Here is a 277,472-nt window from a genome sequence, read left to right on the forward strand (position 1 = left end):
GATGGCCTCCTGCTCACCTTGGAACAGTTCGCAGCAGAGTGTGAAGCTCATTTTTAATTGCATACAAGAGATCATTTAATTTTCTTTCCACAAGATAATGCATTTGTATCATCTGTATAAACAACATATTTAATCAATTTAGTAATATTACAAATATAATTAATGAAAAGTACAAAGAGTTTTGGATCAGTCACAGATCCTTGAGTTACCCCACATTGACCCTTTTAGATGCAGTTTTATTAATTTGCACACATTGTTGTCCATTTTCCAACCAGGAATAGGCTACACATCTTATTCCATATCTCTCTAATTTCCTTAATAACTGATATGAACTGATATACTTTGTTCAACTACATAAGACTGGCCCCCTATAAAATCCAAATCTTTAATAAATAAAAATTAATAAAGTTCCCAGTGTTATTGTCGTTTAAGCAATGAAAAAACTTGAGGCCCTAAAACTGTTGAATTATTGCTTGATTATGTTGGTGATAATTATTTCCTCTACTTACTTTGGAGTCTAGTGGAAACTGTTTTGAAATACATTTCTCATATGTCATTCTGATTTCTTTCCAAAGCGGTTGAATATTTTTGCCACAACAGAGAAAGAGTGCACTGTTGATTTGAATACAATTTCAAGTAAATTTACAGGTAACTACAGACAATTAATCATAAGATTTCAGACTAGCAACTATAAAGTGATTCTGAGCAGAGAAGAAACAGCACAACAGTGAGCTCTCAACAGCACTATAAAGACACATCTCCTGGATGCACTGGTACGCATCTTCAGTGATGTATCCTAGGGTCATCAGGTGTTTCAGGTCTCACAACATCATACACCCTCGCCCAGGCGACCCAGCCGGGGGTGATCAGGCCCCGACTTACGTACCAGTAGCTACCCACGGATCAGCCCTCTTGATCCACAGCCACCTTGTGGCTTTCTCTGCCGCTTCACTCACAGCCTGGATGGCCCTCTTCTTGGCTGCCCCAGCCACGCCCAGCCGGCCTAGGACTTTGCAGAGTGATCGTCCTGCAAAGCCCCTACAACCCACTTCTATGGGCTCATAGAAAGTCTTCCAGCCCCTTCCCCTGCACTCCTGCACTAGCTCCTGGTACTTTCCTTGTTTCCTTTCATTGGCCTCCTCAATCCGCTCTTCCCAGGGCACTGTGAGTTCCAGCATGATCAGCTGTTTTGAGGCCTCAAAAATAATTATCATGTCTGGCCGGAGTGATGTTTTTGCAATGTTCTGAGGGAACTTTAGTTGTTTACCCAGGTCAGCCTGTAGCTGCCAATCAGAGGCTGTGTTGAGGAGGCCAGTTGTCAAATGTGGGCGCACCTGGGGTTTCTCTCCAGCCTTAATAAAAGAGATTGCCTTCCTCGGAGCCTGATGATGCTTGCTGGTGCTGATTGCTGAGGCAATCTTTTCAGCAACTACTCTGAGCACCTGGTCGTGCCACCAACAATACCGACCATCAGCCAGGGCCCTTGGGCAGCTGCTAAGGAGGTGTTCTAGGGTCCCTCTTCCAGAGCACAGGGGACAGGCAGGTGTCTCGCTCTTTCCCCACAGATGGAGGTTTGCTGGGCTTGGCAGGGTGTCGTATACTGCCTGCACTAGGAATCGGATCCGGTGGAAGTCTGCCTTCATGATGTTTGCCCAGGTGACCTTGCGCTGCAAGGTGCTCTCCCACCTTGTCCATGCTCCCTGCCGCTTAAGGCCTACAGCTCTGCTTACTCGCTCCTCCTCCACACCTGCTCGGACCTCTTCCTGGAGTAGCTGGTGTCTCTCCTTTCCCTGTGCCCTGCTGACCTGGGCCTTTGGGAAGTATCCCAAGCCTGCTCCCCCTGTTGCTAAGACCCCCATCAGTGTTTTCTGCCTTAGGCGTGACTCCGCCACCTCAACTGCCTTCTCAGCCTTCCACTTTCTTCCTGTCCTTACCTCAATACCTGCTGATGCCACCTTGCAGTCTTTAGAATCTCTGTACTGTAGGGCTTCTCGTGTGCGAGCCACCTTGAACTCTTCAGTGAGACCACTGAAGGGTAACTGCACGCTGTTACTTGCCCCATACAAGGCAGTGCTGGTGAGACTGCGGGGAAGTCCCAGCCACTTACGAAGAAAGCCACTGATCTTTCTTTCAAGGGATTCCACAGTAGTTATTGGAACTGTATAGACAAGGAAGGGCCACAGGATTCGGGGCAGGATGGAATGCTGGTAGATCCAGGCTTTAAATCTTCCAGGCAGGCCGGGACTTATCCACCTTAATGAGCCACGCTCCCAGCTCCTCATTTGCCTTCAAAGATAGACAAGAAAAAAACAAAAAAACTAGAAGCTAAAACTTCTATTTCACTTTAATAAACTCTGCAGTATCTCCATTTTCATAAAGACCAAGTCCAGCATAGAGCGGCTGAGTGAATGTGGTCTGGACTCTGTGGAGGAGAGTCATGGTTTCAGAGACGCTGTAGAAAGACAGAATACCTGCTCTGTGATCCAGGTACACTCCTACTCTGGAAGACCGAGGACCTGAGAGGAGAGTTCGGACTTTGTTGTGCCAAAAAATATAACTGTTTGTGTAACAATGGAATGACCAAGATATGTCATTGTATCCAAATACACATTCATTTAAGCTCCCTGCTCTGCTGATATTATTGTATGCAACTGCAGAAAAGTATTAAAAATTCTGCAACAAATGAATGAAAGAAACTTTAGCAACATCCACTACATGGCATGGGAACTTCTACAACTAAATAAATGACTGTAAAATAGCAACATCCACCACTACTACTAACCCTTCAACTACTGCAACTACAACAATGTCTGCTAGAAGATGTGGCAACTACTGCAACAAAATGAAAGCCTAAAAATACACTAACAACTGCTACTGTGCACGGCAAGTTTTGCAACCAAATTGGCAGATGAAACCAAACCAGCATCTGGTAGAAGATATGACGACTAAATAAAGACCTGAAACCACAATACCCCTCTGTGAATCGCTACCTTATAGTGGCTTGAGGGGTTTTTGTGTCCTAGGGATGTCAGAGGCTATGCTGTCCAGGGGCATTTGCCCCCTGGTATGGTCTCCCATGGCAAATTGGTCCCGGGTGAGTGATCAAACAAAGAGCGATTCAAAAGACTCTTATGAGTACATGATCAAGGGAACTGTTCTGGTCTCAGAATCTCATCTCTGCTGGAACCAGCACTCCTGGAGAGGGGCTGGACTCTGTCTCTGTCTGGAGTTGCCCTTGGTGAGAGACGACGGGCTGGGGTGGGTATCCTAGTATCCCCTTGGCTTGCTGCCTGTAGGTTGGGGTTTTTCCCAGTGGACAAGAGGGTTTTTTCCCTCCATCTTTGGGTTGGGGAATTAGTCCTGACTGCCGTTTGCCATTATGTGCCGAACGACGCATTCTTGGAGTCCCTTCTTGGAGCCTCCCGGATCTGAACCCCAGTGGTGTTTTGTCGTTGACCATTACCATGCGGAAGGACCCATGGGAGAACAAATCAGGGAGTGCTAAGTCTAAACCATAGCATCTCCCCATTAATAGCCAATCACAAATATTACCTGTTTCCATGTGTCCAATATTTACTTTGAATTATGAACTGTCTGGGAGTTTTCCATGCACAGACTGCCTGACATAGAGAAGTCCACAGCTTTGCAAGCCGAATCTTTAACTGCCTGATAATAAAATAATGTGAACTGCTAGATTGTCTAGATTGTCTCTTGAACTTTTCTTAGCAAAAAAGAACTCCACAGTAGCCAAGTGGCTGAAGGCTTTGACTTTGGGTGGTCTCAGAATCTCATCTCTGCTTTTTGCAGAAGATATGGTTTTGATGGGTTCAACAGGTGATGGCCTCCAGCTTGCACTGGAACAGTTGTACCCGAGTGCAAAATGGGGGGAATGAGAATTAGCACCTCCAAATCTGAGGCCGTGGTTGTCAGCCAGATTTGGCTGTAGTGTCCCCTCCGGATGAAGGACAAGTTCATGCCCCAAGTGGAGGAGTTTAAGTATCTTGGGGTCTTGTTCACGAGTGATGGAAGATGGGAGTGGGTGATCGACAGACAGATTGGTGCTGTGGCTGAAGTGATGCGGACGCATACTGGTCTGTTGCGGTCAAGAGAGAGCTGAGTGTAAAAGTGAAGCTCTCCATTAACCGGTCAATCTACACCCATACCCTCACCTATGGTCACAAGCTGTGGGTAGTGACTGAATAAACAAGTTCATGTGGGGCTTCCTCTGAAGGGTGGCTGGCCACTCCCTTAGAGAGAGGGTGAAGCCATCCTGCATGAGGCCATCCGGGAGGGGCTCAGAGTAGAGCCGCTGCTCCTCCGCATCAAAAGGAGCCAGTTGAGGTGGTTTGGGTATCTGACAAGGATGCCTCCTGGGTGTCTCCTGGGTGAGGTGTTCCCAGCATGACCCACCGGGAGGAGGCCCTGGGGCAGACCCAGGACACACTGGAGAGATTATATCTCTCAGCTGGCCTGGGAACGCTTTGGTGTCCCCCTGGACAAGTTGGAGCAGGTGGTTAGGGAGAAGGAGGTCTGGGTTTCTCTGTTTAGGCCTGGATAAGCGGAAGAGGAAGGAAGGAAGGAAGGACGGACAGACAGATACCACAACATCTGCAGAATGGCTACTTCTGCAACTCAACCAGTGACTAAAACTATAAGAACATCAGCAGAAAACAATGAAGAATTCTGTAACTTAAAGGATCAATGAAACAATAGCTGCTATAAGTATTGTCTACTTTTGAAACTAAACAAACCTCAGACTACAACATCTCCTGTAATGAATGACTGAAACTACAGTATCATCTGCAGGAAAGCATGGTGACTTCAGGAATTAAATCAGTGGCTGAAAATATAACATCTACAGGAAAGCATGGATAATTCTGTAACAAATAAATGAAGGAGACTACAGCAATATCTGCTATTAGTCATGGCAATGTCTGCAACTCTGCTACTCCAAGTATAACAACATCTGCTATATGACACAAAAACTACTGCAACTAAATTTAAAACTAAAACTACAGCCACACCAGCAGCAAAGAGTGATTGTAACTAAACAAGCCTAAAACCACAGCAACTTCTGCAACTAAGTTAATAATTTCTTTCTTTTTTTCTTTTTTTGCCTGTCCCGTTTGGTTCTTTTGCCATCAGAATTATTGTCTAAAGGCAAAGAAAGATGCCCAATGGACTTGACTGGGGAAAAGAAAAGGGAGAAAGAAAGAGGGAAAGAAAAACAGCAGGGAAGAGGAACGGTGATAAAGGGCAAAAAATAATGTGAATATAACAGTAAATACTAAATATTGTGCAGTACGTAGGATTGACAGCCCACGGTGTGCTTTGAGGTAGGAGCCAAAAAGGGTGTAGTTTGTATGTGTGAGCACCCGTGTGTGCACCTGTGAGCATGAGTGCGCTTGTATTTAAAAGCTTCCTTCATGTAATGATCTGCTAGAAGACCAACGGAGGGGAAACCGTGCCACTCTCCCTGAAAAAAGCTGAAGAGAGCCCCAGATGAGGGGTCGCTCAGCAGCCGCGGAGCAGGAGCAGACCGCCCCGACTCCGCAGCAGCAGGGAGGCCCCACATATACTTTGTTACTATATTTGAATTTAAGTTAATAATTTCAAATATAGTAACATCTGCTACTACTGACACTTTAACTACAACCAAACAAATCTATCTATGATAAGATACAGCAACTACTGTAACCTTAAAAGTCCTGGATTTAACAGTCGTGTGGCAAAAAAAAAAAAAATCATACAAGCATGCAGTGACAGTCTCTTCTTCAACTTCTGCAGCCAGAGGAAATTTGTAAATGAGAGACAGTCTCCAACAACATATTTTTGTTTGTTTGTTTTTTGCTAAACACGTCACTCATGACCAACGAATCAAACCTGTTTGCTTAACCAAAGCAGAGAAAGAGAATCAGGATTCGTCCAAAAGCAGCTAAACAGGAAGGACACAGAAAGATACTGAATCATCTGCATGAGTCAGATCAGGGTTTAGAGTGTATGTGTGTGTTTCACTTGTTGTGCTAAGTTCATGGTTGAACACCTTTGTACTCTCTGACAAACACATCAGTTTCCTCATCTGCATAATCACTGGGAGACTTTGGAGGCGGGCTGTAGGCTGCTCATCCAATCACATGTCAGTAACACTACATTGTGCCTTCTGCTGGTTTTTCCAACATGTTCTCATCCCAAAACGTAACATACTACGCTATGAGACAACTTGTTGGTATGTTACGCTTTCGGCCACTCAACACGTCTCTATGTTATGCGTTCAGAAACAGGAGAGAACATGAGAACCGTTGGGACATGTACATTTATTTTACTTTTTTAAAAATTTTTTATCATCATGAATCGCTTTGGAAAACACTATCTAACATGATTAAGGTTGTGGTTAAGGTTAGGGATAAGAACACAGAAAACAGACCAGCAGAAAGTCTAAGTTATAGCCACACCTGATATAAAAAAAAATACCAGTAATGAGTTACATATGCCACAGCAGCAGATGATTCAAATCAAGATTTTCATTTCAATATTTCTTCAAATAACCAAATAACTCCTCAACAACAACAAAAAAGAAAGAAAATCAGCATGTATCAGTTCAAACATGTAACAAACTTCACACAGGAGGGTTTACATTAAGCAAGTCTTCAGATTGAGTGTCTATAAAATCCACATCTTCTCTAGTAGAATACATGTGATTTTGTGTGCTGGAAGGACTGAAATTAAAAGTCTTATTCAGAGTGTAACATTTGGTCTGTGAGCTTAGACAATACTATTCATAATAAAACAATTACATTTATAATACTAGTGTCTTCTTGATATAAAAACTGAAGTTCATTAATGTTTGTTCATTTTTATTAGATTTTATGATCTTCTTCATACAAGCTAATTAGAAATTGTTTTCGGTCTAGCAGAATTTACTTTCAAAGAACTTTCTGGTGCCACTCTGACCTCTTTTCAAAATCTCCATCACTGTTGACAGCAATGCTGGAGACCAAAGAAACAGGAACTAGCCGTCCCTCAGTGACTTCTGTCTATTTCAGTTTAATATCTCTGCAGTGTCTCCATGATCAATAAAAAGACCAAGTCCAGCATAGAGCGGCTGAGTGAATGTGGTCTGGACTCTGTGGAGGAGAGTCATGGTTTCAGAGACGCTGTAGAAAGACAGAATACCTGCTCTGTGATCCAGGTACACTCCTACTCTGGAGGACCGAGGACCTGAGAGGACAGTTTGGACATTCTTGTGCAAAAATTTGCAACTTTTTCTGTCACAGCTCAATAACCAAGAGCTGTCATTAAATCCAAATCCACATTCATCTGACTCTCCTGCTCTGCTGATAGTCTTGTATGCGACTGCTGCATCAACTCCACCCCCTCTCCACTTCACCTCCCAGTAACAACGTCCAGTCAGACTCTCTTTACTCAGGACTTGATAATAATCAGTGAATCTGTCTGGGTGATTAGAGTAAGTCTGTTTTTGTCTCATTAATGTCACTTTTCTGTTCTCTTCAGATAATAACAATTCTCTGTGTGCTGTGTTTGGATCCAGTGTGATTTCTTGTGAATATTTTAAGAATCCAGCTCTGATCTTTGGCTCTGCTGGTGACAGTAAAACATCCTCTTCAGTGACTGTCAGTGAGATGTTTGTCCATTCCTCTCTCAGAATGTCCTGTAGTTTATCTCTGGTCTCTGACACAGCTGCTGTCACATCCTCAAAGTAGCTCAGAGGACGAATATTGATGCTGGATGAGTGTGTGGACTCACTGAGTGCTGACAGTGAGGGGTAGTTGTGTAGAAACTGGTTGTGATCCTCTGTGTGTGAGAGCTGCTTCAGCTCGCCGTCTTTCCTCTTCAGCTCAGCGATCTCCTGCTCCAGCTTCTCCTGAAGCTCTTTGACTCGACTCACTTCAGTTTCCTGCTGGGATCTGACCTGCTGCTTCACATCAGAGCTTCTTTTCTGGAGGAGACGGATCAGCTCAGTGAACATCTTCTCACTGTCCTCCACTGCTTTATCAGCAGAGCCATTGATGGCCTCCACCTCCTGTTGAAGCAGCTTCACATCTTTCTCTCGCTCCTGGATTCTCTGCTGGATGTTTAGTCGTCTCACCTCGAGCTCCTTCTGCTTCTCAGTCCTTTCTGCTGCAGCTGGGACTGTTTCATGGCCTTTATGATGAGAGCAGATGTTCTCCTGGAGCTTCTTGGAGGGGGCCACCAGCTTGTGTTTCTTTAATGGAGCTGCATCATAGTGAGGTTGAAGGTGTTTCTCACAGTAAGAGGCTGGACAAGATAAACAGGACTTGATAGCTTTCAGTTTCCTCCCAGTGCAGACATCACAGGCCACATCTTCAGGTCCAGCATAGCAGTGATCAGCTGGAGCAGCTTGGAGTCCACTCTTCTTCAGTAACTCCATCAACTCTGCTAACATGGTGTTTTTCTCCAGGTCAGGCCTCAGTGTGAAAGTCTTCCTGCACTGAGGGCAGCTGTGGATTCCCTTCCTGTCCTCTTCATCAAAGTGGGTTTCGATACAGTTCATACAGTAGCTGTGTCCACAGGGAATAGTCACAGTATCCTTCAGTAGATCCAAACAGATCCAACAAGAGAACATTTCTCGATCTAGCTGATCTCTTTTCTGTGCCATTTCTCCTCTCAGTAAGAGTGTCTCTGTGAGTTTCTGTTACATAGTGGTGAAACTATTCCAGAAAATATGTGGACAGACTGGAGCTGCTGTGCTTCAGGTAGAAGAGGGAGGAGTTAACAGACTTTAGCTTTTACCAGGAAGAACAGTTTGAAGTAGACACTGTTTAGTAACTTTAAACATCATAGGTCTGTTTGTAGTTTGCATTTTTATCCGTTACCTCCTAGTCAGTTAAAAATCTGTAAATACATAATCAGCAAATGCAAACAACACTTGCAAATAAATATATATTCAGCACCCAATGAGACCACAGCAATATGTATAACTGCAACTCCTGCAAATGAGTCAGCCTCTGAAACTACAGGAATTATAAAACTGTAATGGCTAAAACTAAACATGGCAAGTATCTCAAGATTTGCACCTACGCTTACGGGTGAAAGTACGACTGCAATGAAGCAACCATTGACACCATGCCTGCAACTAACAACACCAACATTGTCAAGTTAGTGAAACTGAAATGACTGAAACTTGAGTAACTGATACAAATAAATTATACCAGCAGCTGAAACTGGTGCAACTAAATGAAATACCCAAGCTACATCACCATCTGGTGCTAGTTATGGAAACTTCCACATCTTAATCAAACACTGATACTACTTAACATCTGAAACTACAGATGGAAAGTTAGGCAGCTAAACTGCAGCAAGAGCTAGTAAAAGTGAAGCTAGAGCAACTACTGTGACTACAAACTGCAGCAACATGTGAATCAGGCCACCACTTATGTGACAATAAAAAACTGAGATTTTAAGTTTATGCCTTGCTGCAGAGTTTTGTTCCAAGGAGTTTTTGTTTAGACATATAAACAGTGAGTTACAATAGTCCAAACATGATGAAACAAATGCATGTATAACCACCTCCAGTTCAGTGTGTGACACTACAGGACTTAATGTAGCAGTGATAAGTGATAAAAGAAAGACGGAACCAGAGATTTGAACATCCAAAGTAAGAGGAAAGTCAAAAGTTACCCCAAGGTTCCTGATAGACGATTTCACAAATGTCGAAAGGGGACCTAGAGCTTTCATCATTGTAAGTGCATGTCTGCCAGCACAACGCATTACTGTAGGGCTGTTCGATATAACGATATATATCGGATGACGATATAAAAACAGCTATCGTTTCAGTTTACACTATCGTTTGTTTCGTGGCGTCGTAAAATAAACTGTTTACGGCAATATGTTTTCATCGTTTTGATGGTCACTGTAGTGGCTATATTAATTTCTTAAAGTTCTCTCTTTCTCTTATATTTTATATAACCACACTACGGACGGACAAGCGCCTGTTTTTATGCGTTGTAGTTAGCAACAATGACAGTAACAGCATCGCGTGTCCGCTTGTTTATGTACCACATAAACCTTTCACAATAAAGCCCAAGATCCTGTTCAGACTTTTCAAAATAAACTGAATCACGTGAAAGAGCAGATTATTTACAGATGAGAAGTAAAAAAGAGCCGCCAGGTGCTAAAAAATAAACCTTAGACTCAAACGTTAGAACAGGCTTTTCCCCACAGCACGCCATGTAATAAATACTCACAAAGAAAACGGCAGCCTTTACAACTTATGTCTAAAAATGTATAGTTTCATGCATCGGTTAAAACACTGGACTCCAGGTACGCGACGCGCAGCTGGAAACACTTTCCGCAAGTCGAGCTGCCCGAGATTCACATAATTTACAGAAAATGTTTTTGTGATTTATATCGTTATCGATAGAATTCTTATATCCGGATATGAGATTTTGGTCATATCGCACAGCCCTACTCAAAGGGGCTCAAAATATGCTGAAAAGGAAGTAGATATATTAGAAACAATAAGGGTCCCAATACAGAACCTTGTGGCACACCATAGGTAAGGGAAGTGAAGGATGACCTGCACTTAGAAACCGCCACAGAAAAGTGGTGGTCAACCATATCAAAGGCCGACGTGAGGTCCAACATCAGCAGAATAGAACATTTTCCTGCATCATCAACGTATTACTGTTTTCAAACCTCATTTTCTTCAAGTAAAGCAACAACATCTGTGACTAAACCAAGAAGCATAAGACTGAGCACAGCTACAGAATCAAGTTATAGTTTTCTACACGAACACAGTCACATTCTGGATTTTTGAAACATTTATTTTTACCTTTTTATTAACAATCCACAACAGGAAACAATGTGTAGGCACAAACGTTTTTTTATACTGCGAGAGACAAAAAGGATAAATTTAGGAACCAAATTCATATCAAAGCATTCACTCTGTGTGGAAACTCATTGTTAAAGCATGTAAACCAACACTGACTGGGTCTATGACTCTGACTGAACATCTTTAAATATTCAACACTGGCAGCTTCACTGATGTTCCTCTCATTGATAATGATCCAGCTCCAGATATAAGTCTGTTGGGGTTCCTGGGTCACGTCCAGATCACCTGATGGTCCGGTACATCATAAAGTCGACCGTGGTGCATCGTGGGAACTTGCCGATCGAGCTCTCCTCCACGGGTGTGTAAACTTTGATCTGCCTCATGTGCGTGTCTCTCCCGTTCTGGTGGTTGGCCAGCACGGCGATCTGGATCATGAATGTGCTGATGGGCTCGTTTGTGCGCTGAAAAACACACAAACGCGCACACACACACACAGAGTGACCGAGCATCAAGCCACTTCTTTAAAGATACTTATAATCTGCTAATTTTAACTACAACTTTAACCACCGGGAGGCAGCGTTTTACCAGCAGGTGCTGTTCTGTTTAAGTTCAATGTTTCTGTTTTAGGTGCTCCCATTGAGAAGAATGTGCTGCTTAAATAAATATTACAGCAGCAGTCCCCAACCTTTTCTGTGCCTTTAAGGTGTCGCAGATAAATACAACAAAATAAAAGCAGTACCATTACCAAAAAAAGAAAAAAGATTTATACATAACACATGGGAAAAGACCCATAGAAACAGAGTTAACCATAAAAACGATGAAAACCATAAATTTCACACCTGAGCCTCAACTCTCCAGTCGGTGGCCCAGAGATTGGGGAGCGCTGCATTCATTAGACTGACTCACTGCTCCATCTTGTGGTACAAACTGGTATTACATAACAGCACATGCTTTTCTTTTACATTCTGTTAATGTTGTAGTGACATTTTAAACATTTTTAACCATATTTAAACACAAGAATTTACAAAAACGTATCTCTAGCTCCCCTGAGTTGAAAAACAAACAAACAAAACACTCAAGTGTATAGTCACTGTCCAATCATAAGAGCTGTAGGTTACTGCACTTGGTGGCATGTAAAGACCCCCACAAGTCTTAGGTGGAGAAGCGCCGCCTTATTTTTTTGCATTACGTCTATTTTTGCAGGAACAGTGCTTCACAAATTTATCAGACCACCGGCCAGTGTAAGGTTTATGCCACCCTAAATGAACAGTATTTATAATTATCAAATTCACTTTTTATGTTTCTGTAATGGTTAAGTCCCCAATGTGTACAAGCAGAAGCACCCAGTGCTCATAAAACGTTCATTTTTAATGCTAATAAATAATTTTTGCTGTTATCCATGCATTTTTTTAAATTTACTGTCTTACCAAAAACAAAGAATAAAAGTGTAAAGCACAATATTATTTTTGAATCAAGATTCCAAATTACATTTATTTGCTTGCATTCATAAAAACTTTTTTATGGTGGTCGAATGTTATGTCTGAGTTCCGGCTCAGGTTTAGGTACAAAAACATGAATTCAGTCATTTTTAATTTTGTTTGTTTGTTTACACGTTTTCTACAGAACTTCTTTGTTCTCTTGATTTTAAGATAAGATAACTCTTATTGTCATCGCACAGTCACACTTTGTACAAAAATACAGTGAAATTAGAAAACTGTCCCCTTTCAGCACTAAACACAACAAAACAACACAATAAACTTTAAAGTGGATAAAAAGTGCAAAGAAGGTATGAATTAACGAATGAATGGTCATTGCACAATGAACGAATAATTTTGTTATTCGCTGTACATCATCATAACCACAAACCCTTCTGAAAGCTTACTTCTACAACCTGCACCTCCTTTGAATGCCAACTACACGTCGGCTCAGCACAGACAATGAAGGCAGCGATTAAATGGTTCAGTGCTGATGTTTCCTTCTATAAAAACACTGAACAGTCGCCTGTGGAGGGAAATCTGCACACTTTCTAATCAGTAGGTGTAGTAGTTAACTGCACAGAGACTTTAGTTCCCTGACTTTGGCCATTATGGGAAAGAGTGCAAAATAAGGGCACAAATGTCTCTCTCCGTCTTTCAGTCACTGTGGCTGGGTGTCAGTATTTACATCTACACGTTTATACAGATGGTAAGCCTTCAAATGTTCCACAGTGAGTAAATGACTGGATTCTGTCCCCTGACCGAAGGCTTTACATTCAGTTACACCCTGTCGACCAGAGACAATCAGAAATGCAAACAGAGACCACAGAGCAGGATGTTACAGAGTCCTGTTTTGGTAAAATGCAGCATTTAAAGGTTGGAAAAATATTAATTCTTACCGGATTCATGAGAGAGATGTGAATCCATCCACTGGGCTCCACCATCTCTAGCTGCTGCAGAGGGGAAGACGAGGAAGAGGAGGGTCTGAGTGATTTTGAAACCTCCGGATGAAAACCAGATTATTTTTATTAATTATTTATTTTATTGAGATATATATACACTAAGCTTTACCCTGATTTCTTGAAGATTGTGGAAGTTGTTGCCGACTCGCACCGAGATCTTACTCGGGGTGTAGCTCTCGTCTGACTTATAATCAGCATAAATGCACAACATCTTCACTGTCGTCCTCCTCCTTTACTCCACAGGTCACATATTAAAGAAAGTGAATTAATGACAAAGCAAAAGAGTAAGGTTCTGTCAGCAGCAGCACACACAAATAAAATTAACAACACCTTCCAGTTAAAGATAATGTACATTTTCCAGGTTTACTTTAACTTCTCTTGTACAGAAGCTGGAAAACGTTACCTGAACTGTATGTTGACCAGGTGAGGCTGCGACCCATCCGACTGCCAGTAGGTCTCCAGGTTGTCATCCCTTAGCTGATCCACTCCAAAACCTGGACACGTAGAGGGCAAACACATCAGACTAGAATTGATCCCAACGGCCTCTGAAATTGATCCAAACGTGGCAATTGTGCAGTAAGGCAAACTGCTTACTACGCTATGGATATGCATATGAACAGCTCCAAGGAGAAAAATAACACAATTTCTGAGATTGTGTCCACTTCTGAAAGATGTTTACAGTCATCTGTTCACACAGCAGACTGTATGCAAGGGGGGGGGGGGGGGGGGGGGGGGGGGGTCTGAGGGAGTAGTTACCAGGTTTACAGGAAGAGAGGGACCACACCGCCTGGGAGCCAATCTCCCGAACCGTCCCGGTCCGCTCCAGCTGCTTCGGGTCAGCTCCAGGTGGTGTCTTGCTCGGTGTCGCCATACTTTAAAACAAAAAAACACAAGTTCAGCACACTCTGATGGAAAATCTGACGCGTTTTTCTCAAAAGGTTCATGGAGATCAGTAACCTAACACCAACGTCTATTCATGTTTTCGATATTTTAAGGTTTATTCACACTTAGTAAATACAACTTAATCAACGAAGCAAATATAACTGTATTTTAATAATAAGCTGACCATTAGGTAAAGTTCGGCTTATAAATATCACTACTGGCACCATCTATTTTAACTAGATTATAACCAGACGCAAACCTTTATGCATATTTTAAACATTTCGAGCTCTATTTCCATTTAATAGAAAATACAGAAAATGTAAGTTCTGTTTAGGAATAAGGGGACCTTTTGGTAAACTTCTTCGTCTAAATGACAAAGCTAGAGCATCCATTTCAGCTAAAATGTGACTTATTTGGGAGTTATTTATGACTAGCTAGTCGCCAGCAGCTGACACTTCTCAACTCTAAACGCTCTCAAAACCACTAAAACTCAATCTACGTCACAGTTATTGAAGCCGACTCACAGACGCGTTAGTACAGGTCTCCGGGGTGTCGTGTCAGTGCATCAGAAATACGGCTGCACGTCCAAAATAGTTTAAATCCGCTTCTATTTACACACTTCGAATCTCCCACTTTTTTGCGCCTCAGCGTCGCTTCTTATACACGTCACCAGCGCTGAGCAAGCAGTCGCATGCTAACTGCGATACTCCCGCCATCTTTCCTGCCGGCTTCCAGCCCGTGAGAAGAACACGTTGCTGGAAAAAAACAGAAGTTTCACCCCACAGTTTTTGTCTCTAAACGTGTCTTCTCTTCTAACCCCTTCTTAACCGGGTAGCTGGAGCCGGATAAGGGTGAGTTTGCGTACTCATCGCCCTGGATTTTATTGCTTTTGACGTTTTTATTGCCACAGAAACGAGCAGATGTCGGGCTGCTGGGCCTCCGCTGCTAATATCGTGAAGCTAGCTGTTAGCATTCTCCAATGAACATCCTAAACTTCGTTTCCACCGGACAAGCGTCTCTTTATAATTGGTCCGTTATCCAGTGTAATTGTATGGTTACAGCTTATTGGGAGTCAGTCAGTGTGGTTTCCCCTGTTTGCTCGTGTTGCTGAGAGACGGGCCCTGAAAATATTGCGTTTTCTTTTAACGACAGGATCATGCGCCAAATTCCATTCCTAAATCTCCCAAGTTATGATGTTTCACATCACTCACCGTAGCAGACAGTCATGAGATTATAACTCCAAGACATTTTTAAAGTGTTTATGGGTAGTTTATTAATTCGGCATATGTATGCACCACAGATCAGCACGTTATTGGAGGAGAAATCCCTAGTTTGATGCTCGTCGCCACCGCCCGTCATGCTAGAATACAGCTAGTTAAAATAATTAATATTATGAGTTAAATTAATGCCGAACTAAAAAGAAAGTTGGGCACAGATTGTTTAAATGAGCTGAAGCGGGTGTTTCCAGACACATGCTTACAGACGTGAAGCAACGATGAAAGGGCAGAATTTTAAATGGACCCTGGTGTGGCTCGCTCTTCCTTTACAAAAGACTGCAAAGCTCAAATGGGCCCGACTCCTGGGGGCCTAGATACGCACACACCAGACCAGGATCAGAATTAAAGACAGCAGGTATTAAATGCAGCCAGAGGCTGGTTTAGGCAGGAGATTTGCAGCACTCTATTGTTGAATAAAAAGAGTGTTTGTTCAGAAGCGAATGTGTTGTTTCAGCAGAGTTAACATTGTGCATGTGGACGCAGGTTTGACCCCGACTGCTGCACTCTACATTTAGAGACTTTTTGGATGGTTTTGGGCAGCTGCATGCTAATCATGACTCAGTTTATAAATTGTTCCTGTTTCTCTTTGTATGTTTAATCACATTTTCTCAAAACCAGCTCCTCAGATATCAATTTGTTTCTCCAGCTCCACAGGTGCTAACGTCCATCATTCCCGCCCTCAATCATGGCGGATAAGAACACCAGGATCGCCATCGTCAACCATGACAAGTGCAAACCTAAGAAATGCCGTCAGGAGTGCAAGAAGAGCTGCCCGGTCGTCCGTATGGGTGAGTGTGGAGATGATCGCACCGACGGCACAAACTAGAGTGAGAGAGAAATGTGTCTAAATGTGAACCGTGTGTGTCTTCAGGTAAACTGTGTATTGAGGTGACTCCACAGAGTAAGATAGTGTGGATCTCAGAGTCTCTGTGCATAGGCTGTGGCATCTGCATCAAGGTAATCTTGGCGCCTGAATATCTAGCAGGAAATGATCTTTTCACACTGCTTTTAGTCACAACGTTTAAACTATTAAGAGTGTGTTTGAAGTTTGTTTCGTGACTTTTTCTCCTTGCAGAAATGTCCGTTTGGAGCACTGTCGATCGTCAACCTTCCCAGCAACCTGGAGAAGGAAACCACACACAGATACTGCGCCAACTCCTTCAAACTGCACCGGTACGGCGATAAACCTCCAGTCTGTTTACCTTCACTTCACAGCTGAGCAGTGTTTCCTCTGACATGTTACAAAAACCTCGGGAAACAGGTCGGAATTAAGTTCCAGCGTAGCTGTTATTCTTGGATCGCTCCTTTAGTTCTGATCACCTCCACCATGTGCTATGATTCTAATTTTAGTTAACACTGGTTAATAGATAGTGCTTTCAGTTTTTGTTTGGAGGGTCCACAGATTCTCAGCCTGGAGGCTGCACATCAGGTCAGGTGTGGTTTTGCAGCACTGTCCAACACGGACTTCTGTTGGAACATCTCGCGGGATCTGAGGAGAAACAAGTTGTTTTGTTCACACAAATAAAAGAATCTCCCTGTGACTTTACTACTCCATGGAGATGAAATCAAAAGTGAAGATCGCTCTTTTGATTTCCTGGAGGAGATTTAGGATCCGTGAAAGGGGATCGAGCTCCACGTGATGATCTCAACAGCAAACAGAAGTTTACGTCCACTCAGGTCTACAACCCTGTGAGTGTTCTTCTCACTTGATGCCCTCTGGGTGGAAGCTGGACTCCTCAACTGAGAACCTGCTACTGCTCATAGCTGGAGAGCCAGCTCTGATGATCCAGACAAGTTGATGCTCATTCTCCGTACAACAAGAGGACCTTTAAAAAGTGAGAGGTTGACCTTGGAGGGGAGAATAATAAAAATAATGTTTCAACTGTTAATGATTTTTATGCTTTAAATAAAAGCAATAATCAGCTGCCTCTCCACTGAGGTCCTAACCCAGGGCTGTGATGGTGCTGTCCGAGTCGGTACGACCACCGTACTCTGAATATACTCTGTTGCAGACGCGAACAGCTGGACAGCCACTGTCCATGTAGTCATTCCTGAGAAGTTGTTGCGTGGTCACTGAAACAGCGGCATTCAAACCTCCGCACAGACCCTCGTCTTAACCGTCTGATGATGACATTTACGTCATTTTATGTAAGCGGACCCTAACGGGCTCATGGAGCTGGACAGAGTAATTCCTGATTAAAGAGAGGCAGCTGAATGACATCGAGGATCGTCACATCATGACAGGAAGCACAGCTCTAGTTCAATACCAGCAATTGGACTTTCAAAATAAAAGCATGGGACGTGACTAATCAGTCTTCAAGTCTCTGAAGTGCACAAACATACCCAGGTAGCCCATCTATGTAAAGAAACACTGCTAAGACTTTGGGTTTAAGTAAGAGCTTATTATTATTATTATTGCTCAGCAATGAAGTCATTTTAGAACCATGGCAGCAAAGAAAAGCCGTCAAACCAAAGCAGAAACGCCTGAAAGGAAAGCTGACACTAAATGATGGAATTATTTGATCATTAGCTTATGTTAAAGTCTGTTATGGTGGGTCAAGATGTTTATAGTGTGTGTGTGTGTGTGTGTGTGTGTGTGTGTGTGTGTGTGTGTGTGTGTGTGTGTGTGTGTGGTGCAGGCTGCCTATCCCCCGGCCCGGTGAGGTTTTGGGGCTGGTGGGGACCAACGGTATCGGCAAGTCCACAGCTCTGAAAATTCTGGCCGGAAAACAGAAACCAAACCTGGGGAAGTTTGATGTGAGTGTTCACACGACACACACACACACAGGCCAGCAGTCATGTTGCTGCTGGCCTGAGAAGATAATGTTTGGGTGGAGTTGCCATTTTTGGTTTGCTGGCCATCAGTTTAGCAACAGGAAGAGATTATGGTGTGGCTCCACCGACCGGTCGGGTAACTTTATCACATGCTCTTCTCACTGCTAACGATGGTTGAGATCTTTAGCCAAAGCCAAAAGGAAATTCTTGACTAGGTTCTAAAGTTCCATTTAAAAACAAAACTCCTCCCTTGTAATTCAGTTTGACTCATTTACTCATGTTGTTCAGCTCATTCATTGTAAACCCACAACTTACTGATACTTTTCTGGAATTTTTGCACTTTTGTTATTAATTTTCTTTAAGTATCCTTACAAATCCCATATTTCCTGTTAGTAAAGTAGAACAATTTGCACATCTGTTCCATAAGACAGATGTGTTGCAAGGAACAGAATTCAGGGACATTTACACAGTAAACCTTTTTGCTTGAAAAGCTACGAACAGATTAACTTGTGCAGGACAACACACCAAGTTATGGTTACATGGACTCTGTCAGCCCAGCTTTGCATGATTCACATTCAAAGTAATGCTTCTTTTTCTTATACTAGGCCTCAGTGCAGACACTCAGTTCATCATCCTGGATCTGATACAGACCCCGGAGTTTTTCACCCTCGGGGATCATTTCCACACATTGACCTCGTTGTCAGAAGCTTTGTGTTTTAATGATCCGTACTTTGAAATCCCAGAATCCTCCAGACTGGCAGGAGATCCTGACCTACTTCAGAGGGTCCGAGCTGCAGAACTACTTCACCAAAATCCTGGAGGACGATCTGCGGGCCATCGTGAAGCCGCAGTACGTCGACCAGATCCCAAAGACCGTCAAGGTTCCCGACTTTTCCTTGAATATATCGTTCCTGTTGGCATGGGCGTTCACTCTGATGGCCGGTTGTAATTCTTCGTCTCCACCTACAGGGGTCAGTAGGGGCCATCCTGAGCAGGAAAGATGACACAGACACGCAGGACCTTGTCTGCGAACAACTTGGTACACACACACACACACACACACACTCTCTTAATTACAAGCTGAAGAACCTTCATGTGGAAGCGTTTACACGCCGACTGTAAACAGTTTAGTGCCGTTATGAACAAACACAGTCGTGTGTTAGTATTTTTAGGTTGATACACACTATTTACTCTTGTGAGGACCATGTGACACATCACAGTTCATTGGAACAGAGTTATTTCATGGGTCATATTTAAAGAAAGCGTGTGTCTCCGTGTGGAGCTGATAAACCAGTTTGTGTGCAGAAACTATTCCTATTCTTAAAATAAGCGTTTAATCCCAGGGATCTTCCCCCTGTTTTGGATTTTTTTTAATGCTGCGTATAAACAACATTTCTAATTGCATCTCTGTGTTTGTCTGCAGATCTGAGTCACCTGCGGGAGAGGAACGTGGAGGATCTGTCCGGAGGAGAGCTGCAGAGGTTCGCCTGTGCTGTCGTCTGCATCCAGAGAGCTGACATGTGAGGAAACAGCCCGAAAGCTTATTTATTTAATATTTAACAAACGTATTGTTTTGTCTGTGAGCTGAGAGCCGAGCTCGCAGACTGACCGCCGTCCTCTTGTTTCTGCTCTTCTGCTGCAGTTTCATGTTTGACGAGCCGTCCAGTTACCTGGATGTTAAACAGAGGCTGAAGGCCGCCATCACCATCCGCTCACTCATCACCCCCGACAGGTTTGTCACTTCAAAGCTTCGGTTTGATCCCTGGAGGTGCACCGCCGCTCTTAAACGTGATGTTGCGTTGCAGGTACATCATCGTGGTGGAGCACGATCTGAGCGTGCTGGACTACCTGTCGGACTTCATCTGCTGTCTGTACGGAGTCCCGAGCGCCTATGGAGTCGTTACCATGCCCTTCAGCGTCAGAGAGGGTAAAAACGTTATTGCACCACACCTCTGTAAAAGTGTGAAGAAACAAGTGGTGGTATTTGTCCTTAATATCACTGTCGCTAAGTGGACCCAAAGCATGTCCTGATCTTCCTGCATCCTTCCTCCAGGTATCAACATCTTCCTGGACGGTTACGTCCCCACGGAGAATCTCAGGTTTCGTGAGACGTCGCTGGTCTTCAAGGTGGCCGAGACGGCCAATGAGGAGGAGGTGAAGAGACTCAGGCATTACCAGGTCAGTTTATGTGCCTAATCTGAATCACTGCTCATTTGCTTTGGCTCGTTGTTTTCTTTTTGTTTTTCTTCCCCTACCACTTTCATTTCCTGTCACGTTTTTCTTTTCAAAATAAAAGCTTCGTCACACGGGGCTGTAGTTCTATCTGCCGATTCCTTTTCTTTCTTGAGCTTTTTCGATCTTGTCTGTTTAGAAATGTCGTCATTAACCCTTTAAAGCTCACCACAGGACCAACTCCGTTCATTATTGAGATACACAAATTTTTATGAAGTGCAAGAAAAATGAAAATATTATTTTGCACAATTTGCAAAAAAGCAGCATAAGAAAATGAGCCGAGTTGCTTCTTTGTTGAATGTTTGATTGTTTGTTGTTGTTCAGTATCCGGACATGTCGAAGACGATGGGCGAGTTCACGCTGGACATCAAAGGAGGAGAGTTTACAGACTCTGAGATCATGGTGATGCTGGGAGAGAACGGTGAGCTGCGCTGAGGGTTTTAGTCTAAATCTCTGTGGTCAAGGTTTAAAAATGGTTTTAAATTGAACTTTTCAGATGTTTCATTCAGAAGCAGCTTTGGAGGCCGTCACACATTTTATCATTTCCAAGCCAATTTAAAAAAATCTAATTTAAAGGGTGTGAACCTGTAATTTTTCTTAGTCAGTTATTTAATTTCAGAGAAGAAAAGTTGCAAAATATGAAAAATCTCGTAGCTCAGACGAGCTCATTTAAAATGGCACTAAAGGAAAATAATAAAAATATGGATCATCTTGTTTCCTCTGACTGTTTCCCACAAAAATGGAAAAGCTGACACGTGCACGTCTGAAAGTGTGTATGTGTGTTTCCAGGCACAGGGAAGACGACCTTCATCAGGATGTTGGCCGGTGGGCTCAGACCTGACGGAGGAGGTGAGTCTCTCTCTCTCTCAGATGAAGCCAGATTAAACCGGACGCACCCACTGACCCTGAGCTCTGTCTTTCAGGCGAGATTCCCATCCTGAACGTCAGCTACAAGCCTCAGACCATCAGCCCCAAGTTCAAGGTCAGCTCTCGTTTTCTAACCGCGGACCCATGACAGGATCATCCATCCGTCTGTTTCACAGCTTTCAGCCTGCTGATTGATTTTAGCCAGCAAACTGAATTTACAGAAATCCAGGGTTCAGAGTCCAAAAAGTTTAAATAAAGTTGAACCAGACTTTTACCATTGGTTTTCATGATATGAACAATCTGCAGCGACCAAGGTCCGGACTCTGATGGAGTCGAGTGTGTTTTACGTTTTCAGGGCAGCGTCCGAGCTCTGCTGCACGAGAAGATCAGAGACGCCTACACGCACCCGCAGTTCATCACCGACGTCATGAAGCCGATGCAGATCGAGAGCATCATCGACCAGGATGTAAGAGAGAGACAAACAATTAGCGGCCCTCTAATTAACCTAATGCTAGCCTAGCCGCTTACCCTAACCATCAGCCTCACTGTAACCCTGACACTAAAACCACATTTGGAGTCTCAAAAATGCCCTCGAACTCGCGAGGACAGGCCCTTTGTCCTCATAAGTGACCACAAGTAGAGTAACGTTGTAATTTTTGATCCCCGCAAAGATGTCTAAAGAGGTACACACAAACACACTAACCTGATCTTTGTCCTGGATAAGGCGCCGATCCATCTTTTTCCATTTTATTTTGTTACTTGTGTGTCATCAGACTCAATTTAAACATAATTAAAATAAAATGTAAGGAGACTTTTTGAGCCGACTGGAGGGTAGAAAGCGTTTTCTAATGAGATACGATGAAGACGGGGTGATGAAGCTGCCTGCTCCGCCCACAGGTGCAGAACCTGTCTGGAGGTGAGCTGCAGAGAGTCGCCCTCACACTCTGTTTGGGAAAACCGGCCGACGTGTACCTCATCGACGAGCCCTCCGCCTACCTGGACTCCGAGCAGCGATTGATGGCCGCCAGAGTCATCAAGAGGTATGCGCTCCTCTCCCTGCTCCTCAAGCAGCTCCCTTCCTGTTTATCCTCAAACACAAGCGTCAACGAATCCACAGCGAGCGGCTTAAAACTCAGGATTTCTTTTCAGTTTTACTTTGATACAAAGTCAGACGAGAGCGCGTCTTAATAATCATATTTCAGGTAATCTCCTCGTTTCAGCTTCATTCTTGGACTCTGTGAGTAGCTTTGCATGATTTACAGCTCAACAGTATTTTTGTTATTTGAATGGTTAATCTTTGCAGCGGTGGAAGATGGTAAGAAGTGTCTGTCATGTCTCAAAATATGTAATTAAGAAGGAGAACTTCCACATTGGATGACCTGAAACGGTCTAATTAGAAGGCCTCGTTGTTGTCGTGTGTCTCTGCCCGTGTGTGGCGCTGTTGTGACACGTCTTTTATTCGCAGGTACATCCTCCACGCCAAGAAGACAGCATTCGTGGTGGAGCACGACTTCATCATGGCGACCTACCTGGCAGACAGAGTCATCGTGTTTGACGGGCTTCCCTCCAAGAAGACTTCAGCCAACACGTAAGATGAACCGCCGAGTCTAAGCTGCTTCGTCAGCTCGCCGGCCGCCGCCACGGTAACGTGATGTTTGTTTTTTCAGGCCTCAGAGTCTGCTGGCTGGGATGAATCGCTTCCTGTCGCTGCTGGAGATCACATTCAGGAGAGATCCGAACAATTTCAGGCCGAGGATCAACAAACTCAACTCCATCAAGGTAACGCCACGACCCAACCTCCATGTTTATTTGAATCTTTATTTAAACACACTGACCGTCACACACGGACGGAATCTTGACACGAAAATGCAGCACTGAACTAATAATATTAAAAAGTAACTTCTGGGTGTGGTTTCAGCCAGTCGTGCATTTCCTGATTTTGGTAACCTGTCACAGGTGCCACTGCAGCCAGTTTGCTGACGCAGTTTATGATTGTAGTTGTTTTTATCGGCGCTTTAGTGACGTCAGTGCAGACGCTCAATGATCGTACTGAGGAGCACCAGTGTGAGGCTTCTCCTCCTCCTCCGGGGTGATGTGGAGGTTTTATGTCAGTGGTGACACATGACGAGTCCTCGCCCGTCAACACCGGGATAAATGATACAGAGCTGTAGTGATTTCATCGTGACCTGTGCCCTGCCTCACAGGTGTCAGGGATGCACAGAGCTCCACACAGCAGAGTCCAGCTGTGATTGGTGCCGTGCTTCAGCCAGGCGGAAATCAGTTTTCTTCAGATCTGAGAGTCTTACATGACAAAGATGCAGCGGGTAGATCCATAAACTCTATTTATTTTGATTTACAACATTCCTGATTCAACCCAAAGGACGTTTCTTTAAAGCTGATCTAACAAATAAAACCCATTTGTTAAAAAATAAATCAAAGAAACTAAAATACAAATCTAAACCAGTACACTATAGAGAGGGAAAGCATTATTATATATTATAAATATATTTTTAATGAATATATTTAGGTTCAGGCTCATTTCCAGCTCCATGTTTTTATTTCTTGGAGACCATTAGCTTTTCAGGTCAAAAGAATCCTAATTTATCTTGGTTGCACATACTCATGCTGCAGTGTGATTTGCTGTGTTTTAGTCCATTGTTGCCAGGCAACAGGATGACATATGTCATGCATAACAAGTTTTGTATCAACAAGTTTTGTTGAAATTAAACCGATGCGATGCTGTTATAAAGTGTTGCGGTGCATAAATACTCCAAATGGGTCATTTTAGCCCACTGGAAGGTGGTTGCTAGGCAACAGGATGACATATGTGATAAAGATGAAGCTGCGTACACGCTGGAAGCGACAGGGCGACCAGAGATCATAAAGTCAGTGACTTTCGACGAAATAACAGCTGGTGCAACGAGGAGGGTGGGAACCAAAATAGACTTGACTCAACTTACAGGCGAGCCAATGAGAGCGAAGAACACCGCTGACCGACATACAACCTGGTAGTAAAAGTGTTAGAGAGTTACCTAGGCAACTGGACCCTGGAATGTTCTCAGGCAATCAGTTGCCGGCTTCAAGGCGACGTGCAAGTTTGCAGAGACTGAGGACTTTTAGCTCCGCCCCTTCAAGCAAACGTTTTTTACGATTCACTGTTTTTGCCCAAAGCCTTGGATTTGAGCAGACGGTTCTAATCTCTTGACCTGCTCAGAGGCATTTAGTATTTTCTCTTAATCTGTTCAAACCCGAGGAAGCATCACAGTGCTCCTCCGGTTTCACTGAAGGCTCTTCTACCGTTACATGTGATCACTTAAGAGCTTTTACTGTGCTGAGCTGCAGTCGTCCACTCAGCTGTGGGGTTATTTAGAGATAATAATTAGAAAGTGTAGCCCTCCCAGCATTATATATGCTGCTGCACTACATGGAAATCTTTATGTAGGGGGGTAGACAGAAAAATCCAAACGGTGATGTCAGTGAGGAGGAATCAGTCCGACCTTTGACCTCTGCCTCATCTCTCTGCAGGACACGGAACAGAAGAAGAGTGGGAACTATTTCTTCCTGGACGACTAAGACCCACCTGACCAAAGGCGACTACCCAGCCGCATCTTGGAGCCGGCGCACGCTCAAGCGTTATAACCTCAACATTTCATGGCCGGCCTGCCAAACAGCAGACATATTAAAACTTTAAATAAAAAAACATTTAAGAAAAACAAAGAAACATCAGCCTATATGTACCGGACTGCATTCAATAGCAAGCAATGTTGTGAAGTGTTTAAAAAGTGCATTGCGTTGTGTGTGTGTGTGTGTGTGCGCGTCAGGCTGAACACGCTCGGCTGAATTCAGAGGCAGCGAGAATATTTTAACACCCGTACATTTACAATCAGAATAAACTGATGCTTCCTGAACCAGGAATGCTCCGTGTGTGTCTTTGTAAACACCTTACAGACTCGAGGCTAACACAACTCAAGTTTTATTCACAAAAAAGATAAAGACCCTACAACAACACAGAGGAAACCCCCCACAATCATATCACCACAAACGCTTTGTGACAATGGGAAGGAAAAACTCTCTTTTAACAGGAAGAGACCAGCAGGCTTGGGGAGGGACAGCCATCTGCTGTGACCATTTGGGGGTGAGGAGCGGAACAGAGAGTGACAACTATTCAGACTGTGCTAGACACCCACACGCAATTTAGATTCACTAGTTAACCAAACCAGTCACTGCAAGTGTTTAGACTGGAAGTAAACCAGAGTACCCAGACACACCCCAGGATTTGAGCCTTGTTGGTGTGAGGCAGCAGTGCTAACTGCAGACACCTAGGAGCTGAAATATGGTTTAAAAGCATTTTCATGAACTCTACACCCTTTAGATCAGAGGTGATCAATCAATTCTACAAAGGGGCCACATGAGAAGCTGGGACTGTTGTGGAGGGCCTCACCAATAAGTTTTTTGTTTTTTTGATAGTTGCAATTTACGGACGTTCCCTAAACACATCACGTTTTAGTCACGGAGAAAGGGCAGCTATAAATAAACAACTAGTGTATGCCTGTTACTGCACATGGTGTGCAGAGACCGTCATGTTTGTTTCATGTTAACCGGATGATGTTATGATACATATCATCCTGCTTCCACTGGGTGGCGCTGTAACTGTGACCTGTTATTGGCATGTTGAGGTCTCCAGAGTAGAGATTAAACAATGTGTGGGGTTATTTCAGCGTTTATTGTGACGGCATGCAGTCAGTGGCCTCAGGGTGGATTCAAAGCAGGCCTCTGAGTTAGCCTTGTGGCAGACAGAGAAAAGGAAATGGTAATGTTTGCGGTGACTTCCTCCTTGACTTATCACTGTCACAAGAATTTCAGAAAACTTGGCATTGAGGTTATGGTCACTGAGATTTTTAGTATGAAACTCCTACGTTCCCTTGTTCTCAAGTTGAGCCTGCCCAAAAGTGACATTGAGCTAAGCTTTTCAAAACAAGGTAGTTAATCAGAGATTTCATTGCATCATTTAAAAGCTGCACATTGTACTTACTCATGTTATCTTTGTCTAATAATAAAGTTTGATGACCTGAATCAGTTCTTCACGGCACTTCACTGAAGTTTGTTGTGCATTGCAATAGTTACTACGATATGCTAATAATATGCTAAAAGATTCTGAAATTTTATTCACCCAAAAATCAACCAACAGCTCCAGAGGCAGCATCTGAGCCAAAGGTTTATTTATTTAACCACATAGAAAATCAAATCCAAACAGCACGTTTTTGTTCTATACAGCAGTGTTTCTCCGAGCACAGAGAAGTAAACTCAGCAAACATAAGGCACTGGATCTGAGGCTAGACGACCAGAAACCAGCAGACGGACCTGAAAGAAAAATGTCCAAGCACAACTCACAGTGACCAACAGCCTGATGGGCGCTAACAGCAGCAGCAGTTCTTACACTCCTTTCCAGCCCGCTCCCCTTGGCTTTTTGCTCCCCCCGCACTGATCCACTGAGCTCCCAGTATTAACAACATAAAAAACAAACACGACAAATTTATCTTTGACTCATCAGAGGAAGACTTCTGTAAATAATTTTACAGAGAGGAGCAGACAGAGCGCTTTGTGTCTGTGCTTACCTTAGCATAGAGACATGGGCACAAACAGCTAGGCGAGCACGCCCATTTAAAGCTTGTTACTGTATGCAAAAACTGAATCTGGGGATTGGCGGGCTCACCTGTGCTAAGCTAGCTAGCTGTGTGTAAAAACTAAAGTGGGAAAAAATTTGGTTTAACTTATTAGATGTTATCTATATACAAAAATGCTAACTTTCTCCCGACAGTCATGGCTTTTCCCACTGCTTTGTGCTCAACTAACTAGCATGATGTAAAAATAGGAGTGGAAAGATTTTTTTTTTTTAAAAAAAACATATGGTTTTAAGAGAGTTACTAAAAGATTGATTTATATAGGAAATAGGAAAATGCTACTTTATACCTCAAGGTTTTTTTTGCTAAGCTAGCTAACAAGCTTTGCTAAGCTGTGCTAAATAACTATATGTACAAGTGAGAGTATGGTTTTATGAGTTGTTTTTTTTTTATAGATCATAGAAAATTATACTTTACAGTCATAACTGATTTCCCGCTGCTAGCATTAAACTGTGATAATAGAAATAGAGGGGAGAGTATGGTTTTAAGAGAGTTACTAAAATGTATTTATATAGCAATGGTAATTTATGCCTTTTTTACTATATATCTTTATGAAATGAGTATTGTTCTATGCCAGTGTCATTAGATTGAGTAGCATTTTGCTACATTAAAAAAAACAAAGTCTTCGCTGATTTTCCGTTGCTTTATGCTAAGCTAAGCTAAACTGCCACAGACATGAAAGCGTTTCCTCTCAGGCAAGAAAGCTAATAAACATATTTCCCAAAATCTCAAACACAACCAGTAAAGAAACCCATACATTCATCATGTCAACACAGTGGGTAACTTTTTTAAATCATTCACAATCCTCGTAAACAAACTTTGAGCTCGACATTCATTGAATCCATTCGTCTGAGTGATAAGAAATAGTGCTAACATGCTATGCTAATGCACTTAAAAGAAAAGAGGAGGATAGTGTTTATGTTTTGATACAAAGCAATAAGCTTGTTGATTTAGAGGCAGCAAAACACAAATGGAGTTTTAGATTTTCCGACTCGGGTCCACACTGCATTTCCATGGCTGCCGGTCTACACCAATCAGATCTCCAGAAAAAAGCAAAAGAAAGAAAGAAAAAAAAAAATCACCACCTGTGTCCTCTTCTCTCATTGGCTCAGAGCTAATACCGTTTCTCGCGAGCCCATCCCATGTGGGCAGGGTTAGGCTGAATATAGTTATACCCTACCCCCATATCTCTTTCCTGTCTACTCCTGTACACGTCCCTGGTTGGATCGTAGCCACCCCTTCCTCTGCCTCCTCTCCCTCCTCTTCCTCTGTAGGGCCTCCTCTGCCCTCTGTAGTTTGGCACCATCGTTTTAAACCCCTCCACCTCCTCCCAGTCATCCTCCGTGCTGCAGCCCACAGAATGATTGTCCGTCATGGTGACAGGCTTCATGTAGCTGCCCCTCTGGCTCTGTTCATACACGTTGGTGGCATGGACTGGTTTCCGGGGACGGTATTGCGACGGAGAGCCGGGGCTGCTGCTGCTGCCTTTCATAGCTCCCATGGAGATGTCCTTAAAGTGCGGATCAGAAAGCAGAGCAACCTGAGAGCGAAACAGAAGGAGGTCCTGTTACAAGTAACAAAAAATAATTTCCCCCAGGGATCAATAAAGTATTCTGATTCTGATTCTGAAGAGGATATGATGCAGCATGACTTTCAAAATAAAACACCTAGTAATAAAAAGCTACCAGGACGCTCTGGAATGTCAGACTTTCTCTAATAAAAGCCACAGGGTAGAGAAATTTAACTGGTTTCTTTAAACACTCAGATTTACATACTAAGAGCCAGTTAGTTAACAGGATGTTAAAGGATGGGTTTTAGTGGGGGGGGAGGGGGATCTCAATTGATGGGATCTCAATTTCTTAAGATCTCATCAAGATTATTTGACGTAACAACTTTTAAAACAAATCACTTTGTTATGAAAAGCTACCAGGGAGTTCAGAAATGTGACACATTATGGAAACTGTCAGATTTCCATAATAAAAGCCAACACCTGCTTACAGGAAATTGAAGGATGCCTTTCAGTGATCTTTTAAAGATAAAAGCCACTTCTAACTACTTATTAGATATTAGTTTCAAAATCAAAACCCGAAGTTAATTTGATTAGGTTATCAAGTTGCTCAGAAATATACGTACTATGGGCATGTCGTTAAGTGGCGGATCCACCAGGAGCACTGCTCGTGGCAAACTCTCCCCCGGATCTCTCTTGAAGCCTATCAGGAAAACAAAATGAATTAAAAATTTTTCCACCTGACAGTTAAAAGAAAGCCATAACACTTTGAAATGTAAGGACTTCATCTCCCAGAATTCCTGCTTACTATAATTGGATGGGACCATCACTGATCGGTTACTGTTGGTAGTGGGAATGTTAGACGCAGCGGCGCTCTCCAGAGGACTGGAGATGTGGATGTTCCCGTGGCCAGGCATCGTGTCCCCGTTGATTGCCTGAAGCTGGTGCTGCTGCATCGCCCCCTGGCTCACCTGGAGCTCCTGGTGGGTGGATGCAGTTTGATATGCCAGAGAGGAGGGGCTGTACGGACCCATGGCTGTGGGGTACACCGGGACCCCCGCGCCCTGATTTGGGTGGTAACCCTGAGATGAAGGCGGGGGACCCGAGTACGGTGGAGGTGGGGAAAGATACCCAACTGAGTAGCTTGGGTTTCGTGCAGGCATCTGTTGCCATGGCATCCTGGGGGGTTGTGGCTGGGTGATGGGGTACCTGGCCTGGTTGAAGGAGGGTTCAGCCGGACCAGGGAGCTCATCGAGCGCAGCCTGGTTGTCATATTGAGAGGGCACCGGTGCTACAGTGGGAGGGTACTGGTGAGGCGGATAGCCCTCCTGCGGGTTGGTGGGGGTGTTGCTGGGGGTGTTAGAGGGAAGGCACTGTGGGGACGGGGAACGGGAAGATGGCTTGGGCTGCATGGCATGGGCCTGCTGCAGGGGGACGAGGTACAGGTATGGTGGGTATATGGGCATGGAGTAGGCCTGTAGAGGAAGAGAGCAGAGGCAGGACTCAGCATCAGCCCCTCGTTATTTTACTTAAAAGTGCATCAAAAATAACTTTTATTTTAACAAAATTAAAGTACATCTTGTAGTGCTTGGCATTATTTTTACATAATTTACCACATTAAAATCTGTGTAAACAATACCTGTTGCTAGGCAACTGGGCATGCTGCATCAGAAGTCATTGTTTACGTGGTTGTATTTTTTTGTTTTTATTCCAAATGTTCCCAAAATACAGCACACGATGAATCAACTTGTTAACAGGAAATGTGAGATGATGGGCTTTTACTTTAACACAACTCTCAATCCTCTTCTCCAAACCTGGTCTGTGTCTTGTGGGTGTGCGTTTGTGTGTCTGTTGGTCCAGGCTTACGTCTTACCTTAACGCCCAAGTTAAAGAAAAACCTCAAGATGTTGACGTCTGAGGAGAAAAACAAAAAACACACAAGGATACAAAATCCTGATCAGATATCTCTTTCATGGTGTTGCTCACTGCGCTGACACATCGCAGCCTCTACTTTTGCTCCATGAAAACACTGACCATTAACATACAAAACTCATCTCTAGTCTATTTCAGCTGCTTCGTCTCACAGGGAAGCACCAGCATGTTCTTTATGTCTGACCCTGCCTGTATGGTGGCCTTCGTGCACATCTGTGAGTATTTTCTTTGCCTAAATGGGTCAAAAGCAGTTTTTGTGGAAGGACAGGTGTTTCCCGCTGAGGGAGTCCGTGTAGGACATCCAGTGCTGATTAAACTAAAGCATGTGGATATTTTCTCATGTTTTCAAATCTGCTGAAACACTTCTGTCATGCCTAATTTTTTTCATTATTTCGTTTTACTTTGACAGTCAGCACCGTCTTTGAATATAGAGCTGTGAGTCTCAGAGCACGACACAGGCATGGCTCTGATGGCTGATCTGATTGTTCAGTTTTCTATGGCGACAGTTGACGTGGTTATTTATCATCTTAGGACTCTTTGGTGTGGCTCACCTGTGGGCAGGTCGTCCCCGGACTTGTTGGAAGAAAGGTTTGGAGTCGCAGCTATCTCGCCTCTCTCTCCCTGGGGGAATCCGGGATAAAGGAGGTCCTGGTAGAGCTGGGACATCTGCTGCAGGGGGACGGATCCGGGGAGGGGCTGAGGAGGAGCAGTATGAGGGGGGTGAGGTGGGGATAGCTTCTCGGAGGCAGGTGGAGCTTGAGACTCGGGTGCAGACTGGTGCTGTTGTGGTGGGGCTTCGGTTTGGGTCTGGGGAACAATGGTGGAGGCAGAGAGAGAAAGGGAGGGATGTGGGACCTGGGAAGGGTGAGGAGCCTGGGCGGGGGGGTGGGGAAGGGAGGCCTGGGGGTAGGAAGCCACAGGAGTGGGATAAGAGGTCTGAATGTGGGGCTGGAGGTCAGTCTGAGGCAGGACAGGCGCCTCTGTGCCAGACTGCGGCTGATCCTGGGGCTCGCTCAGCATCATGGGTGGGCCCATGATTTGTGGTAGAGAAGCCTGACTTTCAGTCTGGATTTGGGGTAAAGAAGACTCTGCTTGTTCCTCAGCTGAGGGCACAGAGACCTGGGTCTGGACCTCAGGTGGAGGAATTTCACTTTGGAAAGCCTGAGATGCCATCAGAGGGCCTCCAGTATTTGGTAAAGAATCTGAAAGAAAGAGAGAAGACATGAAGACCAAAGTAAATTACTGACGTGCCAGCTGCTGATACATTTACCAATTATCTGCCTAAAAAAATACAAAACAGTCAAAATTAAGCACAAACTAAGGGGTGAGAACAAATATCTTTCAATTAAACTTCAAATATATTTGTTGTCTGTTAATCACGTTACTGATTTTCACTTTATGTTTATTAAAATCTCGCTGAAAACTGAAAAACAATCTTCAATTTCCCAACAACAGAAATAAACCTGTTACAGCACAGTACAAAAATCCTTTGGATCATTTCACCCTTCAGAACAACTCTACCTCTATTTTCTTCTTTCATACGTCACCTGCTGGAGTTTTATAAAGGCTTACAGTTGAGAATTATAAGGGGTGTGGCCACTTTCACTGTTAGCTGGGTACTAGCCCCAAAAAGCCTAGCCACACTGGCTATAGCCATCATTTAAATTGTTTACTACTAAACACCCAGAGCCTGAACCACCTGAGCAACCCCAAAAATGCTGGAATGGTAATAAACAAAGCTCTTATTTTGAAAGGCGCATCTGATTCAAAAGGATTTTAACCCCCAAAATAAACTTAAAAATAGTTTTTACTGGTTTAAACTGAAAGTCTGCTACTCTGTGTCAGTCTGGGGATATCTGTGTATTTACTTCTGTGGACAGCCTGCAGTCTAAACTGTGACACGAGCCTGAAACTGAACAGATTTCTTACTTGTGGTTGGAGGTGGAGCAGGTGGAGCCTCCCGGACTTCAGCTGAAGGATGAATTAAGGAGGAGGAGGAGGGTGGAGTCTGAGAGCAGAGGAGAGAAGTGATAGGTGGAGAGGAGCGGGCGGCGGGGAAGCCTGGTGCAGCTGTGGGTGGGGAAGCAATGGGAGTGATGAAAGTGGGAGGAGGAACTGAGGAGGAAGGAGGAGGAGAGGTGGTTGGCTTAGGAAGATGAACAGATGCAGGGGGGAGTTTAGAGGATGAGGAGGAGGTGGGTGAAGCTGCGGGGAGAACGGGGGTGCTGTAGGAGAAGGCAGATGATGGGACAGAGGGAGGCAGCGGTGCTTCGCCTTTTGGAGAAGGTTTAGCAGCAGGAGGAGCAGCAGGAGGAGGAGGAGAGCCCGGCGCAGCAGTGGCTGAGGCGTAGGAAGGTGTGTTTGTTTTAGCAGCCGGAGCTACAGAAGTGAGTGGCAGGCTGACAGAGGGGCTCGCATTTGGCATCAAGGCCTTGACAAAATTCAGCCCCGAGGGGGTGGAGTCAGAAGGTTTAGCAGCAGGAAGGGCGGGGCTGGTCATGGTGTCAGGTGTAGTGGTTGTAGAGGTTGCTGTAAGAGGTGGGGTGGAGGGTGTGGGTTTGTCCAGGGCAGAAGGAGACGGAGCTCTGACATCTTCAACGGGGCTCTTCTGTAAAAGGACAGAGCAGCAGCGATCAGACTCCAGGTTTTAAATTCCAGACGGTCCCTGAAGGTCTCAGGTAACATTTCAACGACCAAATGCACAGAAAAAAACCAGCTGCTCAGCTTCTGGGGTCAGGTGGAAACTTCAGATTTGATAGATCATATATGGAGTGACCACATTCTTCATAGAGCTTCCTTACTGAAGTCCCAGGTACGAAGCAAACTAGAACTCGTGCACTCATAGGCTTTTTCTCATTTTCAGAGGTTTTTTACCGATTTAAAAATCACCTCGTGGTCTCGCTCTCACATCGTTTCTCGTTGGAACGATTGCCGTCTCTCTTAAAGAGCATGGCAGCACAGCTTATGTTACATCTGAACAAAGTCAGCGCGGTGGTGGAGCGATGATGATTTGGGCACCAGTCATTGAGTCATACATGAAGCCATCTTTATACAAAAGTGTTCTGTGTAAATGTAGGCCCCCGTCAGCTGTCTGACACACAAACACTGTCATGCAACAGGACGATGGTCCAAGCCAAATTACAACCAAATGGCTAAAAAAACGAAGCAACCATGAAGTCCATGGAGGGCTGTGGTGAAAACTTAAGAGCTTTGCATAAATTACCATCTGTAAACCTCAATGACTGGAAGCAACGTTGTAAAGACATCAGGTCAAAACTGGTCCACAGTGATGTGAGGGAAGGACAGTCTCAAAGAAGCTCCTGAATGCTGTGACGTACGTAGTTTTCAGAGGACGGCAAACGCCTCACGAGCTGACAGCGTGCGATTAGTTATTTTAATTTATTTTAACTTATGTTTTGTATTCATCTTCTGTTTTATTGTTGTTAGTTTCTAAGTATTTTAGTTTTTATTCAGCAATCTAATTTTCCTACAAAGCTTCCTGATAGGCTTTTTAATTTGATTTTCTTTATTAGCATTTCATCTCATTTTCTAATTGTTCTCAATTTAATTTCATGTACTCTAATTCTACTTGCAGGCCTTTCCATTTTAATTTAATTTCTTTGATGTTTTGTGTTTTTAATTTGAGTTTCGTGTCACTGCTGATTATTTTGTTTCATCCCTTTTTCTTCTGTCAGTCGTCTGTGTGAAAGGTGCTTTACAAATAAAGTTAGCATCAGTGTATCACTGAGCCTCGGCACCAGGATGCTTTTAACTTTAAATGTAGATCGTTGCATTAAACCTCCTAAATGAAGACAGGAATGTTCACCGGCTGCTCCCATTAACAGTCATGTACGCACTAACTGAGCAGGCGAAATCATTCACAGCTGAATGTGAACAATGTCACATACCATGCGGTGCCTTTTTGTGCTGGTGATTAATGTTAGGGTGTTTAGTCTGTTTAAATCAAACTCTGGTTAGTTTTCCCCTTTTGATGAGGCTGTGCAGATGTGAACACTGTACAGAAAACACAACCTCCAAAGTACAGTTCACAACGAACACAGCGGTTCGTTTATGGTGTGAACGCGATCCAAACCAACTACTATAAGCTTGAGCTACAGCACGCCCCGTAAGCTTGTGTTCTTTTGTATTCTCTGCTGGAAGGTCCTACAGATGTGCAGCGGTCTGTGCGGGATACCAACTAGCTGGGAAATGAATCAATTCTCCATTTTCTCACACAGCATCTTCTTCCTGTATTTACTTTAGTTGCTTCCACACCAGACGCATCAGGCCAATGAGCAGACTGAAATGCTCTCACGTAGTTTGTAGTGATGCATTCTGGTCCGCTTGGACTTCGCTGTGTGCAAACAAACGAAACTGCGAGGGAAAAGCTGCAAGTTTACAAACTCATCAGCTGATTCGGACCAGAGGAAATGGCCCTGAGAGCGTTTCTGCATCATAACATGTCTCCCTGTTTGTGTCCGTTTGTGGTCTGAACTCACCGTCTTGTTCCTCTGAGATCGCTTCTTCTCTCCTTTCCTCTTCCCTCCCTCTCCCTGCGTCCCCGGCTGAGACTGAGGGGAGAAAAACAAACATTAGAAACATTAAAAACTAAAAAACATCTGCTGAACAAGAAACAGCGTGAGCATGATGAATTAAATCCAAACTCTCATCCTTCCCGGAGCGTCGTGTATCAGCCTCTGAGGAACATTTTCAGACTTTTACATGTCCTAACAGCGAGCCTGGAGCTCGTTAAACATTTTTACCATATGGGCCACTTGCTGTGTGTTTTCTCTGTATCCCATCAATGCACTATTCCCCGAGTCCACATCAATACTTCGACATAGAAACACAACACTGAGGAAAATGAAGGAGAGGAAACGAAGCAGTGAAAATAGTGTCTGTAAATGTGAGTAACACTCCTGTCTGGCAGTCAGAGGTGAGCGAGGTAGAAAATAAACATAAAACTCTCAGTAAACTACGACACGGCGCCTGCAGGCTCCTCGACAGCCGTAAAACTGAACACCTCTCTGCGCTGTCTGGGAATCGTCAGTGAATCTGGCCCCAGATGTTTAAACATCAGCTCGCTGCCTTTCTAAAAGGGTTCAAACCGGCCGACCCAGCCTCAGCAGGACGTTCAGGTTTATCTGCACCTATCATGAAATCAGCCTCATGTGAACTCACGCCCAGTGCGGGGAAGCTGTGCTCGTCTCTGAGCTGAATCTCCACCAACGCCACGTTCCTCTCCTCCTCCTCTTTGGCCAATCGCTGCTCCTCTGTCAGGCCGAACGCCACCTCCGCCGCACCCACGGACTTCCTGTAGAAAGACACAGAAATGCAGAAGAACTTTATTTAATCCAAAGAGCAACAACAGCAGCGTAAAATGAAAAGAACTACAAAATAAATAAACTAATAATCAAGCTCAAAATGATATTTATGCTTTATATAAACCATAGAGGAAGATTATGAAGGAGGGGTTCAGTGATCGTGTCATTGTGTGATCCAGCACTGATGTATACAAACAGAGATGACACACCTGCTGGTTTTGGCCCCGCCCTGCTCCTCTACATTGGCCTGCGGGGGCCAGGAGTGCTGCTTCAGCGTGCGGCCCCCTGAGCCCGGCGCCGCTGCCTGAGAACCAGAGGACGACGATGGCCCGACGGACTTCCCCCTTCCTCGGCCTCTCCCCCGCTCCTCCCACTCTGAAGGAGAAAGAGAGTTTCCACAGACTGCACTCATGCAATAAACCTGTAACATACGCGTGCGCGCACGTGTTCACCTCCTCCGTGCCCGTTGCTGAGCCTCTTGTCACGGTTGCCCACCTTGCTCCACCCGCTGTCATCACTGGGAGGGCGGACACTCCACAAAGGCACCACCTGCCTTAAAACACACATAACAAGATTTGTCACGTCTGTGCAACCTCCACGACACTGAGCGTGTGTGCGTGCTGTTAGTGCGACCTACTTCCTGCCCAGATCTTCTATGTAAACGGTCACTGGCTGGTTATTGGCCGGCACCTCCTTGATGACGGCGCTGTAGAGCCGATTGGTTCCCTCGAGACGAACCTGCAGGTGACGCACAAACAGCGTGAAACATGCACTCGAGGAGGATCACACACACACACACACACACACACACACACACACACACACACACCTGGCAGCGGTCTCCTACAGTGAACTGCATCCCAGCAGCGATGCAGTAATCCAGCTTCTGTTGGGCTAAAAGAAAAAAAGAAAATAAAACGTGAAACATTCACTTTTAACTTTTGTTAAAAAATGATTTTCTGATCACTTTGAGTCCAAAAAGTGTTCAGAGTTCCCTTTCAGATCTTTTATCCCCAGCCTGACGTCTGTTTTCAATCTTCCTACAAAATCCAAAAACAGGGCTGATTGTCACACTTTCAGCTTCTGCACCACCTGCTACGCTGCCACTGTTTTGCATATTTAAACACAGGTTATCACATCCAGCTGCTGCTGCCTGCCACCAACAGCTGTGTCCAGCTAAGTGGAGCAGTGGTCCTCCGCTTTAACGATCAGGCTGGGCACAGACGTCCCGCCTCATCGACAAGCCGGGACGGCGCTCAGAGCCAGTACCAGTCATTCTCTTAGTAGATGTTAAAATTGTACACAGCCTCAACACTTCTGCCCTCTGACCTCATCAGGATTCATGCCTCGTTCTCGCATTATTGCAGTCACAAACTCAGGTGTCCACCTCACCTGCAGGTCCACTGGGGTTATGACCTGATCAGTTACGGCCAAGAGGTAAAAATGTAGTTGACATCGAGCCCCGACGTGCCGTGAGGAATATGAACTCTTGTTGGCAAAGAAATAATTTCAGAGAGCCGGCTGACCCGGACTTGTTGCCAAATGCAGCGCTCTGATTGGTCAGATCTGTTTATTCGTGTTTGAAAAAAAGATTACAAAATGGTTTGAAAAAATAAAAGCCTCAAATCTGCCCAGTGAAGTGATGCAGTCAGCGTTAACAGCTGTAGTTAAGATCAGGCGAGTCTGACTAATTTTACATGTTCGACATGTGAAGGAGTTTAGTTTATATTATATAATCACTGATGTACGAAGGACGCCATCCAAAAGTCAGTAGAGGATCAAAGCCGTGAATGACAGCTTTGATAAACCGTGTCAGCATAACTGGCGCTTCACAGCAGGGTCATAGCCTCGGGAACATCCCAACAGAATCCCATTGGTGTGCAGAGAGTTCAATACAAAGTCCATAACTGCAAGTTGTCCCAAACGTTCAACTCTGTAAAGTGTCCACATTGAACATTACAGTCTGACGATCAGCGGGCAGTTTGAAGCAGCCCTGAAAGAAAACCAAGCCCAAGACGACAAATCTCAACAGTGAGTCTGCGCTGCTATTTGAAGTCTGAGTTAGTTTAATGAATATAAAACTGTCTCCTTTGAGTCTATATTTATACGTAATGTGATTGTGACCTCTGCAGCTGACAGGGTTTCCCAGCATTTATCCAGCACCACAGTAACACCTGAGAAACCTGAAGCACTTCCTGCAGACAGCTTCCTGTGGTTTCAGTGGGAGCTTACCACACATTACCAGCACTCACTCAGGTGTGATGCACCAGCACAGATACACATCATGCACTCCCAGCATATTTCTAACAGTGGCGTGCCTGCAACACCACAGGAACCAGTGTCTCCTCTCTCTGCTCACATCGGTTTGCTCTCAGCTCAGCCAAATAAGATAACCTTTATTAGTCCCACACGTGGGAAATTCCCAACTAAACTATCCTCACGTTTGCTTTTGTCAGACCACTGTAGGAAATAGTACCACCAACATGGCCAGTTATAACCGATGCAAACCAGCCTTTACTTTTAAGCAGTGTTCTGGTCTGCTCGTCTTCAGTCACCCGTCCAAGCAGCCGGACGTTCTTATAACTTATGAAAGTGTTCTTGACCCATACGTGACCATCAGACTGCTGCTTACACCACTCACATCTTTAATGTGCTGCATACCACACATCCCTCCAGCCCACGCACATGTGTAAACACAAGAATGTGTATTTAAATTTTACTTAGTTTTTAAACTCGTGTTGCTCTAGTTATTTTTATCCTGTGAAAATGTTCAACAAACATGTTTCATCGTAACGTTGACCTCGCGTGAACTTACACACGACAAACTGATAGTGAAGCAGGTCGTTTCTTTGGACATCGCCCTGGGATCTGACTACTTTTAGACGCATGCTTTGTTTTTCTGTGTGTGTGTGTGTGTGTGTGTGTGTGTGTGTGTGTGTGTGTGTGTGTCACCTCTCTTGGACTTGTGCCAGACATCGTACTCCACATTTCTGAGCAATGTTGGGTTCAAAGATCGCCTCACCCTCTGAGGCAGCCCACGCCCACGGCCCTGTTACACACACACACACTTCAGTGACAGTACTACCCTGTGTGGTTGTTATAAAACATGTGTTTTATGAATGTTACCCTGTAGCTTTGGTTGTGCTTTGTGGAGGTAGGGCTGGTTCCATTTTCCACCCTGAGCCACAAAAACAGACATCATGAGATTATTAAAGCCTTAAAGTTTTACTGTGTTTGATAAAAGGAGATGAGAACACTTACAAAGGAAACGAAGTGTCAATATGTCCAAATAAGTAGGTAATCAGTTTTTAGTATACAAAAGTAAATCAATAACGATGAGGAAGTAAACAAAACCAGCAGCCTGTGAATTCACTGCCAGTAAATAAAAATGAAGTGTGAGTGCTCGTTTAATAAAAATCAGGCACAAGGTGCTGGATTTTGACTCATTTCCCTTCACAGTAAAAGTTATCATGCAGGTGAATAAACCGCTGCTTGATGCCAGTTTCCTACCACAGCGCCTCGTCTACATCCAGGTCGGAGTCGTCGCTGCTGGGGCAGGCGGGCATGCAGTCGTCGCTCAGGAGGTCGGCGGGTCGGCCGATCCGCTGACAGGAACCCAAATAGCTGCGGTCCACCTTAAACACGCCCTCGTACAGCAGCTCGTACAGGACGGCTGCAGGAGAATCACACAGAGACTCGGGATGAGGGTTTTTCTGGGGTTTGCTGCCGTGTTCGTGTGAATCACAGGAGGTCTAATTATAGCCTGAAGTCTAACTTTTGATAAGAGGCAAGACAGAAATTCAATATTTGAACCAAGAAAAAAAAAAAAAGTGAGTGAATGGGTAACCCACGCTCTGTGGGCTCATCCAGTTTCATTAAACTGTAATCACTGACTTACTGTCTTTGCAGGCTGCATTTAAGTGGATGGATTGATTATGATGAACAATCACATAATAATACAAGACTGTCATGTTGGGCGAGCCTCGACTTTGACTGCCACCTTTTTAACAAAGCATCAGACCCCTGCTGTGGGCCTGTATGAAGAATAGCCTGTAGTCTCTTTTCCACTGGCATCTACTTGGCTTCACTCTACTTTGTTTCAGTCGTTTTCTATTACAACTGAGCGAAACCTCAATGTAGGCGAAGCAGTTACAGCAAGGCAGCCCGAAGCCCCACAAGCTCTTTGTACGCGACACAAACACAACAATGGAGGGCATCGGGGTGCAGGTATACCTGCTGCTCGGCCCATGTGGCGATTAGCTGGTATTATCCGGTACCTACTCAGCCAGGGTTTCACTCCGAAAATGTGACGTCAAAAGACAGAATGTCACTGATTGGCCAAGAAGTGAAAACACCACGTGAGTCACGAGCGTAACGCCTTCACAAGAATTTTTGAAACCCGACGATGAGGAAGACGGCTGCACCACAACATCGTGGTCCAGCAACAAGGTGGGTTTTAGCAGCAGGCGTACCATCACCCTGACGTCCTCCATTGCTGTGTTGTGTTTCTGTCGCACACAAATGACGTCAGGGGAGTTTCGGGCTGCCATGTTGAACTATGTTTGAGCTGGTACTCAGTGAGACACGCTGGGTGGATGTGGGCCACGACCCCACTCTACACCCCTACAAGGTTTCACCACTTTTAGAGATATCGTGTTCACAGACAGAACGCTACATGAAAAACTTGACCTTCACATCAGAGGTAACAAATACGTTTGATAGACGATCCCGAGGTGAAGATTTAAGGGGGAAAGTGATACGAGGGCTCAGGCAGTAAAGCATCTACCAACCAGAAGATCGAAAGATCAATCTGTTCCTTTGGTCCAAGTATCCTGAACCCCCACGTTTTGACTGTGTTGTAATGTTAGATAGTGCTGCATGAATGTGTGTCTGTGACAGGGTGAGTGAAGTGAATCTAGTTTGTAGTACAGAAAACGTTCTGAGTCAGCAGACACCTGCGAGCTGCTCACAGACTGAGTTTAACTTCTGTGTTTATGCTGCAAAGTGTCAGTTTAGTCGGGTCGCTGGACTTCAGAAACTTACACTACAGGAAACACTACAAGCTTACGTTACATCAAATTAACGGGCAGTAATTAGACGACAGCGACTGTTAGAGATGTCAAACAGAGACATCAGTGTTAAACGCTGGACACACAGCAGCATGAATCAGAGGCTCTGCAGGCTCTCCTGTGATTGTTCACCTTTAGCAGAGTTAAGACAAAACCAGTTTGAGCAGCGTGGTTAATGACTCACGCTGCTCCTCTTGCACACTGACTAAGAAGTGTTATGAAGACTTGAGCTGAAAGGGTTTCCTCGGAGTGCCGCAGCCTTACACTGACTATGTGGTGTTTGGTTTATAATGTGGTCTCTGTTCTCTCATTTTCTCTGCCGAGTGCCCACATTTTGATTGATGTTCTCATCTGTTTGTTATGAATTCACTGAGACTTCTCTTCAGTGATGATTACCCTCCCTGAGAGGATCTGCAGGATCAGTTAAACTCTTTTCCGCTCTCCTTGTTTTACAAACAAATGAAATCACAGACACTCACACTGGCAGAGTGCGGTGTTCTTGATCCGGCTGATGGGATAAACGCTGTCATAGTGATTCCCGTTCAGGAAGCACAGCTGCACCTGTAGAGGCAAACAAACGGTTTGGCTTCAGTAAATAAAAGAGTGGAAACTGAAGCGAGAAGAGCCTGAAAGGCTTCGGGGATGAACCGATCTTTTTTTCCTGCTTTAAAATGTCCGGTAAAGACAAAATAACAAGCTGTGTCGTTTGAAAAATCGCCGTTAGCGTCTCAAAGCTTCCGCCTGACAGCTTGGTGTATTTTCTGAAAGTTTTCCTCCGACAGGAAATGCAAATCGTGTCTCTAACTAAACGCTCGGCCGAACGCGTCCACCTCACCTTGTCCTTGAAGTTGTTGCCTGTGATGTTGACGGCTGGCTTGCCGGGCTCCTGGAAGATCAGAAAATCCCTCCTGCAGGAAGAGATCAAAAGAGACGAAGAGAGAGAGAGGAGAGGATGAAATGAGATGACGAAGCTTTGGTGACTCATCGTTTTCACCATCTGATGCTAAACTCGGGGGCAGGAACGCAGATTCCTCCAACTATAAATGAGGACGAGCTTCCGCACGTTTGGACCCAGAGAGCCAAAGCTGTCACACCTGGGATGATTTCACCGCCACCTCGGGATGCTGCTTCATATCTGACTGAGATGCCCTTTAAAGCCTAACTCAGGGTTTAAGTGTTGCCGTGTCGACAGACTGATGGTCGTTGCCGACCTGTTAAGACCCCCGAGCCTCGTTCACACACATTTCACAAGCAGATCATCGTCAAACTCCGTGAACGTCTCAGACTGTGCGTCCAAACAAAAGGTGAAGGTCTGGGTGCACATCTTTAAACTAAATAAAAAGAAACGTTATTTGTCTCATTACGTGCAGTTTCCCAAAACAGCTGGCAGCGCTGCCTCAAAGGGAAAATCTTTGGTGACTTCCTTCTTCAGTTATTTTCAGAAAACTTGACCTTTGACCTTGAGGTCGAGGTCACCAAGATCCAAACTCCTCCAAGACTTGTCGTGACAGCAATACCCCATCAGTCTTTTACAGCTAAGGGGTAAAAACCCAAACATAATCCATCTATTCTCTTCTGCTCATTTGCGTCCAGGTCATGGGGGCAGAAGATTTTCATCAAGTTTAGCTTCAAAACCTTCTAAAGTAAATGTGGCGCCTCTTTACAGCCACAGACAACGAGTTACGACCATTTTCATCAAAATCATCTGAGCGGTGGCAGTACAGTGTCACTAGGATCATTGCACACATCGTTATCGGCGCTTAGAAACTGCACTGCCATATTATCAAAAACACCTCACACGGCATTGGTCCTCTGCTCAAAACCTGCACCAATGAAACTGGAGGAAGAACTGAGCAGCACACACTCAAAAAGACTAGTTTGAAACCTGGATGCTGACAGAGGTGATTTTAGCTTTTAGTAACAAAACAAAACATAAATGTCTCATAAACGAGTGATTATTGTTACTATGTGAATAAAATATCCAAGTATCACATTTGCACTGGCCACTATATTAGATACACCTTGTTAGTGCCAGACTGGACCTGTTTGCCTTAATTCTTCGTGGCAGAGGTTTAAAAGGCTGCTGGAAACATTCCTGTGGTTTCAGTGACACAACAGCATCACACAGTTAGTGTAAATCTCTGTTTCTACCACGTCCTAAAGGTCCTCTGTTGGATGTCTGGTGACTGTGGAGGCCAGTGAGTATAATAAACTGGTTCAAGAAACCAGTACTGGGAGCTGGGAGGAGTGACACCCAGTGTGGGCCTCTGCTGCTTCATGGTTTAATGTGTTGTGCATTCAGAGATGCTCTTCTGCATACCTTGGTTGGAATATGAGTGCTTATTTGGGTTACTGTTGCCTTCCTATCAGCATTCTGCTCTTAAATCTGACATAAACAAGGCGTTCTCTGCATAATCTGTCAGTTTTGAATTATTCTCTGTAAACCACAGAGATGGTTGTCGGGGAAAATCCCAGCAGATCAGCAGTCTCTGAACTACTCAGACGAACAACCACGCTACGCTCAAAGTCACTGAAATCACTGTTCTTCCTCATTCTGATGCTCAGACTGAACTTCAGCAGGTCGTCTTCACCATTTCTCCACACATAAACAGAGCTGCTTTCATGTGATTGGCTGATTAGACATTTGTGTTAACGAGCATTTAAATAGGTATACTTAATGAAGTGGCCAGTGAGCGTAAAGCTTTATTATCCACAGTGAATAAAGCTCAAACACTGTGGGAACTCCCACTAGGCTTTCTGTCGAGTTAAAGTGCAGCTCTCTGTTCAGAGACCTCTGATCTCACTCACTTGTACATGGCGGCCAGCGCGTTGATCTCCACCTCTCCCACCCATTGCTGGAAAACAGAGAAACTTTATGAGCTTTCACATTAAAATGACCCAGCATGTGAGAACAATAAGAGCGTGTGGTGTTTTTACCTGTGGATCCTGAAGCTTGCACAGGTAATCCTCAAAGTCACCTTCAATAAACTGCAAAACAAAAACAGCAGTGACTTTTTTAGGCAATTTTCTTCCTCAGTTCTCCCAAAAAAACAAAAACATGATGTGTGAGGCTGAAAACAAAGCCAAAATAAAACTGCCACTTCCTCTAAAGGATACGCGAGTCTGTCCCCACAGACTCCAGTGTTACCATGTTTAACTCTGCAGCAGAAATAAACATGTTTACAGCCGACCAGGCCACACAAAACCTAAAACACCGCAGTCAGAGGTAACTAAATTTAGACGTTTAGCCAATGACATGCTGTCGAAAGATATTTTTAACCTCCTAGGACCTGGCGTCCACGTATGTGGACATCACATTTTGGGTTATTTAGACCAAAATACTCAATTTTGCTCTACAAGGACCTGATATCCACTTACAAGGACATTATACTGCCACTGTCCTTTAAATGAATATCCTCATATGTGGATCTAATTTTTCTTAGAAACAAAAATTTGGTAAAAAGAAAAAAATCTGGTAATTCTTTGTTTTTACATTCATCGGGCCCCAATGTGCCCAAATATCAAAGAGAAATTAAAAATGCATGCTGTGGAAGAGTTCAGGTCTTAGGAGGTTAAAAATGAATTTAGAAAAAAAAAAATCTATCAGACTGTACTCCCTCCATCAAGATATTTAAGAAGTAAGCAAGTGAAAAACAAACAAACACACACAAGAAATTATTTAAAAGTTTTTTGAAATGCGACCTAAAACATTTCCACTCCTCCAGGAAGTGAAGGCAGCAACATGACAGGTGGAGCTTTAATGCTGTTGATCCACCTCTATGCCCCATTCTGACAGCAGCTCACAGCTCCTGCTCTCCCAGCTGCCCGAAGGGCACCCTGGGAAATGTAGTAAAGCCCTGCAGCAGAGCGAGTTTATCACCACTATTAAAAACAACACCAGCAGCAGCTTTTGCTTTCATTTCCTCTCATGTGTCACTCAGGGAGTGAAAACCCGCAGCGTCACTCAACCGTGATCTGTGATTCACAGAAGAGTAAATCGACTCCTCGACAGCAGTTTGAGGGTCCAAAAACAGCCAAAAATCTGCTCAGACAGGAAACGTTTGAGCCTTTTCTGTCTCACATTTGGTGTGAACTCACTAACTTTCAGTTCTCAGCTGTTGAAAACAAAAACAAGACATTTAAAAAAAATAAAACATGGTAATTTATATTATTTATCGACGAAACGAGCAGGATCATGATTACGTGCAGCTCATGCATTAAAACAAGACCGAAAGCTCGAGCTTTCACACGTTTTCTGCTATAAATAGAGAAGTTGCGGCTTGTGTGAGAGGCAAAAGCAGCTTCTTTTCTCAATGTTAGGCCACAGGGTGACGTCACTAAAGAGAATAAAGCTAAACTAAACAAACAAAAAGAAAAAAAATTTAAATTCTCTCATGTTTTTACTTGTCTTACTTTACAGACTTATGATTAACTCGACTGCAATTGAATAACAGCTCGGTCCGGCTCTTTAAGAGGAAACGCAAACCCTAAAAATACCAGAACTATTAACTTTGCTCAGCGTCGTCATATTTGTCAAAACAAACAGTGTCGGGAGGCTTCGGTACATCTGCTTATTGAGACTCGGGACACATTTGTTTTGATTTATTGTGAAGTCCCCGACAACCACCAGCCACACCATCGTGAAGATAAATTACAACTGAACGTCTCTGAATAGTGAAAAAAACATTAACTAAACTGAGATACATTAAAACAACCTCTCAGTTACAATAACAGGTTACAGATGGAGAATGCAAGCACATGCTTAGTGAAAATTACTTCTAAATATAAGTTCAAATTCTCAGTGCTGAGCAGACATGGTGTAAGCACCTGTTACATCTACATTTATTATTCATGTAATTTATTAGTTCGAAGCCTCAGAGCTCATAGAGGGGATGTTTACACCTCCCAGGATTAATTAACACACGGGTGGGACAAAACCGAGCCGCCTCGTTGAAGTATATATATAATGTTTAACAATCACCTTTGTTTGAATGCTGTGTGTAATCAGTACGAACGGGTCACCAGCTGAATTTATACTCACTGGCCACTTCATTAGGTACACCTGTCAGCCGGTCACATGACAGCAGCTCAGTGCATTCAGGCAAGTACACTGGTCAAGATGACCTGCTGAAGTTCAGTCTGAGCCCAGGGATTGGGAGGAAAGTGGATTCAAGTGACTTTGAACGCACATGGTTGTTGGTCTGAGTATTTTAGAAGCTGCTGATCTGCTGGGATTTTTCAGCACAACCATCTCTGTGGTTTCAAGGTCCGAAAAAAACAAAAACAAAAACGGAAAATATCCAGTGAGCGCAGGTCTCTTGGTAAAAATGCCTTGACGATGTCATGGACAGCCTGCTTCATGTTGATAGGAAGGCAACAGCAACTCAAATGACACCCTTAATACCAAGGCATGCAGAAGAGCATCTCTGTATGCAGAACACATGAAACCATACCGAGCACACACTCCTGTCAGCTAAGAGCAGGAAACTGAGGCTACAATTAACACAGGCTCGCCAAAAACGGTCAACAGAGGACTGGAGAAATATCACCTGATCTAATGCGAGTCTTGATTTCTGCTGCAACATTTAGATAGTGGGTTCAGAATATTTTCTCAACACTTTTCCTCCACAGATCTCAATCCAGTAGAGCACCTTTGTGATGCGGTTGAGCAGGAAATCAGCATGATGCCATCACATCAACATGAACCAAAATCTCTGAAGAATGTTTCCTGCTCCTTGTTGAATCTGTGCCACAAAGTATTAAAGCAGGTCTGACAGCAAAAGGGCATTCAACCCTGTACTACCAAATAAAGCAGCCGGTAAGTGTATACATGGGTATCTGTACAGATAAAGAACTGAAATTGTCCGTAATGTACAAAAATATACACAGTGTCCAACCTATATGATACACTGACTCTAAATTATGTGTTTTTTGATGTCTTTTCATAGGTATGAGTGCAGTTATTGAAGTTTTACCCTTTAACTTTCACTTCAGTTTCCAGGGCATTTGCATGTTTCAGTTTAGTTTGACTAGTTTCAGTGTTCGTTGTAGTCGTTTTTTATCATCATCGTGTGAACAGATTTAAGAAGTTCACAAAAGATATTACAATAAAAATAAAATATCTCACGACACATGGACATCCCAGTGTCAATGAACATCAACACCAAAGCCTCCCGATGACTACTGGGTTGACAAATTTGCTTAAACCAATAAACCTGTTTATTATTTCCCTTTAGTTACTTTTCAAACCACACAATATGGTTTCAGTTTCTTTTTAACACAAATTTCTCCTCCTTTCTATGAATTCTAATTCAGTAAATAAAAAATACTCCCTGGCAGCTATTTTTTTACCACAAATCTACTTTCTAGTTCGAAAAGTAAAACCACTTTGCTCTCCCATGATGTTGTTTTATTTTGGTGACACTGTACATACCGCCTCATAGGTGTCTCTGTTCTGCTTCAGAAACTCCACACACTTCGCCCTGACTTTAGTATGAAGGCTTTGGCAATGCAGCACCTACACAGGAGGGGTCAAAGGTCAACAATAAACACAAACAGACATACTTAATATCAATATTCTCACATATATTGTGGAAATATTACATTTACAATTCGTTAAGAAGTTGTAAACAGCTGACCTTTGCAGTCAGAAGCCTAGCAGAGACACTTTTGGGTAAACAAGCCGGAAGTACGATTTAAAAAAGCCACAATTAAATTTTTTTTCATCATTTAAAGTTTATTCATTTGTAGATGTAGGTCTGAGTCTACGCTGAAACCAGAGTTTGTGGGCATAACTTTTGTTCGGCTAACATTAGGACATCGCAGCTGCACACCAAACAGACCAAGCCCAGCTTCTCACCTGTGCTAAGCTAAAAACTTACTTAACGTTAGCATTTTCTGTAGTTTTCCCGTTTTACCTGCTCGGCGACAGCCCGAAACAAACAGGACCCGTCTTTGGCTATCTTCTTCCGATGCAAACCGATCGATTTCAAGTAGTCATCCATTAATTTCTCGACACCCCTCTCGTCAATACTCTGCATGCTTCCGCCGCCGTCCATGCTAGCAGGGTGCTAGCCGCTAAAGATACCTGCGTGTTTTGGACGTCAAGCGGGGCGAAACTTTGCGCTAAAAGTTGTCAATATCGCCACCAAAAAGAGTTACATAACGACATCTACGAACTAAAATGAGTTAGCGTCAGCGGTGACAGCGTCCAGTTTCGTTTTCCTGGAAGCCCGGTTCATCCCGCTGAAAGAATCCCAGCTTCAGAAAGTGAAAGTCAACTTTAGCTCTCACGGTTAGCACGCAGGCTAACAGCTAACAACACGCCCCCTTCACTGTCAAACATGAACGGAACAGATTCTACAAAGTAAAAGCCTCCATTTGTCAATAACACTCGATTAATTCATCGCGAAATTAACTCTAAGACTCCTCGGTGTATAAAATTCGTTACTGAAGTGATGAATTTAATAATAGTACATTAGTACAACATAATAAAAAGTTCTGTTCGCAGGTTTTCTGACATAATTCATCATAAAACAAAGACTTCCACAGTTGCTATCAAAATAAAAGGATACAGGATACATTTATGGAAACATAAAAAATAATTAAAAAAAATAAACAAGCTCAATAAAAACCAATGAAATAAAATAAAAATGTATAATAATAATACATTTAATTAAATCATTAAAATTTAAATATAAATAAAACCTCTTTTTTTATAAATTCAAAGGAAAACGGAGTCTTTCAGAGTCACATTTTATTTTATTACTGGACTAGGTTCAGCTTACTTATGTCTTAAGTACTTGAGTCATCTATCCTTAGGTGGATTCACTGACTGTATACAAAACGCAGAATTAAGAACACACAAAGGCTTCACATCGTCTTGCGTATAATTTAATTTAATTAAACTTTGAACAATGAGGTGATAAAATTACATAATTTCAAAAAAAAAACCAAAAAAAAAACCGTGAAGGTATTTTTTAATGTAACTGAGACGGGTGGGTAAGATTATGACAACGTTTTAGAGCCTTTAATTGATTTATCGTTTTTACAAAGAAAGATATATAAGAGCCTACAATTATTTAGTTTCAAACTCTTCTTATGAAAAAAGAGAAAGCTATTAGCAATAAATAAATAAATAAATAAACAAAATACTCATATGAAAATGAGTTATTTCATCCTGTTCGATTTAAATTAAAAGCTGTCTTTTCCTTTATAGAACCATTTTTGTTGTGTTGTATTCAGCTTTCTCCAGGGCGTTTTACAGTCATATTTTATCTATGTATTTATCTATGACCTGAACCAAATGTAAAATGTGCAGATCTCAGCAGCTCAGCATAGTCTTAATAAAGTATATAGAAATAGCAGGAAGCGCCTCGGTCACCTGACTCTTTCTTTTCTTTCTCTCAGTCCTTTTGAGTCCCCCTTTCACTTTTTCAACCGTCAGCGGTTCTTCATCTCTTCCTGTGACTCGCTGTGGTATCGATTTCACTCCAGTAGAGCGCTCGGAGAGAGGCTGCATGTTGACTGAACAGAGTGTTCATGACTGTGCCTGCAGATCGCCATTCCAGCCCAAAGATGCCTCTTATCTAGGCATGCATTAATTTAAAAGCCATGTTAACAATAAGCATTCTAGTTAATGCTAGCCACAGTGCATGCTGTAGGTGCTCAACTCCACCAGCCAGCGGGGGACACCATATCTCCAACCTCTCAGGCTTAGCAGGAATCCCAGTTAGTACATTAAAGCCTTGCATATTTACCGTTAGGAGTCTATCCCAGCAACCACAGGGTGAGAGGCAGGATACAAACTGGACAAGTGTAACACAGAAATACAGACAACCATTCACACCATTTAAACTAAACCCACTAACTGCATGTCTTTGGACTGTGGGAAGAAGCCGGAGTACTTGGAGAGAACCCACGCAAACACGGGGAGAACATGCGAACTCCACGCGGAAAGGCCACGTGGTCAAGTGGAACTCACAACCTTCTTGCTGTGAGGCAAAAGTACTTCTGAAAATATACATTTTTGAAAAATGGTCCATCAACCCACTTTCAAGCCTTTTTGTTTCCAGTGAAATGTTCAAACTTTGTACCATAAAACTTTCGTGCAAAGAAAAAGGAAATGATCAAGCAGAAAACTAGCTGGTTTGAAACAAAAAATGGGACCAGAGCCAAGACTTTACTACCAAAAACAGCAGTTCAGTTCACCTAACAGCCACTTGAGGCTGCCTGCAACAGCGAGTCACTCCCCACTGACTCCCATGTTAGGATGTGTAACTTTAGAGCAGAAATAAACATGTTTACAGCCTGACACGAACAACAGTTTCGGTCTCCATAAATTCATAAAACTGTGCAGGTGATTCATGTTTTTTATCACTTCTAAAGCATTATGTGACTAATGTTCTGGCATGTCAGAAAGCACAGTCTTTATCTGTGACATGTCCTGAATGGCTTGATGTTATTTTCATGTGTTTTCTCGGCATATTTAAGTCAGACATTAATTTAGTTATAGGCAACTATAATAACCTTAGAATAAATGTAAAGTTACTTTTTGTATTTGCACAATTTAACTATATATTTCACCAGCAGGGTGCAGCATTTCACTGCTGTGCTGCTTTTTTAAACTTTAAAACTCATTTATATTAGACACAGACTTTATCAAAACCCCAAATCAGGAAATTTACTTTTTCCAGCAGCACAAGGGTCATGTTTACTCTTAAATGAATATAAAATGTCAGCAACTGAAAAAACAAAGCAAACAAACATCTGTAAGAATATCTGGGCCTCTAATGACGGCGACATATCCTGTAACTGTGAAGCCGGCTATTTATGATATTTAGTACGTTAAGTTAGCATTTTTTTTGCATTAGTAACATGTTTTTGTTGCATTTATGAAGTTATAGAAGTGAAATAAAGTAAATTGTTTACCTTTAATTAAATTTTAATTTTAAATATCAACACAACAATGGTGAAGTGAAGGAAAAATAAGCATCTGTTTGCATGTTCAAGCAGACAACTTATCCAGGCCAGAATCTGTGTCCACCTTCTTTGCTTTCACTTCACCTTTGACCCCTGATGTTGTGATACATGAAAGGTACAGCCTGGCTTCGGCTCAGCTTTAGCTGATATCTCTACAGCACCAACCACAGACACCTTGGAGTTATTTCTTCACATTCTGCTGACAGATTTAGTCAATTTAAAAGATCTCAAGTCATTTTAAACACATTCATTGGCACTAAGTGCCTTTAAATGATTATTCAGTGCTCATATTCGTCCACGTGTGAACATTTTCTGCCTCTGTGAACGCGTGAGGCGTCCTTGGCAGCCTGACTGCACCTCTAACTGACACGCTTCTCCTCCTCCTCTTCTTCCTCGCCTCTAATGCCATTTACTCAAATCTAATAATGACCTCTGTGTGAGTGCGGCCTTCACGCTTCTCCGCGATTCGCCGAGGCCAGAGCGGCTCCCGGCCAATAGAAGGGCCGCCCGCTCGCCGCCACGGGGACTTACAACATGCCAGGTAACCGTGGCAACCGGCGAGGAGGGGACAGGACCTGTGGCGATTGACACTTATCCTCCCACTCGCCTGGTGAGTGTGGTGTGTGACCTTCATCCCTGGTTTCTGTGTAAAAACTCTGCCCCTCCCTCTCTGCACAGCCAATCTGACAGAGTTTATATTTCAGCTCCATGAAATTTTATTTATTTATTTTTAATTTCATCCAGGCGCCACGCTGAATCCCTGCCCCAGTTAACAGGTTCAGCTTCCTCTGTAACACGATCTTCCTCTCACGTGAGGGAGGAAGACACGAGGGCAAAGGCGAGTCAGATGAAATTAAGCTTCATTGATCATGGCAGCAAACAGTGACAGGATGCGGCAGAGAAAAAGGGAAAAAAAGAGGCAAAGATGAGCTCAGGGTGTCGTTGTATTTTACACTGCTTTGTGTGAAATTCAGCTGTTGAAGCAGACCCAACCTGAGTGATGAGGTCTCGACCCCGTTTCTGGGTCCAAGCGTCCCCTGATGAGGTTCCTGCCTTGTTGACGTGCTGCAGTGCTCTACAAACACATTATGTAACACTAGCGTAGGTGAATGTTCCTCACTGAGAAGCGCTGGTGAACGTGATCTTAGACCTGACCTCCCCTCAACAAGCTGCCGGATCAGAGCTCAATTATAAAGGACACCTGTTGGCCTTCATTCACTCACTAAAGGTTTCTGAGGGAAGAGAGCCCAACATGTATGCATGGCATCTGTAATGAGCGCTGGTCACATGCTCTAGATACCGAGGATAGATGTTTCACTGCTTCCTTTATTTCCTCCTGAGTCACTGCATCACTGTGGAGGTCAGTGAGTGCAGTGACTCATTGTCATGTTCGAGAAATCGCTTTTAAATGATTTGCCACATGGTGTGTTACCCTGCTGGCAGCAGCCATCAGAAGATGAGTACACTATGGCCATAAAGGGATGGACACAGTCAGCAACAATACTCAGGTAGGCTGTGGTGTTTGAATGATGCTCAGTTTGTGCTAAGGAGCACACAGTGTATCCAGAAGATTGTTGATTATATTACATCACCAGTCTTAACCGTCGATACCAGACAGGATGGATCCATGATTTTATGGCGTTTAAATCAAATTATGGCCGAATGCTAAAGAGACTCAGACCAGGCAACACTTTTGCAGTTTTGTATTGTTCAATTTGAATTGTAGCCTCACTTTCCTGCTCTTATCTTGCAGGCACCTGGTGTGGTCTTCTGCTGCTGTATCCCGTCTGCTTCATGTTTGACATGTTGTGCCCAAAGCGACTTCCACCGTGGTTCTACTATAAAAACATGAACAGACACAAATGGAGACTATAGTCCAGACTGCTCATTACTGACTCTGTTGAAGTTCAGGCTCTGGCTGCTGGACTGAAGTCTGCATGCACTAAGGTTTGTCATCACTCTGGGTTGCTTGCTGACTTTGTGTTAGCATGCTGTCTGTGCTGATGTTTGCAAAGAGCCAAAGTTGTGTTAGCAGCATAATGTGATTGTTTGTGTCCTGGGTGCAGTTTGCACTTCACCATTGTGCTCTCGTTCTTTCGTGCAATAAAAATAAAGGTAATGTCGATGTCTCTGCTGCAGACCGGCCCACTATTTTCCTCCTCCCACACATGAACTGAAATCACCTCAATGTAGCTCAAGTTTGCAGTTGTTTTTTCTTTCCGTCCACCCAACCTGCAGATAATTGAAAAACCTTAACGCAAGTAACATCATCACTGCCAACATATTATTGAATTTTGTGCAGTAATACACCACATTACTGAAAAATGTAGTGTGATTACAGTAGCCACTGTTCTTCTGCATACCTTAGTTGTAATGAGTGATTCTTTGACTTACTGTTGCCTTCAAATCAGCTCAAAGCAGTCTGACCCTTCACCCCTGATGTCTGACATCAACAAGACATTTTCATGCAGAAAACTGAGGCTCACTGGATATTTTCTCTTTTCCATCTGTAAACCGTAGTTTAGAGATGGGCGTGAAGGAAAATCCCAGCAGATCGGCGGTTTGTAAAATAGTCCTAGTAAAGTGTCTGGCAAGTGTATATTACTCTTTTCAAACTTTGTCTTGTTGTGACCAGGACAATCACTTTTGTGAATTTAATTGTTTCCTAAAGATAAATGGCACGGTGAGTGCTTCCACCAGGTCATAAAAATAATTAAAACAGTGGAAAATATAACAAAAACATCATGTGCAATGAAATTTGGCTCTGAGCATAAAGAAGTCATTGTGTGCCCAGACAATCTACAGGAAAGTCTTAATTTTTAAGCAAAATGTTATGTTTTATGAATAAAATAAGCTTTTGTTGTCATAACTAATAAAAATCACGGATAAGATTTTGATTGAATCCTGTAATCTGCAAGACATTTCACCCACTGTGAGGCCGCTGTGGCTATGCTATTATCAAAGTAGGAACAGATAGAAGGGACAATCACCAAATAATCATAGTGGGCATTATTCTTCCTTTTAAAAGAATTTTTAAGCTAGCTTAGGTTGTGTTGTGCGTTTGGTAATACAACTTCGGGTTTTTACTGTCTTCAAACTAAAGCCGTTCCCTGCCTCAGGAAAGAAAGATGCTCTTCGGCTTTAAACCTTAATAAATAATACTCACTGAAAAAACATATTTTCGACACTTTATTGAGCAGCTGTCCCTGCCCCATACCAGTCGTGGATCAGCTGTTAGTACTGGATAATTTAACAAAAACTGGATCCCCGGGACTGAATCTGCAGAGTAATTATTTGGCTGTGGGTTTCGACTTTTCCTTCGGCGAAGTTACAAAATAAACCAACACTTAAAGTGTTTTTGCAAAAGGCTAAAGTGTTCTAAACTGACTTTTCTTCTGTCTACATATAGTGCAACCTTAAATTAAGACATTTCAGACTCCCAGGAGCCCCATGTAGTCATGTAAACACAAATACATTATCAATATACAACACAAATATTAGAAGTATCATCACTGTCCTCCAGAAACCACGAATAACCCCAAAAATCCTCCAATATTGAAGTGGAAGCAGCAGACTGAAGGATGGTAACTTTAAATAATTCATGCAACCAGTCAAATAAAATAAAGTGTTCTCATCAAATGTGAGCTTTCTGCAGTAATACAATACCAAAGTCAGACACAACAAGTGAAGATGGTCTCTCAGAAAATATAGACTTTACGATTAGAATGGCTAAGACAATAAGCAACAGATTATAAAAAGTATACTTCGGCTGCAGCATCTGGTTTAAAATGCTTTCACTCACAGTTGTAGATGAACTCAGTAAAACACCAATGATTTAAACCTTGAGTGGTTCTCTGAATTGGTCTGTTGGAAATATCTCCACATTTGTTGGCTGGATGGATTTACATGGAGCATTAAAGACTTGACACAAACATCCTGATGACTTTAACCAAATTCAGGATAAAATAATAATAAAGCTATAACATTTTCATCAGCTCAGCTAGATGCTCTGTTTAATGCTAAATGGCAAATGTTAGCATGTTTACGCAATAAGCTGAGGACTGATAGCCTTGCTGTGTGGTTTTTTTTGCTTTCATTAGCCAGTGTTAGCATGCTAATACCCTACGGTAATGTCCCATTCCAGTTAATTCAGAACTCTGGAGTGAAGTTATTCCAGAGTTAGTCTATTTCAGTACTAAAGTCAGAAAAGCACGACAAACAGGATTTGTTTTGTTTCTTAGCAAAGCAGTCATTCATGTCATCACTAGGAACACAGCATAATGTTTGGTTTTTGTGCTTAAAAATGTAGCTGCAGCACGTTCACGGACAGAGCGTTCTCACTGCTCTGTATATGGCTTATTTAGCAAGTCAGTAGTGGCACAGATAGAAAGTATTACAGTTTCACTACTTTTTCCATTCACTGCCACCATTTTCGATTTTTATATAGGGGTTTCTCCCACTTTATCAGTTGGAACTCCAGGTTCAGGGGGTGTTTGAGACAACGATTCCAACAGGGAATTCTGAAAGTTCGACTTAATCTGGAATGCACCATAATTATATTCTCATAACTTCAGTGGAAATGATCATGTTAGCACCCTAAAGTAATGCAGTTTCAAACCCCCTCAGGAATATTGCGTGTGAATAGTACTAACTTCGAAAGTTTAAGATACTAACATGCTACAGACATCCCTTTGAGCCTATACAAAACTGAAAGGTTAGCACGTAACACACAAAACTAAAGACATTCTCAATCCCAGTAGCATCAATAGCTTATTTTTATGGTGAATCCATTTAACTCAGAAGTCGGTTGTCAATGCTGGGAGTGATGTCACTCCTCATTTGAATGTATTCCAGTACTAAAGTCAGAAAAGCAAGGGATACCAGGATTAGTTTTGCTTCTAAGCAAAGTAGAGCCATTCGTGCATCACTATTAACACAGTGCAACGCTTGTGTTTTTGCACTTAAAACGCCCCTGCAACACATTTGAGGCTAGAGTCAGGCACAGATACATACAGATACTGGTAGCACGAATGAAAGTTTTACGAAGCGATTCGGAGCCACCATTTGGGATTGAGAAGTCGGGTTGGTGGGGCTGGTCTCACTTTCTATTGGAAATCCAACTTGAGAGGGGGGTCCAATTCCAACTGGGAACTTGGAAATTCCAACTTCAACTGGAATGCATCATTCGTGCAAATTAGCATGATAAACTGATAATATCCCATCAGCCTAAGTGGTGATTTCTTTTAGTGCAAATTAGCAAAGGTTAGCATGTTCACATGCCACAGCAAGATATGGCCAACATTATCAATGCTAAAAATCAGCACAAGGCATTCCCATCAGCCTCACTTGTATATTGTGTTTAGTGCTAAACAGCATGTTAAACTAACACCCTTCTCATCAATTTAAGCAGCATTGTTTGTTGTGATAAATTGCAAATATTAGCGCAGTAACAATCTAAATTAAAGACATATATATATATATATAACTCTTAGCTCAACTGCATTTTTTTAGTATTAAATCGCCATCATTACCATGCTAAAAAGCTAGACTAAAGACATTTATACCAAGTAAAAAAGTTCGAAGTCTCAGCAGCAATAAGCAAATAATACAACAATAAAACTAAAGACATTTCCATTAGCCTCAGCGGTTAATTAGCAAAAATTAACATATAAGCATACCGAACTAAGGACATTCTCAGTAGTAGCAGTAGCTTGTTCTCACTGCCGATAATTAGCAAAAGTTAGCATGTTCACATAACAAAATAAGAACACAGAATACGATTAGCATCATACCTGCTATATTAGCATTGTACTGTGGAACAGTTAGCATGCTGAACTCAAAGTAAACAGTTAAGTAAACCTTCATATAGATATTGCCTTAAAGAGCTGCTAGAAATGCTGTCAACTCTTATTTTCTTCCTTTAATCATGTTTTTTTGAAGTCCGCTGCTTTTTTAAAGAAAATGTCTAAAAAACACGTTGTGTTTTAAAAGAAAAACAAACTATCTCACCCTCAACATTATCTCATCATCTCAATAAATGACCCTTACTTCACAGCATCTCGTGTTTCTGATTAGAACAATTTATAATAAAATTCGACTTTTTAAGTTCAAGGTTTCTGGAGGACAAGAGAGACAGGCAATAAATATGTCACACGGTTAAATAGCTAAGAGTTCAGTGATTATATGACGGGCTAAAGCAGGCAGGAATGCAGCAAAAATCACGAGCATGATGCAAAAGTTGAATAAATTCAAAAACGTTCCTTATCGGTGTGTTTTCAGTGCTGTTTGACATTCTCATACATAGTGCTGAGTGACAGTACCTTGGATACATTACAGAGCTTTACATCCATCGCTTTAAGAGTCCAGAGGATGGATAGAAGAGAAAAGGAAGAAGAGGAAGAGGAGAAATTAGAAGAGAGGGAGACGAAGAGAGGAGGACCAAAAGCATGGAGGCTTTACAAAGAAGTTGTCAGGCCGAGGTAACCAAGAAAAGAGTGTTTGGTAGAGAAAGATGAAGAGGAGGAGGAGGAAGATGAAGGAGAGCGCTGTTTCAGAGAGATGAGGGTCGTGATCGGGAGGAGAGGAGACAAATCCCTCCATCCAGCGCGGTCGGACAGCGATGGATGAAGAAGAAGAGGAGGAACAGAGGAGGAGGATGCAGCAGTGTGAGCGCTTGGCGGTGTGTGCAGCCGCTGGACGTGCTTGTTCGAGCGCTGATTGTCTGCATGCACGTATGACCGGTGCGTATGCACGTCGGCGGGTGCGTCCGTCGCGCCCCCGTTGAAGAAGTGCGCAGCGTGTTTGACCTTGCAGTGCAGGCGCAGACTGTCCCGCCGCTTGGCGCTGTAGGGGCAGAGGTCACAGGTGAACGGTCGCTCCCCCGTGTGCACGCGCACGTGTTCCACCAGCTTGTTGGCTGTCCGGGTCAGGTGGCCACACCGGTCGCAGCGGTACTGGTTGCCCTGGCGATGACCCTGGAAGTGAACCAGCAGCTCCTGTTGCCCTGGAAACGACCTCTGGCAGATGCGGCAGCGATGCTCTGAGGTGCTTGTCTCCGGCTGGGTTGCCGTGGCAACTGAACGAGCACCGCTGCTGGAGGTGGAGGCTGTGGCAGGAAGGGTAACAGGGCATCTGGGAGTCAGGAAAGGTAGAGGGAGGAGTTAATGACCCACACATTACACGAGGATGCTGACAGAAAGCACGCTCACCTGCATCTAACATCAACAAATTCGTTTTAAATCCATTCAATGAAGAATTTAAATGTACCAATAAAAGCTCTACCTCTATCTTACTGTTTAGTTCAGTTTACTTCTTCATATCAGTAACAGAGCAAAGATTTAGAAACTGATTCTGTTCAGCCTCGACTTTCACCTCAAAGGTTTTTTATGTTTAAAGTACGTTTTATTAGATGTTTCCACTTATTTAATAAGTCATACACAGAAAACCTTTTGTAAGGTCGTATTAACGCCTCAAAGGAGCACTGCAGACATGATTATTTTTACTATTGATATGATAGATTTTTGTAAAAATATTGTCCAAAAGATAAAATATCATCATCGTCATTTGTCATATAAGGTTTGGGGTTGTTTCGCTTAAAAACAACTCAAAAATCTAAGTAAATTTAAATTTAACGATGTGATCATGTGCTGACACGTGGATGTGTGGTCACGTATCCGGGGGGGAGGGGGGTCGTTAGGGATCCTTACACCTACCTCACTTCGCCCTGAATGTGCGTGCAGACGTGAGCCCTCATCTCTGCCTCCTGATTGGTCGAGTGGTCGCACACGCAGCAGTGCAGCGAGAAGGATCTGTGCTCCCATTGGCGGTGTTCGGTCATGTGACTCTGGAAAAGGGCCTGTCCTTCGGTCTCAAAACCGCACACGTGACACCTGGAAGGCAAGGACACGACAAAAGCTTGTAACACATAAATGACGGTAACAGATATTTGTCTATGAATCTCCAAGCGGTCACAGCGGGACTCACTGTGGGAGAGGACAGCAACCAATCAGGTGCAGGTTTTTCTAGCGTGCGCTTGGCTGGTTTTTACAGTTGGTTTTAACTTGTTATTATTTTGTTGTAATTATGCTTGAAATGCACTTTTGTTTTCAAATATATATGTATTATTATTAGTTTATTTATTTTTGTATTTTATTATATTTTTGTATTTTTATTCTATCTTTAATCTCAAGCACTTTGTTCAGCTGTTGTTTAAAGTGTTTTATGGATAAAGCTGGTTTGGATTTATATACACGCTTCAGATCTGAGAGGGTTTAAGAATGAGACATAACACCAGGAAATGATTTCATTTCTCACTTTTAGCATGAAGAGAAGGTGAAATACATGACAGCTGGAGATAATCAGATCATAGTGAACCTCGTTTATGTAACAATGAGTGATTAGCTTGATTAGAGGGCACAGGTAGACAAACATCAGGTGAACAGTACTAACAGTTTCATGGTTCTGCAATTCCTTAAACAAACTCACAGAATGGAGCCACAAAAAACGCTTTCACTACAAGCAGCGACAACTTCCGCTTGACCTTGTTCGTTTTTCCATGTCCTCTTAAAACTCACCTCTTCATCAGTGTTTCAGTGTTTCATGTGTGGCATTAGTTCTGGGAGACAGGTGCTCCTAGTTTTGGAAGTTTTATGATGGTTCTCTATGAGAGAGGCGCTCAAAACCACAAGTCCCGTCACGAAAAGAGTAACGGGAGGACAAAACTCTCCAGGCTGACACCTCACAGTGTCTTTAATGTGGAAAGCTGAGAGAAAAACTACATTTCTCATTAAACGTAAACTGCAACTGTGAAAAAATGACCATAAAAACCCCATCGAGGATGTCAAAGTGCTGATTGAGTCCACCGCCATGAAGCATGGCTGAGAGCTGGTGCTCAAAAATAGGCTCGGGTTTAACTCTGTCAGATGCACTGTAGTTTTGTAAAACGATGCAATAAATCGCTCCCAAAAGTGGCAGCACGCTAATCCTGATCGAGTCACACATCCTGATGTAAGAGTGGAGCCCGAATCACAGATAAAAATCACAACAGAAGAAGAAGGAGCGGGACGCCGAGTACAATAGCATTCAATGCCTTTCACACTCTCAGTAACGGCTTTGTTAGTTTATAATGAAGCCATTTTTTATATTAAAAGCTTCTTTTTGAGTTGTTAGTGTGAGTGTAAGGGTTATGTTGTAGATGAAGTCAGCCCACTCTCACCAAAAACACTTTTATGGGCAATTTTTTATTTGAATTTGGATTTCTTCAAATTGCAATTTTATTTTTAAAGTGCCAAATCACAACACTTCAAAAACAGATGCCTTATATTGTGAAGTAAAGGCCCTAGAATAATACAAAAGGACTCAATTAGTTTACCACACTATACATAGTATATGTGTTAGCCTGCTTACAGTATCCAGAGCGTACTTCATTCTTGCCTCACTTTCTGATCAAAGCCTTATTGCACACCACCAACACGTACACTCACTAAGAAGTATTTGTGTCGTTTTATACACTTGAGTTCCTGCAGATCACAGACACACTCCATTTTAATCCACCATAATTTTCTCCATGAAAATTGCCTCCAGGATGCCAAGGTTGTGTCTCCAAAATCGAGCCGAGCATGGATAAAAACTTTTTTAAAAATCCAGAGCTTTGAAATCTTTGTACTAATTTCTTCCTGCTAATGAAAAAAAAAAATCTCCCACCGGTTTGTTAAACATCTCCAGAAAGTTAATGTTCAAAGACGCCTTCGCTGGCAGAATACAGAATCCGGCAGAGCTGCAGCTATGCAGGAAGATAAGCGGGGACTTCAGTCTCTCCAGAAGGCCAGAAAACAACAGCTCGAAAGCTTTACTGCTGGATAAAATGCTGCGACATTTAGGATCACCGTTCACAGAGCTATAAACAAGAGTGAGTCCCAAAACAGGCTGAAACTCAAAGATTAGAGATAGTGCACTTCCTCGCTGACTCTATATAGCTATCTTAAAGGGGGTCCTCACAGATATAGGAGTAAAGGTGTACGTGTGTGTGTGTGTGTGTACTTGTTTAAGCATCTTTGTGAAGACCAAAACATGCCACTGTACCTGTGGGGACCAAGCGCCCGTCCTCACAAATTTGAAGGCATTTTTGAGGCTCAAAAATGTGGTTTTAGAGTGAGGTTACAATAAGGGTATGGTTAGAGTAAGGGGCTAGGTAAAGCATTATGTCAATTCAATGTCCTCACTAAGATGTGAAAACATGTGTGTGTGTGTGTGTGTGTGTTACCTGAAAAAGTAAGAGCAACCTGTGGTTTGGTGTCTGCTGAGGCTGGTTTGGGTTTCTGTGAGGAAGAAGAAGAGCATTCGTTTATTATTCTGCGTGATTTTTGCTTTTTACACACAGCAGAACTTCTTAATGATGAGCCCCTTTGGAAGCTATTATTGCTAAACCTCTGTGTGACTGTAGCCTCTGTCAGCGCACTTCACCACCATCTTTATTATTATAGACCCAAAGGGCACTCCAGTAGCAGCATGCATCCATAACGCAGACAAAGGCAGCATGCAGTCATTAAAAAGTAATAATAATAGCAATAATAATAATAATGATACAGAGACAATGCAGGCAAACTGAACACACACATTCAGTGAGAGTGTTTGCTGAGAGCTGTCAGTGGAGGAGATCAAAAGTGTTTGTGGTGGCTAAGAGCACAGAGAACACAGAGGGTGATAATCAGATCCAAATAAAGTCACGAGCTCAGACTTCATTTTTGGTCGAGCACCTTAAAAAGTTGAAGTTTTAAACTTTTGTTATGACGGTCATGAAAAAACATTTAAAAACAAAAAACCCTCAGAGGTTGCAGTTCCTCAAATGGCCACTTGAGGCTGCCTCTAGACGTGAGTAACTTCTCATAGATTTGTGTTAGAAACAAACACGTTTATTGCATCAAAATTTGCTTCTTATTAAGGCTTAAAGTTAAATACCTGACCTGATGCAAGCAGCTAGCTGTTTGCAATGACTTGTGGTTTTTATACATTGTTAGCCAATGAGCACACACTTTAAGCGCTATATAAGAATCGGTCCATTTAATGGTTTTATAATCTTGCATTTTGGTGTTACAGGATTTACCAAAAAACCTCTGCTATTCTTCTATTAAACACAACCCAAAATAAGAGAAAAGCTTTGACACAGGTCAGATCGGAGAACCAGTTTTGAAACCACTGCTGGCCTTCAGGCACAATGCAGGTTTATTTTTCCAACCACAGAGCTACGTCTATCTCTTAAACAGTCTCTGCTTCACCCCCACTAACCTTAATAACTGAACTGGATTCTGATTTCTAAATGGACTTATCTGACAAAGAATACGGCCGGCTCTGTGGTTACTTGTAACCCATGGTTACATTTTTTATGAAACTCTAGGTTTTTTTGTCTGGATTTTAGCACTAACGAGCAGGGAATATGAATCGAGCTCTTGGTGACCCCAAAACGCCAAACTCAAGGCTTCAAAACAGGTCCACAAAGCAGCATGTGACAGAATTAGCTATGATGATACTTAAAATCCAGTCTGTCTAACAGAGAAACCATGAACAGGTGGTCTACAAAAGACTTTCTCAGTGGTTTATAGCTTACTCCAATCGATGGAGCTACCTTCATATTTAAGACTAGTGCCACAGCTCCACGTCTCAGTCATTAGAAGTTTGAAGTTGTTACAGACTATTAGATAAACTTTATCATTCTCAACCTCTGAAGTAGAAATTCAGGTAAACAGGTTTTTGCACAAAACAGTGTTTTACATCTGGACTCAAGATTTCAATTAAAATGAAAATAAAAATCTGTTACTAATAATACTGATGCACAAATAAAAGCATGAACACTTTTTATCCTGATATGTAACCAAACGCTATAACCAACCAATAATATTCACTTAGTCTGTCGGAAACACTGAATAAGTGCGTATCAAACGCATGCAAATGTTTCCTCTTGTTTCATTAATCTTTAATAGAAACAACAGTGACCATCACTTAAAAGTGACACTTTATATTTGGAAGCTTTGTTTTTAGAGTCATGCCTCATACTCTCCGACTAGGGAGGGATTTAGAGTCAGACTAATGCATTAAAAATTCATAACATCACCGGGCTTATCTGTAAATGCTGAAGTGCGCGCTGTTAAAAAGGCAGCTGGAGGTTTGGGAGCTCGCATCCTTGTACCTGACATCCTTCCTGCTGTGCCAGTGTTCATTGTAAATTTAGCTGGATCACTATTTCAGCCGTCAGCTCCTTTAATCCTTCCACTCTGACTGACAGTGTCAGTTTCCATCACTGCAAATTACCCCGAGACTGGCAGGCAAACACATCAATGACAACAACCCATAACGCCGTGACTCATTAATAAAGAAAAGAAAAACACCTCCAGGAGACGGTTAATAATCAAGGCGCTACACCTCCTCCAGCTGCAGAGCATCCTCGCAGAGTTCCTGTATTTTCATGTAGACACTGTGACACTCATGTAAATCTTAACCTGTGTGTGCAAACCAGGTTATTATGTCAGTGTGATTAATTAACAGAAAACTACAAAATAAAGTGTCAAAAAACATGGAATTCTTAAATGATGTCATTAAACTTGTTGTAGTGCCTTAAATTTACCAGGTAGTTGCAGTGTGCAACTTAACCAAGCTGTGTTTTTAGTAGCTAAGCCTGACCAAGATACAAGCTTTCAATTTTCTACATCAGCTCTCCAAATAAAGAGACTTTACAGCCATGCACTATATCATGGGTGGGCAACTCCAGGCCTCGAGGGCCGGTATCCTGCAGGTTTTAGATCTCACCTGAATCAAATGATTAGTTCATTACCAGGCCTCTGGAGAACTTCAAAACATGTTCAGGAGGTCATTTAGCCATTTAAATCAGCTGTGTTGGATTAAGGACACATCTAAAACCTGGACTTTGCCCACCGCTGCACTATATAAAAGCAGCTGGGCTGTGGTTACATTCAGGATCTTTAGCAGAGGTCATCTAACTCCTGGAAACTTCACCTAGACTAAAGCCTTGATCATAATTTCTCTATCCCTAAGTCCGCTAAGGGACTGCAGTTCCACTGGACTCATCTGTGGATAATTTGCATTACAATCCACCAACTCTGCCAGCAGCCTTCAAGCCGCTCTGGCGTGTCTCCTGGTTTTTGTGTCTGCGTCAGGAGCGGGGTATAATCGAGGTTCAAACTTTTCTCGGGCCTCTACAAATAGTGAGACCTTGATAGCGGAGAGGCTAACCCCCAAAAATCGATTACACTGTGCACACAAACGTAAAACTCTGTTTCTTCACAGCTCTAAAAGTAAGACTGTTTCGCCTTGTGTCTGATCCCTCTCCCAGCTGAGCCTGCAGAAGTCATCTGCAGCATTTAGAAGCCTGAATGGTATGCATGTGCTGCAGTGCGTGGATACAAATGTCTGGGCTTGCTGTTAAACGCTGTTGGAAATGAAAAGTGAAAAATTGAAAGTCCATTACCAAGTGGAGGAGTTTGGGAGCTGATCACTGCCGGGGAAGAGCGGCGCTGGTCGTCGTTACCCTTCAAAACAGGACTACACAGAGAGCAACACGCACACATACAGGATACCATCATGACTGAGGTCAGAGGTCAAAATATGCCGCTGATAGATGGAAGTGTGCACTTACCTGCTTCTGATGGGTGGAGTCATCCTGTCCACCAGCTGACTGTTGGACTTACTGACCCTCTCTGCAGACAAGCGACAGAAAAAGAAACGCATTCGAGTGCAAACCGAAAAAAATGATGCAACCTGTGTGTTTGGCTAAAACCCAAACAGTGGACAATGTGCACTTTTCTCTCTGCAGCTACCTCCACCTCTGAGGCTGCATGTCTCTGATACGCACGGTTTCTTATCTGTTGTTTCCTAAAGTCTCGGTCTGCTCTCTCTGCACCAGCCCGTCGGCTCACACAGCTGCTTCTTCCTGTTTAAAGGAAGTCAGCTGATTCCATGTGCTCGCTTACAGGCAATCACTGGGGTTTTCACTATGTTACTAGTGAAAAAACCTCCAAAGACCTGCACAAAACTGAGCATATAAATATTTTCAAGGGAAAAAAAAAGAATATCTCTGAAATTCAACTCACAAATATTCAAGAAAGATTGTGTTTTTCCGTTTATTTGTTTTTTTGACAGCTTTATGTATTCTTAGATTTGATGTTTCGGCATCAAGGAGCAACTCTGACCAGTAAAAACACGACAATCAACTTTAGATTTAATCAAGATTAATATTAAAGCTTGCGTGGTTACCTGACAGTTGGTGCAGCAGTGTGGACGCCAGGTTCACTGACATGTCCTGCCACAGCACTGCTCTGAGGCACTGGTCAGCCATCTTGGCTCCAGAGGTAAATTGGTCTTCCATCTTGGCTCCAAAGAAGAGCTGCTCCTCCATCTTCACCCCGGAGAAAACCTGGTTCTCCATCTTGGCCCCTGAAGCAAACTTGTCCTCCGTTTTGACTCCAGAGAGAAACTTGTTGGTCACCTTGACTCCAGAGAAAGGCCGCTCGGCAAACTTTGCTTTAAAGAGAAGCTGGTCCTCCGTCTTGGCTCCAGTTAGAAGGTGGTCCGACATCTTAGTTCCAGAGACATCCTCCATGTTCACTTGAAAGTGAAACTGTTTGGCTCCAGAGACTGCACTGTCTGCCATTGCGGAGACAGGCGGGCATCCTTCAGCACAGAACTTGCCTTCTACTTTAAGGCCAAAGAGACAGCGGTCCGCCATTTTGGCTCTGGGGTGCAACTCCTCAGCCACCTTGTTCCCAGTGAGGCCCCGATCTTCTGTTTTAACACTGAAGATGTGATGATTTACCATTTTCGGGGCAGGCAGAGCAACGTCTTCTGTTACTATTTGACTCTGGGCTACTGTGTCGACTTCCATTGGCTCTTCTTCTTCTTTGAGTCTCACCACATGGCCATTCACTTCCTGACGCTCTGTGATTGGGAAGAAATAATAATAAATGATTAGAAGCAGTGTGTGAAAGTTAATTCAAAGCTAGAGAAGGTAACATGTTTTTGACCTCAACCAACAAAAACCCAAAACAAAACAGACAGTCCAGCTGGACTCTGGTACCTGAGTTCTGGTTCCAAGCTATAGAACCTCTACTTTGTGTTGTTCACCAATACAAGTGAGTAAGACGTCCACACCAGTAGGCTTATAACTGGGAGCGCAGGGCTGGAATCCAGCGCAAAGCCAACAGTCAGAAATGACTTACAGTACTGTGCAAAAGTCTTGAACCACCACTCTTTTCTCTCTATATTTGCCTCAAAGTCAGACTTTCTTATATTTTGTGGTGCTGAACAGTAGTTTTCCAGGCTGTCGGAAGGTCTTTCAAAGTGTTTCTTTGTACACTGCCACTTAATGCAGACCCGTGAATCATTCAAGCATAAAAAGGCACCTAACTCAAGGGATGAACCAGTGTTGTGGCTATACAAAACAGACAACGTGGCAAATAACCATTTTTAATCAGTGTCTTTAGGCACTTTGCTACCAGCAGCCTGTTGCAAGAACACACAATTATTTGTTACTATTTTTTAGCTGAATCTATAAAAAATGTTAAGAAATAACACAGTTTGACAGGCGTAACATAGCACTTTTGCACTAACAAGATCATACCCAAAGATTTTTTAGCTAAAACCTTGGCATGTCTAGATATGGTGTGCAGTGTATCCTCAAACAAATCTGGGAAATCGGGAAAAGTGGAGGACAAAAAAAGAAATGGCAGGCTTATCTGAAAGTCATGTCCTTAAGAAACAGCAAAGGCCTGACACAGGAGTCGAGAGATGCACTTGGACCTTCAGTTGATTGATCTACTGTTCACTGAAGCCCCATCAGAAATTGTGTGAGTGTTAGCGTGGCTCTCAAGAAGAAATTCTTGAGAAACAGTGAGAAAAGCTGGGGCATGCCAAACTACATAAGAACTGCACTAAAAATTAGTGGCACTGTATGTAATGAGATAATTCATCAAAATTTAGCAGCTTCATTTGTCAGCAACAATCCCAAAACACTTCCAATGCACTCAAAGTATAGTTGGATATAAAAACACAAAATGGAACATTATCAGTCATGGATTGGCCTCCTCAGAGCTCAGACCAGAAGAAAACAGAACAAAAAGAAGAAAGATCCAAAGGAGAGCTTTGAATGTCCTGGAGAACTATTCCTGAAGACTACTTCAAGAAATGACAAGAAAGGTGCCTAAAAGAATAACTGTGGTCATTCCAAAGTTCTTGGAACTGTACAAACTCTGTTATTGCCTTATATGCTGTATGCTGTGTATGTTTGCACATGTTCCAGTAAATCACTGCATCCATTTCCCTACATAACATGAAAAAATAAGGACTGGCTCAAGACTTTTACACAGTGCTGTATCTCTCATCACAGTTTTGGCGAACTCGTACCTGCTAGCTTCCGGAGCAGATCTGAAGCTAGCGTGTCCGTAGCGGTATTGCCGTCAGGCGTGTGCGTGAGGGACGGTGGCTCGGGACTCGCCCCGGGGCTGTCCGGTGAGAGAGCGACGCCTGGCTCATCCTGCTGCTCCGCTTCCTCTCGGCTCCCAGGATGCATCTGGGCCTTCTGGGTGGCCTCTGGAGACAGAGAGTGATTTGATTCAAGTTAACTGTAAACAGATTACTGCAGAGGTCAAATTGCAGCCTGATAACCGCACTCAAGCCTTCATGAGAGCGCACAGGCTCCTGCAACACATGCCCAAAGTACGCGGACACCTACACGCTCACGTCTCTTCATTTCCAGCAGATAAAACCTGCAGCAGGAATTTACTGCAATGGGAGTTAAACTCAGAGTAATAGTATTCAACCGGAGAGTGACATATCACCCTGTTTTAAAGACCTGATATTGGATGCTTGTTTTTTTATTGATTTAAAAAATCTTGTACTTCATGTTCTTGCAGCCGCCCACTTGCTTCAGATCTGTGAATGACGATGGTCTCTGAGGTCTTCTGGGCTTTCAGTTGCTCCAAAGAGCAGGACAAAAACCTGAGGTGAAGCAGCTTCTGGTGTTTACTCCTCAGTCTGCCTGAGGAGAGCCGTGAAAGAACCTTAAAACCTGCCTGTTTATTCTGCTTATGTTGCCTTTTACTGATTTTATTTGTCTTTATTAATGTCATTATCGTTATTCTTTTTCCACCATTTTCATTTCCCGGGTGCCTTGGCATAGGCTTTTAGCCATCACTCCTTGGATGTTGAATGCTACCGTTCTGTCAAGGCCAAAATGTGTTCCTTTGCCTCACAGCTGTTTTATTTTTTTGTATTAAATAAAATGAACGCAAAATCATCTTCATTATTTTAATTCTATGATTTCATAAGTGCAACATAACATGCTGTTATTGTATTAAAAAGGCAAAGTTAAAGTAGCAAATAATCGTAAAAAGTCTGCAGGGTACTCACATGTGGTAAAAGAATATAATTATTTGCACCTATTAGTGATGCTGATGGGCTAATTTATACCTTACAGGCTGTGCCACCACTGTTATAAGGCTCAGATGTGTTCTGCGGCTGAATACGTATTTTCTTTTAGGTCAAAAATTCCTTTTTAATAATAACATTTTCTGATCTCTGAAGTGGCTCTACATCAGTATGCTCTGATTGGTATGTTTGAGTATGCACCAATAGCTTTAGCAGACCTTGAAAACTCAGGGTGAGACAGCCTCGTCCTTTTTATTTTTCATGTTAAACCTGAGCTGACTGGAAGATAGTGAAAATGCATTCAGTCTTAGGTGGAGGCACTGTATACCGCTTTGTACTGAAAATTACTGAAACATCCTGTGGAATAACCCATGTATTATAGCCATAATTACATGTGTTTCATGGATGTGGAGAAGGCATCCAACCGTGGGCCTCATTACTTCCCGTAGGGGGTGTTTCAGGAGTATGGGATATCACATGTTGTTGTTGCAGGCTATCCTGTCCCCGTACAAACACAGTGGAAGGTGGGTTTGCATCCAGATCACCTCTCTGCTCAGTTGGGCTCATCGAACGAGCTGAACCAGCTGGGTGATTTGCACCCAGATGTGAAGTGGAAGGAATGAGCACCTCCAAGTTTGAGGATGTGATTCCCAGCAGGAACGGGATGACTGCCCCATGAGCGTAACTTTGTGCTGAACACTGGGGGGGAATCTCTGTCTAAATAAATAAATAAATCTGGATAAATTCCCAGATGATTAAACATGCAACTATTTTGCTGGTATTAACTGAAATGAGTAAAGAAAAGTAAAGGGGTTATATTGGCTGGGTCTGATTATTGGAGGGGTCATAACCCTCCTAACCCCCCTGGAAATTATACCCCTGGACTGCCCAATCCCAGTGAATACAGTGTGAAAGGGAAGATTGATTGAGTTAGGCTTCAGCTCTCACGTATGGCCACAGGCTGTGTGGAGTGACCAACAGAGTGAGCTATCTGCATGAGGAGCCTGGGCACTCCCTTAAAGACAGGGTGAGGAGCTCAGTCATTTGGGAGCTCCTCCACATCGACATCTGACAAGGATGCCTCCTGGGTGCCTTAAAGGTGAGGTGTTTCAGGTATGTCTATTGAGAGGGGACACGTGGAGATCCTCCATTAAATTGCCAAAAGTATTTGCTCGACTTCCTTCACACACACATGAACTTGAGTCAAATCCCATTCTTAATCCACAGGGTTTAACATGAAGTCTGCCCACGCTCTAATTCATCCCAAAGGCGTTCTGTCATGTTGAGGGCAGGGCTCAGTGCAGGCCAGTCAAGTTCTTCCAAAACCCAAACCGCTCATCCATGTTTTTATGGACCCTGCTTTGTGCACGGGTATGCAGTCATGTTGGAACAGGAAGGGGTCATGCCCAAAACTGTTCCCACAAAGTTGGGAGCATTAAATTGTCCAATATGTCTTGGTGTGCTGAAGCATTAAGAATTCCTTTCACTGGAAATAAGGGTTCAACTCATTAGACATGTACCGTTCTCCTGGCAACTGCCAAACCCAAACTCGCCTATCGGATTGCCAGACGGAGAAGCGTGGTTCGTCTCTGCACACTGCTCTTGAGCTTATCTGAAGGGCACGTGACGTTTGGAGGTCAGTACTGATACCTTCTGCAGAAAGTTGGTGATCTCCGTGCACTAGGCACCTCAGCACGTTCCCACTCCCAAAGCATAACATATTACTGTGTGTGACAAATCGTCGGTATATTATGCTTTCTGCCACAACATGTTCCTATGTTATGCGTTCGGAAACAGGAGGAAACATGAGAACCGTTTGGACTCAATCTGCACATGTACATTTAGTTTTCTTTAATTGCTTTGGAAAACACTATCTAACACCATTAAGGTTATGGCTAGAGTTAGGATTAAGGTTAGGGTTAGGGCTGGAATACACAGCTGGAATGTCAGTTACCGCCGGGAGCGTCATTCCATTGAATTTCATCCACATACCTTTTGTGTTCCCATGAGACATGACATGACAAGTTGTCGGTATTTTACGCATTGGGAATGAGAACGGGCTGCACATTACCACCATGGAGTCCGCTGAGCTCCTGAGAGCGACCCATTCTTTCACAAATGCTTGTAGAAACAGTATCCATGCCTAGGTGCTTGTCTTTATACACCTGTGGCCATGGAAGTGACTGGAACACCTGAATTCAATGATTTGGATTGAATACATTTGGTGATATAGTATATGAGCTGGTTTTGCTTGTGAACACGTCTGTGTCCCACCAGAACAGGTGGAGTAGGTGGCCAGGAAGAAGGAGGTCGGTTTACTTACTAACCTTGTATTATGTTTAGATTTTTCTTTATAAAGCGTTTCACTTTGGGATAAACACCGTGCAAGTTATCATATATATTCTTTTATTTTTGGCCATTCTTTGCCTTCCTTAGGTAAGACAGTATAGGGAGTGACAGGAACGTGGACGACACACATGGGAAATGGGCTTGTTGTTCATTTATTCTTGTATTACTGTATTATTCTTGTGCAATTATTGTTTCACTCCACCCACGCAACTCCATTTCCCACGACAGGACAGTAAAAAGATCTGTCCACATACTTTTGTAGTGTTTGTGAGCACAAATTAGCATCCACAAAAATGACATAAACAAGATGCAATTCTGGACATTAGGGGTGGAGCTAACCATCCTTTTCATTATTACATAATCTGCAAATCAATTGATTGATTAGTCATTAGGCAGCAGCTCTAGTGCCCACTGTGTGTGTGTGTGTGTGTGTTACCTGACAGCCTGATGAGGAGGTCAGACGCCATCTTGGTGCTGACATCAGGGCTGAACAGAGAGGTGGCTGCTGGGAAGGGGCTCGAACCTGCGGCTTGTGCGTCATCGCCTGTGTGTGTCTTTGTGTGTGTGTTTGCAGGGTGTGCGTGTCGTTTGGCTGCAGCAGAGTGAGGCTGCAACACACTCGACCCACGCTTCATTTTCTTTTTCCGTGTGTGAAAAAAATAAGGAAGAGAGAGAGAGAGAGACAAAGAGAGAGAGAGTGAAAAGGGGAGTCAAAACTCAGAAGAGAGGAGGGCAAGAGAGGAGGAAGAGGAGGAGGAGGAGGAAGGTAGTGGTGCTAAAATAAGACGAGTGTGTTCTTCAACATATGGACGTGAGCAGAGCATCGTAGAGATAGGAAACGAGGGTGGATTTGATCTTCAGAGCGAGCTGTTGCTGGCTCTCGGTGACCTGAAAGAGAGAGGAGGGAAGACGAACGGAGGGGAACGGGACGAGAGAGGGGGAGGAAGAGGAAGCAGCAAGGATGCAGGGCGAGAGAGAACAGGGGAGAGGAAGATAAAGGGAGGAGGAGGAGGAGAAGAAAAGGAACAAAGTGAATCTGTGAATAATAAATTATTGAATGGATAAGGCCCAATAAGGGGATAAATCATCATCTGTTATCACCATGGTAACGGACCCTGCCTCGTCACCTCCTGCCCTGACCTTCCTGTTGAAAAACAATAATCGTCACTTGTGATCAGTGATCATCAATAACTACTCCGCCTGTCACCGCCTGTTAGCCTTGGTCACTTTTTGCCCCTGAAAGGAAAAAAATTGACTGCATCCTAGGAAAATACTTTCATTTGAAGGCTAACAATAAAGAGATAAACAAACAAATAAATAAATACAAATGTAATGAATAAATAAATAATAATCTATCAGCGTCCCATTGTAGGAATGTAATTTAAATAAAGATCAATGAAAAAGTAAAATAAATTATCTAAAAATTGACATGCCTGTGTCTGTAGGAATATCTACGTAATTTAAATGTTCAAAAAAAAAAAAAAGAATGAACACATGAACACAGGCTGCAAGAACACACGTAATTTAAATGAACATGATTGTTGTTGAAAAAACTATTTTAAACAATAAATCACATTTCATTTTAAAAATGTAAAAAAGACCCGTCAGAATATCAGCCCCAAATCAAAATATTTTAGCGCCATGATGACTCAAAACTACACCAAAAAAGTCAATAATCAAGAAATATTGTGCAAATAATGTATGTATGTATATATATGTGTGTGTGTGTGTGTGTGTGTATAAAAATTATTTTCTATAGCAATTAAATAATAATAGTAAATAATAATAAAAAAAATCCTGCTAAATTCACTGCTTCATCTTTTTAACATTTAGGTCCTTGTTAATTAAAAAATTGCACTAAATAATTTTATTTAATAAATCAAATGTGGCTGGCAGGCTCTTCATTGCCTCGGTTCACTCACTACCCCCGTCGACCCCGTTTCGCTCTGCCTCCTGCCTCCGTCTCTAAGCGACACCGCGCGGGCTGCTGCTGCCGCCGCATCCGGCAGGGAGGCGACAATCATCGGGCACCAGCTTCTCCACAACACCCCCTCCCCTCACGTCCCTCTCGGTGTCGGTCGGTCGGTCGGAGTCAGAGCCCCCGGAGCCCCGCTGTTAGCTAGTTACCTCCCTCCTCCTCCTGTACAGCCCCCCCCAACACCCCCCCGCAACATGGCTGAACGGCACTCCGACTCCCCGCCACACCGAGTCAGAAAGTCATCACGCCATTTAGAGCCGCCTAACTGCCAATTTACACATTTTTAACGGTTTTCCCTCGCGCTGCCTTCAGTTATGGGGAACAAGGGCAGGTGTCAAGAGTCCAACGGCCCCCCCACACACACCTCCTCCCTCCCTCGCCTATCGATCTCCTGCAACATGGCTGAACGGTAACCCGACCTCACGAGACCTCAAAAGTCATTTTCACGGGTCAGTTACCAACGATACCCAGGCACGGCTAGCACCAACCCGCCCCGGGACACCACGGTTCTCTCCCAGCTTCCCACCTCCTCTTCCCTCCGTGACTTACCGGCACCAGGGGGGGCAGGTGGTGGTGGTGGTGCAGTCCGGGGCATAGCCTATATATAGACTGAAGATCTGCTCCGTGTTAAATTTCCTCTCGCTTTTCCCGTGGTCACATCATCTCCCCGCGGTTTCCTCATCCAGAGATGTGAAAGTTAAAATTAAAAAAATGACAACAGCGAGGAGACGATCCGTCTGTTCCCCGAGCCCGAGGATGACGGGTCGGTCACCGAGCAGGGCAGATGGAGGTTTCCGCCTCCTCCTGCTCTCTCTCTCCCTCTCTCTTTCTCTGTGTGTGTGTCTGTGTGAGGGAGATGCAGCGTGTGTCTGCACAGGGCACATAACATGTTAACAGCCTCCATCAGCACGAACCATGAGGAGAAACCTGCATGTTGGATACTCTTAAGGGGGACATGATCCTGCAACTGCTCCACTGTCTCACTGAACACTGATCTAACAGACCTGTTTCCACATACTGCATCAGGTTGGCTGCATGCAGTATTACAGCAGTAACTTTTCCCCAGCTCAGATTACACACCGATACTTGAACTGCTGGCACCAATACAAATAGTGATAATGTTTGCAAAAGAAGATGAACTTTTAGGTTGTTATTATTCAGGTTATTATTTAAAATGTTTTAGTTTTCATTTATTATCTCAGCATTTCAAGATTTTATTTAGGTGTGTCCAACTTTAGACGTATAGTAATTTGGATTTCTTTTCTTTTCTTTTCTTTTTTACATACCTAACCTAAAATTTTGGCAAGTCTACGTGGCCATAACTGTTTAGCCACATGTTTTAGCAGTAACCTGACTACTAACCATGTGACATTAACTTTTGCATCATTTTGGACCTGTGACACTGGGCCGCCATAGACCACCGCTGGTTGCTAGAGAGAAAAATTTGCACTCCCTGACTGGTTGGTGAGTGGTTGATGCCAGCTGCGGTGAAACTGACTGCTAAAGCTCCAGAGTGGTCAGTGACCATTCTGGAAACTGCTGGTCACAAGGAAAATAGCTGACTGCTTTGGTCGGAAGCAGATCGCTGCTGGTGCTTGTAGTTTGCATGTCTGCAAACACTTGGCAACTCCTCTCCAAGCAGTGGTGAAACTGTGAAGTCCATTTTTTGTTTGTTTAAGATAAGATAAGATAAGATATTTATTGTCACTGTTACCAGAACAATGAAACACAGTTTGGGAGTGTTTTGAGTGTCCAGGGTGCGAGGGTTCTTTGATGATGATGCTAGCTTTCTGCTGACGTCTGCCAGTATAAATGTCTCTGAGGGGGTTAGTGAAATGCCAGTTGCCCGCTCTGCTGCACTCACCACCCATTGCAGTTTCCTATTGTCCTCCACAGTACAGCAGTTGAACCAGAGTGTGGAGCAGTAGGTCAGAGGGTAGAAGTTAATTAGCAGTCTCTGGGGTAATTGGGCCTAACGCAGCTTCCTGAGGAAGTACATCCTTTGTTGTGCTTCTCCTACCTGGTGGAAAATGTTTGTGGACCAGTTAAGGTTGGTCGAGATGTGGACCCCGAGGAACGTAAAGCCTTCTACCCTTTCTACAGGGTGGGCCATTTATATGGATACACCGTAATAACATGGGAATGGTTGGTGATATTAAAGTCCTGTTTGTGGCACATTAGTATATGTGAGGGGGCAAACTCCTCAAGATGGGTGGTGACCATGTTGGCCATTTAGAAGTCAGCCATCTTGGATACAACTTTTGTTTTTCAATAGGAAGAGGGCCATGTGACACATCAAACTTATTGGTAATGTCACAAGAAAAACAATGGTGTGCTTGGTTTCAACGTAACTTTATTCTTTCATGAGTTATTTACTCATTGGGGGCAGGGATAGCTCAGTAGGTAAAGTGGTCGCCCCATGATCGGAAGGTCGGCGGTTCGAATCCACTTAACGGCTACCCTGAGGTACCCCTGAGCAAGGTACCGTCCCTACACACTGCTCCCCGGGCGCCTGCTTAGTGGGCTGCCCACTGCTTCACAGAGTGAATGGGTCAAATGCAGAGAAAAACAAGTAATTTCCCCATGGGGATCAATAAAGTATCCATTATTATTATTACAAGTTTCTCTTTGTTCACAGTCCAGCAATAATTGCTGGTGTTTTATTTTTTCAATTTCTTGTGTGTGCGGTGAGAATTAATAGAGGTTTCAATTGTTTTTTCTCTTTTTGACTTGCTCTTTCTGAAATACATGCCTTTCAACAGCCATTGACATGTTGAAGAGGTTAACACGTGAGGAGCGGATCGAAATTGTGTTGATATCTGGTGAACGCAGTAACCGGGTCATTGCAGCAGATTTCAATGCAAGACACCATACGAGACCACCCATCTCCCATGCTCCAACTGCTTGCTAAGTTTCGTGAAACTGGTTCAGTGTTGGATTTGCCAAAATGCGGACGCAAGAAAACTGTCACTAATGAAGAAACATCAGTGGCTGTCCTAGCTTCATTCAGCAAGAGCCCACAGCGTAGCACTCACCGCATGTCACTGGAGAGTGGCATTGGTCGAACATCCCTTTGGCGGATATTAGCTACTCACAAACGGCACCCTTACAAACTCCAGCTACTGCAGCATCTAAACGAGGATGACCCAGATCGGCACACAGAATTTGCAGAATGGGCAAAACAAAAATTGGAACAGGACCCTCAGTTCACGCAGAAGATTTTGTTCAGAGATGAGGCAAACTTTTATGTGAACGGTGAAGTTAACAAACTGTCAGGCTCAGGAGGGACTCGGAGTCAGACCGTCACTAAAGTTCGTGATTTATTTACACACACAGACACCAGGTGCGACTATATACAGGTGAGGGGGCACAGGAAGAGGGTCTCCGGGGAACACAGGCACGGGAAGAAGAGGGCTAGGTACAAAATCCACTGAAGCTCAGGTAGCTCGGACTCCGGCTTTAGCTCACCAACGGCGGTCCTCAGGCTGGCGAGAATTCTGGCACAGAGAGGAAAGGCAGGTGAGTAGTGGCACGACAGAAACTCGAAAAACGGCTCAGATAGGTGATGACACTGACGAGTGTTACACAATAATCCAGCGAGGAAGCACTCTCAGCAGCCGCCTTAAGAAGTGGGTGAGATGATTGCTTGCAGGTGTCCGAGCCAGGGGCTGGAGCCGTCACGACTCCGCCCCGGTAGAGCGCAGTGCGCGGGAGGGGAGAGAGAGAGATGCAGCACAACAAAAACACTTGTAGCCATACAGAGTCAGCCGAGAAGGCACAGGGTCATGACACAAACAAAACCACCGCTATTGGTCTGACACTAACCCACATTGGATGGATCCCTCCAATACTGTTGGAACAACAAAAGTGATGGTTTGGTGTGGTATATGGGGTACAACGATAGTGGGTCCATTCTTCATCAATAGAAACCTCAAGGCCACTGTATATTTGAAATTGCTACATGATGATGTGTTTCCCTCTTTGTGCACTGAAGCTGGCAGGTTCCCTGAGTTTTTCCAGCAAGATGGTGCACCACCACATTATGGGTGCCAGGTCCGAGCATTCCTAGATGAACAGTTTCCTGGAAAGTGGATTGGTCGTCGTGGGCCAGTTGAATGGCCCCCAAGGTCTCCCGATCGGACCCCCTTAGACTTTTGGGGTCATCTGAAGGCATTTGTCTATGGTGTGAAGATACGAGATGTGCAGCACCTGAAACTACGGAAACTACGGATACTGGATGGCTATCAGTGTGTGAAGAGTGGGAGATGAGGATTGCATTGACAATCCAACACACAGCACATTGAACACATTTTATAAGTGGTCAGAAACTTGTAAATAACTCATGAAAGAATAAAGTTACATTGAAACCAAGAACACCATTGTTTTTCTTGTGACATTACCAATAATTTTGATGTGTCACATGTAGGGATGGGTACCGGTGTCCGGTGCCATGATGGCACCGGTTCTGACATAAACGGTAGTAACCAGACCGAAAAGCAGCGCACATTTCGGTGCTTTATTTCGGTGCTTTTTTTTCCTGAGCTGTGATACACTTCTAGCCAATCATTTTACGTTTCCGAGGATAGTAGGCGGGGCCAGGTACGTACGTTCAGTTAGAGCAGAGCTACAGATTAAAAATGTCCAAGGCGAAGCGGTCAAAAGTCTGGCTGTACTTCACAGCAAAATATGCAAACTCAGCAGCCTGCAACAAGTGCTTTAAGCTGATACTGTGATACTGTCAAAGGAGGTAACACCTCGAATCCGATGAAACACCTGGCGACGCATAGCGTTTTTTTTAAAAGCCGAGAAATGCGCCGTATTTGATAGCTTGCTGCGAGACCTCACACTGTGCACGTCGGGTGGGTTGCCAGTTATCGGACCCGGAGCAACATCCCCCAAAAACACGAAGAATAGAGTCCTGGCCCCTAGCCCTGCCAGTGTAGCAGAAATGATGAGGATGATGATGGCAGCAGAAGCCGTTCTTCTCTGCGTGAGTCGCTTAATGTTGTTCGAGTGTAATTTACGTTGAGTAGGCTAACCACGTTATTACATTAATGCATGTAAGGTGAACTAGCAAACATCATCATAGCTACATGCGGCTGTCTTCTTGTTTGATGGCAGATACTCCCTTCACCCTGGACAAAAAGGCTAAAATGACCAAAGAAAAAGTGGGAAACAGTTAAACATGAGAGGTTTTTGGACAAAGTTTGTGTTTTTTTTCCATTGTTTAAGCACTGCTTCCAGCCAGGAGTGATACCATATATGCCCCATAGCTGCAGAAAAGGCTAACATTGTTATCTTTTTGCAAAAAAAAAACAAAAAACAGCTGAACATGAGAGGTTTTTGGACAAAGTTTGTGTTCTCCATTCTTTAAGCACCGGTTCGAGCACCGTTTAAGCACCGGTTTCAAAAGTACCGATTTGGCACCGGTATCGGATAAAACCTAAACGATACCCATCCCTAGTCACATGGTCCTCTTCCTATTGAAAAAACAAAAGTTGTATCCAAGATGGCCGACTTCTAAATAGCCACCATGGTCACCACCAGAGATGGGTAATAATGGATTGGATTTATATAGTGCTTTTCAAGGTACCCAAAGCGCTTTACAGTGCCACTATTCATTCACTCTCACATTCATACACTGGTGGAGGCAAGCTACGGTTGTAGCCACAGTTGCCCTGGGGCAGACTGACAGAAGCGAGGCTGCCATATCGCGCCATCGGCCCCTCTGGCCAACACCAGTAGGCAGTAGGGTAAAGTGTCTTGCCCAAGGACACAACGACCAGGACAGAGAGCCCGGGGATCGAACCGGCGACCTTCTGGTTACAGATACGCATCCCAACCCCCTGAGCCACGGTCGCCCCATCTGCCTAACCCACTCCTGCTTTACAGGTGAAAATAGAGCAAGAGGACCGCTAGTCTTTGACTTTATTTATTTTCTGTTGTGTTTTACTCGCATCTATTTGAAAGACTGAGTGTAAACACAAAAAACATTTTATTTTATGTGCTGGAATGTGCAGAAAATAGGTTTAAATGTTAAACTAATTTATTCAAGTCAGAGAATGTTGCATATAATTACAGGTTTGCTTGATGCATAAAGTTAAAAGATTAAAACTGATAAAAGAAGTTAAAAAAAAGAGAGACTTTTCCATTTGATTACATTTTGTATGATGGATTATGTAGAAAAAGTAGAATTGGGCTGAAAGATCTATCGCTTTATCACCTCTTCAGGTTGTAAATCGTGTTTTTAAAAAGTAACTAAGTAACTAAGTAATTAATTACTTTTGAAAATAAGTAATCAGTAAAGTAACGGGATTACTTTTTGGGGGAAGTAATCAGTAATTAGTTACTGATTACTTTTTTCAATTAACTTGACCAACACTGGTCACCACCCATCTTGAGGAGTTTGCCCCCTCACATATACTAATGTGCCACAAACAGGACTTTAATATCACCAACCATTCCCATGTTATTACGGTGTATCCATATAAATGGCCCACCCTGTACTTCCTTGGGCTGAGTGCTCTGATCGCTTTGTTCTTCTGAAGTCAAGACCATCTCCTTGGTCTTGGCTGTGTTCAGATGCAGGTTGTTGTTGTCACACCATTGTTTCGGATGCTGAACCTCGTCTCTGTAGGCTGATTCATTGTTGTTGTCGTCAATCACTCCTATGATGGTGGTGTCGCCTGTAAATTTTATAATGGTGTTACTGGTGTGAATTGAAGAACAGTCATGGGTGAAGAGTATATTAAGGGATGGAGGATACACCCCTGTGGGACACCTACGTTCAGAATGAGGGTGGAGGAGGTGTGCTCTCCCATCCTGATGTTCTGGGGTCTATCGCTCCGGAAGTCCAATATCCAGGTGCACAGTGAGCTACTGAGTCCTAAGTAGCTTACTTTATTAATCAGTTTGTGGGGTTGAACTATATTGAAGGCAGAGCTGAAGTCAAAAAACAGCATTCTCACATAAATGTTACTACTGTCCAGATGTGTGAGGGTTGTGTGAAGAGCTGTTATCATGGCGTCCTCTGTCGACCTGTTTGCCTTGTTTGCAAATTAGTATGGATCGAGGTTTGCAGGGATGACAGCTTTGATGTACAACATGATGAGTTTCTCAAAACATTTAGCAATTACGGATGTTAAAGCAACTGGACGGTAGTCATTCAAGCAGCTCTTCTTGGGCACTGGAACGATGGTAGTTGACTTAAAGCAGGATGGTACCACAGACTAACAGTGAGAGGTTCAAGATGGTGGTGAAAACCTCTGCTGGTTGGTCTGCACATGCTTTAAGCACTCTTTCTGCCACACTGTCTGGACCAGCTGCCTTCCTCGCGTTGACTCTGCGCACTGCGGCTCTGAGCTGATGCTGCTCCAGCTGGATGGGGGCCTTGTCCCTCTCTGAAACAGCAGGATAGGTGATGGTGTCCCTGTTTTGTTGGTCAAAGCGGGTGAAGAACTGGTTTAGGGTGTCAGGTAAGGTGATGTCCATGGAGTTTGTTTGTATGTGACTGTCTTTGTAGCCAGTAAGTGTCTTGATCCCCTGCCACATGTTTTTGAAGTTGTTTGTGTTAAAGTGCATTGTTTGTATTTGCGCTTGGCTTCTGTTATGTGCTTTAAGCAGAGATTGGCGTGCCTCTTTGTAGACTTGTTGGTCTACTGATTTGAAGGCACTGTCCCATGCTCTTAGTAGAGCTCGCACCTCGCTGTTGAGCCATGGCTTCTGGTTCAGGAACACTTTACCAGTCTTTGTTGTTGTTACACTCTCCTGTCCGGTCTGAATGTAGTGGGGCCCGCTAGCTCAATTGCAGTGTCTGGGGTAAAAGAGTCCAGCCAAGTCTCTGCTGTGATCATAGCACAGTAATCCAAACAACGTGAGGCAGTCCGCAGTTGTAGCTCATCCATCTTGTTGTTTAGTGACCGTGAGTTGATGAGGAAGAGACTCGGAATAGCAGGTCTGTGTGGGTTAGCACTTAGCTTAGCTCTTAGCCCCGCTCTCTTCCCCATCTTCTGTTTCCTATGCCTCCATTGCCTGTGCCACTTCAGCGGTTGTATGGTGAAGTTGGAGTCCGTATTCCTTCAGATATCAGGGGGGATTGAGTCCCAGTCATTGTCGTAGAAAGTGTGCAGGTTTGTGTGGTCTAGAACCATGAGCTGTTCAGTTTTACTGTACTACACATGTGCTCTTGCTAATCAGAGGAGACGTGAAATAAAAATACTCAAAATAAAAAAGAAAGCTGCTAAATTGTGCAGCCCGCGGACCACTGCGACAGCTCACGTCACCATCTTGCGGTAGTTAACTTTTCTAGTTTTCTACCACTTGGCTTGCAGTTAGTTTTGCAAGCAAGTTACCATCTTCCATCCAAACACAGAAAACCATGTCACCATAGCCATGAAGTTTTTGGTGCAGCAGCCTCTTAGCTATCACTTTCGCCCTGGGACAGCGAGCAACCTCCATAAACTAGTCGCTAACCAGTCGGGGAACGCAGATTTTCCCCTTACGACCTGTAGTTCTATCACGTTCAGTGACAACTCTTGAGCAATGTGTACACGATGTCTCACAAGAAACTTATACAAACATTCATTGCACCATACTTGGTTGTTGATGGTTGTATTAATACTACTTAGTATGAAACTTTAAATAGACACCACACACCAACAGAGGATGCCCATGGAAATAACATTTGCTTGGGGTCCCTAATGTAATGTAATGTCTCTGACATCTTCAAATTACGTAAAAACATCAGAAGGGGGCCCTATCGCAATAACGTTACAAAATGGCCATGAATACATTTTATTTTTGTTGTCGTATGTATCATATTCAACACGTATAACTAAGGCTTCCGCTTTAAGTAAACAGTTGCAAATAACTGGTTCAAACAGAGCAATTATGTCAAAGTTATCTTATGTTATTAATAATAAGGTATTCACAATGTTCTTTTTCAATCTTTGCTATGACAGTACGATGGTTTAATGTTAGTATTGCATGAAGTGAAGTAGATATAGAAATCAGTAAAGGCCATTGCCACTATTCTGCCTCAACCACATCCAAATTGTAATGATTAGCTTGAAGAAAAACAGCTTCATCTAATGAAGCTCATCTGCCCTAACTGGAATATGTCCATCAGTGGAAAGTATGATCAACATTAGCAAAAAGGATAATTTAATTTAGGTAATCTAACCCTAAATTGTGTTTTTTCTATTCAATGTTAGGTAATGCTAGCTTGTCTCTTAACGTAAGCCTTTCATCCAATAGAAAAACCCTGACTTCTGCGTTTAATATTAAGCAAGTTCACGCAAATATCCAGGGTTTGTCCATTTTTAAACCGCTTTAACAGCCAGTGCTGCAAGTAGCTATTGCCAAATAATTGTATTCTAAATCACACTATGTTATTGCCAACAGAATCTTTGACGCAGAATGCTAATTAGCTATCGAGTATTTCCCTACAGTAGAGAACGGCGATAATCCTCTGGTGTTCTGTAACACCTGCTCGATGTTTCAAATTCTATAACCCTAAATAAAAAATGTTAGGCCAGGACCTGATCACATCGATGATAAAAACAAAACAAAACAAAAAACAACAACATTGTGAATATATTAAAACATCAGGCAGAGTTAGGTTGAAAGTTATCTCAAAATACAATGTTAGTATGATGAACTTTCAGCTTATTTTCAACTTTAGTTATTGTTTAGTTATAGTTAAGTTGAAAATTCGAGATACCGAACTCCAAATTTTGAGTCAAGTAGAAAATTTGACATACAGATATCAGAAAAAATAAAATTTAATTCATAGGTTGCAGTTCAAACTAAAAATATGCATCAAATTTAACAGTCTTGAATACTCTTGAAGAGATTCAAAGTTGTTTCTTTCGTGTCCTCTTTTGTCTGTGTTTGCTCAAACATTTTTGCAAATGTAGAGTAGAAGCAGTAGCAGTATTAGAAATGAAAGCAATGACAGTATTCCTAAATAGTAGCATTGGTAATAATGTAAGGTAGTAGTAAAGTTGGATAAGTGTAGTACTAATAGTAGTACTCAATTACTTTGCAGAGATCTTTAAAAGGGTGCAATGTCCTATTTAAGCCTGCAGGGGGAGACAAAGACAGCCGTTTGAAATGGTCTGTTATTACGATGCAGGGTTCTTTAAACATAAACACACATGAATAAAGAGTTTCAATGGTTTTTCTCCCTTTGGATTAAAATGGCAACACAACGCTTTGCACAAATTTAGAATTTGAGGGTTTTATTTTATTTGAGGGTTTTATTTTTATTTTATTTATTTAGGGTTTCTGTTAGAATAGGTTTACATGCTTTAACCCATAACAGATTTTATAACAGATTTTATCTTTTCTCATGCTTCACATTTTTCCCTTCTAAATTACTGTGTTTTAACTTAAACATTTTACAGTGTTTTTATTAAATGTTTCATATCTCAAATCTAATACATAATCTGTTTGCTCATTAGCAAAAACAACCTGGGCAAGGTATATTAAAAAACAGAAGATTTGGTTCAAAGGGGGGAGAAACAACACATAACATTTTGAAGAATCTAATTCCCAGATCATGTTCTTTAAATTTGTGAGATAGGTTACTGGGTTTGACAACGTCTACCAGGACTGTCTGTAGGTAGGATAATACCAAAACTATCAATGTGAATCTGTAATTTTATATCTCTTTCTGAACATTTTGTTCCCTTTTTCATGAATTTCAGAAAAGAGGATAGAGAAGAGTTCAAAGAACAACAAACCACCACTGAATGTGTCAGAATGCAAAAAGAGGACAAATACTGAAAAAGGACCCAGAATGTAAACAGATGCACACCTCTGTGAGATAGTCTGCCTTACGAAATAAAGTGACTCGAGAGGACTGTTGTTCTGATTCTGTGCAATTCAATAGAATAGAATTGACAATGTAGTTATTGCCTGTGTAGGTTCTCAGTTATCCAGGTCATGGTAATCCAAAGAGCTTGAAAAGAATACTGACTGGACCTCTTTGAGTTTCTTGAAGATGTTTCACCTCAGAGATGAAACGTGAAACAAAGAAGTCCAGTTGCTTTTCTTTCCAAGCTTCTCAGTACGCAGCATCAAGCTTTCTTGATTGAAGAGAGTTAAAGTTGTTTCCTTCATCCCAGCAGTGACGTCTGTCTGCAGGCAAAAAAACATGCACTTGTCCATAAAACTGCTGAAAACAGAAAGACTGAGCTGAGCTTTGAAACCAAACAAGAATAATCAAGGTAATTCATTTGACAGTTTGCCGACTCTACAGTAAAGCTGACCCACCTTGCTTTACTTCTTCATTGTTTGCCTTCTTCAGATGAACAGACCCTGCAGCAGAGACGCACACATTAGAAACTCCAGGCAACAGAAAACAAAGAGACGCGCACTGATATGTTCTTACAGAGCCTTGTAGAAAGCCTTCTGGGCCATCATGTGCTCTCTGAAGATATTGATGGCTTTAAATGCATCCATATGATCCTGATTCTCCTTTATCACCTTTTTGTACCTGTGTCACAGAGAGAGAAAGAGGGAGTAAAAAAAGGCTGTTTGTTGTCATCACAAGAAGAAAAGCAAAACACAAAAGCTCAAAAGTTGATAAGCAGAGATGGTACACTAAGAAAAAGGAAAACTGGAACATTTAGGATCTCACTGTGTTTCCTCTCTGCATCATTGTTCACCCTTCTAAAGGACGAGGGATATAATCAGCTCTGTTTGTCTGTCTAGTGTCCACAGTTTTCAAGACATCATGTCCAAATTTTGTGTGATGGTAGCAGAGGTGGGCAGTGACACATAATCTGATTACTTTTTTCAAGCAACGAGTAAAGTAAGGGATTACTATTGCAAAAACGTAATTAGATTACTGTTAATTTCTTGTAAGAACTCTGCATTATTGCGTTACTGAACCGTGATTTTGTTTGTGAGAGTGTCTTAGTGCAGGAGAGAGTATGAGCGTGCAGTGTTTAAAGCGTGGAAGTACTGACATTACTTTGAGTTTGATTCCATAAAAAGTGACAAAAACGTTAGCATCCGCTGTTCACTCTGCGTAGGAAGAAAACTTCTTTTTACAGAGAAAAATTAAACTTCAAATCTGAGCAAGCACTGCCACAGGCATGTGAAATTCACACAGATCCTCCCACTGACATGACCTCTGTGGCACCGGGCAAACCTCCACCTCCTGCTAAACATGTGACAGTAGATTTAAGAGTGACAGAATTTAGTGCCGCTAAATCTTTGACTTTATTTTTTGCTGTGTTTTACTCTCATCTGTTTGAAAGAATGAGTGTAAACATAAAAGTTATTTTATTTTATTTGCTGGAATATGCAGAGAATTGGTTTAAATGTTAAAGATTTTCTTCCAGTCGGAGAATATTGCATATAACTTAATATTTATGCAATGTGCATAAAGTTAAAACATTAAAACAAGTTTTAAAAGGAGACTTTTTCATTTCATTACCTTTTATATGACGGATTATGCAAAAAAAATAGAACTGGGCTTAAGGATCTATTGCTTTATTACCTATTCAGGTTGTGTATCATGTTTTAAAAAAGTAAGTAAGTAACAAATTCCCTTTGAAAATAAGTAATCAATAAAGTAACAGGATTACTTTCTTGGAGAAGTAATAAGCACTCAGGAACTAATTACTTTTTTTTAAAGTAACTGGACCAACGCTGGATGGCAGACACCAATAACAGCTCGAGGCATTTTAACTTCAATTTAAATCAGTTCAAAATCAATCAAGGTCACACCAAATATGAAAATTAGTAAAAGCTTTATATGACCTGCTTCACAACCATGTACTTGTCACGGCGAGTAGAGTGAGTCGTGTGGAAATATTAAAGGAGAATCAAGTCGCAGGCACTCGTGAAGGTGAGGTGGTTTATTGAACACAAAATGCAAATGGAGAAACAGCAAACGGGACTGAAGACTATTTAAACTGAGGACTACTAAACTACTGAACACAAACCAGGACCTGAACACGAAGGAGGATGAGCAGCGGTAAATGACGACGGACAGCAGGGAGAACACACAGATGAAGCATGGTGGATACACAGACGGACCAGCAACTACTACAACAGAAGACACGACTTAAATACACAAAGGCTGAGTCCCAATTCAGGGTCTGCACGCTTGAAGGACGCGCACTATGCATACTACGTACGGTGCGTACTATAAGTACGAGAAGTGCGGAAGTGAGAGGCCTGTGAAATGGGACGGTCTAGCCTTTGTCGCGCTGTTCAGGTTGCCTAGCAACCATGATACTAATCGCGAGAAACGTTACATACAGCATTGTTTGACAGAAATGAAGGAGAAAAATGTTTTGTTGGTCATTCATTGTTGTCATGACATCACTTTAGTTGAGTATCTGAGGCTGAGACCACAGGACTCTAAAACATGATTGTTGGGCTTCATTTCTGTGCTGAACAGTCATTTAAGATTAGTTAGTAAATAACAATTAGTTAATGTTGTTCATGAGACTAAAATCATCTCACTGTGGTAATGTAAATATAATATGGCCAATATTATAGTATATACATATATATATATATATACACATATACATACTGAAGGAGGTCAGACATGTGTATATACATATGTATATATACACATATATATACATACATATATATGTCTGACCTCCTTCAGACTGTCTTTGCTCCACTCCTGGTAGAAGCTAGAAGCTGTTAGTCATGGACCTGGAAATCAGTAGCTCTTCAAGCAGTTCTTGAGCCAGGAAGCAACGTAGACAGGGCCGGGCCGACAGAGCCACTAACCAATAAACCGGCTCCTCCAAAACCACAGAGTGGTACAGTTGGAGAGGACAATGGAGCCACTGTGGGGGAGGTGAAGCCAGGAGGCTCTGAAGGACAGGACAGAGTGAATCACAATTAATTTAATTCATTTTGCATGATCTGTTGTTTCAGTGGTGTGTTTTTCTTTTGACTGCTGCAGGAAAATGGTTTCACCTGGTTTGTGCTGCTGTAGCGTTTAAGTGTGTCCAGCAGCAGTGGCCTAATGTCGTCAGTCTCCTCTCGATTACGAATCAGGACCTGCAAGAAAAGTCAAAGAAGGAGCTGAAGTCTGAAAGTCTATGAAAAGAGCTGGTCTGGAAAAGGTTGTAAGAACATTCACAGCCGCTGATTCTGGGATAAACATGGTGACCTCATACCTCCAGAGTGCTTCTCACTCGGGTCAAATACAGCGCCTCCTGCTGCATGAAGCTGGAGTAGCACTGCTCTGTCACAGCTCTCTGAGGAAGGAGTACGAGTGGAGCTCCTCTGCTAGTGCATCGCTTTTGCTCCAAAGGACATCAAACAAATCCACGCCAGGGGCAATATCTGAGTGAGCAGGCGGGACACTAGTGAACGTACTTCTAAAGCTGCAGTTCCTCTAATGGCCACTAGGGCCATGAACACACAGGTGTGTAGTAGCGGTTTTTCATAGGGGCGACACGGGCGGTTGCCCGGGGCGGCATCACGGGCATCGGGGGGAGGGGGGGAATTGCTCGTTCTCATGCTGCCCCGACATCAGCCAGCGCATATTAGGAATGGTACAGGCACTGATTGGTTTTCTATCGCCCATTTGCTGGGAGTAACGGCGCCCTCCGTTTGCGAGGTGCGCCTGCTGCTTGCGGCACGCCGGCACACGGAGGAGAGGGCGGGGTGGCGGGGGATTCACTGGTGGCTGGAGCAGCATCTAATAACCAACTCGCAAAATAAAACAAAACAACAAACACGAAAACAACAGACATTATGATACAGACTTATAATTTGCACCGATGTTTTATCGAAATTCTATACGCGAAAAGTGAGCGCGAGAGCCCTCGGTGCGCCTGCTCGCTGCCTAAGTCAAAGTCAATTTTATTGTCAACTCCGCTACATACAGTCCAGTATATAGAGAGACGAGACGACGAGGCTCCAGTTACAGCAGTGCAAGTAAACAAACAATATATATAAGAAGAGTAAGAAAATAAATATACACTTTAGGACTAGAGGTAAAGGGATCAATAACAATTTAAAATTTATATTTTGATGATTTAATGTCTCAAACACAACCCGTGGAAAGGGGTTCATAATGTTGTAAATCCAAGCCCATTATGTAATCATGATTTGAATCCTGGGTTGTGTGAAATCCCAGAACCCTAGACAAAGTGAATCTGTGAACTAAGGTGTAGGTCTGTTAGGTTATGTTGTGGCGATCCTCAAGTTGGTGGATTTGTGTTCATACTGGAGTCCAAAATTAAAACCAATGGAAGATGGACAAGAAAAGTTCAAAGCCATCAGGTGCTCAGTTTAGAAAAAAGGAGAAACAAGCAAGGAACATGTTGGCTGAAGCAAAGAACTCAGGTGTGGGAGGAGCAGAGATGGGCAGTAACACGTTACTGTAATCCGATTACTTTTTTCAAGTAACGGGTAAAGTACGGGATTACTATTGCAAAAACGGTAATTAGAGTACCGTTACTTTACCGTAGGAACGCTGCGTTACTGCGTTACTAAAACCGTGATTTTTTTTGCGAGAATGTAAGCCAGTGCCACGTTCGTGACAACAGCTGTGTGCAGATCAACAATGGATCATATATCGAGTGCGGGAGAGAGTATGAGCGTGCAGCGTTTAAAGCGTGGAAGCACTGACCTTACTTTGAGTTTGATTCCATAAAAAGTGACAAAAACATTAGCGTCCATTAGCATTGTGCGTGGGAAGAAAACTTTTTACAGCGAAAAAAAAACCCCTAAACAAGCTCCGAGTGCGCAACGACGTAATGGGAAACTCACAGAGAAACACACTGACCGCGGCACACCTGCACCAGGATAAACCTCCGCCTACCCTACTCCTGCTTTACAGGTGAAAATAGAGCAAAAGGACCGCTGAGTCTTTGACTTTATTTATTTTCTGCTGTGTTTTACTTGCATCTATTTGAAAGACTGAGTGTAAACACAAAAAAAAAACATTTTATGTGCTGGAATATGCGGAAAATAGGTTTAAATATTAAACAAATTTCTTCCAGTCAGTGAATGTTGCATATAATTAAATTTTTGCTTGATGCATAAAGTTAAAAGATTAAAACTAATAAAACAAGTTTTAAAGAGACTTTTCCATTTGATTACATTTTGTATGATGGATTATGTAGAAAAAGTAGAATTGGGCTGAAAGATCTATCGCTTTATCACCTATTCAGGTTGTAAATCGTGTTTTTAAAAAGTAACTAAGTAATTAATTACTTTTGAAAATAAGTAATCAGTAAAGTAACGGGATTACTTTTTTGGGGAAGTAATCAGTAATTAGTTACTGATTACTTTTTTCAAGTAACTTGACCAACACTGGGGAGGAGCTCTGAGATGTGTTAGAAAAAGACTTTTAGACACAAGTAGACTTCTTCCAAAGTGTGGCTGGCTTCTCTCGTAGAGATAAAGCGAGGAGTTTAGCTGTTCAGCCATCTGGAAGGGGGCTCAGAGAAGAGCTTCTACTCCTCCACATAGAAAGGACCCAGTAAAGGTGGTTCAGGCATCTGGCAGGAATGCGTCGCTGGCACCTCCCGGGTGGGGTGTGAGGCCCTGGGGCAGACCAGGACATGCTGGCCAGATTAAGGCTATGCCCACGCTAGAAAACAGCATTTTGTGTCCACACCAGCGCTTTCACATAGTTGTGCGTCCACATTGAAATGGCCGAAAACACTTACATTCCAGCAGTGTTGGGAAGGTTACTTTTAAAATGTATTCCATTACAGAATACAGAATACATGCCCCAAAATGTATTCTGTAACGTATTCCGTTACGTTACTCAATGACAGTAACGTATTCTGAATACTTTGGATTACTTAATATATTATCATGCTTTTTACTACTATTGCTGTGTGATTTATTACTATTACTGAAGGCGACTCCGAACTGTAGTAAAGGGACCTCTGACTAATACGGCGGGGTCCCTGTAGGCTCGTAGCCGAAAAATAGCTTTACTTTGTTGTGTGGGTCAACTTTTCTTGCGAGAGACAGAGAGAGGCGTTGAAAGACTGCTCCAACAGAACTTATTGTTTTCGGAGGAAAACACGAACGCAGTTTACGTGTGGACAAAAGGTGCAAACGCAAGTTAGGTGAGCGTGCAGCGTAAAGTTTGAATTGAGTGCGAATCGAAGCGGGTGCTCACCAATCATTAAAAGTAACAAAGTCATTGAACACATTTATACAGTTACCTTTACGTTTATCAATCATATATCACAGATTTACAATTTTTTGTAGTACTATGCTAAAAAGCAACTACAGAGCGAAAGTCTGGGTCAAGCGCCAAGGCGACGGCAAGAACAAAGGAACCCTCGAAGCATTAAAGCTAGCTTTATAAGGGAATATAACGGAAAAGTATGAAACGAAAATGTTTTCTTTGTTGATAGACTTTGTTTGCAGTGCAATTTATTTGTTGCCGGATTGTAAGATGAAAGTAGACACAATTTCGGGCTCCCACATTTTATCCGAAACTTTACATTAACAAGTTTGTTTTGGGTTTTTTTTACTGTTATTCAAATGCAACCGTGGAAATAACGAATAGAACAAAAGTCATTCATTCTTACCTTATACTAATCGTGGTGCAGGCCAGTGCAGTGCATGAACTGATGCCTTCTCCGGTCAATTCCGCTGAGAGTAAATCTAATGTCCCGCTCTACTGTACAAGACAATGGTTACCTGGAGGGATGTACCAATGTGATAGGGGTGCTGCGGAATAGTCCAAGTGGTAGCAGCTTTAATTTCCCGCTCAACCATAAATCGATGGTTTTTCAACGTGATTGTTGTCACCTTGTCAACTATAAATAGATCAACAATCAACGATGACAGAACAACAGTGAATCAATGTTATTTCAATGTCGGTGTCAGGTTTCATCAGTATTTCAATGTTGTTTCAACATTGGTTTTGTGTTGACATTTCAATCCTGATGATTCTGATGGTTCAGATGGAAAATCAACATGGGCTCGTCAAGCTCTCTTCTTGGCTGCAGTGGTTATTATTATATTTACATGCTTCCAGCTCCCGTTTTTCCTCGATGACAACTCGTACCTTTCCACTCCCCTTTTTCTCCCTCCTCGCGCTCACAGACCCATAACGTGTATGGCAGTCCATTCTCCCTGCAACATGGACTACACTGCCCATGATGCTACATTCTTTAGAGCTATGATTGTAGCGTTCTGCCTGTTAGCTTAGCACAACAACAACAACAACAACAACAACAACAACAACAACAACAACAACAACAACGAAAAGGCGCTCTCTCACCCAGGAAGCACACAGTCGCAGAGAGAGAGAGCGTCGCCCTGTAACCATGGCAACCGTAACGCTGCCGCCTGGAACAACAGAACGTAGCTGTCAAACAAAACCCAAACAGTCCTGACCCGCGACAATATGAAACAGGAAAGTACCGCAGTGTAATCCATTTATTTCAACAAAGTAACTGTATTCTGAATACCACCTTTTTAAACGGTAACTGTAACGGAATACAGTTACTCATATTTTGTATTTTAAATACGTAACGGCGGTACATGTATTCCGTTACTCCCTAACACTGCATTCCAGTCCTGCGCATGCATGAAACGCAAGACGATTCGACCTGCCTCATTGCTGTCTGCTGTTTATTTACTTTCCGGCTCTTTGAAACGTCGCGGCAAAATGTCGAGGAAAAGCACCGAGTTTTTTAAATGGACTAATAATGAGGTGGAGTTGTTGCTGTGAGTAACACGAAAGTAAAAAGTTGCAAAAGCGAGTGAGAGTGCTGTATAATGCCCTCTGCTATCTTAGTTTAATTGGTCACATGACTGCATCACATGACTAAAATGTGTCATAATTTTAGAAAGTCTCTGTTTCCGCTGTCCACACATCAAATGTATGCGTTTTCGAGAGTGTTTTGAAAATCCTGGGAAAACGCAGGATTTTCTGAAGGCTGATCTGAAGGCAGTTTGGACCACAGTCACTAACAACACCAGTGGTAACACACTACACTGTAATGTATTAAAACACTGCTGCTAAAGAAGGCACATGTTCAGGCCCGCCTCGAGTTTGTCAGCGAACGTCTAAATGATTCAGAGAAGGCGTGGGAGAAAGTGCCGAGGTCAGACCAAACTAAAATCAAGCTCTGTGGCTTCAACTCAACTCCCCATTTGTGATTATGATTCAAATAACAGCATCCTCACAGTAAAGCATGGAGGTGGAAACATGCTTGCATAAATCATCTAGTTGGCGTTTTTCAGTTTTTTATGCTTGAAAGATTCACAGAAAGTGTTGAGTGTCTTAACAAACAAATAAAACAAATGCTGTGAAAATGGTCCTTTAGATGGAAGGAAGCAGAGCTAAGCACAAAGCACACAATGGAGGGCAAGTGATAAGTGATAAACAGAGTGGAGGCAGACTTGACAGGATTGGGAACTAAATTGAGAAAGTAACTCAGACCTACAAACATAATGAGAAATAATAATAAACTGAACAATGTAGAACCAACCGGACCCACACTCCGTGACACATGATGAGTGTACCTAACCACACTTTTTAAGCAAGCCAGGAAAAATGGAACTCCCTGACAACATCTGTGCCGCCACCGAGAAGATGTAGATTCACAAAAGGGCTCTTGCCACATCTGAAGGGAATTACTAAACCACCATAAAGGTGAAAAAGAAAACAGTAAATTCTGAAGTACAATGTAATCACAAAAAGGTGTACAATTAAGTTTTAAATTCCAACACATGTTGTCCAATCAGTGTTGAGTTTCAGCTTCAGGTCACGGAAATAATGTTGTTTCAATTTTTAAAAAAAGACAACATTCATGTAATGAAATTAAAAACACGAGTTCAGCCACTACCATAGGTCACTTATCTAAAATAAGAAATATTATATAAAGTATTTAAAACTATACATTTTCAGAAGTTCACTGAAGGAGTTCCAGCAGGAACGCATAAGATCAACTCGAGGTTCAGAATCTTCCCCAAGAATATTTTAGCATTCAGACTGGAGCAGCCAGGGATCGAGTGCTTGTCCTGCTACTGATTAACCACTGATTAAATGTAAAGTGATGTATAAACACATAGGCTATCTGACATGACCAGTTGGGGATGACTGGATTTTACATGAGGCATTCACTTATAAAATATATAAATGTGAAAGTGTGTAATTAACACACGTTAATAGAAGAGGTATTGCAGTTGTAGTCAGACATTTGCATACATTTGTCATGGAAATGAATGTCATGGTAATTTGGTGCTTTCTTTGAACTTTATTTTTCAGGGTCATATGCTTGTACAGCGTACATCTTTAATGACTTTTAAACCAAAAGAAATTCATTTTCAGAGTTCTCTTTCTGGTCCCTGATGAATGATAACCAACAATATCACCACATGTAAACATAGATGGGTTTTTGATGACCTGGACCAGTTTCTTTCTTTGTAACCTGAGAGCAAAACTCTTAAATCTCTCACCCACTCAGACTACATTGTCCCTCTGTTCAGCACTTTGGTTGACACTTGATATCTTTTAAACGTGCTGTATAAATAAAGCTGACTTGACTTGATTGTTGTGCCTTTGCTAATGTGGCCAGCATGTTTATCAGCAAATGACAAAAACCACAGACTCCAAACCTTTCTGTTCAGCAACTGTGAACAAGTTTAAACAAAGTATTTAAAACTATTTAAGCATTAAAAACTTAACCTTAAGAAGATCCAACAATAAAATACTTCAGTCTCAGAGGAGGACATATCTGAGCTGCATAACATAACTTTGCAGGGGTGTAAAGTGGGGTCCTGCTAACAGTGTGTTAAAATTTGACTTACATCCACCAAGGTCCTTAAGGCTAACTTAATACTTTATTGGCGAAAAGTTGACAAAAAGCCTTAGAATTTAGAAACTATGACTCTTCCAGGTGTGGTGTCTGAAGAGGTGCCAGACGTACAGACACTCTTCATTTAAGTATGAATGCAGATATTGTGTTTAAAAAAATAACCTAGTGAAGGCTGATGAATTGGAGCAACTTATTTACTTACAGACTGTGAAATCGAGTCAAAGTATGAAAGTGAAAAGTAGCTCAATGAAGGAAAATTCTACCATTGATTTTTATGTAAAGGTAACCAGGCCTTTTTATTAGGATTCATCTCTTTCACAAACAGGAAAATATTCTTCTTGGTTGATTTTAATAGGAGAAGTGCAATAGCTGCTGATGTATGGGTGAAATACATTTATATCTGTACATAAAGACCTCATTACTTACCTACCTTGGCTCAGATAGATTTTCCTATAGCAAACCTCACCCTCTCCTTTATGTACGACCTTACTGACAATGCCCTGAACCTTTTAAGCCCTGAAGCTTAAAAAATACAAAAAGCCAACATTTGAGTGACACTCAAGATACAGAATGTTGTAGCTGTTGAAATGTTCCTGTTGTTGGAATGTGGACCTGCTGCTGGAAGTTTTACCAGTGAGTAACTGGAGCTCTCTAAATGCATGGACTTTTCAGCGTCACTCTGAGACAGGATATTTCAAATTTTAGAGATTTTGCACAAATGGAAGAAAGCAGTCTTACATATTTGTTTAATATGTGCATTGAAGGACATGTCCTGGTCAAAAATGACTCCAAGGTTCCTCACAGCGTTACTGGAGGCCAAGGTAATGCCATCCAGGTCTTTATGTCTTTAAGACATTCCTGCAGTTTAACTAATTGGTGTGTGTCATCTGTGACATGGGGTTAGATGAGTAATTTGTTTGATAATTTTATTAAATTCATGAAATTTTATTCAGTTAATTAATTTATAAAGCAGCAAACTATTTCTCCAGGCTAAATGATGACATACTAAATTTCTGATATGCCATGTCCTCTCCAGCTTATGAGTTATCTGCTGTAATGGAATTTTCTGTTCATAAAGTCTGCAGCACGGTGTGGTCAAGCTTTTTAATTACTGCAGGCAGAAATTGAAACAGACATCAAACGTCACAGTTATAAAGTGAGGAGAGCACTCCCCTTGGGATGTCTCAGCTCCTCTTTTGTACCCTCAAGCACAACTCACTGTACCCTCTCAGTTACAATACGTGCTTTCCCAGCAACAGCCCGCGGCCTCCCTGGGAATTTTCATACAGTCAGCAGATAACATAGTTAAGCAGGCTACACCAGTTCATATTGACCCATACGTCCTTCACCTAAGAAATAAAAAGGCTATGTAAAATTCTAACCACCTAAATCTTATTGTGAAAAAAAACTAGAATTTTTCCATCACAATGCTTTAGGGTACGTGTTTGAAAATTATACCACGGAGTCAGGTACTTCTGATCTGAGACCTTAGTTTTCACAGGAGCTACAGTATCCAGAGTCGTACGTAGTGAGGAGGTGAAATTATTAACAAGATAATCGACCTCTGTTGGGGTAGCGTTCAGATAGCTGCTCTGCTCTGTGTTGGTACAGGGCATTGAAGATGATAGCAGTGGGTGGATTATATTCTTAAACTTAGTTACAGCAGTTACAGAAAGACATCTACTTTGATAAAGTCTACTCTTCACCGCTGTGTAATCAATTATTGTAAATGTTGTAAATGTAAATGTTATCAGGAAATGATCAGACAGCAGAGGGTTTTCAGGAAACACTGTTAAATGTTCAGTTTCTATGCCATATGTTAAAACAAGATCTAGAGTGTGATTAAAGTGGTGATGTGGCTCGGCTGCAGGGGATGGGTAGAGCAGCGGGTTCAGGTTGTGGTGCCGGGGAAGGCTGGTTTTCATAGCATCATCTAATCATGCCTTCCCATTTCAGTATCAGCCAGGCTGGAGAGGAGAGAGAGAGCTGCTGGAGCAGAGAGCCATGTGCAGAGCGTGGACCATTGTGCTCTGCAAAGTGCTGAAGTGCAGAGTTAACCATGAAAAACAAAACAGAACACTGTGAATAAAACAAAAGGAAAACGCGAGAGTCGGAGATTCGTTGGGTCCTTTGGGTCTACAGGTGATTAGAAAGAAGAGGTAGAAAGTATGTTTTGTGACTATTTGACTGCAGGCCTCATTTGCAGACTCCACGAGACACGGAGGCGGGAAGAATCAGCCTCAGGTGAAACAAAACAAAATGTGCAATCACAATGTGAATCTTTGAAAAAGGCCCCCTTCAAAGTAAAATATGAAATTTTAAAAACCAAAATAACAGAGACCCAGTCAAGACAATGACACGTTTCAGAAGCATCCAGAAACATTTCTCCTCACCATGGAGTTTTCAAAATAAAAGACTTCATGCAGGCTGAATGTGTCACGGCCCAGTGGATCAGCAGGGGCAGGACTCATTGCGGGTTCAAGCCCTCGGCCCACGCACCTGTGAAGAGTAAACACCTGAGCCTCATTTGCACTGTCAGCATTTAACCTGAGGGATGGCAGGTATTCATGCAGGATCATGGTGTGACTCGCGTCAGTGTAGCTTGGCTCTCAAAGTATATAGCACTTGTTCCTTCTGTGCCTTTGTTAGCGTGTACGTTCTGCATATAGATTCCCTGAACCCGTCCCTGTGTTCCCTGAGAGGATTCCTTGTTGTGAGTGATTGGAGAGTGGCTGGCAGCAAGCAGTGAGTGATCGAAGAAGAGCAAGTGTTTTCCCCTTGTCCTCCCCACCTTGGATCCACTGGAGCCCATATTCCTGTCACCATTGTATACAGCAGTGTTTCCTGCTATTAAATCCAGTTCTTTGTATTCTTCAGGGCAAAGAAAGACTCAAGGCTCAAAGTGGTCAAACTCAAAAAATGATCTTTAATTTTACATATCCCGGAATATGGAGGCTTAGCACACCCAGCAACGCCAGCTGAAGTCTGAAGCAAAAACAGCAAGCTTGGTCATTTATATTCCTCCTCTAGACGTCACACACACTTTAAGTTTTGATCAAACACTCTGCTTAGTCTCACTTTCTGGCTGCAGCTCCTATTTTCTCTGCAAAAGCATGCAGTTTCCTGTCAGTACTTTTTGGCACACACTGTGTTGGCCACTCTTATACATAAAACAATATAATCAGCAAATAAGCACTAAGAATATATATTAAATACATGACAGTTCAGCCCCTTTTTGTCTTTTTTAAAAGACGACATAAACCCTGATTTATCCCATTAAGTTTTACTTTCATGTGGCAATAATAGCTAAAATATAACAAACATCAAGCTCTTAGACAGCACCTCACGTTTGCGCCGGGCTGTGAATTATTGCCCCCTTTTTAAGTAAAATCCCACTTCTAAACCCACTGTTATCATCACAAGCTCCAGAGTGCTGCGTGAGTCCTCAGCGAACCGTGACAGAATGCTTATGAAACACTCCCGGTGTGATCTGAAGCTGAAGAGATGGAAGGAAACAAATGTCAAAGACACACCTTTTTTTTTTGCAAACTTACACTTAACTTAGAAGGCATTGGAATGAAAAATAAAACAACTAGAAAAAAGTAGAGACAATAATAGAGAAATATCAAGACAACATTTTACTCTGTCCGTGAAAATGAAAACTCAGTGAACTCCGGCATTGATGTCCAGTTTAGATATTTCTTCCCTTGCGCGTCCTGTTGAACCAACTTTACTTCTGTTTTAATGTTGACGTAAACGTTTTAACCTCTTTGTGAAGGTTTTTGGGTTGAATCGTCTTTTAGAAATAAATTTCTTCCTTCTTCTGATGTTAAATCTGACCTTAAAATTCTAATTTGAGTTTAATGACTCGTGAATTAATGCTGATGTTATTCTTATAATATATATGCTCTTGTGATAGTGGATAGTGACTACTGAATAATGTCTCAAAGTGAAGAGTAACATCACTGATGTTTAAGCAGAAGAAAGACAACAAAATAAGAACAATGAGAACAGAGGGACGAGGAGGAAGAGGTCAGTGGAGAAGTCTGCAAGATCCTGGAGGGAGGCGGCCACAGCTGGTGTACATCCTGGTAGTGTGTGGTTGGGGTGATGGGAGGTCTTAATCCCATAGAAAACCTGATACTAGAAGAGAAATCTTGAAACAGAGCAATAAGAGTAATAATGATCAAATTCTTTGACGTTAAAGTGCAGAGAGACTTTATTGTAAGTGTTCCCTTTTGATGTATCCATAAAAAGGGATCCACCATAAAGTTGTTGCCAAACATACGGCCCGGGGTCCAGAACTGTCTCATCAAAGGGTCCAATCCAGCCTGTGGGATGGCTGTGGAGTATTGCCGAGTGGGAGGGCTTAAATTCAGAATTTCTTTGGTTATATTTTGACCATAAGGATGGATCACATCAGGAGAGCCTGAACTGTTCATTTCTGTCTGAATTGCCTTACAGCCTTACAGCCTTCCTTCAACCAACAACATTCTCCCATGACCTTGAACTCTGCACCAAAGTAAGCACAACATAAATCATTAAGTCATTTTAAATTAGCTGATTATTCTTTTTTCAGAACGTGGAAAAACTGAGACATATTTTTCATAAAGTATTTCAGACTATTTGTTACTTTCATACATATCAACATTGTAATAATGGATGATACGGTGTAGTAGTAAAATAGTAGTAATAGTTGCGGTCTGGCATATGGGCTGAGTGGGAAATTATATATGCGGGCAGTTTGTATTCTTTCTGCACCATTTCATGGTGGATGGTGAAAATGAATTTAAATAAATGCTTTTTTAATGTTTTGAATAAATACAAATTAAAATGACGTGTTTTTGAGTATATAGTATATATATAGTGTTGTCATAAGTATTGTCACGTTAATACATTAATCCTTAAAACAGACGGTATTTGAACCTTTGCACATGGCACAGTGACATGAATCTGTTTAGATTTGTTGTTCACACAAAAGACAATCTTGTTTTCTTATTTATATCTAGAAGGTTTATACACAGCACGCTGTGCACCTGCAGGGTCCACCTAATGCAGATAAATCAGCTTTAAATCAACCACAGACCCCTCTGAGGTAATCATCTAAGATATATTTATTTTTGTGAGGAGTACTTTTGTGTTTAATATTTGTTTATTTTTGAAAGTTACTGTTGCTGTACACAGCGTCACATATGCACTGTTTTTCCATTTGAACGTCACAGATTGTTAATCCAGCAGCTCTACATGCTCTGGATCTACATCCCTCCCCCCTCTTACTCCACATCCTGGAGCCCCGGATCACTCTTTCATCCTCAGAGTTTCCAGGAGCACTTTATTCCCCCAGCTGTGGGCTGAAGTATTTTAAATGGTTTTCCCACAACAGCTGAACTGACAGGACAAGAAGATCTGTGCAAGCTGAAGAAGAAGCAGGAGCTCGCTGTTGTTTTAAAGGCATCCTGAAACTTAGTGCTCTGACAAGGTAAGGATAAAACTCACTACTGCTCCAGTCATCCATTCACATGTGAACTCCTTCCTAGGAGGATGTACAAACAGACAAGGCTGCTTAAAAATTGGAAAAAAATGTATCAAAGGAGAGAAAAAGAAAAAAAAGCAAGAAATAAACCTTATGTGCTTCTGTAAGGATTTATTGAGTTCTATTGGTTTAAATAAAAAGTATAACTGATGTAATTTTCTCATAGCCTGATATATTCAGACTCTACATTCATATTTTTCTTTGGGAATTTTGTCATCCATCCATCCATCCATCCTCTTCCACTTATCCTTTTCAGGATCGTGGGGCAGCTGCAGCCCAGCTGTTAGGGTGAGAGGCAGGGTGCACCCTGGACAGGTTGACAGTCTGTTGCAGGGCTACAGCTAAAATGATATATTAGCTATATTTGTTCATATTCATTTTTTTTATGAATATTTTGATGAACAGCCTTTTAAGATTTTTGCATCACTTGCTTTGGGACTTTTCCTCTCATGTTGGTGTGTTTCATGCTTTACATGTTTTTGCACATCATTATTGTTTTTTTTTTTGCATTAATTTGAATAAGTTTGGGACTCTAAGTAGTCAGCACCTCTTTACAGTCACGTTTCGTTTCTTAACAGAGTGGTGTGTCTATTTTTGTTGACTTTGCATGTCTTTGTCCTCTTTTTTGCATCTTATTTGTGTCATTTCATGTTTACATTTGTGGTGGTTGGTTTGCTTCTGTTTGGCTGTTTTGTTTTTTAGGTTTTTGTTGTAGTTGTTTCGTGCCTCACCATATTTTTTCTTCTGTGTTTTTCATGTGAAGTCATGTCATGTTGTGTGTTTCTGAAGTGTTTCAATACCTTTGATCTCTGCAGTTTTTTCTTTGTTTGCCTCTTTTGTGTCTAATTTGGTTTATTTGCTTCTCTTTTGCCATGTTCAGTAATTTTATAGCTCATCATGCATGTTCATGTGTAATAATAGGTTGATTGGTTCATACGCATTATACTTGTCGTTTTACTTTATCTCTTTATTGTCTTTTGTGATATTTGCACTGCATTTGAGCTCTGTATGGTGGTTTTATGTTGCATTTTCCCAACTTTATTTTGCAGTATCCAGTCTCAGTTTCTGATAAGCAAAATCTTGTTTGCATCATCTCTCAGTCCATCAAGTGAATTGGTTGAGCTACATAAACTTTGTATTTACCTTTAGCGATGCTGTCCACCCTACACTGTTTGGGTGTGTGTGCGGTCTTATTCGTACTGGCCCCGCCCACCACATCGTTCTCCGGTGGTGCAAGCCACGCCTCTTGTCAGGAAATGATTCCCGGCCACATCCGTGCTCACTCTCAGGACTCGCAGCACAGACAGGTCACCATACGCACGTCTGCCTCTTCCTACCTCCCTGGACAGTTTATAACAGGTACTATCAGCGTAATGTGCGACGCTTAACAAACCAACTAAAAACCAACAAACCTGCTGTGATAGTTACTCAAATGTAGTTATTTTAATGTGGTATGTGAGCTGAATGACATTAAAACACCTTCATGATCTGTTTATGTTGGCTACCTTTTGTTTTTTTGACTGTTCAGTAATGGTGCGGAGCTCTCGGGACTTCATGGGTTTCCTGCTCCAGGCACGCCGTGCAGAGGGTACCTTCAGCAAATTTGGAGGAAGCTATGGGGTCACGCCATGGCCCAAAACCAGAGCTGGAAGTGGTGTCAGGAAGTCCAGGAGACAGGGCCCGTTGCTGGTGGGCGGCTCCTGGATCCTCACACCTCCTGGCACCCACACTCTGTGCTGCCTCTCGGAGGGTGACACTGTCACACACTCGGACAAACAGCTGAAGAGAAACCTCTCGTTTGTATGGAGGGCTCCTGATTCACCAGTGGGAGACATACGGTTCTAGTAAGCCTACAAATAATAACAGATTCGTTTTCACAGAATTTCAAGTTTTGTACAAGAAAACACAAACCTGAGTATCCTCTGTTTTCCAGCATCACGGTGGTACAGTCCTACTTTGTTTACTGGGCAGGTATTGAGTCTGGACTGGTGCGTGACGCGGGTCGTAGGCTTTGGAATGGGAGTAACACTACTGGAGTGAATGGAGTGAGTGCAATTTCCGCACTACTGCAAGACAAAGTTACAGCCCTGCCAAGTAAGCTGATTTAGTTATTATGTGATGGTAAATTTGGGACAAAATGCAAGCTAGGTGCTTTGAAATAGAACAATTGTCGCCTCTCTATTCACTCTCTTCTCTCACCTTGTTGTCTTGCAGCTCTCAGAGCCTTTAAAGCATCAAAGAAAGAAACAAATGCGACAAATAGACCAGGTACTAGTCTACAACTTATTACAAGAGCAAGAAGTGGACCTTACAACTACAAATCTATGAAAACAACAACAGAAACAACTCATCCAGCCTTGGACAGGAGCAGGTCTGTGACTCTGGCATTGTTTGAAGTCAGTAAAAAGAAGAATATGACCTTAGAAAATCATCAAACTGGTTCTCAAACACCTTTAAGATCATATTCAGGTGTGACTGAAGAGGCACAAATTGACCCCGTTCCTCAACCAAAGGACCCCAAGAGCTCAAGTCCTTTGACAGCATCTTTCTTCTCTGCTGAGGCTACAGGGATGAAAACTACCACCATTTCTTCATTAAACAACACAGTGCAAGCCTCAAGTAGTCCTCTTCCCCTCCTTGTTCCTGTCATCCCGCTGAAGGAAGAGGAACTTCCAAAATTACATTTACCAGATCCAAAAGCACCTAACAAACCTGAAATAGAAGATGTCACCAGAAATCACTCAACTAATCACAGTTTTCATAAGATAAAGCTCCCAAAACCCACAACCCAGAATCCAAAAGCAGCAATCCAGGAAGAAGAAGGTTCAGCAAAGTTCAAGACCCAGAGTGGTTCAGTCCAGCCTCACAGAACTAGTGTAACTGAGTCCCAAACCAATGCAGTTAAATCAGAAATAGGTATCGGGTCTCAAAATCCTCACTCCCAAACTTCTTCACCCAAGCCTATTAGTCATTTCGAAACTTCCATACTTCCATCCATACTTCTTCTACGGTCCCAAACTGGTAGGAGTAATATTTATCCATTTCTCCCAGCATCTCCATCCAAATTCCTTTCTCGCTCTCAAACCTCCTCTCCACACTCCATTCCACCATCCAGATCTCCCATCATTAAGTCCTTTCTCACAATATTGTCCCTTACCCACTCTGAAAACAGCCCTTTAGAACCCAAAAGTAGCCCAAAGCAAACCAGTACACCTTTCTCTAAGCTTCAGACTACAGCTACTGTCCTGAGTAGCTCTCCTCACAGTGAGTATATCAGAACATTTCTCCAAGACATGCCAGAAACTACTACAACTAAAAGTCAGGGTAAAACTAGCATTCCTTGGACAGATTACTCCCAGTCTGAGATATCACCTGACGTCTCAAACAACTCTCCTCGACCACAGAAACAGAAACAAACTCCATCCTCAGAGTCTCTCTTTAACCCACTGCTCTTTACACTGAGGACTGACCAAACTCCCATACTGGAAAAGAGTCAAGTGGATCTTAGGTCTGACGCAAAGATCAGAACTACGCGCCCAGTCTTTGCTCTGCCCTCAGCCACTCCTTCCCTTTCCGCTTCATCTTTCTCCTTCTCCAATACTTTGCTCCCTACTGCAACAGTTAACGATAGGTCTACCAATTCTCCTCATTCTTCTGGAGGTTTACCCCTTGTAACTATGCGTGCATCCATTAGGTCTACATTTGTCATCCCTTCTTCCTTTACGAGAAACCAACTGACAACATTCTCAGCTCGTTTTGCTCTCCCCTCCCCTTCTCCAATCTCCAACCCCCCTTATTTGTCATCTTCTCAACCTACCCCCACTTCCCCACAGCCATCCTCCTTTGCCTCGTCTACTATACCCTATTTATACACTTCTAACCATCCATCATCAGATCTCTTGTTTACTCCAGCTCCCTTGCCTACCTTTACCTCTTCCCAGTGCATCACAAATTCAACAAATTCTTCCATTTCTTTTGTTTCTTCTACCACTTCATCTAGCTCGACCTCAGCAACTTCTTCCTCCTATCAAGGTACATCTTTTTATATCCCATCTGTAACCTCCCCGCCTGCTGCCCAGGCTACCTCCCTTCACTCAGGACCCTCTCCAGCTCCCCGTCGCTCTCTGCACAACCTCTCCATGCCCTCACCTTCCCAGAAACATACTGAAGGTCACACTGCATCATCTGATCCTGATCCAAGTATACACCCACCAACACCAAGAACAGACATTCATCCAAACCCCAAACCCCACCCTAACATCGAGGAAAATCTTGGCCACGAGTTGAAACCAAAGCTTCCAAATAGTGATGCTAAACATCCCTCCAGTCCTCCTGCAACTCCAGACAAGGAAGGGAAATATCCAGACATACGCAGACACAGTGCCTGGGAGCTGGGCATGCTGCTGGGCAGCTCAGCTGGTTTGGGTATGGTACTGGTGGTTGGAATAAGGTACTTGTATCGCCAGGCTTGTGGAAAACGGACAGCGGTGACCCTGAACGATCGGGAGAGAGAGTATGGGAGAGGAGAGATAGGACTGATCCACGTCCAGGAGTGTGGAGATTTGGTTAGAGTCCGAAAAATCAGAGAGAACAGCTTAGTACTTCTGGCAGAGTATGATGTACTGTCACCACCTGGAGAGAGAAATGCCGGCTGCCAACAAAGATGCTAGATACCAAAACCTTTCAAGGACAAGAAAATAATCTTGATTAACTCCTCGAATGTTCGGATTGATTTTTTTCCCTACAACAAACGTCACATTGGGGAGACAGATCAGGCTAGGTAGTAAAAGGAAAAACAGTGAAATGTGTAACACAAAAGGGTCATTAAGGAGAAAAAGAACGCACAGATATCATCACACCATAACACAATAAAACACAGACAAGCAACAGGGGGACATATTCCAGCTGGATCTGGGACCGCTGCAATCTTCGATCGTGCCTCCAGCTGATCCCTGTCCACATCGGATGCGAGCCAGTCCGTTCTGAAATTTTCTTCCTCCTTCCAGACTTTCAGTAACTATTGTTTGAAATTCATTAGCTCAAAAACCAGCAGAACTTTCACTTGTGACAGCACAGCAATGCAGATGAATGCAAACACTGTCGTCTACTGCAGTGCAGGCTCCACAGGGGTGACTACGAAAGGATAAAACTGTGGTCAGTCAGTCTGTTGCTGAAAGAGATATTCTGACACCTTTTTCTGCTTCTTCATTAGTTTTTTTTTTTTTTTTGCCTGTCCCATTTGGTTCTTTAGCCGTCAGAATTGTTGTCTGAAGACCAACAAGGATACCCAATGGATTTACTTTGCCAAATGGATCATCGTGGCATTGCCGTATTGGTCCATTTGATTGACCTTTGTTTTTATTGTTTATTATATTTTATTTTCAGATGTTACAGACGGGACAGACATGAGTGAGGGATAGGAAAGGGAGAAAGAAAGAGGAAGGAAAAGAAAAACAGAAGGGGAGAGGGACAGTGAGAAAGGGGGGGAGAAAAAAAATCTCCTGGATCACCTGTTGAGAGAGAAAGAATAGAAAACAAGCGAAAAAAAAAAAAACCAAAGCAACATACTAAACACATCACCATCGCATTAATCTAGCTAAGTGTAAACAGCAGTAAATACTAAATATTCAATGTTGTTGTGCAGCATGCAGGACAGACAGCGCACAATGTGCTTTGAAGTAGCAGCCAAGAAAGGTGTAATTTAAGTCTACAAACACCTTCATTAGTTTTAAACAAGCAGCGTCTCCAGAGGACCTTTCAGGTCCCGTTGAGCCGCGGTCCCTGACAAAATGGGGCTTGGCAGGCTGTCACGAAATTCGCTGTAAATGTTCACAATCATCCACAGATTATTTAAGCCAGCAGAGCACATTAATAGACTCCATAGACAAAAGCACACACTGGTGCACTTTCTAAGAAGAATCAGCAAGAGCAGAAGAAAATATTCCTGGCTAAATCTTTCTGTCTCCAACATAAGTAGAAGAATAAAGCTACAATCTGAGTACGTTAACAGAGAAGAATAGGTATGTTTTCTGCATGCATGTCTAAATATACCACAGTGTATAGACAATGACAGGAGGGCTGTAAGTCCAGCTCTGATTAGGTTTTATAGGCTGATTTTAACAAGCAGAGGTTTTTGCATCTGTGGAGAAAGAGACTACACTGCTGATCACTAACATCCATATTAAATTGTTAAGTCATGTGATTGCACTCAAAAATAAAAAGTATATTTTCAGTATCATACACTTTTCATTTCTTTATTCAGCTCCTGGAGTTTGAGGCAAAATGCTGGTTTTTAAATTAGGTTTGATTGAAGGTTAAAAACAGCACAAAGCGACTGCGGTCTGCTGGCAGTGCTTTTATTGGTTTATTTTACGACTGCTCCTTCCAAATGATGTGACAGAAGAGCCATCTGTCCAGAAAAAGATGGGTCAGTGAAATTAATGAGCTGCCAATACAGCTCATTAATTCTAGAGTTCTAGAGTATTTGGTCAGAGAACAAATACAAGGATTTATTCTAAAGTGCTTCTGGCCTCAGAGGACGAAGCACTCATTAGGGCTGTTAAGACTTTGTTAAAGAAGTAAGAGAAACACATTCCAGGTACTTCTAACAGCTAGTAGGGTGTGTAGAAATACTCTCTGCTCAAAATGTGGTACTGTGTTACAAAGAGAAAGCCTTTTTGTGTTTAATTCCCAAAACTTCTTTAATAAAACAAACAAAAATCAGACACATACATATCCCACTCATTGTTTTCTCCCCACAATAAATTACAATGACAAAACAACCACACTGCAAATAGACTGAACAGAGACTAACTGTAAGCTGGACGACATAAGAAATGACATTTGTGCTGTAAAGGCTTCAGAATTGAAGTGAATGTGGTGACATTCTCCGTCAGAGACGCCAAAATGTTCATACAGTATTTTCAACACTATGTTAACATCTTTTTGAAAGGGCAACAATCATGTGAAAGGAGACTGGAGGCTTTACAGTCTTAGGTGGATACAAAAGCTAATTTCTGCTACTGGAAAAAGAAAAAAAAAGCCATCCACAGTTCAAAGTTTTGACTTTCTAACTTCAACTTTCAAACATCTGAGCTAATACTTTGAAATGTCAACTTTGCAAGCTGTTTTTTTTTGTTTTTATTTGTGTAATTAAGGTTTCATAGGTGGAGAAGACCAAAGCAAGAGCTAAAAGAACTTGGCGTCACATGGCGGACATGAGCTCCACTCCAACTGAATATTGGTGTCTGCTGTTAAATCAAGCAACACTTTGCTTAGAAATTTTAATGACACTGACTTGGATTGTGTCACTTTTGTGAAAACAACTTTACAAGTTGCTTGTACTGTTCTCAAGTGGTTTAAAAATAGGTATTGCAGGTTTTTGGTCCATCACTTCAATTCACTTTAATAATATAAGACAGAAACACCATGCTGTAATTCATTGTAGGATATGTCCCATTAATGTTGTTATTGCGACTGCACAGGCGATGTTTGCATCCTTGGTGATAATGTGAGCCAGAAGTAACAGGAGTCTCCTGGATATAGAAATAAGTTCAAAGGATGGACAATGTGTGGTTTCTTCTTTTTCCAGTGTAAGGTTAGGTACACATGACGACTACAGACTAAAAAAAATACTGTAATGTGGGACTGAAGCTGAATACAATCTGCTCACTTCTGGATTTGACTGGTTGAGCAGCATGGTGGTGAAAACCAACGGGCATCTGTAGTGACGTACCAACATAGCAGAGTAAACCTCATGATGCTGCTATCTGTAATTCAGTGTTAGAAAGGATAGTGACGGTAATTTTAACATGCTAGCACTACTTTAAGCTACAACAGATACAGAGTTAGCTGAGCACAGAGCTACTGTAAGGCCCTCCAGTGTGTCCTCTGAGGCTTGATGGAGTTGTGCTATTACGTAGCGTGAAAGCCCTTAAAGAAAAATGGAAGTCAGAGTTGTCATAATTTACCAGAAGGATGTAAGGCTAAGTCGTTAGAGCAAAGAACAAAATAGAAAAATACTACCAAAGTTCCCCTGAGCAAATTCCCACCCTTTCTCCTCACTGGTGTGCATTTCAGTTTGGTCCACAGAACGAGATGGACTAGAACAACGTTTTAGTGAATATCATGTGCTGCTGTTCTAATGAGATAACTCATTCGCTGTCATACCTCTGAATAAGGTGAAGCAGCTCCAGACCTCATGTCACAAAATTTTGTTATGCAAATCTAGATTCTAGAGGTCTGAAATCTATTATTGTATTTTAAAGTTGCAGCTCTGGAGCCCAGCAGCCTAGAGTGTGGAGGGACTCTAGACCTGGACTCTAAGACTCTAGAGTTCTAGATTTTTCCTCCCAAAAAACATTTACGTGTTTACTGTAGACTTTGGTTGGTGTGATATACAGACATAATCAGCTATATTATTTCCTTAGGTAATACCATATTCTACAGCTATGTTCAGAGGTTTATTTAGATCTTTATTCTAGAGCTTGAGTGATGCAGGATTTCTGATTCTGATATTTGGTGGTTTAAAACTCTGATATTCTGCTTTCACTTTCTTTAACATTTCTTATATCTGGTGATTTATTTACTTGTTCACGTCCTGCCTGCTCCGATTGTTTGTGGAATTCTGAGCGCATGTCAACAGGAACGTTGCAGAGTGCCCCCCAGGAAAAAATCTGCAATGTCAAGACATTGTAAGAAAATTGTCCCCCCATCTCTTTACTTTTTTAATTTTGCAATATTAAATGCCAATAACAACAGACTGGCAGGTATCTCATACCAAACAATAATATCAGCTTTACCCATTCCTGCTTTTTTTGTGCTTTGTTACTATTTAACAGGATCCTTACTGAGAGCCCAAAGCTCTCCTTATTGGTCCGAGACATAAATGCCCTTATGGGTGACAGATTTGGTTAGAATGAAGCAGGCCAGGAATTAAACCGAGACAGCCATATAGAAACAAGTGAACCAAGTCATTAACAAAAAAATTTGACCTGTAAACTTGGACTCACTACTCCAGTATTAATGTACCAACATCCTCCACTCAACTAAACGCCACCAAAAAAACTACTTGTAAGACAGACGGCATTTTAGAAAGTGTCAAAAATCCAATTGGCTGTTACAATACAGTATATTAAGTATCAGATAATCCAGATCGTCCATGTAACAAACACTGACGCAGGCAGCGACCGCTAGTGGGAAGGTAGAAAAATGTTGAAAACAGCAGAAAAGAGAAAAGACTGGTCCAAATAACTTCATCCTTCTGGCTCCAAAATCCATATAAAAATAGAACTCGCACTTAGTTTAATATAAAACAATATATGTGCTGGAAAGAGGAGTCCTTCCTCATCATAGAAAGAAAAGAACTGAGGCACGCGGTTCCTCTCGTTCTTTCCGCTAGGCTGAGGTCTTCGTTGATTGGTAGCAATAAGGCACGTGTGACCACTGCAATCCTCCACCATAGTTCCCTTTTGTATGAGACACCAGTAACTTCACAAAAGCCAACATTTCATGTCAGATGGGCTGCAGCGCTGACAGCTTCACCGCCTGAACAGAGACAAGAGCCATGAGAAAGAAAAGATTGAGAAGAAAAAACATTAGACAAAAGACGAGTCATTTAACAGGACAAAGAAAACTCTGGAATTATTTAATGACCGACAACATGAAGCCAATTACTCATTTTCCCCACCCTAGCAGCACACTTATAACAGGCAGCTGAAGCTTGTACAAACACAACGTTGAACCGTGCGTCATTAACTTTGAGAGAAACCCAGCTTCATAAACATTGTGAAGTGAAGCAAAAAGGTCCATGTCCCACCAACAACACAACATCCGTTTGACACCAGAGGGCGCTGTTGCACCCAGAGCGCAGAATTAAAGAGAATGTGCAAAAGAATTATTCATCTGATAGTGGCACACCAAAGTGTTCAATATTAAATAACTAAATATGTGGATAAAACAGACAACATAACATGGGATAATGTGAATATAATGGCGTTTAATAGAGCTCATTCTTATGGAAGTAGCATGATGACAAACAAAATGCAAGCTATGCATATAAAATTTTGTAAAAACTAAAAAACCCAAACATTTAATTATTAAATAAATTAAATGAATAGAATTCAAAACTGTAAAAACAATGAAAACAACTAAAAATAAACAAAAAAGCCCACATTTTTTTGATCTAATGACACTTTGATGCTTTATTTTCTTTTTGTTTCTAATGAATTGAATAAAACATGTTTAAAAACCGGGTCGGGGATGAGTTCCTGCCCCAAGTGGAGGAGTTCAAGTATCTCGGGGTCTTGTTCGCGAGTGATGGGAAAAGGGAGCCGGAGATCGACAGACGGATTGGGGCTGCAGCTGCAGTAATGCGGACGTTGCACCGGTCCGTCGTGGTGAAGAGGGAGCTGAGTGTAAAAGCGAAGCTCTCAATTTACCGGTCGATCTACGTCCCTACCCTCACCTATGGCCACGAGCTGTGAGTAGTGACCGAAAGAACGAGATCGCGGATACAAGCGGCAGAAATGAGCTTCCTCCGAAGGGTGGCTGGCCTCTCCCTTAGAGATAGGGTGAGAAGTTCGGCCATCCGGGAGGGGCTCAGAGTAGAGCAGCTGCTGCTCCACATCGAAAGGAGCCAGCTGAGGTGGTTCGGGCATCTGACAAGGATGCCCCCCGGGCGCCTCCTGGGTGAGGTGTTCCAGGCATGTCCCACCGGGAGGAGGCCCCGGGGCAGACCCAGGACACGCTGGAGAGATTATATCTCTCGGCTGGCCTGGGAACGCCTTGGTATTCCCCCAGATAAGCTGGAGGAGGTGGCTGGGGAGAGGGAGGTCTGGGCCTCTTTGCTTAGGCTGCTGCCCCCGCGACCCGGCCCCGGATAAAGCAGATGAAGATGGATGGATGTTTAAAAACATAATTTTTATTTGAATTTGATTTTTAATGACACAGATCGTGATCTTTTTTTTCCTCGTTTGTTCTGTAGTGACTCATATTCAACAGAGACTACATAATTATTTAGATGCAGTATATTGTTAAATTTAATGGGACTTACACAGCTGACTTTTTTTAAATGCCCAAACGAACAATAAACAAAGTAAAAAGACAAAATTTCAAGCTGAAAAAGTTAAAATTGTACAAAATGTATGAAAGGAAAATTGTTTGTCAGTGTGTCAGTAAAGGGCTTTCATAAATCAGAGTATTACTAAGAAAACAACATACCACATTCATGGTTCAGTCACACTTGAATATTATTATTATAATTCATTTTTCTTTCATGTATTTAATATTGAACACTTTGGGCTTCCATATTGTAAATAAAAAGAAAACCCAGGGAAGCCACAGTAGAGATTTTTTTGAAATTATATACAAAAATAACTGAATTTGCTCTTCCGTCCGTTCTTACTCACTCGGGTCAGACAGAAGTGTTGGCATGCAGCCTTATCGCAACAACAGACTAGACTGTAGGGGGACAAGGTGTAGAGGTTAGTGTTGGCATGGAGCCGCCACGCCGAGGAGCAGGAGAGTTTGATTTAACATCGTCCTCAAAGTGCACGTGTGTGTGTGTGTGTGTGTGTGTGTGTGTGTGTACCTTCTGCCGGCTGGTCATCCAGCTGCGGATGGTCGGCACGAGGACGGAGCCGAGCAGGATCTGAGCCGGATGGTAGATCAGGAGAGGGACTGAGATCAGAGACAGGTGCTCATAGCCCTCAAACACGATCTTCAACATGGGGATACCTGTGATTAAATAAATAAGGAAGACCTCATGGACTTAAAGCTAACCCAGCATTTAAAATTAGACTTCAGAATGAGATGCAGCGTAGACGAGATGACTTTGTTCACTTCATGCCAGCTCCGACCTGCAGCAGAGCTCACGACCGAGCTCAGAGCTTCACAGGCCTCAGAAGCTCTTTCTAACTCCTCCAGATTTCTCCTCTCTTTACTTTCTAACTTAAAACTCCACAGAGCTCTCAGGAGACACCCGACACTTTATACAAGTTTTTGCGCGCATGCAGGAGCTCTCTTCAAACACAACTTTGATGTGAAGTTTCTCTCTAACACAAAATCTGAGCGTCTAATCTGGATGTGCACCCACCCAGGGTTAGAGACTTGTGTGTGGAGCAGAACATGATGGCGACGGTGTCCGCGGGGCTGAACCTGGAGCCTGGCCTGCAGAGACAAACAGGAAGTTAAAACGTGTCATCTGTCACCCTCCAGACGGTTTGCAGGTGGTGACCTTTACACCCAGAGCAAAATGTTGGAGCAGTTCTTATTGTTTTAGGGAGCCAATACATGGAATGATAAGAATATGATGAATAAATGAAATGTATAAAAATAAAATGTGTGAATACCAAACTGTGAAAAAAAAGAAATGAAATCTTAAAATTTAAGATTTGATCAAAGTTGTCGTTTTTCTGTTTTTAATTTTCACATTAAGGGTTTAATACTGATTCTTCTGCAAGTAACTTGATGACAAAAACTACAAGAAATAAATGCTGAAAGCCACTTAATGCTACTAAAAAATGTAATTAAAAAAAATATATATTTAGAAAAACATTTCATCACATTTCTGGGCAGAGCTATGTAAAAATAATCAATATAATGAATATTAAAAGAAAAGGACAGGTTGAGAAGGAGGAAGCTTACCTGGTGGAAAAGGCAAATGTGAGCAGCATGAAGCTGATCTGGATGGAGAAAACTGCAGAGCAAGAAAAAAAAAGAGGCAAATTTAACTTCTCATTTCATATTAAGCTAAAATCAACATTTAGATGGACTTTTAGCAGTTTTTCTTTTTAAAATATTGTTTTAGATCTTATAATAATAAGAACAATAAAAAACAGTCCATTCATTACTAACAGTCTGTGGAGTGACCTCTGTGGTGGAAATCTTCAGTAACTCCTTCAGTAACGGTTGATTTGATTAGTTTAGTGTTGAGTTCTTCGATTAGCCCTTTTTTGGATTGATTCACCAGTATCTGTTCTTCTACACTGCAGCTGTTTTGCAGCGGTTGTAGTTTGTACTAAGCATCTGTAAAAGACGTTGTGTGAGTTTGTTCATTTATGATTTATCATGGATTTTTATTCTAAATTAATAAAAATGTATGGATACTGAGATGTATTAGTTCTACACATTGTCTCTGAAAGTTTTCATTTTTAGACCAGCTAGCCTGAGGGGTAAAATAAAACACCACACTGTTTGTGAGGGAATAGTTGTACACGTTAATAGTCTATATATACACTGTTTCTATGCTTCTATGCTATGTTTCTATGTGTTCAGTCAAAACACTGTTTATTTTATCTCAATGTATTGTGTTCCTATATTCAGCGATTACTGTTTTCTTTCCTTTTAAGTTAGCTTGGCTAGTTACCAAGGTAAAATTTAGGATTAAATCCAGTTAATGTTGATTTGGACGAGAGCTGTAGAGATTTTATGGTCATTTGGCGCCCTCTAGTGGCTGATACAAACTAGAGCAGTCAACTGGGAAACATTGACTACTGTTCTGTTTATTCTTTTCTGATATTTTTATTTGTAGATCACACTTAGTCGGATTGTAAATAAAGGGAATCTCAAGGCTTTTTTAAATCCTTTACCAGATGCTTGCAGTGGCTGTAATTACTTAAACATTCAAAGAAATCAGGTTCTGATGATTATACTCAGTCCTGGCCCCGGGGTCGAGCAACATGAGCTAACATCATTTTAGAAACTGAACCTGCTTATCGCTAACCTCAATAAACAACACAGAGATAAAACCACTGGACGTGCCTTCCAGGTCTGGAAGGTGGGCTTCCTGAAATCTGCATTATTTTTACTGACTAGTAGAAGGAAACACTGGCAAACCTGGCAAACTGCTAAATTAATCAACACAATCATTAGGAGTCTTTTGTTTTCTTTTTTGCCACTGATTTTACTGAGAGCCAGAAACTTCAAGAAACCAATTACAACCAATCAGGAAGTGCACGTTTCCCTAGCAACCAGAGGTTAAATCATGTCCAACATGGCAAACAACTCTTGAACAATCTCTTGAGATCAGTTGGGTCAGCTTAACCTATGTTTATGGGAAAACGGTCTTAGCAGACAGTTTCCTTTATGGGAAACATAAAAGAACAACTTTACGGCCTCATGGCTGCGGGCCATAAAGAAAAGGAAGATTAGTCAGGACTTCAGTCATAAGTCCTGTGGTCAGCTGTTTAAGGATCTGATCAGGATCTCTTCTGGATGCCTCACTTCAGAAAGTGGACGTCAGGGTACACACCCAGAACTCTCTGTAGGGGTTATACATCTCATGTGGCTTAATTACACCATGGGATGCCTAATGGCTAATGGCTAATGGAAGTGAAGGATTTCATTGGGTGGTGGCCGGTATGCTGGAGCATTTGAAAAAATGTCATCTGAACAGATAGAGGTAGTTTTTGGGTGTGAAAAGTGAAGCCAGTGTAGAAGTGTCTTCAACCTGCATTATTTTTAATGACCAGCAGGGGAAGATCGCTGATTCAGCAAAAACTGGCAAACTGCTAGCTTAACCAACACAATCTTTGTTTTTTTTGGTGCAGCACATACTCTGCCACTGATTTTAACGAGAGCCAGAAACGTCCAGAAACCAGTGCCAACCAATCAGGAAGTGTACGCTTCTCTAGCAACCAGGGGTTAAATCGTGTTCAACATAGCAAACAACTCTTGAACAATCTATTGAGATCAGCTGGGTCAGCTCAACGCACGTTGGTGGGAAAACAGCCCTTATCTGCCTTGATCTATGTGCTTAGCAGTTTCCTTGACAACTTTATGAGCTCATGGCTACGGGCCATAAAGAAAAGGAAGATTCAGGACTTCAGTCATAAATTCGGTAGTCGGCAGTTTAAGGACAGGACGATACTGTGGTTGCAAACAGGCTTCCAGTGTTATAGAAGTCTGTGGGATAACAGCTCTGACCTCGGTAACACTTTCCAGATGAGCTCATATTCTCAGCCACTGGTTTCAGTTTACAGTGAATATAACATGAAGTCCACTTGAACTTTTGGTAGTTCTCAGAGTAACCGAGGAGAAATGTATTCAGGGATGCTTAAAAAGTTCAACTTTACTCAGCGTTTCAGCGCTAGCACCATTATTTTAACACTTCCTCTGATAGTTTAGTTCAAATTTACAATTTACATTTGATTTCCATTAATCTGCCATTGATGACACGCAGAAGGTGTACTGACTGATAAGGCCGACCAGCAGCAGGCTGGTGGGGTCCAGCTCGATGCTGGGGTTACTGAAGGTTTCGCAGAAGGTGGTGTAGATGATCATGAGGAGGACGGCGCTGCTGATGGCGCCGAACGGGGGCTTTTGCCTTTCCAGAAACTCCCTGAGGAAACCGCGACACACCTGCGCACAACCGAGCAAATCAACCGATTTAGAGTTCAGACTTTAGACCAAGACTTCAGGACGTGCGCCGCTTCATACCTGACCCAGGATCAGAGGCACCACCACCGTCATGAAGAGCTGAGAGAAGATTGAGGAGAAGGGAACGGAGGACGAGGAGCCGAGCTGGAGGAGGAAGAGGAAAAAATAAATAAATACAAATATTATCACAAGAAATGCACAAAATATTGATCATAAAAAAAAAAAAAAAAAAAAAAATTTGCTTAATTTTAGTTATTTTGTGATTACTTTTCATTTTTATGACCCTTGGTTGCGTTGTGTCTTTTTTCTTTTAAAAGTAAGGTAAATAAAAACGTATTTAATTATTCGTACGTTCGTAATTATTAAGCTCTTCTGGTTCTAATTTTATTCTGATTTTCATTTTTATTGTTTTGTGACTGTTCAGTTGTGTTTAATGTCCTCACGGTCATTTTAAATCTCTTTATGGTTGCTTTGTGTGATTATTTTAGCTCATTTGTGGTTTTTCGAGCTCTTTTTGTGTTTAGAGATATTTACTTTGCATGCATACTTATTTATGTTCTTATCTGGACATCAAACAAATCGAAAACAAAGTTTAAATTTATCCATTTTTCACTTTCTTCATATTTGGAGCAGGACTGGCTTGTAGCGTGTCTGTAATTTAAAAGTGATCATTTTGCTTGTTTTATGTCTCGGTTTGGTTGCCATGGATCTGTTTATGATTGTTTTATGTTCATAACCCGACCAGGACGTCCTTACAAACGTCTAAGCCTCATAAGGCGTCATGTGGCAGGCGGGACTTACAAAGAGCAGCAGCAGCAGAGGAGTGACGACGATTCCCTGCAGGGAGAAAAAAGGAAAAGAGAAATCAGGATTACAGCTTTGACTCTTCGTTCATTACTGCAGGATCGCTTCATTACAGTCACAATCCTCCAAGGAACGTGAAACAGAAAAAAAAACTGTCTTACCAAGAAGCTTCCAAAAGCAGAGTTGAAGATGGCGGCGGCCTGCACAAACACGCACTCAGTTTATCACTTTGGTGACACTGCAGGTTTAATCTGACCTGCTAATCTTTGTGTTTGTGTTACCTCGTTGCCTCCGACAGCCTTGGTGAGAATAACGGCGGAAGAGACCGGAGGGGGCATGCAGCTCACCGTCTGTAACCTAGGCAACCACAACAACCACAGGGTGAAGAAGAAAGAGGAGGATGAGGATGAAACAGATCTGAGTCACTGCCTGCCTCCTCAGAGGAAATTGTGAGGATGGAGGAATGTTTTTCACAAATGAGAAAAACAAAACAAAACAATGCAATACGATGTCACGCAAACAGGTCTGCAGGTGGGAGGGGCTTGTGTGAGACTGAGATGACCATATTAGGAATATGTCCCCTCTGTGATGTCATAAAGATCAGAAAAAAACTGCCTGAAATAAAGAGTTTAGAGCCATCTGAAGTCTGGAATTGCTTCCACATAGAAAAAATGTTTACAGATCTTATAAATCTATATTTTATTTACAACTGATGATACAATTTTATTTATTTTAATCTGATGACTTCACTTGGACGGACCTCAAAACAAAACTGTGAAAAAAAATAAAATATCCTGTTCCTGGTGTTTCTCTGGGAAGAGGGAAGTCTCACATTATACACAAACACATGGAGCCGGGTCTGTAGTAATCTGTGAATGTGTCTTTATGCCAGCCCTCCAGGTACTGTGAGAATAAAGAACAACATTCTCACACACAAACAGACAGACACACAAACAGACACACACAGAGTCCTACCCTCTGAGCAGCCATTGGTCGATGGCGGTCAGTGAGAGCACCTTGAGCAGCAGCCAAACGGCGAGTGGAAAGAAGATGAGGGTGAAGGACTGAACAAAGAGGTGGAGCCGCACGTGAAGCAGCGCACTGGTCAGCTCCTGCACACAGAGACGGAGACTTTTCCAAACTGCACCTGAATGCAACACTGCATGTTCCATAACTGAGGACAGAAGCAGGATGGGAGCAGCTCACCTCCGTTTTTAGCGACAGGCCGCTGTTGAAGAAGATGAGCGAGACGGCGATGTACGCTACGGTGACCTCCGGTTTTAAAGGACCTGACAGACAGAAACAGATCAAATTTTCAAATGTGACATAGTCTGTGTAATACAGCAGGGAGAGGAAGCAGCCATCTGCTCTCTGTAGCTCTGCGTGGAGACCTGTTTTTACTGCAGTATGGATTAAAAGGGTTTTCACATCCGGTGCAGTTTCACCTCAGTGCTGCCTTTGTGACGTTGACATAATAGTTTCCTTAATAGGATTTAGCTTTCGGTTGGTGTCTTTGGTTCAGCTCTTGACTTGTTTTCCTCTTATTTATCTGTAAGGACCTTCTCTGTTAGGGTGTGCAGATTTTCCTCTTACGTTGCAAGTATGACCTGTGAGGTTCCACAAGGTTCACTCCCGGGTTCATTGTTATTTTCTTTTTACCAGCTTCTTTTAGCTAGAATCAATCTTTTTATGGCATTTCATATCATTTCTGGATAACCAGCTGGAGGCTAGTTAACTGATCATCCCAGATTACGCACTGACTCTTCAATAACTACCTTGTTTTAAACTTCATATATAACTGAACAAAGACTGATCGCACCACAACTTCTGCCTCCAAGTCAGCTGTGTCATCCATGCTCGCAGTTTACAAAAGATGAGAGCTGCATGTCTTTTAGCTGAAACAAGACTAAGGTGCAACTGTTTTCAACACAACAGCAGCAAATAAAACAAACAATCAAAGAAACAAAAACACACCACACCTGTGCTGATGTCATACTTCCAAAGCATCAACATTCCATGTTGGGATACCCAACATGCAAACTGGCTGAAAAAACACTGTAGTAATCTGTGAATGTGTTATGAAGTTGAGACTTCAAAATGCGTGACGTCACAATGGATTTGACCATCTTTTATATACAGTCAATGGTAACACGTTAAAATAAGAGTCCAGCAAATATGAGCAAGAAAACCCACTGATATTTGAAGCCGGCGTTTACGAGCAGCGCCTAAAGGCACCACACCGATAGTGGCGTCTTATCTAATCTACAGGGAAAATGAGCGGAGGGGTTATCAGCTCCGGTGGCGGCTGATTTGTAGTTATCAATGCTTATGCTTTCTCCTCACTTAGTTTACTGGGAGTAATTAAAGATGCCGATAACGTGCTCGTGGACGCGCACACATGAGCGCGGAGCACGGAGTTAGGTTGACGTGTTGACATTACCTACTGAATGCAACGTGTCACTACAGCGGCACTTCAGGTACGGAGGGAGACACACACAAACACAAGGAACCACTGTGACGTAGAGCCTGCTGCCCCGGGGCCAGCATGCAGGGGAACATCCCACTGAAAGAAAATCCTGAAATGTACACTTTGTTAAAGTCTGACAAAACCTCCATTCATTACATCACTACGTTATAAATAAAACCAACAGTATTTGCACCTTGTTTCGGCTCAGGTCATATTCACAGAAGCATGCAATGTTAAGTTGATAGTCCACACTTTTCTTCAAATTTCGGGGAAACAGCGCTAAATAAAGTCTAGAAGTTGTTCATTTATGGAAGATCAAATGTTTCCAGGTAAATCAGCCTGTGGCGATTTATTTTGTGACTCCTAACGATTGATTTAAGGTGTTAAGTCTTTACCTGAAAGAACACCTTTGGCCCTGAGAGGGAAGTAAAAGGATGGCAAACTCTTTCACAGCCTGGCAGTAAAATGCCCCAAACTGACCACTTAATAAACGGAATATTTGTTCATTTAGAGTCATTCAAAGAGTGAACACATTTTAAAGCAACACCATTGAACTTCAGTGATGAACTTCCGACCCTCCCACCTCCTTTCACTCCGATGCTGGGCTGCAGCTTGGCCGATAAGATGACCAGCACGATCCCGACGATGAACCACTCCTTTCGTATCCTCGCCACGAGGCCCATGTTTCAGCTCGCCGGTGGTCCACCGGCTCTCCTTGCCTGCCCCCCACGGTCACAGCAGCCGGGACAGAAGTTCCCACAACTCCGGCGCTTCTTCTACGAAGCTTTTATCATCACAAAACACAGGCAGAGGAAGCCGAGGCTGCTTCCGGACACATGGGCCCAAACTAGCCGTAAAGACCAGATTACAGACGCACCGACTCACTCATTACCGTAACACTACTAAAAGCAGCACAACATGCGTGTAACGATCAGAATCTGAAAAAATGTCAATAAAATATTACATGTTAGGATACAGTTTCATTATTTATAGGTTAAAAAACACAATACAAGTAAAAGTATGAATAATACTGTTATAAATAAGAAACAGGTAAAGAAACAATGGATGTAAGGGTCAGTATAACATTAACACATTTTAGTAGATATTTAAAAAGTTATTTATTAAAAATATGTGCCATTTATTTAACTATAAACAAATAATCATAGCAAACATTTTAAAAAATGTAAAAAAAATATATATTTAGAAAATTGTGATAATGAGGTATTGTTTTAGGTGAACAAGTCATAAAAATATTTTAAAAAATTTAAGTTTGTACAAAAAAAATAGACAAATTTTAATTGACTTGGAGAACAACAGTATATAACATGTAAATAAGGCTGAAATCCCAAACCTCATGCTTTGATGTCCATTTCTCTTCTTACCAGTTTTGTATTCAGTATTTAACGTCTTTTAAAACAGTCAAGGTCACTTTTAATAGAAGACTTATGAACAATAACCAATGACAAACAAACTATATATCAAGTCAATAAAAGTAAATTTTAACACTGAGTATTTAAACTGACATTTTTACTCAGTTGTATATAGCATTCGTATTCTATTTTTATCTTATTGTATATTTTTATTCTATTTTATTCTACTGTATATAGTATATTATTTTATTCTATTCTGTACAGCTGTGTACTGTATTTATTCTTATTGTATTCTAATTTTTGCGTCATAACTTTTGCACTGTCCACTTCCTGCTGTGACAAAACAAATTTCCCACGTGTGGGACTAATAAAGGTTATCTTATCTTATCTTATCTTATTAAAACATTACAAGTGCTTGAGTACAGATGAACTGTGTGGTTGTAGTACATTGTTAACTATGCAGAAAAGGGATCTCGTGACGTGCTGTGATTAGACCCGTGTGATAAGGAGCGTCCTTGTAATGACATTATTATGACTGTTGTACATTTCTTTGTGGATGATGGCCTTCAGCTGATGCAATTGAAAAGTAAACCACAGTGCAGTGCGAGAGAAGGAAAGGTTTCTAAAGGAGCCATCTTTAGTTTAGCATTTATCCTTTTCACTCTTATTTTTAATTGATACTATACAGAGGTGAGATTTGGGTAAACGACCGTAGATGTTCTAGGCTATCCCAGCTATCATATAGCATCCTATAGTCTTTGGTAGCATGCTTCATTACTGTGATCTGTGTTTCCTTCCTTTCAAATGTTTGAATGACAGTAAAAACGAGTCTTAGGCGAGATGCGGGACACGTTGCTAAACTGTTGCAGGGCTAACACAGACAACCATTCATACCTATAGCAAGTTTACAGGCTCAGCCCTGTAAATACTGACTCTTTGTATAAATTTGATTTGTTTATGAATAAAAGTCTTTGCATGTTATGAAATGCTCATGATTGTTCTTCACTCCATCACATCTGTATGATATCTCGATGCCACATGAAAAAAAAAACATCTGAAGAAAGATTTAAACAGTAACTTTGTGCTGCTGCCAAAACGTTTGACCTCGACAAAGCACACAGCAGATGTTTCAGGGTTTCATCTTTATTCACGGTAACAAGTAACTCTTCTCCTTTCTCTCCCTCATATTGTCAAACGACGGCCCGTTAAAACCAGGCAGGAGAGTAGTAGTCCTCGGAATCCACACTGAGGTCCTCGCGTCCTCGTTTCACCTTCCAGGCGAGCAGCGCCTGCAGAGCGGCGGGCGAGGTTGAGGTAAGTTTGGCGCTGTATTTTCCATTCGTGGCGTGGGCGTGAGCGGAGGCCACCAACACCTGATGGAGGAAAAGCAGCAGGGTCACGGCCTTACAGTCAACATCTGGATCCACATAAACTGTCCTCAGACTCTTCAGTCAATTTAACTTCATGACTACTTCCTGAGTCACAGGTCTCAAAGTTCACAGGCTGAAGGACTCTAATGAAGGATGCACAAGTGTATCTTTTACTCTATTTTTATCTGTGTATAAAAGAGGTAACATGTCATCCTTGTTCCCGAGGTATTGCATTCACAAACTGTGTGACACGGATACCTCATCAGGCTTTTACGGCTGACTGCTAAAGACGTAAAGAAAAGACCGACCTGCGCTCTCTGCAGCCGAGCCACATCTTCTGTGGTGCAGGCCACCTTGTAGCCCTGCAGGTAGTACTCAGCAGCTTTCACATACTGACTCTACAGAGACACACAGAGATGGGGAAGCAAGCCCAGGTGTTTACGAGGCAAAGCTAACATTTTTCAGCTGCTATAAATCAGTGTGATTGGTTATTGATTCCTGCACTGAATACTGTGGGGTGTGATTGGTACCCTGCTGAAGTAGATGTTTCCCAGACACAGATGAACGTCGATCAGTCTGTGATGCAGTCCGCTGCTACGAGACATGGCGACTAACTTCTCCAGACACGCGACCGCCTCCTCGAAGTATCCCTCGCTGTGCCACACACACACACACACACACACACACACACACACACACACACACACACAATCACACACACACACACACACACACACACACACACACACACACACACACACACACACACACACGAACACACGAACACACACACACACAAAGATGGAAAATGAACACTTGACTACAAGAAGGTTACTTGACTCACATTTGCACAGAGACCTCCAGACAATGTGCTGATAAACTTAACTTAAACTGTAGAAATTTCCTTTGTGGTTTTTTATTTTTATTTAATTCAGTTTTAGTCACCATAATACACTTTTGTATGTGTGTGTGTGTCTGTGTACCTCTTTAGAGACTTTGCCAAAGCTATGCAGGCCTTCACCGCTCTGTCTGTGCCGTCTAGGCTGTGAAAAATCTCCATGCTGGTGTTAAAGAACTGGACACACACACACACACACACACACACACACACACACACACACACACACACACACACACACACACACACACACACACACACGGGGCTCCACTGAAATCTGTTAAAAACACAGTATGACTTTTGTGTGACTTGTTGCCTACACCACACACATGTGGATTCATCCGCAGCCTAAAATAGTCCCACCTAAACTGCCTTTTCCCTCGGGTTCTGTGTTTTTGAGTTTGATTTTCTGTTCTTGGGTTTTACTATTAACACCTCTTAATCTGTCTCCCTGGTTTCAGTCTTATTCCATTTACTTCAAAGCCGCGTGTGAGACGTCAGGAGTAACATCCCTCCCGAGTTATTGTATTCCAGCAGGAAAGCTGGAAAAGCGTGAAAAACTGGATTTGCTTTTCTAGTTAGTAAACACAGCCACTCATGCATCATTAGTAATACAGCATAATATTTGTGTTTTTGCAGTTAAAAAACGCAGCTGCAGCTTGTTCGTGGATAGAGAATGCTCGGTGTCTGCCTATGAAAATTCTGACTGGGAACTTAGAAGTTCCGACTTCCTGGAAACCACCCTTAATCTCATTAACCTCCTGTGTTCCCTTTTTTCTCTGTTACTGTTTAGTCCCTCTTCTTCTCTGTTTAATGTTTGCATTTGCTTTCTTCCTATTTTACTTTGAAAGTCCATTTTCTTCACTGTCCTTTGTGAGTTTTACTTCCTGTCTTGCTGATTCCCAGCTTGTTTGTTCTGCTCTCTCCTTTTCCTCATCAGGGTATAAATCATCCTGTCCTCCTTTTTATCGAGTCGTGTCTTCCCCTCTCTCCCCGAGCCCTCGATTTTCTTTACCTTTTGCTCCAACATTTATGACACTTTGTTCACGTCTTTGAGTAACAGCTGTTAAAACTTTACAGACCAGCTGTTCAAAGAGTAATATCTTCAGCAGAGTGGTCTGAACACAGAAGTGATGAAGTTTAGGTTTCTTTGTGGCGTTCAGAAGTCAAACACAATCTTTGGTACCTTTTTGGCTGTGCTATGGTCTCCTGCTCTCTGATAGGCCAGGCCTACTTGGAAAGCCGCCTCCCCCTTCATGTGTTTGTCTTCAGCTGAAACAGACGTAAAAATAAAAACCACGTTATAAACACTAATCACTAAACACTAAGAGTCGATCTGATGTCTGTTTAGCAGGCCTGACTTCTATTGAGGAATTTATCCATATATAGGTTTTAGTTTTCGAATTCAAAGATCTTCCTGTGATTTTCAAAGTAATATCATCAGGATTTTTGTAAAAAGATACTTTAAAAATAATAATAATAGATGTTTGTTTATCAAATGCCCAGCAATAACCCTCAACCTTGTAGTAGGTACACCCATGGTATCAACTGAAAATACTTGTCTCGCATTCACAAGATTTTCAGACCTTTCTGACCTTTGACCTTTAGGTCACTGAGTGTGGTGTTATTAACGTTTATATCGAACCACAAAGTTTTCAACATAAATTATATATTTGTTAATTTCTTTGGTGTAGCACGAATGGGAGACATCAATATCAATAAATAATCAATTATCAATAAATAAACAATAAACATAAAGCTGTAAAACTTATGAAAACACAGTTAAAAATCCAAACTTCAAGCCTTCCTTTGTGTTTTCTAAAACTGTCCAGTGGGGCCAAAGTGGAGTCTTTTGTGGGCCAGTTTTGGCCCCCGGGCCTTATGTTTGCACCCCTGATTTAGATGGATAACAGCACTACAGGCTGGTTTAGAGGCGAATAACAAACTGGACTAAATGAACGTAACGTAAATGAACTCTTTATAGTATATATATATATATATATATATATATATATATATATATATATATATATATATATATATACTATAAAGAGTGTCTCGGCTCGATTCTTCTGATGTATCACAAATTAAATTCTTTTTGGCGACTGAGTTGAGGCTTTCGCTTGGATTATGGTTAAAAAAACCCCTGTAATTTATTTTAATAAACAGAATAAATAAACAGACAAATCTCCTCCTTCTTCAGAAGAATAAACATTTCAAACTCTGTAGCTGTCAGGACCAGTTCTTAACCCCCTCTGAAAACGTGGTACTCGTTGTTTTGCTGAATATTTCTCTGCTTCTGCCTTCACTGTGATCCTCTCAGCACAAACACCTCCTCCTCGGTCTATTTTTAATCTAAATGTTACACATGTGTGTGTTTCCGTGCACAGATTACTCCGATGCGCTGCCTCTCACTGTGTTTTTAGCCCTGGTTCGACCTACACTCCGCGGCCCTGCTGTTGCCTTCGTGAAGCAGCGTCAGGGCCTTCTTGTGGTCCTCGGCGGCCAGCGGCGCATCCGCGAGCTCTCTGTAGATCTTCCACAGATCCCGGCAGGCCCGGAGCTTCAGGGGCCGACCGTCTGAGTCCAGCCAGCCGCCGTCCTCCGCCTGTTTGCGGCATAGCTCTCCCTGCTGCCTCGCCTCCTCCAGCTCACCTGAGAGAGGTGGCATTTTTATAAGAGTGGGTGGAACATGAGTTCAACCGTCACAGGAAAATAAAGAGAAAAAACAGCAACAAAACAACTAAATCAAATAAAAATACCAAACATCTAGCTGGTTTTGAGGGAATAAGCTTGAGTTTTAGATCATCTGAGTGAAGAAATGTTTCATTTTTTGAGTGCTGATTTAGCTCACAGGGTCAATCAGGTGACCTATACGCCATAAGACTAACACAGAGGGCTGCATTCAGGTCGGTCTTCCATCTTTCTTGTCTTCTCTGCACCGCCCTGTCACAATAAATTATTAATTTGAGTTAGAGTTATTTTTAATCTCAGGCTTTATTCCACAGTGTGTTTTTTGTCTTGTCTTCTTCTCGTCGCCCCCAACCAGGAGATGGCTGAAGCTTCCTCTGCCGGAGGTTTTTTCATGTTAAAAGGGAGTTTTTTCTTCCCACTGTCTCCAAATGCTTGCTCATAGAGGGATGTCCGACAGTTGGGGTGTTGTATGTTGTCATTTATCACGAGGACCAATAACAGCACAAGCAAGAGGGGATCTTATCTTTTCAACACTGCCCCCTGGTGACTACACAGCTACAACACTCACAAAGGACCAACACACAACTGCCCTCTTTAGGTAAGAGACTAATGCATCAGTGTCAGTGAAGGACAAGTATGCCTGTGTGTGCATCTGTGGCTCTCCACTTACACACAGAGCAGAGCACTAGACACTCCCACAGTGCGGGCAACAGTGGTCCTAAAACGTATTACAGACGGACTGCAAGGTTGGCTGGTATTTTACAATAATTCAAATGATTAAGTTTGTAATTATGATTAATTTTTACAATGAACGTTTCAGGATCAAACTGAAAGGAGAAGCCACACCTTCCACTGCAAATGCAAGTTAAATAAGGTCTTATTGTAGGTGATACTCAGTCTCACATAAAAATGAAACACAGAAGAAAACAAAACTTCATGTTCAGCTTTGACTTTCTTTTAATCTGAATGTGATTCAAGGTTTTACTGGCCGCAGTTTTTAGTGCTGCTCATCTAAATCACCTCGACCTTGGCACTGCGCTCACCAGAAATAAACCAGCCAAGTTTGAGGCTGAATGGATGCTTGGACGTTAAGACAGGCTAAGAGCAGACAGTCAGAGAGTTTCATTATTCACTGTCATCGTTAGTAATTCAGATTAGTCAGTTACTGTTTCTACTGTCTTGGAGCAACTGTGACCACATGCTTTCCTCAGGGATTAATAAAGTGCTGTGATTCTGATCATTCACTGTCACTATACTCGGTGTGTGCACCTCGATCCAGGTACAGCTCAGTCAGGCAGGCCCGGGCCTCGGTGGCTGCTCTGGAGAACCTCCCTTTCTCTCTGTCAGTACAGCTGTGGTAGAAGTAGAAGCGGAGCCAGAGGTCCTCGGGGTCTGAGAAGAACCGACCCAAAAGGAGATGCTCCTCGCAGACGGTGGACCAGATACCTGCAACAGAAGTCACCTGGTCCTGAACCATGGACGCAGTCTTGTTCTGTGTTCTACCAACAATAACCTTACACTCATTATGTCACTGACACACAAACACACTGATCTAATCACTAAATGAAGCCTCACTGGAATCAGAAGGATTGAATCGAGGCTCTGTGTGCGTGTGTGTGTGTACCGGTCCTTTCAGCCTCCTCAGCCAAGCTCAGGTGCTGGCTAATGGTCTCCATTTTGTGTCTTTGTTCCACCAGAGGAGGAGCACGAAGCCTGAGTGATCCCGGTTCAGCCGTCGCCCTCCAGTCCTGATCAGAGCGCAGCAGAGAGACGAGCTCAGAGAACGACCTGAATGACAGAAAGACATTTTTGGGGGATCTTTTTAACTTTGTGTAAACTGGAATGACCACCTGGGAAAAGCACGTCAGAGCACCAGTCCACTGTTTGTTAGAAATGTGCTGCACTGAAGCTAAACATCAACTGTGGAAGCCTCCATCTTCCATGAATTCTTTTTTATTTATAATGTTTGTTGTACAGTCTATTTCTCATGATCCTGTCAAAGGGAAACTGGAGTTTGCTGCAGCCAGTAATTACTCCAAGTCAGATTGTCTTTGATAGCAATAACTTCAAATGCTCACCGCGCCTGCATCAGCCACAAACCGTCAAACAGAGATTCAATATAACACAGGAGGAATCACAGCAGTGAGATGAGTCTGGTATCAACATGTGGGGGAGAAACAAAACATAAAATGCATTTTGAAGGTTTCTCCAGAGTACCGGCTCTTTCCCCCTGTGTCATAGACATTAAATGAATGCACTGTTGCTGTTGAAACTGAGACGTACACCATGAGAAGGTTTTATCTTTGGTTGCAGATTTTAACAAAGCCTGAAAATCTCACACACCTGTCTCCAGCACTAACAAACTTAAGAGAGCTCAGAGCTGCTGTCAAAATAAGATGACTTAAAAAGTGCCACTCTGTGCAGTTTGGGGGTCTCTAACTCAGAAAGTGTTGATGGCATGAAGGAAAAGCTCAGCTAGATATTTAACATCACTGTACAGTGGAAAACAGCAGGCTCTGAGGCGTTTGGGTGCTGTAGGAAAATAGGAAACAAGCAGTGTTGGTTGGGTCCTGTGTGAAATAACGAAATGTGTTGCATGTCTGATGGACAATCAGTTCTTCATTATAAAAAACATGTATTTCATGTCTGACGGTAATTTTGTTTTTGTACATCAGCAAAACTGCAACGATCAGCCTGCGACTGCAGAATCTTGTTTTTGAGTCAGACATTAAACATTTATCTTGCTGACGGAGAAACAGATACCTGTGGAAGCCTTCCTGCAGCAGCCGCACACAGATGCTCTGCTTCGGACTGCTTCTGAACCTGATGTGAGAGACGGAGGAGTAAAGATTACAGATGTGAGAGAGGAGGAAGACCATGTTAGGCAGCTCAGTGTGGGCGTGTCACAGGAGAAAAATCAGTCGGCAGCCCTTCTCTTTGCAGCAGGGGGCACTCACACCACTCAGATTTCACGGTCACGATTGCTGAGCAGTACATCTCTAACTCCTTAAACTAACTGCTGACTGGCACCTGTACACCTGAGAGCTGTGCTATGGTTTTCTTTGTGTTAGCTGTATTATTGTAGGGTCTTTACCTTACAATAAGCGCCTTGAGGCAACTGTTGTTGTGATGTGGCGTTATATAGATAAAAGTGATTTGGACTTACTCCACAAAATATCAAACCACAGTCAGAGATCACAGGGACGACGATGGTGGTTATAAACTTTCACTACTAAGCTGGGCTCTCAGCTGCAGGCTCTGAGCGCGCTCGCATAAAATGATCCCTATGAGTGCCCACTACTGCAACCAGAGACATTATCAAATATGATAAAATGGTGATTAAAGTGGTGGTGCCTGTGTTAAAATCCACCCAGTGACACTGAGGATGAACTCACAGAGCGATTTCTTTCCTGGTCAGACTGTCTGCTGGTCGAGCCGGGCCCAGTCTGGCTCTGAGGGACTCCTTCGTCTGCTTCATCCTGCTAAAATACACACACACACACACACACACACACACACACACACACACACACACACACACACACACACACACACACACACACGGGAAGTTGAGTTCCCATCATTACTTCAGAGACTGATACCCTGCTGCTATGTCACTGCGCTCTCCAGCACATTGAGTGCTGCTCTAAACAAAGAAGCCTTAAGTGGAAATTACTTCCAAAGACCTGCAGTTAGCACCAGTGCTGCTTTCTAAGCACACTCTGTAGGTGGAGCGCTTTGGTTATGCTGAGGAAACACTGTTTGAATACTTCAGTCATCACTGAAGGAAATCAAATATTCTTTAATAGTGCCACAGTTCATCTGTTAATAGTAAGGGGAAATGAATGACACTGAAACACAATAGATGCACATGGAGTAAGTGATGACTGTAATACATCTGATAGCGGGGTAAATCGCCACATATTCTGATTACAACTTCCTGTTTCTGTCCGTAAAAAGGCAAGGGCATATTTATGTTCCACCCTGTCTTTAAGAGAGCCACCAGCAGCTGTAAGAGCTGCACCGAACACTGAAAGTGAGGTTAAAGTTTACTCTGAGGGTTACTTCTGTCCTCACGCTAATGCCATGCTGTCAAAGCTGTAAAGCATATCAGCAGGTTATGGCATGACACAGAAAACACATCAGTAATACAACAACCTGTCAGTTATGTGGTGCTTGTTTTCATTACCTGAGCACTATGAAATATCTTTGATAAAGAAAGCAGTGAATACTTTGCCCTAGTATTTAGCGAATACACAGATAAGCACAAGTGATGTTTGCTTTGATTTTGATGAAGAAGTAAAGACAAGGTCACGAGAAGGTCTGTGTGGGTGTTCCAGGAAAGAAAAAGGAGGAAAAGAGGAAGATTTGTGGATGTAATAACAGAGGACATGCAGAGAGATGATGTGACAGGAGGTGATAGGGATAGGGTGAGATATCCTCCTTGCTCTCTGCCCTTTCCTGCCCTGCAGGCGGTCCTTACCTGTAGTAAGTGCTGCTCCTCTGTTTGCTTTTGTTGGCATTAATTTCAGGGAGAAACCCAACAGCTGTGTTCATCTTCACCTGCAGGTCAACCTGGTGGAGAGAGAGGATCCCACCCCACAGAAAACTTTATGCATGAACTGCAATCAGTTTAACACTGATGCCTCTTCTAAAATCACAGGGTTTTTATCTTGATTTGAACAGTTTTGCTGCATCTAACAGGGTCACCAAAGAGCGCAGGTCGTTTAAATACAATTACAATAATTTAAGTGAGAATAAGTTAGGCAGACTATTCTGGAGTGTAATTGTGATATTTACAGCTGCACTTTTTAGAAACACACGCAGAGCTCCTGAATTACCGAAAGAAAGACACAACCAGCTGCGCGTGACGGTGAAGCGGGTGAGGTGCACCCGAAAAGCTCCGGAATGAAGCTAGAACGTGAAGCTAATGTCATTAAACCGGAATAACAAAAACAAAATAAAATAAAATAACAGTAACCCTGCTAAGATTTTAAATGTAACACACGGAGAAAGAAGCGCAGAAACACGAACTCACCGCCAGTTTTATTAGAGAAAAACTTTCCACGCTGCCAGCACACTCAACTTCGTCACTATGACAACACCGAACCAAGTCGACCAGAGCAACGAGCTGAACTGCTTCCGGTCAGGTGGTCCCATTAAAAACAATCATTTTTTGTGTGTATATTAATTTTATTTATTCCATGGGTTTGTTATTATTGTCTTCGTGGTGACTTCATGTGTATCTTGTATAAACTGTTTAACAAAAACTTCATAAAGTCCAGTTTTTTTCTTTTCTTTCTCTTCTAACAGGTAAGTTTCTTTTCTTTTTTTGCATTAATCCCAGAATGAAGAGGAATAAAGTCTGACAGTATTTTCCCTGTAAATTTACAGCTTTATCTCAGAGAGTGCTTAATTTTTAAGAAGCTTCACTGACTTTAAAAAACAATTCTGATCAAAATCTTTCCAAATATTTAATATATTATAATAAGCCAATTTTATTTATAAAGCACTTTTAAAAAACGATAGCGGCTCCGGCAGATCCCAGGAACGACATTCAAGATCTCTGTCCAGAGCGCAGTCCTAGGAACAACTAACAACAACTTTTTAAAAAAAATATTAGTTATATATCAGTTATTAGCAGTTTTATCAGTAATTTGTAAGACCTGCATATGACAGAGGTTCATGAAGAGCTTGTAAATAGTAACATTACACACCAGAGGATGCTGCAGAGAGGGGTTCATTCATTTCATTAAATTTATTTTTCATTAATTTGTTCTTCAAAAATCAGTTTAGTTATTGCACGTGAGCACAAATGGTTGCAGAAATCTTGCAGACAGAGTTTTAAACCACAGCCAGTCACAAAAATGTCCGGATAAAACAACAAAAGCCAAGAATGATTTTGACTGTGGGGGCTGACAGAGCAAAAAGACGCAGTAAAACTGCAGCAGTGGAGTCAGCGGGGGTTGAGTAAAGCTTTTAAAGGAGCCTTTTCAAAAAGATACACAAATTTTTCTTATTAACACTGCATTAAATCCTCTCCTCCTCACGATTCATCTGCTTCTTTCCCTGTTTGCACTCTGCACACATCAGATGTTCGGGTTCCCGCAGTGAGACTTTTCCATTCAGCCTCACCACAGCTGGATGGAAATAGTGTGCCACTGCGGGTTCTTTGCGGTTCTTCAGAGCTTTATAATAAAGTTTCACGAAATCATCAGCAGCTGAGGGGACGTAGAGGCTGTTTCCTGTCTGTCTCAGTGGGCTTGATTCGCTTGTTTAAATGAACTTGTTTGTTCTCGTCGCTCTAATTAGCTGCGAGTGTAATTTATCTTTTTATCAGCGGCACTTCAAGACGAAAGTGAGAACGAAACCTGCGCTCACTGAAGATAAAGTGCAGCACTCGGTCCTGGTGGTCCTGTACATGCTTCTGTTTCAAAGGAAAAGCATTTGTTGTTCACAGACACAGCACATCTTTTTCATCTCTGCAGTTAAGCCGCGCCATAAAACTGATTACATTTATAAAATTAGTCTTGGCATGTGGCCTGTCAAGCTCCTTGCTCCTCATGGGTGCAGTTTACTGTGATAAGAGCAGCACATTACCTCGCAGGTTATCTCCGACAGAGGGGTCACTGATTTCACACAGTGATGCACAAATCCACGCTACTCATTGCTGCCTGACTATGCTGGCTTTTTGAGTACTTCTTCTAAAAGGGCACGCTCGTAAAAAACAACAGTATAAAAATATTAAAAGTACACAATCTGGGGACAGGGGCACCTCCAGACTTTTTTCAAAGGGTTGCTCTAAAAATATTGGAGTGGCACACCAAAAACAGCATTTGCCCTTTTATTATGTTGTTGTTAAATATAGGTTACTTGAAGAATATAGCAAGAAAGAGAGAACGAACATGCCTTAGTAATTTCCTGCTATTAAAGTTGATATGAAAATATGGACCCATGAAAACCACATACGATTTCGTGATCAATATTAATCTGATTCATTAGATGAAGTTATAGATTGATTGAACATCCCAGCCATTAGTTTAATTGGTAAAATTATTACCAACATAGGACAGGTTTGCTTTGTGGGGTTTCCCCTACCCGACACGCGCGCGCGCGCGCGCGCGCACACACACACACACACACACACACACACACACACACACACACACACACACACACACAGTACAGTGGAAATTGTTTTAGCGACTCTCAGGATTTATTTGAAGAGCATAAACAGAGCTGAGTGAGAGTGGATACTGGAGTTGGATGAGTCAAGTTGGCCAAAAGTCAAAAGATAAACTCTAATGTTGTTCAAAGGGCTGCAACTGCTTACACCTCAAAATCCAGTCTTTACAGTTTTTTCTGATTGCTTAAGCACATTTTTTGTAACTATTGGCTAATTTTGCAAAACTCTTCACACAAATAAGAAAACCTGTCACCCAATAATCAAAACATTGTAGTTCTCTTGCAAAAGCAAACACAGCTAGATTAACTCTTCACACCTTCGTAAAAATGGTGTTTCCGTATCAAACAGTACACACAAGCCATCATCTACTAAGCACACAATGCGCCAACTGCACACTGATGGTATGAATACAAAACACATCTGGCTTTTGCTTTCTCTGTGCACAAGGTAGGCTATGTCAGTTTGAGCTCATACTTCTGTCATAGATCCATAAGCATAGAGGGATCCAAACTTCAAGTACTGGTGTTTATTCAAACACATCAAAACAAACACAAGTGTTTATTTCCAAGTATAGGATTATTTGCAATCGCCATAATGACTATATGGGTTACTTGGTCTGCAGTGAACATGCTTCCTCTGCCCCCAGCATCTGGTCATCTAGCAACTCTGTAAAGTAACAATTTCAGTATTTTTACATCAGTGGTATTGGTGTGTTTCTCATTGGCATACGGCAGTGCTACAAATCTTTGTGCGAAGTGACTGTACTAACCGATTCTTATTTCAAGATGTCCTTATGGTGCTTGCTACAGTGTAGCGGCTCGAGTTAGGCTGGACCCGTTGGCCAGCTACCCTCAGGGTCATTCCACGGTTGATTACATGGTCCACTATTGTAGCTCTGATGTCATCAGCAATTCTATTTCTTACTCTTCTTACCCTTCCTCTCCCCCCTCCTCATCTTCCTCTCCCCCCTCCTCGTCTTCCTCTTGCTCCTCCTTGTCCTTGTCGTCCTCTTCATCCTACTTCTTCACCTCCACGTCCTCTTCCTCGGCCTCCTCTACTTCTCACTCTTTCTGCTCCCTCCATTGTACTCCGCACACACAGCTTACCTGTATTATAGTGCTTAGGCTGATTGCAAAGTGAACTAATTATCTAAAAAAGTTTTGACATGTGAAAGTGTGCCAGACAGTTGGCAAATTAGTGTTAATGATAGCCATACATGTGTATACTTTTGCTAGGAGTGTGTTGGAAATTTGGTAATTGAGTGTTGTGCAGTGAATTGTGCCTACAGTTTTGCAAAGTGTGTGTTACAAAATTGCAAACTGAGTGCAAAGCAGTTTTTGTGCTTTTAGTTTTGCAAACTCAGTGAGTGGTTTTGCTATAAGTCTGAATAGTTTTAGAGATTGTGCTACAGGAATCACAGTTAGGGTTTAAGCATTCAGAAAAAACTGTAATGTGGACAGGGGTAAGAAAGGCAGGGAAAGACCCACACATGAGAAACTCCAACACTGACCAAGAACATCAGGGAAGAAAGAGCAGTAAAAAAAAAAAAAAAAAGTAATGTCTGAGATATGAACAGCTGTAGATACTGAAGAGGCTAACTGAACACAGGTGTTGAAACAGAACAAAGGAGGCAAAGAAAGTACCAAAGCCAAATATCAATACTATTGATACCAAAGTTGGTATTGATAGTATTGGATCAATTTTATAATTTAAAAGTAATCATATGTAAAAAGGTATTTTCTGAGTTTTAATTCAAGCACCACATGGAGCCTCTGTTTGTGTTAGCTTGTCATACGTGTTCAATTCAATTCGAATTTAAAAAGGATATTTTAGTGAAAATTAATCAACAGTTTTTAAAAAACATTTGTATTTTTGCAAAATTGGCACTGCTTTTCCTTTACAATGGGTTTTAATTCCCATTTTGATTATAAGAATGAGCAGTGAAATTTTTAGGTTTTTAGCTTTAAAATTTTTTAAAATAATTTTTCAGATATTTTCCTGCAAATGCTGTCTCAGAATGTAAAGTACAAATACCTGAATGTGGGTCAACAGACAATTAAAATAAATATATATTGTGGTGAAGGTGTGGTCCCTGGCTCAGCTGTGCAGTGCTCAAGGGGCAGTGCCAGTCAGGTTCATGGTACAGGTATGTGGTGTTTTATTAATGAGCTCTCTCTCTTCCCTGTTGATTTAGTGAAGCCGCAGCAGAGTGTGTAGGAGTGCAGCGGAGAAGCTGCACGCGTGGGTGCAAAACCGAAAGCCCAAAGAACTGTCATATATATATATATATTTTTTTTTTTTGTGGACACAAACATGTCCTTCTGTGCTGCATGCAGAGAATAAGGGAGAGGGCCATCCTCTGATGTAGGTCACAGGTCTACCAGCTCCTTCCCTGGGCTTTGAGCCAGGCAGTAATATGTGTGTATTTGTGCCAGAGAAAAAGAGTTATTATCCGGCTGCATGCTTCGAGTCACGTAGAGCTTTGATGTGTTTATCTCTGAGTTTACTGTCACAAATAAACAAAACACACGCACACACACTGGGCTGCATATCTCCACCGACTCGCTGGGACTCAGATAACACGGACTTCTCGTAAAGGCACACTTAGCCCCGACATCAACTTTCTGAGGTCAAAGGTCACGCTGAGCGGAGCCAAATCAAACTCATACAGAGACAAAAAAAGACAGACAGATAACTGGAAGACTGACACACATGTGTCACAGATGTTTAACCATGCATGCTCCCACAAACATATTTCAGTCAGGAATAACACGGGCTGTGTGCTTCTGCCAGATGTTTAAACGTTTCCATGGTCACAGGAGATCCAGAGCTTTTTCTCATTTCCTGTTATTGCTGAACATAATGACGGTATAACGGTAAACAGCGAGAAACGTGTTTTTAAGCCAGGTATTATCACTTTTCTCTAGGCACTCCAAAAACTGTAAACAACAACAAATGATACACTGCCTTGAAAAGACATTACTTGTTGCTTTTAGTGCGATGAGATCTCAAAAGCCTTTATGTAGTTTAAAAAGTACTTTTTTATTGGAAGCTGGGGAACACATTATTGACTCAAAGAGGTAGACTAAAACTCTCATGTGCACACCCTGTGTCAGTGTTAGATTTCAAACAGGTGGATGATCAAGAATGGGCAAGATTCATACTGGATTGATCCGGGCCCAGTCTCTGATCCTGCTGGCCAACAGGGTATCAGTGGAATCTGTGCTGCTGTTGGGCGAAGGACAAAGGAAAAGACTATGTTTGCATATAACACTCTAATCTGTAGTGAAAGTTGGGAGGAGGTGCAAAAAGAGCCTGCAGCAGTGGAGGAGTTCTGCCTTTCATTCTTCTTTCTAGTGCACAAAGAAGATTGAAAGGCAGTGGAAGAAAAACAGAATGCATGTGTGTGAATGAGGGGAAGACAGGTGGAAACATGAACATGCAAGGAGCAGAGGCAGTGAAGGTTGATGAGTTAAAATACCTGCGTCCACCCACTATGTGCACATGAGAGGTGGAGAAGAGCGTGCAGGTAGTGGGTGGAGTGGGTGGAGATGAGTGTCAGGGGTGATTTGTAGCAGAAGGATAGGAGCAAGAGTGAAAGGGAAGCTTTACAAGATGGTAGTGAGACCTGCTGTGATGTTTGGGTTGGTGGTGGCGGCACTGACAACTAGACAGGAAGCTGTTAGAGCTGAAAAGAGGAACATCACGAAGGTTCATGGAAGTAGTGAACAAGGACAGACGGAGGGTTGGTGTGACAGGGATGGAGGCAGATGATCTGCGGTGGAGACCTACAAAGGGAACAGCTAAAAGAAGAAGAAAAATCCACCTTAAAAAATAAACATGACCAGATGTTTGGAAGGCTGTCACAAGAAATTGACTTTTTTCTGTAATTATCTCGGGAGATCGACAGACGGATTGGTGCTTGAGAGACTACGGTGCTGTTTGTTTGTATATTATGTTGTAGATAGCAACTGATAATTAGCAATAGCTATAAACTTATGTGCTGGACTGGACTATGTTAAACAGCACTGTCCCTTTTAAATACATAAATTCTTCTATTTTGTGCTTTATTTATTGGATCTTTGGTTTATAACAATCACTTTGGCCAGGTCTCCCTTGTGAAAGAGATTTGAGATTAATGGTACTTCCTGATTAAAAAATCTATTCCATTTTTATTAAAATCATAAATAGGAACTCTTTTGTCCACTGAGTGTTTCCTCGGTTAATAATATTTCAGCTGTGTGCTTATCATGTCTGGATGTCAGTAGAGATCCATGGTCACCCTGATTGGTGCCTTACAGAAACCAGGTTTGAACTTTTGGTGACAGTTTTGTAAGGTGCAGAATTAGGCATGTGTTGATTCATTTGGGCATTTGTGTAGCAATTTTCTGGTCTATCTGTATTTATAACTGTAGGTGGAAACAATGGGAACAAAGGCGCAGGGAAGGTTCAAATCCAGGACAGCTGCACCGCTTTCTTCTAAATTCACGTATGCAGTCTGAGCACTGAGCTGAATAATTTCCATTTAATAAATCAGTTAATTAATTTGTGACCACCATGACTGTTCAAGCTTTGAGTTAAACACAGTTTACTTTGTGTTTCTCACTCATAAAAATAAAAAACTCTGTAAACTGTCCTGATATGTTTTCAGCACGTTCCTGTGATGGCTGTGAAGACTGGGGCTGGAGTGGAGCTTTGTTGAATTACTGTTTGAATCAGTCAGTAAAACGAGTTCAGGGATTAACGCTGTAACAGTAATAAACCAACTCTGGAGTCTGGAATCGCTCGTGTTCAAACACTCGTGACGCAGTCGTAAATTTTTACAGCTTCAATTTCCACAACATTGTTTTATCAACAAGCTCTCAAGTGGGAAATCTGGCTCGGTTTCAGTTACGCTCACTGACGGTAAAAGACTTCGTGTCTTCTTTATGAGATGTTCCACTGAGACCTGAAAAGAAGAGAGGAGGGGAGGAGGACAGCAAGTGAACAGGGAGACGAGAAGGAAGGAAGGAGGGAGGGAGGAGGGGGACGCCCGAGCATTTACAGCAATCAGAGTGAGAGAGAGATAAAGAGGGAGCGAGGAAGTGAAAACTGAACTCAGTTTGATTTTAGTCAGTTTAGTCTGGACTGAGCAGAAGGAACTAATCTTCTTCTTCTTCTTCGTTGACTTTGGAAGGATTTATTTTAAGAGGAAGTGACAGACAAAGACAGAAAAACTCAAACAGGTGAGATTTTTAAACTTCTTTTCATATTTCATACATTTATACAGACGTAAATTTGAATTGTGAGCCAGCAGTGCATTCTGACGAGTTCACACCTCTGATCTGTCTTTAATTTTTTATGCCTTATTGACACCAGCTGACTGTTCTGTCCTTCAAACACGTCTCTGTTATGTCTGTGGTTTAGGAGTAAAGTGAGAGTTCACTGAGCCCAGTCTGATCTGAGGTGGCCCAAACAAGTAAAACCAGATAAAGTGTCAAGAAGTACATTCTCAAACAATAAAGTTCAATACGTGGTGTGTGTAGTTGTCTGCGTTTATAACTCCAGTGTTTTCCCTGCGGTTTGAAATTTTGTGTGATCTTGTGAATTTCATGAGCCCAGGCAACTAACCACTCATACTAGATTGCATCCTGTCATCTCAGCAGGAATAAATTAAGTTGTTGAATTTCATACAGATACTACATGATTTAATTAGGTTCACCATAAACATTAAATTATTTTGTACAAATTAAAAGTTCCATTTTTGTAAATGTAAAAACCACCAATTTCCTTTTTTGAGTGCAGCAGACTTTAGTCAGCTCCTTACTCCAGTATCCAGATAGGTGAGTTATTAAAAAAATGTAATGCTGTAAAGTTGCTGTAAAACATTTTACCATGGGAGTCTATGGGGCTTTACTCACTGCTGAAGTCAGCCTCAAGAGGACATCAGAAGAACTGGAATTTGCAACTTCACAGGCTTCATTTTCCAGTCCTGGAGGTTGCTCCTTGGAGATTACCTCTGCAAGCCCTGTGAATTATCTCAATGTAGAAATATCTAGCCAAATATTAACATCTTATAGGATTAATATCTTTAAATATACAACTAAAATCCTCAAAAGTGGCCTTTACTAACCAATCACCTGTCACGTTCATTCTACCCTCTCCACAGACCAAAAACAGCAGATTCATCTGAGGACCACGATCACTTTCACGTCCCCTTTCAGCCCAGCTTCACAAAGAGCAACAAAGATTCTGGAGTCCCAGAATTCAGGACTTTTGAACAAGTTTCTGAATCTGAGCAGCCAAACAGGGATCTTCTGGAATCAGTTTTGAAGCTACAGAAAGTTTTAGAAACACTACTACCTCCAGATTTTTCTCTAAATTTGGGAAGTGGTTTAGAAGTAGCAGTCCATAAGAATTTTTGGAGTCGCAGTAGCAGATTCGGTGAAGGGTTCCAGGATGGGACACAGAATTTCCTCCATGCCCTTTGGGTTCATCCTGCTGCTGATTGTCTGGTGTTTGTCATTTATTGATCCAGCTGTCTGCCAACATAACCCCACATCAGAGCCATCTTTCTCAAATCTGGTGATGTCTGATCTGCCAGGCTTCCACAGCACTGACCAACCTCTAGACCCAGGCTCGCATCATTTGCAAAATAATGAGAAGAAGAGTGGTCACGGAAAGCAACACTTCCAAAAGCTGAAGCAACACAAAGAACAACAACCGTCCACCAATACATCTACGGTGGTTAGGTGCTCAGTCAATGTGAAAATGAAAGCAACCTTCAGGTACATCAATGTCGTGCTTTCCTGTTTGATCTTTATTGTGGGAATCATTGGCAACGCCACCCTGCTGAGGATTATCTCCCAAAACAAAAGCATGAGGAATGGACCCAACGCTCTCATAGCCAGCCTCGCCCTCGGGGACCTGATATACATCACAATAGTCATGCCGATCCATGTCTATAAGGTACCGGACTTAAGTTTTTATGTATTAATCCTTTTAACACCTCAATAGCTTTCATAATCTACTGACTTGAAAATCCCAAAAGGTAGCATTTAAGAAACATGTGACCTTTAATAGGTTTTTACCTGAAGTCCTGAAGAAAATTTAAGTGCAAGAAGCTCAAAAGAGTAGAAGAGTTAAAAGGCTCTGATCAGATGGTGGGAGAGGTCAACTGTTGGAACGAGGTCTCAGTGGATCTGGGATATCAGCGGGAGTCTGACCTCACAAAGCTTTTAAAATTAGTTCAAAGATTTACTGGAAGCCAAAGAATCTTTTTCTGAAAAGTTGCCAGTTTAGCATGTGGCTAAAATAACATCAAAGCCTAACTCTAAGAGTACATTTGACAATATCAGGAGGTTTAATTTTTATGACCTGTGTAGCACTAACATGGACAATATGATGGGGAACAAAACCACTTCCTAGCTGAGTGTCTCTATCAGGAAGTTGAGTGTCGTACTGATAACAACCCAAAAATATCCTGCTGATTGTGACTGCTCACACACTGTTTTAAAGCTCTCTCGGTTTGTCCGTGTGTGTGTGTGTGTGTGTGTGTGTGTGCAGCCCTTGGCGATGAGGTGGCCCTTTGCCGAGAATGACTTTGGGCTGTTCCTCTGCAAGCTGGTTCCCTTTGTGCAGAAAGCTTCAGCCGGCATCACCGTCCTCAGCCTGTGTGCTCTGAGTGTGGACAGGTAATACAAATTTTACTATGCTGATGATCTTCTTGGTGCATTCTCAATCATCCAGGAAAGTAAATCTCCAAAAGTTGATTCTGTTCATCTGGACGTAGCGTTTTGTGGGAGAAACGTTTCGTCACTCATCCAAGTGACTTCTTTAGTCTCAGCTGACTGCAGGTTTCCTCAACATTATAAACAATACATTACAATAACTAATCATTATTATTACATTATTATAAACAATACATTTGCATAATGACTGAAACCAGCCCACTGAAGGAACACTGGGCTGATGGTCATATCCAGATATGCCCTTTATCAAAAATATCTACATGTCTAAAAAAACAGACTCTGTCATCAGCCTCTAGTCTTAGTCTTAAACCTCAAATAGTGGCGCTTGTTGTTTTAAAAAGGCTACTGTTTGTCAAAGCTGCTGTAGTCTAAAGAGACCAGCATGGCCTTGTGATGCTTGTATGCAGAGCTGGAGTAAATTCAAAATCCACATTTTGAATGATGATTTCATTCATTGAGGGAAAAAATCCAAACCTACCTACCTAGTAAAAAAACCACACAAAAAACCCTATTAATCGTCCACCCTTGTTAAATCACAAATTAACTGTGATTATCCAAATATTTTGGAAAGCTCAGTTTAATTTTTACCAGTCACACCCAGGTCTGATTACTGCCAGACCAGCTGAATTAAGAAATCACTTAAATAGAACCTGTCTGATAAAGTCAAGCAGGCAAAAAGATATCAAAAGACAGCACATCATGCTATAGTCTAAAGAGACAGCTGAGAAACAAAGTCAGTGACATCTGTCAATCTGAAAAGGGTTAAAAAGTGATTTCTGAGGGTTTTTGGACTCAACTGGACCACACTGAAGGCAATTATCCACAAACAGAGAAAACTTGGAACATTGACGACTCGTCGAGGAGGTTACAAAATAGTCCAGAACAACATCCAAAGAACTGCAGGCCTCACATGCCTCAGTTAAGGTCAAAGTTTATGATTCAACAATAAAGAAACTGGGCAAAAATGGCATCCATTGGAGAGTCCAGCAGAAAACCCCTGCTGACCAAAAACAACAAAAAGCCTTCTACATTCTAATGATCACCAAAACCTTTGGGAAAATATTCTGTGACCTGATGAGGCGAAATCTTTTGGAAGGTTTGAGTTACATCTGGCATAAAACTAACTTCACAACTTGCCATAATAGATGGAAACATGAATTCTGCTTTCTACCAGAAAATACTGAATACTAGGAGACAAGTAAACTTGGGTTAAGTGCACCTCAAAAAATAAATAAAAAGAAGAAGAAGGAGAGGTTTTTTGGGGTGGTTTAGTCAAAGTCTGGAGTTAGATTAGATTGAGATGTGTTGACATGACCTTAAACCTTCATGTGACCAAATTAAACCAATTCTAGAAAGAACAGTGGGCCAGAGTTCCTGTACAGTGATTAGAAAGACTCATTGCCAGTTATCTAGCTAATTTTGTTGCCAACGGAGGCCCAGCCAGTTATGACGTTTAGGAGGGCTGGGTAGGTTTGGATTACTTTCATCCTTATTAAATTAAATCATCATTTAAAAGCTGAATTTTGCATTTGCTCTGGTATCTTTGTCAAACATTAAAATTGGTTTGATGATGTGAGACATGTAAGTGTGAGAAATATGCAAAAAACTAAGAAATCAGGAGGTTTATCTACTTTCTAAGTGTGAAAATATGAAAAGGAAACAAGATCTGCATCAGATTAGATTTAAATCTGTCATTGTGCTAAAACTATGTGTGAAACTAACATTTATGGAATGAATATTTTTCATGAACATTAACAGAAGACGTATTTTTCAAACTGTTCCATCTTACTTCCAGGTACCGAGCTGTGGCATCCTGGTCACGGGTGCAGGGCACGGGTCTCCCCACGGTAACAGCGGTGGAGATTATGGTGATCTGGGTGCTGTCGGTGGTGCTGGCTGTGCCGGATGCTGTCACCTTCACTATGGTCCCTTCCACATACAACAACCATAGCTTCAATGTCTGCATGTTGTCACACAGGAACACACCCTTCCTGAAAGTGAGTCTGCACTCTGAGAGCTTGCGTATGTGGGCGTGTGTGTGTTTATGGGAACATCTGATAAATATTTAACCCTCAAAACTGACTAGTGGCTGCTACAACAGTTTCTTCACATCCTCCACAGCTCTCACGTGTCTCTTAATAGTATTTTCACCTGTAAGGAAGCTTTTTTAAGTGGTATGTCAAATAGAAAATTGAAGGTAAAACAATAAGAGAATGAGAGAATGAGCTGGTAGGGAGTGGTAAAGATTTATCAATTCTTAGCTATCCCAGCTATGCCAGAGTATCCTTGGGAAACATACTGAACCAGAGGCACCAGTGTGAGTGTTTGCACAAACATTAGACATGGCACTTTGGTACTTTGTGCTACAGTTTAACAGATATCAGGTAAAAGCAAGAAGCCGTGTGTCAGGTTTGATCATGATGCCACTTTAAGATGAATGGTCTCCATGGACGGGAAATAAGTGGCCACTTTCGTCCATTTCCATGGACTCGTGGTTTTTACGTCTCTGGGCGAGGCCTCTTTAACTCAGACGTTTAGGACAACATTTCCTGTTTATGTCTCCAGGTCATGAGTAGCACAAACAAACAGCACAGGCACTTGAATCTGAACCTGGGTCAGCTGACCTGCTATCAGGTGTTGTGTTTGCATCGGTGTTGTGTTTGCATATTAAAACTGAATCTTTGACGTAACAAAGCAGCTGGGTTCAAGTACAAGCTACCAGCTCCAAACACAGATCACAATCATGGTCATAAACAAAAAGCAAAGTTTAGAAAGACGAACATGTTCACATGGGCTTATTAAAGGATAGTGTGGGTTTATTTTAACCCAGTTCATTTCCCATTAGTGTGGCTGTGGGCTTGGTCCACTCTAATGTTGCACTCTCCTACATGGAAAAGTTTTGATTCATGATGGTAATGCCAGCTTCCTGCAGCATTCAAGGAACATGGATTAATTAATGAGTCATTTCCAACATGTTTTGGATCAGACACAGAAGGGAGCTGAAATCAAATCACCAGCATATTTATCCACACACACTAATTGGATTTATCAGCCAGCTGGTGTTTGTTGTGCTCCTCCTTTTCCTGAATCTCTGGAAAACAAGTGCAAAGTTAGTATAACCAACAGAAAACCAAACACACCCTCGCAAACTGTCAGTCTATTTAATTTCCCATCTCTTCCTCCAACATGTCAATGCACCATGTCAGTGATTGCTGTTTCAACCCCTCCACCTACACCAACATCCAGCTGCCAATTACAGTATGCTGCAGATTTTCAGGAGCCTATCACAGTAGACTTAGGGTGAGAGGTGGTGTACACCTGGACAGGAGGCCAGAACATCATGGTGCCAACACAGAGAGACAGATAACTGTTCACACTCATATGCATACCTACAGCCAATTTGGAATCATCAGTTAACCTACCAAGCACATCTATGTACAGTCAGGAGAGATTTACGCAAGGAGGGGGGGTTAAATTACTGACACAAAAGTCCCAGCTGAACTCAAATCCAGGATCAATTTTATATAGTATACAGAACCGCAAACAATACCCTTTATAATGTAAGATAAAAAGCCTCAGAGCCGACACATGCCCCCTTGAGGCTCATATGGAGGCCCAAAAGGACAACAGCTATGGGGCCCACGTGTTTTCTTTGGACAAGCCCATAGTGGGTATGTCTATAGAAAACCCAAAGGGGCTAAACTGCTGTCGACTCTGTGTATGTGCACTCATTTGAGGATCACGGGAGATAAACGTGGGTTTGTCCTGCTCACACTGCTGCAGTCTGTGGATTTTACAGACTGTGTGGAGAGTGAAACTGAGGATCCAGATGCAGATGTGTGGAGGCAGTTAGAATTAAACAGAAAAAACCCCCACCTTTATTGGCAGATAAATATTATGCAAAATCCATAAACAAAGTAAAAAAAAAAGGACACATAACTATCAAAATAAAGCAGGAAGTGAAATCTAAATAGCAGCATGCAGAAACAAATTAACGTAACACTAGGAAACTAACAGGAGAGGATGGAACAAATACACCGAGGGTAACTAAACTGTAATACAACCAGAAACTAAGAATGAGACTAAACACTCTAAAGAAAACACATGAAGAAAATTTAAACAAAAAGCAAACTCAGAAACAAGCAGAATACTTAAATAAACAAAACTTGAAAGCCCCCAAACTCAAAAACACTGGGTCAGTGACCCCGGACGAGGCCATGCAGGGGCTCATTTACCCACAGCTACCCATGGTGGGCCAACACGGGCACGTTTATGGGGAACAACCAGACAGTTGCCTGTGAGGAGGGTTTTATGACGGGTAACCATCTGCTGAGAGAAAAAACGAGAGCACAGAGAGATGGGTATAAAACACCTGCAGGATGCTATGTAGTAAAGCTGTTTCAGGTCTGTGCTGCATGTGTCAGCTGTTGGCTCTAGAGCACTGTGATGTGAACCAACAGATTCTAGAAAGATTTTACATCCAGAAAAAATCTGTGAATACAGGCTAGCATTGAAATATGGTCACTCGTGTCTCCAAAAACAAGACGATGGTGGCCAGGATGTTAAAGCTGAAGTTTCCAAAACCAACATTACTATGTCCATCCTTTATGTACAGTCTGTGGGTGTAATGTGGTTGTCTCTGTGTTTTTCAGCACTACATCGAAGCCAAGGACTGGTGGTTTTTTGGTTTCTACTTCTGCATCCCTCTGGCCTGCTCAGCCATTTTCTACAGCCTCATGACCTGCGAGATGATCCAACACGAGAAAGAAAGTCTGAAGATCTCGCTGACCGAGCACCTCAAGCAGGTGATCACCAACACTGAAAAAAAAGGCTGTTTATCTTTAACACACAAACAAGCTTCTTATGCAAAGTCCTCTCTGCAGCGGAGAGAAGTCGCTAAGGTCGTGTTCTGCCTGGTGTTGATCTTCGCATTGTGCTGGTTTCCTCTCCATCTGGGTCGCCTGCTGAAGAAGATCATCTATGATCGAGACCTCAGTGAGCAGCGATGTGAACTCCTGAAGTAGGCCAACCATCATGCACTGCTGGGAAAACAAAGCTTTTTCTGTTTGTTTTTTTCTGGCTGTTTACACGTGTCTACATTTTCTAGTTTCCTGCTGGTCCTCGACTACATCGGCATCAACATGGCCACCATCAACTCCTGCATCAATCCCATAATCCTCTTCTTTGTGTCCAAGAAGTTCAAAAACTGCTTCAAGGTAAACACTGAACATGGCTGCGCTGTGTGAGAGCGAGTTTTTAATCTAGACTGCCAAGAATCTGCTTGTTTCTGTGCCAGCGTAGCATCGCAGCAAGGTCACGGGTCAAAGGGCGTGAGATAGATATAACAGAGAAACAGAAACTTATCAGATGCTCCCAGAATGGAATTATCTAGAGGACAGAATGAGAGGGGAGATGTATAAACATGGAAAGGTCGTGACCTATGATAGGAGACTTATGGGAAGTTAGTTCTGTAGGGTTAAAGAGGCACTCCACCGAATTAGCACATAAAGGGGTGTGAGTGAGGTCATGTTAACAATCCATTAAATTTTAGCTCACATCCACCAACACCTTCAAGGTCAACTCAACGAATTAATGGTTGAATTAAAGCCTTAATTTAAGAACTATGATCCCTACACGTGTGGTGTGTATGCAACACATACAGGAGAAAATACCCAATAAAGACTTAAAATATCATGCCACATTTGACCACTGACCTCCTCTTCAAGGTCAATAGATTGATCTGAAGGTCAAGCTGATGATAATGCTATATCAGGATACTAAAGGTGCTGAGGTGGTTCTCTGCTCTTTCAACAATGTGTCTCCTGTGAGTCGCTGAAAGAGGTACGCCTTTAACCTGACTCCCCTCTGTCTGTCTGTCTGTCTCTCTGCAGTCCTGTCTGTGCTGCTGGTGTTACTCTGGCTCTCTCTCTAACAGCATGCTGCCTCTCCACCATGGGACGAGCCTGCAGTACAAACACACTGACCACTGAGCGAGCAGGACACTCGCCTGCATCTGCAGCTCTGAGCGCTGAACCAGCAGCCACACAGAGACACTGACTGTGTGTGAAATACAGCACAGAGTACACCAGCGCTTTCATGTGTAGTCTTTACCTTTATTAGTGCATTTATTCAATTCTGTATTATATTATGTGTATTATATGTGATATAGTTATACTATGTGTCAGACCTTATAGCTGCAGTGTAGTGACGTTTAAATGTTTAGTGACAAGTTCGAGTTCCTTCGAAAAAAAGAAAAGAAAAGGTTTTCCTCAAACCCTGAGCTCCAAATTCAACCTCATCCAACATCTTTGGGATGAATTGGAAAGCCAAATGAGCCGGACCTCATCACCCACGGTCTGTGTTGGGCCTCTTGTGGCTAAACAAAGTATTACATTAATTATGATAACGTAAATAATGTGTTTTTGTGCCCTTTAACTTTTACTGCAGATAAGCTGTTAAATGACAGCAAATCTTTGTTTTTACTAAAGAAAAGAAAAGTAACAAAATCTTATTTTATCAGATCAATTTGAAATAGCAATATTTTTTCATGATTGAAAAACCATCTAAAACAAGAGAGAATTTCTTGTTTTATTTTCATACTTGATAAAAAAAATATCTTGTTTTGATATTTTTTTCTGTAGATTTTGAAGTGTGTCCACAAAAACAGTGCATTGTCTCTGAATTAACAGAAACGTTTCATTTTTCTAGATCTTAGATGTGTCTGAGTTGCACGCAGCCATTTTTTCTTTTTTCTTTTATGCATCCTATTTATTGTTGTTTAAACATGTAAAATAATATTCAGTTAGTGCAAACAGAAACAATTGTGATGTCAAATGGTACAATAGCGTCCTCTAGAGGCTGAAATTTTGCATCACATCGCACAAAATCAAACGTCACACGTGATGGTAAATGCAAACGTCAGGGTCTTTCTGCTTTCGCAGCTGAAGCTGAAATTTAAATGAAGTGAAATATAAAACCTGTGTGTGCTGTGGAGCAGCGATCAGACCAACAATCTGACTTCCACCAAAGTCTCTAAACATGTCAGCACATGGACTGAAGTTACTAGTGTTGAACTATTCATCTGTTTTATATCTATACTTACTGTGACTTGTTTAATAAGTATTATACGTGTTTGTTAATAAAAGTATATTCTCCACATGCTCATGAAGCTCTGCTTTGGTTTTTATATGTGTGTGTGAGTGCTAAATGTCTGATTTTTTTCCAGTGCACTGCAGTTAAGAGCTTCTGTAAATGCACTCAGTCCTTTGGTTCCCAGATAGGGCTTTCAGAGGGACACGCATCATGCTGTCAGCTCTGTGAGGCAATTTTATTTTACATATTTCAGATTATATATTGAAATTTTACAAAAATATTTAATCTGACTCTCATACATTTTCTTTGTCTCATAACTTTATTGTTTTCAGATACTTTTATTATTTTACTCTGCTACTTTGTAACCTAGTTTTTAATTTCATAATATGTCTCATAGTTTGAATTAGTTGATTCATCATTCTGACTTTTAATCTCATAATTGTAATTTAGCATTTTGATTTTTTTTCTGCATTATTACTAATAATGTTTACAATATTGTTTAAGTCTAAAAATATTTTAAGAAATATTTTTTTATTGGCGTCAACGAGCTTCCATACATACGAAAAACATGCCCTTGAGCAGAGGTAATTTAATTTGAAAGTTCACGCCCTGTTTGTGGCGCTTTTCCGCTGACCACGTGACTGACGGACAGCGGGGAGCTGGGTGAGGTCCCAGCCTATGACGTGGGCGCGTAAACACGGGAAAGGGCGAACACGGACATCGGTGTGTGTGGTCGATCGATCCGGATCAGTCCGGTGGTCTGACAGTGATCTGGGGTCTACTGAAAACATCAAAGGGGATCAGCTGGGCTTCATTTTGCAGCGTGTGGTTGGGCGGAGGAAGGATGCGTTGCCTGGTAACAGAGAACGGAGTGAGGATGAAAGCAGGCCAACCGTCGCTCTGAGTGAACGTCTTCCGCCGTAACGGTCCACATTTTCTTCTTTTAACAGTTCGGTTTAAATCTATTGTATCGAACCAGCAGCTTTTTAACTGATCAGCGGATAAAGGTGGTGATGCCTGAAGAATACACCGTGTACTGACCTCATTACACGCTGGGCATTTAAGATTTTTACGACATTTTAAAGCTGTAATACGCCTTTAAGAGGCTACATGAGGGATGCTTTAACCCCAACGGTCATTTTAACACGTTTAAGGCTAATATACCTAATTAATATGGATGGATACAGTGGTGGTTCCTAAAGCCCTTAAGATATTAAACTTATGTGTTTTTTGGTATAATAGGGATCACACAGTGCACTGTTTACCAAAATATTACCCACAGATTTCAGTTTATTTGAGTTTTAGTGCTATAAATCAGTCTAACTTCAAGAGTAGGACCCATAAATAATTACTTTTTACTTATTTAAACATAAGCTAGATTTTTTAAAATGTATTCTATCAGTTCTAATTTGGCAAAATCCAAACTTTGTATGCAGTTAGTGGAGATTTTAAGTCCAAGGTTGCGTTTTACAAAGTTTTATTGATATTTTATTGGCTTTTACTGACAGAATAAATAAATATAAGGCAGTTTTCTCCGCTCAACACTAGTGTCATACTTTAGTTTGTTTATGGGCTAATTAACAGGTGTTTTAAATACTAAAAACTCCAATTTGAAAGATTGTGTGGAGGGTTTTTCACAGAGATATTCTCCAGAAATGTCTGTTTATCTGGTTGGAATCAGTGCCAGCTTGCAGAGTGTTAAGTTGTTAAGTAAGCACAAGTCAAATTACACATCCTTTTGTCATTATTAATCCAGACAAATGCCATCATAAAGTAAATCTGTGCTCTTTTTGTGCAGTTTGCTAAGATTTTTATGCAATCATTTGCTCAAAATTGTGATTTTCAGGTCAAATAAAGAGTGTGTAATGAAATGAACGGGTTAATTACACATGCTGCAGCAATTTTAATTGTCCGCCTTAACAACCTGCCTGTGGTCTGTGGTTTAGGATGTGTGCCTGTAGTCTGCGTTGAGGGTGAAGCTGCCGTCATGCCGTGTACATGTGCAGAGTGGAGGAGGTGGATCCGCCCGCTGGTTCTGGTGCTTTATGCCCTCCTGCTGGTCGCTGTGCTGCCGCTCTGCATCTGGGAGCTGCAGAAGGACAAAGTACTGACACCTCCACCTGTGCTCATCTGTGGACCAAACATAGTCGCATGATCTCGTAGCCCCCTGTTCATGCTGTAATAAGCAGACTGTATATAAAAGATGGACTCATCTTTAGTAGTTTATCTGTTTTTTATCTTTAATGTATAAAAAGGGTGGAGTTTTATTTATGCAGTGTTCTCACTGCACAAAAAAACACAACAGTCCTGCAGTGACTAACTGTGATGTTGCAGGAAGGATGTTGGATACACTTTAAAGCCTGCGGTCTGTGTCTGCGTGCAGGTCGGCACTCACAGTAAAGCCTGGTTCATCGCTGGCATCTTTGTGTTTCTGACCATCCCGATCTCGCTGTGGGGGATCCTGCAGCACATGGTGCACTACACACAGCCTGAGCTGCAGAAGCCCATCATCAGGTAAACACACACACACACACATGCACTTCAGTTCTGTCTTCAAACACTCTAAATATCTCCACAGATACACTGAAGCAGGTCTGACAGAGTCTGACTTTAGGACTGTTGTATTTGACGTCAGCAACGAGGCGTCAGGTGTAAAAATGAAATAAGCTGCAGATTTCAAGCTGGATGCTGAAGTTGAAGGAAAAAGCAGAAAGTGGGTATTTTGTGCCTAAAAGCCTACTCTTGTTGGTAGCTATTAAATTTAATCTAATTTGAAAAGTCTAAAATTAGCTTCAGCAGTGAAGCTCTGAGGATGTTTTCCTCCATCTGTTATGCTGGGAACACTTCAGAAAGGCCAATGTGAGCAGCAGGGATGATTACAGCAAGATAAACCTGCCTCAGCATTTGATTTTTAATTAAAACAAACTTGGAACATTTATGAGTCTACCTTTCAAAATAAAAGTCTAAATCCAAATGTATCAGTAGATGTGAAATTGTTAGAATTACTTACTCCACACTATATTAAGATTTTTTTAGTCAAACAGGAGTTTGAAAAAAAATGATAAGAACAACTCTGAGCAGAGCTGCTGGTCTCCAGAGCTTGCAGTGGTTGGACTATGTGGCATAACTTACACAGACTGCATATAAACGTTGGATGTAGCCACTTTGACTTCACCCACTATTTTTTAATCTCTTGTTCTGAAGCGTTAACTTTAGCATTATGGTTGTTGCCATGTTGTTTTTGGGACTATAAGTGGCTGTGTGATGTTTAGTGGAGTGCTAACTTATGAGCTAAAGTTAGCTTGCTCTGTCTCTTTTCAACAGGATACTGTGGATGGTGCCGATCTACAGTTTGGACAGTGTGAGTCATTGTTACACACAAACGAACACAGACATCCAGCGACACAGACCCTTCAGTATTTTCTTCCTTTGCCGTGTTTATAACTCTTTTACACTTAATGAAATTCATTAAATTCTTTCCCTCATGTGACCTTTATGATTTCTGCTTGTTGAACGTCTTTCAGTGGCTGGCCCTGCGATATCCCAACCTGGCCATCTACGTGGACACGTGCAGGGAGTGCTACGAGGCCTACGTCATTTACAACTTCCTGGTTTTCCTGCTGAACTTCCTGAGTAACCAGTACCCCAGCCTGGTGCTCATGCTGGAGGTCCAGCAGCAGCAGCCACATCTGCCCCCGCTGTGCTGCTGCCCACCATGGCCCATGGGAGAGTAAGAAGAAGGGAGGTCACAGAGAGGGAGTTCAAAGTGTGTGATGAATGGATGCATGTTAAGTTTTTTCTCTCTCTGTCAGGGTGCTGCTGTTCAGGTGTAAGCTGGGAGTCCTGCAGTACACTGTGGTCAGACCAGTTACCACAGTGATAGCGCTGTGAGTTTTGTGCTATAACTGTAATGTTTTATAGCCTAATGTTTGTAACTGTAGCAGTAATACTTGATGTTGATTCCAGCTATTGGCTGTAGTCTTTCTGTTAGCTGTTGAAATATATCTATTTTTTCCAACATGATTAGTAATGCAGGATGAAACCTCTCCTTGTGTTTAGTGTGATAATTCAATCACTGCTAACCTACTTAGAGCAGCCGTGGCCCATTTTATCACCTAAAACTCTCCTGTGGTCCAAACAGACCTTTACTCAGAGCTGTGCTCATCACATGAGCCTAACAGAAAGTATTTTCTTTACTGCGTTTTCACTGATCTTCTGCTTGTTAAGGCTGTACAGAATCCTGCTGTTAGCAACCATGACATTTTTATTCAAACCTCATTCAACAGTTTTGATTTATAAGTGAAACAAAATGTTTTCATTATATATTATTTTATAAACATCACTGTGTTGATATTTTTACTTGAACTAGAAAATAATGTTCAAAATCAGTAATATTTAAAAAAAAAACAGAATGAAAATCACCTCTGACTTGACTGAAAATGAAAATAAAAGCCGTTTTTTCTACTGTAAAAATTTACAGTAACTTGTTTTTCCCACGTATGTATTCACAGCGATATCCACATGGAACAGTAGAGTACTGTACACCATTTTCTTTATTTTTCTACCTCAGTTTGGGAAAGTGTAGATGTTTTCATATGTTTTGTAATCTGAGAGCAAACTGAAAAAACAGTGAAGTTTGTGACCTGCTAAAGTGACTGATTGCTTTTGTGTGCAGCATCTGTCAGCTCTGTGGGGTTTATGATGAAGCAAACTTCAGCTTCAGAAACGCCTGGTCCTACCTGGTCATAATCAACAACATATCACAGCTGGTAAAGACTCAGCGTCATCATCACAGAGCAGCAGTTTCGCATTCCCAGTGTGTCAAATACACCTGTTTCTGGTTGTTAGCACACCTGGTTACATCTGGATTATTGTGGGGTTTTTTGTATTTGAACATCTGGTATGAGACTGCATTACATCAGAGCATGTAGTACAAACATTAGCCCCCAGCCCGAAACTTACCTGAACCCTGTTTAACCTTTACACAGTTTTTTTTAAGCCAGTATCCTTCAGAAAAAGTGAAAACTGATCGCTGAGGCTTTTTTTTTTAGGTTATCTCAGTTAATACTAAATTTAAAATCTATGATTTCTGTGAACAAGAGATCAAGTAAAATTCCAAAATTATATTTTTGTTTCTTTATCTGCAGTTTGCCATGTATTGTCTGGTGTTGCTCTATCGAGCTCTCAGGGAGGAGCTGATGCCCATCAGGCCTGTGGGGAAGTTCCTCTGTGTCAAACTGGTCGTGTTCGTCTCCTTCTGGTAAGAATGGGAGTGTGATTGTAATAGCTTTGGGTTTTGAGCCGTTTCATTTTTCCCTTTAAACAGATGCAGTGCTGATACATTCATTTTGTCTCCAGGCAGGCGGTTTTAATAGCACTGCTGGTGAAGGTTGGTGTGATCTCTGACAAACACACCTGGGACTGGGACAGCGTGGAGGCCGTGGCTACTGGTCTGCAGGTACAGATCATACTGCTGCATCAGTCAGCTGACCTTTGATTTATTTGTCTTCATGTTTAGATAACAGGTGAGATTTCCTGGACTTTTAGCAGAGATTAAAATTTAGCAACGTTCAGCTTTCTGTACAGATTAGAAGACAAATGAACTAAAAACAGTAAAAGCGATGAAAATAAATGCCACAGTGTTCAGATAAAGCATGAAAACTGAGTAGCAGAATAAAAAGAGGACTTTAATGACACTTGCTGATGGGTGCTGCAGAAAAACTGGCAAGAAACCAACAATAGCCCAAACATCAAGGAGTTGAACTAAAAATGCAAAAAATGAAGTATCACACCAAAAACAGAAGCAAAGTCACAAAATAATATGGAGAATTAGGTGAAATGAAGTACTGTAAACATCATTAGTGTGATATTAGGATCACACTCAGCAGCAGTGCAGTGTTTCCTAAGGCACTTTGTGAAAACAGTAAGGTACACTGAAAACTTTGAGGGTCCAGGAAGAAGAAGAAGAAGACTGAGCAGCAGGGAGGGATTTAAACAGGTACATCCTCGAAATATGACAGAAAAGCTGCCTGATATCAGACAGAACTCTGACTCTCACATCTGGAATCAAACCAACACAAAAGATGATGGAAAAGTAAACCATTCAGTACAAATTTGTATATATTTCTGGTCTTTCTGCATGAATTGATGGAACAGCTAAAATGAAACAGGATGAAACATCAGAAAAACTGACTTCTTAAGGTGAAATGACTGCAAGAGGCACACAAAAACACAAGGCACAAAATAAGGAAATCAATTTTTTTTTAAAACAGTTAAACACATTTTACGCTGCTGTTTCTATTCTGAAAGATAACTGAGTTTTTACTCATATAGGACTTCATCATCTGCATAGAGATGTTTCTGGCTGCCATCGCTCACCACTATACCTTCACCTACAAGCCCTATGTACAGGTAACCTTATCTATCTATCTATCTATCTATCTATCTATCTATCTATCTATCTATCTATCTATCTATCTATCTATCTATCTATCTATCTATCTATCTATCTATCTATCTATCTATCTATCTATCTATCTATCTATCTATCTATCTATCTATCTATCTATCTATCTATCTATCTATCTGTCTATCTGTTTCTGTCCATCAGGAAGCAGAGGAGGGGTCGTGTTTTGACAGCTTTTTGGCCATGTGGGATTTCTCTGATATCAGAGCTGATGTCAGTGAGCAGGTCCGCCATGTTGGTGAGTGTCTGACTCAGAAATCATCACAGTATGTGGAAATGACACTGAAGCAGTTTGTTGAGGAACACATCAGTGATTGGAAATGGGGCTAAACTGCTTTTGGTGCTACTGTTCTCTCTGTTTTAGATGTTCTTACAGTTTTTCTCAGTTGCTTTGGTGCGTTTCTCAGAACACCATTAACATTTGCACAGCAGTTAGTGCATTTCCCAAAACAATTAGTGCAAACTGCAAAACCTAGTGGATAGCCTGCAAAAGCACATCACATGCACAGAATTGATTATCCATACCTCAAAAGCAAGTATCCATGTCAATGAAACTGTCAGTGCCATCAAAATGAAAAGTCTTGACACCATCTTTATGAACAAGATAGTCAAATGGCATTGTCATGTTTCCACTATGACAGTTTATAATTTCAGTGTTTCCCATTGCAAAAACAATTGGTGACACCTGAAAATGCTGACGACAGCACTATGGCCTACCTGTACAGCCATCTGAAATGTGCATTTAAGTCACTGTAGATGTTATGGGAGTCTTGGGAGTAACTGAGACACTGAATACGTACGTTTCACACTTCCATTGTGTAGAAGTGTTTGTAATCCTACAGAATTGTGCAAAAGAAAAATATGCTACAGTCACTTGTTCACTGTAGAATACATGTAAACATAAAATCACCCATTTAGTAGAGCTGTGCACTAATGTGAACAATAAACAGCACATGTAACAGTACAGTAAATCATTCTGGCACATCCAGACGTTCCTGTCTGTCTGGCCACATATTTTCATCTACATCATCTGCAGCGAGGAAAGTATCTCCTGGAGTGGCGAATCCATCCTCTGCAGGACCCTGCTGTGATGTCGTCACATGCTGCATTCATGGCTGCTAGCAGGGCCATTTGCTCATGTGGATGCCGGTCATAAACTTTCCACCTCCAGGCAGAGAAAAACTCCTCTATTGGATTAAGGAATGGGGAATATGGAGGGAGATATTCAACCAGAATTCTGTCATGTGCTGCAAACCACTCTCTGACCTGATGGGAGTGGTGAAAACGGACATTATCCCAGACAACAACATACTTGCTGAGTTGGCCTCCACCTCTCTCATTCTCAGGGACTAGGTCCCTGTAAAGAGTGTCTAAAAATGTCAGGAGATGTTGGGTATTGTATGGACCAAGAAGGGGGACATGGGTGAGGACGCCGTTGTCTGAGATGGCTGCACACATGGTAATATTCCCTCCACGCTGACCAGGGACTTCAGTGGTTGCCCTCTGTCCGATGCGATTTCTTCCACGCCTTCTGCCTTTGGCCAGATTGAAATCTGCCTCATCAACATATATGAATGTGTGCAGTGTTTCCCTGGCTTCCAGCTCCAGTACACGCTTTAGAGAGAGACAGAAATGCAATGTCACAATATGCCTGTGTACAGTAACAAACAGTAATGCATGCATTTGGTAAAACACATTGTAGAGTATGTGCTGTGGAATTGCAAGTGTACTGCATGAAACTACGAAGTACTGTAAAACAGTTTGCAGTGCAGAACATAGAAGACCAGCTTTACCTGCACATACTGGTGACGGATCTCCTTCACCCTGTCACTGTTTCGTTCAAATGGCACTTTATACAATTGCTTCATGTGGATTTCATTTTTCTTGAGTACTCTGTCAATTGTTGAAATTGAAACAGATTCAATATGGCCAAATACCGTGTAATTCTCTATGACAGCGCTTTGTATGTCTCTCAGCTTTATTGCATTGTTTGCAATGACCATTGCACAAATGGCTTCTTCTTGCTGTGGGGTAAAAAGGGGCCCTCTTCCGCCTCCGCGAGGTTGTCTTACAATCCTATGTGGTGCAGAGTGAACTTTTTGTGAAATTGCAAATACAGTACAGTAACATGTGATGTGTCTGAGATGGCACAGTACAGTACAGTGTATTACTGTTTGCATACCTGTTTTCCCTACGGAATGTTTGAATGATTGAACTGACAGTAGTTCTTCCAATATTGGGTTGCACCCTTCGACCAGCCTCTTCCATGGTGAGGCCGTGATTGACAACATGGTCCACAATTGTAGCCCTTATTTCATTAGGAATCCGCCTATATCTGCCTCTTCTCCCTCTTCCCCTTCCCCTTCCTCCCCGCATCCTCACCCCTCTTCCACAGTGCTGATCTTCCATTTTGTGTCACAGAAGTGTAGATGGTACACACTAGCTCCTGCGCAGTTTATATATGCTTGCCAATTGGGGATTCACAGGATTCATCCATAATTGACAGTGAACAAGTTGTTTGTCATTGGTTACAACTAAACTTTCACACGCCTCCTCATGAGTGACAGCTGTAATTCACCTGAGATCAATTGTTCGATTTCGGAGACATTTCCAGGAAAAATGATACAGAAAGGTATAGGATTTGCTTGACAGATGGCCAATATTTGGCATGTGATAACTAGTTCAACAATTTTGTGTGTGATGACTCAAGCAATGGATGTATGACTATTAGTTTTATTGGGAACGACTATTCAGCATCCATAGGTATGATTACTTTTGACTGACATGACATAAGCAAATGGAAATGTCAGAAAGCAGCAGGGAAATGTATGGAAGCAACTGATTCATGTCCAAAATCATTTGCAGTTTGTTCAGAGAGAGGAGAAATTGCTACTATGATGTGCACAAATGACTGAGTGTTGTGGAGGTTGAACTAATAGTTATGAGAATTTCAATTCTGATCTGAGAAACGCACCAAAGCGACTGAGAAAAACTGTAATTTTGAGTGTAGAAAAAGGGAAAAAAGACACTGCAGCTGTTACATGTTTGTTTCCTCCCTCCCCGCTCAGGTCGGACGTTCCTGGGTCGTCCCAACAAGATGTATTTCGGTGCTGCGGCTCGACCCGAGCACACTGAGCACACCGGCCTCCTCGCAGCCACCTCGCAGGACCCCATCACCGTGGCAGCCACATCGATGCCCACCTCCCCTTCATCAAGTGGGCGCTATCAAGGGCTCGGCCACACCACGGCACCCCACTCTATCTCTGCTCCTGCTGGGTTCACGTCCTCGTCTTGGGATGAAGACAGCGAAGGTTCTCCTCCACAGGCGGGTGGAGCCCAATAACAACAGGGACGTACAGCAAAGAGGAGAGAAAGAGACTCTCAGTTTCTGTATTCAAATCTAAAACAAACTATAAACATGAACTCTTCTGAACTTTCTGCACTTACGTTTAAAAAAAAAAAGGAAGCCAAGCATACAAGCATACTGTAACGTTAAAGCCATGTTTGTTGGAAATCTTTGGTATTTAAAAATAACTACTCAGATTTCAATGTCTGAATATGTATTTTGATGTCAAATGATGTAATTTTGATAAATGTATCTGTCGCGTGTGAAGGAAAAGGATTGGAGAGTTTTCAGCAGGTTATTCGAGCTAGCTTTGACTATTTCTTCTAACTTATTATACATAAATAAACAGACTGTGCTATGAGCAATCACAAGTGTAGTCCTGTACCTCTGATAACTCAAAAACATCCCTTAACTATCTGAAGAACAAACATCAGCATAGTAATATGTCTGTGAAGGTTCTCAGTCATCCAGGTCATCGTAGTCAAAGGAGCTTGCTAAGAAAAGCATCTGGACTTCTTAAAGTTGCTTGAAGACATTTCACCTCTCATCGGAGAAGCTTCTTCAGTTCTAAGGTCAAATGGTGGAGAGTCCCAGATTTAAACCTAGTGGGAGTATCCCCCCGCAGAGGGACAAAAGGACCCCCCGATGATCCTCTAATCGGCTGAGCCAAGGTGTGAAACTGGGTGTGGGTCCCAATCAGCCAGAGTTTCGGGTGAGCTCTTTGTGAAACTTGGCCCCACCTTATCATGCGAATTCCTGAGGTCAGATGGCCCAGGATATGAGTGGGCGTTAAGGCGTCTGGGGAGGGAACTCAAAACTGGATTATAGATGCTATCTATAATCCAGTTTTGAGTTCCCTATTATAGATTCTATCTCCTCCAGAAGCAGCTGAAAGGTGCTTCCACAAACGGTGACAGTCTCCCAGCATAATGTGTAGTGCCCAGACTAGAGTTGGTCCTTAATGTCTCGTATGCGCAGTGATTCTACCACGGGGTCTTGTTGTAGTTGGCATGCCCAGAAACCCATGAAGGCGAGGCGTCCTTTTTAGATCCGCCGGAGTTAAAGGTCCATATGACAAGATGAAACTACAATCCCCAACCGACAAAGGGGAATTAGCTCAAATGGGAGAGCGCTCGCTTAGCATGCGAGAGGTAGCGGGATCGATACCCGCATTCTCCAGTGACCCTTTGCACATCCCCGAGCAGCCCACCAGCAGGTTCTGTAGCCAGTCCATTGGTTTTGTCTCATTATGTCTATGAATTTACTCATTATTCTCACTTTTCAAGGCTTTGTGTCATCACTTCAGGGAAGCATTCAAAGGAAAAGAAAAAGTAATGTTGTCGTGTAAATAAGAATGCTAGGGGTGCTAGACCAATGGCAAAGGAAAAGCCTTATAGTGAGTTCAAGGTGAGCCTTGACACTAAGCATGGAGAAAGGGACTTGTACCAATTGGTATGGCAGAGAGATGAAGCTGGAAAGGATGGACAGCAGTTTAAAGTCATTAAGGGTGGAAATGGTAATGTGCTAACAAGGGAAGGAGTACTTTGAAGGGAAGATGTGGGTGGAGACCAAATAAAGGGGTGATTTGTGACACCAGGATAGCAGCAGGTGTGAAAGGCAAGCTTTACAGGACGGTGGTGAGAACTGCTCTGATGTATTGTTTTATGACTGTGGCACGGAGGAAAAGACGAGAGGCCGAGATGGAGTTGTCAGAGTTGAAGATGGTAAGTTTTTTTATGTTGGGAGTGTCCAGGATGGAAAAAGATTAGAACTGACTATGTCAGAGGGACAGCTGGGGTTGAGCGGTTTGGAGACAAAGTTAGACCGGTAAGGCTGCGGTGGTTTGGAAATGTGCAGAGGAGGAAAATAAGATATACTGGGAAAAGGGTGTAAAATATGGAGCTGCTAGGCAGGAGGAAAAGAAAAATACAGAAGAGAAAGTTCATGGATCTAGTTGAGGAGGACATGAAGAGGGTTGCTGTGACAGAGGAGAATGCTAGGGGCAGGGTGAGATGGAGGCAGATGATCCACTCTGGCAACCCCCAAGAAGAACAGGCTCAAAGAAGAAGCCAGCATCACTCCAGGCTTCTACCAAAGTGTTACGCAGCCCCTCGTGGGGGATCTGGAGTAGATTTCCCTGCGTCGATACACTAGCGCTCAGCTCGCATTTTGTCCATCCAGACTACATGGTCACAGAATAAATTCCCAATTCTGCTGGCAAAGAAACTGCAGCCACGAGATGAGGTGGCCGAGAGGTTAAGGCGGTGGACTGCTAATCCATTGTGCTCTGCACGCGTGGGTTCGAATCCCATCCTCGTCGAGTCCTCTTTCTACTTATCTTAATGCATGTTGTGAGATTGGCTGCCAAAGTAGGCATGATGCAATACCTCAGCTCTTCTTTGGCTCAGTACTCCCTATAGTTCACCATGTGGTCTTGTTGCACAGGTCACGTTAAAGAGAATGGTCTGCTAATACAATGGCCAAAAGATACTTTGTTTCCAGAATAGTCAGTACTCCAAACGAACGCATGTGGCTTCCTTTGGCAAATGTTTATTTGCACGTCTCCTCTGAGTACCTTTCAGGTACTGTCAGGTTAACGCTGGCTTTAAACCTCATCAGTGTTTGTCCATCTGAGGTGATTGTCTCCCCTCTTACCTTCACAATACTGGCCCATGGCAGCCAAGAGTCACGCAGCAATGCCCCCAGTCCAGTCTGACATCTCTTTTTCTCCAGAAGCAGCTGAAAGGTGCTTCCACAAACGGTGACAGTCTCCCAGCATAATGTGTAGTGCCCAGACTAGAGTTGGTCCTTAATGTCTCGTATGCGCAGTGATTCTACCACGGGGTCTTGTTGTAGTTGGCATGCCCAGAAACCAATGAAGGCGAGGCGTCCTTTTTAGATCCGCCGGAGTTAAAGGTCCATATGACAAGATGAAGCTACAATCCCCAACCGTCAAAGGGGAATTAGCTCAAATGGGAGAGCGCTCGCTTAGCATGCGAGAGGTAGCGGGATCGATACCCGCATTCTCCAGTGACCCTTTGCACATCCCCGAGATGCCCACCAGCAAATTCTGCATCCAATCCATTGGTTTTGTCTCATTATGTCTATGACTTTACTCATTATACTCACTTTTCAAGGCTTTGTGTCATCACTTCAGGGAAGCATTCAAAGGAAAAGGAAGGAAAAGAAAAAGTAATGTTGTCGTGTAAATAAGAATGCTAGGGGTGCTAGACCAATGGCAAAGGAAAAGCCTTATAGTGAGTTCAAGGTGAGCCTTGACACTAAGCATGGAGAAAGGGACTTGTACCAATTGGTATGGCAGAGAGATGAAGCTGGAAAGGATGGACAGCAGTTTAAAGTCATTAAGGGTGGAAATGGTAATGTGCTAACAAGGGAAGGAGTACTTTGAAGGGAAGATGTGGGTGGAGACCAAATAAAGGGGTGATTTGTGACACCAGGATAGCAGCAGGTGTGAAAGGCAAGCTTTACAGGACGGTGGTGAGAACTGCTCTGATGTATTGTTTTATGACTGTGGCACGGAGGAAAAGACGAGAGGCCGAGATGGAGTTGTCAGAGTTGAAGATGGTAAGTTTTTTATGTTGGGAGTGTCCAGGATGGAAAAAGATTAGAACTGACTATGTCAGAGGGACAGCTGGGGTTGAGCGGTTTGGAGACAAAGTTAGACCGGTAAGGCTGCGGTGGTTTGGAAATGTGCAGAGGAGGAAAATAAGATATACTGGGAAAAGGGTGTAAAATATGGAGCTGCTAGGCAGGAGGAAAAGAAAAATACAGAAGAGAAAGTTCATGGATCTAGTTGAGGAGGACATGAAGAGGGTTGCTGTGACAGAGGAGAATGCTAGGGGCAGGGTGAGATGGAGGCAGATGATCCACTCTGGCAACCCCCAAGAAGAACAGGCTCAAAGAAGAAGCCAGCATCACTCCAGGCTTCTACCAAAGTGTTACGCAGCCCCTCGTGGGGGATCTGGAGTAGATTTCCCTGCGTCGATACACTAGCGCTCAGCTCGCATTTTGTCCATCTAGACTACATGGTCACAGAATAAATTCCCAATTCTGCTGGCAAAGAAACTGCAGCCACGAGATGAGGTGGCCGAGAGGTTAAGGCGATGGACTGCTAATCCATTGTGCTCTGCACGCGTGGGTTCGAATCCCATCCTCGTCGAGTCCTCTTTCTACTTATCTTAATGCATGTTGTGAGATTGGCTGCCAAAGTAGGCATGATGCAATGCCTCAGCTCTTCTTTGGCTCAGTACTCCCTATAGTTCACCATGTGGTCTTGTTGCACAGGTCACGTTAAAGAGAATGGTCTGCTAATACAATGGCCAAAAGATACTTTGTTTCCAGAATAGTCAGTGCTCCAAACGAACGCATGTGGCTTCCTTTGGCAAATGTTTATTTGCACGTCTCCTCTGAGTACCTTTCAGGTACTGTCAGGTTAACGCTGGCTTTAAACCTCATCAGTGTTTGTCCATCTGAGGTGATTGTCTCCCCTCTTACCTTCACAATACTGGCCGATGGCAGCCAAGAGTCACGCAGCAATGCCCCCAGTCCAGTCTGACATCTCTTTTTCTCCAGAAGCAGCTGAAAGGTGCTTCCACAAACGGTGACAGTCTCCCAGCATAATGTGTAGTGCCCAGACTAGAGTTGGTCCTTAATGTCTCGTATGCGCAGTGATTCTACCACGGGGTCTTGTTGTAGTTGGCATGCCCAGAAACCCATGAAGGCGAGGCGTCCTTTTTAGATCCGCCGGAGTTAAAGGTCCATATGACAAGATGAAGCTACAATCCCCAACCGACAAAGGGGAATTAGCTCAAATGGGAGAGCGCTCGCTTAGCATGCGAGAGGTAGCGGGATCGATACCCGCATTCTCCAGTGACCCTTTGCACATCCCCGAGATGCCCACCAGCAAATTCTGCATCCAATCCATTGGTTTTGTCTCATTATGTCTATGACTTTACTCATTATACTCACTTTTCAAGGCTTTGTGTCATCACTTCAGGGAAGCATTCAAAGGAAAAGAAAAAGTAATGTTGTCGTGTAAATAAGAATGCTAGGGGTGCTAGACCAATGGCAAAGGAAAAGCCTTATAGTGAGTTCAAGGTGAGCCTTGACACTAAGCATGGAGAAAGGGACTTGTACCAATTGGTATGGCAGAGAGATGAAGCTGGAAAGGATGGACAGCAGTTTAAAGTCATTAAGGGTGGAAATGGTAATGTGCTAACAAGGGAAGGAGTACTTTGAAGGGAAGATGTGGGTGGAGACCAAATAAAGGGGTGATTGTGACACCAGGATAGCAGCAGGTGTGAAAGGCAAGCTTTACAGGACGGTGGTGAGAACTGCTCTGATGTATTGTTTTATGACTGTGGCACGGAGGAAAAGACGAGAGGCCGAGATGGAGTTGTCAGAGTTGAAGATGGTAAGTTTTTTTATGTTGGGAGTGTCCAGGATGGAAAAAGATTAGAACTGACTATGTCAGAGGGACAGCTGGGGTTGAGCGGTTTGGAGACAAAGTTAGACCGGTAAGGCTGCGGTGGTTTGGAAATGTGCAGAGGAGGAAAATAAGATATACTGGGAAAAGGGTGTAAAATATGGAGCTGCTAGGCAGGAGGAAAAGAAAAATACAGAAGAGAAAGTTCATGGATCTAGTTGAGGAGGACATGAAGAGGGTTGCTGTGACAGAGGAGAATGCTAGGGGCAGGGTGAGATGGAGGCAGATGATCCACTCTGGCAACCCCCAAGAAGAACAGGCTCAAAGAAGAAGCCAGCATCACTCCAGGCTTCTACCAAAGTGTTACGCAGCCCCTCGTGGGGGATCTGGAGTAGATTTCCCTGCGTCGATACACTAGCGCTCAGCTCGCATTTTGTCCATCCAGACTACATGGTCACAGAATAAATTCCCAATTCTGCTGGCAAAGAACCTGCAGCAATGAGATGAGGTGGCCGAGAGGTTAAGGCGATGGACTGCTAATCCATTGTGCTCTGCACGCGTGGGTTCGAATCCCATCCTCGTCGAGTCCTCTTTCTACTTATCTTAATGCATGTTGTGAGATTGGCTGCCAAAGTAGGCATGATGCAATGCCTCAGCTCTTCTTTGGCTCAGTACTCCCTATAGTTCACCATGTGGTCTTGTTGCACAGGTCACGTTAAAGAGAATGGTCTGCTAATACAATGGCCAAAAGATACTTTGTTTCCAGAATAGTCAGTACTCCAAACGAACGCATGTGGCTTCCTTTGGCAAATGTTTATTTGCACGTCTCCTCTGAGTACCTTTCAGGTACTGTCAGGTTAACGCTGGCTTTAAACCTCATCAGTGTTTGTCCATCTGAGGTGATTGTCTCCCCTCTTACCTTCACAATACTGGCCGATGGCAGCCAAGAGTCACGCAGCAATGCCCCCAGTCCAGTCTGACATCTCTTTTTCTCCAGAAGCAGCTGAAAGGTGCTTCCACAAACGGTGACAGTCTCCCAGCATAATGTGTAGTGCCCAGACTAGAGTTGGTCCTTAATGTCTCGTATGCGCAGTGATTCTACCACGGGGTCTTGTTGTAGTTGGCATGCCCAGAAACCAATGAAGGCGAGGCGTCCTTTTTAGATCCGCCGGAGTTAAAGGTCCATATGACAAGATGAAGCTACAATCCCCAACCGTCAAAGGGGAATTAGCTCAAATGGGAGAGCGCTCGCTTAGCATGCGAGAGGTAGCGGGATCGATACCCGCATTCTCCAGTGACCCTTTGCACATCCCCGAGATGCCCACCAGCAAATTCTGCATCCAATCCATTGGTTTTGTCTCATTATGTCTATGACTTTACTCATTATACTCACTTTTCAAGGCTTTGTGTCATCACTTCAGGGAAGCATTCAAAGGAAAAGGAAGGAAAAGAAAAAGTAATGCTGTCGTGTAAATAAGAATGCTAGGGGTGCTAGACCAATGGCAAAGGAAAAGCCTTATAGTGAGTTCAAGTTTAGCCTTGACACTAAGCATGGAGAAAGGGACTTGTACCAATTGGTATGGCAGAGAGATGAAGCTGGAAAGGATGGACAGCAGTTTAAAGTCATTAAGGGTGGAAATGGTAATGTGCTAACAAGGGAAGGAGTACTTTGAAGGGAAGATGTGGGTGGAGACCAAATAAAGGGGTGATTGTGACACCAGGATAGCAGCAGGTGTGAAAGGCAAGCTTTACAGCACGGTGGTGAGAACTGCTCTGATGTATTGTTTTATGACTGTGGCACGGAGGAAAAGACGAGAGGCCGAGATGGAGTTGTCAGAGTTGAAGATGGTAAGTTTTTTATGTTGGGAGTGTCCAGGATGGAAAAAGATTAGAACTGACTATGTCAGAGGGACAGCTGCGGTTGAGCGGTTTGGAGACAAAGTTAGACCGGTAAGGCTGCGGTGGTTTGGAAATGTGCAGAGGAGGAAAATAAGATATACTGGGAAAAGGGTGTAAAATATGGAGCTGCTAGGCAGGAGGAAAAGAAAAATACAGAAGAGAAAGTTCATGGATCTAGTTGAGGAGGACATGAAGAGGGTTGCTGTGACAGAGGAGAATGCTAGGGGCAGGGTGAGATGGAGGCAGATGATCCACTCTGGCAACCCCCAAGAAGAACAGGCTCAAAGAAGAAGCCAGCATCACTCCAGGCTTCTACCAAAGTGTTACGCAGCCCCTCGTGGGGGATCTGGAGTAGATTTCCCTGCGTCGATACACTAGCGCTCAGCTCGCATTTTGTCCATCCAGACTACATGGTCACAGAATAAATTCCCAATTCTGCTGGAAAACAAACTGCAGAAAAGAGATGAGGTGGCCGAGAGGTTAAGGCGATGGACTGCTAATCCATTGTGCTCTGCACGCGTGGGTTCGAATCCCATCCTCATCGAGTCCTCTTTCTACTTATCTTATTGCATGTTGTGAGATTGGCTGCCAAAGTAGGCATGATGCAATGCCTCAGCTCTTCTTTGGCTCAGTACTCCCTATAGTTCACCATGTGGTCTTGTTGCACAGGTCACGTTAAAGAGAATGGTCTGCTAATACAATGGCCAAAAGATACTTTGTTTCCAGAATAGTCAGTGCTCCAAACGAACGCATGTGGCTTCCTTTGGCAAATGTTTATTTGCACGTCTCCTCTGAGTACCTTTCAGGTACTGTCAGGTTAACGCTGGCTTTAAACCTCATCAGTGTTTGTCCATCTGAGGTGATTGTCTCCCCTCTTACCTTCACAATACTGGCCCATGGCAGCCAAGAGTCACGCAGCAATGCCCCCAGTCCAGTCTGACATCTCTTTTTCTCCAGAAGCAGCTGAAAGGTGCTTCCACAAACGGTGACAGTCTCCCAGCATAATGTGTAGTGCCCAGACTAGAGTTGGTCCTTAATGTCTCGTATGCGCAGTGATTCTACCACGGGGTCTTGTTGTAGTTGGCATGCCCAGAAACCCATGAAGGCGAGGCGTCCTTTTTAGATCCGCCGGAGTTAAAGGTCCATATGACAAGATGAAGCTACAATCCCCAACCGTCAAAGGGGAATTAGCTCAAATGGGAGAGCGCTCGCTTAGCATGCGAGAGGTAGCGGGATCGATACCCGCATTCTCCAGTGACCCTTTGCACATCCCCGAGATGCCCACCAGCAAATTCTGCATCCAATCCATTGGTTTTGTCTCATTATGTCTATGACTTTACTCATTATACTCACTTTTCAAGGCTTTGTGTCATCACTTCAGGGAAGCATTCAAAGGAAAAGGAAGGAAAAGAAAAAGTAATGCTGTCGTGTAAATAAGAATGCTAGGGGTGCTAGACCAATGGCAAAGGAAAAGCCTTATAGTGAGTTCAAGGTGAGCCTTGACACTAAGCATGGAGAAAGGGACTTGTACCAATTGGTATGGCAGAGAGATGAAGCTGGAAAGGATGGACAGCAGTTTAAAGTCATTAAGGGTGGAAATGGTAATGTGCTAACAAGGGAAGGAGTACTTTGAAGGGAAGATGTGGGTGGAGACCAAATAAAGGGGTGATTGTGACACCAGGATAGCAGCAGGTGTGAAAGGCAAGCTTTACAGGACGGTGGTGAGAACTGCTCTGATGTATTGTTTTATGACTGTGGCACGGAGGAAAAGACGAGAGGCCGAGATGGAGTTGTCAGAGTTGAAGATGGTAAGTTTTTTTATGTTGGGAGTGTCCAGGATGGAAAAAGATTAGAACTGACTATGTCTGAGGGACAGCTGGGGTTGAGCGGTTTGGAGACAAAGTTAGACCGGTAAGGCTGCGGTGGTTTGGAAATGTGCAGAGGAGGAAAATAAGATATACTGGGAAAAGGGTGTAAAATATGGAGCTGCTAGGCAGGAGGAAAAGAAAAATACAGAAGAGAAAGTTCATGGATCTAGTTGAGGAGGACATGAAGAGGGTTCCTGTGACAGAGGAGAATGCTAGGGGCAGGGTGAGATGGAGGCAGATGATCCACTCTGGCAACCCCCAAGAAGAACAGGCTCAAAGAAGAAGCCAGCATCACTCCAGGCTTCTACCAAAGTGTTACGCAGCCCCTCGTGGGGGATCTGGAGTAGATTTCCCTGCGTCGATACACTAGCGCTCAGCTCGCATTTTGTCCATCTAGACTACATGGTCACAGAATAAATTCCCAATTCTGCTGGCAAAGAAGCTGCAGCCACGAGATGAGGTGGCCGAGAGGTTAAGGTGATGGACTGCTAATCCATTGTGCTCTGCACGCGTGGGTTCGAATCCCATCCTCGTCGAGTCCTCTTTCTACTTATCTTAATGCATGTTGTGAGATTGGCTGCCAAAGTAGGCATGATGCAATGCCTCAGCTCTTCTTTGGCTCAGTACTCCCTATAGTTCACCATGTGGTCTTGTTGCACAGGTCACGTTAAAGAGAATGGTCTGCTAATACAATGGCCAAAAGATACTTTGTTTCCAGAATAGTCAGTGCTCCAAACGAACGCATGTGGCTTCCTTTGGCAAATGTTTATTTGCACGTCTCCTCTGAGTACCTTTCAGGTACTGTCAGGCTAACGCTGGCTTTAAACCTCATCAGTGTTTGTCCATCTGAGGTGATTGTCTCCCCTCTTACCTTCACAATACTGGCCGATGGCAGCCAAGAGTCACGCAGCAATGCCCCCAGTCCAGTCTGACATCTCTTTTTCTCCAGAAGCAGCTGAAAGGTGCTTCCACAAACGGTGACAGTCTCCCAGCATAATGTGTAGTGCCCAGACTAGAGTTGGTCCTTAATGTCTCGTATGCGCAGTGATTCTACCACGGGGTCTTGTTGTAGTTGGCATGCCCAGAAACCAATGAAGGCGAGGCGTCCTTTTTAGATCCGCCGGAGTTAAAGGTCCATATGACAAGATGAAGCTACAATCCCCAACCGACAAAGGGGAATTAGCTCAAATGGGAGAGCGCTCGCTTCGCATGCGAGAGGTAGCGGGATCGATACCCGCATTCTCCAGTGACCCTTTGCACATCCCCGAGCAGCCCACCAGCAGGTTCTGTAGCCAGTCCATTGGTTTTGTCTCATTATGTCTATGACTTTACTCATTATACTCACTTTTCAAGGCTTTGTGTCATCACTTCAGGGAAGCATTCAAAGGAAAAGAAAAAGTAATGTTGTCGTGTAAATAAGAATGCTAGGGGTGCTAGACCAATGGCAAAGGAAAAGCCTTATAGTGAGTTCAAGGTGAGCCTTGACACTAAGCATGGAGAAAGGGACTTGTACCAATTGGTATGGCAGAGAGATGAAGCTGGAAAGGATGGACAGCAGTTTAAAGTCATTAAGGGTGGAAATGGTAATGTGCTAACAAGGGAAGGAGTACTTTGAAGGGAAGATGTGGGTGGAGACCAAATAAAGGGGTGATTGTGACACCAGGATAGCAGCAGGTGTGAAAGGCAAGCTTTACAGGACGGTGGTGAGAACTGCTCTGATGTATTGTTTTATGACTGTGGCACGGAGGAAAAGACGAGATGCCGAGATGGAGTTGTCAGAGTTGAAGATGGTAAGTTTTTTATGTTGGGAGTGTCCAGGATGGAAAAAGATTAGAACTGACTATGTCAGAGGGACAGCTGGGGTTGAGCGGTTTGGAGACAAAGTTAGACCGGTAAGGCTGCGGTGGTTTGGAAATGTGCAGAGGAGGAAAATAAGATATACTGGGAAAAGGGTGTAAAATATGGAGCTGCTAGGCAGGAGGAAAAGAAAAATACAGAAGAGAAAGTTCATGGATCTAGTTGAGGAGGACATGAAGAGGGTTGCTGTGACAGAGGAGAATGCTAGGGGCAGGGTGAGATGGAGGCAGATGATCCACTCTGGCAACCCCCAAGAAGAACAGGCTCAAAGAAGAAGCCAGCATCACTCCAGGCTTCTACCAAAGTGTTACGCAGCCCCTCGTGGGGGATCTGGAGTAGATTTCCCTGCGTCGATACACTAGCGCTCAGCTCGCATTTTGTCCATCCAGACTACATGGTCACAGAATAAATTCCCAATTCTGCTGGCAAAGAACCTGCAGCAATGAGATGAGGTGGCCGAGAGGTTAAGGCGATGGACTGCTAATCCATTGTACTCTGCACGCGTGGGTTCGAATCCCACCCTCGTCGAGTCCTCTTTCTACTTATCTTATTACATGTTGTGAGATTGGCTGCCAAAGTAGGCATGATGCAATGCCTCAGCTCTTCTTTGGCTCAGTACTCCCTATAGTTCACCATGTGGTCTTGTTGCACAGGTCACGTTAAAGAGAATGGTCTGCTAATACAATGGCCAAAAGATACTTTGTTTCCAGAATAGTCAGTGCTCCAAACGAACGCATGTGGCTTCCTTTGGCAAATGTTTATTTGCACGTCTCCTCTGAGTACCTTTCAGGTACTGTCAGGCTAACGCTGGCTTTAAACCTCATCAGTGTTTGTCCATCTGAGGTGATTGTCTCCCCTCTTACCTTCACAATACTGGCCGATGGCAGCCAAGAGTCACGCAGCAATGCCCCCAGTCCAGTCTGACATCTCTTTTTCTCCAGAAGCAGCTGAAAGGTGCTTCCACAAACGGTGACAGTCTCCCAGCATAATGTGTAGTGCCCAGACTAGAGTTGGTCCTTAATGTCTCGTATGCGCAGTGATTCTACCACGGGGTCTTGTTGTAGTTGGCATGCCCAGAAACCAATGAAGGCGAGGCGTCCTTTTTAGATCCGCCGGAGTTAAAGGTCCATATGACAAGATGAAGCTACAATCCCCAACCGTCAAAGGGGAATTAGCTCAAATGGGAGAGCGCTCGCTTAGCATGCGAGAGGTAGCGGGATCGATACCCGCATTCTCCAGTGACCCTTTGCACATCCCCGAGATGCCCACCAGCAAATTCTGCATCCAATCCATTGGTTTTGTCTCATTATGTCTATGACTTTACTCATTATACTCACTTTTCAAGGCTTTGTGTCATCACTTCAGGGAAGCATTCAAAGGAAAAGGAAGGAAAAGAAAAAGTAATGTTGTCGTGTAAATAAGAATGCTAGGGGTGCTAGACCAATGGCAAAGGAAAAGCCTTATAGTGAGTTCAAGGTGAGCCTTGACACTAAGCATGGAGAAAGGGACTTGTACCAATTGGTATGGCAGAGAGATGAAGCTGGAAAGGATGGACAGCAGTTTAAAGTCATTAAGGGTGGAAATGGTAATGTGCTAACAAGGGAAGGAGTACTTTGAAGGGAAGATGTGGGTGGAGACCAAATAAAGGGGTGATTTGTGACACCAGGATAGCAGCAGGTGTGAAAGGCAAGCTTTACAGGACGGTGGTGAGAACTGCTCTGATGTATTGTTTTATGACTGTGGCACGGAGGAAAAGACGAGAGGCCGAGATGGAGTTGTCAGAGTTGAAGATGGTAAGTTTTTTATGTTGGGAGTGTCCAGGATGGAAAAAGATTAGAACTGACTATGTCAGAGGGACAGCTGGGGTTGAGCGGTTTGGAGACAAAGTTAGACCGGTAAGGCTGCGGTGGTTTGGAAATGTGCAGAGGAGGAAAATAAGATATACTGGGAAAAGGGTGTAAAATATGGAGCTGCTAGGCAGGAGGAAAAGAAAAATACAGAAGAGAAAGTTCATGGATCTAGTTGAGGAGGACATGAAGAGGGTTGCTGTGACAGAGGAGAATGCTAGGGGCAGGGTGAGATGGAGGCAGATGATCCACTCTGGCAACCCCCAAGAAGAACAGGCTCAAAGAAGAAGCCAGCATCACTCCAGGCTTCTACCAAAGTGTTACGCAGCCCCTCGTGGGGGATCTGGAGTAGATTTCCCTGCGTCGATACACTAGCGCTCAGCTCGCATTTTGTCCATCCAGACTACATGGTCACAGAATAAATTCCCAATTCTGCTGGCAAAGAAACTGCAGCCACGAGATGAGGTGGCCGAGAGGTTAAGGCGATGGACTGCTAATCCATTGTGCTCTGCACGCGTGGGTTCGAATCCCATCCTCGTCGAGTCCTCTTTCTACTTATCTTAATGCATGTTGTGAGATTGGCTGCCAAAGTAGGCATGATGCAATGCCTCAGTTCTTCTTTGGCTCAGTACTCCCTATAGTTCACCATGTGGTCTTGTTGCACAGGTCACGTTAAAGAGAATGGTCTGCTAATACAATGGCCAAAAGATACTTTGTTTCCAGAATAGTCAGTGCTCCAAACGAACGCATGTGGCTTCCTTTGGCAAATGTTTATTTGCACGTCTCCTCTGAGTACCTTTCAGGTACTGTCAGGTTAACGCTGGCTTTAAACCTCATCAGTGTTTGTCCATCTGAGGTGATTGTCTCCCCTCTTACCTTCACAATACTGGCCGATGGCAGCCAAGAGTCACGCAGCAATGCCCCCAGTCCAGTCTGACATCTCTTTTTCTCCAGAAGCAGCTGAAAGGTGCTTCCACAAACGGTGACAGTCTCCCAGCATAATGTGTAGTGCCCAGACTAGAGTTGGTCCTTAATGTCTCGTATGCGCAGTGATTCTACCACGGGGTCTTGTTGTAGTTGGCATGCCCAGAAACCCATGAAGGCGAGGCGTCCTTTTTAGATCCGCCGGAGTTAAAGGTCCATATGACAAGATGAAGCTACAATCCCCAACCGACAAAGGGGAATTAGCTCAAATGGGAGAGCGCTCGCTTCGCATGCGAGAGGTAGCGGGATCGATACCCGCATTCTCCAGTGACCCTTTGCACATCCCCGAGATGCCCACCAGCAAATTCTGCATCCAGTCCATTGGTTTTGTCTCATTATGTCTATGACTTTACTCATTATACACACTTTTCAAGGCTTTGTGTCATCACTTCAGGGAAGCATTCAAAGGAAAAGAAAAAGTAATGTTGTCGTGTAAATAAGAATGCTAGGGGTGCTAGACCAATGGCAAAGGAAAAGCCTTATAGTGAGTTCAAGGTGAGCCTTGACACTAAGCATGGAGAAAGGGACTTGTACCAATTGGTATGGCAGAGAGATGAAGCTGGAAAGGATGGACAGCAGTTTAAAGTCATTAAGGGTGGAAATGGTAATGTGCTAACAAGGGAAGGAGTACTTTGAAGGGAAGATGTGGGTGGAGACCAAATAAAGGGGTGATTTGTGACACCAGGATAGCAGCAGGTGTGAAAGGCAAGCTTTACAGGACGGTGGTGAGAACTGCTCTGATGTATTGTTTTATGACTGTGGCACGGAAGAAAAGACGAGAGGCCGAGATGGAGTTGTCAGAGTTGAAGATGGTAAGTTTTTTTATGTTGGGAGTGTCCAGGATGGAAAAAGATTAGAACTGACTATGTCAGAGGGACAGCTGCGGTTGAGCGGTTTGGAGACAAAGTTAGACCGGTAAGGCTGCGGTGGTTTGGAAATGTGCAGAGGAGGAAAATAAGATATACTGGGAAAAGGGTGTAAAATATGGAGCTGCTAGGCAGGAGGAAAAGAAAAATACAGAAGAGAAAGTTCATGGATCTAGTTGAGGAGGACATGAAGAGGGTTGCTGTGACAGAGGAGAATGCTAGGGGCAGGGTGAGATGGAGGCAGATGATCCACTCTGGCAACCCCCAAGAAGAACAGGCTCAAAGAAGAAGCCAGCATCACTCCAGGCTTCTACCAAAGTGTTACGCAGCCCCTCGTGGGGGATCTGGAGTAGATTTCCCTGCGTCGATACACTAGCGCTCAGCTCGCATTTTGTCCATCCAGACTACATGGTCACAGAATAAATTCCCAATTCTGCTGGCAAAGAAACTGCAGCAATGAGAAGAGGTGGCCGAGAGGTTAAGGCGATGGACTGCTAATCCATTGTGCTCTGCACGCGTGGGTTTGAATCCCATCCTTGTCGAGTCCTCTTTCTACTTATCTTAATGCATGTTGTGAGATTGGCTGCCAAAGTAGGCATGATGCAATGCCTCAGCTCTTCTTTGGCTCAGTACTCCCTATAGTTCACCATGTGGTCTTGTTGCACAGGTCACGTTAAAGAGAATGGTCTGCTAATACAATGGCCAAAAGATACTTTGTTTCCAGAATAGTCAGTGCTCCAAACGAACGCATGTGGCTTCCTTTGGCAAATGTTTATTTGCACGTCTCCTCTGAGTACCTTTCAGGTACTGTCAGGTTAACGCTGGCTTTAAACCTCATCAGTGTTTGTCCATCTGAGGTGATTGTCTCCCCTCTTACCTTCACAATACTGGCCGATGGCAGCCAAGAGTCACGCAGCAATGCCCCCAGTCCAGTCTGACATCTCTTTTTCTCCAGAAGCAGCTGAAAGGTGCTTCCACAAACGGTGACAGTCTCCCAGCATAATGTGTAGTGCCCAGACTAGAGTTGGTCCTTAATGTCTCGTATGCGCAGTGATTCTACCACGGGGTCTTGTTGTAGTTGGCATGCCCAGAAACCCATGAAGGCGAGGCGTCCTTTTTAGATCCGCCGGAGTTAAAGGTCCATATGACAAGATGAAGCTACAATCCCCAACCGTCAAAGGGGAATTAGCTCAAATGGGAGAGTGCTCGCTTCGCATGCGAGAGGTAGCGGGATCGATACCCGCATTCTCCAGTGACCCTTTGCACATCCCCGAGATGCCCACCAGCAAATTCTGCATCCAATCCATTGGTTTTGTCTCATTATGTCTATGACTTTACTCATTATACTCACTTTTCAAGGCTTTGTGTCATCACTTCAGGGAAGCATTCAAAGGAAAAGGAAGGAAAAGAAAAAGTAATGTTGTCGTGTAAATAAGAATGCTAGGGGTGCTAGACCAATGGCAAAGGAAAAGCCTTATAGTGAGTTCAAGGTGAGCCTTGACACTAAGCATGGAGAAAGGGACTTGTACCAATTGGTATGGCAGAGAGATGAAGCTGGAAAGGATGGACAGCAGTTTAAAGTCATTAAGGGTGGAAATGGTAATGTGCTAACAAGGGAAGGAGTACTTTGAAGGGAAGATGTGGGTGGAGACCAAATAAAGGGGTGATTTGTGACACCAGGATAGCAGCAGGTGTGAAAGGCAAGCTTTACAGGACGGTGGTGAGAACTGCTCTGATGTATTGTTTTATGACTGTGGCACGGAGGAAAAGACGAGAGGCCGAGATGGAGTTGTCAGAGTTGAAGATGGTAAGTTTTTTTATGTTGGGAGTGTCCAGGATGGAAAAAGATTAGAACTGACTATGTCAGAGGGACAGCTGCGGTTGAGCGGTTTGGAGACAAAGTTAGACCGGTAAGGCTGCGGTGGTTTGGAAATGTGCAGAGGAGGAAAATAAGATATACTGGGAAAAGGGTGTAAAATATGGAGCTGCTAGGCAGGAGGAAAAGAAAAATACAGAAGAGAAAGTTCATGGATCTAGTTGAGGAGGACATGAAGAGGGTTGCTGTGACAGAGGAGAATGCTAGGGGCAGGGTGAGATGGAGGCAGATGATCCACTCTGGCAACCCCCAAGAAGAACAGGCTCAAAGAAGAAGCCAGCATCACTCCAGGCTTCTACCAAAGTGTTACGCAGCCCCTCGTGGGGGATCTGGAGTAGATTTCCCTGCGTCGATACACTTGCGCTCAGCTTGCATTTTGTCCATCTAGACTACATGGTCACAGAATAAATTCCCAATTCTGCTGGCAAAGAAACTGCAGCCACGAGATGAGGTTCCCGAGAGGTTAAGGCGATGGACTGCTAATCCATTGTGCTCTGCACGCGTGGGTTCGAATCCCATCCTCGTCGAGTCCTCTTTCTACTTATCTTAATGCATGTTGTGAGATTGGCTGCCAAAGTAGGCATGATGCAATGCCTCAGCTCTTCTTTGGCTCAGTACTCCCTATAGTTCACCATGTGGTCTTGTTGCACAGGTCACGTTAAAGAGAATGGTCTGCTAATACAATGGCCAAAAGATACTTTGTTTCCAGAATAGTCAGTGCTCCAAACGAACGCATGTGGCTTCCTTTGGCAAATGTTTATTTGCACGTCTCCTCTGAGTACCTTTCAGGTACTGTCAGGTTAACGCTGGCTTTAAACCTCATCAGTGTTTGTCCATCTGAGGTGATTGTCTCCCCTCTTACCTTCACAATACTGGCCGATGGCAGCCAAGAGTCACGCAGCAATGCCCCCAGTCCAGTCTGACATCTCTTTTTCTCCAGAAGCAGCTGAAAGGTGCTTCCACAAACGGTGACAGTCTCCCAGCATAATGTGTAGTGCCCAGACTAGAGTTGGTCCTTAATGTCTCGTATGCGCAGTGATTCTACCACGGGGTCTTGTTGTAGTTGGCATGCCCAGAAACCCATGAAGGCGAGGCGTCCTTTTTAGATCCGCCGGAGTTAAAGGTCCATATGACAAGATGAAGCTACAATCCCCAACCGACAAAGGGGAATTAGCTCAAATGGGAGAGCGCTCGCTTTGCATGCGAGAGGTAGCGGGATCGATACCCGCATTCTCCAGTGACCCTTTGCACATCCCCGAGATGCCCACCAGCAAATTCTGCATCCAATCCATTGGTTTTGTCTCATTATGTCTATGACTTTACTCATTATACTCACTTTTCAAGGCTTTGTGTCATCACTTCAGGGAAGCATTCAAAGGAAAAGGAAGGAAAAGAAAAAGTAATGTTGTCGTGTAAATAAGAATGCTAGGGGTGCTAGACCAATGGCAAAGGAAAAGCCTTATAGTGAGTTCAAGGTGAGCCTTGACACTAAGCATGGAGAAAGGGACTTGTACCAATTGGTATGGCAGAGAGATGAAGCTGGAAAGGATGGACAGCAGTTTAAAGTCATTAAGGGTGGAAATGGTAATGTGCTAACAAGGGAAGGAGTACTTTGAAGGGAAGATGTGGGTGGAGACCAAATAAAGGGGTGATTTGTGACACCAGGATAGCAGCAGGTGTGAAAGGCAAGCTTTACAGGACGGTGGTGAGAACTGCTCTGATGTATTGTTTTATGACTGTGGCACGGAGGAAAAGACGAGAGGCCGAGATGGAGTTGTCAGAGTTGAAGATGGTAAGTTTTTTTATGTTGGGAGTGTCCAGGATGGAAAAAGATTAGAACTGACTATGTCAGAGGGACAGCTGGGGTTGAGCGGTTTGGAGACAAAGTTAGACCGGTAAGGCTGCGGTGGTTTGGAAATGTGCAGAGGAGGAAAATAAGATATACTGGGAAAAGGGTGTAAAATATGGAGCTGCTAGGCAGGAGGAAAAGAAAAATACAGAAGAGAAAGTTCATGGATCTAGTTGAGGAGGACATGAAGAGGGTTGCTGTGACAGAGGAGAATGCTAGGGGCAGGGTGAGATGGAGGCAGATGATCCACTCTGGCAACCCCCAAGAAGAACAGGCTCAAAGAAGAAGCCAGCATCACTCCAGGCTTCTACCAAAGTGTTACGCAGCCCCTCGTGGGGGATCTGGAGTAGATTTCCCTGCGTCGATACACTAGCGCTCAGCTCGCATTTTGTCCATCCAGACTACATGGTCACAGAATAAATTCCCAATTCTGCTGGCAAAGAAACTGCAGCCACGAGATGAGGTGGCCGAGAGGTTAAGGCGATGGACTGCTAATCCATTGTGCTCTGCACGCGTGGGTTCGAATCCCATCCTCGTCGAGTCCTCTTTCTACTTATCTTAATGCATGTTGTGAGATTGGCTGCCAAAGTAGGCATGATGCAATGCCTCAGCTCTTCTTTGGCTCAGTACTCCCTATAGTTCACCATGTGGTCTTGTTGCACAGGTCACGTTAAAGAGAATGGTCTGCTAATACAATGGCCAAAAGATACTTTGTTTCCAGAATAGTCAGTGCTCCAAACGAACGCATGTGGCTTCCTTTGGCAAATGTTTATTTGCACGTCTCCTCTGAGTACCTTTCAGGTACTGTCAGGTTAACGCTGGCTTTAAACCTCATCAGTGTTTGTCCATCTGAGGTGATTGTCTCCCCTCTTACCTTCACAATACTGGCCGATGGCAGCCAAGAGTCACGCAGCAATGCCCCCAGTCCAGTCTGACATCTCTTTTTCTCCAGAAGCAGCTGAAAGGTGCTTCCACAAACGGTGACAGTCTCCCAGCATAATGTGTAGTGCCCAGACTAGAGTTGGTCCTTAATGTCTCGTATGCGCAGTGATTCTACCACGGGGTATTGTTGTAGTTGGCATGCCCAGAAACCCATGAAGGCGAGGCGTCCTTTTTAGATCCCCCGGAGTTAAAGGTCCATATGACAAAATGAAGCTACAATCCCCAACCGACAAAGGGGAATTAGCTCAAATGGGAGAGCGCTCGCTTCGCATGCGAGAGGTAGCGGGATCGATACCCGCATTCTCCAGTGACCCTTTGCACATCCCCGAGCAGCCCACCAGCAGGTTCTGTAGCCAGTCCATTGGTTTTGTCTCATTATGTCTATGACTTTACTCATTATACTCACTTTTCAAGGCTTTGTGTCATCACTTCAGGGAAGCATTCAAAGGAAAAGAAAAAGTAATGTTGTCGTGTAAATAAGAATGCTAGGGGTGCTAGACCAATGGCAAAGGAAAAGCCTTATAGTGAGTTCAAGGTGAGCCTTGACACTAAGCATGGAGAAAGGGACTTGTACCAATTGGTATGGCAGAGAGATGAAGCTGGAAAGGATGGACAGCAGTTTAAAGTCATTAAGGGTGGAAATGGTAATGTGCTAACAAGGGAAGGAGTACTTTGAAGGGAAGATGTGGGTGGAGACCAAATAAAGGGGTGATTTGTGACACCAGGATAGCAGCAGGTGTGAAAGGCAAGCTTTACAGGACGGTGGTGAGAACTGCTCTGATGTATTGTTTTATGACTGTGGCACGGAGGAAAAGACGAGAGGCCGAGATGGAGTTGTCAGAGTTGAAGATGGTAAGTTTTTTTATGTTGGGAGTGTCCAGGATGGAAAAAGATTAGAACTGACTATGTCAGAGGGACAGCTGGGGTTGAGCGATTTGGAGACAAAGTTAGACCGGTAAGGCTGCGGTGGTTTGGAAATGTGCAGAGGAGGAAAATAAGATATACTGGGAAAAGGGTGTAAAATATGGAGCTGCTAGGCAGGAGGAAAAGAAAAATACAGAAGAGAAAGTTCATGGATCTAGTTGAGGAGGACATGAAGAGGGTTGCTGTGACAGAGGAGAATGCTAGGGGCAGGGTGAGATGGAGGCAGATGATCCACTCTGGCAACCCCCAAGAAGAACAGGCTCAAAGAAGAAGCCAGCATCACTCCAGGCTTCTACCAAAGTGTTACGCAGCCCCTCGTGGGGGATCTGGAGTAGATTTCCCTGCGTCGATACACTAGCGCTCAGCTCGCATTTTGTCCATCCAGACTACATGGTCACAGAATAAATTCCCAATTCTGCTGGCAAAGAAACTGCAGCAATGAGAAGAGGTGGCCGAGAGGTTAAGGCGATGGACTGCTAATCCATTGTGCTCTGCACGCGTGGGTTCGAATCCCATCCTCGTCGAGTCCTCTTTCTACTTATCTTAATGCATGTTGTGAGATTGGCTGCCAAAGTAGGCATGATGCAATGCCTCAGCTCTTCTTTGGCTCAGTACTCCCTATAGTTCACCATGTGGTCTTGTTGCACAGGTCACGTTAAAGAGAATGGTCTGCTAATACAATGGCCAAAAGATACTTTGTTTCCAGAATAGTCAGTGCTCCAAACGAACGCATGTGGCTTCCTTTGGCAAATGTTTATTTGCACGTCTCCTCTGAGTACCTTTCAGGTACTGTCAGGCTAACGCTGGCTTTAAACCTCATCAGTGTTTGTCCATCTGAGGTGATTGTCTCCCCTCTTACCTTCACAATACTGGCCGATGGCAGCCAAGAGTCACGCAGCAATGCCCCCAGTCCAGTCTGACATCTCTTTTTCTCCAGAAGCAGCTGAAAGGTGCTTCCACAAACGTTGACAGTCTCCCAGCATAATGTGTAGTGCCCAGACTAGAGTTGGTCCTTAATGTCTCGTATGCGCAGTGATTCTACCACGGGGTCTTGTTGTAGTTGGCATGCCCAGAAACCCATGAAGGCGAGGCGTCCTTTTTAGATCCCCCGGGGTTAAAGTTCCATATGACAAGATGAAGCTACAATCCCCAACCGTCAAAGGGGAATTAGCTCAAATGGGAGAGCGCTCGCTTAGCATACGAGAGGTAGCGGGATCGATACCCGCATTCTCCAGTGACCCTTTGCACATCCCCGAGATGCCCACCAGCAAATTCTGCATCCAATCCATTGGTTTTGTCTCATTATGTCTATGACTTTACTCATTATACTCACTTTTCAAGGCTTTGTGTCATCACTTCAGGGAAGCATTCAAAGGAAAAGAAAAAGTAATGTTGTCGTGTAAATAAGAATGCTAGGGGTGCTAGACCAATGGCAAAGGAAAAGCCTTATAGTGAGTTCAAGGTGAGCCTTGACACTAAGCATGGAGAAAGGGACTTGTACCAATTGGTATGGCAGAGAGATGAAGCTGGAAAGGATGGACAGCAGTTTAAAGTCATTAAGGGTGGAAATGGTAATGTGCTAACAAGGGAAGGAGTACTTTGAAGGGAAGATGTGGGTGGAGACCAAATAAAGGGGTGATTTGTGACACCAGGATAGCAGCAGGTGTGAAAGGCAAGCTTTACAGGACGGTGGTGAGAACTGCTCTGATGTATTGTTTTATGACTGTGGCACGGAGGAAAAGACGAGAGGCCGAGATGGAGTTGTCAGAGTTGAAGATGGTAAGTTTTTTTATGTTGGGAGTGTCCAGGATGGAAAAAGATTAGAACTGACTATGTCAGAGGGACAGCTGGGGTTGAGCGGTTTGGAGACAAAGTTAGACCGGTAAGGCTGCGGTGGTTTGGAAATGTGCAGAGGAGGAAAATAAGATATACTGGGAAAAGGGTGTAAAATATGGAGCTGCTAGGCAGGAGGAAAAGAAAAATACAGAAGAGAAAGTTCATGGATCTAGTTGAGGAGGACATGAAGAGGGTTGCTGTGACAGAGGAGAATGCTAGGGGCAGGGTGAGATGGAGGCAGATGATCCACTCTGGCAACCCCCAAGAAGAACAGGCTCAAAGAAGAAGCCAGCATCACTCCAGGCTTCTACCAAAGTGTTACGCAGCCCCTCGTGGGGGATCTGGAGTAGATTTCCCTGCGTCGATACACTAGCGCTCAGCTCGCATTTTGTCCATCCAGACTACATGGTCACAGAATAAATTCCCAATTCTGCTGGCAAAGAAACTGCAGCCACGAGATGAGGTGGCCGAGAGGTTAAGGCGATGGACTGCTAATCCATTGTGCTCTGCACGCGTGGGTTCGAATCCCATCCTCGTCGAGTCCTCTTTCTACTTATCTTAATGCATGTTGTGAGATTGGCTGCCAAAGTAGGCATGATGCAATGCCTCAGCTCTTCTTTGGCTCAGTACTCCCTATAGTTCACCATGTGGTCTTGTTGCACAGGTCACGTTAAAGAGAATGGTCTGCTAATACAATGGCCAAAAGATACTTTGTTTCCAGAATAGTCAGTGCTCCAAACGAACGCATGTGGCTTCCTTTGGCAAATGTTTATTTGCACGTCTCCTCTGAGTACCTTTCAGGTACTGTCAGGTTAACGCTGGCTTTAAACCTCATCAGTGTTTGTCCATCTGAGGTGATTGTCTCCCCTCTTACCTTCACAATACTGGCCGATGGCAGCCAAGAGTCACGCAGCAATGCCCCCAGTCCAGTCTGACATCTCTTTTTCTCCAGAAGCAGCTGAAAGGTGCTTCCACAAACGGTGACAGTCTCCCAGCATAATGTGTAGTGCCCAGACTAGAGTTGGTCCTTAATGTCTCGTATGCGCAGTGATTCTACCACGGGGTCTTGTTGTAGTTGGCATGCCCAGAAACCCATGAAGGCGAGGCGTCCTTTTTAGATCCGCCGGAGTTAAAGGTCCATATGACAAGATGAAGCTACAATCCCCAACCGACAAAGGGGAATTAGCTCAAATGGGAGAGTGCTCGCTTTGCATGCGAGAGGTAGCGGGATCGATACCCGCATTCTCCAGTGACCCTTTGCACATCCCCGAGCAGCCCACCAGCAAATTCTGCATCCAATCCATTGGTTTTGTCTCATTATGTCTATGACTTTACTCATTATACTCACTTTTCAAGGCTTTGTGTCATCACTTCAGGGAAGCATTCAAAGGAAAAGGAAGGAAAAGGAAAAGGAAGGAAAAGAAAAAGTAATGTTGTCGTGTAAATAAGAATGCTAGGGGTGCTAGACCAATGGCAAAGGAAAAGCCTTATAGTGAGTTCAAGGTGAGCCTTGACACTAAGCATGGAGAAAGGGACTTGTACCAATTGGTATGGCAGAGAGATGAAGCTGGAAAGGATGGACAGCAGTTTAAAGTCATTAAGGGTGGAAATGGTAATGTGCTAACAAGGGAAGGAGTACTTTGAAGGGAAGATGTGGGTGGAGACCAAATAAAGGGGTGATTTGTGACACCAGGATAGCAGCAGGTGTGAAAGGCAAGCTTTACAGGACGGTGGTGAGAACTGCTCTGATGTATTGTTTTATGACTGTGGCACGGAGGAAAAGACGAGAGGCCGAGATGGAGTTGTCAGAGTTGAAGATGGTAAGTTTTTTTATGTTGGGAGTGTCCAGGATGGAAAAAGATTAGAACTGACTATGTCAGAGGGACAGCTGGGGTTGAGCGGTTTGGAGACAAAGTTAGACCGGTAAGGCTGCGGTGGTTTGGAAATGTGCAGAGGAGGAAAATAAGATATACTGGGAAAAGGGTGTAAAATATGGAGCTGCTAGGCAGGAGGAAAAGAAAAATACAGAAGAGAAAGTTCATGGATCTAGTTGAGGAGGACATGAAGAGGGTTGCTGTGACAGAGGAGAATGCTAGGGGCAGGGTGAGATGGAGGCAGATGATCCACTCTGGCAACCCCCAAGAAGAACAGGCTCAAAGAAGAAGCCAGCATCACTCCAGGCTTCTACCAAAGTGTTACGCAGCCCCTCGTGGGGGATCTGGAGTAGATTTCCCTGCGTCGATACACTTGCGCTCAGCTCGCATTTTGTCCATCCAGACTACATGGTCACAGAATAAATTCCCAATTCTGCTGGCAAAGAAACTGCAGCCACGAGATGAGGTGGCCGAGAGGTTAAGGCGATGGACTGCTAATCCATTGTGCTCTGCACGCGTGGGTTCGAATCCCATCCTCGTCGAGTCCTCTTTCTACTTATCTTAATGCATGTTGTGAGATTGGCTGCCAAAGTAGGCATGATGCAATGCCTCAGTTCTTCTTTGGCTCAGTACTCCCTATAGTTCACCATGTGGTCTTGTTGCACAGGTCACGTTAAAGAGAATGGTCTGCTAATACAATGGCCAAAAGATACTTTGTTTCCAGAATAGTCAGTGCTCCAAACGAACGCATGTGGCTTCCTTTGGCAAATGTTTATTTGCACGTCTCCTCTGAGTACCTTTCAGGTACTGTCAGGTTAACGCTGGCTTTAAACCTCATCAGTGTTTGTCCATCTGAGGTGATTGTCTCCCCTCTTACCTTCACAATACTGGCCGATGGCAGCCAAGAGTCACGCAGCAATGCCCCCAGTCCAGTCTGACATCTCTTTTTCTCCAGAAGCAGCTGAAAGGTGCTTCCACAAACGGTGACAGTCTCCCAGCATAATGTGTAGTGCCCAGACTAGAGTTGGTCCTTAATGTCTCGTATGCGCAGTGATTCTACCACGGGGTCTTGTTGTAGTTGGCATGCCCAGAAACCCATGAAGGCGAGGCGTCCTTTTTAGATCCGCCGGAGTTAAAGGTCCATATGACAAGATGAAGCTACAATCCCCAACCGACAAAGGGGAATTAGCTCAAATGGGAGAGTGCTCGCTTTGCATGCGAGAGGTAGCGGGATCGATACCCGCATTCTCCAGTGACCCTTTGCACATCCCCGAGCAGCCCACCAGCAAATTCTGCATCCAATCCATTGGTTTTGTCTCATTATGTCTATGACTTTACTCATTATACTCACTTTTCAAGGCTTTGTGTCATCACTTCAGGGAAGCATTCAAAGGAAAAGGAAGGAAAAGGAAAAGGAAGGAAAAGAAAAAGTAATGTTGTCGTGTAAATAAGAATGCTAGGGGTGCTAGACCAATGGCAAAGGAAAAGCCTTATAGTGAGTTCAAGGTGAGCCTTGACACTAAGCATGGAGAAAGGGACTTGTACCAATTGGTATGGCAGAGAGATGAAGCTGGAAAGGATGGACAGCAGTTTAAAGTCATTAAGGGTGGAAATGGTAATGTGCTAACAAGGGAAGGAGTACTTTGAAGGGAAGATGTGGGTGGAGACCAAATAAAGGGGTGATTTGTGACACCAGGATAGCAGCAGGTGTGAAAGGCAAGCTTTACAGGACGGTGGTGAGAACTGCTCTGATGTATTGTTTTATGACTGTGGCACGGAGGAAAAGACGAGAGGCCGAGATGGAGTTGTCAGAGTTGAAGATGGTAAGTTTTTTTATGTTGGGAGTGTCCAGGATGGAAAAAGATTAGAACTGACTATGTCAGAGGGACAGCTGGGGTTGAGCGGTTTGGAGACAAAGTTAGACCGGTAAGGCTGCGGTGGTTTGGAAATGTGCAGAGGAGGAAAATAAGATATACTGGGAAAAGGGTGTAAAATATGGAGCTGCTAGGCAGGAGGAAAAGAAAAATACAGAAGAGAAAGTTCATGGATCTAGTTGAGGAGGACATGAAGAGGGTTGCTGTGACAGAGGAGAATGCTAGGGGCAGGGTGAGATGGAGGCAGATGATCCACTCTGGCAACCCCCAAGAAGAACAGGCTCAAAGAAGAAGCCAGCATCACTCCAGGCTTCTACCAAAGTGTTACGCAGCCCCTCGTGGGGGATCTGGAGTAGATTTCCCTGCGTCGATACACTTGCGCTCAGCTCGCATTTTGTCCATCCAGACTACATGGTCACAGAATAAATTCCCAATTCTGCTGGCAAAGAAACTGCAGCCACGAGATGAGGTGGCCGAGAGGTTAAGGCGATGGACTGCTAATCCATTGTGCTCTGCACGCGTGGGTTCGAATCCCATCCTCGTCGAGTCCTCTTTCTACTTATCTTAATGCATGTTGTGAGATTGGCTGCCAAAGTAGGCATGATGCAATGCCTCAGTTCTTCTTTGGCTCAGTACTCCCTATAGTTCACCATGTGGTCTTGTTGCACAGGTCACGTTAAAGAGAATGGTCTGCTAATACAATGGCCAAAAGATACTTTGTTTCCAGAATAGTCAGTGCTCCAAACGAACGCATGTGGCTTCCTTTGGCAAATGTTTATTTGCACGTCTCCTCTGAGTACCTTTCAGGTACTGTCAGGTTAACGCTGGCTTTAAACCTCATCAGTGTTTGTCCATCTGAGGTGATTGTCTCCCCTCTTACCTTCACAATACTGGCCGATGGCAGCCAAGAGTCACGCAGCAATGCCCCCAGTCCAGTCTGACATCTCTTTTTCTCCAGAAGCAGCTGAAAGGTGCTTCCACAAACGGTGACAGTCTCCCAGCATAATGTGTAGTGCCCAGACTAGAGTTGGTCCTTAATGTCTCGTATGCGCAGTGATTCTACCACGGGGTCTTGTTGTAGTTGGCATGCCCAGAAACCCATGAAGGCGAGGCGTCCTTTTTAGATCCGCCGGAGTTAAAGGTCCATATGACAAGATGAAGCTACAATCCCCAACCGACAAAGGGGAATTAGCTCAAATGGGAGAGCGCTCGCTTAGCATGCGAGAGGTAGCGGGATCGATACCCGCATTCTCCAGTGACCCTTTGCACATCCCCGAGCAGCCCACCAGCAGGTTCTGTAGCCAGTCCATTGGTTTTGTCTCATTATGTCTATGACTTTACTCATTATACTCACTTTTCAAGGCTTTGTGTCATCACTTCAGGGAAGCATTCAAAGGAAAAGAAAAAGTAATGTTGTCGTGTAAATAAGAATGCTAGGGGTGCTAGACCAATGGCAAAGGAAAAGCCTTATAGTGAGTTCAAGGTGAGCCTTGACACTAAGCATGGAGAAAGGGACTTGTACCAATTGGTATGGCAGAGAGATGAAGCTGGAAAGGATGGACAGCAGTTTAAAGTCATTAAGGGTGGAAATGGTAATGTGCTAACAAGGGAAGGAGTACTTTGAAGGGAAGATGTGGGTGGAGACCAAATAAAGGGGTGATTTGTGACACCAGGATAGCAGCAGGTGTGAAAGGCAAGCTTTACAGGACGGTGGTGAGAACTGCTCTGATGTATTGTTTTATGACTGTGGCACGGAGGAAAAGACGAGAGGCCGAGATGGAGTTGTCAGAGTTGAAGATGGTAAGTTTTTTTATGTTGGGAGTGTCCAGGATGGAAAAAGATTAGAACTGACTATGTCAGAGGGACAGCTGCGGTTGAGCGGTTTGGAGACAAAGTTAGACCGGTAAGGCTGCGGTGGTTTGGAAATGTGCAGAGGAGGAAAATAAGATATACTGGGAAAAGGGTGTAAAATATGGAGCTGCTAGGCAGGAGGAAAAGAAAAATACAGAAGAGAAAGTTCATGGATCTAGTTGAGGAGGACATGAAGAGGGTTGCTGTGACAGAGGAGAATGCTAGGGGCAGGGTGAGATGGAGGCAGATGATCCACTCTGGCAACCCCCAAGAAGAACAGGCTCAAAGAAGAAGCCAGCATCACTCCAGGCTTCTACCAAAGTGTTACGCAGCCCCTCGTGGGGGATCTGGAGTAGATTTCCCTGCGTCGATACACTAGCGCTCAGCTCGCATTTTGTCCATCCAGACTACATGGTCACAGAATAAATTCCCATTTCTGCTGGCAAAGAAACTGCAGCCACGAGATGAGGTGGCCGAGAGGTTAAGGCGATGTACTGCTAATCCATTGTGCTCTGCACGCGTGGGTTCGAATCCCATCCTCGTCGAGTCCTCTTTCTACTTATCTTAATGCATGTTGTGAGATTGGCTGCCAAAGTAGGCATGATGCAATGCCTCAGTTCTTCTTTGGCTCAGTACTCCCTATAGTTCACCATGTGGTCTTGTTGCACAGGTCACGTTAAAGAGAATGGTCTGCTAATACAATGGCCAAAAGATACTTTGTTTCCAGAATAGTCAGTGCTCCAAACGAACGCATGTGGCTTCCTTTGGCAAATGTTTATTTGCACGTTTCCTCTGAGTACCTTTCAGGTACTGTCAGGTTAACGCTGGCTTTAAACCTCATCAGTGTTTGTCCATCTGAGGTGATTGTCTCCCCTCTTACCTTCACAATACTGGCCGATGGCAGCCAAGAGTCACGCAGCAATGCCCCCAGTCCAGTCTGACATCTCTTTTTCTCCAGAAGCAGCTGAAAGGTGCTTCCACAAACGGTGACAGTCTCCCAGCATAATGTGTAGTGCCCAGACTAGAGTTGGTCCTTAATGTCTCGTATGCGCAGTGATTCTACCACGGGGTCTTGTTGTAGTTGGCATGCCCAGAAACCCATGAAGGCGAGGCGTCCTTTTTAGATCCGCCGGAGTTAAAGGTCCATATGACAAGATGAAGCTACAATCCCCAACCGACAAAGGGGAATTAGCTCAAATGGGAGAGCGCTCGCTTCGCATGCGAGAGGTAGCGGGATCGATACCCGCATTCTCCAGTGACCCTTTGCACATCCCCGAGCAGCCCACCAGCAGGTTCTGTAGCCAGTCCATTGGTTTTGTCTCATTATGTCTATGACTTTACTCATTATACTCACTTTTCAAGGCTTTGTGTCATCACTTCAGGGAAGCTTTCAAAGGAAAAGAAAAAGTAATGTTGTCGTGTAAATAAGAATGCTAGGGGTGCTAGACCAATGGCAAAGGAAAAGCCTTATAGTGAGTTCAAGGTGAGCCTTGACACTAAGCATGGAGAAAGGGACTTGTACCAATTGGTATGGCAGAGAGATGAAGCTGGAAAGGATGGACAGCAGTTTAAAGTCATTAAGGGTGGAAATGGTAATGTGCTAACAAGGGAAGGAGTACTTTGAAGGGAAGATGTGGGTGGAGACCAAATAAAGGGGTGATTTGTGACACCAGGATAGCAGCAGGTGTGAAAGGCAAGCTTTACAGGACGGTGGTGAGAACTGCTCTGATGTATTGTTTTATGACTGTGGCACGGAGGAAAAGACGAGAGGCTGAGATGGAGTTGTCAGAGTTGAAGATGGTAAGTTTTTTTATGTTGGGAGTGTCCAGGATGGAAAAAGATTAGAACTGACTATGTCAGAGGGACAGCTGGGGTTGAGCGATTTGGAGACAAAGTTAGACCGGTAAGGCTGCGGTGGTTTGGAAATGTGCAGAGGAGGAAAATAAGATATACTGGGAAAAGGGTGTAAAATATGGAGCTGCTAGGCAGGAGGAAAAGAAAAATACAGAAGAGAAAGTTCATGGATCTAGTTGAGGAGGACATGAAGAGGGTTCCTGTGACAGAGGAGAATGCTAGGGGCAGGGTGAGATGGAGGCAGATGATCCACTCTGGCAACCCCCAAGAAGAACAGGCTCAAAGAAGAAGCCAGCATCACTCCAGGCTTCTACCAAAGTGTTACGCAGCCCCTCGTGGGGGATCTGGAGTAGATTTCCCTGCGTCGATACACTAGCGCTCAGCTCGCATTTTGTCCATCCAGACTACATGGTCACAGAATAAATTCCCAATTCTGCTGGCAAAGAAACTGCAGCCACGAGATGAGGTGGCCGAGAGGTTAAGGCGATGGACTGCTAATCCATTGTGCTCTGCACGCGTGGGTTCGAATCCCATCCTCGTCGAGTCCTCTTTCTACTTATCTTAATGCATGTTGTGAGATTGGCTGCCAAAGTAGGCATGATGCAATGCCTCAGTTCTTCTTTGGCTCAGTACTCCCTATAGTTCACCATGTGGTCTTGTTGCACAGGTCACGTTAAAGAGAATGGTCTGCTAATACAATGGCCAAAAGATACTTTGTTTCCAGAATAGTCAGTACTCCAAACGAACGCATGTGGCTTCCTTTGGCAAATGTTTATTTGCACGTCTCCTCTGAGTACCTTTCAGGTACTGTCAGGTTAACGCTGGCTTTAAACCTCATCAGTGTTTGTCCATCTGAGGTGATTGTCTCCCCTCTTACCTTCACAATACTGGCCCATGGCAGCCAAGAGTCACGCAGCAATGCCCCCAGTCCAGTCTGACATCTCTTTTTCTCCAGAAGCAGCTGAAAGGTGCTTCCACAAACGGTGACAGTCTCCCAGCATAATGTGTAGTGCCCAGACTAGAGTTGGTCCTTAATGTCTCGTATGCGCAGTGATTCTACCACGGGGTCTTGTTGTAGTTGGCATGCCCAGAAACCCATGAAGGCGAGGCGTCCTTTTTAGATCCCCCGGAGTTAAAGTTCCATATGACAAGATGAAGCTACAATCCCCAACCGACAAAGGGGAATTAGCTCAAATGGGAGAGCGCTCGCTTCGCATGCGAGAGGTAGCGGGATCGATACCCGCATTCTCCAGTGACCCTTTGCACATCCCCGAGATGCCCACCAGCAAATTCTGCATCCAATCCATTGGTTTTGTCTCATTATGTCTATGACTTTACTCATTATACTCACTTTTCAAGGCTTTGTGTCATCACTTCAGGGAAGCATTCAAAGGAAAAGGAAGGAAAAGAAAAAGTAATGTTGTCGTGTAAATAAGAATGCTAGGGGTGCTAGACCAATGGCAAAGGAAAAGCCTTATAGTGAGTTCAAGGTGAGCCTTGACACTAAGCATGGAGAAAGGGACTTGTACCAATTGGTATGGCAGAGAGATGAAGCTGGAAAGGATGGACAGCAGTTTAAAGTCATTAAGGGTGGAAATGGTAATGTGCTAACAAGGGAAGGAGTACTTTGAAGGGAAGATGTGGGTGGAGACCAAATAAAGGGGTGATTGTGACACCAGGATAGCAGCAGGTGTGAAAGGCAAGCTTTACAGGACGGTGGTGAGAACTGCTCTGATGTATTGTTTTATGACTGTGGCACGGAGGAAAAGACGAGAGGCCGAGATGGAGTTGTCAGAGTTGAAGATGGTAAGTTTTTTTATGTTGGGAGTGTCCAGGATGGAAAAAGATTAGAACTGACTATGTCAGAGGGACAGCTGGGGTTGAGCGGTTTGGAGACAAAGTTAGACCGGTAAGGCTGCGGTGGTTTGGAAATGTGCAGAGGAGGAAAATAAGATATACTGGGAAAAGGGTGTAAAATATGGAGCTGCTAGGCAGGAGGAAAAGAAAAATACAGAAGAGAAAGTTCATGGATCTAGTTGAGGAGGACATGAAGAGGGTTGCTGTGACAGAGGAGAATGCTAGGGGCAGGGTGAGATGGAGGCAGATGATCCACTCTGGCAACCCCCAAGAAGAACAGGCTCAAAGAAGAAGCCAGCATCACTCCAGGCTTCTACCAAAGTGTTACGCAGCCCCTCGTGGGGGATCTGGAGTAGATTTCCCTGCGTCGATACACTAGCGCTCAGCTCGCATTTTGTCCATCCAGACTACATAGTCACAGAATAAATTCCCAATTCTGCTGGCAAAGAACCTGCTGCCACGAGATGAGGTGGCCGAGAGGTTAAGGCGATGGACTGCTAATCCATTGTGCTCTGCACGCGTGGGTTCGAATCCCATCCTCGTCGAGTCCTCTTTCTACTTATCTTAATGCATGTTGTGAGATTGGCTGCCAAAGTAGGCATGATGCAATGCCTCAGTTCTTCTTTGGCTCAGTACTCCCTATAGTTCACCATGTGGTCTTGTTGCACAGGTCACGTTAAAGAGAATGGTCTGCTAATACAATGGCCAAAAGATACTTTGTTTCCAGAATAGTCAGTACTCCAAACGAACGCATGTGGCTTCCTTTGGCAAATGTTTATTTGCACGTCTCCTCTGAGTACCTTTCAGGTACTGTCAGGTTAACGCTGGCTTTAAACCTCATCAGTGTTTGTCCATCTGAGGTGATTGTCTCCCCTCTTACCTTCACAATACTGGCCGATGGCAGCCAAGAGTCACGCAGCAATGCCCCCAGTCCAGTCTGACATCTCTTTTTCTCCAGAAGCAGCTGAAAGGTGCTTCCACAAACGGTGACAGTCTCCCAGCATAATGTGTAGTGCCCAGACTAGAGTTGGTCCTTAATGTCTCGTATGCGCAGTGATTCTACCACGGGGTCTTGTTGTAGTTGGCATGCCCAGAAACCAATGAAGGTGAGGCGTCCTTTTTAGATCCGCCGGAGTTAAAGGTCCATATGACAAGACGAAGCTACAATCCCCAACCGTCAAAGGGGAATTAGCTCAAATGGGAGAGCGCTCGCTTAGCATGCGAGAGGTAGCGGGATCGATACCCGCATTCTCCAGTGACCCTTTGCACATCCCCGAGATGCCCACCAGCAAATTCTGCATCCAATCCATTGGTTTTGTCTCATTATGTCTATGACTTTACTCATTATACTCACTTTTCAAGGCTTTGTGTCATCACTTCAGGGAAGCATTCAAAGGAAAAGGAAGGAAAAGAAAAAGTAATGTTGTCGTGTAAATAAGAATGCTAGGGGTGCTAGACCAATGGCAAAGGAAAAGCCTTATAGTGAGTTCAAGGTGAGCCTTGACACTAAGCATGGAGAAAGGGACTTGTACCAATTGGTATGGCAGAGAGATGAAGCTGGAAAGGATGGACAGCAGTTTAAAGTCATTAAGGGTGGAAATGGTAATGTGCTAACAAGGGAAGGAGTACTTTGAAGGGAAGATGTGGGTGGAGACCAAATAAAGGGGTGATTGTGACACCAGGATAGCAGCAGGTGTGAAAGGCAAGCTTTACAGGACGGTGGTGAGAACTGCTCTGATGTATTGTTTTATGACTGTGGCACGGAGGAAAAGACGAGAGGCCGAGATGGAGTTGTCAGAGTTGAAGATGGTAAGTTTTTTTATGTTGGGAGTGTCCAGGATGGAAAAAGATTAGAACTGACTATGTCAGAGGGACAGCTGGGGTTGAGCGGTTTGGAGACAAAGTTAGACCGGTAAGGCTGCGGTGGTTTGGAAATGTGCAGAGGAGGAAAATAAGATATACTGGGAAAAGGGTGTAAAATATGGAGCTGCTAGGCAGGAGGAAAAGAAAAATACAGAAGAGAAAGTTCATGGATCTAGTTGAGGAGGACATGAAGAGGGTTGCTGTGACAGAGGAGAATGCTAGGGGCAGGGTGAGATGGAGGCAGATGATCCACTCTGGCAACCCCCAAGAAGAACAGGCTCAAAGAAGAAGCCAGCATCACTCCAGGCTTCTACCAAAGTGTTACGCAGCCCCTCGTGGGGGATCTGGAGTAGATTTCCCTGCGTCGATACACTAGCGCTCAGCTCGCATTTTGTCCATCCAGACTACATGGTCACAGAATAAATTCCCAATTCTGCTGGCAAAGAAACTGCAGCCAAGAGATGAGGTGGCCGAGAGGTTAAGGCGATGGACTGCTAATCCATTGTGCTCTGCACGCGTGGGTTCGAATCCCATCCTCGTCAAGTCCTCTTTCTACTTATCTTAATGCATGTTGTGAGATTGGCTGCCAAAGTAGGCATGATGCAATGCCTCAGCTCTTCTTTGGCTCAGTACTCCCTATAGTTCACCATGTGGTCTTGTTGCACAGGTCACGTTAAAGAGAATGGTCTGCTAATACAATGGCCAAAAGATACTTTGTTTCCAGAATAGTCAGTGCTCCAAACGAACGCATGTGGCTTCCTTTGGCAAATGTTTATTTGCACGTCTCCTCTGAGTACCTTTCAGGTACTGTCAGGTTAACGCTGGCTTTAAACCTCATCAGTGTTTGTCCATCTGAGGTGATTTTCTCCCCTCTTACCTTCACAATACTGGCCGATGGCAGCGAAGAGTCACGCAGCAATGCCCCCAGTCCAGTCTGACATCTCTTTTTCTCCAGAAGCAGCTGAAAGGTGCTTCCACAAACGGTGACAGTCTCCCAGCATAATGTGTAGTGCCCAGACTAGAGTTGGTCCTTAATGTCTCGTATGCGCAGTGATTCTACCACGGGGTCTTGTTGTAGTTGGCATGCCCAGAAACCCATGAAGGCGAGGCGTCCTTTTTAGATCTGCCGGAGTTAAAGGTCCATATGACAAGATGAAACTACAATCCCCAACCAACAAAGGGGAATTAGCTCAAATGGGAGAGCGCTCGCTTAGCATGCGAGAGGTAGCGGGATCGATACCCGCATTCTCCAGTGACCCTTTGCACATCCCCGAGATGCCCACCAGCAAATTCTGCATCCAATCCATTGGTTTTGTCTCATTATGTCTATGACTTTACTCATTATACTCACTTTTCAAGGCTTTGTGTCATCACTTCAGGGAAGCATTCAAAGGAAAAGGAAGGAAAAGAAAAAGTAATGTTGTCGTGTAAATAAGAATGCTAGGGGTGCTAGACCAATGGCAAAGGAAAAGCCTTATAGTGAGTTCAAGGTGAGCCTTGACACTAAGCATGGAGAAAGGGACTTGTACCAATTGGTATGGCAGAGAGATGAAGCTGGAAAGGATGGACAGCAGTTTAAAGTCATTAAGGGTGGAAATGGTAATGTGCTAACAAGGGAAGGAGTACTTTGAAGGGAAGATGTGGGTGGAGACCAAATAAAGGGGTGATTTGTGACACCAGGATAGCAGCAGGTGTGAAAGGCAAGCTTTACAGGACGGTGGTGAGAACTGCTCTGATGTATTGTTTTATGACTGTGGCACGGAGGAAAAGACGAGAGGCCGAGATGGAGTTGTCAGAGTTGAAGATGGTAAGTTTTTTTATGTTGGGAGTGTCCAGGATGGAAAAAGATTAGAACTGACTATGTCAGAGGGACAGCTGGGGTTGAGCGGTTTGGAGACAAAGTTAGACCGGTAAGGCTGCGGTGGTTTGGAAATGTGCAGAGGAGGAAAATAAGATATACTGGGAAAAGGGTGTAAAATATGGAGCTGCTAGGCAGGAGGAAAAGAAAAATACAGAAGAGAAAGTTCATGGATCTAGTTGAGGAGGACATGAAGAGGGTTGCTGTGACAGAGGAGAATGCTAGGGGCAGGGTGAGATGGAGGCAGATGATCCACTCTGGCAACCCCCAAGAAGAACAGGCTCAAAGAAGAAGCCAGCATCACTCCAGGCTTCTACCAAAGTGTTACGCAGCCCCTCGTGGGGGATCTGGAGTAGATTTCCCTGCGTCGATACACTAGCGCTCAGCTCGCATTTTGTCCATCCACACTACATGGTCACAGAATAAATTCCCAATTCTGCTGGCAAAGAAACTGCAGCCACGAGATGAGGTGGCCGAGAGGTTAAGGCGATGGACTGCTAATCCATTGTGCTCTGCACGCGTGGGTTCGAATCCCATCCTCGTCGAGTCCTCTTTCTACTTATCTTAATGCATGTTGTGAGATTGGCTTCCAAAGTAGGCATGATGCAATGCCTCAGCTCTTCTTTGGCTCAGTACTCCCTATAGTTCACCATGTGGTCTTGTTGCACAGGTCACGTTAAAGAGAATGGTCTGCTAATACAATGGCCAAAAGATACTTTGTTTCCAGAATAGTCAGTGCTCCAAACGAACGCATGTGGCTTCCTTTGGCAAATGTTTATTTGCACGTCTCCTCTGAGTACCTTTCAGGTACTGTCAGGTTAACGCTGGCTTTAAACCTCATCAGTGTTTGTCCATCTGAGGTGATTGTCTCCCCTCTTACCTTCACAATACTGGCCCATGGCAGCCAAGAGTCACGCAGCAATGCCCCCAGTCCAGTCTGACATCTCTTTTTCTCCAGAAGCAGCTGAAAGGTGCTTCCACAAACGGTGACAGTCTCCCAGCATAATGTGTAGTGCCCAGACTAGAGTTGGTCCTTAATGTCTCGTATGCGCAGTGATTCTACCACGGGGTCTTGTTGTAGCTGGCATGCCCAGAAACCCATGAAGGCGAGGCGTCCTTTTTAGATCTGCCGGAGTTAAAGGTCCATATGACAAGATGAAGCTACAATCCCCAACCGACAAAGGGGAATTAGCTCAAATGGGAGAGCGCTCGCTTAGCATGCGAGAGGTAGCGGGATCGATACCCGCATTCTCCAGTGACCCTTTGCACATCCCCGAGATGCCCACCAGCAAATTCTGCATCCAATCCATTGGTTTTGTCTCATTATGTCTATGACTTTACTCATTATACTCACTTTTCAAGGCTTTGTGTCATCACTTCAGGGAAGCATTCAAAGGAAAAGGAAGGAAAAGAAAAAGTAATGTTGTCGTGTAAATAAGAATGCTAGGGGTGCTAGACCAATGGCAAAGGAAAAGCCTTATAGTGAGTTCAAGGTGAGCCTTGACACTAAGCATGGAGAAAGGGACTTGTACCAATTGGTATGGCAGAGAGATGAAGCTGGAAAGGATGGACAGCAGTTTAAAGTCATTAAGGGTGGAAATGGTAATGTGCTAACAAGGGAAGGAGTACTTTGAAGGGAAGATGTGGGTGGAGACCAAATAAAGGGGTGATTTGTGACACCAGGATAGCAGCAGGTGTGAAAGGCAAGCTTTACAGGACGGTGGTGAGAACTGCTCTGATGTATTGTTTTATGACTGTGGCACGGAGGAAAAGACGAGAGGCCGAGATGGAGTTGTCAGAGTTGAAGATGGTAAGTTTTTTTATGTTGGGAGTGTCCAGGATGGAAAAAGATTAGAACTGACTATGTCAGAGGGACAGCTGGGGTTGAGCGGTTTGGAGACAAAGTTAGACCGGTAAGGCTGCGGTGGTTTGGAAATGTGCAGAGGAGGAAAATAAGATATACTGGGAAAAGGGTGTAAAATATGGAGCTGCTAGGCAGGAGGAAAAGAAAAATACAGAAGAGAAAGTTCATGGATCTAGTTGAGGAGGACATGAAGAGGGTTGCTGTGACAGAGGAGAATGCTAGGGGCAGGGTGAGATGGAGGCAGATGATCCACTCTGGCAACCCCCAAGAAGAACAGGCTCAAAGAAGAAGCCAGCATCACTCCAGGCTTCTACCAAAGTGTTACGCAGCCCCTCGTGGGGGATCTGGAGTAGATTTCCCTGCGTCGATACACTAGCGCTCAGCTCGCATTTTGTCCATCCAGACTACATGGTCACAGAATAAATTCCCAATTCTGCTGGCAAAGAAACTGCAGCCACGAGATGAGGTGGCCGAGAGGTTAAGGCGGTGGACTGCTAATCCATTGTGCTCTGCACGCGTGGGTTCGAATCCCATCCTCGTCGAGTCCTCTTTCTACTTATCTTAATGCATGTTGTGAGATTGGCTGCCAAAGTAGGCATGATGCAATACCTCAGCTCTTCTTTGGCTCAGTACTCCCTATAGTTCACCATGTGGTCTTGTTGCACAGGTCACGTTAAAGAGAATGGTCTGCTAATACAATGGCCAAAAGATACTTTGTTTCCAGAATAGTCAGTACTCCAAACGAACGCATGTGGCTTCCTTTGGCAAATGTTTATTTGCACGTCTCCTCTGAGTACCTTTCAGGTACTGTCAGGTTAACGCTGGCTTTAAACCTCATCAGTGTTTGTCCATCTGAGGTGATTGTCTCCCCTCTTACCTTCACAATACTGGCCCATGGCAGCCAAGAGTCACGCAGCAATGCCCCCAGTCCAGTCTGACATCTCTTTTTCTCCAGAAGCAGCTGAAAGGTGCTTCCACAAACGGTGACAGTCTCCCAGCATAATGTGTAGTGCCCAGACTAGAGTTGGTCCTTAATGTCTCGTATGCGCAGTGATTCTACCACGGGGTCTTGTTGTAGTTGGCATGCCCAGAAACCCATGAAGGCGAGGCGTCCTTTTTAGATCTGCCGGAGTTAAAGGTCCATATGACAAGATGAAGCTACAATCCCCAACCGACAAAGGGGAATTAGCTCAAATGGGAGAGCGCTCGCTTAGCATGCGAGAGGTAGCGGGATCGATACCCGCATTCTCCAGTGACCCTTTGCACATCCCCGAGATGCCCACCAGCAAATTCTGCATCCAATCCATTGGTTTTGTCTCATTATGTCTATGACTTTACTCATTATTCTCACTTTTCAAGGCTTTGTGTCATCACTTCAGGGAAGCATTCAAAGGAAAAGAAAAAGTAATGTTGTCGTGTAAATAAGAATGCTAGGGGTGCTAGACCAATGGCAAAGGAAAAGCCTTATAGTGAGTTCAAGGTGAGCCTTGACACTAAGCATGGAGAAAGGGACTTGTACCAATTGGTATGGCAGAGAGATGAAGCTGGAAAGGATGGACAGCAGTTTAAAGTCATTAAGGGTGGAAATGGTAATGTGCTAACAAGGGAAGGAGTACTTTGAAGGGAAGATGTGGGTGGAGACCAAATAAAGGGGTGATTTGTGACACCAGGATAGCAGCAGGTGTGAAAGGCAAGCTTTACAGGACGGTGGTGAGAACTGCTCTGATGTATTGTTTTATGACTGTGGCACGGAGGAAAAGACGAGAGGCCGAGATGGAGTTGTCAGAGTTGAAGATGGTAAGTTTTTTTATGTTGGGAGTGTCCAGGATGGAAAAAGATTAGAACTGACTATGTCAGAGGGACAGCTGGGGTTGAGCGGTTTGGAGACAAAGTTAGACCGGTAAGGCTGCGGTGGTTTGGAAATGTGCAGAGGAGGAAAATAAGATATACTGGGAAAAGGGTGTAAAATATGGAGCTGCTAGGCAGGAGGAAAAGAAAAATACAGAAGAGAAAGTTCATGGATCTAGTTGAGGAGGACATGAAGAGGGTTGCTGTGACAGAGGAGAATGCTAGGGGCAGGGTGAGATGGAGGCAGATGATCCACTCTGGCAACCCCCAAGAAGAACAGGCTCAAAGAAGAAGCCAGCATCACTCCAGGCTTCTACCAAAGTGTTACGCAGCCCCTCGTGGGGGATCTGGAGTAGATTTCCCTGCGTCGATACACTAGCGCTCAGCTCGCATTTTGTCCATCCAGACTACATGGTCACAGAATAAATTCCCAATTCTGCTGGCAAAGAAACTGCAGCAATGAGATGAGGTGGCCGAGAGGTTAAGGCGATGGACTGCTAATCCATTGTGCTCTGCACGCGTGGGTTCGAATCCCATCCTCGTCGAGTCCTCTTTCTACTTATCTTAATGCATGTTGTGAGATTGGCTGCCAAAGTAGGCATGATGCAATACCTCAGCTCTTCTTTGGCTCAGTACTCCCTATAGTTCACCATGTGGTCTTGTTGCACAGGTCACGTTAAAGAGAATGGTCTGCTAATACAATGGCCAAAAGATACTTTGTTTCCAGAATAGTCAGTGCTCCAAACGAACGCATGTGGCTTCCTTTGGCAAATGTTTATTTGCACGTCTCCTCTGAGTACCTTTCAGGTACTGTCAGGCTAACGCTGGCTTTAAAACTCATCAGTGTTTGTCCATCTGAGGTGATTGTCTCCCCTCTTACCTTCACAATACTGGCCCATGGCAGCCAAGAGTCACGCAGCAATGCCCCCAGTCCAGTCTGACATCTCTTTTTCTCCAGAAGCAGCTGAAAGGTGCTTCCACAAACGGTGACAGTCTCCCAGCATAATGTGTAGTGCCCAGACTAGAGTTGGTCCTTAATGTCTCGTATGCGCAGTGATTCTACCACGGGGTCTTGTTGTAGTTGGCATGCCCAGAAACCCATGAAGGCGAGGCGTCCTTTTTAGATCCCCCGGAGTTAAAGTTCCATATGACAAGATGAAGCTACAATCCCCAACCGACAAAGGGGAATTAGCTCAAATGGGAGAGCGCTCGCTTCGCATGCGAGAGGTAGCGGGATCGATACCCGCATTCTCCAGTGACCATTTGCACATCCCCGAGATGCTCACCAGCAGGTTCTGCATCCAATCCATTGGTTTTGTCTCATTATGTCTATGACTTTACTCATTATACTCACTTTTCAAGGCTTTGTGTCATCACTTCAGGGAAGCATTCAAAGGAAAAGGAAGGAAAAGAAAAAGTAATGTTGTCGTGTAAATAAGAATGCTAGGGGTGCTAGACCAATGGCAAAGGAAAAGCCTTATAGTGAGTTCAAGGTGAGCCTTGACACTAAGCATGGAGAAAGGGACTTGTACCAATTGGTATGGCAGAGAGATGAAGCTGGAAAGGATGGACAGCAGTTTAAAGTCATTAAGGGTGGAAATGGTAATGTGCTAACAAGGGAAGGAGTACTTTGAAGGGAAGATGTGGGTGGAGACCAAATAAAGGGGTGATTTGTGACACCAGGATAGCAGCAGGTGTGAAAGGCAAGCTTTACAGGACGGTGGTGAGAACTGCTCTGATGTATTGTTTTATGACTGTGGCACGGAGGAAAAGACGAGAGGCCGAGATGGAGTTGTCAGAGTTGAAGATGGTAAGTTTTTTTATGTTGGGAGTGTCCAGGATGGAAAAAGATTAGAACTGACTATGTCAGAGGGACAGCTGGGGTTGAGCGGTTTGGAGACAAAGTTAGACCGGTAAGGCTGCGGTGGTTTGGAAATGTGCAGAGGAGGAAAATAAGATATACTGGGAAAAGGGTGTAAAATATGGAGCTGCTAGGCAGGAGGAAAAGAAAAATACAGAAGAGAAAGTTCATGGATCTAGTTGAGGAGGACATGAAGAGGGTTGCTGTGACAGAGGAGAATGCTAGGGGCAGGGTGAGATGGAGGCAGATGATCCACTCTGGCAACCCCCAAGAAGAACAGGCTCAAAGAAGAAGCCAGCATCACTCCAGGCTTCTACCAAAGTGTTACGCAGCCCCTCGTGGGGGATCTGGAGTAGATTTCCCTGCGTCGATACACTAGCGCTCAGCTCGCATTTTGTCCATCCAGACTACATGGTCACAGAATAAATTCCCAATTCTGCTGGCAAAGAAACTGCAGCCACGAGATGAGGTGGCCGAGAGGTTAAGGCGATGGACTGCTAATCCATTGTGCTCTGCACGCGTGGGTTCGAATCCCATCCTCGTCGAGTCCTCTTTCTACTTATCTTAATGCATGTTGTGAGATTGGCTGCCAAAGTAGGCATGATGCAATACCTCAGCTCTTCTTTGGCTCAGTACTCCCTATAGTTCACCATGTGGTCTTGTTGCACAGGTCACGTTAAAGAGAATGGTCTGCTAATACAATGGCCAAAAGATACTTTGTTTCCAGAATAGTCAGTACTCCAAACGAACGCATGTGGCTTCCTTTGGCAAATGTTTATTTGCACGTCTCCTCTGAGTACCTTTCAGGTACTGTCAGGTTAACGCTGGCTTTAAACCTCATCAGTGTTTGTCCATCTGAGGTGATTGTCTCCCCTCTTACCTTCACAATACTGGCCCATGGCAGCCAAGAGTCACGCAGCAATGCCCCCAGTCCAGTCTGACATCTCTTTTTCTCCAGAAGCAGCTGAAAGGTGCTTCCACAAACGGTGACAGTCTCCCAGCATAATGTGTAGTGCCCAGACTAGAGTTGGTCCTTAATGTCTCGTATGCGCAGTGATTCTACCACGGGGTCTTGTTGTAGTTGGCATGCCCAGAAACCCATGAAGGCGAGGCGTCCTTTTTAGATCTGCCGGAGTTAAAGGTCCATATGACAAGATGAAGCTACAATCCCCAACCGACAAAGGGGAATTAGCTCAAATGGGAGAGCGCTCGCTTAGCATGCGAGAGGTAGCGGGATCGATACCCGCATTCTCCAGTGACCCTTTGCACATCCCCGAGATGCCCACCAGCAAATTCTGCATCCAATCCATTGGTTTTGTCTCATTATGTCTATGACTTTACTCATTATTCTCACTTTTCAAGGCTTTGTGTCATCACTTCAGGGAAGCATTCAAAGGAAAAGAAAAAGTAATGTTGTCGTGTAAATAAGAATGCTAGGGGTGCTAGACCAATGGCAAAGGAAAAGCCTTATAGTGAGTTCAAGGTGAGCCTTGACACTAAGCATGGAGAAAGGGACTTGTACCAATTGGTATGGCAGAGAGATGAAGCTGGAAAGGATGGACAGCAGTTTAAAGTCATTAAGGGTGGAAATGGTAATGTGCTAACAAGGGAAGGAGTACTTTGAAGGGAAGATGTGGGTGGAGACCAAATAAAGGGGTGATTTGTGACACCAGGATAGCAGCAGGTGTGAAAGGCAAGCTTTACAGGACGGTGGTGAGAACTGCTCTGATGTATTGTTTTATGACTGTGGCACGGAGGAAAAGACGAGAGGCCGAGATGGAGTTGTCAGAGTTGAAGATGGTAAGTTTTTTTATGTTGGGAGTGTCCAGGATGGAAAAAGATTAGAACTGACTATGTCAGAGGGACAGCTGGGGTTGAGCGGTTTGGAGACAAAGTTAGACCGGTAAGGCTGCGGTGGTTTGGAAATGTGCAGAGGAGGAAAATAAGATATACTGGGAAAAGGGTGTAAAATATGGAGCTGCTAGGCAGGAGGAAAAGAAAAATACAGAAGAGAAAGTTCATGGATCTAGTTGAGGAGGACATGAAGAGGGTTGCTGTGACAGAGGAGAATGCTAGGGGCAGGGTGAGATGGAGGCAGATGATCCACTCTGGCAACCCCCAAGAAGAACAGGCTCAAAGAAGAAGCCAGCATCACTCCAGGCTTCTACCAAAGTGTTACGCAGCCCCTCGTGGGGGATCTGGAGTAGATTTCCCTGCGTCGATACACTAGCGCTCAGCTCGCATTTTGTCCATCCAGACTACATGGTCACAGAATAAATTCCCAATTCTGCTGGCAAAGAAACTGCAGCAATGAGATGAGGTGGCCGAGAGGTTAAGGCGATGGACTGCTAATCCATTGTGCTCTGCACGCGTGGGTTCGAATCCCATCCTCGTCGAGTCCTCTTTCTACTTATCTTAATGCATGTTGTGAGATTGGCTGCCAAAGTAGGCATGATGCAATGCCTCAGTTCTTCTTTGGCTCAGTACTCCCTATAGTTCACCATGTGGTCTTGTTGCACAGGTCACGTTAAAGAGAATGGTCTGCTAATACAATGGCCAAAAGATACTTTGTTTCCAGAATAGTCAGTGCTCCAAACGAACGCATGTGTCTTCCTTTGGCAAATGTTTATTTGCACGTCTCCTCTGAGTACCTTTCAGGTACTGTCAGGTTAACGCTGGCTTTAAAACTCATCAGTGTTTGTCCATCTGAGGTGATTGTCTCCCCTCTTACCTTCACAATACTGGCCCATGGCAGCCAAGAGTCACGCAGCAATGCCCCCAGTCCAGTCTGACATCTCTTTTTCTCCAGAAGCAGCTGAAAGGTGCTTCCACAAACGGTGACAGTCTCCCAGCATAATGTGTAGTGCCCAGACTAGAGTTGGTCCTTAATGTCTCGTATGCGCAGTGATTCTACCACGGGGTCTTGTTGTAGTTGGCATGCCCAGAAACCCATGAAGGCGAGGCGTCCTTTTTAGATCCCCCGGAGTTAAAGTTCCATATGACAAGATGAAGCTACAATCCCCAACCGACAAAGGGGAATTAGCTCAAATGGGAGAGCGCTCGCTTCGCATGCGAGAGGTAGCGGGATCGATACCCGCATTCTCCAGTGACCATTTGCACATCCCCGAGATGCTCACCAGCAGGTTCTGCATCCAATCCATTGGTTTTGTCTCATTATGTCTATGACTTTACTCATTATACTCACTTTTCAAGGCTTTGTGTCATCACTTCAGGGAAGCATTCAAAGGAAAAGGAAGGAAAAGAAAAAGTAATGTTGTCGTGTAAATAAGAATGCTAGGGGTGCTAGACCAATGGCAAAGGAAAAGCCTTATAGTGAGTTCAAGGTGAGCCTTGACACTAAGCATGGAGAAAGGGACTTGTACCAATTGGTATGGCAGAGAGATGAAGCTGGAAAGGATGGACAGCAGTTTAAAGTCATTAAGGGTGGAAATGGTAATGTGCTAACAAGGGAAGGAGTACTTTGAAGGGAAGATGTGGGTGGAGACCAAATAAAGGGGTGATTTGTGACACCAGGATAGCAGCAGGTGTGAAAGGCAAGCTTTACAGGACGGTGGTGAGAACTGCTCTGATGTATTGTTTTATGACTGTGGCACGGAGGAAAAGACGAGAGGCCGAGATGGAGTTGTCAGAGTTGAAGATGATAAGTTTTTTTATGTTGGGAGTGTCCAGGATGGAAAAAGATTAGAACTGACTATGTCAGAGGGACAGCTGGGGTTGAGCGGTTTGGAGACAAAGTTAGACCGGTAAGGCTGCGGTGGTTTGGAAATGTGCAGAGGAGGAAAATAAGATATACTGGGAAAAGGGTGTAAAATATGGAGCTGCTAGGCAGGAGGAAAAGAAAAATACAGAAGAGAAAGTTCATGGATCTAGTTGAGGAGGACATGAAGAGGGTTGCTGTGACAGAGGAGAATGCTAGGGGCAGGGTGAGATGGAGGCAGATGATCCACTCTGGCAACCCCCAAGAAGAACAGGCTCAAAGAAGAAGCCAGCATCACTCCAGGCTTCTACCAAAGTGTTACGCAGCCCCTCGTGGGGGATCTGGAGTAGATTTCCCTGCGTCGATACACTAGCGCTCAGCTCGCATTTTGTCCATCCAGACTACATGGTCACAGAATAAATTCCCAATTCTGCTGGCAAAGAAACTGCAGCCACGAGATGAGGTGGCCGAGAGGTTAAGGCGATGGACTGCTAATCCATTGTGCTCTGCACGCGTGGGTTCGAATCCCATCCTCGTCGAGTCCTCTTTCTACTTATCTTAATGCATGTTGTGAGATTGGCTGCCAAAGTAGGCATGATGCAATGCCTCAGCTCTTCTTTGGCTCAGTACTCCCTATAGTTCACCATGTGGTCTTGTTGCACAGGTCACGTTAAAGAGAATGGTCTGCTAATACAATGGCCAAAAGATACTTTGTTTCCAGAATAGTCAGTGCTCCAAACGAACGCATGTGGCTTCCTTTGGCAAATGTTTATTTGCACGTCTCCTCTGAGTACCTTTCAGGTACTGTCAGGTTAACGCTGGCTTTAAACCTCATCAGTGTTTGTCCATCTGAGGTGATTGTCTCCCCTCTTACCTTCACAATACTGGCCCATGGCAGCCAAGAGTCACGCAGCAATGCCCCCAGTCCAGTCTGACATCTCTTTTTCTCCAGAAGCAGCTGAAAGGTGCTTCCACAAACGGTGACAGTCTCCCAGCATAATGTGTAGTGCCCAGACTAGAGTTGGTCCTTAATGTCTCGTATGCGCAGTGATTCTACCACGGGGTCTTGTTGTAGTTGGCATGCCCAGAAACCCATGAAGGCGAGGCGTCCTTTTTAGATCTGCCGGAGTTAAAGGTCCATATGACAAGATGAAGCTACAATCCCCAACCGACAAAGGGGAATTAGCTCAAATGGGAGAGCGCTCGCTTAGCATGCGAGAGGTAGCGGGATCGATACCCGCATTCTCCAGTGAACCTTTGCACATCCCCGAGATGCCCACCAGCAAATTCTGCATCCAATCCATTGGTTTTGTCTCATTATGTCTATGACTTTACTCATTATACTCACTTTTCAAGGCTTTGTGTCATCACTTCAGGGAAGCATTCAAAGGAAAAGGAAGGAAAAGAAAAAGTAATGTTGTCGTGTAAATAAGAATGCTAGGGGTGCTAGACCAATGGCAAAGGAAAAGCCTTATAGTGAGTTCAAGGTGAGCCTTGACACTAAGCATGGAGAAAGGGACTTGTACCAATTGGTATGGCAGAGAGATGAAGCTGGAAAGGATGGACAGCAGTTTAAAGTCATTAAGGGTGGAAATGGTAATGTGCTAACAAGGGAAGGAGTACTTTGAAGGGAAGATGTGGGTGGAGACCAAATAAAGGGGTGATTTGTGACACCAGGATAGCAGCAGGTGTGAAAGGCAAGCTTTACAGGACGGTGGTGAGAACTGCTCTGATGTATTGTTTTATGACTGTGGCACGGAGGAAAAGACGAGAGGCCGAGATGGAGTTGTCAGAGTTGAAGATGGTAAGTTTTTTTATGTTGGGAGTGTCCAGGATGGAAAAAGATTAGAACTGACTATGTCAGAGGGACAGCTGGGGTTGAGCGGTTTGGAGACAAAGTTAGACCGGTAAGGCTGCGGTGGTTTGGAAATGTGCAGAGGAGGAAAATAAGATATACTGGGAAAAGGGTGTAAAATATGGAGCTGCTAGGCAGGAGGAAAAGAAAAATACAGAAGAGAAAGTTCATGGATCTAGTTGAGGAGGACATGAAGAGGGTTGCTGTGACAGAGGAGAATGCTAGGGGCAGGGTGAGATGGAGGCAGATGATCCACTCTGGCAACCCCCAAGAAGAACAGGCTCAAAGAAGAAGCCAGCATCACTCCAGGCTTCTACCAAAGTGTTACGCAGCCCCTCGTGGGGGATCTGGAGTAGATTTCCCTGCGTCGATACACTAGCGCTCAGCTCGCATTTTGTCCATCCAGACTACATGGTCACAGAATAAATTCCCAATTCTGCTGGCAAAGAAACTGCAGCCACGAGATGAGGTGGCCGAGAGGTTAAGGCGATGGACTGCTAATCCATTGTGCTCTGCACGCGTGGGTTCGAATCCCATCCTCGTCGAGTCCTCTTTCTACTTATCTTAATGCATGTTGTGAGATTGGCTGCCAAAGTAGGCATGATGCAATGCCTCAGCTCTTCTTTGGCTCAGTACTCCCTATAGTTCACCATGTGGTCTTGTTGCACAGGTCACGTTAAAGAGAATGGTCTGCTAATACAATGGCCAAAAGATACTTTGTTTCCAGAATAGTCAGTGCTCCAAACGAACGCATGTGGCTTCCTTTGGCAAATGTTTATTTGCACGTCTCCTCTGAGTACCTTTCAGGTACTGTCAGGTTAACGCTGGCTTTAAACCTCATCAGTGTTTGTCCATCTGAGGTGATTGTCTCCCCTCTTACCTTCACAATACTGGCCGATGGCAGCCAAGAGTCACGCAGCAATGCCCCCAGTCCAGTCTGACATCTCTTTTTCTCCAGAAGCAGCTGAAAGGTGCTTCCACAAACGGTGACAGTCTCCCAGCATAATGTGTAGTGCCCAGACTAGAGTTGGTCCTTAATGTCTCGTATGCGCAGTGATTCTACCACGGGGTCTTGTTGTAGTTGGCATGCCCAGAATCCAATGAAGGCGAGGCGTCCTTTTTAGATCCGCCGGAGTTAAAGGTCCATATGACAAGATGAAGCTACAATCCCCAACCGTCAAAGGGGAATTAGCTCAAATGGGAGAGCGCTCGCTTAGCATGCGAGAGGTAGCGGGATCGATACCCGCATTCTCCAGTGACCCTTTGCACATCCCCGAGATGCCCACCAGCAAATTCTGCATCCAATCCATTGGTTTTGTCTCATTATGTCTATGACTTTACTCATTATACTCACTTTTCAAGGCTTTGTGTCATCACTTCAGGGAAGCATTCAAAGGAAAAGGAAGGAAAAGAAAAAGTAATGTTGTCGTGTAAATAAGAATGCTAGGGGTGCTAGACCAATGGCAAAGGAAAAGCCTTATAGTGAGTTCAAGGTGAGCCTTGACACTAAGCATGGAGAAAGGGACTTGTACCAATTGGTATGGCAGAGAGATGAAGCTGGAAAGGATGGACAGCAGTTTAAAGTCATTAAGGGTGGAAATGGTAATGTGCTAACAAGGGAAGGAGTACTTTGAAGGGAAGATGTGGGTGGAGACCAAATAAAGGGGTGATTTGTGACACCAGGATAGCAGCAGGTGTGAAAGGCAAGCTTTACAGGACGGTGGTGAGAACTGCTCTGATGTATTGTTTTATGACTGTGGCACGGAGGAAAAGACGAGAGGCCGAGATGGAGTTGTCAGAGTTGAAGATGGTAAGTTTTTTTATGTTGGGAGTGTCCAGGATGGAAAAAGATTAGAACTGACTATGTCAGAGGGACAGCTGGGGTTGAGCGGTTTGGAGACAAAGTTAGACCGGTAAGGCTGCGGTGGTTTGGAAATGTGCAGAGGAGGAAAATAAGATATACTGGGAAAAGGGTGTAAAATATGGAGCTGCTAGGCAGGAGGAAAAGAAAAATACAGAAGAGAAAGTTCATGGATCTAGTTGAGGAGGACATGAAGAGGGTTGCTGTGACAGAGGAGAATGCTAGGGGCAGGGTGAGATGGAGGCAGATGATCCACTCTGGCAACCCCCAAGAAGAACAGGCTCAAAGAAGAAGCCAGCATCACTCCAGGCTTCTACCAAAGTGTTACGCAGCCCCTCGTGGGGGATCTGGAGTAGATTTCACTGCGTCGATACACTAGCGCTCAGCTCGCATTTTGTCCATCCAGACTACATGGTCACAGAATAAATTCCCAATTCTGCTGGCAAAGAAACTGCAGCCATGAGATGAGGTGGCCGAGAGGTTAAGGCGATGGACTGCTAATCCATTGTGCTCTGCACGCGTGGGTTCGAATCCCATCCTCGTCGAGTCCTCTTTCTACTTATCTTAATGCATGTTGTGAGATTGGCTGCCAAAGTAGGCATGATGCAATGCCTCAGCTCTTCTTTGGCTCAGTACTCCCTATAGTTCACCATGTGGTCTTGTTGCACAGGTCACGTTAAAGAGAATGGTCTGCTAATACAATGGCCAAAAGATACTTTGTTTCCAGAATAGTCAGTGCTCCAAACGAACGCATGTGGCTTCCTTTGGCAAATGTTTATTTGCACGTCTCCTCTGAGTACCTTTCAGGTACTGTCAGGTTAACGCTGGCTTTAAACCTCATCAGTGTTTGTCCATCTGAGGTGATTGTCTCCCCTCTTACCTTCACAATACTGGCCCATGGCAGCCAAGAGTCACGCAGCAATGCCCCCAGTCCAGTCTGACATCTCTTTTTCTCCAGAAGCAGCTGAAAGGTGCTTCCACAAATGGTGACAGTCTCCCAGCATAATGTGTAGTGCCCAGACTGGAGTTGGTCCTTAATGTCTCGTATGCGCAGTGATTCTACCACGGGGTCTTGTTGTAGTTGGCATGCCCAGAAACCCATGAAGGCGAGGCGTCCTTTTTAGATCTGCCGGAGTTAAAGGTCCATATGACAAGATGAAACTACAATCCCCAACCGACAAAGGGGAATTAGCTCAAATGGGAGAGCGCTCGCTTAGCATGCGAGAGGTAGCGGGATCGATACCCGCATTCTCCAGTGACCCTTTGCACATCCCCGAGATGCCCACCAGCAAATTCTGCATCCAATCCATTGGTTTTGTCTCATTATGTCTATGACTTTACTCATTATTCTCACTTTTCAAGGCTTTGTGTCATCACTTCAGGGAAGCATTCAAAGGAAAAGAAAAAGTAATGTTGTCGTGTAAATAAGAATGCTAGGGGTGCTAGACCAATGGCAAAGGAAAAGCCTTATAGTGAGTTCAAGGTGAGCCTTGACACTAAGCATGGAGAAAGGGACTTGTACCAATTGGTATGGCAGAGAGATGAAGCTGGAAAGGATGGACAGCAGTTTAAAGTCATTAAGGGTGGAAATGGTAATGTGCTAACAAGGGAAGGAGTACTTTGAAGGGAAGATGTGGGTGGAGACCAAATAAAGGGGTGATTTGTGACACCAGGATAGCAGCAGGTGTGAAAGGCAAGCTTTACAGGACGGTGGTGAGAACTGCTCTGATGTATTGTTTTATGACTGTGGCACGGAGGAAAAGACGAGAGGCCGAGATGGAGTTGTCAGAGTTGAAGATGGTAAGTTTTTTTATGTTGGGAGTGTCCAGGATGGAAAAAGATTAGAACTGACTATGTCAGAGGGACAGCTGGGGTTGAGCGGTTTGGAGACAAAGTTAGACCGGTAAGGCTGCGGTGGTTTGGAAATGTGCAGAGGAGGAAAATAAGATATACTGGGAAAAGGGTGTAAAATATGGAGCTGCTAGGCAGGAGGAAAAGAAAAATACAGAAGAGAAAGTTCATGGATCTAGTTGAGGAGGACATGAAGAGGGTTGCTGTGACAGAGGAGAATGCTAGGGGCAGGGTGAGATGGAGGCAGATGATCCAATCTGGCAACCCCCAAGAAGAACAGGCTCAAAGAAGAAGCCAGCATCACTCCAGGCTTCTACCAAAGTGTTACGCAGCCCCTCGTGGGGGATCTGGAGTAGATTTCACTGCGTCGATACACTAGCGCTCAGCTCGCATTTTGTCCATCCACACTACATGGTCACAGAATAAATTCCCAATTCTGCTGGCAAAGTAACTGCAGCAATGAGATGAGGTGGCCGAGAGGTTAAGGCGATGGACTGCTAATCCATTGTGCTCTGCACGCGTGGGTTCGAATCCCATCCTCGTCGAGTCCTCTTTCTACTTATCTTAATGCATGTTGTGAGATTGGCTGCCAAAGTAGGCATGATGCAATGCCTCAGCTCTTCTTTGGCTCAGTACTCCCTATAGTTCACCATGTGGTCTTGTTGCACAGGTCACGTTAAAGAGAATGGTCTGCTAATACAATGGCCAAAAGATACTTTGTTTCCAGAATAGTCAGTGCTCCAAACGAACGCATGTGGCTTCCTTTGGCAAATGTTTATTTGCACGTCTCCTCTGAGTACCTTTCAGGTACTGTCAGGTTAACGCTGGCTTTAAACCTCATCAGTGTTTGTCCATCTGAGGTGATTTTCTCCCCTCTTACCTTCACAATACTGGCCGATGGCAGCCAAGAGTCACGCAGCAATGCCCCCAGTCCAGTCTGACATCTCTTTTTCTCCAGAAGCAGCTGAAAGGTGCTTCCACAAACGGTGACAGTCTCCCAGCATAATGTGTAGTGCCCAGACTAGAGTTGGTCCTTAATGTCTCGTATGCGCAGTGATTCTACCACGGGGTCTTGTTGTAGTTGGCATGCCCAGAAACCCATGAAGGCGAGGCGTCCTTTTTAGATCCCCCGGAGTTAAAGTTCCATATGACAAGATGAAGCTACAATCCCCAACCGACAAAGGGGAATTAGCTCAAATGGGAGAGCGCTCGCTTCGCATGCGAGAGGTAGCGGGATCGATACCCGCATTCTCCAGTGACCATTTGCACATCCCCGAGATGCTCACCAGCAGGTTCTGCATCCAATCCATTGGTTTTGTCTCATTATGTCTATGACTTTACTCATTATACTCACTTTTCAAGGCTTTGTGTCATCACTTCAGGGAAGCATTCAAAGGAAAAGGAAGGAAAAGAAAAAGTAATGTTGTCGTGTAAATAAGAATGCTAGGGGTGCTAGACCAATGGCAAAGGAAAAGCCTTATAGTGAGTTCAAGGTGAGCCTTGACACTAAGCATGGAGAAAGGGACTTGTACCAATTGGTATGGCAGAGAGATGAAGCTGGAAAGGATGGACAGCAGTTTAAAGTCATTAAGGGTGGAAATGGTAATGTGCTAACAAGGGAAGGAGTACTTTGAAGGGAAGATGTGGGTGGAGACCAAATAAAGGGGTGATTTGTGACACCAGGATAGCAGCAGGTGTGAAAGGCAAGCTTTACAGGACGGTGGTGAGAACTGCTCTGATGTATTGTTTTATGACTGTGGCACGGAGGAAAAGACGAGAGGCCGAGATGGAGTTGTCAGAGTTGAAGATGGTAAGTTTTTTTATGTTGGGAGTGTCCAGGATGGAAAAAGATTAGAACTGACTATGTCAGAGGGACAGCTGGGGTTGAGCGGTTTGGAGACAAAGTTAGACCGGTAAGGCTGCGGTGGTTTGGAAATGTGCAGAGGAGGAAAATAAGATATACTGGGAAAAGGGTGTAAAATATGGAGCTGCTAGGCAGGAGGAAAAGAAAAATACAGAAGAGAAAGTTCATGGATCTAGTTGAGGAGGACATGAAGAGGGTTGCTGTGACAGAGGAGAATGCTAGGGGCAGGGTGAGATGGAGGCAGATGATCCACTCTGGCAACCCCCAAGAAGAACAGGCTCAAAGAAGAAGCCAGCATCACTCCAGGCTTCTACCAAAGTGTTACGCAGCCCCTCGTGGGGGATCTGGAGTAGATTTCCCTGCGTCGATACACTAGCGCTCAGCTCGCATTTTGTCCATCCAGACTACATGGTCACAGAATAAATTCCCAATTCTGCTGGCAAAGAAACTGCAGCAATGAGATGAGGTGGCCGAGAGGTTAAGGCGGTGGACTGCTAATCCATTGTGCTCTGCACGCGTGGGTTCGAATCCCATCCTCGTCGAGTCCTCTTTCTACTTATCTTAATGCATGTTGTGAGATTGGCTGCCAAAGTAGGCATGATGCAATGCCTCAGCTCTTCTTTGGCTCAGTACTCCCTATAGTTCACCATGTGGTCTTGTTACACAGGTCACGTTAAAGAGAATGGTCTGCTAATACAATGGCCAAAAGATACTTTGTTTCCAGAATAGTCAGTACTCCAAACGAACGCATGTGGCTTCCTTTGGCAAATGTTTATTTGCACGTCTCCTCTGAGTACCTTTCAGGTACTGTCAGGTTAACGCTGGCTTTAAACCTCATCAGTGTTTGTCCATCTGAGGTGATTGTCTCCCCTCTTACCTTCACAATACTGGCCCATGGCAGCCAAGAGTCACGCAGCAATGCCCCCAGTCCAGTCTGACATCTCTTTTTCTCCAGAAGCAGCTGAAAGGTGCTTCCACAAACGGTGACAGTCTCCCAGCATAATGTGTAGTGCCCAGACTAGAGTTGGTCCTTAATGTCTCGTATGCGCAGTGATTCTACCACGGGGTCTTGTTGTAGTTGGCATGCCCAGAAACCCATGAAGGCGAGGCGTCCTTTTTAGATCTGCCGGAGTTAAAGGTCCATATGACAAGATGAAACTACAATCCCCAACCGACAAAGGGGAATTAGCTCAAATGGGAGAGTGCTCGCTTAGCATGCGAGAGGTAGCGGGATCGATACCCGCATTCTCCAGTGACCCTTTGCACATCCCCGAGATGCCCACCAGCAAATTCTGCATCCAATCCATTGGTTTTGTCTCATTATGTCTATGACTTTACTCATTATTCTCACTTTTCAAGGCTTTGTGTCATCACTTCAGGGAAGCATTCAAAGGAAAAGAAAAAGTAATGTTGTCGTGTAAATAAGAATGCTAGGGGTGCTAGACCAATGGCAAAGGAAAAGCCTTATAGTGAGTTCAAGGTGAGCCTTGACACTAAGCATGGAGAAAGGGACTTGTACCAATTGGTATGGCAGAGAGATGAAGCTGGAAAGGATGGACAGCAGTTTAAAGTCATTAAGGGTGGAAATGGTAATGTGCTAACAAGGGAAGGAGTACTTTGAAGGGAAGATGTGGGTGGAGACCAAATAAAGGGGTGATTTGTGACACCAGGATAGCAGCAGGTGTGAAAGGCAAGCTTTACAGGACGGTGGTGAGAACTGCTCTGATGTATTGTTTTATGACTGTGGCACGGAGGAAAAGACGAGAGGCCGAGATGGAGTTGTCAGAGTTGAAGATGGTAAGTTTTTTTATGTTGGGAGTGTCCAGGATGGAAAAAGATTAGAACTGACTATGTCAGAGGGACAGCTGGGGTTGAGCGGTTTGGAGACAAAGTTAGACCGGTAAGGCTGCGGTGGTTTGGAAATGTGCAGAGGAGGAAAATAAGATATACTGGGAAAAGGGTGTAAAATATGGAGCTGCTAGGCAGGAGGAAAAGAAAAATACAGAAGAGAAAGTTCATGGATCTAGTTGAGGAGGACATGAAGAGGGTTGCTGTGACAGAGGAGAATGCTAGGGGCAGGGTGAGATGGAGGCAGATGATCCACTCTGGCAACCCCCAAGAAGAACAGGCTCAAAGAAGAAGCCAGCATCACTCCAGGCTTCTACCAAAGTGTTACGCAGCCCCTCGTGGGGGATCTGGAGTAGATTTCCCTGCGTCGATACACTAGCGCTCAGCTCGCATTTTGTCCATCCAGACTACATGGTCACAGAATAAATTCCCAATTCTGCTGGCAAAGAAACTGCAGCAATGAGATGAGGTGGCCGAGAGGTTAAGGAGATGGACTGCTAATCCATTGTGCTCTGCACGCGTGGGTTCGAATCCCATCCTCGTCGAGTCCTCTTTCTACTTATCTTAATGCATGTTGTGAGATTGGCTGCCAAAGTAGGCATGATGCAATGCCTCAGCTCTTCTTTGGCTCAGTACTCCCTATAGTTCACCATGTGGTCTTGTTGCACAGGTCACGTTAAAGAGAATGGTCTGCTAATACAATGGCCAAAAGATACTTTGTTTCCAGAATAGTCAGTGCTCCAAACGAACGCATGTGGCTTCCTTTGGCAAATGTTTATTTGCACGTCTCCTCTGAGTACCTTTCAGGTACTGTCAGGCTAACGCTGGCTTTAAACCTCATCAGTGTTTGTCCATCTGAGGTGATTGTCTCCCCTCTTACCTTCACAATACTGGCCCATGGCAGCCAAGAGTCACGCAGCAATGCCCCCAGTCCAGTCTGACATCTCTTTTTCTCCAGAAGCAGCTGAAAGGTGCTTCCACAAACGGTGACAGTCTCCCAGCATAATGTGTAGTGCCCAGACTAGAGTTGGTCCTTAATGTCTCGTATGCGCAGTGATTCTACCACGGGGTCTTGTTGTAGTTGGCATGCCCAGAAACCCATGAAGGCGAGGCGTCCTTTTTAGATCTGCCGGAGTTAAAGGTCCATATGACAAGATGAAGCTACAATCCCCAACCGACAAAGGGGAATTAGCTCAAATGGGAGAGCGCTCGCTTAGCATGCGAGAGGTAGCGGGATCGATACCCGCATTCTCCAGTGACCCTTTGCACATCCCCGAGATGCCCACCAGCAAATTCTGCATCCAATCCATTGGTTTTGTCTCATTATGTCTATGACTTTACTCATTATACTCACTTTTCAGGGCTTTGTGTCATCACTTCAGGGAAGCATTCAAAGGAAAAGGAAGGAAAAGAAAAAGTAATGTTGTCGTGTAAATAAGAATGCTAGGGGTGCTAGACCAATGGCAAAGGAAAAGCCTTATAGTGAGTTCAAGGTGAGCCTTGACACTAAGCATGGAGAAAGGGACTTGTACCAATTGGTATGGCAGAGAGATGAAGCTGGAAAGGATGGACAGCAGTTTAAAGTCATTAAGGGTGGAAATGGTAATGTGCTAACAAGGGAAGGAGTACTTTGAAGGGAAGATGTGGGTGGAGACCAAATAAAGGGGTGATTTGTGACACCAGGATAGCAGCAGGTGTGAAAGGCAAGCTTTACAGGACGGTGGTGAGAACTGCTCTGATGTATTGTTTTATGACTGTGGCACGGAGGAAAAGACGAGAGGCCGAGATGGAGTTGTCAGAGTTGAAGATGGTAAGTTTTTTTATGTTGGGAGTGTCCAGGATGGAAAAAGATTAGAACTGACTATGTCAGAGGGACAGCTGGGGTTGAGCGGTTTGGAGACAAAGTTAGACCGGTAAGGCTGCGGTGGTTTGGAAATGTGCAGAGGAGGAAAATAAGATATACTGGGAAAAGGGTGTAAAATATGGAGCTGCTAGGCAGGAGGAAAAGAAAAATACAGAAGAGAAAGTTCATGGATCTAGTTGAGGAGGACATGAAGAGGGTTGCTGTGACAGAGGAGAATGCTAGGGGCAGGGTGAGATGGAGGCAGATGATCCACTCTGGCAACCCCCAAGAAGAACAGGCTCAAAGAAGAAGCCAGCATCACTCCAGGCTTCTACCAAAGTGTTACGCAGCCCCTCGTGGGGGATGTGGAGTAGATTTCACTGCGTCGATACACTAGCGCTCAGCTCGCATTTTGTCCATCCAGACTACATGGTCACAGAATAAATTCCCAATTCTGCTGGCAAAGAAGCTGCAGCCACGAGATTAGGTGGCCGAGAGGTTAAGGCGATGGACTGCTAATCCATTGTGCTCTGCACGCGTGGGTTCGAATCCCATCCTCGTCGAGTCCTCTTTCTACTTATCTTAATGCATGTTGTGAGATTGGCTGCCAAAGTAGCATGATGCAATGCCTCAGCTCTTCTTTGGCTCAGTACTCCCTATAGTTCACCATGTGGTCTTGTTGCACAGGTCACGTTAAAGAGAATGGTCTGCTAATACAATGGCCAAAAGATACTTTGTTTCCAGAATAGTCAGTGCTCCAAACGAACGCATGTGGCTTCCTTTGGCAAATGTTTATTTGCACGTCTCCTCTGAGTACCTTTCAGGTACTGTCAGGTTAACGCTGGCTTTAAACCTCATCAGTGTTTGTCCATCTGAGGTGATTGTCTCCCCTCTTACCTTCACAATACTGGCCGATGGCAGCCAAGAGTCACGCAGCAATGCCCCCAGTCCAGTCTGACATCTCTTTTTCTCCAGAAGCAGCTGAAAGGTGCTTCCACAAACGGTGACAGTCTCCCAGCATAATGTGTAGTGCCCAGACTAGAGTTGGTCCTTAATGTCTCGTATGCGCAGTGATTCTACCACGGGGTCTTGTTGTAGTTGGCATGCCCAGAAACCAATGAAGGCGAGGCGTCCTTTTTAGATCCGCCGGAGATAAAGGTCCATATGACAAGATGAAGCTACAATCCCCAACCGTCAAAGGGGAATTAGCTCAAATGGGAGAGCGCTCGCTTAGCATGCGAGAGGTAGCGGGATCGATACCCGCATTCTCCAGTGACCCTTTGCACACCCCCGAGATGCCCACCAGCAAATTCTGCATCCAATCCATTGGTTTTGTCTCATTATGTCTATGACTTTACTCATTATACTCACTTTTCAAGGCTTTGTGTCATCACTTCAGGGAAGCATTCAAAGGAAAAGAAAAAGTAATGTTGTCGTGTAAATAAGAATGCTAGGGGTGCTAGACCAATGGCAAAGGAAAAGCCTTATAGTGAGTTCAAGGTGAGCCTTGACACTAAGCATGGAGAAAGGGACTTGTACCAATTGGTATGGCAGAGAGATGAAGCTGGAAAGGATGGACAGCAGTTTAAAGTCATTAAGGGTGGAAATGGTAATGTGCTAACAAGGGAAGGAGTACTTTGAAGGGAAGATGTGGGTGGAGACCAAATAAAGGGGTGATTGTGACACCAGGATAGCAGCAGGTGTGAAAGGCAAGCTTTACAGGACGGTGGTGAGAACTGCTCTGATGTATTGTTTTATGACTGTGGCACGGAGGAAAAGACGAGAGGCCGAGATGGAGTTGTCAGAGCTGAAGATGGTAAGTTTTTTTATGTTGGGAGTGTCCAGGATGGAAAAAGATTAGAACTGACTATGTCAGAGGGACAGCTGCGGTTGAGCGGTTTGGAGACAAAGTTAGACCGGTAAGGCTGCGGTGGTTTGGAAATGTGCAGAGGAGGAAAATAAGATATACTGGGAAAAGGGTGTAAAATATGGAGCTGCTAGGCAGGAGGAAAAGAAAAATACAGAAGAGAAAGTTCATGGATCTAGTTGAGGAGGACATGAAGAGGGTTGCTGTGACAGAGGAGAATGCTAGGGGCAGGGTGAGATGGAGGCAGATGATCCACTCTGGCAACCCCCAAGAAGAACAGGCTCAAAGAAGAAGCCAGCATCACTCCAGGCTTCTACCAAAGTGTTACGCAGCCCCTCGTGGGGGATCTGGAGTAGATTTCCCTGCGTCGATACACTAGCGCTCAGCTCGCATTTTGTCCATCCACACTACATGGTCACAGAATAAATTCCTAATTCTGCTGGCAAAGAAACTGCAGCCACGAGATGAGGTGGCCGAGAGGTTAAGGCGATGGACTGCTAATCCATTGTGCTCTGCACGTGTGGGTTCGAATCCCATCCTCGTCGAGTCCTCTTTCTACTTATCTTAATGCATGTTGTGAGATTGGCTGCCAAAGTAGGCATGATGCAATGCCTCAGCTCTTCTTTGGCTCAGTACTCCCTATAGTTCACCATGTGGTCTTGTTGCACAGGTCACGTTAAAGAGAATGGTCTGCTAATACAATGGCCAAAAGATACTTTGTTTCCAGAATAGTCAGTGCTCCAAACGAACGCATGTGGCTTCCTTTGGCAAATGTTTATTTGCACGTCTCCTCTGAGTACCTTTCAGGTACTGTCAGGTTAACGCTGGCTTTAAACCTCATCAGTGTTTGTCCATCTGAGGTGATTGTCTCCCCTCTTACCTTCACAATACTGGCCCATGGCAGCCAAGAGTCACGCAGCAATGCCCCCAGTCCAGTCTGACATCTCTTTTTCTCCAGAAGCAGCTGAAAGGTGCTTCCACAAACGGTGACAGTCTCCCAGCATAATGTGTAGTGCCCAGACTAGAGTTGGTCCTTAATGTCTCGTATGCGCAGTGATTCTACCACGGGGTCTTGTTGTAGTTGGCATGCCCAGAAACCAATGAAGGCGAGGTGTCCTTTTTAGATCCGCCGGAGTTAAAGGTCCATATGACAAGATGAAGCTACAATCCCCAACCGTCAAAGGGGAATTAGCTCAAATGGGAGAGCGCTCGCTTAGCATGCGAGAGGTAGCGGGATCGATACCCGCATTCTCCAGTGACCCTTTGCATATCCCTGAGATGCTCACCAGCAAATTCTGCATCCAATCCATTGGTTTTGTCTCATTATGTCTATGACTTTACTCATTATACTCACTTTTCAAGGCTTTGTGTCATCACTTCAGGGAAGCATTCAAAGGAAAAGGAAGGAAAAGAAAAAGTAATGTTGTCGTGTAAATAAGAATGCTAGGGGTGCTAGACCAATGGCAAAGGAAAAGCCTTATAGTGAGTTCAAGGTGAGCCTTGACACTAAGCATGGAGAAAGGGACTTGTACCAATTGGTATGGCAGAGAGATGAAGCTGGAAAGGATGGACAGCAGTTTAAAGTCATTAAGGGTGGAAATGGTAATGTGCTAACAAGGGAAGGAGTACTTTGAAGGGAAGATGTGGGTGGAGACCAAATAAAGGGGTGATTGTGACACCAGGATAGCAGCAGGTGTGAAAGGCAAGCTTTACAGGACGGTGGTGAGAACTGCTCTGATGTATTGTTTTATGACTGTGGCACGGAGGAAAAGACGAGAGGCCGAGATGGAGTTGTCAGAGTTGAAGATGGTAAGTTTTTTTATGTTGGGAGTGTCCAGGATGGAAAAAGATTAGAACTGACTATGTCAGAGGGACAGCTGGGGTTGAGCGGTTTGGAGACAAAGTTAGACCGGTAAGGCTGCGGTGGTTTGGAAATGTGCAGAGGAGGAAAATAAGATATACTGGGAAAAGGGTGTAAAATATGGAGCTGCTAGGCAGGAGGAAAAGAAAAATACAGAAGAGAAAGTTCATGGATCTAGTTGAGGAGGACATGAAGAGGGTTGCTGTGACAGAGGAGAATGCTAGGGGCAGGGTGAGATGGAGGCAGATGATCCACTCTGGCAACCCCCAAGAAGAACAGGCTCAAAGAAGAAGCCAGCATCACTCCAGGCTTCTACCAAAGTGTTACGCAGCCCCTCGTGGGGGATCTGGAGTAGATTTCCCTGCGTCGATACACTAGCGCTCAGCTCGCATTTTGTCCATCCAGACTACATGGTCACAGAATAAATTCCCAATTTGTCCATCTGAGGTGATTGTCTCCCCTCTTACCTTCACAATACTGGCCGATGGCAGCCAAGAGTCACGCAGCAATGCCCCCAGTCCAGTCTGACATCTCTTTTTCTCCAGAAGCAGCTGAAAGGTGCTTCCACAAACGGTGACAGTCTCCCAGCATAATGTGTAGTGCCCAGACTAGAGTTGGTCCTTAATGTCTCGTATGCGCAGTGATTCTACCACGGGGTCTTGTTGTAGTTGGCATGCCCAGAAACCCATGAAGGCGAGGCGTCCTTTTTAGAGCCACCGGAGTTAAAGGTCCATATGACAAGATGAAGCTACAATCCCCAACCGAAAAAGGGGAATTAGCTCAAATGGGAGCGCGCTCGCTTCGCATGCGAGAGGTAGCGGGATCGATACCCGCATTCTCCAGTGACCCTTTGCACATCCCCGAGATGCCCCCCAGCAAATTCTGTAGCCAATCCATTGGTTTTGTCTCATTATGTCTATGACTTTACTCATTATACTCACTTTTCAAGGCTTTGTGTCATCACTTCAGGGAAGCATTCAAAGGAAAAGAAAAAGTAATGTTGTCGTGTAAATAAGAATAGAATAGAATAGAATAGAATTCAACTTTATTGTCATTGCACATGCACAGGTACAGGGCAACGAAATGCAGTTTGCATCCATCCAGAAGTGCTTTAGTGATATAGATATATTACAATATATATTAGCAATAATATAGATATGTGAGTATATTACAGAAATGGGTCTATTATGGTATGTTATAATGTACACGGTATGAAGTATGTTGTGAATATTCTATAACTATAAGTATGTACAGGCTGTAGTGAGTACAAGCTATGTACAGGATATGAACAGGATATAAATATGAAAAACTATACAGAATATGAAATAAATAACTTTACAGAATCTGGGATATACAGCTATACAGAAATGGGAACTATGCAAGTTGTAAACAGTTGTAGGATTAAAGATTATCGAATGTACAGAATGATTATTTACACAGAGCTATACAGTAGTGCAGTTAAGATAAGTGAGGGTGTAGATAGTTTCTACAGAGGCTATATAAAGTGCTAGTGGTTGTGAGTGGTGGTTCACTCCATGTTATTATTGTGTTTGAGGGTACAGTTGTCCATTGTGGGTGTGTGTATGTTCAGTCCATGAGTTTAACGTGGGTCAGATGTCAGGAGGCAGAGTTCAGGAGTCTGACAGCTGTGGGGAAGAAGCTGTTCCGGTACCTGGTGGTCTTAGTCCGGAGGCTCCTGTGGCGCCTCCCAGAGGGCAGGAGGGTGAAGAGTCCATGTGATGGGTGACTGGGGTCTTTGATGATTTTCCCAGCCCTTTTCAGACACCGCTTCCTGTAGATGTCTTTTATGGCAGGAAGTGGTGCTCCGGCGATGCGCTGGGCAGTTTTCACGACCCTCTGCAACGCCTTCCGGTCCGAGGCAGAGCAGTTCCCGTACCAGACTGTTATACAGTTGATCAGGATGCTCTCGATGGTGCAGCGATAGAAGTTCACCAGGATGTCTGAGGACAGGTGGTTCTTCCTCAGAGTCCTCAAGAAGAAGAGGCGCTGGTGAGCCTTCTTGACCAGCTTGGAGCAGTTGGTCGTCCAGGTGAGATCCTCGGAGATGTGGACTCCCAGGAACTTGAAGCTGCTCACACGCTCCACAGCCGTCCCCTTAATGTGGATGGGTGGATGTGGGTCAGCATTCCTCCTGTAGTCCACGATGAGCTCCTTGGTCTTCTCGGTGTTAAGCAGCAGGTTGTTTGTGTCGCACCACTCAGCCAGACGATCCACCTCCTCCCTGTAGGCGGCCTCATCGTTGTCACTGATGAGGCCAATCATCGTGGTGTCATCTGCAAACTTAATGATGGTGTTGGAACCATCAGCAGGTCTGCAGTCGTGGGTGAAGAGGGAGTAGAGGAAAGGGCTCATCACACAGCCTTGTGGTACACCGGTGTTCATTGTGATGGTAGATGAGCAGCGGTTATCCAGCCGGACATGTTGGGGGCGGTTGGTCAGGAAGTCCAGTAACCATTTGCAGATGAGGGAACTGATGCCCAGGTCTGTCAGTTTCCTGATGAGTTGTGAGGGGTGGATTGTATTGAATGCTGAACTGAAGTCTATAAACAGCATTCTGGCGTAGGTGTTGTTGTTGTCCAGGTGTGAGAGGACAGAGTGCATTGCGATGGAGACTGCATCCTCTGTGCTCCTGTTCCGGCGGTATGCGAATTGGTGGGGGTCCAGGGTGGGGGGGAGACAGGATTTGAAGTGTGCTAGGACCAGCTGCTCTAAGCACTTAGTGATGATGGGGGTGAGTGCTACTGGGCGGTAATCATTGAGGCAAGATGGGTTGGAGTTTTTGGGTATCGGGACGATGGAGGTGGATTTGAAGCAGGCCGGTACCACAGCGTGGGCCAAGGACAGATTGAATATGTCTGTGAGCACTCCTGCAAGCTCCCCAGAACACGCTCTGAGAACACGCCCGGGGATGCTAGGGGTGCTAGACCAATGGCAAAGGAAAAGCCTTATAGTGAGTTCAAGGTGAGCCTTGACACTAAGCATGGAGAAAGGGACTTGTACCAATTGGTATGGCAGAGAGATGAAGCTGGAAAGGATGGACAGCAGTTTAAAGTCATTAAGGGTGGAAATGGTAATGTGCTAACAAGGGAAGGAGTACTTTGAAGGGAAGATGTGGGTGGAGGCCAAATAAAAGGGTGATTTGTGACACCAGGATAGCAGCAGGTGTGAAAGGCAAGCTTTACAGGACGGTGGTGAGAACTGCTCTGATGTATTGTTTTATGACTGTGGCACGGAGGAAAAGACGAGAGGCCGAGATGGAGTTGTCAGAGTTGAAGATGGTAAGTTTTTTTATGTTGGGAGTGTCCAGGATGGAAAAAGATTAGAACTGACTATGTCAGAGGGACAGCTGGGGTTGAGCGGTTTGCAGACAAAGTTAGACCGGTAAGGCTGCGGTGGTTTGGAAATGTGCAGAGGAGGAAAATAAGATATACTGGGAAAAGGGTGTAAAATATGGAGCTGCTAGGCAGGAGGAAAAGAAAAATACAGAAGAGAAAGTTCATGGATCTAGTTGAGGAGGACATGAAGAGGGTTGCTGTGACAGAGGAGAATGCTAGGGGCAGGGTGAGATGGAGGCAGATGATCCACTCTGGCAACCCCCAAGAAGAACAGGCTCAAAGAAGAAGCCAGTATCACTCCAGGCTTCTACCAAAGTGTTACGCAGCCCCTCGTGGGGGATCTGGAGTAGATTTCCCTGCGTCGATACACACATACGTCGATGTCCTAGTTCGGTGCCTTTTAAAAAATGTCATGTTTCTGTAATTGTGAAGTTCAGAGGGCTCAAAAATGCTGTCAACTTAAAAAAAAACACCAAATTTCAACTTAGTCCTACCTGAAGGCCTGCAAGTCCACTCAGTAAAACAGATCATTTTAGCACAAGTTAATTAAAAATGCTAAAACTATTGCACAAGAGGAGTCAGGTGGTCAGGTGAGATGGAAGGATGGAGAGGTCATCTTCTTTTACTCAGCTTGGAAACCAATCAGATTTGTTTGATCGTGAATGATTAGCTGACTAGTTGTCAGTGTTGTACATGAGTAAAAAGATCTCTTTATTCAGCAGAGCTGAGTGCAGCGCTGCCAGTATTTTCTCCATGAGGAGCGATTTATCTGTCGACATTCGAGTCAACTCCGTGGAGACACAAAGGTGATGTTCATGTTTAGTTAAGGGACAAAAATGGTTAAGCAAAAAAGAAGCTAATATGAAAGTGGGTGTCTTAACATGTGTTAAATGCAGTCTGTATCAGCACTTCTGAGCCCTAAAAACATAACCTAGAGGGTTTTTTTTTAAAGTATACTACTATCCTAAGTGTCCTAGTGAGTGGATGCAAAGGTTATATGGGAGTAAGATGATCTCTCCTTTCAGTTTCCGGTTCAGTGTCTCACTTAGAAGCTCTTTCATGACAGGACTTCGCCAGCTCATATTCTTGACATTGGTTTTGAACCTTTTTTCTCCATGGAGGATACTCTCTGCATGTTTTATCTGTCAGTTTTAAAGTTTTACTTATTAGCGTTTAGTAAATAATGAGTATTGTACGTGTGATGTGTACGCTGTGTGTTTTGCTTACAGCATATTTCAAGTGTGAAATCTGGGGCACAGCTTATGTTTGCAGTATACTTGAATGATTCTCTGTTTTTCCCCTGTAGTGTTTGTATTAAATGTGTAAATTAAGTTTGTAAGCAGCTTCTCTCTAAAGGTGATGTTAAATAACTCAACCTTTCCTCTTAGCTTATAGAAGAGTCCATGGGTCCCAGCTCTGACTCCATGAAACGTGATCGATCCAGGATGGAACCGCCCATCTTTAGAGATCAGAAATCCAAATTGTGAGTGTAAAGTTTGTACTTGTTTGCCTGGCCGATCTCTGTATATTATAAGTAGGTACTGATGGAAAAGGGGCTTTAGTTCACAGAAAAGTGTTGCACATCCCAGCTGTGTCTCCATTAAGAGTGATCGATCCAAGATGTATTCTCTCCACTTTAAAGATGAGAAATCAAAATGGTAAGTGCAAAGTTTGTACTTGAGAACATGTCCGACACATGAAAGACGTGTTCTTTCATGTGTCGGACAGATTTCTTTTCTAATACCAGGAACCATGGGTGCATAATGAAGTCTAAACCACAATCACTGAACAAAGTGCTGCACAACTAAAAATAAAAGGTTACCGACTTCAGTTTATGATGCAAATATCTGCTTGCTTCACAAAACTGGAAAGGAAGAAGGTGACCCAGCAAATTACAGACCCATTGCTCTTTTAAATGGTGATCATAAAATCATAACCAAAGTTTTAGCTACAAGATTAAAAAAATAAACATTTCACCAATTATACACCCCAACCAAACAGGATTTGTTCCTGGTAGATGGTCATTTAAGAACATTCGTTTATTACTAAACACAATGTATTCAAGCTATGGAAAAGAGGCAAAAATAGCTATGCTCTCTCTTGACACCCAAAAAGTGTTTGACCAGATTGAATGGTTTTATATATTTGAAACCCTTAAACGGGGAATATTTCATGGATTGGATTAAAATGATTTATTTGTGTCCGGTGTCCTGCATCCTCACAAATGCAGATAAATCTTCCCCCCTTCAATTACAACGCGGAGTGAGACAGGAGGAACCCCTCTCACCTCTTCTTTTTGACATAGCTCTGGAGCCCCTTGCTATCAACATAAGAAATCAACCCAGGAATACAGGGAGTCAAATTTGGGAATGCTGAAAGTCTTGTTAATATGTATACAGATGATTTATTGATCTGTCTTTCTGAACCAGAAATTTCATTTCCTAACCTTTTAAATTGTATTAAACACTTCGTGAAATTATCAGGATTTATGATTAATTGGGAGAAATCTGAATTCATGCCGATAACAGATCATTTCTGCCCAAAGTTTCTCAGCTCACTCACATTTAAATTAGTGACTATATCCTTTACCTATCTTGGCCTCAAAATTCTTAAAAATCCCAAACTCCTTTATAAACTGAACTTCTTGGAAATGCTGGACAAGCTCAAAGAGGATATTAGAAAATGGAAATTGCTCCCTTTGTCTTTGATTGGTTGAATAAATAATTAGAATGATGTCTTTGCCACAATTTCTATATCTTTTTCAAAACCTTCCTATTTACTTGCCACTTAAATTCTCCCATTTATCTGGACAGGAAAACCTCCAAAGATATCTAAAGCTCATCTTCAACAAAGTACTTCCAGTGGGTGGGGTTGGGTCTCCCTGTGTTTAGACACTATTACTGGGCTGCAAATTTAAGAGCTCTATTATACTGGCAGTGGGGTTTGCCTACGACAACCGTTATGAGAATCTCCCGCTCTGGCTTCAGATACAGCAACAGTATCTGGAACCTCATTACCGGCCTTATTGTTTTCTAACACCTCCTTTAATAAATGGATCAGTTGTAATTTTGTTGTTAAACATTCTCTAAAGATATTAAGTCAAATCAGGAAATTTCTTAAATTACCTAACCTCTCAGTAAGAATGCCAATAACACCTAACCAGTTGTTTAAAAATGGACAGGGTGTTTTTAGATTGGGGGAAAAGGGATTGAAACATATCAAGGACTTATATATAGATGAGAAAACTGCTTCTTTCCTTCAACTTCAACAAAACTTTCAGCTGCCTCAATCACATTTTTTCCGCTATCTACAAATAAAGAATTTTGTTCAACGAAACTTTTCAGACTTTCCACCGAAACCACTAAATCATACTTACCTTGAAACAATTCTGAAATCAAACTCTAAACATCTGATTTCCCAGTTTGTTAAGTGCTTTACAATTTCAGTAGAATCCGATCGAATCAGGAATAGATGGGCTGAAGACCTCGGTGTCTCTCAGTCTGATGACCAATGGTCAAACTGTTTGTCCAGCATTCAGAAAGGCTCAATAAACACAAGATACAAACAAATTCAGTTTAAGTCATCCACAGACTACATTTTTCTGAACTCAAACTTAAACAGATTTATAAGTCTGTATCTCCTCTATGTGATAGTTGTAATGTTGATGAAGGTTCCCTTGCACATCTATTTTGGCACTGCCCAGCCTTAAATGTATTTTGGTGCCAGATTTTTACGTGGCTTTCAAACCAATTTAGGAAAAAAGTACCACTTCATGTTACACTGGCTATATTTGGATCTTCTGCCTCAATCGAATCCTTTTCCTGCTCACAAAAACAGATAACTACAATGGGTATGCTTGCTGCAAAAAAACGTGTTTTCTTACAGTGGTGGTCTCCTTCGGCTCTGTGTTTTAAGAGGTGGCTTAATGAGATGGTGTCTGTGGCCAGAGTGGAACAGATAAGATTTGACAGGGAAGGGAAAACATTGCGTTTTTGCATGATTTGGCAGCCATTTCTATAATTTTTAAAAATTAATTGATCTTAATTTTATACCTCCCCCTCCGCGTGCACTTCCCCATTTTATTTAATTACTTATTTATTTATCATTGTTATAGTTTCTTTCTAAATTTCTTTACTTCCTCAGTTATTTTATTTTTCATTTATTCATTGTTCTCCATGCTTACAAGTTCACATACGCTAATTGTAGTAATTGTTTACAATTAAATCTGTATAAGTATGTTGTGTTCAGTTGTAAAAGCAAAAATAAAATTTTTTTTTTTTTAAATGAGTGGAAGTCACACAGATGCCAGCATTGTGGTTAGACATTAAGTTTATGCAGCACTTAGCAGTTTAATGGGAATGTACATAATGGACATAATGGAAATGTCCTGTAACTGCAGGTCACTGAAATGGCCAAGAATGAATTTGTGAACATGCTTATATATGGAGTTTAACAATAAATAACTCATCAAAGTGTGTTTTTTGATTGGTTACATCAATGTCAACTTTCTAGTTCACAGTCAAATGCTTCAGGATCTGCAGCTCCCAGTAAGATGTCGTTAAAGACTGAAAGATCCAAGTTTGAGCCACTCGGGTTTGAGATGGAGACAAGAAGGTAAGTCTAATTTCTTCTGTAAGGGAAAATATCTTAAATTGCTGATGGATTAATCTGAGGCTAATGATGAGGCAGGAGAAAGTCTTTGTTACTGTAAGATATTACTCAGTAATCTAAAGAGACTCTTATAAAGAAACAAAGAAATATTGGCCTCTCAAGGAGATTGTGAGTCTTTGTGAGGCTGGGATCAGTTTATCATGAGCAAAAGCCAGCACCTCTCCAAAACTAAGTTGGGATCACAATAAGGAGGATCCACAGGCACCTTGTAACCTGATTTATAAAGAAAACACTCGTCACACTAATAGGCAAGTGCCAGAAGCACCCACAGCAGCTATATGTCTTAGATTCTGATAAAAAGAGGTGGAGAGTTTTTACTTGGCATGGGGCAGGGTCTGATTAATGACTCCATGAAGAGGCAACTAAATGAAAGAGAAGATCACCAGAATAGCAACCAGCATTAAAGCAAAGAAACATGAGGAGAGAGATTCTGGCTGGCAGTGACTGAACTTTCAGGTCCTGACCACATTTAGTTATATTTTGGGTTCAAGTACAAGACTCCACATAATAGGCAAAAGATGAATCTTTAAACTACCTTTGTTTGAGGTATCAAAAGTCCATGAAACAAAGTCTATAAAGTCAAAAAATTAAATAAAGTCGCAGAAGCAAACTGGATATCAAAAACTAACACAATAGAAAGTCTGACATCCAGAGATGGGCAGTAACGCATTACAAGTAACGCGTTACTGTAATCTGATTACTTTTTTTCGAGTAACGAGTAAAGTAAGGGATTACTATTGCAAAAACGGTAATTAGATTACCGTTACTTTCCCGTAGGAATGCTGCATTACTGCGTTACTAAAACCGTGATTTTTTGCGAGAATGTCTCACGACAGTGACGTAAGCGAGTGCGCCGTTAGTGACAACAGCTGTGTGCAGATCAACAATGGATCACATATCGATTGTGGGAGAGAGTATGAGCGTGCAGCGTTTAAAGCGTGGAAGTACTGACCTTACTTTGAGTTTGATTCCATAAAAAGTGACAAAAACATTAGCGTCCGTCGTGCGTGGGAAGAAAACTTCTTTTTACAGCGAGAAAAACCCCTAAACTTCCAAGCAAGCACCGAGTGCGCAACGACGTAATGGGAAATTCACAGAGAAACTCGCGGATTCTTCAACTGACCGCGGCACACCTGCACCAGGGTAAACCTCCGCCTACCGCAGTCCTGCTTTACAGGTGAAAATAGAGCAACAGGACCGCTGAGTCTTTGACTTTATTTATTTTCTGCTGTGTTTTACTTGCATCTATTTGAAAGACTGAGTGTAAACACAAAAAATATTTTATTTTATGTGCTGGAATGTGCAGAAAATAGGTTTAAATGTTAAACTCATTTATTCAACTCAGAGAATGTTGCATATAATTAAATTTTTGCTTGATGCATAAAGTTAAAAGATTAAAACTGATAAAACAAGTTAAAAAAAGAGACTTTTCCATTTGATTACATTTTGTATGATGGATTATGTAGAAAAAGTAGAATTGGGCTGAAAGATCTATCGCTTTATCACCTCTTCAGGTTGTAAATCGTGTTTTTAAAAAGTAACTAAGTAACTAAGTAATTAATTACTTTTGAAAATAAGTAATCAGTAAAGTAAGGGGATTACTTTTTTGGGGAAGTAATCAGTAATTAGTTACTGATTACTTTTTTCAAGTAACTTGACCAACACTGCTGACATCAAAAGAGAGATAAAGACCCTCATCTTTGCTACGGCAAAATAAAAAATAAATAAATAATAAAAACTGAGCTTCTTTACTCTTTACTCTGGCAAAAGTTTGTCTTCTTTTTTCTTCTTCTCTGGGGTTTTAACAGCAACTGGCAAAATTTAAAGCATGAAAACAGCTAACAGAAAATCACGATACCACTTTTTTATGTCCGATACCGGTACCGATATCATAAATTTGGATATCGGCCAATACCGATATGAATCCGATATAGTGTGTTTTTTTTAATCAATAAAACTGTTTTGTTTTAAAATATCTTGCTGCTTTTTGTATAAGTTCATACTCAAGTTAAAAAAATAAAAATAAAAAAAAAACCACTAAAGCTATTCTGTTATACCTGTATGCAAAAAATACACTGCACCCAAAATATTTCATAGTTCAGCAACACTGACATGCTAATAATGCTAATAATCTAATAAACTTAAACCTACTCCATCCTCCCTATTCTGGTATTTTAGTTTAAATCCCAACTCAAAACTCATCTGTTCAAATCTGCATATTCACTGTGAACCCACTGTTTGTTAATTTTATCTTGTGCTTTTGTTTTATTGTTCTTATTCTGCCATTGTTTTACTAAGTGTTTTATCTTATTGTAAAGTGTACTATACTATAGCTTACTAGGGTATATTAGACTTAACAGTTACTATATACAGTAAGGCAAGGCAAGTTTATTTGTATCGCACAATTCAACAACAAGGTGATTCAAAGTGCTTTACAGAGACATTAGAAACAAAAACAAATAAAAGCATGATTTAAAATTGATTAAAACAATCAAACTAACTAACTAACTAATTAACAAACAAACAAACAAACAAACAAAACAGTGTATGAAATCAAAACAGATAAAATCAGAACAATAGATAAAATCAGTAGTTAAAATGTTAGTTTTGAAATTTAAGCTTAAAAGTGTGGATTTGGTGCTTTATTCAAATGCAGCTGAGAACAGGTGAGTCTTCAACCTGGATTTAAATAAACTGAGTGTTTCAGCTGATCTGAGGCTTTCTGGGAGTTTGTTCCAGATATAAGGAGCATAAAAGCTGAATGCAGCTTCTCCGTGTCTGGTTCTGACTCTGGGAACTGATAAAAGACCGGATCCAGATGACCTGAGGGATCTGGAAGGTTCATACTGGGTCAGGAGGTCATTGATGCATTTTGGTCCTAAACCATTCAGAGCTTTATAGACCAGCATCAGAACTTTAAAGTCTATTCTCTGACGGACAGGCAGCCAGTGTAAGGACCTCAGAGCTGGACTGATGTGGTCCACTTTTTTGGTCTTAGTGAGGACTCGAGCAGCAGAGTTCTGAATGAGCTGTAGTTTTCTGACTGTATTTTTAGGTTGACCTGTAAAGATGCTGTTACAGTAATCAAGCCTACTAAAGATGAATGCATGGACTAGTTTTTCCAGGTCCTGTTGAGACATCAGATCTTTTATCCTTGAAATATTCTTGAGGTGATAGTAAGCTGACTTTGTTATTGTCTTAATGTGTTTTTCTAAGTTTAGGTCTGCATCCATCACTACACCCAAATTTCTCGCCTGGTTTGTGGTTTTTAGGTGTATAGATTGAAGTTCTCTGGTGACCTGTAATCATTTTTCTTTGGCGCCAAAGACTATTACCTCAGTTTTGTTTTTGTTTAGCTGGAGAAAATTTTGGCACAACCAGTCATTAATTTCCTCAATGCATTTACCAAGAGCCTGTACAGGGCCTTGGTCTCCTGGTGACATTGTGATATATATTTGTGTGTCATCTGCATAGCTGTGGTAGTTTATTTTGTTGTTCTTTATAATCTGTGCCAGTGGGAGCATGTAAATGTTAAACAGAGGGGGTCCCAAGATGGAACCTTGGGGAACTCCACATGTGATACTTGTCTGCTCAGATGTGAAGTTACCTATTGATACAAAGTATTTCCTGTTTTCTAAGTATGTTTGAACCAGTTTAGTACAGTTCCTGAAACACCTTCCCAGTTCTCCAGTCGTTTGAGTAATATGTTGTGGTCAACTGTATCAAATGCTGCACTGAGATCCAGTAAAACTAAGACTGACATTTTTCCACTGTCTGTATTCAGACATGTCATTAAACACTTTGGTCAGAGCGGTTTCAGTGCTGTGGTTCTGTCTAAAACCTGACTGGAAGGCATCGTAGCAGTTATTCTGTTTTAAGAAGTAACTGAGCTGTTGAGAAACTGCTTTTTCAATGATCTTACTTAAAAATGGGAGATTTGAGATCGGCCTGTAGTTGTTCATTTGTGTCTTGTCAAGATTGTCCTTTTTCAGTATAGGTTTAATTACAGCAGTTTTTAGTGGTTCTGGAAACACACCTGACATTAAGGAAAAGTTGACGATCTGTAACAGGTCTGACTCCAAAGTCTTTGAGACCTTTTTGAAAAAACTTGTTGGCAGGACATCTAAACAGCAGGAGGAGGAGTTCAGTTGACCTAAGATGTCCTCCAGGTCTTTGCTGTTAATAGGGTGAAACTGTTTGATGGTGTCTAAACAGTTTTTTGGTGGACACAGTACATATTCTGGATCTGCTGTTGATGTACCAATTGCTTGTCTAATCTTTTGGATTTTTTCTGTGAAGAATTTGGCAAAGTCATTGCAGGCCATGGTTGAGCTGCCACTGACACAGGAGGGTTTGTTAGCCTGTCAACTGTAGAAAATAAGACCCGAGCATTATGGCTGTTTTTAGTGATGATGTCAGAGAAGTAGGACCTCCTTGCATTCCTCAGTTGTAAATTATAATTGTGAAGTTTCTCTTTATAAATGTCATAATGAACCTGGAGGTTTGTTTTTCTCCATCTGCGCTCAGCTTTTCTACACTCTCTTTTTTCTTTTTTCACTAGTGTGGAGTTTCTCCATGGAGACTTTTTCCTTCCAGAGATAACCTTCACCTTAATGGGAGCAATAGTGTCCATTACATTTAACATGTTAGCATTGAAGCTATTGACGAGCTCATTGACTGACCCTCTGGACAGGTCAGGTGTTAATGGGAAGACCTGGTTAAAAATTGCACTACTGTGTTCAGTTATACACCGTTTTGTGATCACTGTTGTTGACGTATTTGTGTGCTGAAATTTTACTTTCAAAGAAAACACAGTAATGATCAGACACGCCGACATCAGACACAGTAACCTTTGAAATGCTCAGGCCTTTGGAGATCAGTAGGTCAAGAGTGTGTCCTCTATCATGAGTGGCCTCTGTTACATGCTGAGTCAGCCCAAAGTTGCCCAGAGTGTTACTCAGGTCTTTAGTCCCTTTGTCCTGAGGGTTGTCCACATGAATGTTAAAATCCCCAACAATAATTACACAGTCGAAATCAACACAGATCACAGACAGCAGTTCACTGAGGTCATTAAAAAAGTCTGTGCAGTATTTGGGAGGCCTGTAAACATTAAGAAACACAACTTTGGATGGGGCCTTCAGCTGTAAAGCCACATATTCAAAAGACTGAAAACTTCCAGGAGATAGCTGCTTACATTGAAATGATTCATTAAATAAGACAGCGACCCCCCACAGCACTAATGGACTTCTATACATTTTACATCAGATTAAAACTTTGGGTGTAAGATTCAGATAATATATTATTAAAAGCTAGACATTTTAAATGAGAATAAGAAAGAAAAGTATGTCTTTGTGCCCCCTTTCCCTGTTAATCCTTTAAAGCCGGTCTGAGCGGGCACACTCTGTTTTGCGTAACTATTTTTAAATCCCTTTTGAACTGGAACCGCGTAAGCTATCGCAATAATTTTTTTTGCATATGACACTGGAGGAGTTGTACTTACATCTTATACCATCAGCTTGTCCTCGGTCACGGTTTCCTTCCACATATAGTTTTGCAAAAACTGCATAAAAAGCGCTTGCAGGAACAAAAACATAATATTCCAGAAACACGCTTTGCCGATCCGATCAGCTGTTTGTAACACTTCCCACATTGAAACAGACATCAGCGCGAACGGTCACATGTCCGCCATTACCTGCCCGAAATATAAATATATGTAAAAAAACCAAAAACGATTTTCAATTTTTTTGTAGTTTATTGCACTTTTTTTGCAATTTATGTAGTTACTATGGACTTAATGCATACATATTATTAAAATTTGGGCTATAACAGTTGTATTGATGTATAGCAACTTGAAATGCTCCCAAAAATGACAGTACAGCATGTAAAAATATAAAGTAAGCCCTGGCAGCCTTGGTTCTATGGTAGGTCTTAAAGGGTTAATGCCCTATTGGCCCCCCTGGATAAATGGACTCGTGACAGAAAAGCCGATCAGCTGATCATTGATCAGTTTCACGATTGAAGTAGCAGCAGGAGAGGGAGGGGGAGAGAAGAGGCAGTCGCTCCATATATTGGTTGCTAAGCTTAACGCGGGAATGCTTTATAAACATTCAGAGATGAACTTACACATTTGCTTTACTTCTCTCTGGGATCACTTCCTCGGAGATGAAATGCCGGTTTGGTAGCGAGGCTCCAAATACACACAGCCGCTCTATCACGTGAGCACACTGCTCCAACGTGCTACGGTTATGAGCCGAGTTACGCCATGTCTCAAGGTTTGTGAGGTGCTTTTTTGATATTTAATGGATCGGATTACATTTTTTATTTCTCTCCGATATCCGATCAAGTAATTTACGTCAGTATCGGACCGATACGTAATATCGGATCGGTCCATTTCTAATCTCTATGCAATCACAAAATCCAAAAACTCTAACAAGTAAACATAACCACAAAAGCCCTGCAACCATTTTACATTTACATCATGTTGTTTTATTGTTTTTTAGGCTTCTGATTGGCTGGCATTTCTGAATGGTTTGGGGTGTATGGTTTGCATCCATTTTCTTAACCACTCGTATAACTTCAGGTCATGGACAAACAGAGAGAGAATTAAAATGCTGTGTATTCTGTTGTGCTCCTTTCAGACCAGTTAGTGAGAAGCCACCCACATGTCCAGGATTCAAGGATGCTATGAGGGATCCAGTCCAGCTCATTTGTGAACACTGGTCATGCAAACTGTGTCTCAGCACAGACCTGAACCAATCTGATTCACCAGCAGACAATTCTTGTCCTCAGTGTGCGAGGAAATCCTGGAAAATACCAAAACATGAGAGAGACACAGAGCGAGATACTAGTAAGTTTACATAGACTGTACCTGTTGCTGCTACTGCAAAACATGCTGGTAATACAGAGGGAAATATTTGAACATTTTGTTTTGTTGCTCAGCTGCAGGGGAGGGGTGGAGCAGTGGGTTCAGAGTGTGGTGTTAGGCTGACCAGAACAGTTGATGGCCATAATTTCATCAGGCCTGGCCTAATTTAACAGGATCAGGGGACGTGACCGGAGAGCCGGCAATTTGAACAAGAACAGGCAGCTGGAAAGTGCGCAAATAAAAATGTGCAGAAAGCTCTAAATAAACTCTTGCAGTACTGTAACACTGTGTGTGTCGAGTCTTCTGTTTGTCATGAGCTAAAAATCTCTGTAACATGTTTTGACACTCAGCTGCCAACACATGTTGAGTTTTTTTGATTTTCTTGTAAAAAGACAGTTTGGTGCTCTGAATCTTTTCAGTTTCTTTTTCGTTGTTAGCAGTGAAACCGTGATGATTGTTTTGGGGATTTGGGGTTTTACCAATTGTTTCCATGACCAAACTAAAGTCTGATTTTAACCACCTGAGTAATTTTTACATTTACATGTTGTATTTTATTGTTACAGATAACATCCCACTTTTGAAGGTACAGATGAAACTAAAAGAAGCAATGAAAAAGAAATTTTCATCCGTCTATGAAAGCAATGGTGACAACACAAGTTCCCTGAACAGCATCTATACAGAGCTTCATACAACCACTGGAGAGAGGGAAAGTGTAGAAAATGTGTTCAGGCTACCAGAACAAAAAATGAAAAGCTGTCAATCATCAAAACAACAAATAATCAACCTAAACCATGTGTAGACACCTTTGCCGGGCCAAGACAGACTTCACAGTTGTGACAGGGTGTTGAAGGAAATGGAAAATATTTTTTTGTGCAGAAATTCATTCTCGACTGGGCCGAAGAGAAGGCAAACCAGGATGTTGACTTTGTTTTCAGCCTTTCTGTCAAAGAGCTGAATTTGATTACAGGTGAGAAAAGCCTACACAAGCTCCTGACTTTATTTCACCCACACTGTCTGAACTCAAAGATTCAGTGGATTATACCAAAACCAAGATTGTTCTGATCCTGGACGGTCTGGATGAAAGCAGGTTTCAGCTGGACTTTGAAGGCATTAAGACTATAACATCTGTTAAGGAAGTAACACCTGTGAGTAATCTCCTACTAAACCTCATCTTCCTGAAGCAAACCTCTGGATTACTTCCTGTCCAGCGGCAGCCAATCAGACCTCTGCAGACTACATTGACATGGTAACAGAGATGAGTGGGTTCAATGACTGGACAAACATCTCTCCGGGCGTTCATTTTGTTTTATCTGGGTAAATATACGGTGAGAAGAGTCATTGCTTTAAAAGGCACATTTAAATGGTGAATTGAAACCACTGAGCTTCCTTCATGATGAGCTAAACATAGAAAAATGAATGAGGTGACTTGCCGACAGACCTGCTCTCAGTAAATGCCCATTTTTGCCACTGATAGATTTTTTTTTTTTTTACCTATACCACACTGGGACACTTCCACAGATTACCTGAAAGAGAAGCTGTGAGTTTGAGCATTTGCTGGTTTTTAATTTAGCTTGAGATTGAGCTACATTCAATGCACTAAGTAACGTGCATATGTTACTCAAGTTTACCATCTTCAGATAATGAAGGAAACTTGACCCATGTGTTTATTTGTGACGAGTTTTTCAATCCTGTAGTTGGACTGCCTGAAACCCACTTCTATGTCCATCCATGTAATTCAGCTAACTGCTGCAAAGACACAATAATCAAACATAAGCTTTACATACTTGGATTATGAGAACTAGCTAACACACGTCATCATTTTAAAAGGGCCACACCATAATGATAAAAAATAATTAAAATGGAAAGATTCACTCTTACTAAACCTGAAAATAAATAAAGTGAAGTCACTGATGATTCCGGTGTGATTCCAGCTGGATTCTTTTTTCTGGCATTTTGTTTAGTAAAAAAAAATCTCCAATTTTTCCTCCAGGACACAAAAACTAAACCTTTGATCTTGTTTTACAATCTGCAGGAACTCAAATTACGCTTTTCCATTATTAAATACTGCCTGAGCACATGAACAAAGAGCTTCTAGCACGTATAATGCTCAGCCTGCAGGAAATCGTTACTTTACCTGAGAATCAAACAGCATCAATCTAACAATGACTTTTTGCTGTGAGCAAGATTTACTCAGATTTCACTTTATTCATAATCATTTTTTTAAATGAAAAACCTGCTTTTATGCGGAGTAAGACTCTGCAGCCATGTTTATGTAAACATAGTTCTCACTTACCAGTTTTTACAAAGACACAGTCACAAGTAGGCTTGGGTTGAAAAAAAAACTATTTTCCTGATTCAAAATGATTTTAGTTTGAATAATGTGATATTTATTTGTTAAATTCTGAATCAATTTTTTAATATAAATGTATTTTACCAAAAATGCCAGAGTCTCAGGTTAAAGCTCACATAACTGTTTCAACAACCACCAAACAGCAAATGAGAGCAGGTGAATGGATTTTACAAAAAGATATAAACACAGTAACAGTCCTAAATCGATACAGCCCTACTCACAAGAGAGCAGATTGGACACACACACTTGTACACATCAGATGTATACTTAGCCACAGGAATCTTATTTTCCTGTATTTCAGTGAGTTTATAGAGTGTTTTAAATAATATTCTAATTATCCAGAAGGTATTTTAAAACCTTGCCTCAGCAAATCAGAAAGCAAATCAATAAGGTGAGTGATACAGTGAAATAACTGAAATACTGTAAATCCCAACTTCATATGACTCACTGACAGAATATGAAGGCAAGTTTATTTATATAGCACAATTCAACAACAAGGTGATTCAAAGTGCTTTATAGAGACATTAAAGAACAATCGTGGTTCAAGAGTTGGGAGTTCGCCTTGTAATCGGAAGGTTGCTGGTTCGAGCCCCAGCTTGGACAGTCTTGGTCGTTGTGTCCTTGGGCAAGACACTTCACCCGTTGCGTACTGGTGGTGGTCAGAGGGCCCGATGGCGCCAGTGTCCAGCAGCCTTGCCTCTGTCAGTGCGCCCCAGGGTGGCTGTGGCTACAATGTAGCTTGCCATCACCTGTGTGTGAATGTGTGTGTGAATGGGTGGATGACTGAATGTAGTGTAAAGCGCTTTGGGGTCCTTAGGGACTAGTAAAGCACTATATAAATACAGGCCATTTACCATTTACAATTTAACAAAAACAAATAAAAATCATGATTTAAAATTGATTAAAAAATGTTAGTTTTGAAATTTAAGCTTAAAAGTGTGGATTTGGTGCTTTATTCAAATGCAGCTGAGAACAGGTGAGTCTTCAACCTGGATTTAAATAAACTGAGTGTTTCAGCTGATCTGAGGCTTTCTGGGAGTTTGTTCCAGATATAAGGAGCATAAAAGCTGAATGCAGCTTCTCCATGTCTGGTTCTGACTCTGGGAACTGATAAAAGACCAGATCCAGATGACCTGAGGGATCTGGAAGGTTCATACTGGGTCAGGAGGTCACTGATGTATTTTGGTCCTAAACCATTCAGAGCTTTATAGACCAGCATCAGAACTTTAAAGTCTATTCTCTGACGGACAGGCAGCCAGTGTAAAGACCTCAGAGCTGGACTGATGTGGTCCACTTTTTTGGTCTTAGTGAGGACTCGAGCAGCCGAGTTCTGAATGAGCTGTAGTTGTCTGACTGATTTTTTAGGTAGACCTGTAAAGATGCTGTTACAGTAATCAAGCCTACTAAAGATGAATGCATGGACTAGTTTTTCCAGGTCCTGTTGAGACATCAGATCTTTTATCCTTGAAATATTCTTGAGGTGATAGTAAGCTGACTTTGTTATTGTCTTAATGTGTTTTTCTAAGTTTAGGTCTGCATCCATCACTACACCCAAATTTCTCGCCTGGTTTGTGGTTTTTAGATGTATAGATTGAAGTTCTCTGGTGACCTATAATCGTTTTTCTTTGGCGCCAAAGACTATTACCTCAGTTTTGTTTTTGTTTAGCTGGAGAAAATTTTGGCACAACCAGTCATTAATTTCCTCAATGCATTTACCAAGAGCCTGTACAGGGCCTTGGTCTCCTGGTGACATTGTGATATATATTTGTGTGTCATCTGCATAGCTGTGGTAGTTTATTTTGTTGTTCTTTATAATCTGTGCCAGTGGGAGCATGTAAATGTTAAACAGAGGGGTCCCAAGATGGAACCTTGGGGAACTCCACATGTGATACTTGTCTGCTCAGATGTGAAGTTACCTATTGATACAAAGTATTTCCTGTTTTCTAAGTATGTTTTGAACCAGTTTAGTACAGTTCCTGAAAGACCTGCCCAGTTCTCCAGTCGTTTGAGTAATATGTTGTGGTCAACTGTATCAAATGCTGCACTGAGATCCAGTAAAACTAAGACTGACATTTTTCCACTGTCTGAGTTCAGACATATGTCATTAAACACTTTTGTCAGAGCGGTTTCAGTGCTGTGGTTCTGTCTAAAACCTGACTGGAAGGCATCGTAGCAGTTATTCTGTTTTAAGAAGTAACTGAGCTGTTGAGAAACTGCTTTTTCAATGATCTTACTTAAAATGGGAGATTTGAGATCGGCCTGTAGTTGTTCATTTGTGTCTTGTCAAGATTGTCCTTTTTCAGTATAGGTTTAATTTTTTTGTAATTAAGGTTTAATTACAGCAGTTTTTAGTTGTTCTAAAACACACCTGACATTAAGGAAAAGTTGACGATCTGTAACAGGTCTGATTCTAAAGTCTTTGAGACCTTTTTGAAAAAACTTGTTGGCAGGACATCTAAACAGCAGGAGGAGGAGTTCAGTTGACTAAAGATGTCCTCCAGGTCTTTGCTGTTAATAGGGTGAAACTGTTTGATGGTGTTTAAACAGTTTTTTGGTGGACACAGTACATATCCTGGATCTGCTGTTGATGTACCAATTGCTTGTCTAATCTTTTGGATTTTTTCTGTGAAGAATTTGGCAAAGTCATTGCAGGCCATGGTCGAATGAAGTTCAGCTGCCACTGACACAGGAGGAGTCTCCATGGAGTTTTGGAGACTTCTTCCTTCCAGAGATAACCTTCATCTTAATGGGAGCAATAGTGTCCATTACATTTAACATTTTAGCATTGAAGCTATTGACGAGCTCATTGACTGAACCTCTGGATAGGCCAGAGGTTAATGGGAAGACCTGGTTAGATATGAAGTGTGTAGTTGGCTTAAATCTCCTCAGTGTGTTTACCAGTTTACCTCTCTGTGTACTTTCTCTCCACACTGACTCCAGCTGAATGAGGAAGCACCGACACAAACCCTTTGATAGTCAGAGAAGTAATGTAGAAATTATCCACATATCTTGCTTATCTTAACTGCACTACTGTATAATTCTGTATAAATAATCATTCTGTAAAATACAATAATTTTAATTCTACAGCTGTTTATTACTTGCATAGTTCACATTTCTGTATAGCTGTATATCTCATATTTCTGTATAGTTTTTCATATTTATATCCTGTTCATAGCCTGTACATACTTATAGTCATATATTCATATTCATAACATACTTCATACCATGTACATTATAACATACCATAACAGACCCATTTCATATCTATATTATTGCTAATATATATTGTAATATATCTGTATCATGGCTAAAGCACTTCTGGATGGATGCAAACTGCATTTCATTGCCCTGTACCTGTGACATGTGCAATGACAATAAAGTTGAATTCTGTTCTATTCTATTCTATTCTATTCTATTCTAATGACCTCACCTTTCTGTGAACTTCACTGTTTACACTAACCACCCATATGAGCACGTGCTTCACACATGCACACATAAACAGAGTTTCACTCCAGCTCAGGTTTGAGCTTCTTTCAGTGGTTAATATGAATCCAGTTCATGTGTCATTTATCATTTAGATCAATCACTTCTTCATCAAATGTCCATAGCTTCCACTTTCTAACTGCAGCTCTAATTATCAACAAAAATAAACATTTTGGTATTAAAGTCCACATTAAAATATGAAACGTAACCATAGCCTACACTTTAATATTTGTGATAAACTAAAGTTCTGTAAAATCAGCCAAAAATTCTGCGAGTTCAGATAATTTGTAATTTGTGTGTAGACCCCTGGCTCCATAGACATGTAGGCATTATAAAGCCGGGCTCCCCCTGAGCATCCTCGTGGCCATGTAGACACGATTCTGGCGTCTGTGCTTGCTGTTCACTTTGTTCGAACCCCTGTTCAACTGCTTCCTAAATCAAACATTTAATCAGCCAATCACAAGGCAGAAAATCAGTGCATTTATTCTGCTGAAGTTCAAAGTGAGCATCAGAATGAGGAAGATAGATGACTGAAGTGACTTTAATGGGAATCTAGGGTCTGAAAAAGGACAAACTATCCCATGTGCAGCAGAGAAAACACCTTTGTTGATGTCAGAGGTCAAAGGAGAATGGGCAGACTGCTTCGAGCTTAACAGAAGGCGGTAGTAACTCAAATAACCACTTAATGTTGAACCTTCAATCAAATGTGCTACGGCAGCAGGAAACCATGTGTGCTGCTTCTCTCAAATAAGAGCAAGAAACTGAGGCATCACCAAAACTGCACAGTAGAGGTTCCTGCTACAACTTTGAGATGGTCAGAATTTGGTGTAAAGAAGATGAACGCATGGATCCAGCCTGCTTTGTTTAACCGTCTCAGGCTATAGTAATGGTGTGGGGGATATTTCCACACGCTTTGCGTCCATGTCCATCCCTTTATGACCACAGCACTGCCATCTTCTGACAGCTATTTCCAGCTGGATAAAAAACCATGTCACAAAGCTCAAATTATCTCAAAGTGCTTTCTTGAACATGACAATGAGCTCGCTGTACCCAAACAGCTTCTACTGTCACCAGATTTAAATCCAGTAGAGTATTTACTGGAACGGGAGATTCACATCATGGATGTACCAGCAAGGTGTGCCTAATGAAGGGGCCAGCAACTGTAAATGTTTACATCTATGAGAAAAGTCCTCAGATTCTTAGATTTGAACAAGAACAAGATTAAATAAGCACCGAGATCTTTTCATTTGAACTATTTTAAGGAGATTTGCATCGTCAATAGGAACCAAACTGGCGTTTGAACAAAAAGTAACAAACTGGTTTTAATGTTTAAAAAAAAATCAAAGGTCAATAAATCTTTATGATATTCCTAGTGTGTTTTTTCAATATGAAGACTTTTTACAAACTACCAAGATTACATCATCTTTGTAATCCAAGATTTTTGATTAGCTATGAGTCTCAGCAGTGACATTACCCGTTAACCCTTTGTCCACTGTGCGGCAGGATCTCTGAAAAGTTTAGACAGTAAAAAAACTGAACATGAAGAAGGAAATGTCAGTTAATGTGTTCATGTGAGATAAGCAGAAATTACCGCGCTTTGAAAAGCCACAAAGCTCAAGCTGAAGGCCTCTTGTTGAAGACGTAAGTACACTTTTACAACTTTAAGAAGATGATCTTAAAACTTGAAGGCAGTTTATTCTTTTTGGTGCATGTTAGGGGTGTGTTTTGTGTCTTTGTCATGTTGCTCTTCAGTTAACTAAAAAAAAAATGCTTAAAAAATATTTCCCACAAATACTTTGTCAGAGTCACACAGAGCACGTTGACACATGCAGTGTATTTCAGTTCAGCACGCGGTCAACCCTCAATATATTTCAGTATGGAGCTGTGCCAGAATAAGTCCTGCAACCCGAATACTCACCTCAAAAGCTCTAATTACAATAAAATTTGTGCAGCTTAATGGGATGCTGTGTCTGACCTTCCATGCGTGTGCACACATATGGCAGTTGTTGTATTATTTAGTCACGTTTTACTCCCCCAGATTACAGCCACAGGCCGTGTTGTACAGCTCAGTACACTGGCAGGGAAAGGAGAGAGGACATAATGGTAAATGCTATTAATATTTAATTACAGATGATCTTTTTCACTGTAAAAATTAAATATAAAATCATCATATAAACACATACTGCTGCAAACATCTTTTAGATATTTTCATTAACCAAAAACTAGTTTTACCTGTAGCTATAATTACTGTTTCGTACTTGCCAGCTGTAAATGTGCAGTTTCCAAAGCCAGTGTTCGCACAAAATATTTTATTCAAATTAAGTTTTCTTGTCAGTGAGTCATTGCCATAAAAATGAAGACCTCCTCTGACATTGTTTAAACTGTTTCGTTCTTTTAGAATAAAAGTGTGTTTAAGGTTAACTCCCTCTGAAATGCTGCTTCTCAAACCTTTTCCACCTCACTGGAAAATAAAAGCAACCATCACATCTCAAAACTGAAAATGAAGCAGTCTGAGCACATGTGCTGCTGCAGCCTCTGGGTCAGCCGTCATTCAATCTTGTTGAACAGTAACTCAGAAATTAAATACATTTTTATGGTGTGTTTTTTCCTTAAAGGAGGCAGGTCGGTGTCTTATTCCTCTTTCATTTTCTTGTTTCATTGATTCTAGAAGTTTTACCAGAAACTCAGCTGAGTCTGGCAGACAGTCTGGACAGTTTAGTAACAGACTGCTAAATTCTGTCCTCCAATTGGTTTTAAAACTGAATATTTAAGGAAATATAATCCTGGTGCCTTAAAAAAAAGAAGTTTTCTTTCTTGCTTCCTGGGTGGGGGCCCAACTGTGGGCCAGTGTAACCAGAATAATCTGACCCACGTCAGACTCTAAAAACTTTCATCACAAGGAATTTCTCTGTGAAGAATTTAAAAAAATTATCAATAACTTTGGGAATTTTCTGTGTATTTCACCTTAAAAAAATCACCTTAGTTTTACTTCACGTTTCACATCGGGGTCCTCTTGCACTGGGCCCCACAGCTTCTTTCCCCTGCACGGTTTTATTTTTACTTCCTCTTTTCAGTTTTTTCTAAATTTAATAGTTTTGTTAATATTCTGCACAAAGTTTACTGTAAAACCATGTCCACCTAAAATCAGCCATTCTGCTGTGCGGCAATGATTTAAGGGTGTGCAAGAATGACAGAAAAGAGAAATTAGAAATAAAGAAAAAACGTTTGTGTTCAGACATGTTGAAATGAAGTGAAAAGAAAGGAAAGGAAATGAAAACAGGGCAAGTTTAAACAGGAACATAGAAGCATAACAGGGGGCCCATATCAAGGGTTTTTTCTTTGGTGCTAACCGGGCTCATGTTGGATTCTGTGCAGAGCTCTGCAAAGTCTCAGTCTTATTTCTGTATTTAATTATGTTATTTTCTAAAAAATAAATTTAAAAAAATGAATTGTATAATTTTTTTAATTTGCGCTTTTGAAATGAGGAATGTGCTGTTTCATAACAGAAGTTTTCTTCATTACACTTTCTACAGAAAATCAAGCCACAGTAAACAACAGTACTGAAACCTGGAGAATAAATGAGGCTTACACCGTCAACAAACTTGCCCTGACTTATCTATTACAAACATTTACACAGTAAATACACAAATAAGTGACAAAGAAAATAAGCATTATATGACTGCTAAGAAATGAAAAAAATAAGGAACTCACAGAAAATCTACAAACTGTGCACAGTTATATTTTACACTTCATTTACTTTCATGTAAATTGACTGGTGCTCACAGGCCTTGATTGTAAGTACCAAAAGAGTTTAAATCTCTGGGTTTAGCTATTATGACTTGTGGAAATTTCAATTTGAATTCATGTTAAAGTGGCCATCAGTAAGCTACACCACATGTTACTACTACTCTCTGTGAGGCCATAAAATAGAGAGGAAGCAGATGTAAAGGACACAGTTTTAGTGCCTGTGGTTAATATTTGACTGTTTAACAGGAAGATAGGAAAGAAACATCTGTTAAAGTGGAAAAAAATACACCACAAAGAGGTTACTGCAGAGACCAGAGAAGTTGAAATCGAGCTAAATGCTTGTTTTGACACACATTTTGTTCATTTGACTTTTAAAATGTAATTTTAAAACTTAATGAGCAGTGCGTTCTCATTATCAACAAAATTATCTGTGCTTACCGCTGTTGAGGTTATTACTCGAGAAATAAATAAACATATTACACAGAACACCTTTCTTAGAAGTAATGCAGTAGTTTACTAAAAGTTAATTTGTTACATTATTCATTATGTTACTTTCATGTTACTCTGAAAAATGACCTGAAACAAATTCTCTCATAATTACTTTTTAACAATATAAACCTAAAGGCTTCAGCCCCACATCCATCGCTGGTCCTTATAGAGTACAGAAAACATCCTCAGTGTTTCTGTGTTGACTGAATGCTTAACCTCAACAGCTAATAATAAACTCAGATGTTGGAAGTTTAACAGTGTATGATCTCTGATTGGCTTCCATGTGTGCAGAGTCTATAGCAGGTATCGAGCAAGTTAGTGACATTAATGAACTGCTAAAGGTTGCTATGGCTTATGGTGCTTAAGAAACGTGTTGGTCCAGTTTTCACTGAAAACAGAAAAAGAGGTCGAAGTTAAAGCAAGAACTGAATTATGAAGAACAGAAGAAAATGTAAAACACACAGTGGTCTGCATCTAGTGAATTTATTAAGAAATGAATGAAAGTTATTTGACAAATTACATTTTTGCAGAAAGCATCTAAACTCATTAGGCAAAGAACATAGATGCACTTTTGATTTGTCATTAGTTTCAGTTTACTTCAGTTAATTCAGTCATGTTAGCTTATCGAGTTCCCAACCCTGTCCAGCCACAAAAGGCTCCGGTGAACACCTCACAAATGATGAGTCGGATAAAAGCTTGAAGGGAAAAGAAAAGATGCTTTTGAAAATATAAAATATGCTTAAATAACTCCTCCCTTGCCACTTGCACTTGCACAACTCCTGCTAGTTTCTGTTTCTTAATATAAAATTATAATTATAAACATTTTATAGGATCATGTGGGAATACGGCATTAAAAAAATTATTTTCAGAAGAGAATGAGGCCAAAAACTATTTAAACATTTGATGGTCTCAATAACAAATGTAAGCTATGACCAGTGTATGACAATACACTACTCCACTATACACTACTTTGGATCACTGCTGTAAAAATAATTTACAGTACAGACAAAGTAAAGCAGTCAGTCCTTTGCTTTGTGCAGTAAAATAATTTAAAAACATTTTAGAGTATCTTATACATACATATTCCTGTAAAAATACTGTTAAATTAAAAAAAATGTTTACAGTGTGGCCGAGTATTAAGGCCCCAAAAGAAGAAAAAAGAGAATAAAGACAAAATTTCGAGATTAAAGTTGTTTCAAGACAAACTGCTATGCCCTCCACAACATGCCGTGTTTTTATGAGTTAGTGAAACATCCTATCATGTCTGTGATGCAACAAACATCCTCTTTATTGCCTGTTTTAACCATCCTCATTATGGACAAACCTGCATCTGTCCATTACCAGACTTTTCATTTTGTTCAACTCCACTCTTTCAAAATGCAGCTGTCTGCACCAGTTTTTCGTTGTAGCCCTGATAGACAAAAAAAGGTGCATAAAAGAGGAACGAAAGTGAAACTCAAACAAATGCAACAACAACAAAACCCTACTCTCTCTCTCACACACACACGCACACTCACACGCACACACACACACACACACTCACACGCACACGCACACACACACAGAGGGTTCCGTCTGTGCCATGCTGTAGTGCAGGAGCGAGTCTCATTGTCAGGAGAACCTTGAGAACCTTACGAATACTTGATTGAGTTATAAGAAAGAAGAAAACTCTTAGTAAGTCACCGCCTATCTTCCTGCTTTATGTCGACTTTTGTCGGGCAGAGCGATGCGTGTGTTTTTTTAATCAGCCGACATCTTGTTTTACTGCAGTAACTGCGCACATAAGAAGGATCATCGCAGCAGCAGATTTCACAGTTTACGGCGACTCAGTATGAACGAACTCAAACTCTGCCATCGATTATTTTTTATAATTCACTATTTAGGAGCGATCGAGGGTGCTGCGTGTGTTTATCCATATGTCCACGTTTAACCCTGTAAACACTCCAGTTACGTTATAAAACCGAGTCAAATTCGCATTGTTATTCTTTTACTTCTATTTTCGATTTGACTTGCCTCATAGTATGATTGAAATAGATACTCTAACTTGTTTTTTTAATACCTGCTTCACCTTCACGCTGTCATTGATCATCCGTGTAAACAAAAGACCGTTAAAGAGGCCCTGCACTGTCGCACCAATCTTAAATCTTACCTGACAGTGCAGTGATTACCAAAAATATTAGGTCTGTAAACAAAGAGTAACTTTATTGAATATTTAAAAAGTGCATTTAGTGTCTAGGAGGGTAAATAAATAAATAAAGCTACAGCTGCCACCTACAGGCTACCAGCTGTCACTGCAGCTCGGTTCAGGTTCAGGAGGAAGGCTCTTTTACAGTGGAATTGCCAATAAAGTGCATAAAGTCTGTACAGCTGGATTTTTATCATTTACAAACTATTCTCTGTTTTTTTTCCCTGTTAGTTGTGTTTCAGCTGCAGAAATGTCTGAGACAAGAAAGAGAAAACAAGCTGACTCCGCCCCCCCACTCTCCAAACAGCCAATCAGCTCCCGCAGTGGGCTGCTAGTCAGGTATCTCCGATCAAAAATAAAGAAACTCTACATTGGAAAACGGTTTTTAGTGCAGTGTGGTTACAGTTTATCATCTACACAGAGCTCTCTTTGTTTAATACTTACAGATAGGTGACATATTAAAGGAAAAAGTGGCTATGTTATGCTGGCAGGATTTGGACCCCCTTAGAGGGAAGAGTCTATAAATTATTAAGGAGTTGTTCTGAGTGATAGAACATGACACGAGGTCTCACTGAATAACCTGATGAGGATGAAAATGATGTTACTCTGGTCTAACATGTTTGCCTGATCTCAAACAGCTGAGCAGCTGTGGAAAAGTTTGGGGCTTCTTGATCAGGTGAGAGGGAAATCTTTTAGGAGAATGGAGTTCACCCTCACGTAAAGTTCACAAGACACTTGATGCACTTCTTGTAACCAGCGCACCAACATATTGTTGTTTTTCCTTTCATTTGTCACCTGCCTTCACATTCCTTTTCTGCCATCCTATTAGCATTTAGCTCAGAGGTCCATCATGGATCAAGGTTCACTGCTATTTTTTTAAAGAAAAAAAAAGATTCATATCCTGTTCTGAACAGTTCACAGAAGAATAGAGATGACTCTCCCGGTCCCAGCTCTGTGTCTATGAAGAGTGATGGATCCATGTACCAGCCAGCTAATTTTGGTGACAAGCAACATCAGGGGTAATCCTTATTTTGTACTTTAAAATGTTTTCCATTAATTTGTTAGAGTTATTCTTCTTTCACTTTTCCTGTAAACAAATACAATAGAAACACAGGTGGTTTCTTGTTTGTGGAATAAATACAAATATCTCCGTTTTTAGTGGAACTGAGTCCAGAGCTCCCAGTGTTGTCTCTATGAAGAGTGAAGGATCCATGTACCAGCCAGTCAACTTTGGAAAGACACAAAGGTAAAGTTTTTTCCCCCCCAAAGGAATAAATTTAGCACATTAAAGATTAAGTGACAGACTGACTGACCTGCAGTTTCACATGTGGCATGTTGATTTTTCTGTATTTTTGCATGGCAATTTTATTCAGTTCAATTTTCAATTTGATCCCAATATTTACCCAGTTACCCAAATCATAGCATGCATGGAAACAAAGTGTACACTCCACAAAGACATGTTTTCACATTGAGTTTTCAAACCCATCTGAATAAGCAAACATTTGATCCTCTTAAAAACAGCACCTATATAGGCTGTGTTCATCTTCTTTAGGAGTCACATAAAGCTCCCAGCATGCTCCTTTTTTTTACAACAATCCTCTGCGTGTCATTCTTCACCACATCCATGGTCATGAGGTCTTCCTCTTTTCCTCCTGCCTGGCAGCTCTCTGTTAGAGTCCTTTGTCAAGTAAATCCACCATCCTCTCTCTGCACATGTCCAAACAATCTCAGCCTTACCTCTAACTTTGTCTCCAAACCTGAGTTTCTTTTTCAGTCACCGACTCTAAACCATACATTGTTACAGTTCTTACTGCCATCTGCTATTTTCGTGATTGCACCTTGGTGATATATAGTCTCTGATTCTGATCTTGTAAACCTTCCCTTTAACTGCTACCCTTCTTTCACAAATTACCCATGACACTCATCTCCACCTGCTCCACCGTGCCTGCACTTTATGCTTCAGATCTCCTGTGCACTGCCGATTGCTTTGGATGGTTGACCCCAGGTATTTAAACTTTCACTTTCACTATCTCTGCATGTTTACCCTCCCACATGTCTTCCTCTCTTTCTCACCTGTTCTATCTTGTTTCTACTGACTTTCATTCCTCGTCTCATTCCTCTTCTCTCCAGGTATGCTAATTGTAATATATGATTGCACTGATTGCCGATCACGCTTCAACTGAGTCGTCCTCGGTCAGAAGGAATGGTACTCCACATTGATGTAGTTCAAATAAGTTTAATGAAGGAGAAGGCAGATGGCATAAACAGGATGAACAGGATTGGTAGGGATGTGATTGAATTACAATATATTTACATGCAGGTAAATGGGGTTTGAGTGTGTGTGTGTGTGTGTGTGGTCATCTGTAAACAGAAAAATTAATTTGTGTATTAACCACTATGTAAAACACTGCTTATACAATACTGTGGGTTTTCAGCGTAATGTTATACCATCTGTAATATAACAACATGGCCACTAGAGGACACCCTAAGACCATAAATGAATTTTCTGCCCGTGTGTGTGTGTGTGTGTATACATATATCTATCTATCTATCTATCTATCTATCTATCTATCTATCTATCTATCTATCTATCTATATATATATATATATATATATATATCTGTTAGCAAACAGGACCTCTACAGGTTACAACTACTCAGGCAATAACCATAAAGATAGTTACATCCACTCACAGCTACAATAGTAAGTCATATATGAAATGGAATATGGGCTAAAACCAAGGCTGCCTGTAATAGCCCAAAGCCGCATCTTAGCGATAGCAATGGGACTAGCTACTTAGCAAATAACACAGATAAAGTTAAACCTACAATACTCACGTGGTAACCACGCACACAGTTTTAACTCACAAAGGAATGCAAGTAAATACGTTACACCTCCGACACACCTCTCAGCACCGCACTGAACATGTTCCCATCCAAAGTATAATACTGAGGAGTAGACTTTTAGCACTAATAGTCAGAGGATTAGCGTACCTCCACCTCTCCTGGTTCTTTCCCACTTCTTCCCTACTCCCTACTCTCACTACAGATCACAAAGTTGTGTATGAGCATCATAGTGATGGTAAATTTGATTCTTTTTACTGAATCGAGTTTGAATGAGTCACTCACCAAATTGAATCGAATTTTTGCGTCATTTGAGTCACTTAGTTGCCCAGAGAGTGCAAAAAATGTACATTTTCACTCAAACCTAATTTGTTTCTCTTTTCATGGCGGAAAAACAAGTAAAAAAATTCTAAAGGGAACATTTATTTTATTTATTTTTATTTTATTTTATTAGTATTTTCTTCAAATGTGTCAAATATATATTTTCTCATGTAAATGTCCACTGAGCTGTGAGCCAGGGGGCGGTAATGCGCCTTAACATTAGTTGCCAACCAAGAAGAAGAAGCTGTGAGCCAGGAGGGAGGGGGTGAGTGAGTCCTGAGTGATTCGCTCATGCTACGATTCAGATTTTGATTCCTTGAAAAAGTTATAATCATTTCACCTTAAGAAGCATAATACAAAACTGGATTAGATTTCAGAGTACTCACAGTCACTTTGGTGGAGTAATGCTTAATGCTTCATTAAATTTAGCCTAACAATAGTGTATCTGATGAAAAAATAAATCTTCAAGGGCCCCAAATTTGATGAGACAATGTGCTCTTCAACTGTCCGTGTTGTTAAGTGCAGCTGTTCAGCACGTTTTAGCTGCATGGGATTTTACCAGGAAAACCCTTTGCTTTCATACAGAAACATTACACTAAATCTAGTTTGCTCGTGAACACAAAGGCAGGCTTTTTGGAATAATGTCGTAGAACAGATTAATTGAGAAACAGTTATGTGGCCTCAATAGATATTGGCACACAATAGATAGCTTTTTCAAAGAAAAACCTTGATCTAGTAACAACAGTGAGCTTTCATGCAGAATATAGATCAATGTTTTCCAACAGTCACAAATTAGATTATGAATTCTGCATCGTGTGACAAAATACTTGAAGAACCTGGAGGTCTTTTCAACAGGGTCTAGATTAATCCTGCTAAAGGGGCAACATTAGTTTCTGCTGAGGAATATTACGGTTGATATTTGTGAACTCTAAACGGATGCAGATGCAGACTGAGTGAACGTTGATGGTGTATGAAGGTGATGTTTTAAGGCTGTTTATTTTCCATAGCAATATAGATATAAATCTCCAGACCAACAGGTTTCTGAATACAGGAGAATAATTTCTTTGTTTGTAGATCAAATGCTGCCTCAGATACAGTGATATCACTGTGTGTGATGCACAATAATAACGAAATGTTTTCTTCATCTCCCATCTAATCCAGCTGTCCAGTGTGTAAGGAGGTTTTAAAGGATCCAGTCCAGTTCATGTGTGGACATGAGTCCTGCAAACAGTGTGTAAGTTCAGATCAGTCTGATTCACCAGCAGAGGACTCCTGTCCACAGTGTGGAAAGAAATCCAGAATAACATTGAAAAGCTTGAAAGATACTGAAGATGACAATGGTAAGTATTAAGAATTTGTATAACTACTATGAGAAAAGTTTTAAACTCTTATTAGATGTAAAATGAGTTTGAGCGGTATTTTGAATGTTTGAATATTTGGGATTTTCTTGTTAATAAAACATCTCTTTTATACACAGTTTTTTAGGTGTGTAGGGTTCTTTGTAATTGGTGAATTTTCTGGATTTTAATTTTTTTTTCATCTTACCCAAAATTTAAACAATTAAACCAGTGAAAACTTTAATTTCAAGATTTGTTCTCTTTGTCATTTTGTGATTTTGCATTTTTACCATTTAAAAAAATGAAATCATTTGGTATTAACAATGTAATTTTGGGCTTGTTCATCTTGCATTTCATTGTTACAGATGACATCAAACTGTTTGAGGCAAAGAAGACATGGAAAGAAGCGATGCAAAAGAAATTTTTTTTGGTGTCTGAAGGTAATGGTGACAAGCCAAGTCCATTGAACAACATCTATACAGAGCTCTACATCACCACTGGGGAGAGTGAAGGGCCTCGTACAGAGCATGAGTTCAGATATGGCACAAGTAAACTGGAAACGTGTTCATCAGTCAGTCTGAGTGACATCTTCAGACCGTTGCCTGATCAAGACAAACCTCACAGAACAGTTGTGACGAAGGGCGTCGCAGGAATTGGAAAATCATTTTCTGTGCAGAAGTTGATTCTTGACTGGGCCGAAGAGAAGGCAAACCAGGATGTAGACTTTGTTTTCAGTCTTGCTTTCAGAGAGCTGAATTTGATTACAGGTGAAAAAAGCCTACATGAGCTCCTGACTTTATTTCACCCCACACTGTCTGATCTCAAAGATTCAGTGGACTATACCAAAACCAAGACTGTCCTGATCCTGGACGGTCTGGATGAAAGCAGGTTTCAGCTGGACTTTGAAGGCATTAAGACTATAACATCTGTCAAGGAAGCAGCACCTGTGAGGGATCTCCTAGCAAACATCATCCAGGGTAAGCTTCTTCCTGATGCAAAGCTCTGGATTACTTCCCGTCCAGCAGCAGCCAATCAGATCCCTGCTGAGCATGTTGACATGGTGACAGAGATAAGAGGGTTCAATGACTCACAAAAAGCTGAATACTTCAGGAGGAGGTTTAGTCATGATCCAGATCTTGCTGAAAGGATCATTAAACATATTCAGTCTTCACAGAGTCTCGACAGCATGTGTCAGATCCCGATCTTCTGCTGGATTTCTGCAGTGTTATTCCAGGAAGTCTTTGGAGGAGACGAGAAAACTGAAATTCCTCAAACTCTTACAGAAATGATGGCACACTTTCTCTGTGTCCAAACAAAACACAGAAGTAGAAAATATGACAAGGACGTTGAGACAAACAAAGTGAAGCTTCTGAAAACACAGAGGAAATTTCTTCTGAAACTCGGCAAGCTTGCATTTGAGCAGCTGCTGAAGAAAAATCTTATCTTCTATGAGGAAGATCTGGAGGCCTGTGGCATTGATGTTAAAGCAGCATCCATTGACTCTGGATTTTGCACCACAGTTCTTCGGGAAGAAAAAATAATTTTCCAGAAAAATGTCTTCTTCTTTGTGCATCTGACTGTGCAGGAGTTCTTTGCAGCTCTCTACATCTATGACTGTTTCATTAACAATGATACTAAAGATCTCAGCATCTTCTTTGATGTAAAGGGCAAGGAGCATACTTTAATTGAACTTCTTAAAATAACAGTAGACAAAGTGCTGGAGAAGAAAAATGGCCACCTGGACTTCTTCCTGAGATTCCTCCTTGGCCTTATGGTTGAACCCAATCACAGAGTCCTTCATGGTCTGCTGACTCCAACAGATCGAAGCCAAGATACTGACAAGAAAATGTTGACTCACATCAAATCTGTGCGAAGGAAGAACCTCTCTCCAGACAGCTGCATCAACCTTTTCCAGACTATGGTCGAGATGAGAGATCACAAAGTCAAAGATGAGATTCAGAAATATCTCGCACTGTCAGATCATTCAAAAACAGAGTTGACTCCCCTGCACTGCTCTGCACTGGCCTACATGCTGCAGGTATCAAAGAATGATCTGGAAGTCTTGGACTTAAAGAGTTACAACACATCAGATGAGGGCAGACGGAGGCTGATACCAGCAGTGAGGAGCAGCAAAAAGGCCTTGTAAGTTTTTTTCACTCTTGTTTGTGAGATAAACTCTTCACCCTTAAATAATTTCAGCGAACTGGACTATTAGCCAGAATGCAAAAGAGGAAGGAGAGGGGACAAGTCCTCTGTATTACAAATGGCAACCACATGGTTGGCCATTAAGTATCTTTAAACATGCCTTTTCTTTACATCTATCTGTTTCTATAAAAATTAATAAACACCCATCACCCTCCATAGACTAGCAGACTGTAAAGTAAGTGAAGAGTGGGTTGATCATCTGGTCGCTGCTCTCAAATACCCCTTCTCACCGCTAAGAGATCTGGACCTGAGCAACAATGACCTGAAAGATTCAGGAGTGGAGCTGCTCTCTAAAGGACTGTCGAGTCAGTGCTGCAGACTGGAAACTCTGAGGTACATTAAATGTTTATGTATCATAATATAAACATAGACAACCCATCCAACCTCCTACAAAGTGAAACAGATATCACCTGGCAGAAGTTATTTTAGCACAGGTCCTGTTCTTCATAGAATCTGCCCTGTAAATACTCATTCCTGCAGTCATTTAGTCTTTCAGCGATGCAACAGATGTAGTCCTGCTGATGGATATCTAAATCTTCTAAAAGCTGCATTTATATGTATCAAACTATTCTTTTCTCAGGTTATCTGGGTGTCTGGTGACAGAACAAGGCTGTGATTATTTGGTCAAAGCTCTAAAGTTAAACCCCTCACATCTGAAAGAGTTGGACCTGAGTTACAACTATCCAGGAGAATATGGAGAGAAGAAGCTCTCTGAGCTGAGGAATGATCCACAATACCGGCTCAGCCAAGTCAAGTAATGTTTTCCTTTATCATGCACTGTTTGGAAAATGGTCCTCAAGCTCAAAGCAAGCACGGAAACACCCCAGGAAGCTGTTTGACAAGTTTTTTAATGGATGAGAGCCAGCTCAAAATGTTCTGTTAGTCTTCATCGCAAAATGCTTTCTATTTCCTGTTAACGATTGAGAATAAGTTTATTTCCCTCTTGTAGCCCTTGAACAAACTAAAAATAGTAATAGAATAGAATAGAATTATAGAATAGAATAGAATTCAACTTTATTGTCATTGCACATGCACAGGTACAGGGCAACGAAATGCAGTTTGCATCCATCCAGAAGTGCTTTAGTGATATAGATATATTACAATATATATTAGCAATAGTATAGATATGTAAGTATACTACAGAAATGGGTCTATTATGGTATGTTATAATGTACACGGTATGAAGTATGTTGTGAATATTCTATAACTAAGTATGTAAAGGCTGTAGTGAGTACAAGCTATGTACAGGCTATAAACAGGATATAAATATGAAAAACTATACAGAATATGAAATAAATAACTTTACAGAATCTGAGATATACAGCTATACAGAAATGGGAACTATGCAAGTTGTAAACAGTTGTAGGATTAAAGATTATCGAATGTACAGAATGATTATTTACACAGAGCTATACAGTAGTGCAGTTAAGATAAGTGAGGGTGTAGATAGTTTCTACAGAGGCTATATAAAGTGCTAGTGGTTGTGAGTGGTGGTTCAGTCCATGTTATTATTGTGTGTTTGAGGGTACAGTTGTCCATTGTGGGTGTGTGTATGTTCAGTCCATGAGTTTAACGTGGGTCAGATGTCAGGAGGCAGAGTTCAGGAGTCTGACAGCTGTGGGGAAGAAGCTGTTCCGGTACCTGGTGGTCTTAGTCCGGAGGCTCCTGTGGCGCCTCCCAGAGGGCAGGAGGGTGAAGAGTCCATGTGATGGGTGACTGGGGTCTTTGATGATTTTCCCAGCCCTTTTCAGACACCGCTTCCTGTAGATGTCTTTTATGGCAGGAAGTGGTGCTCCGGCGATGCGCTGGGCAGTTTTCACGACCCTCTGCAACGCCTTCCGGTCCGAGGCAGAGCAGTTCCCGTACCAGATTGTTATACAGTTGGTCAGGATGCTCTCGATGGTGCAGCGATAGAAGTTCACCAGGATGTCTGAGGACAGGTGGTTCTTCCTCAGGGTCCTCAAGAAGAAGAGGCGCTGGTGAGCCTTCTTGACCAGCTTGGAGCAGTTGGTCGTCCAGGTGAGATCCTCGGAGATGTGGACTCCCAGGAACTTGAAGCTGCTCACACGCTCCACAGCCGTCCCCTTAATGTGGATGGGTGGATGTGGGCCAGCATTCCTCCTGTAGTCCACGATGAGCTCCTTGGTCTTCTCGGTGTTAAGCAGCAGGTTGTTTGTGTCGCACCACTCAGCCAGACGATCCACCTCCTCCCTGTAGGCGGCCTCATCGTTGTCACTGATGAGGCCAATCACCGTGGTGTCATCTGCAAACTTAATGATGGTGTTGGAACCATCAGCAGGTCTGCAGTTGTGGGTGAAGAGGGAGTAGAGGAAAGGGCTCATCACACAGCCTTGTGGTACACCGGTGTTCATTGTGATGGTAGATGAGCAGCGGTTATCCAGCCGGACATGTTGGGGGCGGTTGGTCAGGAAGTCCAGTAACCATTTGCAGATGAGGGAACTGATGCCCAGGTCTGTCAGTTTCCTGATGAGTTGTGAGGGGTGGATTGTATTGAATGCTGAACTGAAGTCTATAAACAGCATTCTGGCGTAGGTGTTGTTGTTGTCCAGGTGTGAGAGGACAGAGTGCAGTGCGATGGAGACTGCATCCTCTGTGCTCCTGTTCTGGCGGTATGCGAATTGGTGGGGGTCCAGGGTGGGGGGGGGGGCAGGATTTGAAGTGTGCTAGGACCAGCTGCTCTAAGCACTTAGTGATGATGGGGGTGAGTGCTACTGGGCGGTAGTCATTGAGGCAAGATGGGTTGGAGTTTTTGGGTACCGGGACGATGGAGGTGGATTTGAAGCAGGCCGGTACCACAGCGTGGGCCAAGGACAGATTGAATATGTCTGTGAGCACTCCTGCAAGCTCCCCAGAACACGCTCTGAGAACACGCCCGGGGATGCCATCAGGACCTGCAGCCTTGTGGACATTGATCCTGCTCAGCACCGCTCCTACATCGGTGGGGGAGAGAGTCAGAGGTTGGTGGTCTGGCGTCATGTCTGCTTTGGTTGTGGTTGTGGGGTTCCCTCGCTCAAAACGAGCATAAAAGTTGTTGAGCTTGTTGAGGAAGGAGACATCAGAGGATGCGGGGGAGGGTTTGGTGGTCCTGTAGTCTGTAATGGTCTGGAGTCCTTGCCACATGCGTCGGGGGTTGGAGTTGGAGAAGTGTTCTTCTACCTTCTTTTTGTAATGGTGTTTGGCTTTTTTGATGCCCTTCTTTAGATTAGCCCTGGCTGTGCTGTAGGCGTGTGCATCTCCTGACCTAAAGGCAGTGTTGCGGGCCTTCAGGAGGAGACGAACATCCCGGTTCATCCAAGGCTTCTGGTTGGGGTACATGGTAATCCGTTTCTGGGTGGTGACACTGTCTGTGGTTTTGGAGATGTAATCCAGTACAGATGAGGCGTACTGGTCCAGGTCTGTGTGGGTGAACATATTCCAGTCTGTGTTTTTAAATCTGTCCTGGAGCACTGCGTCTGTCCCCTCTGGCCACACTTTAATTGTCCTCACAGCAGGTTTCACATGTTGGATGAGTGGTGAATACCTAGGTGTGAGGAACAGGGAGAGATGGTCCGATTGTCCAATGTGGGGGAGGGGTGTGGCTTTGTAGGCTCCAGCCAGGTTGGAATACACATAATAATAATAATAACAGCTAGTTAACAAACAAACAGAACACATCACTATAGTATTATTATTATTATTTCTATATGTACCATTTACAAGAAGATGCATCACAATGAGGAGAAGAAAGTCTGATCTTAATCTAAAGTGTTTTAAACTTTAGTTTTTGCTTTTCACCTCCTAAAGCTTAGAGCACCGCCACCTTTTTACTGGAGTTTCGTGCTGTAATACTTGTAGAGTGATACAGAGTAATTTTCTGTTTCCTAACAAGTCAAGTACCCTGGTTGTTAGTCAAAAAAGTAACATACTTTTCTTAAACGTAATGGAGTATTTTACTTAATCCCACTGAAGAAGGTAATTTGTTACACCTCTTATTACATTACTACCAAACAAATCCCTACACTGTCTTTCTTTTAATGAGTACAGGCACAAAGTCGACAACACAAAGAAAAGCTTGGACTACAGTAAATTTAATACATCAACCTGTATGGATAGAAATTAAAGCTAAAATGCTGCAATCCTGAATAATCATCACCTCTGTTACCTGGTGAAGATCAGACTCCAGCATGCACTCAGCTTTATCATTACTCTGTTTTCTTAGCCAGCAAGAGACCAATATTGGATGTTGGGTGGTGAACAGAATAGATGCATATATTACTAATTAATAGTTCCATTTCTATTTCTTAAACTCAATTTCCTCCACAGTTTTGAACATGGTGGAAGTCACCGGATACACCCAGGATTGAAGAAATGTGAGTATCTACAGGAATCTGTTGAATGTTTCAATGTCTGAATTCTAAAGGCATTAAGATGCTACAGGACTTAATTACAACATGATCATTTCAGGTTAATGTGGCAGAACTTTTGTTTTAAAGCAGCTTTCTGTGTTTCACCTGAGCTTCCAGCGAGGAGCCTCCCTCAGTCTCTACCACACACCACCACAAACAATCACCATCAGTTTCAGTGGGTCCTCTTTACATAGTGTTTTCTGTAAGAGAGGATTTAGACTTATTAGAATAGAATAGAATAGAATAGAATAGAATAGAATAGAATTCAATTTTATTGTCATTGCACATGCACAGGTACAGGGCAACGAAATGCAGTTTGCATCCATCCAGAAGTGCTTTAGTGATATAGATATATTACAATATATATTAGCAATAGTATAGATATGAAAGTATATTACAGAAATGGGTCTATTATGGTATGTTATAATGTACACGGTATGAAGTATGTTGTGAATATTCTGTAACTATAAGTATGTACAGGCTGTAGTGAGTACAAGCTATGTACAGGATATGAACAGGATATAAATATGAAAAACTATACAGAATATGAAATAAATAACTTTACAGAATCTGGGATATACAGCTATACAGAAATGGGAACTATGCAAGTTGTAAACAGTTGTAGGATTATTAGATCTAATGGTACATGTAAAAATACTGGATATTGAAGGACAGCAATAAAATATTAAGAATCGTAGAAATACATTGTTTCTTTTTAAGATCACTTTTAAACAATCCTGTCATGGTTCTGCCTTTAAGAGGAAAAATAAACATCACTCGTGTATTCAGAAATGTTATTTTGAGAAGAATGTTGACTTTTAACTCAGGAACAACTTTCTTTTGATGGATTTTTTTTTAATTACTGCCCAACAGCTCTGTACTTCATACTGCCAGTGGTGGACAAATGGTATACTATTAAAGTCTTTACTGACTATATAAGTGTTTTCTTACCTCCAGATGCCTGTGCGCTCACTTTGGACTCCAACACAGCTCACAAGAACCTGCTGCTCTCTGAAGACAAAAGAAAAGTGACCTGGGTGGAGGAGGAGCAGGCTTATCCTGATCATACAGAGAGGTTTGATTGCTGTCAGCAAGTGCTGTGTGAGCAGGGACTAAAAGAGCACTGCTACCTGGAGATGGAGGTGTCAGAGCCCTTATGTGTTGGGTTAACATACAGAAGCATTGGCAGGAAAGGAGATGTGGATGACTGCAAGCTGGGACAAAACAACAAGTCTTGGTGTCTGATTTGCTCTGATGATGGTTGTTTTGTTCAGCACAACAAAGAGAAGGTCTGTGTATCATCTCAGTGTTTGCGCTGCAGTCGGGTTGGGGTGTATCTGGATTGGGAAGCTGGCACTTTGTCCTTTTACAGAGTTTTTTCTGGTAGCCTCATTCACCTCCACACCTTCAAAACAACCTTCACTGATCCCCTCTACCCTGCTGTTGAACTTCACACCCGTTCCTCTGTATTGTTTTGTCAGCTACCGTAGAAAGAAGTTTCACTGTAGGTTAGAAAATGAATGCCTGCTAAACAACTTCAGGAAGGCTAGACATCAGTTGAAGCCTGAGCACTGTGGAGAAGGCTGTAGCTCAGGTGGTAGCGCAGGTTACCTAGTAATTACAAGGATGGCGGTTCAATCTTAGTCTGCTTCAGCCTGCATTCCAACTATCCTGGGATAAGATACTAACTCCGCCCTCTCTGACACTCCGCACCTGTTGGAGTGTGAATGTTAGGTAGAAAGAGCAGAGAAATAGTGCTTTTGTGAATGGGTGAAGAAGACAAGTGCTTTGAGTGCTCCAATAGAGCAGAAATGTGCTGTATAGGAACCAGTTCATTATCTTTAACAGACAAACACAAGGTCAAAAAAGTTGCCCTCTTGAAGTGATCAGTTGATCCTGCAGAGAGGATAAGACAAGAAAACATGTGCTCACTATTCTGTTAGTAACTTTGTTTTATAAACATAACCTTAAGTATGAATATGTATATATGGTTATTTTAGTGACACATACAGTTTTTAAAGGGATGAAAAATGTTTTCAGGTTTTTTAAGAAGTGATTTCTTGACAGATTAAGTTAAATAAATAAAAATTTGGTTCATTTGAGGAAAATGAAATCCATAGATAATTTTCATTTCACTTTTATTTTAAACCCTCAACTGCTTGATTGCAAAATAGCTACACTTTTAGCCAACACATCTATATGGATACTGTCAATACTGTCATAAAATGTCAAAAATAAGCTCTCCTGACTCTGGAATAGTGCCCAAGTTGTGGGAAAAGGGCGTGGAGCCCCTGTCTTCACTAAGTGGCCTAACAGTTTTTATGCTACATATAAAATATTATATGTAATGTGAGTTATGGTAAATGGACTGGTTCTTATATAGCACTTTTCCACTCTTCTGAGCACTCAAAGCGCTTTACACAACTTGTGCATTCACCCATTCACACAAGCACAACTGACATTCACACACATTCATACGCCGATGAATGCATCGGAGAGCAATTTCGGGTTAGTATCTTGCCCAAGGATATTTGGCATGCAGACTAGGGGAAGCCAGGAATCGAACCACCAACCTTCCGATCAGTGGATGACCTGCTCTACCACCTGAGCTACAGCCACCTTTTATATGACTCATCATAATGAAACATGATTTCTAAAACCACATATTTGTCACACAGGACTGGGAAAATAATGTTAGCATTGAGTTTGACAGTGTGGTAAACAACAGAATAGACTAGTAGCCGAACAGCCAGGAAGCAGGCAGGTGGTTGATAGCAGATCTTCTTTCTTGTACTTACACATAAGCCACATTGTTAATTTGCTAGTTTACCTGCAGTTTACCGCAGCCCAGGTTAAGTCTACACACTGGCTGTTACCTGTTGGTGTAGATCTCATTTTAAACATATTATCTTTTGAATGAATGCGTTTGTATTACATACTTTCTTTAGCAGACCAACATGCTTACAGTATCAGTGCTAAAAAAGTGTTTTACATGAAGTGTATACTATATTTATTTACAGCTAATGGGAGTGTTGTTAGTTTGAAATATAACCACCCTGAGGAAAAAAAGTGTTTGTCTCTTGGTTTCCAGCTCACAATATTTTATATCAAAATTATACTCAAAGTTTTGAAACAAGTGTGTTGTAGGAAAAAATGATTCCTCACATTAAAGTTTTGAGATACATTAACGAGGTAAATATGGTCGAGTCTCACTGCTTTAAAAGCATTATGTCAGTGTTGATTTGATAGCTTAAGCTGCTCTCTCGGGATGAAGTAAAAGTGGAGCAAGCAGCAAAGTTGCACTAGTACATAAGGAATTAACATTCCTTATGTACTAGTCTTTATGTACTTAAGATAAGCGTATTAGTCTGGTTCTTTTATGTCGATTTGAATGTAAAGTATATAATAAAGCAGAGAATAAAAGATACCTTAGCAGTGTGTGTGTGTGTGTGTGTGTGTGTGTGTGTGTGTGTGTGTGTGTGTGTGTGTGTGTGTGTGTTTCTTTTTTGATTGGCAGCAAGTTTGTTCCCCTCCCTCTGATGTTAGACTGATGAAAAACTGCTTTTAATATTTTCTATATGTACATTTAGTTTTAAATGTGCTTTTTAAAAAATAGACTGGAATATTAAAGTAATCTGTACCATCAAGTGCTGCTGTTCTGTTAAAAAAAACCTCTTAGTTTTTCTTAAATAAATGACATCATGTCTCCAGTCAAAAAATAAATATAAAATAAATGGGTACCTTCAGATGCTCACTTATTTCTAATGGTCACTGTATTTGTACAGATTCGACACAGGATGCTCGTAAACTGTAAAATTCTAAACCAGCTGCCACAGCTAGAATTCATACAAATACATAATATACACAATCTGGCAGGCGGCAGTGGTGTAGATCATCTACTGACAGACTATTCACATTGTTCTCAGTGTCAAAATTCTGTCCCTTTTCTACAAGCCTCATTCACTGTGTGATCAAAGAGCAGCATAACTGTGTTTTGTACCCATGCTACTTAAACATAACACCACCAGTTAACTGCCAAACACGTCCTAGTTTGTTTCCTGTGGGAATTGTTTTCTATTGAAATTCCCTTCTTTACTTGCTTTTTACTTTCACTTAAACCCACTAGGTTTAGGCACCATAAACTTTATTGTCCTTTTGTATTTTTTGTTAATCAAATATTTTGTTTCACAATTTAAAAAAAATACTTAGTTTGTTTTAAAGAAAAAAGACCCTACCCTTCACAGATGTCATCCTGTCTCACTGACAAATTACTTTGGAATGACTGAGCTTTGGATTGTGGCTACCCCTATAATAAATCATCACAGCAGCTGCACCATCTGTTCCTAAGCTAAGCACCAGCACTGGCTATTTTAAAAGATTCTGATGTAGCTAATCAGGCATGTTTCTCATTCAGTTGTGATATTGCTTTTTATTTTCTGTCGGATTCTGTGAGATATGACTTTTCCCCCCTTTTATTCAGCTATCAGTAGTTCTAGTATTTGTCGTGTTGATTGAGAAGTGTACCTATATACTGTAAATTGTCCAAGAATCCAATATGGGATCATATCATACTATATTAGTGTCATCAGGTAGGGACAATGCAAAGCAAACGTAGTCTATGTGTTACCTGATGGGTACAATGTTGTTCCTGCTGCTGCTGCTGATAGGGCTGGAGGGCAGGGCTGTGCTGATCTGAGACTGTAGACATTAGAAAGTCCACAGGAGAAATGGTAGCTTATTGAACAAGTGTTATGAGATAATAATAAAATGCAAAGATTGGCGACAGTGCTTGGAACCATAAGGCAACAAAAGTGAGAAATAAACTCGGCTCTGCCTGTGAATCACTCTTTGCCTCTCTTCCTCCTTCCATCTCCTCATCTCATCTATCACTCTCCACTTGCTGTCCATCTGAGAAATAGGCACAACTTGATATTGCAATAATCCAGTTATTCTCAAACTTTTTACATTATTCCCCACATGGCAGGAATCCTTCTAAACAAAACTATGACAGAAAGCCTAGCAGCAAATTTATTTAGATAATAAACTCATTCACAATTTCTGTTTTGAACAAACAGCTTTCATTTCAAACAACTGTTTGTAACTTTTGTCACTAGACTGATTCATTAGTCTGCATCACTTCTTCAAAAAAGCAACAAGTTAAACAGAATGTGAACATTGCCAAACATGGAAAAATAAAGTTCAGTCTTAGTCTTACAAAAAAAGAAATCCAGAAAATTGTGAACAGAGATGAAAAATATATAATTTAGTGAGAGTCTACTGTTCACTCTTTGGCTACGTTCACACTGCAGGCGAAAGCACATCAAATCCGACTTTTCTGACCCTATGCGACCCATATCCGATCATGGTATGACAGTGTGAACGGCACAAATCCGATCAAGGTCACTTTCGTATGTGGTGCTGAATCCGATACATAACTGATGTTTTAGAAAGCGACTGCTGTTTGAACGGTCACGTCGCATTAAATCCGTCTTTTATGTCACTGACACAAGACAGACGCCGAGAGAAGACATCGCGAACGCTTCCTGGCCATCCAGAGAGTTGGGAAGACAACGTTGGAGAAACGTGAACATTTTATTTGTACTGTATAATCTGCAAATTTTGACAGAAATGTGCAACTATCCTTTGAAGCGCCGCTCCTCTCTAAAACAGCAATTAGGATAATTATTAGGCCATATGTAAATAACTTTATAGTTTAAAGAAAAATTGGGAAACGTAATGTCCGAAGTCTTTATATTAAGAACCATCAGTCAAACAATACTGTTCGGTCTGGATCTAAACAGAGCGCGTTGTGTGTGACGCCTTCTTTTGCGCACGCGGGCCGCTTTGAGGGTTCACAGACTAGAACAACACGTTGTCACATTTCATTTGTAGAGTGAACAAGCAGACACAAAGCAGTTTCATTCGTGAACACGTCACTTGCCTGCTTGCAAATAGTGAAGCACGAGGGGATCGTGCTTCACTATAACGCAACGATATAAAGAGAAAAAGACAGCTATAACTCACATTAATGAAACTTTAGGTTGTATTAAGTAGTTGTATTCACGATAATTACTTTTAAACACTTGGAGCCTGTGAGGTCCGAAGTCTGTTGCAGCACGTGGATACATCATCTGTGGACACAGGAAACGAAACAGAGACCTGACTTTATATATTGTTTATTTAAACAAGAAGAACGAAGGCAGGATGGACCGGGACGAGGCTTTTTGTCCTTCAAACAAAAGTAAGTAAGATCCGTGTATCACGTGGGCAGCGAGCTTGTCGGCTGGGTTTGATTAAAATATCTGTTATTTGATTAAAGGAAGAATGTTTTGCTCGTTTTGCGCGTTTTCCCTCTTTTTAGTGTGCTTCCTTAAAACAGCTACAGTTTGGATTGCATTGTAGTCGTTAGAGGAAGTGACTCGTGTCCTTTGTCTCCATGGTTTGATTTCCCAAAACCGGCTTACCTGAATAATTAATGAATTCAGGTAAGCCACAGTTGTGGCTGGTTTCTAAGGTGATGTCTGCACAGTGACCAGTTTCTATGACTGACCAGGTTTACACCGACTCAGTTAATAGATTATATATACATCATCGCTTTATGTTTATAAGAAAAGAGATCCTGAGACCTGATTTAAAATAGAAGCGATCCTCAGGTGAGTGTGCTTCAGCATTAATGCTGTCAGCCAGTATCAGCTCATAGCAGTTCATATATTTGTCCAAACTTTGGAACCTATGTTTTAATGTATTACAATACATTATATTGCACATCTTTCCTGTGCAAATACAGTGAGACAACCGTTATAACGGTCTGTATGCCCAGATGCGGGTGTGTTTTAGTCGGTTTAAGATCATGTTAGTACTTATAGTAAACTGTAGCTTTCGTTCTGTGATTTGCATTGACTCAAACACAATTTTCATTCACATTTCCTCTGCAAAGCTACAGTAATGTGTTTTCCTAGTTTTTACTGTTGCTAAGCTAATTTTGTGAGAGGGGTTCATTATTTGTTCAGATGATTTTTTTATAACTTAAAAACGTATATTTTGACCCAGCCTTTTGAGTTTTAGTTTATTTGGATGTTATGTTTAAGTTCTTTAGGGTAGCTAAGTTCGTTTGTTTATTAGTTTTTCTTGGTGTTTTCTACCCCTGTATTTAAGTTTCCCTCTCCCTGTTTTCTTGCTGCGTGTCTTATGTTGTCAAGTTTATATTGTCTTGTCTGGCGGAGCGCGGGGGGGGGGGCTTACTGGGCTTAAGCCCGGGTTTTTTTTCAGAAGCCCGGGGTCTTTTGGAGTGTAATTTTTTCATAGTCAGATGCCTGGCTGACACTGTATAAAACAAAAACTACGCACAATATTCGAAGCACATTGTGCACACTGTGGGAATTTACGACTGTGCATGAATCCCCCCTAATATTGGTATATGTGTGTGTACCACCGGCAGATAGAGGAGGTGGCTGATATCCAGAAATCCTACCAGTGGCTGGATAAAGCTGGACTGAAAGACAGCACAGAGGCACTAATCATGGCAGCACAAGAACAAGCTCTGAGTACAAGATCCATAGAGGCTGGGGTCTATCACACCAGGCAAGACCCCAGGTGCAGGCTGTGTAAAGATGCCCCAGAGACAATCCAGCACATAACAGCAGGGTGCAAGATGCTAGCAGGCAAGGCATACATGGAACGCCATAACCAAGTGGCCGGCATAGTGTACAGGAACATCTGTGCCGAGTATAACCTGGAAGTCCCGAGGTCAAAATGGGAGATGCCCCCAAGGGTGGTGGAGAATGACCGAGCTAAGATCCTGTGGGACTTCCAGTACTGAGGCAGGTTATTGGTTGGTAGTTGGATGGGACGGGTCCCTTCTTGGGGTCCTTGGGGATCAGGACCGTCCGATCTTCAGTTAGCCAATCGAGGTGTCTCTCGTTAACTAGCAGCTGGTTCATTTGTGCTGCCAGACGCTCGTGGAGTGCAGTCAGCTTCTTCAGCCAGTAGGCGTGAACCATGTCGGGCCCTGGTGCTGTCCAACTCTTCATACTGGAGACCCTGTCTTGGATATCTGCCACTGTGATGGTTACTGGACCCTGTTCAGGGAGGTCGCTGTGGTCTGCCCTCAGATCCACTAGCCACTGAGCATTGCCGTTATGGGTTGCGTCCTTCTCCCATATGCTCTTCCAGTATTGCTCCGTCTCCAGCCTTGGTGGTGCTATTCTCTCATTATTATTGTTCCCTTGAACCTTTGCTGGTTCTGTGGAGAACAGCTGGTTTATTCTCCTGCCTTCTATCTCTCTGGTGTACCTCCTCAAGCGGCTGGCCAAGGCTGTGAGTCATTGCTTGGCAGTTTCCAAGACCTCAGGTATGAACAGTTTGCTGTATTTCTTATGCACCTTCTTTGCTGCACCTTTCTGCAACTCCGTTAGTTGGCTAACCTCCCTCTGTGCTACTTTGATCTTGCTCTCTAGCTTCCTTCTCCATGGAGGGTACTGCCCCTTGTGGCTGTTCAACTTGTAGCCAAGCATCTTACTGATCACTGCTGCCGTATTGTAGATCAGCTTGTTAGTGTCGGTAATCGTGGTTGTAGGTATCGTCCGTAGTGCTGCATTAACATCATCTAGCAGACCTTCTGTGGGTACTTCACGTAATCTTGGTAATCTTGGCTACGGGGGATCCTATTTTTCAGGTCAGTTCCTCTCGCACTCAACGGTCCTTCTCCTATCGCACTTGGGGCTATGTACCCAATCTCGGGTGGGGGTGATGATATCTCCCCCCTGACCTGGCGTCCTGACTCGTCAATCTCTAGCTGTGAGAGCAGTCCCTTCTTTCGAATGTTGGAACACTGAGCTACTAGTTGTTTCGCCGTCATTGTGGATGTTGGGTATCGAAGAATCCATAGGTCCGTCATCCTATTCATGTAGCCCCTTCCGCCGGGGTTACTTGCGTAGTAGCATTCCAACAACGCCCTGTTTTCGTCTCTTGCCCACCGATGCCTTCTTGTTCCAGTAGCCCACTTTTCGTCAGGGTGCCCTCAACACCTGACGCGGACCTTGTTGATCCGGGTGACGTCCGAGCCGGCATGCCTTCATATTTATCTGTCTCGCTTCATTTCATTCATATATATATATATATAGCCTCAGATACTCAACTAATCAAAGTGATGTCATGACAACAATGAATGACCAACAAAATATTTTTCTCCTTCATTTCTGTCAAACAAAGCTGTATGTAACGTTTCTCGCGGTTAGTATCATGGTTGCTAGGCAACCTGAACAGTGCGACGAAGGCTAGACCGTCCCATTTCACAAGCCTCTCACTTCCGCACTTCTCGTACTTATAGTACGCACCGTATGTAGTACGCGTAGTGCGCGTACTTCAAGCGTGCGGTCTCTGAATTGGGACACAGCCTTTGTGTCGTTATGTCAGACTTGTGTCCGCTGTTTCCCCATGTGTTTCCACTTCCCCTAATCATCCTTGTGTGTATTTAGACTGTATGTTCATTCTTTGTCAGGTCATCTATTGTTCACGTCATGTTTTCCACGGCATGTTTCCAAGTTTCATGTCTAGGTTTTTCTTCTTGTTTGTTTATTTCTCACAGTTTAGGTTAATGTCAGTTTTACTTCAGTTTGCCTTGCCCTTTGTTTGTACCTTATTTTACCAGCTAGCATTCAAATTTTTTTCTCTCTTCCTTGGAGTCTGCATTTTGGGTCCTTTTTGTCAATCCACAAAGTCTGCTACTGCCAGACTGAGCTGGCGATCAGGATAAACCGTCACATGAAGCTGGTTAACAAGGTCAAACATTAATTTGGGTTTCCCCTACGCCAGGGCTGGGAAACTCCAGCCCTCAAGGGCCGGTGTCTTGCAGATTTAGATATCACCCTCTTCATTACCAAGTTGAGAACTTCAAGACATATTGAAGAGATAATTTAGCAATTTAAATAAGATATGTTGGATCAAGGTCACATCTAAAACCTACAGGACACCAGCCCTTGAGGCCTGGAATTCCCCATGCCGGCCCTACACGTTCACAAGAACAGGGTGGTCTTGGCAGCATCAATGTAAAAGAGCCGTTTCATGGGTCATATGACTCTTCCACTGCGCAAAGTGATCCCTGTGAGTGTAACATTTTATTAGAGACATTACATGATGATGATAAAATTCTGATCAGAACTTTGTAAATACCTTAAAAACCAACACTGTTGGTGCAGAAAATCATTAATATGATGATTTAATGCACATGATGGGAAAACAAACATTTTAATTAAAATTGTATAACCAAGCTTGCTCTCAGTGCTGCTGTTTATGTCCAAGGTGATAGGTGCCCATCAGAGCTCTGGAAATATAAACTGGATCCTTTGAAACTTTAAAGCTTACAATTCCAAAGCCTAAAAAAACAAAACAAAAAAACCATCAGTTTGACATAGATTAGATTCAGATTAGATACTTATAACAAAATCTGTACTTCATTTAGTGGCTTTAAGGACGGCTAAACAAAACATATAAAACGTATTGCCACATCAGATAATCTATATCACACTTATACATGCTGTAAAATAGAGAATCAGTGAAAACATTGTTGACAATTTTTGAAGACCCGGTATTTTGATATAACTTGCTCCAGACAGTTAAAGCTTTTATTCTCTCAGCTGCAGACATGGTGCAGTTTAAGGGTTTAACAGTAAAGACTGAAGTCATGGCAGGATCCTGTAACCTATGTATAGAGGCCTGTACAACAAAACTGGATTTTGACTTATGCAGGTACCTTCAGGAATAACCTTGGATTTCTGTACTGTGAAGGTGATTCACTTCTTACTTTTTACTATTTTCTGGAGAACTGATTGTTCAGTAGGTGGTGATTTGGTACCTGTTAGTCTCTAATCTGAAACTTGACCTGCTTTGGATGATACACAGCAAGTGAGCTGGGTCGCAGGGTTAACCCAGGGTTCATCCTGAAGTCCTGGATAAGCTAAACTCCTGCTTCATACTACAGGCCACTGGTTATGTTGAACCCCTTATTTCAATACAAACATGATAGTTTCTCAGTGAACTTGGACTTATAATGTCTCATAATGACTCAAAACCTAATGAGGAAGGATTGTGTTATTAAATTAGTATTTCAAGGATGCATTTTTCTGCAGCAGGTGCCTGTTCAGATATGTCTGAGGAGAAGAAGAGGAAGCTTTCAACAACAGCTTCTGAACCTTGTGAGCCATCAGCCAGGTATTACTCAACTATTCATAAATCATCACATGTAGCCATGTTTCCAAAGCAGAGGGAAAGAGTGTAAAATGTAAATAAATGCAAAATCAAATGATTTGCGAGACATTCTTCAGAAGTAAAGTTGGGGTTCGGGACTTCAAAGATTGTGCCGGGGAATTTAAAGAATAATGTTTTCCAACACTTAGTGTCATCAGTCTCTTAGAGAAAGACGATGTATTACAGCAGTAAACACACCCCTGTTTCATCTTATTGAAATGCGCTGCTGGCATTCAATTTAAAAAGTAGCCTACTTTGTTCCATAAATAAATACATTTTCCTAGTTTCAATGTTTGATGTGTCGTCTTTGTGCTATTTCCAATTATTCCAATGTATGTCACTGGATTCTGTTTATATTTACATTTTATATGTTGTGTTATCAATTTAATAAACAGGGTTGTAAAATGTTTAAACACGTTTAATGGAAATCCTGATGTTTTACTTGTTTAGGGTGTCGTTTACTGTATGTGTGATGTGTATACTTTGTGTTTTGCTAACGGCATATTTGATTTGTGAAAAAAGTTTTTTTTAGTGCAGTTGAGTGGTCTCAGGATTTCCCCTGCAGTTTTTGCATTAAATGTGTAATTTTTTTGTGTAGGTGACTTCTCTCGACATCAATAAAGTGTTAAATAAACTTTCGTCTTAGTTCACAGAAAAGTGTTGCCGAGTCCACGGGTCCCAGATGTGTCTCCATTAAGAGTGATCGATCCAGGATTGAACCTCTCGTCTTTAGAGATGAGGAATCAAAATGGAAACAGTAAACTTTGTTCTTACTAATATAAAATATCTTACTGATCTCTTTCTGTTACAATAAACCACAGTGTATAGATAAAAAAGTGCATTTCCACTAAAAGTTTCAATAGTTGAGCAAAGCGTTGACTGCTCAGTGAATGCTTATAAAGTTTTTACACTAAATATATATATCTTTATAGTTTACAGAGTGCAACGGAGTTCACATCTGAAAGTTCCGTTTCTGTGCAGAGCGATGAATCCACTCACCAGCAGCTCAGGTAATTCTCATTTCTGCTAAATCTTCTCTCAGTTTCTTAAAAATACTGAAGGGTAGGATTAGAAGTGATTGAGTTGTTTTTTTGTAACTCTAAGGAATATTGGAGTCTTTTTTTTTTTTTTTTTTTACCAGGATATCTCTTTCAGTGTTCATATTAATGCAAAAATTTCTAGTTTCTTTGTGACAAGTCAGTCAAAGATCCTTTTTTCAGACTGCATGTGTGCATCTCCCTCTTTGGCTGGGACCTGCTCCCACAGTAGAGATGTCACTGACAGCATTTGTGGCCATTTCGCTGAATGTCTTGACATACTGATGTGAAAACTCACATGCTTTAATAATCTTTTCAATGCCATGTTGATTTCCCTCAGAAGCTTTTTTCTGAATTTTTGTCCCCAATGTCAATAGTGTAGAGTCACTTAGTGTAGCAAAGTTGTACATGAGCTTCAGGTTTATCAGAAAGGTTTCAAAAGATTTATCTCTTAGATGTTTTATTATATTTAGGAGGACAATGGGCATCTAACTTCGAGATAACTTTATCAAACTTCCCTTCATCCTAATCTGGTTTGCTGCATATGAATGTGTTGAACACTTCAATAATCTGAGGCCCTGCTATTGTAAGCAATAACATTACCTTTCTTACATCCGGCTTGGTTTCAGATATACAGCTGGAAGGTGTGCCTTACTGTTGACATTTTCCATCAGCTTCAAACATATCGTTTTCTACAATGCACTTAAGCTTGGAATTTTGCTCCTGGCACTGTTTGTCTCTGTACTTCTGCAGAATGAGTCATTTAAGCCTCTGCAACATACAGTGGGGCAAAAAAGTATTTAGTCAGCCACCGATTGTGCAAGTTCCCCCACTTAAAATGATGACAGAGGTCAGTAATTTGCACCAGAGGTACGCTTCAACTGTGAGAGACAGAATGTGAAAAAAAAATCCATGAATTCACATGGTAGGATTTGTAAAGAATTTATTCGTAAATTAGGGTGGAAAATAAGTATTGCCATATAATTACTGAATATAAATGAAGGCTTTGTATTGCTTTTCCTACAGTTATCCCAGTGTGGATCCAAACAGCTGTCTAATGTGTAAGAAGGTTTTGAGGGATCCAGTCCACTTCAAGTGTGGACACTGGTTATGCAAACAGTGTGTGAGCTCAAACTGGGATCAATCTGGCTCACATGCAGAAAATCTCTGCCTGGATTGTGTTGAGAAATGCAGACTTAAGAATGTTGAAAGCACAGGTAAGCTTCCACAGGTAAATGCTACTGTCACTGGGATCTTTGATATGTGTGCACCATTTATCCTTGGAAATAAAAGTGATTGCAGCGATCTTACACCAACAGAACTCGCAACAGAAAAGCCGATCAGCTGATCATTAAGCAGTTTCACGATTGAAGTAGCAGCAGGAGAGGGAGAGAGAGAGAATATATCGGTTGTTAAGCTTAACGCGGGAATGCTTTACAAACATTCAGAGATTAACTTACACACTTGTTTTACTTCTCTCTGGGATAACTTTCTCAGAGATGAAATGCCGGTTTGGTAGCGAGGCTACAAATACACACAGCCGCTCTATCACGTGATGCATACTGCTCTGACGTGCTGCGGTTATGAGTCGAGTTACGCCGTGTCGCAAGTTTTGTGAGGTGCTTTTTTGATATTTAATGGATCGGATTACATTTTTTATTTCTCGCCGATATCCGATCCAGTAATTTAGGTCAGTATCGGACCGATACCGATACGTAATATCGGATCTGTCCATCTCTAGTTTAAACTGGTTACCAGTACGTAGTAGAATCGAAATCGAAATCAAGATTTTGTTGTTTGTTTTTAAATCTCTGAATGGATTAGCTCCATCTTATCTCTTGGACCTTTTAACTAATACTTTTAACTTTTTAACTTTAAATAATACTCCAAGCAGAGTTCTTAAGTCGGCAGATAAGTTGCTTCTCGATATCCCCAGAAACAGACTGAAACGATTCTAAGATGGCATTAGTCTCCAGAAAGGCCTTGAGCTGAATAAAGGCAATTTTTTCTAAAATTTTAGACAGAAAAGAAAGTTTAGAGATTGGTCTAAAATTTGAAATAACAGTTGCATCAAGGTTAGTCTTTTTTAAGAAGTGGGTGGACAATAGTATGTTTAAGATCAAGTGGAACTCCTCCCGTAAAAAGAGAGGTGTTGATAACAGTTAAAACATGAGGGCCAATAGTGTCAAAGACTTCTTTAAAAAACTAGAGGAGATAGTGTCAAGGTGACACATAGAGTCCTTAAGACGGGAGACTAGTTCAGCCAGAGAGTTCAGAGAAATCGTCTCGTAGTGATCAAACACAACTGAGGAAAACAAGGGAACAGAGGGATCATAGGGCGGAGGAATGAAATAAGACCTAATAGTATCCACCTTATCAACAAAAAAACGTAAAAAGTTTTCACAGGTACCAAGGGACCCTAGTAATTGAGAGGTGGATGGGGGTTGATAACAGAGTGATTAGTATTGAATAAGATACAAGGGCTGTAGCTGTGTTTGCTGATAATATCCGATAGGTACAATTGGATAGGTAGTTTTTGCTTTATGCACAGCATCTTGATAAAGAGACAGAGCATCTCTTAACATAGCAAAGGAAATCTGAAGTTTGTCTTTTTCATTTTCTTTCGGTCTTTCTACAGGTCCTTCTAATGGCCCAGGTGTCCTTGTTTAGCCAGGGATCAGTTTTAGGTCTAGAGCGTTTAGTTTTTCTAAAAGGAGCAGCCATATCTAGGACGTTTGTACAGGTGACATTAAACATGGTAAGCAAATGATCAACATTTTGCTTAAAGGAGCAATTGTCCATGATAGGGAGACCAGAATTCTGATAAGCAGCAGAGAATTGCTCCGCAGTAACTGGTGTAATGATGCGGTATTGGCGGACAGGAAGAGGAGGCTTAACTAAGGAGTATGGGACAGAAATTTTGAATAAGACAGGCATAATCCGAAAGGTTAAGGTTACAAATTTGAATATCCTATAGCTGCAGACCGCAGGATAAAACTAGGTCCAAGGTTTGTCGACGCTCATGGGTGGGAGTCTTTACTGATCAGAATGAGATTAAAGGAATTAATAAGATCCAAAAGGTCTTTCAAAAGTTGTTTTTGGTGACAAAAAAACATGAATATTAAAATCACCAAGGATTAAAATGCTGTCAATGTCCAGAATGCAAAGCATAAGTAGTTACAGGAAGGTGTTTAGCTCAAACTTGGAAAATACACCTGGTAGTTAGGTTGAATCGAAGCTGGATCACTTTTCACACTTTAAACAAACTGCACCAATCTGGACTTTGGAACCGAAGCAAGACCTTCTCCTCAAGTATGATTATCTGTTCACACCTACACAAACAAACTTTATCAAAGGGAAAATGAGCAGAGTTGTACTTATATGAACTAAACAACATAGGTGTGAAAACACCTTAAGACTCCAGTTTTCATCTAAATTTAGGATGCCAAAGGTAGATGCCAAATTTTAACAATTTTGCCCAACGCAGCTTTTATTTATTAAACAAAATGTAATAAATTCCTGTTTACAAATCTGAAAACATTGCTCTGTTTGATTCCAGGGAACATCCTCCTTGTCAAAGTAAAGGAAAATTTGAAAAAAGCAGTGAAAAAGAAATTTGCTCTGACATTTGAAGGTAATGGTGACCAAGAAAATCTACTCCAGAACATCTACACAATGTTGTACATCACCACTGGAGAGAGTGGAAGACTAAATGAAGAGCATCAATTCAAAAGTAAATGGAAAACGCAATCATCCAATGACTGTTCAGTAAACCTCAGTCACATATTCAAATCGTTTTCTGTCCAAACCAAACCCCACAGAACAGTTGTGACGAAGGGCGTTGCAGGCATTGGGAAGTCTCTGGCTGTGCAGAAATTCATTCTTGACTGGGCCGAAGAGAAGCAAAACCAAGATCTTGACTTTGTTTTCAGTCTTGCTTTCAGAGAGTTGAATTTGATTTCAGGTGAAAAAAGCCTACATGAGCTCCTGACTTTATTTCACCCCACACTGACAGAACTCAAAGATTCAGTGGACTATACCAAAACCAAGATTGTTCTTATCCTGGACGGTCTGGATGAAAGCAGGTTTCAGCTGGACTTTGAAGGCACTGAGACAGTATCATCTGTCAAGGAAGTAACACCTGTGAGTAATCTCCTTGCAAACCTCATCCACGGTAAGCTTCTTCCTGATGCAAATCTCTGGATTACTTCCCGTCCAGCAGCAGCCAATCAGATCCCTGCAGAACATGTTGACATGGTGACAGAGATAAGAGGTTTCAATGATCCTCAAAAAGCTGAATACTTCAGGAGGAGATTTATTCATGATCCTGGTCTTGCTGAAAGGATCATTAAACATATTCAGTCTTCACAGAGTCTCGACATCATGTGTCAGATCCCGATCTTCTGCTGGATTTCTGCAGTGTTATTCCAGGAAGTCTTTGGAGGAGATGTTGAAACTGCAATTCCTCAAACTCTTACAGAGATGATGTCACACTTCCTGTTTGCACAAACAAAGCGTAGAAGCAGAAAATATGACAAGAAGGTTGAGACAAACAAAGAAAAGCTTCTGAAGACACACAAAGAATTTCTTCTGAAACTCGGCAAGCTTGCATTTGAGCAGCTGCTGAAGAACAACCTCATCTTCTATGAGGAAGACCTGGAAGACTTTGGCATTGACATTAAAGAAGCCTCCATGTACTCTGGATTTTGCACCACAGTCCATTTGGAAGAACAACTCTTTTCCAACAAAAGGGTCTTTTGCTTTGTGCATCTGACCGTACAGGAGTTCTTTGCAGCTCTCTTTGTCTATGACTGTTTTATTAACAATAATACTACAGAACTTAAAAACTTCCTCATTTTGGAGGACAAAGACCATACGTTACTTGATCTTGTAAAGGTGACAGTTGACAAAGTGCTGGAGAAGAAGAAAAATGGCCACCTGGACTTCTTCCTGAGATTCCTTCTTGGCCTCCTAGTTGAACCCAACCGGAGAGTCCTTCATGGTCTGCTGCCTTCACCAGATCAAAGTCAAGATACTGACAAGAAAATCTTGACTTACCTCAAGTCTATCAGAAGGAAGAACCTCTCTCCAGACAGCTGCATCAACCTTTTCCAGACTATGGTCGAGATGAGAGATCACAAAGTCAAAGATGAGATTCAGGAATATCTCTCACTGTCAGATCATTCAAAAACAGAGTTGACTCCCCTGCACTGCTCTGCACTGGCCTACATGCTGCAGGCATCAAAGAATGATCTGGAAGTCTTGGACTTAAAGAGTTACAACACATCAGATGAGGGCAGACGGAGGCTGATACCGGCTGTGAGGAAGAGTAGAAAAGCTATGTAAGTTTGCAGCAATAATTTACTTTCATGTTGAATAACAACATGTTAAATATACTTTTCTGTCAATCAGATTGTGTAAGGTCAGGGTTTGCTGGAAAGGGACTGTTCTTGATCAAGCTGATTAAGTGTCATCCTTAAACCTTTGTCATGGCATGGATTTAATTTATGACCACAGCAACCACTTCCCTGATGACTTTATGGTCTTAATTGTTACTTTTTTTATCCCAAGTTGAATAAAACAAGATAGGATTATTTGATAAAATAATAAAACATTCTGCTCAAAGAAGGCCAAGATCATCTAGCTAAATCAGCTGACATTATCTACACAATACTTTACAACAAAAAGATGAGAATGGCCAAAATGTAAAAATAAAGGTTTCAAAACTTCTGTCTCATAACACTTTTTAAAACCTTTAATTTTTTTCTTTATTTGTCTACAGAATGAAACAGCTTTGTTCTCTTTATACTAACACTTAAACACCCACCCACAGGTTAGCAGATTGCAAAGTGACCTCGGTGTCAGCTGAGCATTTGGCTTTTGCTCTCAAGTTCTACTGCTCATCCCTGAGAGATCTAGACCTCAGTGACAATGACCTGAAAGATTCAGGGTTGAAGTTACTCTGTGATGGACTATCAAGTCAGTGCTGCAGGCTGGAGATACTCAGGTAGTAACACATAAAGTACACCAAAAGACACTAGTAATGGACCTCCTTTAGCCAGATTTAAGCTGAAAAGAAAACTGCTAGAAATGTGACTCTGTATAATAAAAATGATAGTTCTTGCTCTGATTTCAGTGAGGTCTTTGTCAATAACAAGTCAGATAGTATACTTAGATTGACAAAGAATTGTCTTGAACACTGTACACTTCTGACACTCAGGAGTCACCATCTTGGTTTAATACCAGAGTGGCAACCCACCAGTGGAAAAAGAAAGGAACATCTGAACTAGCCCATTAACATTGGCATATTACTTTTTCACATAGTGATGTTACATGGGTTGGTTGACGGGGGTTGTTTGGTATTATTATGTGTGGTCAGAAGGTCAATAATAAGTTAACAATCATAGTCAGCTGTTGCAATCATCAGTTTAGGCACATAACTTGCTTTGTTTGGTAAGCAAGAACAAAATGTACTACTGGAATTATTTCAACTGAAAAAGTGTCTGTTTTATCAGGTTATCCGGTTGTCTGGTCACAGCGACAGGCTGTGCATATCTGGCTTCAGCTCTACAGCTCAACCCGTTTCATCTGATAGAGTTGGATCTGAGCTACAACCACCCAGGAGACTCTGGAGAGAAGCAGCTGTCTAAGCTGAAGAATGATCCTCGATACAAGCTGAGCAAACTCAGGTAATGGAATTTTTTAAAGTAATTTTTTAAAACTTCATTAAGAAACATAATTAAATCTGAGATACTTTTCTCCACAGTGTTGAACACGGTGGAAGTCACAGAATGAAACCAAGCTTCAAGAAATGTAAGCACTTCAGTTATTTTTGGTGGCAATAAGTAACAAATCAATGAAATTATGATCTAGTAACAGATCATTGTTCAAAGTGGCATGGCTTCTTTTTGTTGTTGCAATGAAGTGTTTTCTTATTTCCAGATGCCTGTGAACTCACTCTGGACTCCAACACAGCACACACAAACCTGCTTTTCTCTGATGGGAATAGAAAGGTGACCTGGATGGAAGTTGACCATCCACATCCTGATTCCAAAAAACAGCAGGTGCTGTGTGAGCAGAGCCTCAATGGGCGCTGCTACTGGGAGGTGGAAGTGTTTGGCTTTCTATGCGTTGGGATTACAATCAGAAGAAGAGGCACAGAAGGAAAGAAAAATGAGTTTAAGATGGGATACGATGACAAATCCTGGTGTCTGGTTTTCTCTGATGATGGTTTTTACATTCTGCACCGTAACAAGAAAGTAGACGTGCCTTCAGCTGGATGGCGCTCCAGTCGGGTGGGTGTGTATGTGGATTGTTCAGCTGGCACGCTGTCCTTCTACAGGGTTTCTAATGACAGCTGCATCCTCCTTCATAGCTACAAAACAGCCTTTAACGAACCCCTTTATCCTGCTGTTGAGCTTCACTCTCAGTCGTCTGCTTCATTTTGTCAGCTAACCTAAGTTTCACCTGCAAGTTCTGTCCATCAGTTCCACACATTAAACTGCTTTTACGAGTATCCCATTGTTTTTCCATGTTGTCCTAATGAAGTTCTAGGTCATGTTTCACCTATTGTAGCTACATGGTATTCTTTATTTACTCTATCTTTTTCTAATATTTTTTTAATGATCTGAAACAGTTAAGTGTGACAAATATCCCCCACAAAAATGTTGCTTGTCAGAAACAATGTCAGCATTTTAAGTGGGCAGTTCTGTTTCATGTATTTTTTGTAGAACTTATTTGTATTTACTTCAAACTCAAAATCAGGTCTAAACCTCTGAACTCCTAATCTGTAACTTTGAATTCGCAATTTACTCACTTTGATAATTGAACATAGTGCCAAGAAAAATACATTCAATGTAAATGAGCCTGATTTCACAATTACAAAGTAGGAGATTACATTTTAAAAAACTGACTAACAGTGCATAAATTTATGAGTACAACCATCTACAGCTGGTTTAAGTAAAGAGCAAGAAGATCTACAGAGGACAACACAACCAGTAGACCCAGAACATGCACACTTTAAACAGAACGTTTCTAACCAGATGGTGGAGCCGAACTCAGGACTGCTGTGAGGCTTGCTACTACACCACCATGCTGCCCACATTCGACATGCAGAATGTAGATGTTGGTGGCTGTATTAATGTTCTTTTGTCTTCTTTTATTTAGAATTTACCTTTCTCTGTTTTAAATCAAATGTGTGTGGCAACTCTGAGCATCTTTTACAGCCTTTTCACTACAAATCAGGTGTGTGTGAGAGAGGCTGTTTCAAAGGCGTTTAGTTTCTGTCCTTTATTTTTACTTAGCTTGAAGCTTGTGTGGAACAAATACTGTGTAAGTTAACAGAAGTCTAAGTATCACAGGTCTGCAATTTTATTAAATGAATGTTAGGTCCTGGTTGGCATGTTATGGTCTGACAGTGAAAAATAATCAGAATTCAAATGTGAGGTGAGACTATTAGATGTGATTCAACATGTACAAACTGGTGTCCTGTTTTAGATCACAAATGGCTGCTTATTGAAAAATAAAATGTTTTTTTAAATTTGCAGTGTAAAGCAGAAGTTTCTAATAGTTTTGTCTTACTGATGCTCATTAAGGAATAACTTCAGACGCTGTTAAAAAAAACTAGTTTCTCCTATTACCGACACACAGAGGTCTGAGGGATCATCCAGGAATTATGCCGCTAATTTCCAGAGGCCTGATTGGGCATTATCTCTTATGTTGAACATAACCTGGTCCACAGCTGGGCTGTTGTGGAGCACAGAACAGGTGCTACAAAGCACACCTGTCACAACAAAGCCCAAGTCACTTCATCAAACAAGCTTTTTCTTTTCACAGTTCAGCATGCATGCAGTCTACTTGCTTATACATGCCATCTATACAGGAAATGCACCATTTGAAAGAAACACAAACATCACCTGTCATTTTAATCTGAGAACATAAAAAACCTCCTTCATTAATCCAACCATATTATTATTGGCTCATGTTTCCTATAGGTCACTAACCGTGTTAATGAGGGGGTGACTTGGCCTGAGAGTAAAGGGTGGGGCAGTCTGCCTCACAGCTGCTCTCAGCAACACCAACCCACCCAGAGAAAGGGGGGGGCTCTTTATCTGTTCAGCACAATAAAAGCCTTTTACATCAAAGGAAACAGAACAGAAGTTAGAGATCAGATCCCATGATATCATTCACCAAACTCCAACCAAACCTCCAGAGAAAAAACAAACAAAAACAATTTAGTCCTACATAAAGGCTAATGTGGGACCTACCTGACACTGGGACACTTCAATACAAGACAGGTAAACTGAGATCAGAGTAATGAGTCACATCGCAAACTAAAAGTTTTATTTAATGTTGTTTTTAACTCCCCTGTCATTGTGACAGTGCACATTGTCTCCCCACCTCTCCTAATAAACTTAGCATTATAAATACATATGTCCTCAATACATTTGTGGGTTGAGCAGCAGAGTATATGTGGGTTAGAGCCATGGAAAACTTGCCACATCTTCTCTGCCAGTACTAACTGTATTTAGGAACACGTTAAATTCTGAGTTTCCCTCATATCTTCAAACTTATAGTTTGCCTAAAGTGGACACTAGATTGGAAATTCATGTCCTATAAACACAACAGAAAACTACAGTCAAACTGAACTTTTCAGACCAAAACAGAAAATGAAGTTGGGCAATTTAAAAATATTACATCAACACATATCTTTAAGTCATTAAAAAAAAAAACTGACATAGTTTTACGGTCATCCAAAATCATTGTTTCTTATTGGTCCACATAAACAAAGTACAAATAACTTAACATGGGGCAGTAATGTATGATGTCTTGGCTAATTTATGAATCTAGCTGATGTTCTCTGCTTGAAGTAAAAAGGACATTTTCAGGACCTGTGTCTTAGTTTGAAACAATTAAACGGGACCCTATAACACCTGAGCCGAGGGCAACACAGTTACTTTTAGGGCTCGTTTATAAGTTTTTATTTTTGTTAAGGTCCTGCAAAGTACTGGATTTAGATATCTCTCAGAACTATGAAACCAGCTCAACCTTTCAGGAACAGGTCTTCTGATCCCACACTGATCAACATGTTTTTGCCTTTTTATGCTTCAAGTTGCTGGAATAACCTACTGACTCATGTTAGGCGTTTTCCAATATTAGCAGCATTTCATTTTAAAAGCACAGTTTAACCTTTTCAGTTGTTGTTCCTGGTCTTAATTTGCATTTCATGTCATTTCTATTTATTTCATTTATTGTTGTTGGAGAGTTTTATTAATTTTACTGGTGTTAACTAATGTTGATCCTTAGTTAATATTTCATTTTATTTCTACTTCTTTGACTGGATTAAATTTTGCTCCATCATTCTAACGGGTCTGTTGTTTACTCAAAACCTCAGTTTGTTAAATTTCAGTTTTTGGGTTCATGTGTGGGTCTTTATTCTTATTTAATGCTGCCTTCATGTTTTTGTTGATGCCATCTGTTCTTAATTATTCCTCCTAATGCGTGCCTGGTGAGTTAGTTTCAGGCTTTCTTAATGGTTTTATAGCTCCAGCCTGCTTCACTGACTCCCACAGCTGTGTCCACCACAGCTTCATCAAATATTAAGATTGAGCAGAATTATTTATTACTTCTACCATTATAATCATTCACTATTACTTATTTATAAGCCGTGGTTCTTACTATAATCACTTTGCAATTAAGTGTTGCAGACCTTTTTGTGAGTTATATATTTAGTTATTATTGAGACTCATGTTGCAAACATGAGTTATAAAACTCCATTAAAAGGACAGTAAGCTGTACTGTGTATGGAGTAGTACAGGAAGTGAAAGAAAAACACAAATACAGAAAGAAGAACATCTATAGTTTTCCTCTTGGTCTACATTATCATCTACATCTGTGTATTTAAACGTAACTAAATCTGTTTAAATGAAAAACCTAAGTTCCCTCTGCTATTAAAAAATCTGATCTCTATGTAACTAACTATGGAACATCATTAATGTTGTGATAAAAAAAAAACGTTTTTCTCAGCTGCTTCAGTCCTTTTCAGGGCCTCTTAAGGAAATTAAGGCAGAGTAGTAAGTAGAAATGGTTGTGTATGTTTTTATGAGCAAGCTAGACAGATAATGTTTCTATTGTCTGCATGCTATCAAATATATTAGCATTGATTTGTAGCTGTGAGCCTGTTATGCTGCACGGATCTGTGGCTGAAGTGACACGATGTCCAGTGATGCCCTGCACATACAATATAGTCCCATTTTTTGTTTGCTCGGTGCAGCACTGTGCACACTTTAAAGTAAATATTGTTTTCCCTCACAATATATGCAAATGTAAGAAGTCTCTTTCTTTACAAATGGGAAACATGTGCTTTAAAAATCAGTGTCTTGGGATTATTCTGTTACATAATCCAGTAGAGCAGGCTTTCAGCCTCAGAGAAAAGTCGGACTTTAATAGACGTCATATGGGTCTCACAGCCTTTTGTAAGCAATCCTTTGCTAAGTGGCTGGTACTTTCTGTTAAAATGCTACCACCTTGTGGTGAAAGTTTTCATTCACTTTTACAGACGTTTTTCAGAAAAAAGAAATCTTAGATTTGTCTAAGAATAGTAACGTTTTTCATATTTACTACATTTCGAAATAAATAAAGAAATCATGCTTCTTTGCCAACACTGCTTTTTGCCAGTACCCTCGATCTTTAGATTGACTTCAGTGAAATTCAAATTGGGATTTTTAGTGGCTATTTTTAAGCTTTTAAGCTGCTACATGTTTTATTCACTATGAAAATAAAGAACTTTCGAGTCATTTGCACAGACATGTACTCGTGGTGCCCTTTCTAGTTTGCAGCTATTCTGTGTTAAACGTGTAAAATATAATTTAAAAAATATATATAACAATTAGACACAATTTACAT

At 42.6% G+C, this 277,472-nt stretch overlaps 11 protein-coding genes, 2 long non-coding RNA genes, 52 other non-coding genes and 1 pseudogene across 78 annotated transcripts; 58 read left to right on the forward strand and 8 right to left on the reverse strand.

Moving 5' to 3' along the window:
• Positions 1–878: 878 nt before the first annotated feature.
• Positions 879–8,686, reverse strand: LOC111501728 (E3 ubiquitin/ISG15 ligase TRIM25-like; annotated as a pseudogene).
• A 2,098-nt stretch (positions 8,687–10,784) lies between these two features.
• Positions 10,785–14,813, reverse strand: anapc10 (anaphase promoting complex subunit 10). Of its 3 annotated transcripts, none has more exons than XM_004575854.6 (6): positions 14,657–14,813; positions 14,007–14,122; positions 13,654–13,744; positions 13,360–13,480; positions 13,188–13,289; positions 10,785–11,274 (listed from the first exon to the last, which is right to left on the reverse strand). In XM_004575854.6, the coding sequence occupies exons 2-6, from the start codon at positions 14,119–14,121 to the stop codon at positions 11,095–11,097; spliced, it is 609 nt and encodes a 202-aa protein (XP_004575911.1). In that variant the 5' UTR covers position 14,122; positions 14,657–14,813; the 3' UTR covers positions 10,785–11,094. The 3 variants fall into 3 exon arrangements, with proteins under 3 accessions (XP_004575911.1, XP_076738534.1, XP_004575912.1); XM_076882419.1 differs by having other exon boundaries at positions 13,188–13,272; positions 14,657–14,812; XM_004575855.6 differs by having other exon boundaries at positions 13,188–13,241; positions 14,657–14,811.
• A 15-nt stretch (positions 14,814–14,828) lies between these two features.
• On the forward strand, positions 14,829–25,198 carry abce1 (ATP-binding cassette, sub-family E (OABP), member 1). The gene is made up of 19 exons (XM_004575853.6): positions 14,829–14,983; positions 16,056–16,197; positions 16,281–16,366; positions 16,485–16,582; positions 18,049–18,166; positions 18,928–19,065; positions 19,154–19,223; positions 19,608–19,704; positions 19,827–19,916; positions 19,990–20,111; positions 20,238–20,362; positions 20,741–20,837; positions 21,206–21,265; positions 21,340–21,398; positions 21,639–21,749; positions 22,181–22,323; positions 22,749–22,871; positions 22,951–23,062; positions 24,809–25,198. Exons 2-19 carry the CDS (start codon positions 16,095–16,097, stop codon positions 24,854–24,856), a joined length of 1,800 nt encoding a protein of 599 aa, XP_004575910.1. The 5' UTR covers positions 14,829–14,983; positions 16,056–16,094; the 3' UTR covers positions 24,857–25,198.
• A 1,287-nt stretch (positions 25,199–26,485) lies between these two features.
• otud4 (OTU deubiquitinase 4) lies at positions 26,486–48,119 on the reverse strand. The gene is made up of 21 exons (XM_076882355.1): positions 47,714–48,119; positions 47,230–47,313; positions 43,734–43,784; positions 43,605–43,651; positions 41,632–41,704; positions 41,276–41,357; positions 39,238–39,400; positions 38,854–38,905; positions 38,680–38,776; positions 36,557–36,621; positions 36,365–36,465; positions 36,180–36,280; positions 35,937–36,102; positions 35,585–35,717; positions 34,903–34,974; positions 32,333–33,011; positions 30,955–31,605; positions 30,345–30,385; positions 29,280–29,946; positions 29,098–29,174; positions 26,486–28,504 (listed from the first exon to the last, which is right to left on the reverse strand). The coding sequence occupies exons 1-21, from the start codon at positions 47,852–47,854 to the stop codon at positions 28,079–28,081; spliced, it is 3,969 nt and encodes a 1,322-aa protein (XP_076738470.1). The 5' UTR covers positions 47,855–48,119; the 3' UTR covers positions 26,486–28,078.
• A 5,834-nt stretch (positions 48,120–53,953) lies between these two features.
• On the reverse strand, positions 53,954–73,432 carry LOC101470607 (uncharacterized). 4 transcript variants are annotated; one of them, XM_076882377.1, is made up of 10 exons: positions 73,084–73,432; positions 70,993–71,194; positions 67,185–67,370; positions 65,040–65,720; positions 64,639–64,716; positions 64,423–64,483; positions 64,255–64,328; positions 61,039–61,093; positions 58,490–58,666; positions 53,954–57,908 (listed from the first exon to the last, which is right to left on the reverse strand). In XM_076882377.1, exons 2-10 carry the CDS (start codon positions 71,189–71,191, stop codon positions 57,233–57,235), a joined length of 2,187 nt encoding a protein of 728 aa, XP_076738492.1. In that variant the 5' UTR covers positions 71,192–71,194; positions 73,084–73,432; the 3' UTR covers positions 53,954–57,232. The 4 variants fall into 4 exon arrangements, with proteins under 4 accessions (XP_076738492.1, XP_076738490.1, XP_076738491.1 ...); XM_076882375.1 differs by having other exon boundaries at positions 70,993–71,444; XM_076882376.1 differs by lacking the exon at positions 73,084–73,432 and adding an exon at positions 71,658–72,630 and having other exon boundaries at positions 70,993–71,444.
• Positions 73,433–82,757: 9,325 nt separating this feature from the next.
• Positions 82,758–84,206, reverse strand: LOC143416809 (uncharacterized). Its single transcript, XR_013097067.1, has 3 exons — positions 83,930–84,206; positions 83,812–83,856; positions 82,758–83,676 (listed from the first exon to the last, which is right to left on the reverse strand). It is a non-coding gene; the product is annotated as an uncharacterized LOC143416809 (long non-coding RNA).
• Positions 84,207–86,162: 1,956 nt separating this feature from the next.
• Positions 86,163–86,859, reverse strand: LOC143416810 (uncharacterized). The gene is made up of 3 exons (XR_013097068.1): positions 86,697–86,859; positions 86,494–86,577; positions 86,163–86,387 (listed from the first exon to the last, which is right to left on the reverse strand). It is a non-coding gene; the product is annotated as an uncharacterized LOC143416810 (long non-coding RNA).
• Positions 86,860–100,013: 13,154 nt separating this feature from the next.
• Positions 100,014–103,608, forward strand: reeld1 (reeler domain containing 1). Its single transcript, XM_076882156.1, has 5 exons — positions 100,014–100,221; positions 100,391–100,434; positions 100,528–100,706; positions 100,796–100,907; positions 102,696–103,608. The coding sequence occupies exons 1-5, from the start codon at positions 100,014–100,016 to the stop codon at positions 103,530–103,532; spliced, it is 1,380 nt and encodes a 459-aa protein (XP_076738271.1). The 3' UTR covers positions 103,533–103,608.
• Positions 103,609–105,542: 1,934 nt separating this feature from the next.
• On the reverse strand, positions 105,543–118,353 carry slc10a7 (solute carrier family 10 member 7). 2 transcript variants are annotated; one of them, XM_076882411.1, is made up of 13 exons: positions 118,095–118,353; positions 116,251–116,333; positions 116,020–116,156; positions 115,326–115,401; positions 115,206–115,244; positions 115,042–115,077; positions 114,301–114,384; positions 114,057–114,222; positions 111,508–111,559; positions 110,957–111,030; positions 110,453–110,598; positions 110,271–110,322; positions 105,543–108,408 (listed from the first exon to the last, which is right to left on the reverse strand). In XM_076882411.1, exons 1-12 carry the CDS (start codon positions 118,192–118,194, stop codon positions 110,302–110,304), a joined length of 1,014 nt encoding a protein of 337 aa, XP_076738526.1. In that variant the 5' UTR covers positions 118,195–118,353; the 3' UTR covers positions 105,543–108,408; positions 110,271–110,301. The 2 variants fall into 2 exon arrangements, with proteins under 2 accessions (XP_076738526.1, XP_004575914.2); XM_004575857.6 differs by lacking the exon at positions 110,271–110,322.
• A 911-nt stretch (positions 118,354–119,264) lies between these two features.
• Positions 119,265–128,951, reverse strand: ttc29 (tetratricopeptide repeat domain 29). The gene is made up of 12 exons (XM_076882403.1): positions 128,882–128,951; positions 128,327–128,418; positions 127,239–127,322; positions 126,607–126,666; positions 125,468–125,631; positions 125,113–125,289; positions 123,592–123,804; positions 122,336–122,421; positions 121,235–121,326; positions 120,782–120,905; positions 120,560–120,649; positions 119,265–120,254 (listed from the first exon to the last, which is right to left on the reverse strand). Exons 2-12 carry the CDS (start codon positions 128,398–128,400, stop codon positions 120,087–120,089), a joined length of 1,332 nt encoding a protein of 443 aa, XP_076738518.1. The 5' UTR covers positions 128,401–128,418; positions 128,882–128,951; the 3' UTR covers positions 119,265–120,086.
• Positions 128,952–136,089: 7,138 nt separating this feature from the next.
• Positions 136,090–145,921, forward strand: LOC101471769 (endothelin receptor type B). The gene is made up of 8 exons (XM_014414354.4): positions 136,090–136,254; positions 137,178–137,977; positions 138,575–138,702; positions 140,555–140,756; positions 143,412–143,564; positions 143,643–143,779; positions 143,867–143,975; positions 144,651–145,921. The coding sequence occupies exons 2-8, from the start codon at positions 137,468–137,470 to the stop codon at positions 144,747–144,749; spliced, it is 1,338 nt and encodes a 445-aa protein (XP_014269840.2). The 5' UTR covers positions 136,090–136,254; positions 137,178–137,467; the 3' UTR covers positions 144,750–145,921.
• A 556-nt stretch (positions 145,922–146,477) lies between these two features.
• Positions 146,478–156,034, forward strand: LOC101472050 (transmembrane protein 184C). Of its 4 annotated transcripts, none has more exons than XM_024800000.2 (12): positions 146,478–146,858; positions 147,798–147,955; positions 148,235–148,365; positions 149,176–149,212; positions 149,376–149,581; positions 149,664–149,738; positions 150,527–150,620; positions 150,999–151,111; positions 151,210–151,309; positions 152,185–152,262; positions 152,462–152,555; positions 155,386–156,034. In XM_024800000.2, exons 2-12 carry the CDS (start codon positions 147,839–147,841, stop codon positions 155,658–155,660), a joined length of 1,320 nt encoding a protein of 439 aa, XP_024655768.2. In that variant the 5' UTR covers positions 146,478–146,858; positions 147,798–147,838; the 3' UTR covers positions 155,661–156,034. The 4 variants fall into 4 exon arrangements, with proteins under 4 accessions (XP_024655768.2, XP_024655770.2, XP_024655769.2 ...); XM_024800002.2 differs by having other exon boundaries at positions 146,478–146,800; XM_024800001.2 differs by having other exon boundaries at positions 146,478–146,777.
• A 735-nt stretch (positions 156,035–156,769) lies between these two features.
• Positions 156,770–156,842, forward strand: trnaa-agc (transfer RNA alanine (anticodon AGC)). The gene has a single exon. It is a non-coding gene; the product is annotated as a tRNA-Ala (tRNA).
• Positions 156,843–157,901: 1,059 nt separating this feature from the next.
• Positions 157,902–157,983, forward strand: trnas-gcu (transfer RNA serine (anticodon GCU)). The gene has a single exon. It is a non-coding gene; the product is annotated as a tRNA-Ser (tRNA).
• Positions 157,984–158,620: 637 nt separating this feature from the next.
• trnaa-agc (transfer RNA alanine (anticodon AGC)) lies at positions 158,621–158,693 on the forward strand. The gene has a single exon. It is a non-coding gene; the product is annotated as a tRNA-Ala (tRNA).
• A 1,068-nt stretch (positions 158,694–159,761) lies between these two features.
• Positions 159,762–159,843, forward strand: trnas-gcu (transfer RNA serine (anticodon GCU)). Its single transcript has one exon. It is a non-coding gene; the product is annotated as a tRNA-Ser (tRNA).
• Positions 159,844–160,480: 637 nt separating this feature from the next.
• trnaa-agc (transfer RNA alanine (anticodon AGC)) lies at positions 160,481–160,553 on the forward strand. The gene has a single exon. It is a non-coding gene; the product is annotated as a tRNA-Ala (tRNA).
• A 1,058-nt stretch (positions 160,554–161,611) lies between these two features.
• Positions 161,612–161,693, forward strand: trnas-gcu (transfer RNA serine (anticodon GCU)). Its single transcript has one exon. It is a non-coding gene; the product is annotated as a tRNA-Ser (tRNA).
• Positions 161,694–162,330: 637 nt separating this feature from the next.
• On the forward strand, positions 162,331–162,403 carry trnaa-agc (transfer RNA alanine (anticodon AGC)). Its single transcript has one exon. It is a non-coding gene; the product is annotated as a tRNA-Ala (tRNA).
• A 1,067-nt stretch (positions 162,404–163,470) lies between these two features.
• Positions 163,471–163,552, forward strand: trnas-gcu (transfer RNA serine (anticodon GCU)). Its single transcript has one exon. It is a non-coding gene; the product is annotated as a tRNA-Ser (tRNA).
• Positions 163,553–164,189: 637 nt separating this feature from the next.
• trnaa-agc (transfer RNA alanine (anticodon AGC)) lies at positions 164,190–164,262 on the forward strand. Its single transcript has one exon. It is a non-coding gene; the product is annotated as a tRNA-Ala (tRNA).
• Positions 164,263–165,330: 1,068 nt separating this feature from the next.
• On the forward strand, positions 165,331–165,412 carry trnas-gcu (transfer RNA serine (anticodon GCU)). The gene has a single exon. It is a non-coding gene; the product is annotated as a tRNA-Ser (tRNA).
• A 637-nt stretch (positions 165,413–166,049) lies between these two features.
• Positions 166,050–166,122, forward strand: trnaa-cgc (transfer RNA alanine (anticodon CGC)). The gene has a single exon. It is a non-coding gene; the product is annotated as a tRNA-Ala (tRNA).
• A 1,776-nt stretch (positions 166,123–167,898) lies between these two features.
• On the forward strand, positions 167,899–167,971 carry trnaa-agc (transfer RNA alanine (anticodon AGC)). The gene has a single exon. It is a non-coding gene; the product is annotated as a tRNA-Ala (tRNA).
• A 1,068-nt stretch (positions 167,972–169,039) lies between these two features.
• On the forward strand, positions 169,040–169,121 carry trnas-gcu (transfer RNA serine (anticodon GCU)). The gene has a single exon. It is a non-coding gene; the product is annotated as a tRNA-Ser (tRNA).
• Positions 169,122–169,758: 637 nt separating this feature from the next.
• On the forward strand, positions 169,759–169,831 carry trnaa-cgc (transfer RNA alanine (anticodon CGC)). Its single transcript has one exon. It is a non-coding gene; the product is annotated as a tRNA-Ala (tRNA).
• A 3,639-nt stretch (positions 169,832–173,470) lies between these two features.
• Positions 173,471–173,543, forward strand: trnaa-ugc (transfer RNA alanine (anticodon UGC)). The gene has a single exon. It is a non-coding gene; the product is annotated as a tRNA-Ala (tRNA).
• Positions 173,544–174,612: 1,069 nt separating this feature from the next.
• trnas-gcu (transfer RNA serine (anticodon GCU)) lies at positions 174,613–174,694 on the forward strand. Its single transcript has one exon. It is a non-coding gene; the product is annotated as a tRNA-Ser (tRNA).
• Positions 174,695–175,331: 637 nt separating this feature from the next.
• trnaa-cgc (transfer RNA alanine (anticodon CGC)) lies at positions 175,332–175,404 on the forward strand. Its single transcript has one exon. It is a non-coding gene; the product is annotated as a tRNA-Ala (tRNA).
• A 1,059-nt stretch (positions 175,405–176,463) lies between these two features.
• Positions 176,464–176,545, forward strand: trnas-gcu (transfer RNA serine (anticodon GCU)). The gene has a single exon. It is a non-coding gene; the product is annotated as a tRNA-Ser (tRNA).
• A 1,769-nt stretch (positions 176,546–178,314) lies between these two features.
• Positions 178,315–178,396, forward strand: trnas-gcu (transfer RNA serine (anticodon GCU)). The gene has a single exon. It is a non-coding gene; the product is annotated as a tRNA-Ser (tRNA).
• A 1,795-nt stretch (positions 178,397–180,191) lies between these two features.
• trnas-gcu (transfer RNA serine (anticodon GCU)) lies at positions 180,192–180,273 on the forward strand. The gene has a single exon. It is a non-coding gene; the product is annotated as a tRNA-Ser (tRNA).
• A 1,795-nt stretch (positions 180,274–182,068) lies between these two features.
• trnas-gcu (transfer RNA serine (anticodon GCU)) lies at positions 182,069–182,150 on the forward strand. Its single transcript has one exon. It is a non-coding gene; the product is annotated as a tRNA-Ser (tRNA).
• A 637-nt stretch (positions 182,151–182,787) lies between these two features.
• Positions 182,788–182,860, forward strand: trnaa-agc (transfer RNA alanine (anticodon AGC)). Its single transcript has one exon. It is a non-coding gene; the product is annotated as a tRNA-Ala (tRNA).
• Positions 182,861–184,638: 1,778 nt separating this feature from the next.
• Positions 184,639–184,711, forward strand: trnaa-cgc (transfer RNA alanine (anticodon CGC)). The gene has a single exon. It is a non-coding gene; the product is annotated as a tRNA-Ala (tRNA).
• A 1,059-nt stretch (positions 184,712–185,770) lies between these two features.
• Positions 185,771–185,852, forward strand: trnas-gcu (transfer RNA serine (anticodon GCU)). Its single transcript has one exon. It is a non-coding gene; the product is annotated as a tRNA-Ser (tRNA).
• A 637-nt stretch (positions 185,853–186,489) lies between these two features.
• On the forward strand, positions 186,490–186,562 carry trnaa-cgc (transfer RNA alanine (anticodon CGC)). Its single transcript has one exon. It is a non-coding gene; the product is annotated as a tRNA-Ala (tRNA).
• A 1,068-nt stretch (positions 186,563–187,630) lies between these two features.
• Positions 187,631–187,712, forward strand: trnas-gcu (transfer RNA serine (anticodon GCU)). The gene has a single exon. It is a non-coding gene; the product is annotated as a tRNA-Ser (tRNA).
• Positions 187,713–188,349: 637 nt separating this feature from the next.
• Positions 188,350–188,422, forward strand: trnaa-agc (transfer RNA alanine (anticodon AGC)). The gene has a single exon. It is a non-coding gene; the product is annotated as a tRNA-Ala (tRNA).
• A 1,068-nt stretch (positions 188,423–189,490) lies between these two features.
• Positions 189,491–189,572, forward strand: trnas-gcu (transfer RNA serine (anticodon GCU)). Its single transcript has one exon. It is a non-coding gene; the product is annotated as a tRNA-Ser (tRNA).
• A 637-nt stretch (positions 189,573–190,209) lies between these two features.
• Positions 190,210–190,282, forward strand: trnaa-agc (transfer RNA alanine (anticodon AGC)). The gene has a single exon. It is a non-coding gene; the product is annotated as a tRNA-Ala (tRNA).
• Positions 190,283–191,351: 1,069 nt separating this feature from the next.
• trnas-gcu (transfer RNA serine (anticodon GCU)) lies at positions 191,352–191,433 on the forward strand. Its single transcript has one exon. It is a non-coding gene; the product is annotated as a tRNA-Ser (tRNA).
• Positions 191,434–192,070: 637 nt separating this feature from the next.
• On the forward strand, positions 192,071–192,143 carry trnaa-agc (transfer RNA alanine (anticodon AGC)). Its single transcript has one exon. It is a non-coding gene; the product is annotated as a tRNA-Ala (tRNA).
• Positions 192,144–193,212: 1,069 nt separating this feature from the next.
• On the forward strand, positions 193,213–193,294 carry trnas-gcu (transfer RNA serine (anticodon GCU)). The gene has a single exon. It is a non-coding gene; the product is annotated as a tRNA-Ser (tRNA).
• Positions 193,295–193,931: 637 nt separating this feature from the next.
• On the forward strand, positions 193,932–194,004 carry trnaa-agc (transfer RNA alanine (anticodon AGC)). Its single transcript has one exon. It is a non-coding gene; the product is annotated as a tRNA-Ala (tRNA).
• Positions 194,005–195,063: 1,059 nt separating this feature from the next.
• Positions 195,064–195,145, forward strand: trnas-gcu (transfer RNA serine (anticodon GCU)). The gene has a single exon. It is a non-coding gene; the product is annotated as a tRNA-Ser (tRNA).
• Positions 195,146–195,782: 637 nt separating this feature from the next.
• trnaa-cgc (transfer RNA alanine (anticodon CGC)) lies at positions 195,783–195,855 on the forward strand. Its single transcript has one exon. It is a non-coding gene; the product is annotated as a tRNA-Ala (tRNA).
• Positions 195,856–196,924: 1,069 nt separating this feature from the next.
• trnas-gcu (transfer RNA serine (anticodon GCU)) lies at positions 196,925–197,006 on the forward strand. Its single transcript has one exon. It is a non-coding gene; the product is annotated as a tRNA-Ser (tRNA).
• Positions 197,007–197,643: 637 nt separating this feature from the next.
• trnaa-agc (transfer RNA alanine (anticodon AGC)) lies at positions 197,644–197,716 on the forward strand. Its single transcript has one exon. It is a non-coding gene; the product is annotated as a tRNA-Ala (tRNA).
• A 1,059-nt stretch (positions 197,717–198,775) lies between these two features.
• On the forward strand, positions 198,776–198,857 carry trnas-gcu (transfer RNA serine (anticodon GCU)). Its single transcript has one exon. It is a non-coding gene; the product is annotated as a tRNA-Ser (tRNA).
• Positions 198,858–199,494: 637 nt separating this feature from the next.
• trnaa-cgc (transfer RNA alanine (anticodon CGC)) lies at positions 199,495–199,567 on the forward strand. The gene has a single exon. It is a non-coding gene; the product is annotated as a tRNA-Ala (tRNA).
• A 1,069-nt stretch (positions 199,568–200,636) lies between these two features.
• On the forward strand, positions 200,637–200,718 carry trnas-gcu (transfer RNA serine (anticodon GCU)). The gene has a single exon. It is a non-coding gene; the product is annotated as a tRNA-Ser (tRNA).
• Positions 200,719–201,355: 637 nt separating this feature from the next.
• Positions 201,356–201,428, forward strand: trnaa-agc (transfer RNA alanine (anticodon AGC)). Its single transcript has one exon. It is a non-coding gene; the product is annotated as a tRNA-Ala (tRNA).
• A 1,069-nt stretch (positions 201,429–202,497) lies between these two features.
• On the forward strand, positions 202,498–202,579 carry trnas-gcu (transfer RNA serine (anticodon GCU)). The gene has a single exon. It is a non-coding gene; the product is annotated as a tRNA-Ser (tRNA).
• Positions 202,580–203,216: 637 nt separating this feature from the next.
• On the forward strand, positions 203,217–203,289 carry trnaa-agc (transfer RNA alanine (anticodon AGC)). Its single transcript has one exon. It is a non-coding gene; the product is annotated as a tRNA-Ala (tRNA).
• A 1,069-nt stretch (positions 203,290–204,358) lies between these two features.
• trnas-gcu (transfer RNA serine (anticodon GCU)) lies at positions 204,359–204,440 on the forward strand. Its single transcript has one exon. It is a non-coding gene; the product is annotated as a tRNA-Ser (tRNA).
• A 637-nt stretch (positions 204,441–205,077) lies between these two features.
• On the forward strand, positions 205,078–205,150 carry trnaa-agc (transfer RNA alanine (anticodon AGC)). The gene has a single exon. It is a non-coding gene; the product is annotated as a tRNA-Ala (tRNA).
• Positions 205,151–206,209: 1,059 nt separating this feature from the next.
• trnas-gcu (transfer RNA serine (anticodon GCU)) lies at positions 206,210–206,291 on the forward strand. The gene has a single exon. It is a non-coding gene; the product is annotated as a tRNA-Ser (tRNA).
• Positions 206,292–206,928: 637 nt separating this feature from the next.
• trnaa-cgc (transfer RNA alanine (anticodon CGC)) lies at positions 206,929–207,001 on the forward strand. The gene has a single exon. It is a non-coding gene; the product is annotated as a tRNA-Ala (tRNA).
• Positions 207,002–208,070: 1,069 nt separating this feature from the next.
• trnas-gcu (transfer RNA serine (anticodon GCU)) lies at positions 208,071–208,152 on the forward strand. Its single transcript has one exon. It is a non-coding gene; the product is annotated as a tRNA-Ser (tRNA).
• A 2,488-nt stretch (positions 208,153–210,640) lies between these two features.
• trnaa-agc (transfer RNA alanine (anticodon AGC)) lies at positions 210,641–210,713 on the forward strand. Its single transcript has one exon. It is a non-coding gene; the product is annotated as a tRNA-Ala (tRNA).
• Positions 210,714–212,500: 1,787 nt separating this feature from the next.
• On the forward strand, positions 212,501–212,573 carry trnaa-agc (transfer RNA alanine (anticodon AGC)). Its single transcript has one exon. It is a non-coding gene; the product is annotated as a tRNA-Ala (tRNA).
• Positions 212,574–213,631: 1,058 nt separating this feature from the next.
• Positions 213,632–213,713, forward strand: trnas-gcu (transfer RNA serine (anticodon GCU)). The gene has a single exon. It is a non-coding gene; the product is annotated as a tRNA-Ser (tRNA).
• Positions 213,714–214,350: 637 nt separating this feature from the next.
• On the forward strand, positions 214,351–214,423 carry trnaa-agc (transfer RNA alanine (anticodon AGC)). The gene has a single exon. It is a non-coding gene; the product is annotated as a tRNA-Ala (tRNA).
• A 27,129-nt stretch (positions 214,424–241,552) lies between these two features.
• Positions 241,553–258,128, forward strand: LOC112431740 (NLR family CARD domain-containing protein 3-like). Of its 4 annotated transcripts, none has more exons than XM_076882364.1 (10): positions 241,553–241,664; positions 242,407–242,514; positions 243,090–243,194; positions 243,335–243,421; positions 246,501–246,679; positions 247,042–248,818; positions 249,041–249,214; positions 249,462–249,635; positions 253,205–253,251; positions 254,245–258,128. In XM_076882364.1, exons 2-10 carry the CDS (start codon positions 242,426–242,428, stop codon positions 254,775–254,777), a joined length of 3,165 nt encoding a protein of 1,054 aa, XP_076738479.1. In that variant the 5' UTR covers positions 241,553–241,664; positions 242,407–242,425; the 3' UTR covers positions 254,778–258,128. The 4 variants fall into 4 exon arrangements, with proteins under 4 accessions (XP_076738479.1, XP_076738480.1, XP_076738482.1 ...); XM_076882365.1 differs by lacking the exon at positions 241,553–241,664 and adding an exon at positions 241,903–241,968; XM_076882367.1 differs by lacking the exons at positions 241,553–241,664; positions 242,407–242,514; positions 243,090–243,194; positions 243,335–243,421 and adding exons at positions 243,943–244,180; positions 244,306–244,495.
• Positions 258,129–259,461: 1,333 nt separating this feature from the next.
• LOC106675454 (protein NLRC3) lies at positions 259,462–273,233 on the forward strand. 2 transcript variants are annotated; one of them, XM_076882362.1, is made up of 10 exons: positions 259,462–259,528; positions 264,414–264,495; positions 265,178–265,288; positions 265,464–265,541; positions 266,595–266,785; positions 269,128–270,910; positions 271,402–271,575; positions 272,084–272,257; positions 272,335–272,381; positions 272,511–273,233. In XM_076882362.1, exons 1-10 carry the CDS (start codon positions 259,492–259,494, stop codon positions 273,026–273,028), a joined length of 3,195 nt encoding a protein of 1,064 aa, XP_076738477.1. In that variant the 5' UTR covers positions 259,462–259,491; the 3' UTR covers positions 273,029–273,233. The 2 variants fall into 2 exon arrangements, with proteins under 2 accessions (XP_076738477.1, XP_076738478.1); XM_076882363.1 differs by lacking the exon at positions 264,414–264,495 and having other exon boundaries at positions 259,479–259,528.
• The last annotated feature ends 4,239 nt before the right edge of the window (positions 273,234–277,472 follow it).

This window comes from Maylandia zebra, linkage group LG3, assembly GCF_041146795.1.
Source record: "Maylandia zebra isolate NMK-2024a linkage group LG3, Mzebra_GT3a, whole genome shotgun sequence".
NCBI lineage: Eukaryota > Metazoa > Chordata > Actinopteri > Cichliformes > Cichlidae > Maylandia > Maylandia zebra.

What these genes read in the sequence shown, in the direction of transcription:
- slc10a7 (XM_004575857.6), bottom strand. Translation starts at nt 118,194, where the DNA reads ATGGGCCTCGTGGCGAGGATACGAAAGGAGTGGTTCATCGTCGGGATC. An exon ending in GACCAATGGCTGCTCAGAGG is followed by an intron (nt 115,402 to 116,019) that starts GTAGGACTCTGT and finishes GTGGTTGCCTAG; the next exon opens with GTTACAGACGGTGAGCTGCA. An exon ending in ACACAAGTCTCTAACCCTGG is followed by an intron (nt 110,599 to 110,956) that starts GTGGGTGCACAT and finishes ATTTAATCACAG; the next exon opens with GTATCCCCATGTTGAAGATC.
- LOC101471769 (XM_014414354.4), top strand. Translation starts at nt 137,468, where the DNA reads ATGGGACACAGAATTTCCTCCATGCCCTTTGGGTTCATCCTGCTGCTG. An exon ending in GGAACACACCCTTCCTGAAA is followed by an intron (nt 140,757 to 143,411) that starts GTGAGTCTGCAC and finishes TGTGTTTTTCAG; the next exon opens with CACTACATCGAAGCCAAGGA. An exon ending in CAGCGATGTGAACTCCTGAA is followed by an intron (nt 143,780 to 143,866) that starts GTAGGCCAACCA and finishes TACATTTTCTAG; the next exon opens with TTTCCTGCTGGTCCTCGACT.
- LOC106675454 (XM_076882362.1), top strand. Translation starts at nt 259,492, where the DNA reads ATGGACCGGGACGAGGCTTTTTGTCCTTCAAACAAAA. An exon ending in TACAAGCTGAGCAAACTCAG is followed by an intron (nt 272,258 to 272,334) that starts GTAATGGAATTT and finishes TTTTCTCCACAG; the next exon opens with TGTTGAACACGGTGGAAGTC. An exon ending in GAAACCAAGCTTCAAGAAAT is followed by an intron (nt 272,382 to 272,510) that starts GTAAGCACTTCA and finishes TCTTATTTCCAG; the next exon opens with ATGCCTGTGAACTCACTCTG.
- LOC101472050 (XM_024800000.2), top strand. Translation starts at nt 147,839, where the DNA reads ATGCCGTGTACATGTGCAGAGTGGAGGAGGTGGATCCGCCCGCTGGTT. An exon ending in CTGCAGAAGCCCATCATCAG is followed by an intron (nt 148,366 to 149,175) that starts GTAAACACACAC and finishes TCTTTTCAACAG; the next exon opens with GATACTGTGGATGGTGCCGA. An exon ending in GTTACCACAGTGATAGCGCT is followed by an intron (nt 149,739 to 150,526) that starts GTGAGTTTTGTG and finishes TTTTGTGTGCAG; the next exon opens with CATCTGTCAGCTCTGTGGGG.
- LOC101470607 (XM_076882377.1), bottom strand. Translation starts at nt 71,191, where the DNA reads ATGAAGCGTGGGTCGAGTGTGTTGCAGCCTCACTCTGCTGCAGCCAAA. An exon ending in CCTCCTCATCAGGCTGTCAG is followed by an intron (nt 67,371 to 70,992) that starts GTAACACACACA and finishes CTCTGTCTCCAG; the next exon opens with AGGCCACCCAGAAGGCCCAG. An exon ending in CACATTCAGGGCGAAGTGAG is followed by an intron (nt 57,909 to 58,489) that starts GTAGGTGTAAGG and finishes CCTGACTCCCAG; the next exon opens with ATGCCCTGTTACCCTTCCTG.
- otud4 (XM_076882355.1), bottom strand. Translation starts at nt 47,854, where the DNA reads ATGGACGGCGGCGGAAGCATGCAGAGTATTGACGAGAGGGGTGTCGAG. An exon ending in GCGCTGGCCGCCATGTACAA is followed by an intron (nt 41,705 to 43,604) that starts GTGAGTGAGATC and finishes CTCTTCCTGCAG; the next exon opens with GAGGGATTTTCTGATCTTCC. An exon ending in GATGGTCCCATCCAATTATA is followed by an intron (nt 29,175 to 29,279) that starts GTAAGCAGGAAT and finishes TTTTCCTGATAG; the next exon opens with GCTTCAAGAGAGATCCGGGG.
- LOC112431740 (XM_076882364.1), top strand. Translation starts at nt 242,426, where the DNA reads ATGTCTGAGACAAGAAAGAGAAAACAAGCTGACTCCGCCCCCCCACTC. An exon ending in AACTTTGGAAAGACACAAAG is followed by an intron (nt 243,422 to 246,500) that starts GTAAAGTTTTTT and finishes CATCTAATCCAG; the next exon opens with CTGTCCAGTGTGTAAGGAGG. An exon ending in AGGAGCAGCAAAAAGGCCTT is followed by an intron (nt 248,819 to 249,040) that starts GTAAGTTTTTTT and finishes CACCCTCCATAG; the next exon opens with ACTAGCAGACTGTAAAGTAA.
- anapc10 (XM_004575854.6), bottom strand. Translation starts at nt 14,121, where the DNA reads ATGGCGACACCGAGCAAGACACCACCTGGAGCTGACCCGAAGCAGCTG. An exon ending in CTGGTCAACATACAGTTCAG is followed by an intron (nt 13,481 to 13,653) that starts GTAACGTTTTCC and finishes TGTGGAGTAAAG; the next exon opens with GAGGAGGACGACAGTGAAGA. An exon ending in ACAATCTTCAAGAAATCAGG is followed by an intron (nt 13,290 to 13,359) that starts GTAAAGCTTAGT and finishes TTTCATCCGGAG; the next exon opens with GTTTCAAAATCACTCAGACC.
- ttc29 (XM_076882403.1), bottom strand. Translation starts at nt 128,400, where the DNA reads ATGAACACAGCTGTTGGGTTTCTCCCTGAAATTAATGCCAACAAAAGC. An exon ending in TGAGGAGGCTGAAAGGACCG is followed by an intron (nt 125,290 to 125,467) that starts GTACACACACAC and finishes CTTCTGTTGCAG; the next exon opens with GTATCTGGTCCACCGTCTGC. An exon ending in GAAACATCTACTTCAGCAGG is followed by an intron (nt 120,650 to 120,781) that starts GTACCAATCACA and finishes GTGTCTCTGTAG; the next exon opens with AGTCAGTATGTGAAAGCTGC.
- abce1 (XM_004575853.6), top strand. Translation starts at nt 16,095, where the DNA reads ATGGCGGATAAGAACACCAGGATCGCCATCGTCAACCATGACAAGTGC. An exon ending in TCACTCATCACCCCCGACAG is followed by an intron (nt 19,917 to 19,989) that starts GTTTGTCACTTC and finishes GTTGCGTTGCAG; the next exon opens with GTACATCATCGTGGTGGAGC. An exon ending in GCTCAGACCTGACGGAGGAG is followed by an intron (nt 21,266 to 21,339) that starts GTGAGTCTCTCT and finishes TCTGTCTTTCAG; the next exon opens with GCGAGATTCCCATCCTGAAC.
- reeld1 (XM_076882156.1), top strand. Translation starts at nt 100,014, where the DNA reads ATGCTGTCCACCCTACACTGTTTGGGTGTGTGTGCGGTCTTATTCGTA. An exon ending in CCCTGGACAGTTTATAACAG is followed by an intron (nt 100,222 to 100,390) that starts GTACTATCAGCG and finishes TTGACTGTTCAG; the next exon opens with TAATGGTGCGGAGCTCTCGG. An exon ending in TCATGGGTTTCCTGCTCCAG is followed by an intron (nt 100,435 to 100,527) that starts GCACGCCGTGCA and finishes GGTGTCAGGAAG; the next exon opens with TCCAGGAGACAGGGCCCGTT.